Source organism: Haliotis asinina, chromosome 1, assembly GCF_037392515.1.
Source record: "Haliotis asinina isolate JCU_RB_2024 chromosome 1, JCU_Hal_asi_v2, whole genome shotgun sequence".
Lineage (NCBI taxonomy): Eukaryota > Metazoa > Mollusca > Gastropoda > Lepetellida > Haliotidae > Haliotis > Haliotis asinina.
Window position 1 is genome coordinate 27548619 of NC_090280.1, and position 241799 is coordinate 27790417.

The 241799-nt window shown below is 40.8% G+C and overlaps 5 protein-coding genes across 15 annotated transcripts; 3 read left to right on the forward strand and 2 right to left on the reverse strand.

Annotated features, from left to right (window-relative positions):
- Positions 1-23650: 23650 nt before the first annotated feature.
- On the forward strand, positions 23651-54110 carry LOC137289724 (monocarboxylate transporter 5-like). Of its 2 annotated transcripts, none has more exons than XM_067820870.1 (7): positions 23651-23824; positions 43975-44283; positions 44617-44760; positions 45721-46791; positions 47514-47783; positions 48385-48510; positions 48763-54110. In XM_067820870.1, the coding sequence occupies exons 2-7, from the start codon at positions 44010-44012 to the stop codon at positions 48954-48956; spliced, it is 2079 nt and encodes a 692-aa protein (XP_067676971.1). In that variant the 5' UTR covers positions 23651-23824; positions 43975-44009; the 3' UTR covers positions 48957-54110. The 2 variants fall into 2 exon arrangements, with proteins under 2 accessions (XP_067676971.1, XP_067676973.1); XM_067820872.1 differs by lacking the exon at positions 23651-23824 and adding an exon at positions 32208-32319.
- An 8534-nt stretch (positions 54111-62644) lies between these two features.
- LOC137289750 (unhealthy ribosome biogenesis protein 2 homolog) lies at positions 62645-97601 on the forward strand. Its single transcript, XM_067820873.1, has 30 exons — positions 62645-62680; positions 64071-64221; positions 64783-64903; positions 65459-65596; positions 66003-66137; positions 66940-67082; positions 70658-70781; positions 71095-71183; positions 72334-72573; positions 73011-73119; positions 73613-73773; positions 75121-75233; positions 76097-76260; positions 77493-77723; positions 78400-78552; positions 78979-79130; positions 80584-80715; positions 81122-81223; positions 82201-82306; positions 83465-83680; positions 84284-84382; positions 84879-84998; positions 85380-85727; positions 86118-86546; positions 87706-87828; positions 88485-88601; positions 92847-93033; positions 94214-94313; positions 95423-95534; positions 96893-97601. The coding sequence occupies exons 1-30, from the start codon at positions 62665-62667 to the stop codon at positions 97046-97048; spliced, it is 4587 nt and encodes a 1528-aa protein (XP_067676974.1). The 5' UTR covers positions 62645-62664; the 3' UTR covers positions 97049-97601.
- Positions 97602-99208: 1607 nt separating this feature from the next.
- Positions 99209-119877, reverse strand: LOC137278052 (probable alpha-ketoglutarate-dependent hypophosphite dioxygenase). Of its 4 annotated transcripts, none has more exons than XM_067810121.1 (12): positions 119799-119877; positions 116419-116457; positions 113921-114036; positions 107794-107931; positions 107125-107274; positions 106746-106852; positions 104832-104883; positions 102583-102650; positions 101838-101904; positions 101017-101129; positions 100520-100619; positions 99209-99598 (listed from the first exon to the last, which is right to left on the reverse strand). In XM_067810121.1, exons 2-12 carry the CDS (start codon positions 116435-116437, stop codon positions 99539-99541), a joined length of 990 nt encoding a protein of 329 aa, XP_067666222.1. In that variant the 5' UTR covers positions 116438-116457; positions 119799-119877; the 3' UTR covers positions 99209-99538. The 4 variants fall into 4 exon arrangements, with proteins under 4 accessions (XP_067666222.1, XP_067666230.1, XP_067666240.1 ...); XM_067810129.1 differs by having other exon boundaries at positions 119794-119877; XM_067810139.1 differs by lacking the exons at positions 116419-116457; positions 119799-119877 and adding an exon at positions 115359-115461.
- A 167-nt stretch (positions 119878-120044) lies between these two features.
- LOC137289766 (vang-like protein 2) lies at positions 120045-163455 on the forward strand. Of its 5 annotated transcripts, XR_010957195.1 has the most exons (5): positions 120052-120327; positions 134697-134748; positions 154246-155499; positions 158600-159626; positions 159670-163455. XR_010957195.1 is itself a non-coding variant. In XM_067820874.1 (4 exons), the coding sequence occupies exons 3-4, from the start codon at positions 154284-154286 to the stop codon at positions 159025-159027; spliced, it is 1644 nt and encodes a 547-aa protein (XP_067676975.1). In that variant the 5' UTR covers positions 120045-120327; positions 134697-134748; positions 154246-154283; the 3' UTR covers positions 159028-163455. The 5 variants fall into 5 exon arrangements, 4 of the variants coding, with proteins under 4 accessions (XP_067676975.1, XP_067676976.1, XP_067676978.1 ...); XM_067820874.1 differs by having other exon boundaries at positions 120045-120327; positions 158600-163455; XM_067820875.1 differs by lacking the exons at positions 120052-120327; positions 134697-134748 and adding an exon at positions 146242-146376 and having other exon boundaries at positions 158600-163455.
- Positions 163456-165469: 2014 nt separating this feature from the next.
- On the reverse strand, positions 165470-238602 carry LOC137289817 (dixin-like). 3 transcript variants are annotated; one of them, XM_067820878.1, is made up of 19 exons: positions 236377-236682; positions 207140-207269; positions 198206-198331; positions 197600-197739; positions 192970-193064; positions 191598-191639; positions 185929-186152; positions 185159-185298; positions 184196-184276; positions 183016-183120; positions 181921-182025; positions 181487-181540; positions 181194-181340; positions 178349-178453; positions 175857-176036; positions 174650-174728; positions 173722-173830; positions 173184-173292; positions 165470-172541 (listed from the first exon to the last, which is right to left on the reverse strand). In XM_067820878.1, the coding sequence occupies exons 1-19, from the start codon at positions 236680-236682 to the stop codon at positions 172458-172460; spliced, it is 2361 nt and encodes a 786-aa protein (XP_067676979.1). In that variant the 3' UTR covers positions 165470-172457. The 3 variants fall into 3 exon arrangements, with proteins under 3 accessions (XP_067676979.1, XP_067676980.1, XP_067676981.1); XM_067820879.1 differs by lacking the exon at positions 191598-191639 and having other exon boundaries at positions 174635-174728; positions 236377-238602; XM_067820880.1 differs by lacking the exons at positions 178349-178453; positions 191598-191639 and having other exon boundaries at positions 174635-174728; positions 236377-238602.
- Between the last annotated feature and the right edge of the window lie 3197 nt (positions 238603-241799).

Sequence of the window (241799 nt, forward strand, 5' to 3'; positions counted from 1 at the left end):
GATGCGCTGCCTACTGACACCGGAAGTCAGTTACTAAACTACCGACGGTCACACTTGCGACTGCACCCCTCGGGGTCATTGGTATCAAATGAGGTTTCTGGAAGAACAAATGTCACATGAACACTTGCATCAAGGTAATGCTAAGGTGCATTATAAATACTTTTGTAATTATAACTCTTTAAGTCAATGCCGATATGTTGGTATATCAAAAGCACCATGGTCAGCTTATTTGCTACTGTTATGATTTATAATGAATTCATAAACAGTAACGTTACTATTTCAAGATAATAACATTACGTGTTATGAAACTACACATTCCAGTTAATATAAACAAGAAAACGGTACACTTACAGAATACCGGATATCTTGTGTCACGTCACCTTAACCGTAACGCAAACCCTAACTTAAACCTAAACCTAAACCTAAACCTAAACCTAAACCTAAACCTAACGTAAACTTGCTTCCTTTCAAAGATTGCAGAGGGGGTCCGGTACTCTGTAATCTTGCCCAAAAAAACATCATGATTCAACTCTGTAAGCACACAGACTGAAAGGTTTTATAAAGCATTGAATCTAACAAATATTAAGAATAGTTAAGTAAATGCATAAACAAGCACCTAGTGATGTTCAACCAAAAATATAATGTACTGTGAACCATTATCAGTTAAACAATAACGATTCAACAATCATGGGCACAGCCATCTTGGATTTTACCATACCTTGTGGCAGACCTTGTGGCAGGTGAGATAACTCAATCCAGATTATGTGTCAAACTCACTCATTCAGTTTTACGCCGCACACAGCAATGTTCCTGCTATATGGCGGCAGTCTTTAAATAATCGTGCCTGGACAACGTGAGCATCCATCTGTGCAATTGGGAACCGATGATATGTGTCAACCAAGTCAGCGAGTCTGACCAACCGATCCTGTTAGTCGCCTCTTACGACAAGCAAAGTCGCCTTTTGTGGCAAGAATGGGTTGCTGAAGGCCTATTCTATCCCAGTTACCGTGTATGTTCGTTTCTTAAATAATGCTACTGCTAAAAATGAAAGCGATTCAGTTACATAGCGCCAAGTATATCCATGTGACTAGTTGCTCACTGGACGCTCTAATCAGATTCTGATTAATGCCCTGGATAAGCCAAGCTGCGAAGGTTATAGTCACAACACTTTATGCAACCGGGTACCCATTTTCTGCTGGGTGAACAGGGACAATTTTGAACAAACTCACTTACTTTAGGTGAGACCACATGGATCACACGTGGTTCGTTGTGGAAAAGGACTAAAGCCCCAGAAACTCCCAGGAGTCAAAGCTGCCAAACAGGGTCACCCACCCAAGGACTGTCCGAGCTCGACAATGCTTAACTGCAACTGGTGTGTGACCTGAGCTCGACGCACAAAATCACTTACCGCCATAACGCAATGAAACACATCTAATACAACAGTATAACAGTTCCGATGAAAAAAACTGGCACAATGCGAAATATGGACTTGTCCACGTTTCTGCATTTGGCCAGGATACGTTAGCTTGGGCCACTTGCATAGGTAAATGCTCAAGCTTTTTATCACTGGATTGTCAGACTTAGAAACATGTGCCGACAACAACCCATTCAGCATTAATGGGCAACTGTTATCATGAAAATACTCAAAATATATGTCGATTCAATTCTAAACGGTGGAATTTGGGAATCATATCACTGCCCGTTTCCTTCTCAGATTGGCTGTTTTCACGTGTGTGTATTTCAACATATGTCATATTTGGGATTTCACTTTCTTAGTAAAGTACAAATTCTAGTACTTTTTTCGGTTGAGTCCCATCCGGGATTCGAACCCGCACCCTCAGAGTCAGGCACCTAATCGCCAGCACACAAAGTCAGCCGCCTAGCCCGCTCAGCCACCGCGACTTCCACAAAAATGAAAGTCGGACAACTGGTAGTCTAGACTGCGTACTTTGTGTACCCCTCTGATGAGTGTAAATTGGCACGGCTCCCACGGCCGAAAGCTATGATTACACGATGCCATTTAGAAAGTGGTCACATGCAACATATGTCATATTTGGGATTTCACTTTCTTAGTAAAGTACAAATTCTAGTACTTTTTTCGGTTGAGTCCCATCCGGGATTCGAACCCGCACCCTCAGAGTCAGGCACCTAATCGCCAGCACACAAAGTCAGCCGCCTAGCCCGCTCAGCCACCGCGACTTCCACAAAAATGAAAGTCGGACAACTGGTAGTCTAGACTGCGTACTTTGTGTACCCCTCTGATGAGTGTAAATTGGCACGGCTCCCACGGCCGAAAGCTATGATTACACGATGCCATTTAGAAAGTGGTCACATGCAACATATGTCATATTTGGGATTTCACTTTCTTAGTAAAGTACAAATTCTAGTACTTTTTTCGGTTGAGTCCCATCCGGGATTCGAACCCGCACCCTCAGAGTCAGGCACCTAATCGCCAGCACACAAAGTCAGCCGCCTAGCCCGCTCAGCCACCGCGACTTCCACAAAAATGAAAGTCGGACAACTGGTAGTCTAGACTGCGTACTTTGTGTACCCCTCTGATGAGTGTAAATTGGCACGGCTCCCACGGCCGAAAGCTATGATTACACGATGCCATTTAGAAAGTGGTCACATGCAACATATGTCATATTTGGGATTTCACTTTCTTAGTAAAGTACAAATTCTAGTACTTTTTTCGGTTGAGTCCCATCCGGGATTCGAACCCGCACCCTCAGAGTCAGGCACCTAATCGCCAGCACACAAAGTCAGCCGCCTAGCCCGCTCAGCCACCGCGACTTCCACAAAAATGAAAGTCGGACAACTGGTAGTCTAGACTGCGTACTTTGTGTACCCCTCTGATGAGTGTAAATTGGCACGGCTCCCACGGCCGAAAGCTATGATTACACGATGCCATTTAGAAAGTGGTCACATGCAACATATGTCATATTCGGGATTTCACTTTCTTAGTAAAGTACAAATTCTAGTACTTTTTTCGGTTGAGTCCCATCCGGGATTCGAACCCGCACCCTCAGAGTCAGGCACCTAATCGCCAGCACACAAAGTCAGCCGCCTAGCCCGCTCAGCCACCGCGACTTCCACAAAAATGAAAGTCGGACAACTGGTAGTCTAGACTGCGTACTTTGTGTACCCCTCTGATGAGTGTAAATTGGCACGGCTCCCACGGCCGAAAGCTATGATTACACGATGCCATTTAGAAAGTGGTCACATGCAACATATGTCATATTTGGGATTTCACTTTCTTAGTAAAAAGTACTAGAATTTGTACTTTACTAAGAAAGTGAAATCCCAAATATGACATATGTTGCATGTGACCACTTTCTAAATGGCATCGTGTAATCATAGCTTTCGGCCGTGGGAGCCGTGCCAATTTACACTCATCAGAGGGGTACACAAAGTACGCAGTCTAGACTACCAGTTGTCCGACTTTCATTTTTGTGGAAGTCGCGGTGGCTGAGCGGGCTAGGCGGCTGACTTTGTGTGCTGGCGATTAGGTGCCTGACTCTGAGGGTGCGGGTTCGAATCCCGGATGGGACTCAACCGAAAAAAGTACTAGAATTTGTACTTTACTAAGAAAGTGAAATCCCAAATATGACATATGTTGCATGTGACCACTTTCTAAATGGCATCGTGTAATCATAGCTTTCGGCCGTGGGAGCCGTGCCAATTTACACTCATCAGAGGGGTACACAAAGTACGCAGTCTAGACTACCAGTTGTCCGACTTTCATTTTTGTGGAAGTCGCGGTGGCTGAGCGGGCTAGGCGGCTGACTTTGTGTGCTGGCGATTAGGTGCCTGACTCTGAGGGTGCGGGTTCGAATCCCGGATGGGACTCAACCGAAAAAAGTACTAGAATTTGTACTTTACTAAGAAAGTGAAATCCCAAATATGACATATGTTGCATGTGACCACTTTCTAAATGGCATCGTGTAATCATAGCTTTCGGCCGTGGGAGCCGTGCCAATTTACACTCATCAGAGGGGTACACAAAGTACGCAGTCTAGACTACCAGTTGTCCGACTTTCATTTTTGTGGAAGTCGCGGTGGCTGAGCGGGCTAGGCGGCTGACTTTGTGTGCTGGCGATTAGGTGCCTGACTCTGAGGGTGCGGGTTCGAATCCCGGATGGGACTCAACCGAAAAAAGTACTAGAATTTGTACTTTACTAAGAAAGTGAAATCCCAAATATGACATATGTTGCATGTGACCACTTTCTAAATGGCATCGTGTAATCATAGCTTTCGGCCGTGGGAGCCGTGCCAATTTACACTCATCAGAGGGGTACACAAAGTACGCAGTCTAGACTACCAGTTGTCCGACTTTCATTTTTGTGGAAGTCGCGGTGGCTGAGCGGGCTAGGCGGCTGACTTTGTGTGCTGGCGATTAGGTGCCTGACTCTGAGGGTGCGGGTTCGAATCCCGGATGGGACTCAACCGAAAAAAGTACTAGAATTTGTACTTTACTAAGAAAGTGAAATCCCAAATATGACATATGTTGCATGTGACCACTTTCTAAATGGCATCGTGTAATCATGTGTGTATTTCGCCTTCGATTCTTAGAGTAAGTGAGAGAACAAGTCATGATTTTACGTCGCTTTTTGCAATATTGAAGCAATGTCACCATGGGGGACACCAGAAATGGACTTTACACAGTGTACTCATGTGGGGAATCGAACCCGAGTCTTCGGCTTAATGGGCGGACGTTTGAACCCTTAGGTTACCCTACTGCCCCTTTTTCGGATGTGTTGCAAACAGTTCATTCGGTGATGTAAGCCGATGTAACAGACCCAGTATAGTGACCTCTACGTCAATGGTGCCATGAATGATCCCGATAGCGTTGAGATACTTCAACTTCGTTTAATACATCATATCACCTTCGACTTTATCTACCTGCGGACCACGTTTTCTCACAGGTGTTGTCTCATGATATCTATACGTGTAACAGCAAAATGATACCCACACCTCATAGTAATTGACAGTGATTGACAGGTGGAGGTTAGTGGGTCAAGGCAATCATGTCATAGCTACTCATATGACAGGTGCTCCTGTCCCGCGTTTAGGTGAGACAGTGGCTGGGTTTAGTTTTACGCCGCTTTTAGCATTATTCCAGCAATATCTTGGCTTAGGACACCCGAAATGGACTTCGCACATTGTATGATAAATAAGGGAAATCGAACAGGAGTGCTCAGCATGACGAGCGAACGCTTAAAACTCATAGCTACCCCCACCGCCCCCGTACTTAGGAGACTTAAACTAAGAATATAAGAAAAGTCCGGAAGTGAAAGTATATGGTTCGGGGGCTTGGAAAAGGTTGCGTATGAAGATACATAACTTAGTAATTCCTACAGGATGAGTGAGTGAGTGAGTGAGTTAATATTTAACGTCACATCGGCAATATTTCAGCCATATCGTGACGACCTACAGGATGAATAAATAGATGTTTTACTATATTATATCAAATAAAGTATTTATCTCATGAATGATTTCACAAGACTACTCCACCGCCCCTCTCCAGTCTATAGACAACGCACATTTAAGAAAATATGAACCAAGTGATGATAACCTTGTATTAGCTATAAGTGAGTGAGTGAATATGATTGTATTAATACATTGAATTATGTAAGAGCCTCATCTCTCGTCATACTTGTCGAGGTTTTACGGTAGAAAGAGGGAGAAAGCTTTCAGGCTGCTGTCTGGTGCACAAAACGATACTTGGTTAGTGAGTGGTCTTGCACCACAAGAGGATAAATGCATGGATGAATTGGTCGGAGAGAAAGTGAACCATTTAAACAGTATTCAGCACTGAGATTCACACGCTGCAGCCATTGTTCATCCATACCCACGTGCTGGTTTAGGTAAGGGCTGACTTTATTGTATTTACACAATCCCAGGAGACTGAAAGAAAAAATTTTGTTTCCTAAAACAGTTAGAAGGTAGGAGATTAGGGGCGACTGGAGGGCGTAGTGGGTGGTGGATGGGCTAGTTAAAGGAAACATCTTAATTAAAGTTCATACTTTTTGTGAATTTTTCTGGTGCAGATATTTAGGGTTTCTGGTTCAGAAAACAAACCCTATTTATGTTTTTTCAAGCTTGCAGTATAAAACATGTTTTACACAAAAGAGTCCTGACTGGTAAATTTAGTGGGTGAGTGAGTTTAGTTTTACGCCGCTTTTACCAGTTTTCCAGCATTATCACGTCAAGGGACGCCAGAAATGGTTTCCACACACTGAACTGAATCGAACCTGTGTCTTCGGTGTGATGAGCGAACTCTTTCACCACATGGCCCCCCCACCGTTTGTTCGGTATAAATAAACCACAAGTATTCGGGTATAGATGTTTTCGAGTGATCAGGACGCCTACCTGCCAAGTGACACGACGTTCGCCTACATATGCCATATATGGATCATGTACTACATACGCTACGGGCTTATCTTGCAACACAGCCTGGCCTTAACCCATCATGTCGTGTATCCGAGCAGATGTCGTAATGGATCTAATCCTGGTACACAATAACGGGTTGGCATAGTCATATCAGCAGTAGCCGTCTTTTGGAATGTGTAATATTCCTAGACCCAGTTGGGCGGAGGGGTAGCCAAGTGGTTAAAGTGTTCGCTTGTCACGCCCAAGACCCTGGTTCGATTCCCCACATGGGTACAGAGTAGGAAGCGGAAAGTAAGTTAGCGGAATGAAAACTGCTTTGAAGAGGGGCGATGGCTCTCGACAGCAGACTTGTTGAGTAACAAGTGTTCGCTGAGAGATCGGTCGACTGCTTGAATATGCCCGTTTAATTTATTGATCATATGCGTAATAGACTGATAGACTGACAATTAGCAGGATTGAACATGTGATTTAATGGACTGACGGATATGAAGATCAGTACCATTTCGTGCATCATTCTCGTATGGTAACAGCTGTACAAATTCATGGCGTAAACATGTTCCTCTAATGCCGAAGAACATGGCCCGAGTGTACTACTACTGTGAGTTACATTAGGGTAGCTAGGCAAAGCAGGTGACAAGACTAAATGGCAATAGATTGTGAAAACATAAAACTTTAATTTTTCACAACAACTGTTACGATTTCAGATCTACACATACCTTTGAAAAAAATACCCCTGGAAATGTACATGAATTCTTCAGTGCCCTTCATAGGTATTACCTCAAGTTACGTCACGGAGTCGAGCCACTCTGACTGGTTGAAATGACGTTGTTGGAGAGATTTGTTAACTGTTATCAAAAAAGTAGATAGATAGGTAGGTAGGTAGGTAGGTAGGTAGGTAGACTTACAGACAGATGGAGCTAACTATAGTATGGAACCCTACCAGGATTTGAAGAATACCTAATGCCGCTAAAGCTGCATTTTCCAGTACAAACCTCTTTGCCGCAATAGTCACAATGAGTAAGGGAATCATTGCAGCTTGTTTCTGTGTTTGTTCTTAAATATGGCTTTACCACGCTGTCAGCGTTTTTTGCACATATAACACAGAATGTGTAGAAAATGATGGCAGTTGTAAACTGCGCAGATATTTGAGTCATTTCACAAACTGGTTGAAACATCTGTCCACATTTGACACATCGACTAAAAATATTCAGAAGACTGAATGGGCTTTTTTCCAAAAGATAGGAACAGTCCACATATGTTTTGATATAATTACAAAATTTGTTCTATATGTTATGAATCCTAACTTTATCACGGGGTGGAACCCGCTTGGTCATGAAAAAAATCAACACATTTTTCAGTCCCTGCATAACATTTTAAGAGTTTTTTTTATCAAATTGCTGGAGTAAAAACTTCAGTCTTGCACTTTTACTGCTATTCACACGACTTGCCCTACTTCAGGAGAGAGAGTATGCATGCAGGTTGCATGCATACACATGACACGTGCGACTCCAGAATAAACCTGCTGAGGCAGCAAATCTGTCTATCGATCAGTTGACTTGCGCGTGCGTGTATTATGTGCACGTTTACCGTTCACCGTGACTACACCAACCATTAAGCTCTATCAGGGCAAATATGACTCATGCTCATGCCCTGATCGAGAATTCTGTAATGGAAAGCAGCTGAAATTGTCAATATGCTACGACCACAGTCGATATTCCTAAGACTTGATCAATGCCGAAGCAGGGGCTTGTCTGTCCAAGAACAGTGATGAGGGGGGTATAAAAGATCAAGGAATGTATTTACATTGAAATGCCATGGATAAATATAACTGAGATAATCCTGGCTGGTACTTGAACGATCTATGATCATGAAAATCTATTACAGCGTGCAGCGGTCCTCCGCATGTGCAACAGGCTCAAGAAAGGGTGGAGCGATTGAAAGTCGTGAATGTTATTACTCTGTAGTGTATTTGGAATTTTAAGCGTTTGACCAGCATAGTAAAACTATACAGCCAGGTACAGGGGAACAGTCATGTTACATTGGGAAGGTGGTAATCTGTCTCACAGCTCTTAAACCCAAGTAGTACGGGGTATAAATATTGTGTATGACATGATATAGGACGTATATTCCTCTAGTATTACATAGGGAATGTGGGGCGTATATTCCTCTAGTATTACATAGGGAATGTGGGGCGTATATTCCTCTAGTATTACATAGGGAATGTGGGGCGTATATTCCTCTAGTATTACATAGGGAATGTGGGGCGTATATTCCTCTAGTATTACATAGGGAATGTGGGGCGTATATTCCTCTAGTATTACATAGGGAATGTGGGGCGTATATTCCTCTAGTATTACATAGGGAATGTGGGGCGTATATTCCTCTAGTATTACATAGGGAATGTGGGGCGTATATTCCTCTAGTATTACATAGGGAATGTGGGGCGTATATTCCTCTAGTATTACATAGGGAATGTGGGGCGTATATTCCTCTAGTATTACATAGGGAATGTGGGGCGTATATTCCTCTAGTATTACATAGGGAATGTGGGGCGTATATTCTTCGAGTATTGCCCAGGCGTGTGGGGCGTATACATGTATCCCTCAAGTATTGGACAGGGATGTGGAGGCTTATGATCCTGCTGCATTACAGAGGGGTAGCAGGGCGTATGTCCCTTCTTTATTACCTACAAAGGCGAACATATCGGGATTCATATTGTTCATACGATGTCCTAGGGCAAAATATCACTTTGTCATGGTAGAACAATGCGATGACGTCACGCCCATGTTTGAAAGTAGACCCCGGCACAAAATATTAGTCACGCCAAAGACCCGGGTTCGATTCCCCACATGGGTACAATGTTTCTGGTGTCTCCCGCCATGATATTGCTGGAATGGTGCTAAAAGCGACGTAAAACTGAACTCACTCACTTTCAAGGGTCTGAATATATCAGATACATGATACATGAGAAGTAATTTTGGTGATACAATTACATGTGTGTATGTATATATATACAAAATGTTAGGATAACAGATGAGAGACGAGACCAACCTCATTCTGTAATTCATTCTCTCTTCATCCCTCGTCAGACTTTCATTTATACATATTAAGGGAAAATTACTTCTAGTGTATCACTTGCTTGACAACGACATTAATTAGGATCTTAATATGTATGTCGAAATGTCACATTTACAGAATAAAGAAGTTGTGTGTCCATTAAACTAGTAATCATTCTTAATAATACTAAAGGACATCAAATTACTTGAGATATGACCTTGCACTTAAGGTGGACAACGGAGCAACTCTATCAAGGGAGTGAACTCGTGATGACCGATCGTGGTTCAGTAGGACACGTGTTCGTTGATGTCCTCAGCATCACGTAGCACTGAGTCCTGTCAGCAACAGATAGTGAGAGGTCTTTATCTCATAGTTATCTCACCTCAGAAACCGCAGACTGTGGTAGTGTCTGGAAGCCAGGTGCCGACAGCGCTGATAAGATATGACACGCTCTCAAGTACCGCAGGGAACATGTGGTTAACAAACCACAAGATTACGTTCGGGTTCGAATTTTAGGTTGAATCATCCCTCATGCTCTCTTTGTCATACCCCTAAGTGTTTGACGTCCAGTACATCTTGTCACACATGCACGCGGGTTAGAACTGATCTTCAGTTGCCTGTGCTTGTCGTAAAGGGCGACTAACAGGATTGGGAGGTCAGTCTCATTGCTCGACTCATATCGTCATGTGACAGAATTTCATGGTCAAGACTCGATTGTTTACAGACCGCCTCTATATGGTTGAATACTGCTGCGTGCGGCGTAAAAGTAAATACATTCACTTACCCATGCTGCCTTCGAGGAAGGTTAGAGATCTGTGGACGAAATATTTTCTGGGCAACAACATTAGCATCGATCTACGCAATTGGATTATGATGACATGTGTCAGCCAAATCAGCCAGCCTGACCACCCGATCCCCTTAGTCGCCTCTTACGACAAGCATGGGTTGCTGAAGATCAGTTCTAACCCGGATCTTCACAGATATCTACAGAAGGGTTGCAACAATCCTGAGAACGCGAGGAACGAATGTCGCGCCCCGAATCACGAGAAATGAGAAAACTACAATTAAGACATGTGGGAAATCAAACCCCGCTCTTCGGCGACAGGAACGAACACTTTAACCACTGGGCTACCCCACCGCCCTGATGAGAAACATGGCGACCTTGAACTTTCATGCCAGATAATACGATGAGATGGACAGCTCAGAGTTCCCATCTGTAGTGACAATGTACGTTATAATCCGCTTGTCTCGACTGGTTCTCATGACTTTTAAATGCGAATAAAGACAATAAAATGACATTCACTGGAGGTAAACGCCTGTGGAGCTGTGTTCCATTGTGGTAAATAGAGTATTTATGACATTACTAGTATTTGTTTCGGCTAATGAACTCCTGTCTTTTCACTGGCGAGATAGGGAAAGCGTAAAAATATGTTTTATTGCAATGTTCAGTAGTACAGACGTCGAAGTTTAGTTTCATCTGAAACATTCAAATAGCGTGTTTTATCTGCCCGGCCACTCGAGTCACTGAGCGATAATGGCCAAGGGACGTAACCCAGTATATCCCAACTGTCAGCTGTTCTGAGCCCACACAAATCTACCAGATAAGAAACAGCATTAATGTTTTATGATAACACATATACCCTGCATATATAACAGCATTGTCTCCTATAACGCATATACAAGCTGTAACAAGCGCGACACAGTGCATATATACTGGGCGATATTCGTCGACAGTGGAGGATTTCCCCCACGGTTTCTGTTGGACTGCTAACATCAGCTGATCTAACCGCAGCTAAAAATAGATGCCCTAGATTGTGTTACTGTATGTCGACTGAGAGTCTCCCAGTGGTCAGTTGAGTCGTGACACACACGAATATCTCAATTTCTGCTATTTGTGCCATGGGTATATTAAAAAGACGCATTTGTCCTTGTGGTTGGACCAATCACGACCCGATATCGAAGGGTCATGTTAGTCAGATTGCATGGAATAAACAAGCCAAGGTCACGGCTCCCGGGAACATGTATAAAGTACCATCACGGCTCGGACGGGAATAACATGAATACCTCGCTAAATAAAGATATGCAAATGACCCGTGTCACAGTTTGAGGAAAAAAGCCTCTGTGATCCCTCACATTATTTTCATTGGATGTCCTGGTATATTTGGTTGTTAATTTATGCCGCTCGCTGCTATGTTCCACGTGACTGGCAGCTGTCTATGTATAATCGGGTTTGGACCAGCTAATCAAGTGACCAACAACATGAACATCGGTCTACCCAGTGAGGTTAGTTTTACGCCGCAATCAGAAATATACCAGCTACGAAGCGGCCGTCTGTAAATAATCGAGTCCGGGTCAGACAATCCAGTGATCAACAGCATAAGAATCAATCTTCGAACATTGCTATACTATGACGTGACAACCAAGTCAGCGAGATTGACCATCCCATCTTGTTAGTTTCCTCTTACGAATATGGGTTGCTGAAGATATTTCTAAACCCGATGTTCACGAGTCGGATGTCCTGGAAGTCCTGAAAGTGTTAACGTTCGTGTCGAGTGGTTACATGTCTAGAGACACTAATTTAATCAGTTTGAATTTTTCATATGAGAATCTTGATCCGAGGCACTGTTTAATTTATTTCTAGATATGTGAAACTAATAATGGATTTGTCAACAATAAGAATATTTAATGAGAATGTTTATAACGCGCCTTTTCCAGGTTAGATATCATGCTCAAGTCACACTGCCTGATCATTATTACCAAACCAAACACGATAACCCACCCAACGACTCTCTGCGTCCAACGGTTCTCAACTTCAGCAGATTTCGACGTGAGTCTAGGGAAACGTTCACTGTGTTTCACACCCAGGTGTGATGTTTAAATGTGTCACTTAAAGACAGTGGACACAAATTATGATTGATATATTCAGACCCTTGAAAGAGAGTTCAGTTTTACGTCGCTTTTACCACCATTCCAGCAAGATCATGGCTGGGGACACCAGAAACATTGTACCCATGTGGGGATCGAACCCGGGTCTTTGGCGTGACGAGCGAACGCTCAAGCCACTAGGCTACCACTAGGCAATGATTAGTAGTAACAGGTCTTAATAAAAGGGTGCTTCATTATTAGTATTTCATATGAGATGTAACGCCCGTCCCCAAACCTCCAACGCTGTCATCATCATCATCACATTATCAGCACTAACATCATCCAATCTTCTATATCATCATCGTCGTCGCCGTCGTCGTCACCACCACTACACCATCATCTTCATCATCATCGTCGTCGTCACCACCACCACACCATCATCTTCATCATCATCGTCGTCGTCACCACCACCACCACACCATCATCTTCATCATCATCGTCGTCGTCACCACCACCACCATTATCTTCATCATCGTCGTCGTCGTCACCACCACCACCACCATCATCTTCATCATCATCGTCGTCGTCACCACCACCACCATTATCTTCATCATCATCGTCGTCACCACCACCACACCATCATCTTCATCATCATCGTCGTCGTCACCACCACCACCACCACCACCATTATCTTCATCATCGTCGTCGTCACCACCACCACCACCATCATCATCTTCATCATCATCGTCGTCGTCACCACCACCACCACCACCACCACCATTATCTTCATCATCGTCGTCGTCACCACCACCACACCATCATCTTCATCATCATCGTCGTCGTCACCACCACCACCATCATCATCATCTTCATCATCATCGTCGTCGTCACCACCACCATCATCATCTTCATCATCGTCGTCGTCGTCACCACCACCACCATCATCTTCATCATCATCGTCGTCGTCACCACCACCACCACCATCATCATCTTCATCATCATCGTCGTCGTCACCACCACCACCATCATCATCTTCATCATCATCGTCGTCGTCACCACCACCACCACCATCATCATCTTCATCATCGTCGTCGTCGTCACCACCACCACCACATCATCATCTTCATCATCATCGTCGTCGTCACCACCACCACCACCATCATCATCTTCATCATCGTCATTGCAAATTGTCATATAATTTCAGTAGGAAATTTCATTTTATACACAAGGAGTATCGCTACAACTTTGTAATAGGCTTAGGCTACATTTCAGGATTTGTGAGCAGTACATGCGTGCATATATAGTCATGTTTCTCATATTATCAGTCTAACACCATCATAGCGAGGGAAGTTATTCAACCATCAATTTAACTTAGTAACTGGATAAAACTGAGACTAAAACATTTCGCAGAATAAACTGAAATAGATGTTTAACTCAAGAAATTTGCGTTTGGTAGACAGGTTACATAAACTGTTTTCGTTTGTTGATTTTAGAAATGCAGTTGATTTAGAAATTCGGATGTTTCAAATTGTCGAACTCACTTTGAAATGTGAGTCAAAGTTTCTTTCGAGAAATCGAAGCCAGGACTTCCTTTAACAAAGCGCTAAGGTGATCGTAAGTCACTAAGGTAGCTTAGTTCAATGTTAAGGTTAAGCTTGGCAAAGGTTGCTTCGTGAAAGGAGCTTGAAAGGACTTCTTGCCGGTCAAGGAGTTGCTCCCGATTTCGGCCGTGAGTATGGAGCAAAAGGGCTTAGTTGGGGAGGCTTGCTTTGTACGTTATAGAGCTGGAAGAACAGTTTATATTCGCTTAATGACGACGGGTTACAAATCAATGGTGTTGCGATACTTTTCTCCATGTATGTATAATGTGCATATGACTGTCCTGGGGTGCATTCTAATGTTATCTTAGCTGTAGGTGGGAAGTTTCTGGAGTCGACGATCCGTATCTAGCTTCGTGATATCAGGTGATTCGTGATAAAAGGTACTTCGAAATAGGGGCGAAGGGATAACCAAGTGGTCGTCTGACCGAAGGCCGAGGTTCGATTCCCCACATGGGTACAATGTGTGAAGCCCATTTGTGGTGTGTCCCGACGTGATATTGCTGGAATATTGCTAAAAGCGGCGTAAAACCCATCTCACTCACTATTTCGAAATAACACGTGCTGGTGAAGCAGTTGAGTGGTATGTTTCCTAGTGGTACGATGTTGTGTATTTTAGTGGTATGCAATAGTGTGTACAGTTTTGCGTAGTGGTACGCACTTGTGTGTTTCCTGGCCTACGTGGTATGCGAGAGTGTCTTTTCATTTTCAGTGGTATGCAGTAATGTGCTTTCTCTCCTATTGGTATGCAATTTTACAATTGTGTGTTTTCACTTTTAGTGGTAAGCAGTAGTGTATTTTCTGACCTCATCGAATGCAATAGTGTATTTTCATTTTTAACGGGGTGTAGTATTGTGTTTTCAGGTCAAGTGATATGCAATAGTGCGTTTCATTTTTAATGGTATACGGCAGTGTGTTTTCTCTCCTAGTGGTATGCAGTTTTTAGAGGTATGCTGTATTGTGTTTTCTGGTAATGATATGGAAAAGTTCAGGTTCATGTCTCGTGATAAAGTCCACTATTTGTCTAGTGGTATGCAGGAGTGTTTTTTCCCTTGTCTAGTCTTATGCAGTAGTATGTTTTGTACTCCGTGGTGTGTGGTCCGAGACTTGATGGTACGGACTACTGTCTTTTGTTCCACTGCTGTCTGTAGTTGTGTGTTTCGTTGCTTGGTGTTATACACTAGTGGTTTTGTACTTGATGCTGACTTCCGGGTCGAGTGACAGCGCTACAGAAAGGCGTAGATCAGACTGAAATACCCTCGATAGAAGCCTATAAGTTATGGTACCATACTGCCGATATTCCATAACCACTACGGGCAAGGGCTGCCTCAGATATTTAGCCAGTTTAATATATTTAACAAAACAAAACTACATCCCCTTGCTGTGACTCTCTCCGTGTATGCCACCACTGCTGGTATGGAAGCATGAGTGAGTGAGTGTGTTTAGTTTCATGCCGCTTTTCAGCAATTTCCCAGCAATATCATGGGAGGGAACAAGAAATGGCCTTCACACGATTTGCCCATGTGGGGGATCCAACCCGGGTCCTCGGCGTGACGAGTGAACCCTTTACCCACTAAGCTACCCCAGTGCCCCGTAAAAACAGGGACGTATCACATAGACATATCAATTAAAATGCATGAAAAATGTTTTATAACTTGGAGGGTGTGTGTGCAAAATACCTTGCAATCGAAATATCACTCAAGCAATACCACCTTCTACCACCACACACGCACGCATGCACGCACGGTCTCCATGGATACTCTAAAGCAGAATGCACGACCTCTATGGCAGACGGCAGATGTGGATGCTGCAACCAAATAATTGCCATGCTGTACAAATTCCAGGAAAATTAATTCCTACGCCAAACATACGTTTTTGACCTCATTGACGCTATTTACCCGAGATTTTCATCATTTTTGTCACAATGTTGATTTTATAGTTGACCGAGTTATCGGCCTTGGCTTTCTGCCCCAAACTGCACGCATATCACCTGCACCTGCGCAGCTACACGCCAAGAGCCTGTATCATGTGTTTTACAAATGGGGGTGTCACTGCTGTCAACCAATCAGATTCAGTGTACCAGCCCACGCCCCTTTTATTCCCTCAACGACCTTGACTTATTTTTCACCATATGACAACACCATCAGTGAATTTGCCCGCTGCATGCAGACTATATACTCTTTGTTATACAATGTCACGCCATCAAGTGAATTATTCAACAAGCTCATGCATTGTTCGATTTGATAAACAGGCTTCTTTTGAATTTCGGCTGGCGCAGAGAGTTAACTGACGGAAGGAAGGAAGGAGGGAAGGAAATACGTCACGATTCGATCAAAGCGTTTTAAAGAGGGGGAAATCCGGTTTCAGTATGCTCAACGAAATAGATCCTTTTGAATCTTTATGTGGCAACTCACGAACAAGCGGCTCCTAACCTTGACACCTGTTTGCATATATGCATAAGCACAAGTTCACTGATATCAATCTCGCGCAGAATAATTCTAATATTCATCAAGGTGTCAGTTTACGTACATATGTAGTAACGTGTAGTATCTTCCTAATAGTGGCTTCCTAAATTTGTCGGTCAGTTAAATCATCTGACGGCGTTTACATCTTTGGTCAACTCGTCGTTAGACGCACGTGGAAATGCTATGGCCGCAATACTTGGGGAAGGTTATTAGACGTCGTGTCGTGCACGACGTCGTCCACAGATTGTCAGTCCTTTATAATTCCTCTATGAGGGAGCGTAATATGATATCTTGATCTGTGACTGACTTCATCAAAGTGTGTGAGTTTAGTTTTACGCCTCTTTTAGCAATATTCATTCACTATCACGGCGGTGAAGACGAGAAATGGGCTTCACGTATTTTCTTCCATGTGGGAATCGAACCCGGGTCTTTGGCGTGACGAGCAAACTCTGGGGCTACCCACTGCCCAAATGTCTCTGTGATTGTGGTTTTACGGAGACGCAAGCAATATTCCAGCAATATCACGGCGAGTGACAACAGATCAACAGATCAACCAAGTCAGCGAGCCTCGGGTCTTTAGTGTGACGAGCGAACGCTTTAATCCCACAGAAATATTTCTTTGTCTAGACATCGGGGGAGGTTTTCTTTCCGGAAGAGCACATTAAAACCTTTGAAGGGATTAATTACCTATCAGTGTAGACTGTCTTGTTTTTGTTTTTGTTGTTTTTGAAAGCTTGTAACCTAAATTCTTTGTTTTTCCACACTTATCAGAATTAACTGCCACTGATTGTCACCGAACGTTGTAATTCAATCGACCCGAGATGATACGGGGTAGAATTGATTTTCAGCAGCCCATGCTTGTGAGAAGAGACGACCAACAGGACGACCAACAAGCTCTCTGACACCCATTTGCGTAGGTCGCTGCTTATGCCGTTGAACACTGGATTGTCTGGTCCAGTTTAAGTAAACCTAGTCTCAGTGTATTTCGTTACACTTCACCACTGAGTCTAACAAAACCTAGTAGAAGGTCACATCAGGTAACCTTTGAGCAACCAATGACCGTCCAATCAAACGCGAGACGGTTAAGTAGATTTAACCAACCAGACAACGGCTACTATTTAGGGATCGGAGGGACTTTCAAAATATTCAGGTCACTGACACAGATCTCTCCACAAACAAAAATCCGCATATAACACATTTATTTCACCTGCAGTATATACGCTTTGGGGTTTCTGTTGACATGGTCACCATTAGCTAATACTTCCGCATGATAACACCCTTGAATATTGCCCAAAACACCATTTTCGGCGACTGTTTACTCACCGTTGTCATGGTTGTACGTACGCCGTGTGGATCACCCGGAAGCGAGCGTACGCTAAATAGCATTCGGAATCGTTCGTGTACGAACATTTTCGAGATAAAAGATTCAAAGGGTATGTGCGAATGTGCACTTTCGCGATTTGGTAAGCTGTGTTCTGATTGGTCAATCTCAAATGTTACCTGACGCGAGCTCCCATAAGGTTTTGCTAGACTCAGTAGTGGAGTGTAACGAAAAGTACTGAAGATAAGTTTACTTAGACTGTGTCTGTCGACTATTTACAGACCGCAGTCATATAGGTGGAATATTGTTAAAAGTACACACACTCACTCTGTTGATTCATCAGCACATGCCGTGTTACAGTGACCAAACATACGGGCAAGAGGACAACATTCTACGTGCTGTGTGGGCGGGAAAATTTTGCATTTTCACTGCCTTTTAGCACAATACAGTATAGATGTTCTTCACACATGACGCTGACGTCATATCGATAACGGGTGCTTTGAAAAACTATTTTGCAAGTGGTGGCCACTGATTCGTCTGACAACGTGTTACTAGCTCTTAGCCCTACTTTACGTAATTCTTGACGCTACCAAAGGTATCATCTGGGAGATGGGAAAAGACAGATGACATCTCAAAGTAGTCATCATTGGAGAAAAAATTCATCGGTTTGTCATATCGAACCTCTTCTCTTACATACTCCAACGTGAGCGGACATGTGTTCGGAAATTATATTTACCAGAGAGAAGTTGACCTGCATCATAAATTGTAGGTTTGTAAACAGAGAAACGAAGTGCTTCTTTAATATTGGCTATGATATTTTCTGCTTTTAAATGCTAGCGAACTGAAAAATATTTTTCTTTAACGTTTCTTAAACGTTTTTGGACCATGGACCGAGAGCGGTAATAAATGACTTGATCTCGTCACTGTGTGGATGGAATAATGCCAATGTGACGTAAAGCCCGACTCAACTCAACTCAACTCAACTCAACTCAACTCTTACATACGACTTTTGCGTAAGCAAGTCGCGCCGCCATTTCAGAAGCGTGGGTTATTGTAGATCCTTGCTGAGCATGTAGTTGGCTTACTCTGAAGTAATTCGTCTAAGGCACTCCCAACGCTATAACGTCATTACCTTTGTAGATATGATGCCATAGTGCAAAGAATGACGTCACTGACCAGGTGTTCAGGACGCCCTGTCTCAAAAGTAAAATTCGTGACACTACGCCGTCATTGGTGATGTAGCTGTGACGTCATATTGCTAACATAAGTAACTTTTCAATGATATGACGTTACAGTACATTTAACTATGGGAACACGCGTACAATCGTAGCGTCAGACGTGAACACACATTTAGCTATCACTGCCTTGCAGGCTGTCAGCAGATGAAAATAGTTTCCCGTGTTCCAGAATAGATGATGTCCCGAAAACATGGCATTTCACGTGAAGTGTCACGTGCCCTCCAGGAATAAGGCCAAAGTTTATAACCAACAAGACCCAATGTAAAATGCAAGTCGTTGGGATTCAGGCACTGCTTATATTTGATGACGTTGACGGGACCACGCTGCAGGTGTATGTCGCAATAATGGGGAGACAACTGCAACTTATTTTTAACAAGTGAGCTACGTTATGCTGACAACTTGCCCGACATTTTAGCATGGAGTCGTCGCTACTCCTGGTGAAGAAATAGGTCGCTCATTGTGCAGTTGTTCGGTTTCCATTCCAGCAACACATTGTACATTGGTCGTAAAGTTGTTGCCACTAGAAATAACTACTGATGGTTTTCCAATTACATAAGAACTATTTGGGCCAATGGTTGAACCTCTACTGTGTTGTTAGTGTTTGTTTGTGTCTCGTGCAGAGCCCAGAGCATATGTCTGATAAAAACGGTCACCACAGTTTTATCCATCACGAATGCAGAAGTTCATATCTTTCAGAGTTAAGTCCAGAAAATTATGGGTTTTTGATATGGAGTTGTTTCTGTTTAACCGTTTGCTTTGTAACTGAGGTCATGCACTCTTGTTTGTTCTGACGGTGGGGTAGCTCAGTGGTTAAAGCGTTTGCTCGTGACACCGAAGACCGGATTTGATCCCGCACAAGGCTAAACTGGGTGTCTCGTGAACCCCTGCCGTGATAATATGTGGCCTTAGAAATAAACTGAAGGGCGTCATAACCACTTATGTAGAAATACGCTGATTTTGACGTCACATTGAAGGGGGTGGCTTCGAAAACAGTCATGGCAATGGAAAAATACGTGGTTCGTCATTCGGTATTCATAACCCATCAACGTTAGTTTTTTTTTTATTTAATCATGTTCCGATACCGTGCTTGTACGAAATAACCCGTGCAGATCCGGGTTAGAATTGATCTCCAGTAACACATGTTTGTCGTAAGATGTGACTGACGGGATCGGGTGGTCAGACCTGCTGACCTGGATGGCACGTATCATCGTATATAGTACGATCCTCATGATGTTGATCACTAGATTATCTAGTCCAGACTCGATTATTTACAGACCAACGATATACAGCTGGAATATTGCTGGTATAGCGTATAACTAAACTCACTCACTCTTTCCACGGAGCATACAGACTTGTCCTAACCCCGACTGTATTCTATTTCTATCGGTACCATGGAAACACTGGCTTTAATTCTAAGAATTAACCAAGTTATGACTGTACAAGCTGTACTGAATGCTAAGCCCAGGCATACATAGTAATTGCACATTTTAAAGAGACATGTCAAGTTGAGCGCATTGGAAGGATACCAGTCTGTTATTTATATGTTGTGAATAATTATCATTAAAACTACAATTATTGCCTTAGAAACATGTGCAACATGTCATCAAGCGAGAGAAAGGTGGCTTGTGTTTCTAGTCCTGAAACTACGTGTATGCCCGTCGTTTGTTGACTGAAGCTGCTCATGGAATATTCAAAACTGAACTGCCCTTTCTAAAGAAAGTTCCCACTTAAAAATTCATTTGACCATTCGTGACAAACGAATGGAAGCACTCCCTGTCAGAAACCAGTCGTTGAAAAACAGTATGTAATGCTAAAGACAAACTCTTGCTTGCAATCGCTCTGAAAGTTCAAAGTTCGACCAGTTTCGTGGGTAGGCTTGTGGTTAAAGCGTTAGCAAGACACGACAAAGGGCCAGGTTCGATTCTCCATCATTTCTGGCGTCTCCCGTCACGGTATCGCTGGAATATCGCTAGTATCCCTGTAAAACCTCTCTCACATATTCTCTAATGCCAGCGACATTAGGGCGGTGGGGAAGCCCAGTGGTTAAAATGTTTGCTCGTCACTCCGAACACCGGGTTCGATTCCCAACAAGGGCACAATGTGTGAAGCCCATTGTTAGTGTTGCCCACGGGTGGCATATTGCTAAAAGCGGCGTAAAAACATACACACTCACTCGACAGTATCACAGACGAAACCGACAAGATCACTACACCGGCACCTACCCAAAATACTTGTTTCGTATGAGTTTGATTTTATGCCTGCACATCGTCGAAATCAGATCGTATTAGTAACGGCCTAACGGACTCTGCGGAATTAACGCCATTCAATAGAAGAAGAGAAACGTCAAAGCAGACCTAGAGAACAGGCGGGACGGACAGGTCTTTGACGCAATGTTATACGTGTTTCGTACCTCCGGGTCATGGACATTTGATTCCTCATACATAATACAGCTTAATCAGTAAACGTGTTTGATGGAATTAATCTATATCTCGTCTTTAAATAACCTGGGGACCCCATTGAAGAATAGCGCTTATAGAACTCGCCGTAAGCGTGTGTCAAACGCGATTGGGTGGACTGGTTTTATCAATATGCTAGGTCGTGTTAGTTAGTTTGTTTGTTTGTTTGTCTGATACTGCACCCAGCCTTATTCTATCCACATGACGTCGGTCTGAAAGTAATGTGATGTAATGCATACATATCGCCCAAACTGGATGCTGCGATACATGTCAACTCAATGCCTTCAGTCGGGTATTCCTATAATCATGGAATGGTGAAGACACATTCTTGTCCGGATCTTCACGGGCTGCTTCACAAAGCATTCGTAACGTTACGAGCTGTTGTAGCTATACAATATACAATATGCAATATACAATATGCAATATTTTGCGAACGTCGTAGCGCCATGAAGGCTTTGTCGATCGGGATCTTGAAGGTCAATTCTGACCCGAACCTTCTTTTTGGTATTTCGTCTGCTTTGTACGCACGCACATACGCACCGATACTATACCAGTTCAATCAGACGCGCTTGGAATGTGTGCATCGTTAAATGGTTACACCGCATTACTTTGCGTCGACGTCAAGCTGTATATGTTCGCCTAGCTGTGTCTTGAAATAACTATTGAATTGCTGTCAATCGGCTGACAACAGCCCTGTGTGACGCAGCTGATATATTACTTACTGCAGGCATGTGTGATACAGCTGAAATGTTGATGACCACAGGCCTGCATGATACAGCTGGTATATTGCTAACTACATGGCAGTCTCATACAGCTGGAACATTGCTGGTTACAGGGTTGTGTCATACAGCTGGAACATTGCTGGTTACAGGACTGTCTGATACAGCTAAAACATTGCTGGTTACAGGACTGTCTGATACAGCTGAAACATTGCTGATTACAGGACTGTCTGATACAGCTGAAACATTGCTGGTTGCAGGACTGTGTGATCAGCTGAAATATATAGATGATACTATATGAGTGCTCATGTCACACTGTTTACAACAAAAGTGTCTAAATGTTGTTATTTCCCGAGCGAAGGATATACCGAAATTTAGGCACGAGTGTCGTAAACAGTATGATATGGTCACGAATATAATGTTCTGTTTATTACAAAAGTCGTCACATTGAGAAAGCAAACCAAAATCTACTTCCAAACATCGGCTAGCTACAGGCCGTCGTCAGCAGAAAAGTGACGTCATAGCATTGTTCATGACGTCAAGTCACATGACAAACTGACATTTTGCGATAAGGCATCGTATGAAAATATTAATCCCGACATTTTCGTCCTCGTGGGTAATAACATTGATTACTGACTACAGACCTGTGTGATACGGCTGAAATATTACTGACTACAGTCCTGTGTGATACAACCGAAATATTACAGACTACAGGCCTGTGTGATACAGCTGATAAATACTTCTGGCTACAGGCATGTTTTCAGAAACTTAAACTCCATTTAAGTCGGAGGTTAGACCCAGTATTCGAGGGAAATTTAGACGTGCATTACAAGGTGTTTTCACACGACAGAAGGGACTGTATCTAAGGAAGAGACACACATATATATCACGTTAACCACTATCAAAAGCATCGTGTATATTTTACATAAGCGTGTACATTTTTTCTAGAGCTAAGTGTGTACTGTGACAATATAACCACGGAACTGTAACGTCGGTTTTGGGCCTGGCCTGACTTTCACGTTCTGTTGTTTGACAGGTGCTCAGGCGGGTGCGCTACCGACAAGCACCTGTTCCTTGTCACGGGTCAGATTGCCCTGATAGCTGCGCTATCAAAGTGAACACGGACATTACAAGTAAATGGCGTTTGAGGTTCATCTATAAAGGTCAAAGTGTAATATGTGCTAAAAATCATCTCTTAGATTCCCCTCTACCCCGCTCAGCTGATTTTCCTGATCAATTGAGCAGCAAGCAGCAATTTGAAATCCTCGAGCTGGGCGTCGGTTCGTGCACACCATGCTGCACAGGCTCGTGCTCCACGCGCTGACGGACGATCCCGGTAACAAACAAATGCAACACGTTCTCTCCGACAAATACATGCAAACCGAAGACTGAAACTGATCACTAAACGGTCATAACATGTCATATTGTCCTGAAACCCAACAGCGAATGCATGCTGCACCCCGACTGCAATTGGACCATTGTGCATTACATTAGTGACGTCACATATTCCGACCAATCAAAACCGCAGATTCTTGCTCACTCCCCTTCCCAGCATATAGGTCGCCGACGATCAGCTGTTCTCGCTCGAGACGACGAAGTACGAGCAAGGGTGTTCGGAATTTATCAAGACAGCGTTTGGATAATAACTTTTGTACCATTTTATACCGGAATTAGGGGAAACACCCCTTTTCCATCCCACATGCGGCGATAAGGTAGGTTGGCTGGTGTTGTTTCCCTCAAATATACGGTTCTATGTAGCCCACTTTCTTTGTGTTTCCAACCGGCAGAGCTGCCCTGTTCAGCTGTTACGTACTGATTAAACTACGATCAGTCACTGCGATATTATGTCATTTCCTAGTGTGTTTATGATCATGTTTGCCATTTTCACGCATGTCATAATCGTACGACTCCTGTATTTCTTTGTATCTAGGTTTTAACCTTGATATGTAGGCCTCGGACAAAGAGAAACAATGACGACGTTACCCAGAATTCCATTTGGTTAATAATTCATGAGCTTCACATACTTCCATAGTGTATACACAGGGAACGCACAATTATAATATTGTACTCAATCCAGTGAAAAATATAATATACATTCAAGCCAATAATTTGAACAAATATCTATTAAAAACGTTCAATAATTGGGGGAAAATATTGTTACCCAATTTGAAAAATTCTACATTTTCCAAATTGGGCAGAATATGTTTTTTTCCCAGCGAAACCAGCATCAGCTGCGAGATATTTTTTTCCAGGAGTTTGTGAAGATGATCTCAGCGGCTATATTTAGATCAATTGGTTCAGCGCGGACGACGTCAGCTGCGCTCTCGCTATTCACACATCAGCATGTCGGGATTTCTTAAAGAAGACCATTTTTTAATGCTTAGTTTGCTCCAAAAGGAAGACTATTTTTTCTTAAAATTCCTACACACTTTACAAAAGTAACAAATGTGCTTTCGTGTGATGCTCATTATTGTCGCGTTTGCATATGTTGATGAAATTGACATTATTCAAGTTAACATTATTCAAGTTAACATATTTCCCTTAACCTCACTGTAATGACTTTACATCATTGTAAAACTACTTTACGTTTTAGATTCACTGAAAGAAGGGCGTTATTTTCCGTTCCTATATGTAAAAATAGTTTTAGAAATATTAGTTTAGACATGGTCATGTGACGTCAGAGCTCGAGACAGGCATACGTGCTTTCCATCATGAGAAGATAAAGACAGGACATAGTGAATATTGTCAAACATCGAAATGGATTGACAGACAAATTTATTTTTCATTTGTTTTTACGAAAATCATTAGTTTAAAGAAACCCTTCGTCAGTTTAAAGAAAATCTTCATCATTTGAAAGAAAGTCCAAAGAATTCAGTAATATTTAATTTAATCAACAGATATGCTTCACAGTATACAGTGTAATTTACTGATTGAAATATTGAACTTAATATTATTTTCCAAATTATATTATATCATAATATTCCATTTAAAACCAGTTTTCATTGCTTTGGATTATGTTATATTTAATGGTAGTCGCCGAACACGGCTACAAGGAAAACGATCAATTGGAGCGGTGCGACTGAAAACCGTCGCTGGAGTGCCTCCCGATAATTGGTTTGTTTGTTTGATGGTTCGCGTTTAGGTGTCTTTGTTTTTCAGGTTTTTTGTATCCACGAAGGGAGCATTGTATCTAAGTTGAAACTCATAACACAAGGGGTCATTAACGAATTGATATTGGCTGTATTCACACCACGGTCAAAGTTCACAGAGAGAATAAGACAGTCGTGACGTCACGATGAAGGTGTAACCAGTTTGAATATCCAGGTGCAACTGAGACTGGTATACAAGTTGGGCTTGCATCCGAGTGCAACATCTTATTTATCCTGTTATTGTAAAACTGTACTGGTTTTGTGCAAAACACGACCTAGAAGAAATCGGAATATCGTCAGCCAAAGGAAAGTGAAAGATGTCTTTGAGATTTTTTGAAATACACTCTTGTTAAAATACGAAATAACTAACATCCGGGTATATCGAAGTGGAAGATGTTTTTGAGTTGTGTTAAAATACAAACCTGAAAAAATACGAACTAACAATACTTCCGACATATCGACCATGAAATTACTTGATTTCTGACACGAACAACGGATGCACAGTTCAACTCAGTTCAGAACAGAGCAAGTAAATGCACTAGCGAGCGCCATCATCAAAGTTAGCTCCATCAACGACAAACTGGCCGTAGGGAAGTGGTCCGCACATGGGCTTCACAAGGGGATTTCGCTAACTCATCATTTCTTGGCAGTGGCCTGTTTGTTCAGAAATAGGGTGACTCCATTGGGGAGGAAGCGGGGCAGGGAGCTCGGGAGATTGTTTGGCCATCAGATTATATATAACTAACTGGTCACTCGTAGGAGAGTTACAGCTTACACAATTGGAAACATCACTGATGAGTCAGCGAGATGGCTAATTTCTCGCAATCTCATCATATTTACCTGTTCTCAGGTGTAAATAAGTCCGACAGGGGCGGTGGGGTGGCTTTGTCGTCCCAGGGTTCGATTCCCCACATTGAGGCCCATTTGCGAAAGCCAAACAGTTGTAAACGAGCGTCGTTTTGAGTGAAATCAGAACTCCCCATGTTCTTTTGTCTTGTTCGTGTTGTTTTGTGTTTTTGGTTTTCTTTGCGAACGAGTGCCCTTTTAGTCACTCAGGGATCTGCGGATTGTTGTCCGAATGCATTGGTTGTCCGATTCTGATCGTTTGGACTGTGAAGATCGGTAATATCAGCATACTGAGCGAGTGTGACTTTATGCCGCTTTGAGCAGCAGTTAAGAAATGTTTATGGTTGCACAAACCTCTGTTTCAATATCTTTATGGTTGTCTCTGGATGTGCTAAAATTCTGTTTCAGTGTATTGTTTCACAATAAATGTCTATCAAGATCTCAAACTGCGTGATCCTGTGTATCAGCATGTGCATCAGTATGACTGATTGATTGATCCCGCGCATCAAGCTTTTTAGCAATGTTTCTTATTGCGTAATCCTGCCTATCAATGTGTCTATCAATATCTCTTATTGCGCAATCCTGCCAATCAATATGTCTATCAGTGTTTTGATTGCGTAATCCCACGCATGAACGTGTTTATCAATATCGCTGATTGCGTAATCCTGCGTATCAATATGTCTATCAATATCTGTGATTATGTAACCCTGCGTATCAACATGTTCATCAATAACTCTGATCACCTAATCATGCGTACCAACATGTTTATCATTATCTCTGACTGTGTAATCAATCCTGCGTATCAACATGTTGATAAATATTTCGGGGTCGTTCTTTTCCGGAAAATGTTACCTTTGACTTTCGGTATGCTCTAACATCGTCAAGAAAATGTGACTAGTGATTTTCGTCAGTACTCTCTGCCTTTGTGACGATTAAGTCACTGCGGATTTTCTTCACTACTCCGTCATTGTCAGGCAAATGTTTCCACTGACTTACGACGTTGTTCAGCAGTCAGTTCCATTGAAGTCGTGGTGTTATAATTCCATATCGTTTTGCGCAACATTTATTATTTTTCTGAATGCGACATGTTCCTTAAATCGACAGGACGTGTTTTCACACTCAAAATATTTTCAGTTGTAGGCGATAAAACTTGTCGTTATTTGGTATCGCTTCAATGCGGTTAACGTACGTAGGATGTTAAATATAATCTCGCGTCTTCCTCTCTCACGTGCTTACTGAAAGTACATATTTAGCGAAGACTTTTAGAGATAGAGAAAAAAACAGTATTGAGAGCTCCTGGTGAGGCTTCATTGAGAAGACGCTGCAAGGAGCTGATCGCGCACCTGCTCCACCGCCGAAGAGGTGATGTTCTCACGCTCTTAATTATCCCCAGGAACTCGCAGGGTGCGTGTTCGGGGAGGTTTGGAGTTTTCTGAGGAGAAATGGGAGGGGTTTGTTAGAATCAGCTGATGTTGCAGACTTGCCATTACGTGTTGGCGAAGATTCGAAATCCATGACGTGAGGGGTATGTATTGCCAGAATCAACTTTGAAACTTCTCGTTTTTTCTTTTCCCCGCCAGAGAGAAAGCCATTCCAAGACTGGCGTGTTATAGATGATAGCCTGTTCAAACTGTTCATGTCAGGTAAATTCCTTGCTAGGAACATAAACTGCATCACACATCAGACAGCCATCAAGTGGATCAGTGATCGCAGCTGTACAGGATCGTCTCAAGGCAGTAGGGTAGGCAAGTGGTTAAAGCGTTCGCTCGTTGTGCCGAAGACCAAGGTTCGTTTCTCCACTTGGATCTAACATGTGAAGCGCATTTCTGGTGATTCCGGCCGTGATATAGTTGGAATATTGCAAAAAGCGGCGTAAAACTAAATTCAATCACTCTTCACTGAATAATGTTACTTGTGCGTTGTAGAATATTTCAGCACGGTGAGGCTCAGTAAAGACATGAGTGTATTACATGTCGTGTCTGTACGTAATTGCTGCCCAGTATAGTAGGATATCTCGTGACCAGGAAGTGCTTATAAAAGCAATGTGTTCAGTCCGAGAAGATATGGCATATTGATGATGCCAATGAGAGGGTAACGTGCCACTAACAAGCAGGAAGCGTGGGCTTGTTTGATGTCAGCGTCGCCGAACTAAGATACTGTCATCTGTATCATTATATTGTAAAAATTATCGGATTGGGCGATGGTGACAACATTAGAACAATTTAGAGATAATGTAATATTTGGTTGTTTAACGCCACAAAACAGTATTCCAGCTACAGGGTGTCCGTAAATGATCGAGTCTGAACCAGACAATGCATTGATCAACAGCATGAGCATCGATTTGAGCAACTGAGAACCGATGACACGTCAACTGAGTCACGGAGTCGGACAATTTGATCCCGTATGTGGCCTCATACGACAAGCATGGGTTACTGAAGATCAGTTGTAAGCCAGAGATAATGGTGTGGTTTTCAACAATGGACCATGCACATCTCTCCCGTGACATTAAATGGCAAGACGTCAGGCTCTCATATCGTAAGTATCCCATCATTAGGTTGGCTAGTGACATGATTAAGTTACAGGGCCCTGTTTCACAAAACTCTCGTAAGCCTAAGATGTCGTAACTTTTCTCGTAGCTCTCGTTCCTGGCATACTGTAACATAGGAGGTGCAAATGCTACGAGAAAAGTTACGAGATCTTAGGCTTACGAGAGTTTTGTGAAACGGGGCCCTGGACTGTAGGTTACCACCGGTATTACGCAATACGCTTTTCGAACGATTCGTAAGTGAGTATTTTTCTGAGAAACGATATGAAGGGTAAGATATAAAAACAGTTTTTTTAGACTAACGCTAGCTTTGTCGCAGAATATATATATTGAACTTACTTGAACTGAAAAGGACCTTGGTGAGATGAGGAAATCGTAGGGCTTCCACATTGCATGGAGGACTGGGCAGTAGGGAAAATAGTGTGGTTCAGGACTGTGGGAATGACTATTGACCTCCCAATATATCGCATTACCCAGTTATCGCATATTCTCGACACGTTCGTAGCCCTACGAAGTTCTAAAGCCCATTCTTAACACTTTGGTTACAATCAGAGTTAAGAATTCTTATTTCGTGAAAAAGGGCCCAACATCGCAGTATATTCAGTACAGTTTATTTAACAGTGCACAGTCCTATAACGAGCACAAGAAGTTATCGTTAGTGGCGTTCTTCATATGGCGTAACGTGAGGCGATCATTACCACCAGTTCTTATGACCAGCGCAGATACTGATTCTCAATAAATAGATCATATTCCACTTGACCCACACTATGATGACGGGAGACTGTCTGTGGCAAGAGATAACTGAACTCAGTTACATCGCTCAGTTCGAGTTTCTGTTATATTACGAGTGAGTTTTTTTACGCAATATCTAATGAAGTATTCCAGCTAAAATCAAGTTTGAATCCCTAACACGCATTTCCGAGACGCCTAAGGGACGTAAGTCTTCACAACAAATGCAAGTGAAACGTAAGGATGATCAGTCCAGGTACATAACATGTGAGAGATTAGGTTCATAACATAGGACCAGTGGATCTTGGAGGCAAAGGGGGACAACTCTGATCCACAGCTAATCTCACGATCTTCGTTTATTCGTTATTTTCTTTATTAAAGTAAAACCCTTTAACTAGTTCCAGAAAACTAAAGTACATGCTAATTGCTTTAGTGTGGTAAACGCGGTGTGGTCATACTTATAGTATATAGTTCAGAAACCAGCGTTAATTGGCCTCTCTTCACTTTGTGACCCGTACATTATACAAATTATAGGACACGTGACGTAGTTGCTTATCATTGGTTGATAATGTTGAATCAGAACGTGCATAATTATCGGAATCACGTGCCATATATGTTTAGAGCTTCTTGTTGTGTGTCAATTGCGTTATCATTAACTTAATAATAATCCATCATTTGTTGCCAGTATTTGCATATGAGGGAGGATTGTAACACGCGTGCGCAGAAGGCTGTCTAGACACGACATGGGTCAATGAAACCCTGATCTCTGGACGTTTTGTACATTAGGTTATCTTGCCACGTGACTAGCCATTGTCTCAAGAGTGAATATGGTTTATTGCATTTATCAATACCCAAGATATATCAAGGATGGGGAACACCACAATTGTTTCCGCTGTGGGAAACCGAACCCGGGTGATCGGTTTGACGATCGGATGATTTAGCCACAAAGCTACCCCATTATCCTCTAGTGAAGTCGAGCGGGTGGGTAGACGCGTGATTAAAGCGTTCGCTCGTTACACCAAAGGCCCGGGTTGGATCCCCACATGGGTTTAATGTGTGAAGCCCATTTCTGTTGGTCTCCGGCGTGATGTTGCTTGAATACTGCTGAAAGCAGCGTAAAACCCATTCGCCCTGATGACGTCAGTCACAGATACAGTCATAATACACGCTTTGATAATTCAGAGTTTCCAGTTTAAGTATGTTCTTTCAAGGGTAATAAAACTTTTATTATGATTCCATAATCGCCCAAAAGGCGATTATCATAAATGATTATCATTACATACTTCAACAATAACTTCACAGTCTGCTTGTTCAATTATTAGCGCATAAGTTAAAAGTCGGAGTCATCGTTCAGCGCGATTATCAGCCAATGGAGGAACCGTTGTCTGTTTGAGGGCGTGGCCCATTGTTTTGTTTATGGAAATGTACGCTCGTAACCGATGGTTCGATTAGCCAATAGCCGCAGAATCAATTGCAATTTTATAAAATTTCTATTGAAAAGTGTCCCCTTCACAAAACGTTTCTCTGAGAGTACATGGTATTTCATCAGAGACATATTCGTATACACGGGTGGTAATTTCAGTTTCACAAATACAGCAGTCCCCATCTTGAGTATATAAGGGAGAATGTTCACTGTCTAACTTTTAAATACACTGTAGGGTACGCCATTTCTATACTGACATACAACCAGGATTGCAAGTATCTTGTATTTTACCGTTTGTCGATACGTCAACGTCCATGGCAACATACGCTATCATTTTAGAGACAGTGTTGATGGGTTTGTGTTTAAGTTTCTCTTGTCAGCCAATGACATCTCCTTATCCTGCTAGTCTCGATGACATTTTCGACTTATACTGGTTCTGTATCTGGATCCGCAGACTACAAGCCTGTTAGTACGCAACGATTACGCTACATTATTCTCATTCTGACCACTTACATAGAACGTGCGTTGCACGTGACCTGTGCGATCTGATTATTGTGTGCCGCCAGATGGCGGCTGACCTTTACTTCCTGTTGGCATGTCGTTTTGTTCGTTCAGCTATAATGGTGCATGGAAATGCAAGACTTCAGGTGCGTTCATGCCGTGTTTACCGAAACAGTTTTCAATAATATTGCTCTATTTAGACAAAAAAGATTTGTTTAAAAATGATTTCACGTTAACAACATTACAATGTAAAACCACATCTTTTTTCAGACTAGAATTCGGGGCTGAGATATGTTGGCATGCATTAAAGTCAGTTTGGTGTAATGCCAATACAGACATTACCGCGATGTCATCTAACACTCAAGTCTCATGTAATACGTGTAAGTATACCTCCACCCCCTTTAAAAATTAGACTGAATTTGAGAAATAGAATGACGCATCCATCAACACAAACACACGTGCATGTCGTGTCTGCACGCGCACCTTACCCGCAATAAAATAACTGTTGTAAGACGAATCGTAGTTATTCGTCCACAATCCTTTGAAAAGTTTCAGTTTCAACGCGTCGAACCCTTAACGTATCCAGCCACCACGACGGATGCTGACGCTAATGCATGTAGATATCAGAATACCACTTTCCTGGGTTATTTCCAATGCGTCTCTCACCCTTCCCTCGTTAAACCACGACTCACAGTATACATAACCTTCACGTTATCTTTTGCGTCCAAGCGGTGTTACATGTGGTATTACGTGTTATGACAACCCAGAGCCTTTATGACTGAAAATTGCAGGTCTTTGGAAATTCGAGATTTTAAGTGACTCTATACCGGAGAGCGTCTGTAAGTAGGTCAGGTCAGCATATGCATGGCCGAGCACAGGGTCAAGGCTGATGTGTTTATGCCATCTCTATTCTTCATACACTCGACTGGAATGTAACGCGGTTCGCGAACGCTGTCGCCGTTAGGAGTACTGTGGAGCATTACATCGTTATCACCGGATATATTGGTCGCCATGGTAAGAAACGTTAATATGTACATCATTCGTTTGAAATTGTCATAGAATCTTTTCTTACAAAATCTCAAAACTGAGAACGGCGTCATATTGATTTCTTAGTAAATCAATGTGGTCAAATAGCCTGCGGTTTCAAAATGTTTCCTGAAGTGAAAAGAAACCCGTATGGACTGCTGATGAATCTATTCTTTGTAGTGGCGTCTTGTCTAAAATCCAAGGAGTCAACGCATACACTTCTTATGGTCTGTAAAGGCGCCGTTTGATAGGGCGACAGGCGGTATCTATCAATTGCAATAGTTTACAATATCGGGAAATCTCATGTCAGTGACCCGTAGTAAAATTGTTGTTGTAAACCCCTTTCATTAGTTTTATACACTACCATGATGTCGTATTTCCGTCGCTTTTCATTGCCAATGATATTCTTTGAATTACAACCTTAACATTTGGTAGACCCCTCGATCACATCTGGAAATGCTATTTTCGTCGCATTGATTGGGCAAGTTCGAAGTCTCGGTACCTAAAATAGACCCATGGATGTCGTCACATTCTTGGCATCGATCACGAGGGTGGGTTTTCCCTTGATTCCCCGGAAAAGGGACCAGGTGTCCTTTATACCTTGTTTCAGTATCGGGATGGTGAGTCAGAACATTGCCATGTGTGTGCCTTGCAGTTTTTAAAATCCAGACGGGCCTAACTATGTACATCTAGATCTAACCCACTGTGTCCATATTTTCTGATTGAAACAGTCGCAAGGAAAAATGTATTTCTGTATCGCATTGTCGTGAGGGAAGTATCACCACTTTTTCACCTGTAGCCATACCCAATGAGGGCGGAATATATTTATTTTATTGCAACATGTAGAATTCAGTACCAAGTCAAATATTTTCGTCTTTTTCACGACAAATTAAAGCGTGTTGGTAAGGACGCTTCTGCTTGTAAGAGTTGTCAAGACTGAATAAAATCAGTAAAAAATGAAACCACCTATGATGTGAAAAACAAATGACTATGTAGTCTACAAACCAGATTGTGCCATGGATGACAAGGATGTGGTGTATGTGGTCAATTGCTGATTAGCATGTTCTATATATGGATACGCCGAACTTGAGTAGGTGCTATATGCGATAACTGCCAGCGGCCCCATGGCCTGACAGCAGCAGCAGCAGCCACTTAAACATGGACTTCGCTCGGTTTATTGTAGTTATTGCGCAGTAGGGCTATAACTCTGTCATTTGAACCTATTGCACGTGTCATGATATCTCAGTATATCATATACATTTAATTAAACTACGAAATAGTATGATTGATGGATAACAGACACTATCATAATACCTGGTTACTTTGTGTTCCGGAAAATTTGATTCTTTGATTGTAAGTGTTAATATTAAACGGGTATATGGTTGCGGGTATAATTGTAGTAGAATCCTTCCACAGACTGTTCTGTTAATTGTGAAAAGGAGTGTTGTATTAATGGCTGGTAACACGTACCGTACAGTGCGTGCTGTGTGTCATGTCAGCCCCCATCTGTCAAGAGGGCACGTATAAACAGTACAGTTGCCATTTTGTTAGAAATTCTCCCCAGGACGTGAAATTAATTAAATTTGGTATTGGCATTAAAATTTTAAGTCATTTTCAAAGGAAATGTGATATTTAAATAAGTTCCGTCCATATTAACTTTAGGGGTGTGATTATTGAGAAATATATGCTGAGATGGTCCCCTGCCTGACTCTCCCACGTTCTCATTGTGGAAGCATGTTGACATGAGAACTGCGAACATCTGGGGCGTGTGTCAGACCGATCGCATGATGTAATGTTACACGTGGGAATGTGGTGAAACGTCGGTATGATTCACACATACACGCGCGTACAGCCTGTATCGCTCATGCTCAATAGAACCTCTGATCAAAGTAGTGAGTGACTTACTTTGTTTTTACGCCGCTTTTAGCAATATTTCAGCAATATCTCGGCGGCGAACACCAGAAGTGGGCTTCTCACATTGTACCCATATGGGGAATCGAACCCGGTTTCATACCATTGCCGGACGGTGGGGTGACTAAGTGGTTAAAGCGTTCGCTCGTCACGCCGGGGGCCTGGGTTCGATTCCTCACATGAGTATAATGTGTGAAACCCATTTCTGGTGTCTCCACGCTTTGGTGTTGCTGAAAAGTTCCTAAACCGGCGTAGAACATAACTCATTCCCACTGGCATGTGACGTCACAGGGCCATATTGACCCCAATATCACAAAGCACGTTTGTGAGTCAACCCAAGTGAATACGTGACTCAATATATTTTGGATGCGATATTTGGATGTGAAAAAAAATCGATGAAATATGGCGGTATTGATTTGTATTCATAGGGGCATTGTATGCAACGTACTTGCCATGTGTTGCACTCGTTATGTTTCTGTCAACAATCTGGGAAAGCGTGAATAATGGTCTGACACAGAAACGATCAGGTGTCACTGTTTCTGTAGCCTCGAATCAAACTTGCGATGCGTAGCCCCTAACCCAGGTTTATTCTGTTTTGCAAACAGGGCTGTGATTGACCTTCGCTAAATCAACATGTGAATGGTGTGAATACAGATACGGGACATATCTATCGTCTGATATTCACTTTCCCATCAGTTCTACTTTTCATTCTCATACATGACTGGTATGCACCAAGGCCCAGATCAAGCATGTTTAAAATTAGTTTCTTCACAGGTTTAAAATTGTTTCGCTGGAAACGACTCTTACAACAGGACACATGTTGTAATGAATACATTGGTCAATTATTATTAAGGGAAAAACATAGATAAATACGATGGGTCTCTAAATAATGTCTGTGTGATGATTTGTTTGATAAGACAGCTTTGCCGTCTTCCTGTCGTACGAGAATCGTGTTTTCTTCAATTTGTTTCCTCCGCCGCCATGAGAAGCCATGTTGTTTCTTGTCAGTCTGTAAATCATTGAACCTCTGTGTCCGTTGACACTTCCCAAAGACTGAAGAACCGACATTTATTTGTCAATGGGAAAGAACTATTGTCTTACAAAGAATCCTGTCCTCTTTTAGGAGATGAGCATGTTTATTGTTATACACCATTGGTGAGATTTATAGGAAGCCAGGGCTTGACAGAAGCTGCAATATTCCATATGGCACCTTGCAGTTAGAATAGGCCAAGAGGTCTCAGTGACTGTTGCACCAATGGTTTTCAGTCCAGCGAGTCATATTATGTATTACCGAGGTGGAGGGTGATTGTTAAATTTGGTTGTTCGTGGCGTCATAGTTATGTATGTGACGTCATGTGCTTGTCAGAAACAATACCTTTTTACAGCGAGTTGAGGTTAGAATCACTGCGAAAGAATGATAGATTTGATGCCTTCGTATGTCTCCCTGAAGTGAGAGGGCATGTTTTTATGTCACGGCGGGGGACACCAGAAATGGGTTTCACACGTTGTACTGACGTTATCTTTTCCCATCTACGTAATTGGGATAAGATTATCATTTTTTCAGACCCGTGAAGGTCCCGGGGTAGAATAGGCCTTCAGCAACCCATGCTTGCCATAAAAGTGAGTGAGTGAGTTTAGTTTTACGCCGCACTCAGCAATATTACAGCTATATGGCGGCGGTCTGTAAATAATCGAGTCTGGACCAGACAATCCAGTGATCAACAACATGAGCATCGATCTGCGCAATTGGGAACCGATGACACGCGTCAACCAAGTCAGCGAACCTGACCACCCGATCCCGTTAGTCGCCTCTTACGACAAGCTGAGTCGCCTTTTATGGCAAGCATGGGTTGCTGAAGGCCTATTCTACCCCGGGACCTTCACGGGTCCTTGCCATAAAAGGCGACTCAGCTTGTCGTAAGAGGCGACTAACGGGATCGGGTGGTCAGACTAGCTGACTTGGTTGACACATGTCATCGGTTCCCCATTGCGCAGATCGATGCTCATGTTGTTGATCACTGGATTGTCTGGTCCAGACTCGATTATTTACAGACCGTCGCCATATAGCTGGAATATTGCTAAGTGCGACGTAAAACTAAACTCACTCACTCATCATTTTTTCAGCCAAGTCATCGAGCTTGACTTTACGATAGTCTCTTACGCCACGCATGTGTTTCTGAAGACCAGTTTAAACTCTTAATTTCGAGAGTCAGCTCGCAACATCAGTCACCGGGTTGTCTGATCTGGAATAGATTATTTACAGGCCGTTAACTGGAACATTGTTATAATAAGCCATACAGTTCAAGCACCTTTGTCCAAATACGGTCTCAAGTCATTGCCTCCACCTGACCTTCACCGCGTAATTACACGTTAACATGTTGTTGTTAGTCGTGGAATAACACCATGTATTCCACACTTGGTAGTTGTGTTGGTCGTCATGAACCCTGTCGGGGACCTAGGCAGCTAATGCCTCTAGAATCCTCGGGATGGATTGATTCTCGGATGTGGGATAAAACACTTGGAATTATTTCCGTCGAGCAAAGTCAAGGTAATTTACCGATATCCAGCCACCGGGTATCAAAGTTAAATGTCGATGGTACTTCTGCTTTCCTTATATGGACATATCGAATGAGCCACGCAGAAAGGAGTTTCTGTTGCATAAGTGAGTGAGTATTTTGACTCCGTTCTAAGTTATAGTCCAACTGTATCAAGGTGGCGAAGGGCAGCAGTGGGCTTCACTCTTGGTCAGTGAATAGAACCACTTCATTCTGGATATCACCATTACTCGAGAACCTTGTCAGACACCATGGATCTTTAATCAATCAGTGATTTGTCAGAAAGCTTCTGCTGTCCTGTGTTTATATGTCTATGACCAGTCGGAACACAGGCGTGAACCTCTGACCAGTCATGCTTATGTGGTGTACGCTGGAGGCGCAGAAAGTCGCCTTGGTTGAATGACCACCTGAATTTGCTGTTTGTGCATACTGCGGTATTGTAAACTAGGGGTGAAGAGCCGCGTGTGGGGGAATTTCCCCTCGGCTGTATTCGGTGGAATATAGGTAATGTCAGAGTGTATGTTGATCTGTCTGTCAGAACTGCATCACCATGATTTTGGAGTTTGTCAGAAAGAGCTGTCGAATTATGTTCGGCGCTGCAGTCACCAGCTTGTAAGTACCCAGTGCAAAGACCCACTAAAACTCTGTGATGACGCATGGGATGTACTTCAGGGCCCCCGCAACACTAGTCTGAAACTAGTCTGAAACATTGCCAGTAGACCGTATTTACTTACACATAAGCCACATAGACACTGGAACAACAAAAGCAAGGTATCGGGCCATGCTGCTGTATATTTGAGCCCAGATCGAGGATTACCTTCCCTATGATGTACGGTACTGTGAAACATCTCGACTCCTGTTTATTCTACCTACCTTGATTCAAGACATTGTCTGCAAATGATTAATCCACCTGATTTCGTGTGTGCTCAGAAGCGATGGGTGACCACCTGGTAATCGAGGGGAGGGTGGGTACATAATTAATTGTGATACAGTGATCTATTCCCGGTGATGCTGCGACAGACGCACCGTGGGCGTCATCACGTACTACAGACAGCCGACAGACACCTTGAAGCATGTATATAGTACCATCCTGTACGTTCATATTGGTTCTAAATCATCAGAAAACCCCTGCACAGCCCCCGCCTTCACCACACGCACTTGTTGTGAGGCGCGGTGGGGTGGCCTTTTGGTAAAAGTGTTCGCTTCTAGCACCAAAGACCTGGGCTCGATTCCCCACATGGGTACATTGTTTAAAGCTATTTCCAGGGCCCTCCGTGCCAAAATGCGGATAACACCGTACTCACTCTCTCACCCACATGTGTTGTGTCCCCACTACTGGACCTTGAAGCAGATAATACACCATATACTGTCTTATTCGCGGCAGGTGACAATTTTCGCCAATCTTGTCTCTCTAACACCCAGACTTAAACGTAGAATTACGGCTGTCATGGTGCTAAGATCACTTGGTGGAAAGACACCAAGCTTTGTAAACTGCTCAAGTAAACCGCATATATACTACTTGGCAGTATGTTCAACGAAATGGTTTTGCACTAGGCAGGTCCTGAATGATTGTCCCTGTCGCAATCGCGAGGCCTATTGAAATATCCATACTTGATTAACTGCACTGAAAACCCTATTGAAATACTTTTCCTGTTTTCTTTCAAAAGCCCCACATGGTAATGCGTTTTCTGTGTGACTTGACCTCCTTCTTATGGCTTGACATTGACAAGGGACAAATAGGTCGACTGGTCGAGGTAGGATGTGTGTGAGGATTCTGGGCGACATTAGGCCTTAGAAAGCCCTTGACTATTGGAGAACGAATGCAGAGTTGCGCCTCTTCGTTAAGCAAGGATTCGCAGGATCGTTTTGGATGTCAGTTTTTACCTTCATTACGATCCTTTGTGTCGGCGACATGTCCGTCGCTCCAAACAGCAAACGTCTGAACTCGTGTTGACTTGAAACTTTCCTCCAATATCAACGTCTCGCTCTGTAGTATAACGAGTGCATTCATAGGGGCGATAACCCTGTTGACAATACCAGATGTTTCATACTGCCCTTTTTCGAATTTAACGTTCGTGTAAGGCGCTTTCTACAAGGTAGATCTAATGTCTACTTCAGGGCGAAATTCATTGATGACCTTCGTGGTGATGGAAACCTGAGTGGGACACTAAGACAGATTCGGAAATCAGTGAGTGAGTTTATTTTGAAACGGCATGTTGGAAAATCCTATGACCAGCTATCTGTCGGTGGCCTGTAAATATTCGAGTCATGAACATAGATGTATGTAACTGGGATACGATGACATGTGTCAACCAAGTCAGCGAGCATGACTACCCGGTCCCGTTGGTCGCCTCTTATGACAGGCATTGGCATGATTGTGTGGGCACCAAGATAAATTCTGATCGAAGACGCTCCTGGACTCCTGTCAACTGCACTCAGCAATGTAACTGTTTATGGTCGATCTGGTCTAGAACCGATCGGCTGGAAGCAGATGTTGCGGATTGACCTCCGGTGGGGTCACAGCTGGGCAATACAATCCACACACTTGTGTCAATGTCAACTTTAATCCCTATTGAAGCAGTGGGTATTCCGAGTTGGATAGACAAACAATGTGTGAATGGTTCCAACTATGGATTTATTGTATATACTATTTGTTATAGAACTCACGTTGAATGACATTAGGGAGATGGACAATGATTCGGTGTACTGTGACCCAACTAGCAACCGTATGTTCCTTACTCATCTCAAGGAATCTTACTACATACATGGGTATGTTTTCATTATTATAGACCAGAACGGAAGGAATTCACGGTTTCCGAGTATGACATAACAGATACATTGTTGCTAAAATATGGCGCAGATGTGGTCACGTCACATCTACGCTCTTTTTCGCTTCCGGTAATATTCACCTAACAACATTACACAGTGCGATCAAACATCTATCGTTCCTTTTCCATTCATATCTTTAGACAAGACAAGATATGTTGCTCGGTCATCTCGCATCAGCGGGGCGGGGCGGGGCGTACACGACATTGTCTGTCGGTCTGTCTGTGTCTGAAGATGTGACAAGTATTTCCACACCGTTGCTCGACTGTCAAGGAGAGAGCACCCCGACTCATCTTCAAGCACAGAGGAAACCATTCAATGCCTTTAGGTACTTCGGGGGACTGGCGGAATGTTCCGGTTTCAGATCTTCGAAATAGTCCTCCGTCCTCCGTCCAGAGTGAGTCAGCTGTTTGAGTATAACCTGCTTCACCTTATATATTCGTTCACTGCAATGCCTGTGAAATACTAGTACTCTTGACACCTCGTCCGGCCTTCAGACCCAAGAGAATAAGTTTAAAAAACAAAAAAGAGTCTAAGCTGCCTTGGCTTCAGGAATTGAGAGTGAGTGAGTTTGGTTTAAACCGCTGTTAGCAATATTCCATCAATATCACGACAGGGGACACCAGAAATGAACTTCACACTTTACGCCAATGTGGCAAATTGAACCCGGACCATCGGCGTGACTACCACTAGACTACCCCACCAAAGAGTCTTGTGGACTCATTTGCTTCATATCTAATTTTATAGATTTATGTGTTAAATATGTCAGATATCTCTGGGTGTGAATATTAATGTTGTTCACACCCTACCACTCACCCACTCACTCAACCGTCATTTTCTATTAACACGTGATGAGCGTCTGCAGGCACGTTGACGGCTACGTGCAGGTGTGACATCATCGGACGGTATATATAACTGCAGTTACTATCTCGTATCCATCACGATTATCTATCACCCCTCTGCGTACCCACACTGACGACCTTCAGCCTCTGGGATATATACCCCATTATCCCTATCTCTTCTGCCTCCCTGACCCAGTGCTGTCACCATATACCCCTTCTCCAGTACTGTGGTGTCACATATTTCCAGAACAAAAGGGATATATATCGTATATCTCCTCCTAACGGAAATAAATACAGTGTCAAGGACGCTGTCGTGAGCGGGTGCTGTAAAGACGTATAATATAGGTCTTGTGACATGGCCCTGAGCCTAGATTTTCGAAGCTCTCATAGCGCCAACACAGTCGTAAGTGACATACATTGACATTAACTTACGATGATCTTAGCGCTAAGAGAGCTTCGAAAATCTAGGACCTAGTCGGGCCACCCGGTCACCACCTGTTCTCGAATGTGATAGAAGAATTGAACAATAATTTACTTAAGCAGGTGCGGTTCGTGTGTGTTGTTGGAGCTGGAGTTTAAGCCGCTTTTAGAGAGTATTGTTTTATGCCGTTTTTAAATATTATCACGACGGTTACATTGAAATTGACGTTCACACATTGTACTCGAAACTTGCAAAGTTAACATGATACTTTCTACCAAAATATTAACACATTGCCCCAACAGACCAACGTGATTGTCCCCTTATCTTGACTTGCCTCATTAAAGGGCAAGAATTACTATCCACCCATGGGCTTAGCATTCGGTACAGCCTTGGAACAAGCTATCGTTATGGTATAAACAACATCGTGTCGCAACCCATCTCGCTATAACGCGAGTAAACGCATGACGCCCGAAAAACAGTAATCCGACGATTGAACTGTTATCCTTGTTCAAAGCATATTGTGTTAGTAAATGTGACTGTCCAAACGTTGTACACAGGTTTATTGTCATGTATATTTTGTCGTATGTAATTTATGGGACGTCAGGATATTCTGATGACACATTCCCCTGACATCGCCAGTGTCGTTGATGTCATGCGACATATGCCATACACCGCCGACTTTGTCCAAGACAACAATACGCCCGTTCAGTGTGAAGCGACACGAGCAAAGGTCGAGATATTTATAAGTGGTTCACAATGTGTACTACACATACATTCAGTGACGGAAAGGGGGCGGTGACACAACGTCACCGCAGTAGAGGATCGTGGAGGCGATCTGTCCGTCCTAGAACTATCTAAGGCATTGGTTATTTCACATGGCCGTGAAACTGACAGTCGGAGTTCTTAACATAACAACCGATCTGCTCATAGGGAGTGAGTATAGTTTTACGCCGCCTATAACACTATTCAAGCAATATCAGCGGAGAGGATACAGAAGTGGACTTCATACATTGCAGGTATGTGGGAAATCGAACTGGTATCAGGCGTGACGAGGGAACACGCTACCTACTACACTACTATCTCCTTAAAACCTTAACCTAATCATCGAGCCTGATCTTTCAATCGATTCATTCGTCTTGTACAGGTTGCTGTGGATCTTAATTCTTACCCGTAATACTGACTGGTGAAATATCTGGGGGGCGAGGCAGGTTTGTTTTACGCCGTTGTTAGCAGTGTTCCGGCAGTATCACAGCAGGGACATCAAATATGCGGATTGAAACCTGGATGTTCGGTGTAACGAGCGAACACTTTAACCACAAGGCTACCTCACCAACTCCATGTGGGGAAGATGTTTCCTTAGCGCGCGAGTGTCGCCTCGGATCATTTTGTTGGAACCTATTGTACAATAACCGCAGCAGCTATCGGGGATCGTGTCACCAGACATCTAATCGTCACCTTCTGAGTTCAGAAACATGATTAATGAATAAATATGGATGCGAAGATGTATAAGTGTACCACTACGCTAGACTGCCAGATACAGTTGACGGGACTGTCAGGAGAATTGATACGCCACCGCGTGGGGGCAGTAGTCATGGCGACAAGCTGATCGGTTGATGCTTCGATGTGGAAAGGTTCATACGAGATAGATACTGATATGAGGTCCTGGCGACATACCTGACACCTGACCGAGGCACATGTTTGCGGTTGTTGGATGAGATAACAAGTTGTCGTCTGCTCGCATGTGTACTAGGAGCATCGAAATGCAGACGTGACGCTCGTAGACGCTGTTCAATACTGTAGATATGGTATGTGGATCCTGTTCATTCAAAGACTTGTTGATTGATCAGTTTGTCATGGTTAGAAGTTGAGTTCCAGAGTTTGGTTGTTTGGTGGAGACATTTGAGGGAGAACGCAATTATACCGTCCAAGTTTGCAGAAGCCTGCACGACATATTGAAGTACCTCAAGTATTTGAAAGTAATTACTGTTCACTCAGTCAAGTGTTTAGTCTTTGCTGCGCGAAGTTTAAACACCAAGGACAGGCGGGTTTACAGAACCCTGTGCTTGTCCAGGGAGCTTCAACGCGAATTTGACGTTCAGTTGACCATCGATCGTGCGTTATGTAGGGTATTGTTCCAAGTACCAGTCACCAGTCTTGCCTGGTCTTGACTCGAGTATTTTCAGAACACACACGTGCGAAGTGGCAAACTGACGGAAAACGTGGAAACAAAACGGAAAACAAAAGCAACGACTACTCGAATTCCTAGAGTCTGTATATCATGTCAAATCCGACTGATGAAAAGGTAGCTAATCCAGATGACATACATCATTGTGGCAATTCAGCTGTCGCATGTAGATCTTTATAGAGGAACAACCTCTGAAGTAGATAATGATTGATCTAGGGAGAACTGTTTGCTGACCTCCACGTACTTCCACCAGCTGACGGGGCGTGTCAACAGCCTGACCATTCCATGTTCCGCGGACACAGGGAGTGTACACAAGTGCATCATGCTCTCTGTGACATTAGATGATGGCAGATGGCTCGCCTATCGATGCAGCTAATGAGGGGCTTGATAGTGAGAACTATTCCAAATCCTAACCTTGTGAAAAGTTGAAAATTGAAATTCCTAATAGATCAAATTAATTTAATTATTTATTGTTTTCACTACTGCTGCTGCTCCTCCTCCTACTACTACTACTACTACTACTACTACTATCAGCAGGAGCTGCAGCAGCATCAGTGTTATCTTTTCCAATTTGTGTGATGAGACATATGTCTTTAAGCTATCTCGTTGTAGCTTGTCTCTTGGAGATGGGGTAGGGCAGTGATGAGAGTCAGCGAATTATGATATGTTCTGGTGTTCCCCACTGTGATATTGCTGTAACAATGCATTAAGTTGTGTAAAACGTCACTCTCTGACTCACTGTTCAACAGGACACTAAGCAATATTACAGGTGCAGGTCTGAACCGGACAATCCAGTAATGTTGTTGAGGGCCAATATTTTTGCCATGATTCCCTTAGGTAAATCTAAACTGAATGAAGACCTATAATTGGCAATGAATTATGAATGCTTTGTTTCTTTTGCAGGGTGTACCATGATCTAAACAGTGGCACTTGTGATAATGACACGAGCAATTGACTCCAATGATGACTGCTGTTGTAAGGACAAGTGTGAGGAGGAGGAGGACGTTCCCGCGCCCTCTCGAGGCAATGGCCCTCCCGATGGAGGCTGGGGATGGATGGTTGTCCTTGCCTCTCTGCTGTGCAACATCATCGTTGACGGCATCTGCTTCACCATCGCCACCTTTGAACAGCAGTTGATGAGTCAGTTTGACTGCAACCATGCACAGGCAGCTCTCATCCCCTCCTTGTTGGCAGGGTGCTACCTCACTGTGGGTGAGTAGGAATCCCTTTGCACAAGCGGTCACAATTCTTGTCATGATCTATGCAATACTTGATACACGTGTTCAGGTCCAGTCATGTGGAAATGTTAGAAATATATCAGAGGAGGTTCTGTAGGAATGTATGGTCAAGGATGCATGTTCATAGTGGCTGTTTCATAGGCGAATCCCCTCCTTTGTCCTGAAGGTTTATGAAACGACTGTTGAAACTCTCGCGAAAATGAAGTGTGCACCCCGCCCCCTCAGAGAATCATAGCAACTGTAAGTTCAAAGTTAAAGAGTAGAGTATTATCCTCCACATATTATGAACCCATTTCAATCCACACAGGTCCACTGGTTAGTGCCCTGGCCTCAAAATATGGTTGTCGGAAGGTGACCATCCTCGGCAGCCTCATCGCAACGTCAGCCTTCCTGCTCAGCACCCAAGCCAGCAGTATTCAGATGATGGTCGTAACACTCGGAATCATGGGAGGTAGGTTGGTTGTCTGGGTAGGTTCCAAATGGAGGATTCAGAATATTTTAAGATGTCTCCACCATGGTATTTCCCTTTCAGAACATATTGAATGAAATCAATAATTTGAAGCAGAGCTCGACAGTTTGCATTGCATGTCTTTGTTTGAAATAACACATGAAGAATTTTCTTATTAATATATGTTTGATTTGCAAATTTTGCTCAGTCTCGTCTTTGATGGAAGATAAAGTTTTGTGGTTTCTAATCAGCTCCATCAGAGGCTATTCAAGATGACGGGGAATTTTATCATGTGATGGATAGCATTATCAATATGATGCATCAGTGCAATATATTTGCAATATATTATCAAGTTGGAACAACTTGCAGTAAAATGTTTCTATCGGGCCAAAGTCTATGCTTAAAAAACATTTCATTCAGTTCCCCAAAACTTTAGATCATGTTTCCATTTGTGTTTATGTAAACCAACATGAAATTAACAGGACACTTCCTTCATGTCAGTGTATGACTTCCTAAGCTAAATAAATAAATCTATGTGTGTTTCATTTCAATTTTTTAAGATTGAAAGTTTCAATATTGTCTTTGTCTGTTTCCACATTTGTTAATATCATATACGTGTATTACAAGCAAGATGTCTTAATACACAAAATCACTTCTAACATATGACATCTGTGTCATACACGCAGAGAATAATATACCATTTTAAAAAAGTAGCAGATATTGAATTTAAAAGATTGATAAAATACAAATGATGAAGCCCAGGAGGAAACAAATAATGAGGAGAAATTAGGGGAAAATGTGACAATTTATTCCATTCCTTTGGAAATGTTTCATCTCTATACTTTTTCTCATATGTATTGACATTGGCTAGTGGTATACCGACAAAATCTAACATCCCCTACGTTTTAATGGTATTTATGTATATATTCACTTACAACCCATAAATCACTGTTTGTGTTGCAGGTATTGGGTTTGGCATGATTTACCTCCCAGCTATTGTGACCGTTGGCTTCTGGTTTGAGAAGAAGCGTGCATTTGCAACAGGTATAGCAGTGTGTGGATCTGGCGTTGGAACGTCCATCTTTGCACCGTTTGTCAACTACCTTGTTGAAGAGTATCGTTGGCAGGGTGGACTCACCATCCTGGCAGGAGTTATCTTAAACTGTGTCGTGTGTGGGGCACTATTCAGACCTCTCGACAAAACTCCTCAGAGAATTCCCCGCAGGATGGTTGAGATTCAGCGAGGATCGATCATGAAAGCCCTGATTGAGGAAAAGAAGCGACAGAGAACAATCTCCAATGGATCTTTGGATAACTGTATTATTACTAAAGACAACCGCCTCATCAAGATCGACCCCTCGTTCTTCGAGGCAAAGCGGAACAACTCGTTTATTGCTAGGTTTAAGGAGTCACTAGGTTTCAGCACGAAGAGTTTGGACAAGAGTAAGCAGAGCCTGGTTATTCCCAGTATTAAGATTGACCACCATGTGTCTAATGGCAACTGTGCTGGCTCCCAGCCTCTCAGCCCCATCTACAGACCCAGTGCCAAACACACGTCTCAGTCTTCCCTGTCCACAAGCAGCGACAGCGGCTGTAACATGACCCCGGAGTTCATCCTCACTGCCAAGAGCTGTGACATCATCCCAGGGGCAGTGCGGTCTTCACAAGACTTGGAATTAAATTCATGCACGCAGAGCATGAAATCTGTGAACTGTCCTGCGATGGGAGCAAGTGTGATAAGTATCCAGGTCGTCCCGACCCCACCAACCACACGGTCACGTCATCGAGCGTATAGGTCCTCCTCGTCACGCTCCATTGCATATGCGAGTTCAGGGAACATGCACCCTTCGAGTATTGTGTCGGGGAGCGTCATGAGCATACCCCAGTATAGTGTGCAGACTATCGATCAGTACGAGGAGAAGCAGTCCACCTTGAAGAAAATCTTCTATCTTCTCAAGGAGATGTTTGATTTCCATTTGCTGAAGAGTCCAATGTTTGCACTCCTAGTGTTTGCCAGTATTCTCAGCATGTTGGGTAAGTACTCGTTTTATCTCCTACTGTATATTCCGTCATGTTGTACCTCCTCTGTGGTGTAGTAGTTATAGTGTCAGCCTGGAGAGCAGAAGGTCACAGGTTCAATCCCTGGACGAGTCAGACCAAAATACCGAAAGATTCATCATACCAAAATATGGTACTTGTTGGTCCCTGCTTGGAGCTTGGCATTAATGGGTACAACAAGGACTGGTTGTCTTGGAGTCAGTATGTGTCTGAGCAGGGTATTCATGCTTAAATGTGGCATGTTTCTCAGTGAGCTAGCACTGTAAAACTAGCTATAGTCTGGGTTAGAACAAACTGTCACACATACCATTGCACGTCATCATGTGAGCAAAATTTACCCCCATTTCACCTCCCGATTCATGTTATTTCTCAGATGACTGGGAGGTGGGTTCAGGGTTGGCAATCCAGAGGTGGGTGCAGGGTTGCACACCCCCTCTTTTGTCCTGAGAGTTTGTTATATGACCTATGAAAATGAAGTTTGCCATCAAAGTAAATAATGCCCATCATGTGGTGTTCACATAGAGTATGTATTCACATAGAGTATGTATTCACATAGAGTATGTATTCACATAGAGTATGTATTCACATAGAGTATGTATTCACATAGAGTATGTATTCACATAGAGTATGTCCCTGTGAAGTGGAGTTCAGTGCTATATAAATAGCCAAGTATTATTATAAGTTTCTTTCTTTTCCAGCTTTCTTTATCCCGTTCTTCTTCCTGAAAGACAAGGCAGCGATGGAGTCAATCAGTAAGGCAGAGGGTGCGCTGATCTTGACAGTCATTGGCATCACCAACACCCTCGGACGCATCATCAGCGGTTGGGTCGCCGACCGGCCATGGGCAGATCCTCTCCATCTTAACAACATGGCACTTATCATCGCAGGGATCGCAACACTGATGGTACCGATGTGTCACTCGTATGTCTCACTGGCTATCTATGGCACCACCTTTGGGTTGTGTGTTGGTAAGTTCACATAGGAAGGTTTTAGTTTAGTTTGCAATTGTGTTTAGGATCTGTTGATAATTAATGGCTTGGGGGTGAAGATGATTTTAGGGTTTTTTTAGAGGGATGTCACTCATTTTGTACTCATGTACTTAGGAAGTCGGCAATTTTGTACAAACGTAAGCTTCAGAGATAAGGGGAGAGGGGAGTCATTAATTTTGTACATGATATGCAAGGTGGGTAGGGGGTAGGTAATTCTCATTGTACAGGCGTCTGCATTAAAATCACCATTACATAGAGGGGCCAAAATATGGAAAACACTGGTCCAAACTTTCACTTCGTAATATCTGTTTGATGGAAATGATGACAAAGGCATGTAACAAAACTTACAAAATCTGAGTTCCTGTTGTCAGTTGTTACAACCATAAAATTTCGCGACCTTCTGATCAAGTTTGGACACTAGTGACCAATGGTCAGCAGGCTGATAAAGCCATGTTGTCATCTGAGGGGATGATTCCATGCCATGCTTTACCCTGAGAAAACTGTCAATTTGTCAGTTTTGTTTGTGGTATTTTGCAGTTTTCCTTCACAGATTCTTACATTGCCAAATGTTTCTCCACAGCGGTCTTTGTTTCTCTGAGGTCCATCCTCCTCGTGGACCTCCTGGGCCTTGACCAGCTGTCCAAGTCGTTTGGGATCCTCATGCTGTTTCAAGGTGTGGCCTCCATGGCTGGCCCCCCTCTCGCAGGTGAGTCAAGAACGAACAATGATGTCTTCAATTTTTCTTTGTTGATTAATTCTGCAGTCAAGAAAAATATTTGGTCCCATTATTAAATCAGGGTATTGATTTCATCATGTTTTTGTTTGCATGATGAAGTTGGCAAAAGAAGGACACGTGTGTAAAAACCTCTCTCGCTATGTTTCAGTCATGTAATACACAGTGATCTGACCTCCCTGTGACCATGACATTTGACAATAACTGTGACCTTCTTCTCTGCAGGTACTCTGCTGGATTCGACGAAGAGCGTGAATGTCTGTTTCTATTTGGCTGGCTCACTTCTTGCTCTCTCTGGCTTTCTTGGAATCCCACTACGCCGCCTTAAAAATTGGGAGCTGAACAAACAGCCTGCTCGGTTGCCTGAGGAGATGCCAATCACCGAAACACTACGTTTGGAAGTGGAGAGTACAATATGAATGTTATGCTCAAACAATACTTCAAGGAAGCTTGTTTTGCATGTGTGTGAGTTTCCCGTAATGCTCTGGAAAAGTTTCCCATGGTGCATTGCGAAAATACTTGTGCTTGATGAAAGGAAATGCTTGCCCATAAGTCGGAGACTGAATCGAAGATGGGGATTATTTCGTTTTATCAAGTTCTGGTTGAGTAGTCATGTGCAGGGAGGATGGCCATATTGTTTTTGGAACCAAGTCGGTCTTGGAGAACCTATTTGGTAAGGACCACTTGTACTAGTCTGGGACCTTCTGTGTTCTGCTGTAGGTGTATTATTGCTCCGACTCAAGGAATTGTGGTAGCAGAATGTGTTTCTGTGAGGTAGAGCCGGCTTCCACAATTGTTTTTCAAGACCCTCACCAGGGATTTTCATTTTTCTTATGAGACTTGTTTTCTGGAAAATATTATACAAATATTACTCTGTATATAGTCAAGCTACATGAATACGTTCACATGATCAGAAGTCATGAAGACATTTGATATCACGTGACCTCATATTGATCATATGACCTTTTGAGCCTCAATTTGACATTCTGAGCCTCAGTTTCATGCGTGGTGGACAGAATACCCACATGTGGTCAGTTTTAATATAGGCCAGTTGGGAGTAGACACAAACTTGGACAAGACTGTGGCCATGTTGGATTTAAGCCATTTTGGATAAACAATATGTGGAGATGTTTTTGTGATACATAGTTGAATATTCTCACAAAATCTGGATGCCTATTTATGAAATCTGCTTGATTTTGAAATTGATCAACTATTCATGAACTGTTGTCCTATATATTGTGACACGTCAAGGTAGTGTGGTGTGAGACTTAACCATCAGCAGTTCCTCTGAGAATAAACCATGTGGTGATGGTTTGTAGTAGTGCCAGAGGATGTGATTGGTCACATTTGCTGCCTGTTTTGCAAGAGACACTCTGATTGGCCTGAATACACTATGGATCTCAAGAGAACTACTACTTACTCAGGAGTATGCTGTATATTTACCAGGGGCGTATTTAAAAAGAGGGAACTTCTACTCATTTGTCCATGTATCTCAGGATGAAACATGGCCAGTTTTTAAATAATCATTGTATCACCAGCATTTGATACTAAATTAAAATTTAGTTTTTGAAAATGTGAGAATTTATTCTTGTGGTGATGTGATGTTTTAAAGTCTTGTGAGCATGTCTCAACCACCACTTGCCTTGAGGGAAGTAGTGTTGTAAACAGTGATGTTGGTTCTAAACAGTGGATCCCTCTTTTTACATATTCCCTGGTTTTGTTTTTTTTTTTTTGTATGTGAGAGAGCGCAACTTGATGGGCGTAATGCTGGGAATCTCAATCTGTAGGAAATATGTTTTTCTGTCTTCTCAGTGAGGCTTGCAGTGGGGATATCATGAACCAGAAGGAGAATGTTTTTGAAAAGGATTTTTTCTGAACTTAAATATTTCATGTAAGGCAAATATTTATTTTAACTTACATAAGCATTAACTATGACATAGACAACTATTTCATAAGAATATTTTCAAGTTGAAACCCCTCAATTCTGGCCCTCACTGATCAACAAGAAAAGGCTACACTATGGATATTGAGTATTTCAGTTGTCCTGGAAACTTCATGAAGAAGTTTGAGATTTCACAGATTTGATCAGTTTTATGCAAATATTGCAAATGAAACATTTCATGTGAAATTTTTGGTTTCAAACACACTTTAGTCTTGTTTAGTCAATGGCTTGTACTGACCAACAGAATGGTCTGTTAGTCAGTCATCTTGTTACCAGATACTTCACATGTGCTTAGCATGTATTTTGTGAAAATGTTTCAAACATTTCTGAAGATATTGGCAGGAAATACATTTCACGAATAAATCAACATTTGACATTTTACCCATCGTTTCAGAAGATTTTTTTCTCGAGGTACCTAGCAATTAAATGTAATATGATTTCTGCATCAAGTGCCTGAGATAATGCCAAACAAAGAGTTTGGACTCGTTATGACCCTCAAACTGATGTGGTATCTTTTGACGTGCCTGACACTGCCAAATATCTTCAAAATGTTACCATTTTGCACCATCTCTTCTGCTCTGCTCTGCTCTGCTGTTTTGTGCTGGTAGATATGATTTAAGTGCTATTTGTGATAATTCAATTGGGGGCTGTGTCAAAAGCATTTTTTTCCAGTTTTGACACAGATCCTTCAAGTCTTGTGCTATTTCAGTGTATTAGTATTCTTTTAAGATATATGTATCTAAAACACTGTCAGCTTGGGATGAGACAGTAGCCAGAATGACTTTATCTGCTATTTATTAGTGCTTCAATGATAACTTAATTTTTTGTTACATATTGAAATGATTGTTTTTATTTTATGAAAAGTAAATAGTCAGAATGTGTAAGTATTTATCTGAAAGGTATAAAGCCAGGCTTTCCAATGACAATAAAAAAGGTTTTGAACTTTTTATGAACTGTGAAAGTGAAATGACAGTGTATCTCTTTGTTAACCACCAATATTGTTGAGCTGAAGCAGATCCAGAAGATTGACATTGAGGTCAAGAAACATACTGGCATACCAACCAGACCACTAATTCCCATAAATAAGGAATATGATTATCTGTAATTATTACTTTCCATATGGAAGAGTTAAAAAACATTGGTATAAATTGAATTTTACACTCAGAAATACATTTGTCGTCATCCTAAGATGACGATGTCAGACAAACTGACTAAAGCAAAATTGTTCATGTCACTGTCCAAGTATTTGAACCCATCTGTAGAATATGAATTTTGTTGTTTCATCTGTGGAATGTCTCACCTGCTGAAGCAAACAGATAACAGAAAGGTATTAATACTGGTGCCATATATGTCCTGGTTGTTGTGTTTGATTATCAATGAGCTGTTTGTTAATAGTGACTCAGAAATGGCAAGAATTTTACCTCATACTACTTCCAAATCGGAACATCAGTTATCTCCCTTAGTTGCAACAGCAGTTACCCCCCTTAGTTGGTCTGTGTTTGTTGTTGACAATGTTCATGTTCTTCTCATTATGCTGTAGATAATAAGATACCTTGATGATATGATGTGGCATATTTTGATTGTTTGATGATCATCATGACATGTAAATTTGTGTTCTTCCTTATTTGGACACAAGACACAACAGAAGGGAATGGTCTGCTCACACACTCTTGGTATGGACAGGTCAATGGTCTTTCAAGGTTATTACCTGCCACTGGAATTTGTTTGTTAATGAAAACTTTTGTCCTTAAAAATAATGTCATCTGAAATGTCAGAGATTAATCTAATCAATTCAATTTGACAATGAGTGAAAGACAGTTCTGAGATTCTTTTCATATTTCCCAATATTGAGTTGTATTTTACACAGGTGTTGAGGCCTGAAATAGTGGACAAATATTAGCAGCAAATCAAGAAAAACCTTTAGTTTATAAATAATCCCAAATGTTTGAAACAAGTTGTCACTCCAAGATAACAAGGACCTTTCTGGATTCTTTGTAGGTGCATTCTTATTGTTGTTCACACTTTTTACACAGAAAAAATCACAAAAATATTGATTATTATATGTAGTATCTTTTGCAAACCGCAGGACGGTGAAGTGGTAGTCAGTCATATTTAATGATGTTGAGAGTACGTTTTTTCTGATATTGTTTTCCTAACTACTAATTGGCAATATTTCAAGTGGTAAGAGTCCTCTGTGCAATTGGATGAGGTGTTTTAGTATCGTCAAGGTTATGACTTCATGATGTAATCCATACATCACAGGAAGAGTGGAAGTATATGTAAGCCTTACTAATGGAGGAACTTATACACATTCAGATTTCATTTATATATATGTGATTGGCATTGCTTCTGTTGAATCCAATTTTGATATGGAAATAGTTAAACGGAAAACATCCGAAGCTCCATGAAGCGATGAGTTTGCAAACACTACAGAAGTGAGATGAAGAATCCTGTTTAATTAAAAAACCATGCAAGGTGGTGATGACACTGACGAAACAAAAGCTATTTGTACCATAAAGTAGTATATCGTGATATATAGACTGTATTTTTTTTCAAATGTTTGTGCCCAGTACAAAGGAGACATGTACGCCCAGCAGGGGCTGGCCTGTTTGAATCTGCTTCCGTTACACTGCATTATGTCTTGGCTAGGGTATGTGTGTATTCTGACTGCATACATCAACCAGTGGTAGATGATATTTTCAGATGTTTAATATCTGCTGTTAGTGTTCCCATTGACTTGAAACTGGGATCGACCTGGGGCCAGTTTTAAGAGTCTTTTAAGGGCCTTTCAAGTTGACTGTTATTACACATTTGTCTTGGTTAAATTTGTTTTAGTATATTTTTAAATCAAGGGCTGAAGTGTTTTGACTACACAGATACTGTTAGTAGGAAATAGATTCATCCAGATTTGACATAGCGAAAATGAAGATATTTAGGATTTCAAAAGGGTTGTGCAAACTAAGATACAAGTTACGAGTCTTATATTGTGAAGTAGGCAGGCCCAGGTTCTTTGGAGTGTGAGTCTTCCTTTAAGGCTTCACAACACACCAGGGTGTGTTATATGAAGATTAGGTCGTGATTATTGGGAGGAAGATGTCCCGATATAGGTCTAGAGACAGTATCGTAAACTCGTTATTAGGCAAGCCATGACTACGTTAGAGACTGGGGGACTACTTTAGCTGTTTTTACAAGAGTAGGGCTGCTGTGAGTGTCAAAGAGTGTGGATAACTGAAGTTACAGCAGGCAAAGCCTAAAGAGATAGGAGGCCTACTTGGTGTTTGTGCAGTAAGTGCACAGGTAAACTGTGATTGAGGAAGAGTATGGATAACTGAGGTGATGAGGGAGAGTCTATGTGTACAGAGGGGACATATGTGAGTGATTAGTTCAAGTCAATGGAATACTACCAGCCTGAATCTGTCTGTACAGATGTCATGTGGTTATAACGCATTGTTATAACATATGGTTATAACTCTTGATGATATCCTGTGGAAGCCTTGGACTCCATATGTTCAACAGTCCGGGGCGATTCTGCTAGCTTAGATGATCTTCCCCTTCACAATGAAGGTCAAGGTAGGTGTGTACAGAGACTGGTACAATGTTGTTGAATAAAATTCATATTGTTTTTTTAACATTCCTGTGTTGTGTTGTAATTCTGGTGGACAGTTGTCCAAACATTGGGTTGTGGTCTGGAAATCACAGGTTCGAATCCTAATATGGCTACAAGGTCTGAATTTTATGTATGATGTGATATTTCTAGAGTGTGGGTAGAAGCACGTTTTCACAGAATTCACCCGCTCTCATCCCATGGAATGTGTCAAGGGGTAAAATCTTGGGTAAAGTCAACTAGTTAAAACAGGGATTTTGTTTGGAAAAAGCCTGTGTTCATCCAAAAGTGTGTTGGTATATTGAACAATGAAATTGTAATGTGACGGTCAATTATAGTGAGACAAATCATATCAGCACGACCGGACCAGACAGTCCGAAAACAGTATCAATATAACCGATCAGCCAGACAGATCATGTCAACACAACTAAATCAGATCAGTGAGACAAACCATATCGACACAATTAGAAAAGACCGTCAAGTGAGATCATGGAAAATATGAATCTGTGATTACACACTTGTGATATCATCAAAATAAACAGATCGATTTCTATGCTGGTAAATACCAAAATCACAATGCCTTCACAGATTCGAAGATCAAGTTGACTACCTTGAACAGTGCTTTGATTTCTACGACTCATACTAAATATTTACACTGTGCAAGCGTGCGCGCTGGCGCGCGCTCGTATGTTGGAGAGAGTGGGGGAGAGGCGGTGTTATTATAGTCCAAGAAACACAATTGAAGCCAAGACCAATTACCCCCTGTTTGGTTGAAGATCACGTGACTCGGTTCTAGCGACCTCGGTAGTTGTAGGTGAATAGTGAAATTGTATGATTTTACACCACTTTAATGAATAGTCCAGTGATATCACCGCGCTTCACACGTTGCGCCCATGTGGGGAAACGAACCCAGGTCTAGCGAACGCTTTAACCACTGGGCTACCCCAACGCCCTTAAGCGGCTTCAGGTAAGGTACATTTTGCATCCCCCTAAGGGATAACCTTACTTCACATATTCAGAGGCTGTTGTAAGAGACGAGTAACGGGGGTCAGGTTCGCTGACGTGTTTGACACAATCATGGCACCGTATTCCTGTTACGTAGAGCGATGCTCATGCAATCAATGGATTGTCTGCGCCAGACTCGAGTATTTACAGACCGCCTTACAGATGAAATATTTTGCTGAGTTCGGCATTAAACAACAAAGCAGCCAACCATCCAATCACATTTTCAGGTACAAATACGACAGATCGTACTTGTACCTGGCTATGTGATTGGATAATGGGCAATTTTGAGATCACAGTGGTTATGTATGCTTCGTTTTGGAACATGACAGAAGTCCTGAAATATCATGGCACAGGGCACCAGAAATGGGCTTCACACATTGTACCCACGTGGGGAATCGAACTCGGACCTCGGCGTGACGAAAGAGACCGCTTTAACCACTAGGCTACACCAACGCCCAACGCTCTGGTATTTACGTCGGTTCATAAGTCATAAACCAGATTTCTTGTCTCTCGGTACATACATGTATAGTATAACCACATTTTCTCAGTAAAGTACAGATTCGAGTATTTTTCGAATCTCATCTGGGATTCGAAGCCACGCACTCAGAGTCAGGCACATAATCGCCAACACACAGTGTCAGCCGCCTATCCCACTCAGCCACCGCGACTGATGGGGAAGTACAACCATTATTGTATTGACTGGTCACTGATTATAGATTATAGATTATAGTGAGGGTTATAACCTACGTTAAACCAGTAAAGTAATTTTAGGGAAATAGGTAAAGTTACGTCCATGCATTGCTTTTGGGAGTGTTTTATTAGCATAACGTATTAACCGACCTAGGGCAATTATTTCTTTTTCAAACAATAAAACTGTACTTGATTACATAATGCCATCTGAAAGTGCAATCCCAAATATGACACATGTTGCGTTTGACCACTTTCTAAATGGCGTTGTGTAATCATAGCTTTCGGCCATGGGAGGCGTACCAATTTACGCTTATCAGAGGGGTACACTAATTACTCAGTCTCAGACTATCAGTTCTCCGACCATCAGTTCTCCGACCATCAGTTCTCCGACTTCCATTGCTGTGGAAGTGGCTGAGTGGGCTAGGCGGCTGACTTTGTATTCTGGCGATTAGGTGCCTAACTCTGAGGGTGTGGGTTCGAATCCTGGAGGGGGCTGAACCAAAAATATTCCAGAATTTGTCCTTTACTAATGAATTTTAATGCCAAATGTGACATATGTTATAAAATTGTAATTATTTTGCTAATCTCCATCATGCCCAGGCGGTTTAAGCCGTCTATTCACCCTCACTGCAGTAGTTGTTCAAATACCTCCAAAACTCTGGCAGCCATAAATACACTAGATCAGTCCAGTAGAATCAATTAGACACATGTAATTAGTGTCAATTGTTCGTTTGTGTCTAAGTTATGGCTGTCCAAGTTTTGATAGACAACCTTTAAATAACGTGAGCACTGGTACCGCCTCGTAAAGGTGCTGAACCTACACCTATCACGGTATTTACATGGCAATCGCTACTGTTTTGACAGTCAGTGATTAGACACTGCGGTGTTAGAGTACACGACATCACCTACAACATCGTATGACCAACATCTGTCGCGAACCACATCACGATCGTGTACCACATTTCTATACATTTAATGTCTTTGTCATGGACATATAGTATTTACGCAATCACACGTTGAGAGGACTTCTTACACGGGAGCTATGAAAGAGTAACCTTGAGAATTCATACACAATAGCGTGCACAGCTTTAGACATTTAATGAAGCTCAAATATACCGAAACTACCTGCACAAGCACTTTGTTGCCTATTTTTCAATGCTTCAAAATTTTATATCTGCTATAATTTTAGACAATATTGGCCAAGTGACAAAGGCTCAACTCATCGCGCATTGTTACCCTTGTTTCCTGTTTAACGCTGCACGATTCCTGTTTCATGGGGGGCGGTAGGGTAGCCTAGGTTTTGAAGCGTTCGCTGGTCAAGCCGAAGACTCGAGTTCGATTCCGGTCACTTCTGATTTATGATGACCTTTCGTGCACATTAGATTCTGAATCAGACAATCCAGTGAGTAATTTTGTAAGACAGAGGTCAAATACGATAAAACAAAAACGCGAAACAAGTCACTGAGTATGAAGCGTGCGATGGCCACGAGGAAACATCGCTTAGGGTAGCCTAGTGATTAAAGCGTTCGCTCATCACGATGAAGACCCGTGTTCGATTACCCACATTTATGCAATGTGTGACGCCCATTTCTTGTGTTCTCTGTCATGATGGTAACATGATCACTTATTCGGAAATGTCGCGTTTTCTCAAGCAAGGAAAACTGTTGATATCCACGTAAATTCTCGCCTTTATCGGAGTCGCCTTCATTTAGACTTAGCGCCTCTATAATCTTTATTTGTTCGCGGGTTTTTTCGCCTCTGCAATGATCAGCTCCTGCATCTGGACCAGACAAGTGACTGACATCATGAGCAAGCATCAGTGCCGTCGTTGGGACGCATTGAACTTGACACCTAGATCGATGCACTTGCGATTTATAGAAAGTATATTTTTTGTTGTGGTTTTTCAATCATTATCGACCTCCTTTTCGGTTTGGTCGGCATTAGCATGATTAGCCCCCTAGACATGATTAGTGATTAGTATTTTACCCCGCTGTCATCATCATCCCTTGTCTTCCTCAACATCACCATACCAAGTCTTGACAATAAAGGTCATTATCATAACTACATATAGGTATTCCACCGGGTTAGAATATATCTTACGGAGTCCATGCTTGTAAAAGGCGACTAACGGGATCAGGTAGTCAGGTTCGCTGACTTGTTTGACACATGTCATCGTATCCCAGTGGCCTAGATCGATGCTCACTATTATTTACATTTGACAGGATTATTTACAGACCACCACCATAAATCTGGAATATTGCTGAGTGCGTCGTAAAACTAAACTCACTCACTCACTCACCAGTTATTCCATAGCACGTGACGTTTCATAACAAAGCCCGCATGTGACTTCAATAAATCCTGCATATCACAGGGCCCGAGATGTTACCCTTAGGCCCGAAATGTGCATAATATTAACTTGATTTTCACCAGCGTGGGTTATATCCAGCGTATCACCAGCTGTACTGACCACATGACGAACTTGTGCCTTGGACAACGATCAAGTGTGTTTGTACAGTACATGATCTTATCATGACCAGCTGATTGAATATCGATCAGGTCAGACCTACATACGGCGACCCGTGGTGGCGTTAACCCTTTCTCTTCTTGGAACTTTGACCGAAGTACAGAACACAGCCTGTAGCGGCATCATGTAGGCGTGTATGTAGTGAGTGAGTTTAGTTTCCCGCCGCACTCAGCATTAATATTCCAGCAATACGGCGGCAGTCAGTAAATATTTGAACCTGGACTAGACAGCTGTACGAGCATCGGTCTACGCTACTGGAATACGATGACATGTGTCAAACAAGCCAGCAAGCCTTACCACCCGATCCCATTAGTACTCTTTTACGACAAGCATGGCTTGCTGAAGATCACATGTACCCTGGATCTTCGTGGTTTAGGTGTGTATGTAATAAACAAACTAGCTGCGACATATGGGAGTCTTCTTACCAAACATGCACCGACATATGGGAGTCTGCTTACAAAACATGCAGCGACATATGGGAGTCTTCTTACCAAACATGCACCGGCATATGGGAGTCTGCTTACAAAACATGCAGCGACATATGGGAGTCTCTTACCAAACATGCAATGACATATGGGAGTCGTCTTACCAAACATGCAGCGACATATGGGAGTCTGCTTACAAAACATGCAGGGTCATGTCAGAGTCTTCTTACCAAACATGCAGTGACACATGGGAGTCTTCTTACCAAACATGCAGCGACATATGGGAGTCTTCTTACAAAACATGCAGCGACATATGGGAGTCTTCTTGCCAAACATGCAGCGTCATATGGGAGCCTTCTTCTCAAACATGCAGGATTACATGAGGGATCTAAGATGGGTGTTGGGCATCTCAGAACCTAGTTAGAAAGATGGTATTGTACAAACAGAACAGTTTGTATATATAGTGGACTCCCTCCAAGAGCGATTTCGCTCAGGATTGGTGAAAAATGTCGCTCGTCACCCCGGAGACCGGGTTCAATTACCCATATGGAACAATATCTTCAGCCCATCTCTGATGTCCTCCCGTTGTGATATTGCTGGCATATTGCTAAAAGCGGCGTAAGACCACACCTACTCACTCCAAGCATTGCCTGCTGAGGACAAATTCTAAACCGAATCTTGAAGGGTGTAGAGCTTTGGGTGAGTCATCATGAAGTACAATACAACGACAACACAAACGTACACTGATGTGTGCCGTGCATAAAACAAGTTTTACTGGGATATGTTAATGTCTGACATTTCAGAATACCATCTTAACAACACAAGTTTTATATAATCACGTATGAAAGCACCTGACCCCGCTAACACACTGCACGCACAAGGCCGAAGAACCTAGCTCAGTCACGTGACGTTCAGAGCAACTGAAAGATGACACTGTGCGAATTTCAGAGTTATTTTAATGTTGTTATGCGTGCAAGGTCAAGGTCAAGAACACTTATATCACTCCCTGCATATTACGTGACTTAAGTTGCGTAACAAGTAAATGAGGACAAGTTCCCATTTGCAAAATCGATGTTTCCATCTATGAATGTGAGCACTAGTGCACATTGCAGAACACAAGTGAGTGAGTGAGTGAGTGAGTGAGTGAGTGAGTGAGACCAACAGTGGTGTTCGTCGTGCTGGGCTAATCTGGCATAAGAACCCATGACCTAAGTCCAGAACGTCCACGGGACGCAGCGAATCCTGACGTCTTTGTCGACTTGTGCTACCAGAAGTCGATGTACGGTGCTGTTGGACTTACTTGTGCATACATTTACTTTGTCTTACGTCAGAGATCATACAACAAAGCACATAATCTCTGCTTACAGTAATTTTACAGAACCCGTGAAGCGCAGGTAAAGAATTGGCCTCCAGCAACCCATAATTGTTGTAAAAGACGACTTTCGGGATCGGGTGGTAGGCTCGCTGACTTGGTTGACACTTGTCATCGTATCCCAACTGTTGTGATCACCGGGTTGTCCGGTCCAGTCTCGATTTTTTACAGACCGTTGCCACATAGCTGGAATATTGCAAACAAACAGAAAGTAACAAACAACTAAACAAGCCAGGGCGGCTTCCCGAGAAATACCTGATTCTGCCTTTACATGGGAAATGAGTCTGGTGTGTTTGTGTACACACAGTATTATGTTGGATCAGCCCTTCATCATAATCTCCTTAACAGCAGCTTATGTTAGATAAAACATCCTTCGGTGACTTTAGATACTATTAACAATGGTTTGCAGAACAGCTGGTACACGGCCTTGACACTCGGTTAACGAGCCCTTGAGAGTATTCTAATAAGATTGTTTTGAGGAAAATCTTGTTTTCATTCTAAGAACACTGTATATAAAACCGTAAAGGGATAGTGGGCTGAATGGAAAACGGGCGAACGCTAAGGAAAGGCTGGAGTCTGGCTGTCTTTGTGGAACAAAAACTGCTGACAAAAACGCAAAGCACTTTCATAACATTTATACGTTACTGTGCAATTATTACAACGAGTTACGGAAACAGTTACACGTGCATTACCTGCATGAACTAATCCAGTAAACCTGCAATATCAACACCACATAGGGATAACCACATAGCGGTAGCCACATAGGGGTAGCCTGGTGGTTAGAACGTTCAGTCGTCACGCCGAAGACCCGGATTCGACTCCCCACATGGCAACGTGTGAAATCCATTTTGGACTATTGCTAAAGGTGCCATAAAACAATACTCACTCATTCAATACCACAATGTCATTCCACGAGATTTAAGGGATTTGGGAACAACACGCAATGATTGTATCGTTCCAAAAATTAAACGGCTTTAGAAACGCATAGCATGCCCAGGCTAACACCTGCACAACGTCGGGGAATGTCTCAAGTACAAGTGGCAGGACATTTCCACTTCCAGCAGAACACCATTTCTGCACTAGTGAGACGCTACCAGAACACAAATGAGGTCATCGATCAGCCACGTTCTGGACGTCCACATGTAACAACGCTAAGAAAGGACAGATTGATACGGGTGACCCACCTTCGCCACGGGTTTCAGACTGCAGTGATGACTGCCCGAACCATCGCAGGACTTCGGTGTATCAACCCCAACACAGTTCGACAACGTTTACGTCATCATAGGATCAGACCACGACGTCCCGTCATACGACCTATCCTGACACAACGACATCGACATGCTCGCCGAATGTGGTGCCGAGAGCATGTCCGCAGAACCTTGTTTTGGTGGAGAAATATTTTACAGATGCGTCCAGGTGTCCCATAGTGATGGACATCAACGTGGAGTGGGAGAAGTACGTTATGCACATGCCGTTGTCTTGGGCGGGTAGTGGTTCCGTGATGATTTGGGATGGAATAACAGCACGCCAAAGAACTCCTTTGGTGATTGTTCAGGGCAACTTAACTGGTGTGGGCTACTGGGATCAAATTATTCGACCTGTGGCAATTCTTTTTCTACAATGTCATGGCCCTGGCTTTACATTCCAACAGGACAATGCCCGCCCTCGTACGGCAAGGGATGCTATGGATTTCTTGCAACACCACAACGTTGACTTACTGCCTTGGCCTGCAAATTCACCGGATCTCTTCCCGACGTTTACGCCGTTTTCCTCATCCGCCAGATAAAGTTCTTGACCCTGCAACAGACCTTGAGAGAATCTGGCGTGACATCCCACAAGCCTTCCTTGCACGTTTTATAGGCTCTATGCGTCGTCGATACATTAAAGTCCTCAATGCAGATGGTGGACATACCCGTTATTGAGCTTTTGACATAGTCGTTTGACCCCTGCCCCTCCTGACGTCATTATGATTGACTTTTCAGTTGAAATTTTCCCGACTTGTTATTGTCTCATGATCCCTCCATTAAGGCTTATAAAAATTATGTGCCTTTGACATTGTTGTCGTAATTATCAACTGGGATAATATTTTGACAATGCACAGTTTCTTAATGTGCCTAGTTTCCTTATTTTCACTATGCATTATTTGTTTTGCTTCTTTCTGATTGGCTGGTTCCTTCCACTCTTGCATTGTGTGCTACACATGACGTCATTTGAATGCACTGTCTGAAATAATAAAACGGTGTCATCCATTATTCATGACGTCACAAACGTTTACATGAACGTCATTCCAAAAATGTATTACAAACTTTGTAACCCTACTATATCACTACTGTACTGTTGAGTCTGCTGAGATGAAAAAGCCACAGATATTCAGGGGTTGTAGAATACCTCGAGAAATACGGTCAACTTCAAACAGTCACTCTTTTGTATCAGACATTTCAAATGTCAAACACCAGAGTACCCTACAGGACATGACAGCATTGGCAACATCCATGACGCGTTTTGAGAAAAGTGGGGAGTTCACTGATTCAGGGGAGGTAATTCTTATTGCCCACATCCTCCAATATGGCGTCCTACACAGGTACTCGGTTCGGACTGAACGTTGATATAAATGCAGGCACACGGTTTCAGTATATTGATTACACACTCTGTTCATATTTTTGCAACTTTCGCGCTTGTCCACAGGGAAGGTTTGACAGGAGTTATTTCACTGAAGCGGCAGAAAAACAGGACATAAGAGAACGACCACACAAAAGCCGAGGCCCACGTGGTCTTGGCACACTGCATGATAATTTTAAAGAAGAGTCTTGTTTGAACTAGCTGATTATACGTACATGCCGTGTATTTCTAGATGATGACATGATGATGTCAAATTTATGTTGATAAAATTGTTAAAATGTTGTGTACGTAATATGTTACACGGCGGAATTGAGTATGGTATTTTGACTATTTTTTATCACAAGGTGAACATGCAGAAGCAGCCTGGTAAGAGTTCTGTCCGTACCCCCCACCCCCCATCAAACACCAAAATTACGAAGTGACATGAATACCTCACTCGACATATACATTCAGTAAACTAGAACAGATATAAGAACAAGCAACAAACTTATTTCAGCGTTTGGAATATTACTCGGGGGGGCATATTTATGCCGAAGGGGTCGTTGTCGGCAGAGGTACTACAGAAATGTACCCCAGCTACAACGCATTTTCTTTGGCTTGGGTACATTTGTGTTGTACCTGTGCTGACAACGACCCCTTCAGCCATGTTTACTGTGTGAAAAGAGATGGGTGCCGCAGAACTCTTTCCTCGGCCTTACTCACTGTGGGTGTTGTGAGAGGGCCAGCTTCAAAGTGCCTCTCAAATAAGTTGGCATATGAGAATTGTGAATGACTGTTTGCTGTAAAATTCTTGAGAGCATACCAGTGTTCAAAATTAAGCATATAAGACAACTTGTGAAATATTAGTGGTATCCAAATTCATACAATAAAGGATCAAAATGAAATGACTTCCTTTGATTTGTCACTGCATGTGCTGATGCATTGGATGAATCATGCTGTGGATATTCAGAGTATGGCTCCCAAGTAACTTACGTTTGTTAAGAGCTAGGCATACTGGCATCTGTCCATTTGGTAAGCTGTCAACACTGGCGTAAAATGTCAGTCACATTTGTGGCTTTTTTATGTTTATTATCAGCTCTCCAATCTAGCATGTTGTCTGAAATGGATTTCTTCTGTCCCGATGAGTGCTGGTTTAGACAGCTTCCACTATAAATGGATCTGTTGATAAGAACATGTGACTTAATCAGTTGAACTTGAAGAGCTGCTTATTGATATATATCTCAGAGATCAAGATTGAGATCAATAATCATCAGCTATCTATGGTTATTGATAATCATCGGTGAAAAAGGCCAGAAATGTCTGAAAGATACCATTTCACATCACTAAGGCAGGAAACAAAATGTGATTTTCAGGTTTGTTCAACAAGATCAAAGACAAGACCTGCAGACTTCAGGACCGACTGAAACTGGTTCACTTTGCCTGGTGTTCCAACCTAGTCTACATCCCCAACAAGCATTCTGTCCTCATCGACGTGGTAGCAGGGCTCATCGTCAACAGGAAGAAGTAAGATGCATGTCAGTCATTTCTGAAGATATACTGATAGTATCAAGCTACATGTATATTAAGAAGCATGAATGGCCTTCTAAAGATCCATCCACCATGGCTGGAATATTGCTGAGTGCAGCTTAAAACTAAACTCCCTGTCTCTAAGGATCCGGATTGGATTTGCCGTTCAGCAACCCTTTCCTTGTCTCTAGAGGTGATTGACAGGAACCAGTGGTCAGATTCTCTGACTTGGCTGACAAAGTTCCTTGTGTGCCTAATGTGCTCCTATTGTTGATCACTGAACTGTCTGGTCCAGACTTGATTATTTACAGGCTGCTGCCATATAGCTGGAATATTGCTGAGTGTGGCATTAAAAAACACACCAAACAAACAAAACATATTATCTCAATGCATATGTTGAATATTCATTAATTCTGTAGGATGGTGGCAAGTGGGTGAAGTAAGAAAAGGATCATCAATGTGACATTTAACTGAGATGACATCACGAAGCTATGTGTTGATGTAATTCCATAAATTAACTGAAGTTGACAAGTTTTCACACTGTATTTTCTGCTCCAGGTACCAGATCACAGATGATGATGTTGCATGTGTGTGGCAGTGCCTGTTCAACATCCTGCAGAGCCGTGGGTGTTCAGAGGAAGGGGGACACAACATCCTGGTTAAACCATCGCTAGGGCAGGTGAGAATCCCCCATGATGATTCTGCCTGGGAATTGTTTTGGCATCAGCCAAGGTTTATCTCGAAAAACCTTAGCAATGGTCTCCTCCTGGATGAAAGCAGTGATTATAAGGGCACTGTCTTTGGTAACCACTATCTCAGAGACATTGGTACTGAGGATGTTTCCAGTTTGGTTCCTTAGTCGTGGTGCAGCAGTTGACAGTTCCAGCTAGGAGATAATTACTCACCCATAATCATGCAGACTCTTAGACATCAGGCTCCTGTTCCATAACCACAGACAGAAAGTCCATGTTCCCCTGTTTTGCAAGGTAAAACACCACATGAGTGGTAATCACACAGACTCTGAGTTGATCAGGTCCTGCTACCATAATTCCCTCAGGATCAGTGCCCTCAGCCAGAAGGTGAAAGCTGCTCTGGAGATCTCAGGAGATGCAGCAGGTGACAATAGTGTATTATGTACTCAGGATGAGTATAAAATAACAATTGTATCATAAAAATTACATTCTTGTATTACCTTTCCTTTGTTCTGAATCAGTTTGAACCTCCCTCCATCCAGGTGATTGTAGATGCCCTCCAACGTTGTGTGCTGCATCATGGTGACAGGCAGCTGATGAGAAATGTTGTGGGGAGCTGTCACGTCATCATCACCTCCAAGCACCTGTCACACATCCTCACAGCCAAGTATGACACCCTGGTAGGTAAAGGGTACCTCATTTTCTCTGAAAGTGACACACCAGATATAACTCAAATGCTGTTCAAAGTGTTGTCTTATTAACTCTGGGGTAACCACTACTTATTAACCCTGGAGTTAATAAGTGTCCAGACTGGAACAAGGTGCTACCCATGATGATCTGTGTTAAAATTTCATCTCCAACAGCCAAAGCTTTTTGTAAGATGAGACAAGGATAATCAGGTGATCCGCTTCTCGCTTACTTGGTTCACACATCACATCATATGTCAGTTATAAATAATCCTGGTGTTAATCACTGGATTGTCTGGTTGAGATTCAATTATTTACGGACTGCCATCATGTTGCTGGAATATTGTTTGCAGCATTAAACAGCAAACCATTGTGTGCAATAAGTCCATTTGTTGTCCAGGCCAGCCTCTTGTGCAGTGTGAGCCAACTATGTGTAATGGAGGATTATGATGACATCACCACACTGTATTCCATCCTGGAGCATGTCATACGAGCATATACCACAGCCCAGACCGCTCACCACAATCACAGACAGGTGAGTCTACACCCTGTATTGCATCCTGGCACATGTCATACCACAGCCCAGACTGCTCACCACAATCACAGACAAGTGAGTCTGCACCCTGTATTACATCCTGGTGCATGTCATACAAGCGTATACCACAGCCCAGACTGCTCACCACAATCACAGACAAGTGAGTCTACACCCTGTATTACGTCCTGGTGCATGTCATACAAGCGTATACCACAGCCCAGACTGCTCACCACAATCACAGACAAGTGAGTCTGCACCCTGTATTACATCCTGGTGCATGTCATACAAGCGTATACCACAGCCCAGACTGCTCACCACAAACATCCATCAACACAACCAGAAACAGGTCCTTGAAGAAAAAGTATTACTAAAGATAGCCTCATTTACCATGTACCTTGAGTCTGGCTGGAGACCCCAAAGCATGTCAGTCGGCATACTAATTGTGTATCATGGTCAGGAGGTCAGGATTCATGTGTATTGTTTGTTTGGCTCAAACGCTGACTGATGAATTGCAGTATAACTTGAAAACGTGTAAGCATAAAATGGTCAATGAAACACTGATCATAATCAAGACATAATCAACATTCCATTGAGCATTTTATGTTTATTTGTTTTTGAGTTAGATAGCAATTCATTGGTCTGATTTTGAGTCCAACGGACTGTACATTCAGAGCTCTGACTCTAGTCTATGCTTTACTCAGTCACAGTGTTTTGTTTTAAACAAGAAATTTGCCATCTGCATTTACTTGGTTTAGGTATTCACTGTGTTAAATCAAGGCAATCTCCCATTCTATCGTTGTAGGTACTGCAGACTACAATTGACAAATTGTTGGTTCCTGTGATGCTGTTTTGCTATCAAGAAACAAGTTGCCTTGGTGATGACAACTCCACCAAATCCCTACAAGAAGACTTATACCTGTGTCTATTTGCAGCTCTCTTCAACAGGTATTGTCTGCATGGTCAATGTTACCAGTAACACTATCTCTGAATCCTCGATAATCTCCAGGGTATACGTTTTGATAACTCTCCACTATACCCTGGATGCATCTACAGCTTGGCTTTATGATTTTATTATCTCCCTTGGCCAGGTTTTTATCCAATCAGGTGGATACGCTTGGAAGTTGAGGGTACCAATCATAATTCACTCTCACTTTTTGAATTATTTAACCAATTAAACTTTGCAACACAGTTGATGCAGATGTACCTGAAACAGGTTGATTGGATTCTTGCATATAAATTTTGAAACTTTCAGACCTGTTAGTTTGTCTGCTTGATTTGCCCCCAAAATCTGAGTCACAGTGAGAACAAACCTACGCGGCTGTGACCACTTTCTTTGATGACACTGGCAGTTATAACAGTGGCTTAGCTGATTGGCTACTGTGTGAATGTGGATCCAGCCAAGGGAGGTAATAAAATTATAGATACATCCAAGGTATAGTGGAGAGTTATCGGAATGTATTCCATGGAGATAAATGATGATGCTAGCTCTGTAGCTGCAGATAGTCTCACTGAAACTAAGGTTGGATACAAGTGCAAAATATCCTCCCTGCTTGACAATGTCAGTGCTTGAATGCTAGTCAACTAATATCTTTTGAATAGGACTGTGATGATACAAGATTTATCATGCTATTGACATCTGAATACAATGTGTATCATGCCAAAGAGTTGTGGATACAATGTGTACAAAGCTAGATATGTCCAGATGCAATGTGCATCATGCCTGAGAGGTAAGAATACAACATGTAGAACACTAATGAGGGACGGATAAGACAGATTTTCTTTATCCTGATTTGTGCTTATTATGCTTTTCTCCTCCTCCTTTGCGATGATAGTGGAACACTTGAAATCCCTTGAAGTTCCCTCCTAATTGAAGCACTCACCCACCGTAAGCCTCCTTTTCCTGCCAATATGGTCACACATCCAACCTTACCTCACTCCCTCGTTCATCGCTTGACAGGGACGGTGGGAGGCACTTTGGGTCATATTACAGCGATAAGTTTTAGCTTATGTTTCAGTCCTGTAAACTAAATTGTGTCGTATTCGGATTTTGGATTGTAATTATTATCATCATGATGTAAAATTATTGTCATTTTGACATATAAATTTTCCTGTTTTTTTTTTTTTAACATGTTTCCTTCAACTTAGGCTTGGTCTTAGTTGATCAAATCGTGCTCCCTGTGTAAGGTAGGGCTGTCAGCAGTTGATCCTTCATGCCAGCCTATTTGTCCTTTCACTGTTCGCCGTGAACTTTGTAAGAATTTGTCTGGTTTAGAATTTGCATTATATTTATGTACTTTTCAAAGGTGTTTTAAGGACAAACAATGTAGACTCTGTCAAGTCATGTCTAATAAATCGGTTGATTCTGCATCTAGTAACCGTATGTTGATCACAGAAGACATTCCTGATTTTAGTGATCAGCCAGACATATCCCAGGTCATGGTTGAGAGTGCCAGAATCAGGATCATCTCAACAAAAGACAGTGAAGTTATGTCTTCGACTACTAGGTCAGCGCTGAAACTACACCCTACATCTTCTACGTCGTCCTTCAGCAATGAAATTGTCCCCGACGAATGTCACATCTACAACAAACATCCACCAGTACTTCCTGAGGTACAGATAATCAGCACTCCTGATCAACATTCAGCATCCGCTAGACCTTCAACTACGTCAACAACAGCACTGCAGACATCAGAGAGTCTACTTTCTATGCAGCCATTTACATCATCTACACTTAGCACCTCAGATGCTTCTGCTGCTGCATACACTGCAGTCACTGGACACCGGCCTCTTCATGCATCGCAGTCAATGGACACCGGCCTCTTCATGCACCACAGTCACTGGACACCGGCCTCTTCATGCACCGCAGTCACTGGACACCGGCCTCTTCATGCATCGCAGTCACTGGACACCGGCCTCTTCATGTACTGCAGTCACTGGACACCGGCCTCTTCATGCACCGCAGTCACTGGACACCGGCCTCTTCATGCACCGCAGTCACTGGACACCGGCCTCTTCATGTACTGCAGTCACTGGACACCGGCCTCTTCATGCATCGCAGTCACTGGACACCGGCCTTTTCATGCACAGCAGTCACTGGACACCGGCCTCTTCATGCATCGCAGTCACTGGACACCGGCCTCTTCATGTACTGCAGTCACTGGACACCGGCCTCTTCATGCACCACAGTCACTGGACACCGGCCTCTTCATGCACCGCCGTCACTGGACACCGGCCTCTTCATGCACCGTCGTCACTGAACACCGGCCTCTTCATGCACCGCCGTCACTGGACACCGGCCTCTTCATGCACAGCAGTCACTGGACACCGGCCTCTTCATGCACCAAAGTCACTGGACACCGGCCTCTTCATGCACCAAAGTCACTGGACACCAGCCCCTTTATGCAACAGTTCACCACCCATATCATAAAGCTGATGGATCACTGTTCAGAAGAGGAATGGAGACGCCAGTCACCAGCTACAACTACAGTCACCCTAGATGACCGTTCATCAGCTGCATTAGGTCCGTCAGATGAAGAGGAGGCATCGCATGCATCAAATCATCACCGTCGGCTGTACCATTGCATTGCAATATGGATGAACCTCCTTCCATTGACTCCTCGAATGCTCGCACTAGCGGGTTTAGAGAGGCTGCCGAGGACTGAGTGTATTGTACATCTCAGTGGTGTGGAATTACTATGTCCGACTCGTCCGACTCGGGAAAAAATTGACACTGACAAGTCAGTTTTTACAAGTTAGTCGTCCGCGGACAAGTAAATACCGAATCTCATTCATTCGTTCCATTAAAATACAGTGTGCCAAAAATTAATGTCCTAGATCAAATTCATTCATCAGTCCCCTCCCGCACTCGTTCTGACGGTCACGAATATTAGTGTTGTAATAAATTGTGAATGTCAACTCTTCTCTGGTTGGCTGGATTTCATAACTTCCTGGGAATTCCTTGGTAGAGAACCAGTCAAATCAATTGTTACTATAAGGCACAGTCGCGTTGACAAAATCGTGGAAGTGATCCCTCGGCTATTTCTGAGAATTCGATACGATGCAGCATTACGATTGGCTGAAAGTTATATCCCTGATTAATATTCATGAGCTCATTCGCGAACATTTGTCAAACTTCCGCTGTCAGGGAAGCGAATGTTGTATGAAAAATGGACAAGTTTGTAATACGATCAACACCTGGTCACAGAGAACAAACCCTGAGTCGATCAAGTGAGGAAGCTGGCTCTAGTAAAAGAAAATCTAAATCTAAATGATCTTCTTCAGTTAGAAGAGAACTTCAAGGGATTTCAAGTGTTCCACTGTCTTTGCATAGAGTGAGGAGGTAAGCATAATAGGCAGGCGTCAGGATAAGTATGAGAGATCAATTTTATTCAGAAAATTACATTTATCTGTTATCAAGAATTGGCTACATGTACAAAAAAATACCTGTGCGTATGCAAGACTTGTACAGTAGGACTTACAATATTATGAGTACAGGTGTCTGTTGTCAATATTACTTTCAGCTCTCACAGAGAAATGTACCGCAGATATCTCAATGCTGGCAAGGGAGGCGATAAAACTGGTAGTGAAGGTTGCAGACCACTAGAAAATCTGTTTGGCACATTGAGAAACCTGTTGAATGGCAAGGTAATGTTTTTGTTTCACCTGCTGTGAATAATACTCCAGCATGACAGACCATCATAATCATACATAATACCAATCCCAATTTATCATGTATTAGTGTTTTAATTTCTGCTAAAGTGTGTCTATGAAATATATTAAAATGTTGCTGCCCTTCATGTACGATGTTTTGATCATATTATGTCTTTCAGGTTAATTTAACCTATTCTGTGGCATGCAAGATACCTGAAAAATTACAAAACTGCTTTTGCTTTTAACCTTCAGCCAGCATATTTTTTGTAGAATACAAAACAGAACTTACATTTGAAGATCATTTCAGACTGGAGACAAGCTGGTGAAGGTGTCCTGTGACTGGACAGCGGTGGTGTTCAGCTTCCTGCCGAGGTTCCTGGGAGCCTTCCTTAATGTGTGAGTAGTCCGGTACTTGGCAGAAAGGGGTCAGTCATGTCCCTGCACAGGGTGGAGGGAGGGAATCAGTCAGGTCCCTGAACCTTTGGTAACTTCAGGTTGTCTTACCCTGATAATGATGGACACTTATTCAAGTGATTTGACAGAGGGGGGTCATGTCCCACGTCCTAGGGGAAATTGGATCACTCAGGTCTCTAGACCCATGGGAAGGGGGAATCAGTCAGGTCTCTAGACCCGGGGAAGGGAGATCAGTCTGGTCTGGACCCAGTTGAAGGGGAGTTCAGTCTGGTCTGGACCCAGGGGAAGGCAGGGATCATTCAGGTCTCTGGACCCAGAGGAAGGGAGATCAGTCTGGTCTCTGACTTAAAGCTGACTAGCCCACGTGATGATAGACTGTTTCTCCTGACTCACACATGGAGCAGAGACTAACTGATCTAATCTGATGGGACACATGTGAAGGTCTGTGTTAGAGGTAGTTTTCAGGAACTCGTGCTTGTCGTAGAACCGACTGAGGAGATTGGGTTTTCAGGTTCGCTGACTTGATTAGTGCATAAGGTATTCATCATATCTTAAATGGTATCAGATATCATGTCCCCAGCAAGCAGTATTGGTCAGTGACAGGGTGACAGTGGATCTTGGTGACTTGCTTGTGTCATCATACCACTGCTGCTCTAAGAATTGTCCAAACGGGATTATTTAGAAACCTTTTGAGTTTAACATTCTTGCTCTTGCATGACCCAGTCTATAAACCGGTGTCCTCATGCAGCTGTTTCTCACTCAGTCTTTATTTCAATACTGACAGACCTTAGACCTCTTTCTCACTGAAGTAGTAAATCCAGCAACTTGTTGAAAGAGTAAGTTTCAATGTTTCTTTTGATTTTATACCTGACCCCAAATTTCCAAAATGTTGAGTCAAATTGTCTTGAATGTAGTTATTAATAGAAGTGATTCTTCATAGTTGCGAAAAGCATTTGAGCAATTGTATGAGTCAGAATAAATATATAAATGTTATTTTTTTCCCAAAATACTATTCTTTTTCCCAAAGGTTATGGTGATTCTTAGTGTGACAACCCTACAATAGTTTGATCAAAATGAAATTCAGCAACTCAAAACCTGAACCTATAGTGATGTAGTTGTCGTTATCTTCCAGCCATGACAAGACCCTGTGTCAGAAGATGCTGCAGCATCTCTGCAATCTTATTGGTTTAGATGGAGATGGTGCTGCCCCCTCTAGGACGCTGGAGACACTGCAGGTGATGAGGACTGTCTCTGCCATGTTGAAGCAAGTGAAGGATGCTGATGTCTACAACGTTGCCAAGGACAACGAGACAGGGGGAAGTCAGCTGAAGTTCTACAGGAAGCTGGCCGAGATCCTCCTTGCCATTCCAGTGTAAGTGGGGACAGTTCACACTACCCGGGATGGTGGTGTAGTGGAGGGGTCTTCTCATCTGGCTGAAGATCAGGGTTCAATTCATAGCTGTGTAATGAATGTGCAGTGAAAGTCTGGTTTGAGAATGTCTTCAGCAACTCATTCGATTCGTAAAAGGCAACACATCATTCGTTTCCCAGTTGCGTATATTAAGGCTCATTCTGTTGATCACTGGATTGTCTGTTCCAGATTAGCTTGTTTACATAGTGCTGCCATATAGCTGTAATATTGCTGAATTCAGTGTAAATCAACAATTGGTGACTCAGGTTGGAAAAGCTGATCTAAATGAGCATCTGGTATCCTAATTCCTCATGCCTTTTATAACTTCCCAGTGTTGTATTGAGCTTAAACACTTTTGGTAATCTCTGCGTTCATTAATGTGACAATATGCCTTCTAGGGAGGATGCCTGGTATGAGACGGCCTTGACCTTGCTGCAGATGAATCATGGGATACTTGAGCCAAAGATGTCTCATCTGCTCACACATGGTTGGCTGACAGTTACACAGGTAGGTGACCAGCATGTGGGGGAGGCGATGGGGGTGGAGGGAGACTCTTAAAGCTGGCTATCCCACATGATGATAGAGACTTACTCCTGACTCACACATGGAGCAGAGACTAACTGATCTAATCTGATGGGACACAGTGGATGATGGAATATTTGAAACATGACAAATTGGTAGACACCATGTCACCATGTGAAAGTGAATTAGTCTTCAGCAATCCATGCTTGTCATTAAACTGACTGCCACCCTTCAGCAATTCATGCTTGTCTTTAAACTGAGCGTCACCCTTCAGCAATCCATGCTTGTCATTAAACTGAGTGCCACCCTTCAGCAATCCATGCTTGTCACAAAACTGAGTGTCACCCTTCAGCAATCCATGCTTGTCATAAAACTGAGTGTCACTCTTCAGCAATCCATGCTTGTCATAAAACAAGTAAGAGTATGGGACCTGCTGGTCAAATGTGAAGCTTGAATCTTTGTTTATCCTCCTTGACAGACGTCTAGCAGCTCCCAGTTGGGCAACTTCCTGTCTGAGCTGTTCAGCACCTACTTCAAACTGAGGCAGATGCCCAAGCTTGTCACATACATAACATCTGCCATATTTGACAGCAGCCACAAGCTCAGCAGCCTCCCCTGTCCAAGAGTCTTCATAGATAGGCAAGTATGGCATTGTACAGCAGAAAATGGGTACCCGGTGGGATATGTCATATAACTGTTAACCTAACTTCCAGCGCCCCCAGGCACCTGTGGTTATCAGGGGTTACAATGTGTTAACGCCTTGAGTACGAGTGTGGACATTATAAATAAGTAGAGTCATTGTTAAGTATGACATAGCCGCAGTATATAGCTTTAAGAAGCTCTGCAACATTTCCGTTATACCTCAATGAAGTCAGTAGAGTCATTGTTAAGTATGACATAGCTGCAGGATATAGCTTTAAGAAGCTCTGCAACACTTCCGTTATACCTCAGTGAGGTCAGAATCAATTTTTAGGCAATATTATTCCTCAGCTCAGTTTTACAAAGTAATCTAAGATTTTTGTTCAAAGTATTGGAATATTAACGTAAATGTCAGATTGATAAAATACAGTCTTTAAATTGAAACTGCTACTCATCGCTCATTCCTGAAAGGTAATGAAGCAAGTAGAGAATAGGATTGACAATACAAATGTAATTTAATGCTGGAACATTGCCTATAGCAGCACAAGGAGACTCTCTTATGTCCTGCATGTTAACAAACACTTGTAGAGCTGTGCTTCCGAGTGTCAGTCTGCGACACTGTTTCAAAAATGTTCAAAACATGCCCAGAATATGCAATTATATGATTTAGCCCCTGAAAATCAACTAGTTTCCTTTCACAACCTCAATTCTGAAATAATCAGGTGTGATCTTCCCAGGTGATGATAGACATTTCTCCTGACTGACACATGGAGCAGAGACTAACTGATCTAATCTGATGGGATTTCTACCTGAAGAAACTTTCTGTTTATAGACATCATATATAGACAGGACAAACGAAGGCCACCACTGAAAAACAAGTGCAGTGATTTCAAATCTAATGCTTCAACACTCCTCAAAATCATAGTCAGTTGTGCTAACAATAATGTAAAGCACAGCTCCAAACCTTCAAATACTTCATGATTTTATTGGCGTATTAGTGCCTTTTTAAGGTAATGTGAGAGTTAGTACAAACAGAAATGTGGCAAGTTGCATTTATGCTGCTGAACAGGGGGTTGTAATTGTAAAGCAGTGCTAAGTATTGACTGTTTCTGGATAAAACCCACTGTAGAGATCATTTTAGTGAAGAACTTGAGGTTCTTAAAATTAGGTTGTTTTTAAGAAACATTTCAGAATTGTTTTTTATTCAACAGCAGGTGTCCCAAAGTAATTACACAACTAGCCAAACTGGTTTCTTATTGGACCAGATTGCATAAGAGATTCATAGTCTTTGTACATGTGATAATGCCCGTAATACCATGTGTAATAACACTACAGTGTGTGTTGAAGGTTCCAGGACCTGGTTCAGGGGCTGCCACAGACCACAGTGGTTGCCATCTGGGGGAAGCTGGTCGAGGAAATGAAGACCCGATACATCGAACCCCTCGTGGATAAGTCAGAAGGTGAAGTTGGCTTGATACGATACTCTTAATGAAATGCTGGAATCATTGTCATTGATGCTAACTGTGCTGTCATAAATACCTGGATTCATTTGCTTGTTTAGAGGGTGATGGCATCGTGTGTACGTCTGTTGTTGACAACTTCGCTCAGTAATTTTGTCAGTGTGGAATGAACAGATGTATTCATATTTTAAAACTCATTTTTGATCAGTGTAAAAATCTTTTCAATCTCTCCCAAAATGCACATCAAAGAAAAGAGTTAGTAATCAATGATAACCTTCAATGGGTCTTCACAAAGCCCAAAACTACCTGTCTCCCAGGTGATGTGAACTCAGTTTCCTGACTCACCAGTGGAGGATCTGATCTAATGAGGCTGATGGGGACAGGGACATGCATGGCAGAGTTGGTGCTGACTGTATTGACCACTAATGGCAAACAAGGATAAGTTGAGCACAGACCTTACAATTGACCCGTATTAGCATGTTTGAGTGCCGCTCACTGGGACTTGCCGTTGTGAGCAAAGCGGCCTCATGTTGTCTGGGACCATATGAGAATATTAGGAGCAAGGCGTGTGCAGCAACATGTAGAGTCAATTTCATCGTCATGCACTGCACGTGCAGTAGCCTACATCTGGACCTTTCACAAACCAAATGGGTTTGCTCATTACTGTGCACTGCCAACTTCTCATATTTTCTGCACCAGACCAACTTATTTTTGTTTGCCAGTAGTTTGTCTGGTGCTGGTTGAATGTCAAGACATCCTTGTTGTATACTAAATTCTGTTCATTAAAGTATTTTGTTATTTGCTAGAGAAATATTGTCTGTCTCTTGAAATGGTTTGTGTAAATGGTGTGTTGTTCAAATCAGATGTGGGATTGCCCAGCAAGTTGCGGTGTGTGGCAACAGTACTCCGGCTGTACCTTGGAGGTGTCAAGATGGCTGACTACACCATCACTGAGGTGACTGCCCGTACAGCCCACCAACTGATGTCCCAGACAGAGAGTGAAATCCTCCAGCCTCTCTATGACCTGGTCAGTGTACAAGTATGCCTCTCACTAGTCAGTTAGGCTGTAATGATGCATCGAATCGTCAATTGATTGCAATTGTTGGGTGTCCGATAGTATTTAATCGATGGTAGAAACAAAAAATTGTTGAGGCATAGATAGTATGTGTGACTATGGGATCGTATAGGAATTGACCTGTGTTGATAAGTGCACGGCACAAAATACAAGAAATATCAGATTTTTTCACTTTTATTTAGAGTTATCTGTCGCTGTTACCTTCAGACATTCATGGTGGCAAACAATGCATGCAACCAAGAGTTTGAAATTGTGAATAACAAGAAGTTTAACTTCAAACTGTTTATATGATCTGGGTTTCAAGTTTCTTGGGAGTTACTAAAAGAGACTAAATCTACTGGAACTATTTGGGAAATGACTTGAAATGAGGCCATTCAAAGGAATTGCAATAGTTGGTTGCAATAAACCATTGCTATTGCAATGGTTGATTCCCCGGCAATAGTCACCCATACTATCAGTGTCCTTGTTATGAAGAGCAACTGAACTGATGGGCTGATCAAATTCACTGTCTCATTTGAATTCATATAGTGACACCTATTTTGTATGTATCTATGCTCATGATGTTGGTCACTGGATTGTCTGGGATCATTTCCAGAAATTCATTTGAGTGAAATCCTCAGCCTCTATATAACTTGGTCAGTCAACAGTTATGCCTCGCCGCTTGTGGAACTCTAGAGAACATCTGATAGAATACTTGTCCATAAGAATCTGTATGCTTGTCTTGAAGGGTGACATTTATGGAGAAATCACTTGCGGACTTAGCTGATTTTGTATCATTGTAGGCTGATCGTTTAGCCTTGTGGTTAAAGCGTTCACCTTCTGGTGTCCCCTGCAGGGATTTTGCTGGAATTGGTTCAAGCCCATAAAACCATACTAACCCCGCTGCATGTATCAGTACTCATGATGTCAGACATTGGATTGTCTGGTCCGGACATGATTATTTTCAGAAATGCATTTGCGTAAAAACTGCTGGGCATTTAGTCAAGGCCCAGTGTTGGAGGAAATGGGATATGTAGGAGAAATGCTTCTTCATGAACCTAACTGAAGAAAGCCACCGTGCCCCATTGTTTGTTGACATCATTGTGTACCAGTTTTATTCCTATTTAAAAAATGATCTTGTTTTTTGGAGAAAAAAATCTTTGAAAATACCACATCTCACTTATTGCCATGTTTTCCTATTTCAGGGAGAACAGCTCTTAGATTCAGCTCTCTTCTTGAGTTACACATGGGGGGAGCTGAAGCTGTTGCTAGCTTTGTATGACAAGAAATACAGAGCTAGCCTCACACTCAGAACAGACGCAGTTTCCCATCAGCATGACTTTGAACTGGTTCATCCCTACTTTGCTGCAGAGAGGTGGCAGAAGATACATAAGAAAGTGAAGAAGTCACAGAATAAAGGCCTGCAGTACTTGCTGGTAAGTTGTTTCATGTACATTAATTCTATCACACAGACCGTCATTTGTTTCAAGGCAAATTGCAGACAGTGTCATCACTCGTACACTGTTACATCAATTTGATTAATGACATTTTGGACACAGGTTGCCCATCTGTCTAAAGATGGTTTGGTGTGCCGAGTTGTCTGAAAGAAAGTAATAATTGCCGAGTTGTCTGAAAGAAAGTAATAATAATGGATTTGAATCTTGACTCCCAGGTTTGTCATCACCAAATTGGTTTCACAAAAGTGAGCATCTTAGATGGTCTGAACCAGTGATATGACTGTCTGTTGAAGGTGGCTTTAAACCCAACTCTCTCCGTTTCACTCACTCGCTGACCCTTCCTCTCACTCTGTCACTCACTTTCCCCTCACTCACTGACCCCCTCACTCACCCATCCATCCACGCAGGGTGTATGTCTGCCTCCCAGATGATGTGCTATACCTGATCATGACATCACCATGGATATTTTGATCTAATGAGTCTGATGGTTGGCAATCATAGCCTAAGCAAGCTGTGGACTTACCTTGAATAAAGTGTGTTTGTGAGAAAACATACTTGCAGCAGTCCACATGGTAGTGAAAACTCTCTAACATCAGTTACTTGTGATGCAGGTGAAACGCTGAATACTTTCTCACATTCAAATGTTTTTTTCTAGGACTTGCTGAACATCCAGAAGCTGAAGGCTCTCCTGCTGTTTTCTCCAGAACAAAACAAGACAGACGAAAATGTACAGATGGCCATCAACAGGATCATCAACCTTCCAGCAGATGTCACTGATTATCATCGAAGTGCATCGTGGGACGGGCAGGTGGGTACATATTTGGTTGAGTCGTGAAGAATAAATGGTGGACTGATGATCCCGTGTGATGTTCATTTCCTTCATGACTTCACACATGGATGTCTTATCTAATATGTCTGATGGGTTTATCATCTGCAATGTTGGTTCTGTGTCTGCTATGTTGGTCGGTCAGTCAGTCTAAACTAAGCTCAGTATTATTTGTGATACTGCTAAACAGAATCTAACAAACTCTAGTAGAAAGTCACGTCAACTTTATAACAATGATACATCCATCTATGTTAAAACATACATAGTGTTACTGTCGGCATCACTGAAGCAAAGGATATATTTCTATAGCAATATTTATTAGCAAAGGTGTATCACATTGAGCACAATTATGAAATATGTGTTCACAGACATGAAATATCAGTAATAATGGGATTTTTATTTTCTCAGCCATGTAGTATAAACGGAGACAACTGTGTGGTGTCCAACTGGCAGATGCTGGTGTCCAACCTTCCAGTGTTCGCCACGGGCCTGTCAACTCAACATTGTGAGAAGATAGCCCAGTTTATAGTGGCCACAGCTGGAGACCCAAACAAGACAAGGTAATCAGTTCATACTTAAGAGTTATGTCCCTTTTGTTTTGAAGTAGTACTTTTCTGTTTAGAATTGTCCAATGTGTGGAGATATTTTTGGAAAAGTACTTTAGGGTTAAAAAGCTGTAAAATGAGAGATTGAAAAATGAATGGAAAATGTGGCATACACAATCTATTTACTTATATTTCTTGCCAATGAGCTTACTGTTCTTGCTGGTGAGAGTAATGTCCCTTGCTGGCTGGATTAGTGTCCTTTCCAATGAGAGTAGTGTCCCTCGCTGGCTGGGTTAGTATCCCTTGCCAATGAGAGTAGTGTCCCTTTGCGAGCTGGGTTAGTATCCCTTGCCAATGAGAGTAGTGTCCCTTGCTGGCTGGGTTAGTATCCCTTGCCAATGAGAGTAGTGTCCCTTGCTGGCTGGGGTAGTGTCTGTTGCTGGCTGGGTTAGTGTCCCTTGCCAGTGAGAGTAGTGTCCCTTGCTGGCTGGGGAAGTGTGCCTTGCCACCGAGAGTAGTGTCCCTTGCTGGCTGGGGTAGTGTCTGTTGCCAGTGAGAGTAGTGTTCCTTTCTGAAAGGGGAAGCATCCCTTGTCAGTGAGAGTAGTATCCCTTGCTGGCTGGGTTAGTATCCCTTGCCAATGAGAGTAGTGTCCCTTGCTGGCTGGGTTAGTATCCCTTGCTGGCTGGGGTAGTGTCCCTTGCTGGCTGGGTTAGTGTCCCTTGCTGGCTGGGGTAGTGTGCCTTGCCACAGAGAGTAGTGTCCCTTGCTGGCTGGGGTAGTGTCTGTTGCCAGTGAGATAGTGTTCCTTTCTGAAAGGGGAAGCATCCCTTGTCAGTGAGAGTAGTATCCCTTGCTGGCTGGGTTAGTATCCCTTGCCAATGAGAGTAGTGTCCCTTGCTGGCTGGGGTAGTGTCCGTTGCTGGCTGGGTTAGTGTCCCTTGCCAGTGAGAGTAGTGTCCCTTGCTGGCTGGGGTATTGTGCCTTGCCACCGAGAGTAGTGTCCCTTGCTGGCTGGGTTAGTATCCCTTGCCAATGAGAGTAGTGTCCCTTGCTGGCTGGGTTAGTATCCCTTGCCAATGAGAGTAGTGTCCCTTTGCTGGCTGGGTTAGTATCCCTTGCCAATGAGAGTAGTGTCCCTTTGCGAGCTGGGTTAGTATCCCTTGCCAATGAGAGTAGTGTCCCTTGCTGGCTGGGTTAGTATCCCTTGCCAATGAGAGTAGTGTCCCTTTGCTGGCCGGGGTATTGTCCCATGATGATGAGAGTAGTCACCTTTGCTGGCTGTAGTTAAGTATGAATGTTTTTTATTGATGACCCAGTAGATTCTGTAAATGGCAGGGCATTTTGCATAGGTCAGCTTATGGACCATACATCCTGAATGGCTGACCTGCTTGCAAGGCCTGCTTGTTTGTGTTCATCTACATTTCAAACCACTGTAATTAATCACTAATTGATGTTTCTGTTTCAGCTGCCTAAATTTAACTTCTCTTACCAATAGTCTTCTTGTGGCCCCAGTTACCATGGAAACAAGGAACTTGCAATCTTGTATCATAGCAGCATTATGGCCACAACTTACACCAAGTCCAGGCCCTGGGAAGAGGTATGTAAACAAGCAGTCCTTCGTAGAGTCAGGTGGATTGTAGCATGTCACGGTGTGTCACCTTCATATATAATGGAACTTTCAGTTATCAGTTACATTGGTAGCTGACAGTTTACCAATGTAATCTAACACCTTACTGCACTCTTTCGTCAAACACCTTACCGACCACTTCAGTCAACCACTTCTGTTGAACACCTTACTTAAGTCAAACACTTTTATGAACCTCTTCAGTTAAACCAACCTCTTTAGTCGAACACTTCACTAGTTTAGTGGATCACCTTACCCACCTCTTCAGGAAAATACTTTGCCACTTTTGTCAAACACATAACTCTAATCGTTCACTGGCATGACAAGTTTATGCAGTTTATAATTTGAATATGTGATGCACTCAGATTTTGTGTTCCAGTCCAAAGAAGAAGAGAAAATTGTCCCCTGGAGTAACCATGGTGATAGAGGGCCTCTCAGAGCTTGCTACCATGAATCTTGACAGACCCGAGAAAGTTGACACGTACGTTTTGTTCTGACTCATCAATCTCCCTCATGATGTTAGACACTGTCTCTTGACTCGCACATTGAGCACAAAGTAACTGATCTAATCTGATGGAACATAAACTGTTTCTTTTGTCTGTTTGATGCCAATGTTTTTTACCACAGTGGATTACTGTCCCCCGCCACAATGCGGAATCGGAGACTATGTATTCAGCAGCATCTATGTGTACGTACATCCCGGTCCTTGTTCTCGTGACATCTCATGAACTCTTGTACCCAATGTCTTCAAATTTTGTGACAGCCTAAATTAGGGGACTAGCAGACACCAATCAGTTTGGGTGACTTTGGTCTTATCTTTAAGGTCACCACATCATTTTGACCACTTTTCAAACTTATGTAAATGTGATATCTCATTAAACTTTGCACCCAATGTCTTCAGTATTTTGACAGACACCAGTCATTTCAGGTATCTTGTATGTGACCCAAAAATAAAATAATAGTAAAAGCCGTAAAATCAGTCGGCGTGTTGAATATTTTGCTTAACTCGAAGTACCTGTTGGTCCCAGCCACTTTTTCTATCATCATAGACATATCAGTCTCGAATGCATTGATTAGTCAAATTTATTATAAGCTTTTTGACTGATCGGGATTGACGTGTATGTTATAAATATTTTGGTCTTCTTTAATGGCAGGTGACATAGCCTTATTAAAGGCAAACACTTGCTCTCCAGCGGAATCCAGAGCCAGAAAAGGTCCCTTGTAACTCACACAAGAGTTGACTCAGGCTCAGTGACGTCATAAATTACCCACATGGGTTAAAAGTCTGAAGCCCATTTTGGGTTTGGGTTCAAACATTTCACACTGAGCGCCCAGGTTTGATTCCCCACATAGGTGAAGACTATTTCTGGAGTCCTTCGCTTGATATTGATTTGATATTGCTGACATATTGCTAAATCAGCATAAAACCGTACTCACTCGCTCGCTTTATTTGTTCAGTGAATTCCTAGGTGAGTTAAAAGGAGTTGCCGCCCTTGTTACAAAGACCTTGTCCACCACGGAGGAGCCTCTTGATCTCCAACCTGGACAGCTACAGCTCCTGAAGGTGAGAAAAACCATGTTGATTTTCCCATACATCCATAATGTTGATCATGTTTTAAATTTGAATACACAATGCCATTTTGTAAGTGGTTATATATAACACGTTATAACATGACTTTCAGATTCTAGTACTTTTGCTGGGTTGAGCCCCTACTCTCTGAATCAGGTGCCTATTTTGCAGCACACGTCAGCTGTCTAACCCACTCAGCCACAGTGGATCCGCGAAAACTGAAGTTGGACAACATGTAGTCTAGATCATGAACTTTGTGTACCCCTCTGACAAGTACAAATTGGCCTGGCTCCCATGGCAGAAAGCTATGTATACTCAGTGCCATTTGGAAAATGCTCAGATGTTGGGATTACATGCTTGGGACTCAACCCAACAAAAGTTCTAGAATCTGTACTTTACTGAAAAAGTGTAATCCCAAATTTATGTGAAATGTTGTAACAAACAATGTCCCACATGATGATAGACACTTCTCCTGACTCACACATGGAGCAGAGACTAACTGATCTAATCTGATGGGAGATTAAATACATGTTAACATGACTCAGTTTGTCAAAAGGCATGTGTGCTGATTCCAGTTAGAATACGGGTGGTGAGGTAACCTAGTGGGTAAAGCATTCGATCTTCCCGCCAAAGACGGGGGCATCCTTTCACAATGCACTAAGGTAAGTTATTAACTTAACCTTAGTGCAATGTTAAAGAATGGCAGTTACGGTTAGCCTTAGTTAAGGTTGCTTCATGAAAGGAGTCCCTGGGATTTATTCCTCATATAGGTACAATGTGTAAAGTCCATTTGAGAGCCCCCACCATGATATTGCTTAAACACTCGCTGACACAGTCACTGCAGTCATGGATGTCCGTGACCTCCTTTCACAAAGCACTGAGGTGATCGTAAGTCATTAAGTTAACCTTAGCACAGTGTTAAAGAATGGGAGTCAAGGTTAACCTTACTAAGGTTGCTTTGTGAAAGTCCCAGTCTACCATTGTCTAAAGTGATCTTAGCCCGAAGGAGACTGTAACTCACATACCTTAACATGGCCTTTGATAGGCAGTCTTAGCGCTAAGGTTGTTTTGCACAAGTGCACCCTGAACATCAGTGGAGTGCACTTCACCTAGTCCTCACAGTGGCAGTGTATCACTGGAGTTTGGTTTCAGCTCCTGGAGAAGCTGCCTCTTGAGTTCCTGTCTCCGTCAGAGAGAGTCCGCTGTTTCTGTGGTTTGACGCTGCTTGCATCCTGCACTGCAGACAACTCTACCATCATCCCCCTGCTCACCACCCTCCTTGATGGAGTTGGTCCCATGGCAGTGTTCCAGATAGTCAGTGCCGATGTCTTCCTGACATGGCTCACTACTCTATGTTGTGACACCCAAGTGAGTCAGCCTTTTTATCTGTGCGCCCGAGAGATTTTGATGGAATCCTGTGTTTAACATAGCATAGACAGTTCTCTGTGTTTCAAATGGGTTCTTTTGGATTGTGAGGTGCATACATCAACCTGTCAGTGTGTAAACTTGGGACATGTTCACTGTGTCATTGAGTAGTTGTTCCAGGGGTTCGATCTGGCTTGAAAAACCTGTAAATTTGAACATCTTACCCTTGTGAGGCCTTAAGTAAATTTGTTTTGCCTTGGAAAGTCCATAATTACAAGGGATTTGCTTTAAAAAGGTATTATTATTAGCTGTACTTGTCAAATTATGATTTTACAAGAAACTTGTACATGACAAAAATACAGTGAAATGATAGTGAATGTTAATTAATCTCCATCACAAAGCGAAACTTTCCAACTGAAGTGATATAGCTCAGGTTATTACCCTTTTATGGTCAATGCCACGTTTGACCATGTGTATTTAATGACTTCTGTGTTATATGTGTTTCTATAGTTCCTAACAATTGTTGATAAGCCCCTAGAAAGACCTTAGTTCTATCTTTCATTTGTTGTCCATGGTGGGATATTTCTACTTGGTTATTGTTTTCAGTCCACAGATTCTCCAGTACAGATGTTGGTTGACAAGACTTGTCAGGTGATAGTCAGGGATTTCCTTGTTATCACCAAGATGGAGTCGTACATGACAAAGGTGAGGGATGGCCCAGGTAATGGGCAGAGTAGATGGTTCTCCTCCTTGTACTGGGATGCATCTTTTACACACCTCCCTAGGTTATTCTTTAAGATAACTCTCTCTTAATCTGCTACATAATACCTGCGAAGATGCGGGTTAGAATCTTCACCAGCCCACCTGGTTGACATGTCATCAGTTCCCAGTTATGCTGATTGATGCTCATGGTGTTGATCATTGGATTGTCTGGTCCAGACTAGATTATCTACAGACTGCCATCTTATAGCTGGAACATTGCTGAGTGTGGCATAAAACTAAACTCAGTCACTCACTTAGCAGCCCATGCTTGTTGACACATGTCATCGTATCCATGTACATGGATTGATGCTTATGCTGCTTCATCACTGGATTGTCTGATCCAGACTTGATCCTTTGCCAACCGCTGTCATATGGTTACAGAGAGAAAGAAAAATGGTACATCAATCCCCATGTTAATCTGGAAGTGTTTCTGTGACAGCTGTGTGCTGACCTGGAGCTATGCTGTGCCCACCTCCAACACAAGAAGATCCAGAAGGCCTCTGACCTCGAGAAGGCCAAGTTTACGTTTGCCTCAGCATTCCTCAAACATGTCACTATGGTAAGTAGTCACAACATCTTACGTCTGATACCACATCTTCTTTAATGTCGTTGGTTGAAAAACTATATAAAATGTTATTCGAAACGTGGAAATTTCAATGCTATTCGCTGCATATTGACTCGTATGTATTGTTGTGTCGTTTTGAGTTGGTGGTTATTTGTAGTGGTGCTGAAGGGTACATTAGGGTTGAGGCTGAAAATATTTGGATGTAATTCCTTAGAATGGCCCTTAAAGTATTTGGTGCAAGAGCATGAGAATATCTCAGGATGAGGTGGTTTTGGATTGGGGATAGATTTGTAGTTTAGTCTCTTTCACAGAATACCACAGACTGGCCTTAATGATTCTGCCTGTTCTAACAACATTTGTCTCTCTGGTCTTCAGCAATTACAGAAGCAAGCCCTGCCATCAGCAATTCGGGACTGCTACAGAGGAATCTTCGTAAAATTGTCTTCTGCCATCAACACCATTATCAGCACCCTCAGGGCAGTGCCAAGCAAGAAGACAGTTGTCTCCCCTTCCTCCTATTTGATCAGCTGCTTCAGATTTGTTGTCAACCAATCATGTGTAGACTTTGGAAAGGAAATGAAAAGGAAAGAGAAAGAAGCAGTTTCTATGGAGATTGATGAAGATGCAAAGCCAGATGTTGAAACAGGGAGTCTGGATGACAATCTCACTCAAAACATTGAGTTCGTCATAGAAAGATTGACAGAAGACATTGGGCAAGAGAATGTAAGTTGTCAGCTTGAGTATATTACATCTTAGGTGAATACAGAGGCGGTGGAGTAGCCGGGTTCAATTCCCAAAGTGGGTACAATGTGTTAAGCTCATTCTTAGTGTCCCCTAATGTGATATTGCTGGAATATTGTGGTTGATCAGCTGGTTGGGTGCAGGAAAAAGATTTGAGTACCATATATCTGTTTATAATTGTAAACCAATTGTGAGTGCTTTCCGCAAACTGATTGGTCAAATACCCTTGTCGAATTGTGTTCATCAAAATGATGGCATAATGACGCTGACACTGATGGTTTTAAACTAAATTTGTCTTTGTTGAATTCCAGTGAATCCCGGAAATTGAACAAACCTAACTGTTTATCTGTTAACTGTTTATTTATGTTTCAGGGATGTGACATTTCTTTGCTTGAGTTCATCCAGACAGCATGCAACCATCACAAATTCCTCAAGTCAGTTTTGACGTCTGTTATTGTTCATAAACTGTATGAAGTGCTTATGTCTGCTGTCACCAGGTCACATGACCAACATAAACTGATGATGTCGTCACTACATGTGAAAAGTGTCACAGACAAACCAGGGCCTGGTGACAATGACCAGAGAGCTGACTTACTGTATAAAAGTGTTAGGGATCTTCTTGATGGGCATGTACCAAAACAGAACACGTCATCACATCACAGTCCTGTACTGGAACAGCCAGATGGCTCTGGTCAGCTACACAGTTTAATGTCAGCACTCCAAGATACTCTGGCTGCTGTTATTACTTCCTGTGACCTTGACCTCTTCAAGACCATTTTGGCCAACCTTGTGGACACAACAGTAAGTGGAATAATGTCCGATGTTTTGCAAGAGTTTTGGCACCCTATGGGAATTCAGAGAAAAAAATACTTAAGCTGCTTATAACAGATGAGGTTGCTACAGTGTTTATACACTTGTTGGGTGGTGGAAATATTCACTTTTCATGCTTAAGACCCAGGTTCAATACCCATATGAATACAGTGTGTGAGGCCCCATTCTGGTATCCCTCGCTGTGATAATTTGTGGAGTATTGCTGAAAGTGATGTAAAACTAAACTCACCACTGACCACTCTCCACATGATGATAGACACTTTCTCCTGACTCACACATGGAGCGGAGACTAACTGATCTAATCTGATAGGAGGGAAGATATGTTTCTATAATAACTTAGCTTGTGAGACGGCACAAAGCACCCATGAAGATTCCAGGTCCATGCTTATAGTAAAAATGATGATCTGGAATGTTGCTGAAAGTGGCATAAAACAACTCACTCTCTCTCTCTCTCTCACTCACTCACACTCTCACTCACTCACTCACTCACTCACTCTAGCAGATGAAGAAATGGTTTAAGCTTCAAGTCTTGATCATCTTGAATCAATATCCAACGCTGGATTCAGATGCAGTTATTTACTGGCAGGAATATTTCAGAGTACCAGATAGAAATTATTCCATTAATAATGATGTGAATGTCGGTTTGCAGATCAGGACTAATCTGTGTGAGTGTTTAACTTGAAGTAACTATGCTTTTAAGCAGGAAAACGTCAGCTGATTGAAACTGTGTCTGTAAGCGTCATTTACAGAATAAAACACAAACACAAACATGGCTTTTCGTGTCTGTTGGCAGTTGAGTCACAATGGATCTGGACAAATTACATGAAAAAAGCTCAAACATGGTCAGCTTGATGAGAGTTTTTAACTTTATTGTCTTTAGGTACAAATGAGAAACTACTAATTTGTTATGTAATATATAAATGCACTTATTCTATGAAAAACTATGGATATATGCTCTTTGTTGAGAGATGAAATATACTTCAAGTGATAGAATTTAAGAATGACAATGTATGCTGACCATTGGCAAGGTTCGTTGAACACTATTTATTTCTAATAAAGTATATTTGCCGTCCTAACACAGGCAAACATTATTCGTTTTGCTGAGATGTAGTTAATACAATTATTTCAGTGTCCAGCCCTGTTGTGGACACAGAAAGACAAAATGCTGGCAGCCATGACAGTTTGGGAGAAGCTTCTTGCAGGGGTCTTAACTGAAGAGCAGAGTGTGGAGGTTACAGTGGCTGCTCAACATGTGAGACTTTCTTTGATACAAACACATAGATTAGTGGTGGTCCCAATTAACTGAAATACTTAAAAATTGATTGCAGTGACCAAATGACCAAGCAGTTGATCACATTTTCTCATAATCGAACACAAACAATTTTTGCAACCACTGTTTTTGGTGTCTGAAACACTTGAAGGGCCAGAAAAGTTGTTTAAGTCTTAGAAAACACACTTCACTTATTGAAAAGTCATGACTGAATATTTCTTGAAGACTTCAGGAAGTTTACATTCTTGATATATTAGTCATCACTTTAAAGTAGGAAGTTGCATCATTTTACATTGGATATAACATTAGCAAAGACAAAAAAAGGCAAACAAAAACCAAAACAGTGGAAACAGAGAACCACTTTATACCTATCTGCAATATCAACCTGAATAGGAAAATCTGAAACTAATACCAACAAGTTCTTTTTGATGATTTCTCATTGGTAATGAACCAATGGTCTTTTGTGAGATTTCAACCAATTCCCAACATTCGACCAACCCCTCAACTACTTACAGGATTTGACTACTCAGGGGATATACACATATCTCTGTAGTTCATTAAAATTGTTTATTCGACCTTGAAAAGCCCATAAAAAGGCCTTTCATGGCTGATAGTCTGCATGAGTGTTCATGTTGTAGATATTGATGAACTACCAGAGCTGCCTGGAACAGCTCCACTGTCTGCCTGCCGATGATGCCATTCACCAGGCTCTGCCGATACTCCGCTCACAGACAGCCATGTTGAACTATGGATATGTGAGTACACAGAAACCCTGCTAATCCGGGCATCCTCACTCTGAATGGAAGTGCCCAGTGTAACAAGTTCCTGGATAGATAAATAATGATGCTTTGTAATGTTTAAGATAAATGTACACATCATTTGAAGTTTAACAATGTTGGCGACAGAGAGTTCTTGGATTACGTAAACGTGTATGGCAGCTTGACCCCTGCGAGTTGTAGGACTTCTGTTCTACCCCACAATGAATGACATTGATCAGAGCAGGGAGCCTATATACAGGGGGACAAGAAACTCCTCGAAAAGCCGCTGAATGTATGTCTCGGGTCGTTATGTAACCAGTGTAGCCAATATGGTGGCATCGTAGTGAGCACGGTTTATTTTCAACAGCTGATTCAGGTTGCTGATTGTTGTAACAACTGAAATCCTACATGTAGAAGATAAGTTAACTATTTTGTCACTTCAGTTTAAGTCAAATAATTGGTATTAGTGTCCGTATTAGGACAGTAGATTTGTAGTAAAGTTTCAAGTCTGTATGTTATAGCTCACTGGCTTCTATTCTCGATTCATCGCGAAGATAGACTAAATTGTGCCGATTAAAACTTCTGTCACACATTCGTTTAATTTTTAGAAGGGAAACATACCTTTAGTTGAAAGGTATTTGCAAGTTATAGTGACAGTTTTATGAAGCAAACAAAAAATTGTTAGGGTGTAATTGAGGTGTGTGAAAAATATGATAAATCGCCGATCTGATCTGATTCGCCATTGATGCTTGTGATGCTTGAGGGTTTTAGTTCCATAACTGTTTTCTTTCTTGTTGATCTTATTATTTGACAAAACTGGAAAGGTGTTTTAGAATGCTTTGTGACAGTTATACACTTTATTTTTGAGGGCAGTGTGACAGTGACAGTTAACATTTTGTTAATGTCCATTCCATTCACCGCATGCAATAAGATATCTGGATTAAATATTAATGTAAACAAAATGTCTCAGAGTAGATTTTTTAAAAGGACAGCTGATGTTAGCACATGTTGTCGCAATACTTTTGCATTCTTTAACATGATTTGGGAGGGAAAGCCGCGGTGTATCATTCATTCTTTCATTCATTCACATAAGTACTTCTTTCTTTATTCTTTTTCTTTATTTCTTTCATTTATTCACATAATTCTTGGTCTTAATTTCTTACTATAATTCATTCATTCATTCATTCTAAAATTCCGACTGATACAATAAACTGGCTGAAGTTCTGTTAAACACAACTGAAGTTGCGCTGGGAACGAGCTAAGTCACCGTGTGCTTTGGAGCATGACGAGGCACACGTTAATAATTAGTACAAATGATAAAGAAAGCAAGTGAGTGACCTATCCCTGTTGTAGAGTATCCCTGATCAGAGTTATAATGTTAGTTTTTTTGTCATACACTTTGTTATTTTGAGATACATTCAGAATATGTCAGTGCACTGACTTTGTGAAGAAACTTTCTTAAGACTATGAGGCTACCTACAGGATCAGGTGCTCAGACTCACTCTTTTGTTTCAAATTGAGGGTTGTTTTATCAAATATTGGTGATTGTATTTAGTGAGTGAGTAAGTTAAGTTTTACGCTGCACTCAGCAATCATCCAACAACATGGCGTCTGGACCAGACAATCCAGTAATCAACAGCATGAGCATCAATCTGCGCAATTGGGAACCGATGACATGTGTCAACCAAGTCAGCGAGCCTGACCACCTGATCCCGTTAGTTTCCACTTACGACAAGCATAGTCATCTTTCATTGCCAGCATGGGTTGCTGAAGACCTATTCTACGCTGGACCTTCATGAGTCAATTGTATTTAGTAGTGGGTTATGTCTTAATACACAGTTGTGTTGATGAAAATATCTGTACCCTGACTGTCTCCCAGGTGATGTGAGCTTACTTACCTGACTCCACAATGGAGGATCTGATCTAATGAGGCTGATGGGAGATTGCTATAGAACTTCTAAACGTATTTAAGCCATCGTTTTAGACCCCAGATATTGATTAACACAAACTGATAATGTCATGAAACCCTTGAACAAAAAAAGTTGGTTTGGTGTGAAGGCATCAGAGCTTTCAGTGACTTATGTCAAATGTCAAAATATTAATTATTCTCCCCAACCCCACAAGTTGGATGACAAGTGACTTAAAAACAGTAGGTGCAGCTATATATACTCAGAGGAAAATTAATGGCTAACTTTGCCGAGAGTGAGTGACTTTGCAATTTCTAGCAATATCAAGGCATGAGCATGTTTAGAATTAATTTTAGAGTGCTTTTCCTTATTTTCAGTGGCAAGTATCATTAAATTCTAGCAAGTATATTCACACCTTCAGTAAATGAGTAACGGAAGATATTCCATTCGATTGAAAAGGAGAATTTTCCATCATAGAGAACCTACCTGTCTCCCAGGTGATGTGAACTTATTTACCTGACTCCACAATGGAGGATCTGATCTAATGAGGCTGATGGGCGACATGGACAAGAAACTCTGGACATATTTATAGCTTTTGTATTGTACACTAGATGACCCTTGAAGATCCAGTTTAGAATTGATCTTCATTAACCCAAGCTTGTCATAAGAGGTATGCTCCTGTTGTTGATCACTGGACTGTCTGGTCCAGACTCAACTGTTTACTGACCGCCACCATATAGGTGGAATATTGCTGAGTGAGGTAAAACAAAACTCAGTCACTTATGCACCAGATTTAGACTTATAATGTTATTAAGAGTTTGAACAAATATATATTGCCTATGTTAAAAGACACCAGTAACTGATTTCTAAAAACAAACTTAAATCTGAGTTTTACTTAAGTTCAAGTTTTTGCTCAAATTTGAGAAAACACAGGAACATGCATTTTCCAGAATGGATGGAAATTGGTATCAAACTCAAACTTAGTAGACAATCTGAGTTTTGTGGACAGATTTCTTTAGTGGTTTGAATGTTTTTATATTTCAAAACTACAGTTGAGTAAAAAAAATTCAGCTGTTGTGAAACTCAGTTTGAGATTTGAGTAAAAACTTAAGTTTGTTTCAAGAAATCGGGGCCAGATCTTAAAGTGATGCATGCAAGCAAATAACAAGATATGAATTATAACACCCACAGGAAGTGTAATTCCAACAGGGATCAGCTACATGTATATCCCGAGGAAAATTAATGACTTATATTGTTGGTTTTAAAGGGGATTCATATATTTGGTATATATTTTACTTGCTTCTCCAAATTTCAGTTGCAAGTTTGAATAAAATTCTGATTGGTATATGCAAAAAAAATTTCCTTCCAAGAGAACAAACTTGTCTCCCAGATGATGTGACGTTATTCCCCTGACTCAGCAGTGGAGGATCTGATCTAATGAGGCTGATGGGAGACTGAATACTCGTGTTTCGTTTGTTATTTCATTATTTTTTTTTTTTTGAAAAATGAATTTCTGTCTTTACCTAAAGTTTACTGATGTGAAACTGGCCCTAACACAATAATGGAAGTCATACGGGTCTCTGCAAGTATGTTGAATATGTTGTTAGGTGTTTCTGTGCGGTGGTGGAATGGCCTGGTGGTTAAAGTGTTCACTCATCACACCAGATATCCGAGTTCAATTCCCCTCAAGGTTACAATGTGTGAAGCCCATTTCTGGTGTCCCCTGCTTTGATATATTTGAAATATTGCTAAAACTAGCGTAAAAGCAAACCCACCCACTCACTCACTCAATCACTCGCACATACAGCTGTGATATTTTTATCTCTAGCAACTCATGTTGTGGATACTAAAATGGACCCAATCCATCCATCCGTACATCTGTGCACATTAGTCTTTTCAGGTGCACAATTTTAAAACCGTTAAATGTTTCTTCACCAAACTTGGCACATAGATAGATTTCGTGATGTACTGGTGCCTTTATGGAATTCTGAATAAATAGACCCAAACTTGTGGCGTAAAACTAAACTCACTCACTCACTCATTCTGAATAAATATTTTGTTTAAGTGTTAACAAGATTATCTTTGAAGTTTAGAGTTGTGCACCTTTCTGGGCAGAATTTGGAAACCTTTCAGTACTCTCCTTCTTCTTTGCTATATAATTGCCAAAACTTTTGACATAAATCATAGCTAGTAAACTCCTTCATGAAGAGTATTTTGCCATTGAGGAGGATACTGATTACTCTGTCTTCTTGTTTTTGTTCTTGTTCATTTTGGTTTCTTCACTCACTCCTTATGTTTATTTAACTGTGATTGGTTTATGTTTCTTTACCAACAGACATTGATACCTCGACAGACCTCCGTTCTCTGCCTTCATGGTTGTCAAGTCGTACCACTAGAGGGCAGCACCTACAGCTCCTTTATCCCAGCATGCACTGCTGTACAGGAAGTGTTAAGTGCTCTCATAATACACCACCCTAATGCTGTCCTGTCTGTCATTCCCAGCTACGTTGCCAACATCAGACATATCCTTCGCAACATTGTTCACTTTACTTTACCTGGTAGCAGTGAAGTTCTTGTAACATGATACACTTCCCAGTAAACCATCACTCAGATGTCAGCTCACAAAGTCAGAGGTGTCAGAATGGGTTAAATCACAATCCTAGACTCAAAGCAAAAAATGTACTTGAATCTGTACGTAACAAAACATATGTGTCGTTGTGGTGGTGGTTTAAACATTTGCTTGTCACACTGAAGACTGATGTTTCACTCCCTCACTTAATCTAAATGTCATTTTGTATCCATAGTCAAGACTGAAAAGGTAGCTTTTTAGGTCCTGTAACCTGTGTATTTTACCCTCTGAAGACATCGATTTGGGATGGCTGTTGGTGAGTAATAAATCATCTCAATGGACCAATCAATGAACATGGTTGTCAACTCCCAGGTGATTAAGACTTCATCCGGATGTCCATGACGGCACTGATCTAATGAGTCTGATGGGAGACTGCATGAATGTGAACTGTCAAATAAATGCTGCAAATTGATAAAAAGCAACAAACTGGTTTAAGTTTTATGACTGTCTCATGAATGATATGCAGTGTAAGAATGCTTATCTATCATGATCATATTTGTCTTTTATTTATCAATGTTTACATCTGTGTCCCTTGAATGATCTGATGAACCAGGTTCTATTCCCAGCATGGGTGCAATGTGTGAAGCGCATTTCTGGCGTCCCCCTACTGTGATACTACTGGAATATGGCTAACCATACTCACATATCCATTCACTTGAATGATCTGCAATATGACATCCTGTTTATCTGTTAAGACACAATGAAAGTGATGTCTTTTATCAAAGCATGCCTGAACTGATCTTACTTTATCAAGACATGGCTGATATGTTCTTCTATTTATGTCTTTCATCAACTTATCTTTTTCATGTGTGTCTGTCTGCCTACCTATGTTTTCATGTGTCTGTATCACTCTGATTTGTATATGTGTCTCTCTCTGCCTGTTTGTGTTCTTTGTGGTTCATGTTGATCACTGGATTGTCAGATCCAGACTCGATTATATGCAAACAGCCAGTATGTAACTGGAAAATTTCTGAATGTGGCGTAACACAGAACTCAGTCATCCACTCACTTTGTGGTTCATATTAGTATTCAGCAGTTTGGATAAGTATCAAGTATTACCTTAACCAGTCCACATCTCCTGGTGTCTGTCATCCAACATGGCTGCCAGGACAAGCTGGCTTCAGATCCACAGTACGTGGACGGCATGGTCCACTGTGCTAACCAACTTACCAGGTAAAGTGTTTGTGTTAGTCTTATAGGTGTGTCATGATGTCAGGGTTATACTGTAACTATGTATTATCCAACAATGTTCTAAGTATAGGAGAAAACACGCCTCCAAGGTTTTGGTAGACACTGTAACCCCGATGGTTTTACATACATGCTGTCAATGATGGGTAATTACAATGCAGATGATCATTTAATGAAGCTAACGATAACTGAAGTGCACGTAAAATCAATTTAATGGAAGTAACTATAAGTAGATAATTTAACCCCTCCACCTTCATCAGCCCGGTGGCCATGCGGTAGAGCATCTACCTATGGAGGAGAAAATTGTGGTTCCAATCCCCCTTTGGAAAATCTTTCTGTCATGAGTTTAATCTTGAAAAATCTCAATTTTTCAATTGATTTCAAACACTATCAAGAATAAGGACTATGATATGTGGATATACAACTTCTTTAATTCAGTGAGTGCAACGTTTTGACATAGATACTAATGTCGCTGTCAAGCAAATGGTACAGGGTAATAAATTTGGAACTCACTGAATTAAAGAAGTTGTATATCCATAAATCATAGTCCTTATTCTTCATCTACTCAACTTCTAGAATGCATACCAAAGAACTTATGTATCATTTGAATGTTGAGGTTCATATGAAGTTAGGAAGAGTAAACCCTGGGAAGCGGTCTTTCTAACAAAAAGTAAAACCTGTCCCTCCAAAACAAAAGCCTCAAATGCGGTTTTTATGGGAAAACAAGAGATGGCCGAATATATAGTGAGAAGCACACTTAAGGTTTATATGTAATGTCTATTTATACAACTGGGTAGTGATAACTAAATAGGTTAGTGATATTAACTGTAATTATGCAACAATCCAGTAAGTGATATCTAATTGTATAACAAGATAGTATGTGATAACTGTAATTATACAACATTGTAGTGATAACTAGTTGTACAATAGTGTAGTAAGTAATAACTGTAATTATACATTGTATGATAACTAATGATACAACAGTGTAGTAACTAATTGTACAACTGTGTAGTAATTACACACCAGTATTGTAAGTGATAACTACTTATACAACAGTTAAGTGTTTTTGCAGTAACTGTACAGCCATGTTGCAGACTAGTAAGCCTGCTGCAGCCAGTCAAGGTGGAGTTCAGCAAGGTGGTCGTGTACCTGCTTGCAGACTATGCGTGTGAGGTTCAGAATGTCACTCTGCTCCCAGCTGTCAAAGTGAGTCTCATCAGGACTGATATCTGTAGATAGGTGCAGTAGGTGTTGCCTTTTGAGCTGGACTCATGTTACACATTGGGGATGCTGCTGTTAGTGAGCAGTTGGAGCTTCTGTCCTGGCATTTGAGGAATGTTGTTTTGAATTGCAGTCTCATATAAAGATGGTAACAGATGGGCCTTGTTGTTTCTTTGCCTTGTACTTGTGTTCAAGGATCATACAAGCAGTGGTCAGCTGACTGTGTCCATGTTGATAATACCAGCATATTACCTCATCGGGATGAGATATGAAATATGGTTGCTTCATCAGCAACAGCAGCAGCAGCAATGTGAACCCCATTCACATCACCAGGGTTTTACACATCCTGCATGCACAGATGTACCGAATGGGTGCAGAGGAAATGCAATATTGCTTCAAAACTAAACAAAGTTGTGGTGTGATGTGTAATATATTGAGAGAAAGATATAAGTTATCACTGAAAGTTTCAGAATCTAATTATGGCAAACTAGCACAACAGATTTTATTCATTGTTTTTGGTTTAAGTATGGAATGTCAGTATCGAGTATGTCCCCTATGAGCTCTCGCATCGGTCTGACAAAGTCTGGGCATACCTCCAATCAGTGTCCTCATTAAATTTCAAACAGTTGATGCAATCATTGATTTTTTCCATCAGTACACAATATGATAGACATTTCTTGCATAAAACTGTGGTAAATTTGTCATAGTATGACCAGAGTGTGTGACAATGTCTCAACTGTCAGAACAGATTACCATGCTCACAAGAGGTGACAGACAGGTGGTCAGACGTGCTGACTTAGCTGATGTGTGTCATTATCTTCCAATTGCCCAGATCAGTACTCATGTGTCTGGTCTGGTCCAGACTCAATCATTTAGAGACCGCTGTCATATAGCCTTACAGTTCCTGACTGTCGCATTTGAGAGCAAACAAAACCTTACAACAGATCAACAATAGTTACAGGAAAGAACCTAAAGAAAAGAATGCTATGGATATCAGCTTTTTGAGGTCCTTTTCAGTGTATATTCTTACCCATTCACGGGGTGGTGGGATAGGACAGTGATTAAAGCGTTCACTCTTCACGCTGAAGACTGTTGTTCGATTCCCCTCATGGGCACAATATATGAAGTCCATTCCTGGTGTCCTCTGCTGTCTTATTGCTGGAATAATGCTAAAAGCAGCACCAATTACTCATCATGTTATCAAAAAATCTAGAAAACAGACAGGCCATGTACAGGAAATAACCTGGAGGTGATTACCTGCTTCAAAGTAGTATATGTGTTGACGTAAGGTGTGTATTTGGGCCAGTTACAGTTGTTTAATTGTGGACAATTTCTGGTTCCAGAAAGCTCTGCTGCCTGGTATCTACATCTTGCTGGATATAGCCGACCGCTTCCAAATTGCACAGCTGCTGGCTGTCCTGCCACATGGGACGAAGGAAGTGTTTAAGTTAATGTACACTGAATACACCAAGTACCACAAGTACGCAGGGAGAGTGTAGTGCCCTGCCCCATGGGATGAAGGAAGTGTTTAAGTTAATGTACACTGAATACACCAAGTACCACAAGTACACAGGGAGAGTATAGTGCCCTGCCCCATGGGACGAAGGAAGTGTTTAAGTTAATGTACACTGAATACACCAAGTACCACAAGTACACAGGGGAGTGTAGTGCCCTGCCCCATGGGACAAAGAGTGTATTAAAGCTTATGAACACCAGATACTGTAAGTTCAAGGTAACGGTATGAACATTGACTTGTGGACCTGAGTTCAGAGTTCTGAGGTCATAGAGATCCTGTGACAAAATATGTTGCCTGAAAATGTGATGCTGTGGTTCAATATATATACTTGACTGACAGTTCTAGACAGCACAGTGATCTTCAATGTCCAATAGCTTGCTAAGTGCAGACTGTGTACTCTCTTCCAGTATGATCAAGATTGGTCACATCCATCAGCTGGGATCTAATCTACACTTTATGACGTTTGTTTGTGCAGTGTTTATGTACTTGTTGATATACCAGTATTTCTTTTGACATAAAATGTTGAAGATTCTTAATAGTGTCCTTGTTTTTGTCTTCAGTGATTCACGAATAACACCAAAGGGCATTAAGATTTTCACAAACCTCTTGCTTAGATGACCTCAAGTCAGCTTGAAATACATGGATCAGTCACTGGCTAGCAGCTAGTCAGTTGCTAGTTAGAAACTGGTCTGTTGCTGTTTCGCAGTGTTTCTGTCATCCTGTATTTACCACACTTTCACCATTACAAAGTTAGCATCCAGTCATTTCAAAGAATGTTGTGTCTGGCAAATTTTAAAATCAATTTTCTAATTTCCTCTATCAAAACCCCTGGCTAAAAATAGCAGCATCAACACAATACCCTCTACATGTCTGATTGGTTGTTTGGGTGTATGGCCTCAAGCACAATGAAAAGCATGATCACTTGACTGGTTAAATTTATGTGGCGTTTGAAATGCTAGCTGGTCACAATGTCCAGCTGTGGAAAGATTGTAGATTGTGTAGATTGTCTTCAGTCTATGAAATGAATCAAGTTGTCTGACTGGGCGGTTGGGTTGATTGCCTGTCATTGCACTGAAACAGTTTGGTTTGTTCATTTTCTCAGTCACTGGATTGCCTGGTCCAGGCATAGTATATGCAGACCACAGTCATATAGAAAGAATATTGCACTGTTTAACAGTATAGGGAGTTTAGTTTTACACCGCACTCAACAATATTCCAGCTATATGGTGCCAGTCTGTAAATAATCAAATGTAGACCAGACAATCCATGGATCAACAGCATGAGCATCTAACTCTGCAACTGGGATATAAGGACATGTGTCAATGACCTCGATCAACCAATCCCATTAATCACCTCTAACGACAAGCATGGGTTACTGAAGATCAGTTCTAACCTGGATCATGACTGATTTTAACAAAACATAATAAAAAGCAGCTTGAATACACCTGTCATAAAACATGGCCATGGCCATGTCTCTTAGTTATGCATGGATCTACTACTCCACCCTGAAAGTGGTGAAACTGAAGTACCCTTCCAAGTGACATTAAACTTACTCCCTGCTTTCACATTAAACGGTAATCATTAATCAGACTTTATCATTACTCCAGTCTCTCCTCCTAGGTAAACAGCCCGATTCGGGATAACCAGTCTGTATTCCCATGGTAAATGGAGACGTAGAGAAAGATATGACATCTGCCTTGTACACAGAGGGTTTGAATTTCACTCTTTGTACTATCAACTTGTTTCTCTAACCTGATAAGGGACCACTTGCACAAAGTGATCTTCACACTACAATCATAACTCCAAGAGCCTACCATTGATTTAGACAGTCTTAGTGCTAAGATCGCTTTGTGTAGATGAGTCCTCATCATTAAGGATGTCTTCATATAGTGGTTGGGAAGATGGGATAGCAGACTTGGTGAAGCATTTGCTTGAGATTCCGAAGACCAGGTTTGATTCCCCATATGGATTCAATATGTGAAGCCCAGTACTAGTGTCCCCTGCTGTGATATTGCTAGAATAGTGCTCAAGGCAACGTACAACCATTTTCAGTAACTCATACAGTAATTATGTTACTGTCTTGGCATAGCACAACTTCACTGGATTTCTGTATGGTGTGCATGTCAAACATGAAAAAGTACTCTTGCTGGATAGATTCAACATTTTTATTCCTTTCAAATCACAGTCTTAGACAGCGGCAATCAGTTTATTTACCCTGCAATAAACTTGTTAAACAAAAACTTAACATGCAATTACCTCTTGCATACAGTCAATGGTTTCATATCATCCAAAAGATATTTAAAAAACAATATAGTAACATAACAAAACTGTCTGCAACATTTTCACTATTCTTTTATTTCAAAAAGCAGTGATTGACTTGACATGTCTAGAAGCATTATTCAGTATGCCTGCTTCCGGTTATGTAGGTGATGACAACCCTGTCTGTGTCAAAGGGGTGTGAAGAGCAGAGGTATTAGGCAGCCCAGGCTGGGTCATAGACAATGGGGAAGAACTGACCCTCCATCTTGTTACCCTGACAACAAAAAAGACCAGATTCAGCATTCTTTAACACTGCACTAAGGTTACATAATTAAAGACATACTGAGTTGCCATAGCTACCATAGTGAGTGCTGTGTAAAATTTACAAAGGAGAATTACTCATTTAAATCACATTTGTCAGGAATAAACCATTAGAGAAAACAAACTTAGATTAGAAGTCAATGTAAAAATGGTCTTGATAAGAATTACTTAGCAGTAATCTAATTAACGGGGGAAGAGGTTTGTAGGGCAGGGTAGGGCACTTATGAGAAATCGTAAACCCAAAAGTCACTGACTATCAATTCTTATCATATATATTAATTTGAAAATAAATACAGGTTTATCTTAAAGTGGTACTTTAAGTAAATATAAAAGGTCTAGTGATTTATATTTCTGGGTGTATATGAAGAGTATTACTATTTATCTCCCACAACACTTGTTGCTGGGGGTATTAAAATGCACTCCATCCATCTGTCCATCCATCCGTGCACGTCTTTTCCGGGGCAGAACTTCAAATCTGTTCACTACATGACAAATAGATAGACATGGCAGTGTACTGGTGCCTTTTGGTAGTTTTGGATTTCTGAATAAAATATTTTTTGTGTTTCCATGGCAACAAGTTCATCTGTGACTGAATTTGGTAGGTTTGCTCTTTAAAACTGTTCACTTTTTCTAAACCAAACTTGACACATAGATAGATCTGGTTTTGTACTGGTGCCTATTGGTAGGTTTGGAAATCTGAATGAAATATTTTCAATACTCTTCTTCCACTTTGCCAAAACATTTGACATCATCATAACTAGTAGACACGTTCATGAAGAATATTTTGCCCCTGCAGGGGATATTTGTCTTCTTGTTCCACTTGTCATGCTTTGCTGCAACTATAGTTGTGCAATACATTCACAAGTCTTACTACCTTCGGAATAGAAATGCCTTTGAGCAACTCTTCATCAGAGTCTGATTTGACTCCATCAGCAAAGTAATTAAGTACAGCAGCTCGGCGGGGAACATCGGATCTGGAGTAGAGGAGAAAATGGATCAGTTTAGGTGAATGTTCAACTGTACACGCAATATGGGTCAAGACTAGATGCTGTTGTATAATGTTCAGGGCAAAAGTGTGCTTTATTACACAATACATGGTGGTAGAGCGAACTGTATTTCTATATCAGTGAAGTAATATTCCAGAAATATCACAGTTGGGAAATAACACACGGGCTTCACACATTGTACCTGTGTGGGGAATCAAACCCAGGCCTTCATCACCATGAGCAAATGCTTTAACCACTAAGCTACCCAACAGCCCAATTTTCTTTTGATGATGACACAGTAGGAGTCGTATGTCATGATGTGAGTATTTCACTAGTCATGTGTGATACAAGTATAGTTGTCCCCTGGAAGCTGATGTCTACTCACCTGTTGCCATAGGAACCATGGACTGCAAGAGCATGATGGAAACTGGCATGACCCTTCTTCAGGTTGCCTGTGATTGGCTTAAAGGCAGCTTTCTCTTCATCATTCAGTATTGTCTGAAACAAGAACATCATGACTGTGGGTGTGGATGAAAGTGGGATAAACTTCAGACTGCCATCACCTGCTTGTGTCATGACCAGACAAACCCATGACTGCCATACAGTAACCATCTGGCCCCCATTTTGAACTATTAAACTCCTGAGAGTTTCTAGGACTTCAGTCCTGTCATACAACAAAGCATGTGACACGCCTCACCTTAGACAAGGTTTGTCTCGTTCACCTGGCAGTAAATGGGTATCCAGTAGTATAAGTTACGACTGTTAACTCTCTAGTGCCTCACAGCAGCTAGGGTTATCCAGGGTAATACTGTGTTAGCGCTATGAGCATGCACAATTGCATGGAAACAGGTGCTTTCTAGACAGCCATTGTCATTACTTCAATGATGATGCGAGACATATCTTGATCATGAACCTGTATTTGGGAAAGGGAGTGGGTGGGGTTGGGGGGTGTTAATCCATGAAATATTACACCTGAAGCTAAGTTTGACAGATATATTGAAGAAACAGGTACTACTTAGACATTATTTACTTAATTCATAAACAACCAACCTAATGTGGTCATCTTTATGTAGTGAATCTGGTCAGAAACTATTTCATTGTATTCATGTGGGGAATAAAACCCGGGTGTGACAGGCAAACACTTTAACCATTCTGCTACCACACTGTCTCCATTTCACACTATCTATGTCATTAATGCTAACACACCTGGATGGACTCCATGTCAGCAAAGTTGAAGTCCGTCACAGGGAGAGGGTTGCCATTTCTGTTCCATCTGAAACAGACCAGCTGTACTAAAATACACACAGTGACACATTTCATATCACAAGTTATCTCAATGTAACTGTTTGAAAGAAAAGTTCTTGTCACATCCATGTCATTGCTTAATTTACTTTGAGTATTCTGCAGCTGTAGGACACTATTACAACTCAAGGTACAGTGTAGAGTTTTACTTTCATGTGTTGTAAATATTAAAAACTGTAACCTGATGATGTGAAAAGGACAGACCACAGATCAAATGAACTCAATTTAAAATGGCCGGAATGGAGGTTATATGTTTTGAAAACCATTAGGACTTTGTAGCAACATCTGCTCAGGCCACAAAGGAAGAAAGCGAGACATCTTCATGGAGGTCATATTGGGAAAAGATGTTACCAGACACACGATCATATCTATACATTGTTTCCAGTTCCGACTTTGTTCATAAGAGCAATGTGCAATATGAACACACAATGAAATTTAGAAAATGATCACATGCAACATGTTACGTTTTGGATTACACTCTTAGTATTCTAGTGGGTTGGTTAGGTTCCCTTCTGGGATTCAAAACCACTCTCACAGTCAGGAACCTAATCACCAGCACACAATGTCAGCCATCAAACCCACTCAGGTTCCAGTGGTCAATATGTAATGCAGGATAAGTGGGAGAAACTGATTATGATAAGAATATTACTTGTGTGAACCAGTGATGTACTTGAGAGCACCGTTCTGTTCAAACTGCTCATCCAGCGCTATGTGCACCTGAAACAGGTAGAATACTGCAGGGTAAGTCCAGCTTAAGTCATATTCATTCATAGATATCTTATTGCCTAACGATTAAAATATGCAATATTTCAACGTTTGTATAAATATTGTTATAAAATTAATATTAGTAAGAGCCATCAGAAGATGACAAGTCCCCAAGTCCTACTTGATAGTTTTTTAGACACAGTCTGAATTGTTTCCATGGAAATTATGAAAAATATACAGTCAGGCCGCGTTAGTCCGGACCCCGACAATCCGATTCCCGCGATATCCGAACGATAGCTAACTGTAACCAATCTTTTTTACTATGTAAACTCATTACCTGTTGATTCAGTAATCCGGTGCTTCACTCTCCGTATCCGAACGTTAATCAGCGGTAACAGATTAGCTAATTACACATAGTTTTGCTTCATTAATCCGGCGGTACATCAAAAAGGTTGGGATAATCCCTTCACACCATGAGCCCCATTCAGTGGTAATTGTTAAGTGACACTTGCGAGTTGAAGATGTCGTTAGTTTGTGATTTTGATCAATTAGTAGGTCTCACTTTTGGTTAGTTGGAGTAATACCTGTCATGCTTACTTCCTGTATAAAACACTGATCGTGTCAAAATGAGATCACCTGACGCTTGTCAGTCATAATGGAAAAGTCCCGCCCCTAGGCGTAAAAGATGTGAAATTACTGCCGCACAAAGAAAAAAAGAGAAAACCCTAAAGCCAACTTTGATCTTATGTGTAAACATTTTGGTCAAGAATTCGGACAGTCTATCGGCAAGAGCACAATTTCAGACATCGGATATGTTTTGTGATTGGTATGATTGTTTGACAGACAGATGCAATCACCTGGCTGACACGTGATCTCACTTCGTAACAATGCTGCTAGTCACAAGTTCGTTTCAGTAGTCCGTACGTTTCACTATCCGAACGTTTTTGATGAAAAACGGACGTGTTCGGATTAACGCGGCCTGACTGTATATGTCAAAATATCTGCAGATAGCAAAAGGAACATCTTCAAGATCTGTCCTTGACAAATGCTAAGTCTTGTAGAAAGACATTGAATGGTTTTCAAATTGTGCTCTGGAAACAAAATCCACCCTCAGAGTCAGGCACCTATCGCCAGCACACAAAGTCAGCCGCCTTGCTCCCTCATCCACCTCGACTTCCACAAAAATGAAAGTCGGACAGCTGGTAGTCTTTGTGTGAGACTTTGTGTGCTGGTGATTAGGTGCCTAACTCTGAGGGTGTGGGTTCAAATCCCGGATGGGACTCAACCAAAAAAGTGCTAGAATTTGTACTTTACTAAGAAAGTGAAATCCCAAATATGACGTAAGTTGCATTTGACCACTTTCTAAATAGTATCGTGTAATCATAGCTTTCGACCGTGGGAGCTGTGCCAATTTACACCTATCAGAGAGGTACACAAAGTACGCAGTCTAGACTACCAGCTGTCCGACTTTCATTTTTGTGGAAGTCTCAGTGGCTGAGTGTGATAGGTGGCTGATTTTGTGTGCTGGCAATTAGGTGCCTGACTCTGAGGCTGCGGGTTCAAATCCCGGATGGAACTCAACCAAAAAGTACTGGAATTTGTACTTTACTAAGAAAGTGAAATCCCAAATATGACATATGTTGCATGTAAATATTTAGATGACAATGTGCTTTATTTAACATCTTCAGGGGGTTTATTTCATAAATTGTTTTAAAAAAATATTTGCAGGATCTTGGGGAATTAACCCTGCCCAGATTTTCCTGACTCTTTGTGACAATGTTCTTTGCCATGATGTTGTGGTTCTAATTATAGACAAGAAATAACATGAGGTTGTCTACAAAAAGAAGTTCAAGAATTATATATAATTCAATCAGTATTTTGTCATGGCAATCAGTTTGCATTAACTTCAGTAAACAGAATCATGCCTGGTATGAAACAAAGTAGATCGCAGGATGGTTGCTGCAAATTTTGGACAAAATATATTCATTACGTAATCTGTGTGATCATTGGTCAAAATCGTAGCGTAAGCAGTTTACTGCTCAATTCATTGGTCGATAATAGCACAGTATTGACAATGATTACACAATGAAATTTCTGTCTTGCAAGTATTAGTGGCCATATTGTCCATACAAGCAAGGGAGTTAAGCAGGTCATTGCAAGCAATAGGGGTAGCTGAGAGGAAGTGCCGCCTACCGTTAAATGCATCATGGGTTTTGTGCGTGTCCAGTATGAATAGTCCTGGTGCCTGTAACACAGCAGTTAGCTCCCTTTGAAGATAGCATGAACATACATATGTAAAAAATATAATACACTGAAATGTCAAAAAACCTTGTCACTCCCTTTTTGAAACTGGTAATCAGTTTAATTCAAACATGTATATAACATAATAATTGTCAGGAAGACTTAAAAATTGACATGTTTGATCACCAATACTTATAGATGACAACTGACTAGAATGACTACAGGTGGTGTGACTGTGTGATCCAAAAGTCAATAGTGTGTATGGCCTCTTTGAGCATTGACAACAGAGTTATATTGTTTGTACAAGGAGTGGATGAGACGGTTGATGAAGGCAATAAGAACTTGACTCAGTAATACACCTGAAAGAGTTGACAGCTGCAGTTGTCGTCCTTGGTCGTACATCATTGAGACTCCTCTGAATCTCGTCCCACAAGTGTTCTATCGGGTGTAAGTCTGGACTGAGGGCCGGCCATTGAAGAGTTTGTATGCCATGTTGACAGAAAGTCTCTAGTTGCTATGGCAGTATGGGCACACGCATTGTCCTGCTGGAAGACATGGTTTCCATGACGACCCAAATGTGCCATGACAAAGGGTCTCAGCCCTTGATCAAATTGTAACAATTTGCCTCTACCAGGACCAATATGGACTGAGAGCCATAGCACCCCACCACATCATTATGCTCGGACCTCCCCATGAGTCGCTTACCAGGACACAAACATCTAAAAAACACTTTTCGTGTCGTCGCCACTCTCACACTGAGACTGCCATCATCAAGACGCAATAACGACTTTCGTCGGAGGAGACTACAGATCACCATTCCTGGTGATGCCAATTCCGATGATGTAGGGCTCACTGGAGATGCGCATGATGATCGGACCCCAGTAAGGCCTTCAACATCTGATGTTTTTCTGCCTCAAACGCCTCCGCACCGTGTCAGCCCTGATTGGACTCTGGTGATTGCCTGTGGTTCTCCGTGCAGTTTCCATAGCCCTAGCAAAACGATTTGCAGGTGATGACGGACAATCTCCCGATTTTGCCTTAACGTTGTCACAAGCGGTCCTTTTCTGCAAGGACAGTCTGCTGTGCTTAAAATGGCTTGGACTTGTTCGAACATGAAAAGAAAATTGATTTGCAACATGTCTTGCAGTCTGGCCAGAATTCAGTCTTCCTAAAGCTTTGTTCCTCTCTTCCCTTGATAGTCATGGCATATCGCTACTGTCGAACAGTGAATGATTCGATGCATGTTCGGTGGATCTGTTTATAGGGATGACATCTCGGGATGCACATGCATTTGCTTTCGCATGAACCTTGTCCCATCATTACTTTAGTTACTACGTTTTAATGACATGTTTTATGTATCAAATACTGAATCTGAAACCAAATGTACTTGAACACTGGCTACGAACTAGGTCCAGCTAACATCAAAATGAAAGAATAATAAGATTGGTACACTGTTTCAATGATGGGGCCAGGAAGTGATGCACGTTGATGCCAACCAAGAACCATAATCCTGGGAATTGAAATGATCATCGTCAGATCCTGGCAATACCATGGTACACAGCTCTGCATGGCAAGTTGCACAGCAGACATAACAAGGCCATCTGAGGAGAAAACAGTGATTGCCAGATGCTTATAACTTAATTATCATTCAGGTGAATAATTCTATTTATTTTATATTTTTCTCTGTAACTAGCAGTGGGACAGGACAGTGGTAAAAGTGCCTGTTTTTCCCAATGAAATCCCAGATCTGATCCCCCAGTGGGTGTAAAACTATACACACTCATTCAATCCATCATGTGATCCTTTTTCACGTTAAAAGTGTTTATGTTCTTCTTTCTGAATTCAAGATGGCAGAATTCCACTCACCAGGCGACAACTCCACCATGATGTGGGGGTTTAGCAAACAACTGATCGTGCCAGAATCGGACTGGAACTTCTTTCCCCGATGGGTCGAGCAACTGAGATGCAGGTACCTGTCCGCAGCAAGGATGAAACAGTCAGGCAGATTTATCAACATTCGAGATGATTTCACACCAACACAAAGTTTTGTATACACTTCTATATGGAAGATTAAGTCCAAATCAGGGAGGATGGCCATGTCCTGGAACAGCCAGTTATACTGTCAAACTTACAATATGGGGAGGAAGACCATATCATGGAAAAGCTCTGTTATTATGTCATACTTAAACCGCTGAAGGGTCAAGGGCCAGATCATGGAACAGCTGTGCTATAATAGCATACTTACAACCACTGAGGGGAGGAAGACCAGATCATGGAACAGCTGCGTCATCCGCCAGTGTCCAAGACAGTGCATGAGTACCCGTGTAGGGTCTCCAGTTTGGTTGCTATGGTATTCATACAACAAGTCCATCCCAGGGTGTTTCTCATCCTTATTCTGGTGAACATAAAACAGAGGCTATCACAGACATGAAAAGAAATGTGCCACAACAGCTCACAGCTTGAGGTGGTGTAATTATAAATTTAAATAATATGGTCAAGTTTGCAGATGTCACGGATGTTGTTCGGGAGACTGATTCACAATATAGGTCCTGTTTTGGAAAAAATATCTGCCCAATATTTCTCTTTCCCTTGTGGTCTTTCTTTTTGTAATTACTAAAATCTTGCACTCTGCTGGAGAATCCATAATAGGTCTCTTATGTACAGACCTGCTCTCAGCTTGAGGTGCTGTCAATAGTTTGGCTGATGGGGTTGTCGTTGGCACAAGTACAACAGATATGTACCCTATATACAGAAACATACCCTAAACGAGTGACAAGTCCACATTCTACAATCCCAAACCAAAACTGTATGTAGTTGTTCCCGTTCAACTGATTGTAAGTGGTGTTGTGCATGTACAACAATTCAGATCAAGACAACAGTTTAATGTAGAAGTCGGTGGTTGTGCTCTGCTCACAATGAAGTACTTGTAGTCATCCAGTATTCTGTCGCACTGTTCTGGTGAGAGAATCGGCACATTCAGAAGATAGCCATCTCTGTTGAACTGGGCAATTTGGTCGTCTGTCAAACGGAACTTGGACCAATCAGACTTGTTCTGCAACGAGGAAACATATTCACCACACTTTAATGCGAATTTACTTGATTGATAAAGCTGTCAGCAGTTACACCAACACATCTTATGCATTGTCGTGAAAAAGTTGAACACCTATGGTGAGTGAGTGAGTGAGTATGGTTTTACAACATGTATAGGATTATTTCAGCAATATCATTGGCAAAGACCACCAGAATTATTAAAATCTAAATATTTTAGATATTTAAATACATACCTTACCATAGGTCTTATGCATATTACCTCAAGCTTCGCTAGTAGAGATCAGACAGATGTTGATTTGCCATTCCCTGAATGGCTACCTCATTTATCTACGGATGTAGTCACAGAAATGACATGATCTCCCTACTCGTGTGAACGCGAGCCATCCAAAATTCACTTTTACTGGCAGCAGGAAAAAAGGTCCAAAGAGTCCAAAGTGGGGAGGAGCATTCAGCGTTGGGAGGGAGTCACCACCCTATGGTAAGGTAAGTATTTAAGTATTTAGATTTTTATAAATTTTTAACTTACCTTACCATAGGTCTTATGCATATGGCTTCGACAGAGAGGACGGTGGTGTGGACTGAGGAGGACCTTCAACTCTTCAGCAGACAAAGCACATGCACAGGAGACCCGGGAGACCAAAGGCAAACGTCACAGTGCAAACCTGGAAACAAGACAAAGGATAACCCAAGGGAACTCCAAAGAGAAACCGATGCACCCAGAGGGTGAGGTTAATCTTAAGACCAATGGTAAGAACAACATAATTACCTAATGGGCACAAGGCCGGGTGAGTTGCTGTGCAACCACCAACGGGCCAAAAGACTGAAGCCCCTCCATGTCCTCAACCGCCAAGTCCCTCAGGTAGTGTGAGGCAAAAACGGTGGTCGACTTCCAAAAACAACCCTCCATAATCTGTGGCACCGTACAGTTCCAGTGGAGGGCCATAGTGGACGCCAGAGCTCTAATTTCATGGGGGTTGTTCGCCGACAGATGGGGAAGTTTCTTGGCATCATACGTCGCAAGGATAGTCGAACGAAGCCACAAGGCAATTGTGTTTCTGTTTACTTCCCCCTTGCAAGATGAAGAAAAGGGGATAAATAGCCTTTTCCAGGAACGTCTCTTCAAGGCAGACCTCTGGATATAACATCTAAGAGCCCTGACTGGACACAGGAACTCCTCCTCAGTATCATGTCGTCCCAGGATAGTCGATAAAGGCGGGATGGAAAACCGTCTGTCCGGTTGACCGGGAAGCTGATTCTTGGCAATGAAGTCCCACAGTAATCCTAAGTAGACTCGCTTGTTCAAAGCGCATTTGTGTGACATCGGGGAACCACAGTCTGGTTGGCCACCAAGGCACGACCAAAAGCAGTCTCAGGTTCTGTGTCTGCTTGATCTTGCCGATCACTTCCGGGAGAAGAACAGGTGGTGGAAAAGCGTACGCGTCTAGACCTTCCCACAACAGGGATAGTGCGTCGACTGCCCAAGCCTGCGGATCCGGTACGGGAGACACGTAAGATGGCAACTGGTGGTTGCAGCTGGTGGTGAAGAGGTCTACCAGGGGTCTCCCGTGGAGAAGGCAAATCTGACGAAACACGTCTGGATGAAGCATCCATTCCGTCTGAGAAGGTCTGCCTGGACGCAACAACGCGTCTGCCAGTATATTCTTGCAGTCGGGTATGTGCCGTACCGCGACTGTGATCCCGTTGCTGTCTAGAAGGTCTGCTAACAAGAACATCTGGTCTAGGAGTTGCTTGGACCTGGTCGTGCCCTGGTTCCGGATAACCCAAACGACTGTGGAATTGTCCGACACCACCGGAAGCTTGGTATTGGACTGGATCGGTAGCCAGTGGCGTACTGCTAGAATAACAGCTTGCATCTCCAAGTTGTTGATGTGCCATAACTTTTCGGAGTCGGACCTCAGCCCTGAGGTCGTCCGGACGACCAGGTGGGCGCCCCACCCTAGCAGGGACGCGTCTACGAACAACTCGTGGTCGTGACTGAAGTCTTTCAAACAGATGCCGGCACAGACATTTGATTCTACCATCCACCTCCGAAGATACTGATGTAGATGTGGAGGTAGAAGGAACTGTGTTCATCTGGACGAGTGGTAACAGAAACCTCTGTAACGGCCGCAGCATAAGGCGCCCCCTGAGAGTAATATCTTGCGCCCACGTCAAAAGACCCAACAGAGACTGCCACTCTCTGAGGGTCATGGGTTGAGAGAGACCTCGATCTGCAAACACCAGTATCTTCCGACACCGATCTGGAGGGACCCTGACAAGATTGTCCTTCGTTAGAAGCAATCCCCCGATGAAGGTCAGCTCTTGCATTGGTTCCAGATGTGACTTGTCGGTGTTGACAATCCAACCCAGTTGATGTAACAGGTGGGTGGAGAAATCCAACTGTTTGCGTAGCAGTTGAGGACTGCAGTGGTTGAGAAGACAGTTGTCTATGAATGGATCGAAATCCACTCCCCTGAGATGTAGAGACCTGGTAACCGGCAGCGTGATCCGTGTGAAAAGCCACGGGGCCGTAGAAATTCCAAAAGGAAGCACCCTCCACTGGTAATGCATTCATTTGAAGATGAACCTCAGATACTTCCTGTGATGTGGATATATGGGAACATGCAGGTACGCATCCTGTAAATCAAGACTGGCTATGCAAGCCCCGGGTGACAATTTGGCTCGAATCTGCTCTAGTGACGTCATCCGGAAATGTGGAGGGTCAGCCAGATACTGTCTGTTGAAGGCTGCCATATTGTGAATCATGCGCATCTTGTCGGAATCTTTCTTTGGCACCAGGAAAATGGGTGAGTAGAACCCCGGGGAGCAGTGGGGTTCCAGCACTGTCTCTATGGCTCTCTTGGACAATAGGATGTCGATATTGGACGCAAGGAGAGCTAATTGGTGTTGAGGATATATCCGCGACTGGGGAGTAGATGTCAGCAGTAGAGTCTCGACCAATGGCAGCTTGCAGCCGGACTTCAAGATCTTGCTTACAAACGGGTCCTCTAGGAATGACCAGTTGGGCCAGAAGATCCCTAGTCTCCCACCTACTGGAGTCAGATGGATAGGTACGACTGGGGGTGGGACATCCAAGGCTTCAGTGACCAGAGTAGGGGCGCTTGCCTCTGCCTCGCCCTTGTGTTGAAGGGGTGTCCTGGCTGCGCTCCTGGGGCTTCCGCTCCCCCTCCCAAAGGAGGAACGGATGGATTCCCTTCTAGCAATATAGCACTTCTTCCCACTTCCTCTGGCTCTGCCAGATGTAGTCATGGCCAAAGCTGCACGTAAATGGCCAAGAAGGTCATGAAGAACCCTGCCTTGCCACTGGAAAATCGTCGTCAGGTGGTCCACCCTGGAGGTGTTGTCCTCTGATAAATCTACTGCAGCCGCTGAGGTAGTCGAGGCTAACGCAGAAATAGGTTTGAGCATGCGTTTGAGTTCTGTGTCAATGGCTGCCAACTTAGAGTCCTGCACTTTATAGGCTGAGAGTGTAGAACCTGACAGGCACTTGAGAGAGTCGTCCTGAGCAGCACCATTATCCGTGAAGTCTAGGCTGTGGATCTTATATTCCAACTTCCTTGACTTGGACGCCTTGATCGTAGGATTCAGTGAAAGCTTGGCAAAATCCTCGTCCAGGAGAGACACTGCATCCGCCACCATAGGATGAGGTGGAATGAGTAGTTCAGGAGACAAATGGATGGACGACGAGTTATTGGAGTCCACTGACGGAGAAGGACAGCCTATCAGCGATCCATTCAAACACTGCCAATAGTGGTAGATAGGTGCCATCATCATCGCCTACACCTGTCTCTTCGTCATAATCAGGGCAGAAGTGTTGCTCCTCCAAATCCTCCCAGAAGACCGAAGTCGATTCCCGCTGCTGGGTGGAAGAAGTAGATGGAGTCCGAATAGAAGAATCTTTCAGAGAAACTCGAGGGGCCTCCGGTGAACATGAAAGCCGGGTTCTGGAAGAGCGCCGAGGAGATCTAGATTGCGATCGGAAACGCCGCCTACTCCTGTTGGAACGAGAATTCTCCACGGAGCGTCTAGGAGAGCGTGAGCATGAGCGCGAGCGCGAGCGCCGGCTACAGTGTAGGGAACGGGAACGCCGACCTCTCAGAGATCTGGACCGTGATCTGCGTCCTGAACGCTCCACTTTCAAGCGCCGAGCGCGCTCCTCGTCCAGCTGTCGTTGTAACACCTCCTCCCTGGACAGTGTGTGCGAGATCCTGGGGATCCGATAAGGCGTTGGCGAAGGCACAGGAGCCGGCGTCTGAACAAGTGCTGGTGTAGGTATAGGCGCTGGTACTGGAACCAGTGAGGGTGTCCCCATCAAAGCTAGCGTGGACGCTGACGTGGGCATCAGCGCTGGCACAGGCATAGGCGTTGAAGTTGGAGCAAGTTCAGGCATCAAGGTTGGTGCTGACATCGGCAAAGGCGCTGGCGCTGCAGATGTGGTAGGCGCTGGAGAGACCGTAAATGTCTCTGAACTTCTGGGTGAGCCAAGGCGTCCGGACGGGATAAGTCGACGAAGGCGTCCGAGCGAGGAGGATCTGGAGATGAGCGAACAGGCATCACTGACGAGCGTTCCAAACCTGGCGTCGGCATTGGCGCTGTAAAGGTAGGTAGCTCCGGGTCGTCCAGTAAGGAACCTAAGGATGAAGCTGGGGAAGACATTCTCCTCTTTCGCTGAGTAAACCTTTTCCTACGAACCGATAAAAAGGTCTTGTAATCCGCCACTGAAAGACTTGCACAATGCTGACAGCGACTGTCCGGACACCAGGGGTGGGGATCCTTAGCTGACTTCTGCCCCTTGCAGATAGTACAAAACTGCCGAGTCATACACAGTTAACTGCAACAGATAAACATAAACCGAAGTGGGAAACAAAAAATCAACACTAGAGGGGAGAACGGAAAAACACCCCTACACAAAAAATGCAGCAAGAGCGCACCCCCAAAAAGAAGTGGGTATGCCTGTAAGCTCGTGACAGCGACGGTCAGCAACCAACATGGCTACCTGCGAAATATGCAACGTGGAACAAAAAAACACATGAAAAGAAGACAAAACAAGGAGAAATTACCATACGAAATGGCAGAACAGATGGAGGAAGCATCCCCAACGGAATAAAAACCTCCAAGCCCGCCATGACACCTTCATAAACGACGCAGGAAAACCCACACCAAAGTGAGAAAAAAACATTTACAACACGAGGTAAGTGAAGTTAAATCCAATTTAACTAACCACACACCTAGGGAAACAACACACACTTACCTGTTAAGAGACAACTTTATTCAACACAGATAGGAAAACTCCGAGCGAAACAAACACGTCTGAACAGACGAACGCTAGAAGTAAAAGTGAATTTTGGATGGCTCGTGTTCGCGCGAGTAGGGAAATCACGTCACTTCCATGACATCCGTAGATACACAAGGTAGCCATTCAGGGAATGGCAAATCAACGTCTGTCTGATCTCTACTAGTGAAGCTTGAGGTAATATGCATAAGACCTATGGTAAGGTAAGTTAAAAATTTAGGTTTCACACATTGTACCCATGTGGGGAATCAAACCCAGATCTTTGGTATGACAAGTGAACACTTTAACCACAAGGCTACCCCACCACTCTTGCACATCCATAAATGGATGCCCAAACATGGGGTAAAGGCTATCCTATTAACTGCTAACAGTAAAAATGAAAGTAACACCAGTGGGTAAACAAAAAAATTCACTACATTTGAAAGTGTTTGAGAATACCTGTTGGTTAGTTTTTAAACAATGTAATATTTTGTTTGCTGTTTAATGCAGCCTTCAGCAATATTCCAGCCATATAGCAACAGTCCTGTGATGAACATCATCAGCATCAGTCTACGAGATTGGAATACGGTGATGTGTGAGAATATTTGTCTTCACTGAAAAGTGAAAGGATGGACAAATGGATAGGTGGAAAGACATACGAAAGGAAGAACCCAGAAAGATGTGCACAGATACATACAGTGACCGGAGAAAACAGGTCACCGACTGCCTCATGCACAGTGCTGTAGTCTGGCACGCCAGGGTGGATCTCCTTGGGTATGGCAGGCATTGTTCTCCAATGTCTCGACACTTTAGCTGAAAAACAGACCATTTACTGTTGAACTTTTTCTGTATTGCTGTTGCTGCTAAAACAAAGTGACACAACACCCACTTTTTATCATGTCTGTGTGAGAGAAAGAGAGAGAGATAGAGTATTTCAGATACATGACAAGATTACTACAGTGAGCATGAATTTGAAGTCACTTTGCCAGTATTCTACCTGTATCGTATCTATGATCAATTCATAAATCATTAATAAGAGCAAGAGGGAGAGTTTAATTTTACACGTCTTTTAGCAATATTCCAGCAATGTCACTGTTTTGGACACCAGAAATGGGCTTCACACATTGTTTCAATGTGGGGAATCGAACCTGTGTCTTCAGCATGATAAGTGAATGCATTAACCGCAAGTCTACCCCACTGCCCATATTGTCAAGTTTAAAACCCCCTGACCTTCTTCATATGATTACAGTTATTCAGTCATACAGAAAAATCACATGTGCTTTATTTTCTAAAATATAATTTCTACTTAATTTACAGGAATCAATTCTTTTTTAAAAAACAAAACAAAAAAACAAATGCAAACATGCATAGAGCACAGAATATCAGTACTTCAAAAACATCATGCTAAATAACTCTTCCTATACAACCCCTATTATTTGTAATACATAGCACCTATTCTTTTAAAGGCAATTAATTAAAATAAATTGAGTGTGAGTAAAAATAGTTCTCATGTTAACCAAACTGAGCTTAAAAATACTAATTAAATAATCAAAACTACCAAATTTCAGAACAAAATCTTTCTGCTGAAACGACATGTCAGAAGTCCTTATCCCAAGGTTTCTCTGCTTCACTAAGATAAAACAAGACTTACCGTGTAGGCGGTTACTCTAACAATGATAATATACAACAGGTTGTCGGACAGACCATGCAAGGGTTACATGATAGATAACTAACCCTGGTAAAATAGGTGGTTTATCTCTGTGGCAGGTCAAGTATGCCACGAAAAAAACTGGATAAAACAGGGGGATACAAAGATGAGCTAAGTCTCTGAATATATACAACTTTGATTGAAACAAATAATTAATTACTTTTAAATGGAAAAGGAGATCCATTGAGGTGAGACGTGCAGAACCTGAGGCAATCTTAGTTGAATTATATTTGGCTTTAGTACTGCAGTTAGAGCTGTGTGGAAGGGAAATACACCATGCACTTCACTACAACACCAAACAATGCACTCTACCACAGCACCACTTCTACAATATAGAGGAACAAATATAAATATATATATGTTTATTCCCCAACCCTTGTGCTGGTGAACAATGAAATAACTGGTAAGCATGGAGATGTCTACATACCTGATGATGTGATGCATACTCAGAGGTTGATAAGACATTACTGACAACACACATAGTGGTCTAGTATTACATATTTATAGGTCAGGACAGTCAGTGTCAAATTACAACTTCCTTCAAAGCCTTGACCTTCATAGTCAACCAATCAGCTGCCAGAACAATCCAAGGGAAATGAGTATGTTAACTCAGGCAAGAACTTGGGCGTGTGAGGCACAAAACTGGGGCTGCTTCTAAATCATGTATTCCTGTTTCTGAACAACACCATGACACATCCTTTGTCATATTTGGGATTACACTTTCTCAACATTTTTGTAAGGTTGAGTAACAACAGTCAGAGTCAGATACCAAGTCCTCAGAGATCTGTGATCTAACCCACTCAGCCTCCGCATCTTCCACTATGTAAAACAATGACAATATTTGTTCATGATGACACCTTACTTCATTATGAAGAATGAGTATGGTTAATATTAAATAAAATGGACAAAATTTCAAAACAACATTGTTCCTGCAGAGAAATATTGCTACAAAAGTACAAAAGATTTTTACTAGACTGAGTTGTAGCAGTGAGTGGGTGAGTTTAATTTTATGCCACACTCAGCAACATTCCAGCTATATGATGGCAGTCTGAAAACAATAGAGTCTTAACCTGACAATCCAGGGATCAACAGCATGAGCATCAATCTACACAACTGGGATATAATCAACCAAGTTAATGTTAACCAAGTTAGCTAGTCTGACCACCAGATTGTTTTTCGCCTCTGGGTTACTGAAGATCAGTTCTAACCCTGATCATCACAGTTTGCTTTGTGTCCTACATCACACTGACAATGTCAAGATGACCTCATAATGACCCTGACTTGATACAGCTATATCAATGAGATGATTGCATTGAGAATACAATACAGATTACTGTCTTATTTTATACACTGTGGTCTGTACTACATCACAAATAGGTTCTCCCACTCGCTGTTAAGGTCATTCAATATCAGAGAAGTCACATGAGGCTCGCAGATAAAATACTTAGTCTATAAAGAGCATTTGACAAATAGGCTGTACTACTTACGACCAAGGCCGCTCTTCATCAGATAAGTCACGCATGGCTCTAAGTTAACAAAAAAAATTATATTTATTATAAAAAGTAACATCAAAATCTGACAAAGACTATAAAAAACGCTATTGCTCCAAAGGTTTGCATATCCACAAAACATCTGACACATTTTTAGCCATAAATATGTTGTCACTATTGTTGATGGTTGTACAATAGTTCTACATACATTCTGCTGTCTGAGTATGATAGTGTGTACTTTGTAAGCCAGGCAAGAGTGTTTGAATGAGTTTAGTTTAGCAATATTCCAGCAATATCATGGTGTGGAACACCAGAAATGAGCTTCACACATTACATCCATGTTGGATATAGACCCGAGGTCTTCAGCATGGCAAGCAAACGATTTAAGTGCCAGGCTATATCATTCTTCAGGATATTCAGATTTTTGGCCCGTCAGAATTCAGGTCTCTAAGTCAGAAATAAAATGAAAGAAAAGCAAAACAAAAACAGAGTCAGTTTCTGTTACACTGTTTTGGTTGGGTGCATTTTTCGAATACGTGCGAAATAGGTAGAGGTCAAAATAGCAGGGTTTAAAGTTGTTCAAAGTATTGAGTGCAGATAAGTTGGGTTCATAATCAGGTAACTCCATGAGACTTTAAAAGGTATTTTGCATGTCGTCAAACGTGACCAGAGCTGTTTCATACTGTCAGTCTCCAGTGATTGAGTGAGTTTAGTTTTGTGCCACATTCACCAATATTCCAGCTGTATCCATGGCAGCGACCTGCAAATAATGGAGTCTGGACCACAAAATCCAGTGACCAATAGCATGAGCCTCATTCTATGGAAATGGGACATGAGTCAACAAAGTCGCCTCTTCTGACAACCATGGGATACTGAAGACCATGGGTTTCCAACGATGACTCCAGTTAGTCATAATCCTGTAATTTTACACGACTGGCTTCATTTGCAAGGACCTAATTTAATTTACATCTCCTGCAATTTATACTTAAATGGCTTCTGCTCTATTTTTTTAATCTACACCAAAATGTCATTGTAAATATAGAGGCATCCTCGATATCTCCAGGGTATACGTTCCGAACAGTCTCCACTATACCCTGGATGCATCTACGGCTCAGCCCGAAAAATGTATTACCTCCCTTGGCTGGTTTTTTATCCAATCAGGTGTCTACGCTGGGAAGTTGAGCGAACCAATCACAACTCACTTTCGCTTTTTAAATTCTCTAACCGATTAAACTTGGCAAACAAACATGCAGAGGTTATCTGAAAGAGGTAGATGGATTTCTTGCTTATGTTTTTAAAAATGTTTACGACCTATAAATTGTCTGTATGATTTCCCCAAACCTTCGCAGTTGTAACTGCTACCTTTGTTGACACTGGCAAGCTCGGTTATAACGGCAGCCTTGCTGATTGGCTACTGTGAGAATGCGGAACCAGCAAAGGGAGGTAATAAAATTATGGGGCCGACCCGTAGATGCGTCCAGGGTATAGTGGAGACTTTTCGGAATGCATACCCTGGAGATATCGAGGATGATATAGAGGTTGTACATTCATATATATTATCTTTACAATTTTCATTTTATAAGTGACAACCTATGCCTTTTTCGCCAAAATCTTTGTTAGTTTAATGTGGCAATCTGCACTTTTCTTGCTATACAACAACAGTCTGTAAATAATCGATCATGGACCTGACAATTCAATGATGGACATTATGAGCACCCATCTACGGGATAAATGGGATATAATGACATGTCAGTTGGGATGTCATGATATATATATCAATATGTATCACCATATCCATGTCACAGTATCATAATACATATTTTTGCGCATTATCGTGTAAATTTAGATACATTTTGAACATTCATATTTCACATCTTATAATTGTCCATGAAAATTTCAACATTTTTTATTTAAAAGTTCTAATTTCCCATCATTGTGCAAGAAAAATAATTGATTATAACTCTCATAACCTTAAAAAATCATAATATTATCCCACAGTTGTACACACATTTTCAGCAAAACCATGTCTCCACCACCAGCATTCCGTGGAATGCTGATCAGGGGACCTAACTCTGGATGGACTAGATATGGTCATACACCCCTATATTATTCTTTGTACATGCATACACAATAGCAGATTCTTTGTTTATTTATTGAATTACAAATAATTGTATTCTGAATACAAACACATTGTATTTTGATCTTCATGATAATGCAATATGTAATTATTTGTGTCTTGCTCAACAAAATACAATGTGGCTTAAATTTCAGATCTTTTTTTTGTCAAGTTGTAATAATATTGATTACAACCAGTAGTACATGATGAAAATTTATGGACGTCAGCTTGAGAGTTTACATCTTGACGTGTGCTCTGAAATGTCATGTCCCTCATAACATAGAGGTTTACATCCATCATTTTCCTCCTTTAAGTCTGTCAATGCCATTCCATACAACCATCAGTACATCCTTACATTTCCCTACAATTATTTCATAGAACCAGAAAAACAAATATTTTCAAAAACTTGATTACCTCCATGCCCCCCTTTAAAATCACCATCACCTAGTCTGGTCATCAGTTATTTATGGTCTGCATTCTTTAAAGGGATTTAGCTGTTCAAAATTACAAGTAAATGAGTGAGTGAGTTTAATTTTACGACGCACTCAGCAATATTCCAGCTATATGGTGGTGGTCTGTAAATAATTGAGTCTGGACCAGACAATCCAGTGGTCAACAACATGAGAATCGATCTGTGCAATTGGGAACAGATGACATGTGTCAACCAAGTCCGCGAGTCTGACCACCCAATCCCATTAGTTGCCTTTTATGGCAAGCATGGGTTGCTGAAGGCCTATTCTACCCCAGGACCTTCACGGGTCTACATGTAAATGAATACTATTACTTATATTAAAAAATTATTCATGGCAAAAAAAGTGTCAGTGGACGTTTTGCATGTATAAAAACTTTGGTCAACATTGTTTCGCTGTCATAACATCCAAACTTAATAATATGCACTTTCATACATTTCTTTTTCAAAGATACATAAAAGTTAATGTACATTGGTAGACATCTATACAATTTTTCATCCAAACATATCATATCCAACACTGTTTTAACTATGAATACACTAGCTGAATCTTAACTTGGTTTAATATACATGAAGGTAACTTCAAGATAAAACTAGTGCTCTCAAAGGTCTTATTCTTAACCCCTTTTTATCATTGTTTATCAGCCCTGTCGAGAAACAAGGCCAATACATGTCATATTCTATCCGAATCAGTCATAATTCAGAGTATGTCCTGAAAACTGCACTAAATAGGATTGCTTGTGGTGATATTATATGGAAATGTAATATATAATGTCAGGACGTGCACCCTACAGCAACACAGAGCAATTCTGCTCCCTAGCTCTTATCAGTTCCCGCCAAGGTCACTCATGGGGCGATGGTGTAGTCATGTGACGTGATCATGTGACTGAACTGTTCGTGTTTCTATCTAATGTAAGAAAACAGCTTATTATTCTGAACAAGACCAACATTCATTATCATTTCGAATACTTCCAGTCCCGCTTTTGAAAAAATGTAAATGTAACAATTCAACTTGTATTAATGGTCGCAGTAACTTCCGGTGGCTATTCTCTTGTCCTCCCTCTGTATAAGTCTGCACGGACTAAAAGGACCTCTTACTGTGTATTTTTTCTTGAAATACTTATACTTTTACAGAATCATTTTCCATCTTTCATTCATCAACGTAACTGGAATATAATCCGCGTAAAGATATCGTACGCAAGGGTGAAACGTCACAATAAATAAATCAGCACAGGTTCTCCGAAGGCGGGAAACGGAATGGCCATATTTGAAAACATGGAGGCACTTTGTGTTGTTGGGTGAGGAATATGTTGAGGATATTGTAAGTATTTGACCCACTTTTGCCCCTAAACTTGAAAATATGTTTTCTTGCAGTTTATTTATATGTTTTGAAAATCATGCCTTGTAATGATTGAAGGGGGTGCTATGTGATTCCTGCATTATTTCCATGCATGTCCAACAAGGGGAGGGAGAATGTTTGTTTAATGGGGGAGCCGCAGGTAAGGGGATTTGAGCTACCTTGATTCACACGACTTCCATTCATTCTCGGCAAGCAAATTCAGTCCTCTTAATCCCAAATCAGTCTTTTGCGTAGTTCAACGCTCCAACGTCGTATCGTTGTTTATTTGAATTGTTAAAAAGCAATTACTCTGAGAAATTAGTGAGTGTTTCGCTTTTCCGCTCAAACGTCATGTGCACGGCGCATCCCCATGGTAGGATCTGTGAGGGATCTTGTACTTCACGTCCCCAAAGTTTTATTTCCCTTCGCAACAGATTAATTCCATCACAAACATAACGTTAGCAATGGCCTTTGCATTTTTAGTTTTATTTTTTCTCCTACAAATGATTTATACTATTGTGATGTTCAGCGTTTAGGAATGCCGAGTACAGTTGTAGTCAGCTAGGAGATATAACGCAAAGCTGGTAAACCATAAGGCACGTCTACTTTTGCAGTTTAAAGCACATTGTGTGTTTTGACATGAGAACATAAAACACACGTTTTTTATTTATATTTCAAATATATATGGGTCATATGTTATGTTTATTTTCAGCAGCTAACATTAGCAGATCCAGAGAATGGGTCTCCCCCCCCCCTCCCTCCCCCCGTTTAGTGCAAATGACAACTTTTACAAATTCTGGCTTATTTCTTCCTAAATTTCAGTGTTAAAATTCAAGCGTTGGTTGTTTCATGTGAGCTCTAATCAGATATGTTTTGCACTGCCTTGTAGGACATCAGACATCCTCTGTAATCTTTGGTGAGTTACATGAGATAATTCTGAATTTACATTCATTTGAAGTGGTTAATTGTTATGTCATTCAAATCACCTCTGGCAATTACATTTCAAACTGTTGCAATGTCGGTTAGCAAAGCTGACACCTGTCAGCTGATGCACTCAGTATGCAAGTTATAAACAAACAGTAAATGACCATCACATGCATATCCGTGTTTTGGTCAATAAATGATAAATGTATGTTGTAATTATTTTTCTGCATGTTTGATATATGACCTGTGTGTTTCTTTGGCTGTGCAGCCAGACATTGTTTACTTTGTGTGAAGGATCTTATATCCAATGTTTACACTTTACAGTGTGTGATATATTGCTGAGATAATTTTCCTTTGCTGGTTTTTCCTTCTGTAAACATTATATTTATAAAGTATTGTCATAAATAACAGTTTTAGATGCGTTATTGTGTGACATGCAGAATTTCTCTCTCTGTGATTAGGCAGTCACGCATATGAGTACCTCCTTCACAGGTAGTCACCTGTACACATAATGGGAGACAGTCTCGCATACACGCTATGTCCTCTACTGGTAAACTGAAGTACACAGTTTGAAATGGGAAAGGAGCTGTGTGATAGCCAAGTGGTTAAAGGTCCACTTGTCACACCCAAGCCTCAGGTTTGATTTCATGCATGGCTTGAAGCTTATTTCTGGTGTTCCCGCAGTGATATTGCTGAAAGCGGCATAAAACCATATTGAACATCTTAAAGATAATTCAGCTGGCTTACATCTAATAAGCACTGAACCTGTAAAGCAATTGCTCAATCTGTGTTCCACAATCTCTGATATTGAGTAATGTTTGTATGAAAGCTGTGATTTGGCTATTTTAATGTTCAGAGACTCACACTGGATGGCTAATGACCAGTAAGATGGGCCTGATACTATATGTGTTTACTATATATGTGATATATGATATATATATGTGATACTATATGTGTCGTAGTTTTGCCCATAAAGATGAACCCTTGTTTGTTGTATCATATGTATGAAAAGTTAGAAGAATGACAATAAAACGTGAATATGTTTATTGTTCAACGATACTCACATGTTTTGAATATGACTCCATAACTTCTTTAACTTCCGTCACTATCATGATGCTTCATGTATCTGCCAGATTCAATGCTTCAAATGTACAGATTGTATAACAATCTGATGCAAACCATCCAGACATGTATTTATTACCAAATCCTGCACTAAGTATAAGGCTTATAAACCTTTAATTGAAATACCTCCTGTGATACTGTGCTAAAAAAACACCAGTTGCATTAAGTACAAAAGAAATGTTTTTGTCACACTCACGTCATTGTCTAAATGGTAAATAAACACCTTGATATGTGTATGGGAGATTGTCCAGAGCCCCAAAATTTATCCCTTTCTCAGATTGTCTTTTATGCTTGTAATATTCTAAGTACAAGCAGTTAATCTGTTGGCAGTACTATATGTATGAAGGACTTCTCTGTCATTCAGGGTAACTATTTTGAACCCTCATGGAAGTGCATGTAATTCCTGATGTTACACACCTATGTAACTTTGTAAGGTAAACATTTCTATCATATTCATAGCATCTTTGTTAACACCTGTCATCCATTGTTTAGGCTGTTCATTTCTTCACTGTTTGTGGAATGGTTCACCAAACCTGACAGGTGCAGTAAACTGCAGTTAGGGTATTGTACATGGGTTGATGCCCTCAATGTTTGTTCATGTTCCCTGAGCCAGAAACATCAAGTTCTATTCAGCACAGTTTAGAAATCTTGGACTTGTGTGAATTGTGATGATCGTTATTTGTATTTTCAAAATTAAAATTATCTGAAGTGAATGAATTCATGATTTTCTGTATGCTTTTTCCTAAAATGACATCCCAAAGTTTCGCTGTCTATTCTGTTCATAAATGTACAAGATATACTGTAATGTTAATGATCTTTTTTGAACAGTCACCTAGACATTCCCCACCATGTATATATAAGGAGATAGTTTTCGGTACAAAGGCGGTAACTGGTTAGTGTGAGATTGAGACATTGTCTGTTCACTTTGGTTATGACTGCTAAGTATAAGTTGAATTATAGGTCAGATTTTGAAGTAATTAAATGAAATCTGTCAAGCTTGTCAAACCTGAGTCCAGCTAAGAGTATTTGAAATGGTATCAGGGGTTCAAATATTTTTAAAAACCACTTGCCACAGGGCAAATGACTGTAAGAAAGTAACTTGTCCTGATAATTTTTCACTTGTTTTGATTTCTATGTCATAACCATGATGTTTTTGAAAGAATAGATCAACATGGTATTTGTCAATGGTTACTTGACTAAGTGATAAATAGCAAAGAAGGATGACTCAACTTTATTATGTTTGTGAAATTTAATGGCTACATTTTGAGCAGACATGAAATGAAGTCCAAGTTATTTTCCATGGGGTTTGATGACAGGTCAACATTTGAACTGTGATCAAGTAATTATATTCTGTACGTAATGTTTATTTATGTATAATTCCTTAGGAGAAATGGATGCAATCAAAATACAATCACTTGACTGTTCTAATCAATTGAGTGTGAAGGGCAGAGTAGATTTCCATGTCATTTCCTGGCTTGATAACACAGTAGATCTGATAGAGTTGTGTCACAAACGGTAAATTACTTCTAGCTGTATAGACCCCTGCCATGATTTCACAGCTCCCCTGTGGCAGGTGCCTTTAGGACAATATGTAATGGAGGTTTGTCACCAACTCTCCAGCCTCTGATTGAACCTGGTCGTTCTGCTTGAATTCACACTTGCTTGTTATTGAAATAAAACAATTGTTAGCTAGCCTTTTTCTGTCATGAGATCAGGCTTTGAAATGAAAGGTGTGAAAAACAATGCTAGTGTGTGAAAGATGTGTTTAGTGACAGTAGAATGAATGTGATTGTTTTAATTGGACCTGCTGGCTGGCTTGTGGTGGGGATTAGGAAGGATTTGTGTTTAATGTGACTTTGTGGGGATTAGCAAGAGAGGATTTGTCCAGGATGCAGCTCATGTTATTGTTTGACGTGTTTTGGTGTTAGTTTGCTTTTAGACATTGTCGCGTAAGACTCGAGGTAGGTCATGAAAAAAATTATCCACATTTTTTCTGGACATTCATTCACGTGTCATCTCCTAGTTTACGATGGATGAGGTAGGGCAGAAAAAACAGGTGCTTGCTGTATGTCATGTTTTTAAATTTCTTTATTCATTCAGCTTTAGACAATGTGTATTGTGGCGTATCGTTTGCTGTTTAGTTGATTAAAGGTGTGGATGATAATACTTTGAATCTAACCAATTTATGTACCAAATTTGATTCTTTTGAAGGAATCAGGAAAATTTCAGTAAACTGACTTATCCCGATCACTGAAGATTTTCTGTGGAAATGACAGTAGACACATTACATTTCTGTGATGTAATATGTTTTTGGGTTTTTTTGAAAATAATGATTATTGGTTAAACTTCAAGATGTCAACACATTTACTTAAAGTCAGTCTGCTATTATTCTGACTAAGGATTGAGCATTCATGTTTCAAAGAACGTCATCCATTCTCATGCAAAAAAAAAATATAGAGATAAATTCGTAAATATACTAATTTCCAAAATGTTTTATATACCTGTTTGCCTCTGTTTCGGGAACAGCTATGCAAATAATGCAACAGTTTTTTAAACTTTAACCTGAATTCATCTCTTGTACTTTGTGATATCTTAAAACATTTGTCAGTGTTGTCATTTCGTGGATTTAGCAGGGAAAGGTTGTTTTGTCATAGAGTGTGTGTTTAAAGTTGTTACAGAGCATTAGGAGCCTGTCTGTCTGTATCCCATCCCTGACAGAATGAATTATGTCATCTTGAATGTTGGTGTCTGCCTGCAGAGAGCCTGTCTGAGAAGTGTTGTAACAGATTAGCCATCTATTTGCAGCCTGTCCCACTCAGGTGTCTGGTTAATGTAATATCTTTACAAGAATGTATCTGGTATTAAAATACTTACCTGAGTGTCCGATGTTAGCTCACTGTGTCAGGCTCAAGGGATGACCTACATACGGTATATTGACATGGAGGTACTATCTGGTTATTCAATAACTGATCTGTCAGGTCCATGTTATGTCATGGCATGTGTGAAAGTTCAGCCTTGTCATGGGGCAGTGTGGTAGCCTAGTAGTTAAAGCATTCACCTGTCATTCTGATGATCTGAATTCAATTCCCTGCAAGTGCAAAATGTGAAGCCCATTTTTGGTGGCCTTGTTGTGGTATTGCTGGCACATTGCTAAATGCCGAAGAAGAAACTCACTCAATCACTCACTCACTTCTTGTGTTGGGGTATTTGTATGTAATGTCTGGCATGAGCTATAAAACACTTGATAAATTTACTTTTTAATATTTGCTGCTATGTTTTGTTTATGTAACTCTGGTAACTAGGTAAATTTACTTTTATAAGTGTAGATAGTTTCTTGGTTTGCAAAAAGTAAAGTTTCTTTCTTGATCTTAACAATTGAAATTATCATGACAGTAATCTTAGGTCTCTTGTAAAATGTAAGAATTCTGTTTCAGTGTTTGTCAACCTCTTGAGATCTGAAGACAATTATTCTATAATCTTTCATTTGGCCATTTGCGCATGTTCAACGTAATCTATGTCAAATATAATCTCTTTTTTTCTTCTATGATATAATCTTAATGCGTAACATGAAAAAAACACATTTTAGAAAAAAACTCTTCAGGATGATAGCCAAACTGAAAAAGTCATGCATGTCCCTTGTAATTTGCTGAAATGTTTTCATGGAGCTCTGCATCAAGGCATGTAGACAGTGTAAAGAGTCTATTGACTGGGGCATGTACATGGTTGAAGGACTTCTGTAAATGTTCACCTCGACCGAGGGCTTACTGGAAGCTTTGTTCACGTCATGTTCCTAAGATTAGGCCTCATTTCCTAAGTACATGGGCAGCTTGAACGGACTTGATTCTGTAATAACCGTACTACACATGTTCGTGCTGTGTTTATCAAATCAATACCAATATGTACAGATGCCACATTCCTACAGCTGATGTTCTTTAGTAGTCGCGAGCATGATACTTACAGGGTTTATTGATGGTCATTAATATAATTGAATGGACAGGGAAAATTTGCAAATCGATTCAAAAGTGTTTTTACATGATCATTTGGTATTTGTGATGCAGTATGAAATTAGATACAGTCCGTCTGCAGTATGTTACCAGGGCTTTTGGTAATTTTCTGAGTCATCGAGTATTTATACACATGATAACATTTTTGTAATTTTCTTGGTGAGTTCAGAATATTTCACCCCCTCAGTTTGAGTCTGTTGTTTTTTTATAATCCTTAAATAAATGAATCGCTTAAAATATTCTTGTGAAGTCACTGAAGTAGACTGGTATTGGAATGGCAAATAACAGAGATGCCAACCTCTATGAATTTTAACTTCTAACTACAGCAATACGATTCCACTAGAAATCCTACGAAATTTGAATAAAATGCATTAAAATTCGGATCTATAGACAAAAACACACGAACCTTTCATTCATCATACTTAATGACGTATTTGAACTGGAATTATTGCAAGTAACAAATGCAATTTGCCACATTTAGTTCCGGTGGAAATAATTTAACCGTGTGACCACAGTATCATCAATATTTTTTTTCAGAATCCATCATGATTTTGTTTATTTAATTAACTACTTATCTTAGGGTCAAACTCCTAATTTTGAACTTTTAAACTACTATTTGCAACTCTCTGAAATAGTGATCTGGTTAAAAAAAATATGTGTGTGCAAACTGAAACAGCTCCTTCAATGTTCTTACACACTAATTTGTAGTGTTATACAAAGAGTTGACATTTCCAGGCATATCTGTAAGAAACTCAAACCAGTAAAGTAATGGGAATTTATTCTGGACGGTTTAGTCAGATCTGTAGGCAATCTGGACTTTGTTTTCTGAAGCTGTCTTAGCAATAAGAGAGCCTAGAAAATCTAGGCTCTGGAGTTCTGTTTGCTTGAACATAGACTGATCTCCATGCCTACATGACATCAACATTTTGAATTGGTTTCTATGCTCTCTGTTTATTAGACTGCCGCCATGTGCCTGGAATATTGCTGAGCTGAGTGCGGTGTAAAACTAAACTTCACTCACTCACTCACTCACTCACTACCTCGCTCACTCACTCCTAACAAAGTCCATATGGCTGTCCTCTCATTAGCGTATATGAAGCCTTGACATTAGTCATAGCAATAACATGGAAATGATTAATTCCTGTTTGGGAATTTCACTGACATTTACACAGACTCGGGACCTGACAGTCAGACACACAACCGGTTTAGATGCATCCATGCATGATGTTCCATTACCTAAATATCCAAACGCCATTGTGTTATGAACAGAAGGATTTGTTCAGGATTCAAATCTTAACTGCCCTTGACAGGCAATTGAGTAAAAAAATGTGATCCTATTCAAAATTAGAATTCTCATTCTGAAGTTCAAGGCTATTTTAACATAGTATCATGAACTTCCATTCAATGCAATAAAATATTTCTAAGCATAAAGCGCTCTTTCTCTTTGACTGTCTTTTTATCAGTGAAATATAAAATACCTCTACAAAGCCCATGAAACTAATTTATGGGTTATTGCGTGTTCAAGGGAATTAATAATACCAATTTTGGCATATTTATAGACTTTGTGCAGACTTTGGCCAAGATAAATCTCTGTGTGATGTCAGTTTGCCAGAGAATGTTATATTGTCTTAGCAACATGATGTCGTTCATTTTGTAAAGTATGCATATTCTTGGTGACCAAGATAAAATCACCAGGTGACAAATTGACAATGATTTTTCACCCAACAAATTTGCCTCACAGTGGCCATGTTCAGTGGGTTTCATAATTTAGGAATAAATGAGAATTATTTTGTTGGAGTTTATGTTAATTTTCTTTGCTTGAAAATTCCACAGCCATTTATCATGTTAATGGCTTTCAAGAGACGTTTAGAGCAAATCATTAATTGTGTGAACCAAATGACCCCCTTTTAATCTGAGGAAATAGTTTGTGAACCTGCCATTGAAACTAATGTTGTACTCTGTACTGGTGAGGGTATTGATGCACGCTGTGGGATAATGGCGCTGTGATTGTATCTGTTTAGCATGTTTAATGTTGACTGGTCTACAGTGCCAGTGAAAATGCTTTATATTGATTGTGCAAGATTTCTCGATAATGAATGTATGTCATGGTTGTGGGTTTGCACGCATGATTTGCTTTGGTAGGTTAGGGTGTCTTAGAAGAATTGTCTGGTAGCATTTTCATTCTCAACTCCCTAGGGAGACTGAAGATTAACACTGACATTTCAGTCTCATCCTGTTGAACCTGTGAAGATCTGGGTTAGAATGTATCTTCAGTAATCCATGCTTGTCGTCCCACATGGGTACAATGTGTGAGGCCCATTTTCCGGTGTCCCCCGCCATGATATTACTGGAATATTGCTAAAAGCATCTTAAAACCAAACTCACTCGCTCATGCTTGTCGTAAGAGTTGACTTACGGGATCAGGTGGTCAGGCTGACTGACTTCTTTGACACGTCTTCGGTTGCAAGTTGCATAGATCAATGCTCATGCTGTTGATCACTGGATTGTTGATTATTTACCGACCACTGCTATATCTGAAATGTTGCTGATGGTGGCATAAAACTAAACTCACCTATCCTGTCCGGTACAAGGTGACAGGGTTTCCAAGTGTGTGAAATATTATCGCGCCAAAGACTCTGTTTCGATTCCTAAAATAGGTACAAGCACATTTCTGGTGTTCTCTGCTGTGATAGGTGCTTAAGGTGGCTTAAATCTAAACTAAACTCACTCAACTCACCGTTGAATTAAAACATGGAAACACCACTTGAAATATGAACTCTGACAGACAAAATCCTCAAAAAAGTTAGTCTTATACAGCTCCATTGCCTTATGGCATTCAAAACGGGTACTGAACTGTTCCCCTGTGTCCAAACACCATTACTTCACTGTTTCAGTTTTCAGTTTTCTCTAGGGCACAGGTGATGTTCCCCTATGTGGCCAACAGGTTTACAGGGAAAAAAGTTTGTTTTTTTAAAAAATGAGCCTTTTCACTTTTGTTTACTCAGTTGCCTCACCTTTGATTAGAAAATTATGCATTACTGCTGTCTGCCCGAAGACTTAATTCTGTCTGTGAGCATATTGAACATCCTGTGCAGATTTTGTTTTAATTTCCTTTTCATTTTGAGGTTGTTTATTTGTTAAGAATTTTCACATCCAAAATGTATTGAATTTCACACCCCATGACTTAATTATCTACAAGTCCATGAAACATGTCCTTTAATATGAGGAATACTCATTTAAATAGTCAGCTGCCTTGCCGGTGTTGAAGTTTGTAAGAAACTCTGAACTGTTATAGACAAAACCACAGGTATAGTAGTCCTGTCGTAAAGCAAGAATATTGCTAAGTGCAGACAAAACTACAAATAGCAGTTAGCTTCAAGTTGTAATAGCTAAAATATTGTGCCTATAAAGTTCTTGACAAGTAGCTCTCAGCATGGAGATATTGACCATAAACGTCAGTGTTTGATGTACATATAATATATGGTAACATGTGCATGGTAAAATATATAATCTACTAGTCCTGCCATCCTCTTCCCACAGAGGTTATTTGTCATATCTTTCTACAAACCACAGTTCTATTACGTTTCTTTCTTAGTGAAAGTGTTCAGGATTCCTGATTGGTTGCAGTCAGATTTAGTTGTGCGACATTGCCTCAAAAGTAATCATTCAGAGTGCCTCGGTCATGTCTGTTCACTCTCACTTACCCAAAAAGGCCTTCTTAAAACAACATTGCGCTATGGCAATGTGAGAGATGCAGCCAGGTAATTGGCATTAGCCACTGAAGCGTGAGCCTTTGTTTGAGGGCTATAGTCTGTATCTACAAAGCGACATGATTTAAGATGTAAGCAAGTATGTGTGTGTTTGTTTGCAATATTAAAATTTGGTTAAGCATATATTGTTGATCGACAAATGCTCAGAAAGCTTATAATATGCCTTTCCAGACAAAATAGCATTTATACGACTTACATTTCATAACATGAATACAGAAGTACATGATATCATAAATTGCATTAAACATACAATATACATGAATATAAACATCTTTACAGCAAAAGTACTTTAAGTTCTGCAAAGAGCCAGACGAAAACTTCGAACTGATTAAATCTTCTTGAAGTTGGTAATAAAGTTATGTACTGACTTGATAATATCATGATTTATAGATCTGGGTAATTCAAGGTTACCATACAAAGCATCACAACATGGTTGGGACATATAAAAAAAGTAATGAACAGTGACCTCGGAGGCAGCACTCCAAGTACATGATGGGCTATGTTACTCTATAGGCGTCAGTATCAATAACAAATCAATGTATCTCACCTTGATGAAAATGTCACTAATGTCACCAGTTGAACATTCCCTCAAATCCTCAAAAAATATTCAAATAATACCATATCACTGTTATTTCTGTATGCTATGAGAAAACTAGAACATCATCACATGTGCGATACGCTCACGTTTCGTCATGACAGAACTCATCAGGTGATGGGGGATGAATGGCCTCTCCATCACATTTGTTTACAGTGGACAAGCTAGCCATTAATTGTCTTATGTGTCACATCAACATAATACCCCGGTGGTGGGAGGATATTTTTGACCTCACATTTGCTTGACAAGTTGGAACTAAGTTGATGTAACTCATGTTCTGAATGGATAGAAAGAAGGTAAATTATTTGTGTTGTGATTTTTGCCACAAGGGGATTTTACGAGAATCGGGAAATATGGCCATATTATAACAGATGTTCACAGGATTATATGACCAGTAACCTAACCTAAATGTCCAAATACATTTGTTAAAATGCAAATCAAGTAATAATTACTTATGACTGAGTTTGCTAATAGTTATGGTATTGTTATTGCTATTATTTGCAACGCATTTGACACTGTAGGCTGGAAAACTAGACAAGATGTCATAAGTCCCAGACAGTAGTCGCGTCAAATATAATTTTGGGAACCTAACATAGATATGATTCTTTTATGAAATCTCACACTTTTCTGTCTGGAAACACTTAACACAGGATTAGAATCATAAACTATTTTTTCACAATGTTATTCTTCAGCAACGGGTCCACATCAGGGGCTTCGTCAAGCACATTAATGTTGTTTCGAGGAAATAATTAAACAAATCAGATGAACTGAAGATTAAAATGAACAACAGTGCTAGTTGAAGTTGTTGAACGAATATTATAACTCAATATTTCTATCTTTATTGTGCAATCATGCAGTGTTATTCAAGTGACATCTTTTCTTTCTTCGCTTTGAACTTTACGCTCGGACATGATGTTTATTGCTAAAATATATACGTAAAACTTTCTTGTCACAGGTCAGCCTAGCACCATACATCCGCTAAGTTCCATAATATGCGTTTAGGTGGCGATGTTTTTGAGAAACACTTACTGAATAGGATGATTTTACCCCAGACTTTCAGCAGGGTTTTGAAGAGGACAGTATCCATTGCTGTTATCTGATTGGCTGACCTAGATCATGTGTCTGATTTTGACTAATCATGATCCTTCTAGCAGACTAATGCAAAAAAAAAAAAAAAAAGCGTCATTAGAAACCAAATCTTATCCAACAAAATCACTTCCTACAACTGTGAAAATACTCATGGCAAGTGTACAGTGATATTGTTGATGCAACATGTCATATTTGGGATTTCACTTTCTCAGTAAAGTACAAATTCTAGTACTTTTTTGATTGAATCCCACCCAGGATTCGAACCTGCACCCTCAGAGTCAGGCACCTAATCGCCAGCACACAAAGTCAGCTGCCTAGCTCACTCAGCCACCGCGACTGCGTACTTTGTGTACCCCTCTGATAAGTGTGATGTTCAGAGCTTACAAACGATACTCTCCATCAAACGAATCGCCTCACATTATTCATACGTAGCTCTGAAAATGGAGTTATTTCACGCTGTTGTATCATGTTTCCAAACGAAATGCCACTGATAATGATAAATAGACGACCATACATATTATTTGATATCATTTAAGAAAATATTTTACTTGATAAGCGTAGGCTTCATCTATGACCTCAGTTTCTGGGTGTCATTGTAGTGAGTGCCTCTGGTTGACTGGTGTTGAAAGAGTTTGTTTTAACAAATAATGTGATGATCATGATATGCAGTACAATAATAGTATTAATGATATTATTCAAGTGTCTGGGGCCCCCATTTTCATGTCCAGGACCCGTGAAAATTATATTAAAGCAAGAATTCAAGGGACCCTCAAGTACAGGACTCAAAGTAAATCTGTTTTTATATATCTTTTTGGCCTTTGAACATGTTAAAACGGAGAATGTGTTAATATATATCGCATGTTTAAGAAATGCCATCCGTTTTTGCTGTAGTAGACAGGAATATGAAATGTGACATCAACTGTCAGTGTATTTATGAGCGTATGTCCCGGGAAATGGGCATGTTTGACAGTAGACATGGTAAGATAGGTGGCATATTCCCAGACTGCTCAGTAAGTGTATTCGATGAATCCCTGTCTCCTTATGCACAATGTAGGATGGTTTAGTCAGGTCGCTATGTTTTGTTGTCATAATAGTAGTTGGGTGGAAGTAGGGGAAAAAGATCTGAAGGGGTTTTGCAGACAAGCAGTCAGACCATTACAGTCTGAATATTAATGCATGCCCTTTCCATTTTGTGCCCTGCATATACTCACGAGAGATGTGGGGTGGTTGGGTATGCTAGGCTTTTGCTTTGGCCTTTCACTCCGAAGACCCGGGTGGGTTCGAAGCCCCACATTGGTACAGTGTGTGAAACCCATTTCTTGTGTCGCTCGTCATTATCACTGGAATAGCCAAAAGTGTAAAACCACTCTCTCTATCTCTCTCTCTCTCTCTCTCTCTGTCACTATGTTTGTAATCAGAAGTAACTTAGGGTTCTTGGGTTTTCTGAGTTCCTTTGTTTTTTCTATAGAAGATGTCCTCATTCAATGAGATTGTCTAGATTAGAAAGTATAGTGTGTTTGCTAATGGTATTGATACCTGCTCAGGAGTTAATGACGTGTGTAGTGGAGACTCCTTGACCTAATGAATATTCATGACCTGTGAAAGGCTTAGCCCTTCGCAGCGCTAAGATGATCGTAACTCCTATACTTTAACATAGACCTGCGCCTGTTTTAGCGCTACATTTTCTTCGAGGAACATGGCCCAGGTCTCATAATATTGAGCCTATAGTGTGGAGGTTTTATGCCGCTTTTTGCCATATTTTAGCACATTGGTTTTACTCATTGTATCCATGTTTGTAAATCGAACCCAGAGTGTTTGACGGGATGAGCAAACACTTTAACCACTAGGCTATACCACTACCATGCAGAGCTAAGGTACCCAGACTGACAGCATTTCAGAAATGGTGGTCAGTGCTAGCACCAGCAGCTATGTGTGTAATGTAAGTTATACTTAGAGTAAATTTACCAGTATATCCTGATAGTTCACATCTGGGAAGTACAAAAAGAGTTAAAAAGACAGATGTATCAGTAAAAATCAAGTCAAAGAACATGTGACAGGCAGATGAGGGCTAGAAATCAATTGTATTTGTACTAGTCTTTAGAAATATATTGCTGCTGTGTTGCTGAAAAGTAGTTGTGAAGGAAATATTATTATTCCCTGCCACGTGTTTAGCACTCAATGTAGTATTTGACTCCACACTTTTGTAAGAAAGGGAATAAGTAAAGAATGGTGGCCTACTTTCTTTTCATATTTAGTATCTAGGTAGGTCAGTAGGTTCATCACAATATGAAAAAGGTGCTGGTCAGGTTTGGAGACCTTGACCTTCATTTCAAGGTCACAAGGGGACTTAAACGTTTTACCCTTGTTAGTGAGATACCTCAAGAACCAGTTGCTGGATTTTTTTTCACATTTGACATCAAACTTTATCTCGGGATGACATAGGACCCAGTCGAATTTGGTGACCTTCACATAATTTTCAAGGTGACTGTTGACACTTTGAAGGTTACAGCATGAAGTATAATTTGATAATGTGCAGTGGGGGATTATGTAACCTTAGCAACAAAGTTTGTTTGTCCTTCCTCTTGTTATTGTATTGTTATTGTTTATGAGGTCATCTGGGGTAGCATGGTGATTAATGTGTTCACTCATCATGCTGAAGACTAAAGTCACTCGCTCCAATTTATGACAAGATTTAGACAATGTTGGATCATGTTATTTCATGGTCACTGCATCTGTGCTTGTTCTCAACTGCCTTAGAAGAATACAACCCAACTATTAGTGGACTTGCATGTGTGTTTTGAAAGCTGACTTGTGAGGTTATGGATCATTATTTTTTTTTGTTTTCAGATACAAGCAATGACAGAATTCCAGGTGGTTAAAGTATAATCCTGTCAGTTTGGTGAGTTGATTCCTTCATTTTGCTTAGCAAACACATTCCGTGTACAATGTTGCTCTAATATTATGCTGAAGACCAACTGGACATTGAGGTGGAATTAGTACCCAGTAGCTATAACTGTAGCCATAACAGGGTAGACAGATGGTTAAGGCGTTCACTTGTCTCACCAGACACCTGGGTTTGATTCTCCACATAGGTACCAAGTATGAAGCCCATTCCAGATGTCTTGTGCAGTGATATTGAAGGTCTAGTCAGTTTTCTCCCTTTTAGTGAAGCATGGTTACATGTTCACTGTGTTTCCTTTACCACTACTGATGCTAAAGGCAACAACACATTTTGTTGGTCAAAGATACACAACTGTAAAACCTCCAATTTATTTTGGAAATGATTACAAATTTTATTCTAGGAGGGGAAAATGCACTGCATGGTTTCAATACAGACCCTGGATTTTTAGTCATTTACTTAAAATGGGCTTATATGAGTCACACATTTTATCAGCTCCTAAATATCACAAATGGCTCCTGAAATTGTTGCGCTCCTATCACAATTCGCTAAGAAGCTGGGGTAATGCAGCGTTATGGGGCTTCATCTGACAGGGAATTCCTTGCTAACTTATTGCCAGCCTTTAAGTAATAGGAAAGTTCCACTTGCACTGCCATATCTGCCACAGGGGATTCGTACTCTTGACAAGGGCAGGTTGGTCTCCCTGGAAAACTCTTGTATTCACAAGCCATGGAAGAGTGCCTATAGTCATATGAGAACATTGGTTATAATTTTCAGTAGTGTTAATATTTTGGGGGGATATATAAAGCAAATCTGGATTAATAATGCTTTGAAAATTATTAGTCAAGGCAATTCAAAGAACAAAGAATGGGGCCCAGACACCCAGTTGTCCGACTTCCATTTTTTGTTGAAGACATGGTGGCTTAGTGGGTTAGATGACTGACTTTGTGTGCTGGCAGTGAAGTGACCGAATCTGGGAGAATGGGTTCAAATACCAGATATGACTCAACCCAACAAAAGTACTAGATTCTGTACTTCATTGAGTAAGTGTAATCCATGTATGATGTGTTTCATTTAAGGCATTCTTAACCAGTAAAAAAATGTTGAACTTTCTAGTGATATTTTGTGTAACTACAAAGGTTCACTCACCAGACCCATCTGGTGCACCCACTAACTTTTCTGCTATTATTTCTTCTTCCTAAATGAATCTTATAATTGGAAAACAATTTGTCAGACGTTCCTGCTTTATATAATTTATTGGGATTAATTCAGTGGCTTAAAGCTGAAATATCCAATTGTCAGTCAGCTGATTAGAGCAGAACTGGACCCCTGCTGGGAGCGAGGGTTACAATAGGTCCGTAGCAGAGTATGCTAGCTGAACGAGGTGACTTAATGGATTGGGATGTCATGCTTCATGATCTGGATGATTGGCACCATGATTGTGTGGATCATTGGTCAAAATATTGATCACTATATTCAATGGTCATATTGATCATGTAATTCATTGGTCATATTGATCACATGATTCAATGGTTAACTTATAGTAACAATAACTGGATTCAATGATCGTGTTGATTTTTTTATCTATAGTTAAAACGGGGTAGTGTAGTGGTTAAGGTGTCCGCTCGTCACACAGACGACTTGTTTTGATTCCCTACATAGGTACCATGTTTGAAGCCCATTCTTGGTGTCCTTGTGATTTGGGTGGAGTATTCCTAAAAGCAGTGTACAGCTCGATAACATGATTCAATGGTTGAAATATTGATGCCCTGATTCCATTGTTATAATACTGATTACTCAATGCAGTGGGTATAATTTCAACTGGATTCACCAGTCATTCATCTATGACTGAGTTGTTTGTTGTCTGATTGAGTCTAATTATTGGCAGCCATCATAAAACTTAAATATTTATAAATGCATCTTTTATTAGGATTATAGTTTTCAGTTTGTACCAAGACATTTCTTGAAAGAGAACAACACTTTCACTCTTTTAGTTAATGTATATTTCTTAAAGATCATTTAGTAGTTGACACTGAATAGTGTATATTGGGTTAAGAACATATAAACCAGTACTGTAATCTGTTTAACCGTTCTTAGAAGTGTGCTGTGGATGTAACGAATCACATTAGTGAGTACATGGAACATACACTAAGACAAGTGTTGCACGAGGTGTGATGCAGGTACTACTATGGCATTATCTAGACTTGGTCCATACAGAATGGTTGATGCTTCACACATGGAGTCTGTTTTCACATTCTACTCCCAACATCACTCCTACCCCATAATCTGATTATCCTGTCAAGTAATTTATAAGGTGTGACAAAATGGGACCACCTTTTGTCTATTCTTGTTCCTGGTGTGAACACAATTCTCAGTACCACCAGAGGGGGCGTACTACAATCTGTGTTTTTGTTATCAGCAACTTAGCTTTGTCAAGAATGAAAATTGTATTCTTGCCTTGTGCTCTTAGTGTAATAGTGAAAAAAGCAATATTCCTTACATGAATAATATATAACCATGGATACTAGGGTGTGAAGTTCAATATTCTGCCAATATTATTATTGATATTATTAATATTCTTACTTCCTGTAACACAATCACATTTTTATCACGTGTTATTTAGAACACTTTAGATAACTGCCTGCCAGTGCCAGTCGTTATTTTGTAATAAAAAATTCTCAGAACCACACAAAGTATAATCTCATTATTTTTATACCTCACAAATTTGAGTTTATCATTAATTTTGTTCTAAATTACTGTTGACACGACCCCTGGTAGTGAAAGGTGCCTCCTTGACCATAGTGTTGTGTGGCTACTCAAGTCATTATGCTGACAGCTGATTGGCTGATCAATGTTGCAGGCAGCCATCTTGACAGAGGGGCACTTTGTGCAGGGTTAGTCAGACTTAGAATATCCCACGGGGAATTCAATTCCAAATTGTATCCTCAGCAAGACACCATTCTCAAGAGCTGTCAAACAAACCTAAAACTGTAGAGGTAATTATGTTTGTTGTGACAGTACCAAGTGACCTTTTCTGCAGTACCCATTTACCCAGAGTACAAAGTTTCCCTGAAGGTTTTTGAAACCACCTTTTGCATTCCTGAATCAATTCGACAAATAAAATGTTTTGTGGGTGATCACTGAAAATGCCCATGCACTAAAAAGAACTTTCAATAAAAAGCAGCCGAGAGACTTTCTTCGTTTTCAGACACCCTTGTAATCAAGACTTGAGTTTCAGGGTTTGTATAGCAAGGTATTTCCAATACAGATATGACCAAAGACTTTCATGGTTTCTGTCTGTCTATCTGTCTGTCTGTTTGATCCAAAATCCAGCTGGACTCGATGGCTAGGTTTTCATCTAGACAACTGGAGTTCATTTCCCAGTTTGCTCGGAGTATGTTTACACATTTCCCAGCGCCATATGATCATGCTGGTGAGTTTACAAAAGTGCCAGTCGTCAGAAACATTCATCACATGAGGCTCTCCTCCCTCCGACAAACCCTGATATAACTGGAAGCATTAGACCAGTCTCTCAATCCTTGACTTGACATTTGCTACATTCTTGATATCTGTTGAAAAAATTAAAGAGGATACTAGTAAAAACAAAAATGCGACTCCTGAATTTTAGATTCTCAGGCTTCAGTGTTTGAAGCCCATTTTTTGTTTTTTCTGACTGATACTGCTCACTCACTCACTCTTGATTCTCTCAGTCGATTTTCTGGCACAAGAGAGGGTACAGGTAACTGGAAAGTAGATTCGTAATGTTCAGCTGTTCATTTCATAATAGGTAATGAAGACGAATAGAATTTCAGTTTTCTTGAAATTTAGCAGGAGGATCAATTTCAGGAACACAGATGTAAATATCAGCAACCCAGCACACTTAAGCTGTATTGCTGCTAATAAAAGAACAAGGTTGAAATGTTTGCAGATTCCCATTGTTGGATAAAGTGGATGCAGGAATAAAGATTTTTTATATTACCGTATATATTGTCTGTTACTACACTGAAAGTAGACAGTATTGTAAGACATTGAAATCTGTAGAAAAAAATGGTAAGTTTCTGCTTCCATGGAAATATTGCCAAAATAAATGGACAGAGTAAGGCACTACATACAAAATGGTTCATGTATGCTGCTGTGGTGGTATGCTGGGCCAGCGATGTTGGAGTGTGTGGCCATGACAAGTTTGATGAAGATGACTCATCGCACATCACTGCTCGATCAAACCAGATCAGCTTGCTTCCCAAAGTCTTCATTCTTCATTTATGTGCAGGAGAAAGTTCACCCGCGTTCTAGATTGACTGAAGGGATACTTTTTTAAAATGAATTTATTTTCTACTTTTGTTTTGGCAAGTTAAGAAAATGCTGATTCAGCATCAATTTTCATAGAAATTGTGTTTGGATCTCGTCAAGGGGATGTTTTCAACTTCTTTACAGCATTAGCTCTCATGGATGAATATTCAGTGGCTTCTACACAAGCCTCACATAAAGAATATCACTGTCGAAGTGAATAAAATAGATTTCATTGTCTTAAGTCTTGCTTTTGGGTGAATGAGTGGGTATGATTTGACACAATAGTTCGGCTGTATCGGTGGAAGGGAAGGGTGGGGGACACCAGAAATAGGCTTCACACATTGAACCCATTTTAGGAATCAAATGAACAGTGTGATGAGCAAAGCTTTAACAACTAGGCTACCCCACTGGCTGTGGTCTTTTGAATATTGTAGTGTTGAGATCAGTATATACAAATCTCTTTCCTTAGATGGTGGTTTTAACAGAGATGCGAACCCATACAATTTGATTGTATTTGTTTTTTTAAAAAAAGCACAAAATGCACAACTGCAGTGATGGTCAAAACATACAAATTTTTAAAAAATATACTTCCAATTGAATTATCAAATAGCACACGTACCATGCACAATAATTTCAACCACATTTTATTCAGGATGAACCTATATGTGGATATTTACTACTGATTTCATAAGTTCTTACATTATCCATTCATTTTTATTAAATATTAGTGTTATTTGGAAAAGTTGATAATTTTAGCACAAAAATACTAATTTTTGCATCAACGATACCACTTGTGCTAAATTAGGGTTGATATATTGGTTATAAGCATCAACAGTCATAAAACTTGACTCATTTGGTAATTGTATATGTTCACAAAAAGCACAGCAGTGTCAAAAGAGGCTCAAATGCCTCTATTGAAAGATTCAGGAATACAATCAGCCACCGTAATAAATAAGAAATTGTCAGCATCAAATGAACAGACATTGATTCTTTTCCATGTGACACAGCAGTGGATAAAAATATATCAGGGTCACCAGAGATACATGTTGCTTTGAAGTGACCAGATTTTGAACCAGTTTGAAAGACAAGATTTGTATGACTAAAACGACTTTGAACCTTGTGATCGTCCAGATGAAATTTCAATTGCTTTGTTGACCCCATCTTGGCAAGGTGGGTCCCGCGGGAGGACAGACTCTTTGCCAGCTTGGATGCAGGTGTAGATGGGGTCGACAGGGCGGCTAGTCGACCACAAATTCAAATGCAAACGTTTCCTAATCCCTTGCTACCTGTGCCTTGTGTGCACAACTGTCTGTGAACAAGGTGAAGGTCGACTGAATACAAAGGTTTTCAATCTCCTAGCTTATGTGTGTCTAAAATACATGGGGGATTTAAGCTGTCATAGGTCTGTTAGTTAGGTGATGTATAGGATGCCAAGGTTAGTGGTAGTAGAGGAGGATAGTAATTTCATTCATCAGATGTACCTTGTCTATAGAGGTACGAGCATAAGTAACATGCAATATTTAATCAGGTATTGATTTATGATCAATTGTTTGAAAAATAACAGTGGCTGTTGTGATATTTTTGTTGTCAAGTCGTTGGTTAGGGGAGCGTGTTGCGTGATAGATTTTGGTGTCAGAGGGCCCTGTCTATTGTCTCAACACATCTATGCATTGAGGTAGTGGCTCAGGTAATAGAGAGGACCTGTTGGACTTGGACCTGCTAGCATATTTCCTCAGTCATATCAGAGGTTTGGGGCAGTGAATATGTTGTAATTCCGCCATCCCTGTTTATTTATTCCACTTCACTTAATACTGAGGTGTTTTCTCCAGCAAGCTAATAGTGAATAAGGTTTATGCATTACTGTTGTATAGTGAGTTAATATTAGAGGGTGATTATTGATGTTCAAACTATTGCAGTTTTCTCAGCTTTGAGGGACGGTTGGGTAGCCCAATTGTTAAAGCATTCGCCCATCACACAGAAGACACGGGTTCGATTCCCCAAATGGGTACAGTGTGTGAAGTCCATTTCTGGTGTCCACTGCCGTGATCTTGCTGGAACATTGCTACAAGTGGTGTGAAACCATATTCATTCACTAAACAATAGATCCAGAATAATTCTTGCCACCATGTTTTCTGTGTTGGATGGTGGGTAAGGCATTCTCTTTTCACTCAAGGAAACGGATTTGCTTCCCCACTAATTGTGACAGTGCATGTCTTTGCCTTAACTGGTAGTAATACTGTTGAACAGTCCTCAGCTCAAATATTCTCTAGTTAAGTGTGGGCTAGGCCTGAGCAATCGATCCATCTGAAATCAAGTCTTGTGAAGTGCTGTGCTCTGCGAACACGACTTTCGCTTCATTTCGTGATTACCTTCAGTCTAGAATCAAATTGATTCATTTAATGGAGACAGAAAAAAACCCCACATTGAATGAAAATTTAATTTTCACTGGAGACAGCAACCAAGGAAACGCAGGATAATCACTGGCACCAAGTTACTCCTAGCTGACAATGATCCACTACTGTATCATTGTGTGTCATTGTATGGACCTACCTGACAGCATACAGAACTCAGTCCAATAGTTTCTTGCTACACTGTCTGTCAAAGGGTGTGTTCGCCAAAAGGATGATAGATTAGTCTTAAAACTGTTCTGTCAGCTTCTCACAGACCAAGAAGCTCAAAGAAATTGCACCAAATCAAACGCTGTTTAGGAAATTAGTGTTTTTAATGAAATCTCTTGTGATCATCTTATTCTCAGGATGTGGTTGGGATGTAATTTACTGGGATTTCTTTCTTCAAGTCTGAGACTAGAACTTGAATGATGCATGCTGGGATAAAGTGGTAAAAAGCCAAAATTCTTGTTGCATGTTTATAGTATATTTAGCCCCTGCAGATAGCGTCTGTGTTTGATTGACGATATCATGTGTACATGTAGATAAAAGTGATTTACTGCCATGGTTACAAATTGAAAATATTTTTCAGCTGACAATTTCATTTGACTAGTATCAGAAAGGTTGCCATGGTTACTTGCATTTTACAACTGAGAGAATATAGCAGTCTGTCCTTTCAGCACTTCTGCAGGAATACATTTATTGGGTGATCAGAAATCAAATCCAGATTTTCAGCTGAAAGATGGGCGATTTAAAACTATTACTCTAACCCATGTTAAAAAAATATATAAAAAAAGGATCCCGGTGACTTTTTTGGTGGGGTGGGGTGGGGAGGAGTGTATGATTCTAAGATTCAGTATATATTTTTTCTACAAGAGAAAATGCAAGTTTGACACTCAAAATGTGCATGAATTTTTCACACATGTAAGTTTTGATTTTCTATGGTAGGAAATGGGTAAATTGACACAGACTATTAAGTGCATTTTCCCTTCATCCACATACCCCCTCCCCATTCCAATACCACACCACACACCCACAACCTCACACACCCACAACCTCACACACCCTGCTTACAACCAACCAGCATTGTTTGGGTAGTATCTGTCGTGCTGGTCAACTAATACAACATAGAACTAGAGCCATAGAAACATTAATTTCAATCCAGGCTGACAAGCGGAAACATCCAAATTGTTTTGTAATAGTCATGCCATTAATATACCCATGTAATTAGACCTGGGAACAGATTATACAAGTTTGTTGCTGGCCACTGTTCGGGATGTTCATCCAGTGTTAAAATGCAGTGGTAGCTTAGTGGGTAGTGTCAAGGGTTTTATTCTTCGATCAAGATGAAACGTTAAGGTTCCGTTGCTGGTATTGGCCATGGCACAGATATCAGGTTTTACATGTTCAGAGTGAGCACATCCCAGTTTGTTGTTTATATGTTAGTCTTGTACTGGTTTCTTGAGAATTTGGAGTGGGGTGGTTAAAGCATTCGCTCATCATGCCGAAGACGCGGGTTCGATTCCCTACATAGGTACAATGTTATGGTTTCCCCCACCATGATATTGCTGGAATATTGCTTGAAGCAGAGTAAGACTCACTCACTCTTTTGAAATGTACAGAAATAATCTACCCCACAACATCCAGAATGGAAGTGTGGAGGAGACAAAGCTCCACCGTTCATGTGTTGCTGGAGTATGAGCGATGTAAAATCATATTCACTCACTCACTCCAGGTGAGAAATTCAGAGGAAATCTAGACTTGACTAATTTGGAGCTTTAGCATTGCAGGGAAAGCTAGGCAGTAGGGAAAATAATGTGGTTCATTGACTGTAGGACACACTAGTTGTCTTTTAGAGTGTGAAACTTAAGCTCTTAGGGTTAACAGTTTAATGCAAAGTCTCGGAAAATACAAAATTTTTAGGAACTAAGAACTCCATGTGTTTTAATTTGAATGGTTTGCAAAAAGAGTCGATCAGTTTATCATCGAATTGACTTGACACCAGTCCGAAGTACCGTCACATCTGGCAACAGTTAGCTCGGAGTACTGTATTTGCTAATGTACGTCTGCCGCCAGGGTAGCATCTCTGTCTAATAAGTCTAATAAGACATTTTATGATCAAAATATTAAGTGCAAAATTTAAAAAGTCTCAGTTAAATGACTGCTTTTTAAAAAAAATTGAGTTATTCTTGATTCCGTGCTCAGATGCCTTACAGAGTGATTTTTCTTGCAAATGATGTCTTTAATGACACTGGAATGAAATGGACAAAGATGCTCCTGACAAGTGATGAGACTTCCCCAAGACATTGAGTCATCACCACACCTTTGAAGTGTGCAAGATCTCTAATTAGCCTGTCAATCCCGCCATGTGATAGAACAGATCTTTGTTGCTCAATAACTGACCGTGAGCCTTGCAAAGACGCCATGACTGCCCCTCCATAAACAGCAATGTCTGCTTCTGGGACAAGAGCAGGTCTGTATGTGCGCTGGGCCTGTGACTAGGGGATCTGCCAGGCTAATTACCCTGTTTGATCCCCAGCGTCTATAGAGACAGGCGATGAAGGCATGCAGAGGTCAGCACCATTGTGCTTAGCAGTGAATGGATATAGTCCAGAATTTCATAAATGACCTGTGTTTGAATTTTTGTCCAACAGGGCTGATTTTTTCTAGAGGGCAGTTGTAATTTTTTGCCCTGAAACAGTAATGAGGTAATCTTGATGAGAATTTTTTAAAATCATTCTCATGCATGTTTTCTTCCCAAGTCCCTCTCTCCAACAAATATTTTTCTTCTATCTTGATTCTTTTGTGTGAAGTCTTTTCATCCTTCTACATCAACTTGAAACTGCCCTAGGGGATGAAATATTCAGCAGATCTCCAGCGGTCTTCTATTTTTGTAGTTCTTCATCTGCACAAGATTTATTCAGTTGAATTTTGCCAAATTTCAGTGTATTGAAGCATTATAAGGATAAAGGAATTTTTGCTGTATTTTGTAACAAAATTTTGCAATAGTGTAACATGTAAACTATGTATCTTAAATAGGTAACTCAAATTTAGCATAGTCATGAATAAAGGCTTGAACTAAATCGGGTATGTTGTACCATCGAATGCATTGTATATCCCAAATGTCAGATTTATGGTTTAATGATTGCTAGCCGAGTGGTTAAGGTGTTTGCTCATCACGCCAAAGACAGGGCTTCAATTTCCCACATGGGGGTACAATGTGTGAAGCACATTTCTGGTGCTAGAATGTTGCTACAAGTGGTGTAAAACTAAACTGAAGTCACTATGTGAAGATGTATGTGAGTATAAATCCCAATTGTGGGATACAGATGAGCAGCCCTCTATGGGGCATTGCATCAGATACAGTCTACCCCTGTAATGCTGTACTTACCACAACAGCCTTGTCAGATGTGGAAACATTCCTGCGGTGTATTCAGTGTGTGATGTCCTGTGTTCCGCCTGGGTGTGCTGCAGTTGCCGTCTCCTCTGCAGCTTCCTGTCACAGGACGCTACCCAACATACAAATAATAGCTAGACTGCCTTCTTCCAGTGAGTCAATACTTCAAACAGAGATGTTGGTTTTCTTGCATGATCCCGTGTAAAGAAGATAAAGTACAATCATTAATCTCTCTCTCCCCAACCTCCCACTACCCATCTTACCTCGGTCATGGGAATTCCAGACCAGGATGTTGAGCTTCATGAAAACTTGACCACGGCCTGTTACCTCAGAACAGACCCAGAACCTCAGGACAGACCTAGTACCCACAGAACAGACCCACCACCCAGGGCCTCAGAACAGACCATACACTCAGAGCAGGCCCATAAATTCAGAACAGACCCATACACTCAGAACCGGCCCAATACCCACTCATAACAAATAACGATTTCCACTATCCTGTCATAGGAGGTTTCATATGAAATGTTCACAAATTGAAGGGAAAAATAATTCAAATATGATAAAACCTATATCTGCATTTGAGAAAGCTGATCAAACCTGCCAAAAATACCTTGAATATTTATTAATTCCTGTCACTTGATAAACTTTTGAAAATTCATGACAACTGTCAAAATTATGTTTCAAATTTCGTTCCAGAAAACAGGTTTAATTATTTGACTGTTATATTCTTACAGAACACAGGTATATATTCACATAATTCATTTATTTACCTGTTTCATTTTCTTAGGAAACACTTACTTACCTGTTTCATTTTCATGGAAACACTTATTTGTCTAATTCATTTTTTTGGTACACAATTGTTTATGTGGTTGCCTGTTTCATCTTTATACGAAACACAGGTATATATTTGTTTTAATTTCCTCCTTTATCCTCAAGGAAAATGCAGGTATCTATTTTATTTATTACCAAGTGTTATCTTCATGAGTAAAAATATATATATTTTTTATTTGTCTGTTTTATCTTTGCCAAAAAACACGAATCTGTTTACTTTATTTGCCATGTGAGAGGCAGTCCTTTGAGCCTGTTTTCCACTGTCACCATCCAGTGGGTTTAGAAATCCTGCAGTGTACCTCTTGACATGAACCTGTATGAAGAAGACAAATAAAATCCAAGAGTCTCATTGCGACAGCCCCCTCCCTCTACCCCCTCCCCTTTACCCCCTTCCCTTTTACCCCCTCACTGACTGCTGTAGTGTGCAGTGACCATGCAATGCTCTGCCTATAATTATGAGGTCCACAGCACAAACACAGCAGCCTGTGTACCCTCGCTTTGCAGACACCCCATTCTCAATACAACAGGCTTGTTTAGTTAGCCACAAGTCAAGAGGATTTGCAAAGGATTGTGGGTACAGCAGACATTATGCTAAAAAACATGGCTGCCACTAGGTAGCAAGGGCAGGTGGGAACTATGGCCGTTGACAAGATTGGATTAGGTCTGTGACTTCTAATGGAAAAAAGAGTTGGGAAATGGTGTGTCGAGCAGAGATGGGAGAAGGTAGGTCGGGGATTGAGGCAGAGAGACATGTATTGCTGGTCTAGTTATCGGCTGTCTTGTTTTGTCTTGATCACATTTCTTTGTACACATGTAAACATGGAGGTAGTGCAGTGTAGGTGATCAGCGTGAAGTGATCCCTGGTGAACGTTGAACGGGGCCGGTTGGGATTTCGCTTGATGAATTTAGGGCTTGTTTGTGGAAGGGATCAAGTTGTTGCTACAGAATGAGTCATTGTGTATTATGCAGGGCTCGATAGGTATGATACATTCTTATGATAATTACCTACGATTGTGTTGGTGCATGTGTCATTGTGCCGCTAAATCAACACATTGTGTCACTGCATCAACACTTGATTCATGAAGACTCATGTTTCTCATACAGACATCCAAATATTGACTGGTGATAATTAAATGAACAGGAACACTTGAGTATGTGTAGGTGAGTCACAAAACAATAAATGGTGATTTAATGTAATGGAATTTATGTGAAGATCAGGGTTGAAAATTTGCCGATATCTAATTTCCACATTGGTTATCAGTTAGTCATCCTATTCTTGATCAAGACAAAAAAAATACAAGTAATTTGTATGTCGTAATCGCCAATAAATTTTAATCAGTATTTTATTATTTAAGGAAAAAGATCAGTTTTATAATTCTGTCAGATAAAAAGACATCAATATTTGCCTTGAGGAAATGTGCAGGCTTAATCGATTATTCTATTTACTATTTTTTAAATTGCAAAAATATTAATTCTCTCAGATCACAGCAGGAAAACAATTATTGATATTTGTATTGTGTTGCTTGTACCTGTGAATAATCACCCCTGCCTTTGTTGTTCCCTAAAGTTAGAGACCATAGTGCCAACTTTGTAGTTTTGATTGTCATTAGATGTCATTGCATTGTATGAGGTTGGGATGTATAAACCAGCGGTTTTCTAACCTGGAATGGATTGCGTATAGATCATTGTGCTAGACCTAAAATATTGCTGACTCGCGTAGACAGCAAACATTGTTTCTTTGACCAGTGTTTTGGTGAGGTTCTGTTGAAAATTATACTGATTTGCAGTCAGAAAATCAAATAAACACTTAAAATGTGCACATGCTAGTCTTATCTGTTGTTTATATAAGACACTGTGTGGTTTATTAGTTTCTTGCCATTACACAGATATGATTCTGGTATCTCTTTGCTGAATGCTTGTGTTTTTGTGTTTGTTTGAGGAGATAAGGTTTGTGGGGGATACAGACAGCACCCTGATGTACATGTGCCTGTTGTAGCTATCTGTAAGTAGGCCAGTAGTGATTGGTTGATTCATTCATACTGTGTGCCCCTTTATATCCTGCTGATATGGGCTGTATACGGCAGATAGGCACAGCTCTTAGCACACAGAGGCTGGTTGTAGATAATTCAGTCCTCCACAGTGTGTATCACTGTAGCCCCAGGCTTCGTTTTGTATTGCTGCAGGAGTTGATGGGGTACTAGTATATAGCCATATTGCCTGGAATGCCATCATATAAGTACAATATGCTGTAAACAAGATGTTTTATTGGAGGCCTTGGGGAATGTTTCACCCACTTTCTGATTTGTTAGGCATGTTAGGTTGTTGCTGTTTATTGTCGGAAGCTCGTTTTTATGGTAGTTTTAGAGATGGGTTAATTGATATCATCAGGCTGCGATATATTGACCTGCACCTACAGAAAAAAGAATATAAACAGATATTATCAACCACAAGACCTTTGGGCACAGTGGAATACAGTTTTTCAAATGATATGAGCATATCTAATTGAAACATACCCCTCTTGTCTGATATTTCTCCTTTTTTTTTATTTCTGTTCAAAATTCCAATTGCAGTATTAATCTCTCTGTGACAGACAACTCTATTGTCAGTTGTACAGTGGTCTTGGTTCCTTCCAGGTACATATCCTTGTGGTTAAAGTGTTCCTTCATCATTCCAAAGGAACAGGTTCAATTCCCACATGGGCACAGGATGTGAGGCCCATTTGTGGTGTTCCCTGCCTGACAAAAACAAAATGTGGCATGAAATCTCACTCAATCACTCTCGTGATATTCAGATTATCCATCAAATGATAATCAGTGCCTCTGGTAAGGCTACATCTACTGTAAAATGATAAGTATAGTCTTTAAGGAATAAAGACTAAGTTGTCAACTTTATTACTTAATTATTTCTATTGATATATCTCACCATGATGGAGCCTGGTTTTGTCTGGTGGAACTATCCTTTCATGTCAGGGTTTGCTTGTCACACCAAAGACCTGTGTTCGATTACCCACGTAGGTACATCGTGTGAAGCCCATTTCTGGTGTTCCCCTCTGTGGTATAGTGGGAATGTCACTAAAAGTGGCATAAAACTAATCTCACTCACACTCACTTTCCATGTCAACATGCACCTAGTACAAGTTAAATCAATTTCCTTAAAATGAGTCCTGTATGCCCCTGGAACATGTTTACAATCCCTATAATGTGTCGGTAACTTCCATTAGAGAGTGTTACTGTTAGGATCATGTCGGAGCGCTGGCACCTTACACAGAAACACGTTTCTAATATAGTTAGAGAATGCACTAACGCACACAAACCATCAGCATGTAAAACAATCACTTCAGATGATGGGTTATTACCAACACGCTTCTCGGGACAAACACTGCCTAGCAGTCTGGCCCAGGGAAACCACAACGTCCCTCAGGACCATACTGGGCGGCCATTTTTGATTCACTTCCATCATGCAGCGGAGGATGATGGATGTAGATTTGATCGCTCAGCAGTTTGAGGAGCTGAAAGGAAATCATGAATTATTGACCAGAAGCTGAGAATGTGTGTGGTATTGTGTCGGAGGGAAATTAATACCATGTAAAGTGACAGTCATGGGAATATTTGTGTCCAATGTTGTAATATTTCACTGAACGTTTATAAAGTCATATATTGTGCATTGATATAGACCAAATCCTGTTTTCCTTCATTTGTTTGACCTCAATGACAGTCATAGAATATAAATTTAGTCTGATTCTCTGTGTTTGGAGTGAAAACCTGAAGTAAATAGTCTATCTCCAGCTAACATCTACTTCTAAACCACCAACCCTTGAACAAAGGTTGGCATGGAAACAAGAACATTGATACAGAACAGATGATCCAGTGTGCACTTCTCATATCTATTGCCTGGGTGTTGTATGCAAGCATGCTGTTATACATGCCATGTTTATCTGCTTGTAACACTGTTAGCTGATTACCTTCTTACACAGTCCATGTTTATATGCTTGTGACATTGTTACACAGTACATGTTTATGTGCTTGTGACAGTGTTACACAGTCCATGTTTATGTGCTTGTGACAGTGTTACACAGTCCATGTTTATATGCTTGCGACAGTGTTACACAGTCCATGTTTATATGCTTGTGACAGTGTTATACAGACTTCATGCCAGATTGTGTGTAGCAACACAGTTTGGATATGTGATACTTTGTTTGATCTGATATAACTTCTGGGAGAGTGACAGACAGGGAATAATGGACATATCTTGACAGAATTTAATACAGTTATGTTTTATGGTTGAACTCGTCTGAATAGTTGTCCGTCATCAAAGTTTGAGATAAAAATCGTGTGTGATCTCCATAGAATCATGTTACAATGAGTTGACTGGGACTGTTGCCCAGAAAGCGGAAACACTTTGTCTGCTTGAGTGAACATGGCTTCCTCTGATATCAGAGTCATACTCTGAGATGTATAATTAGGGGTGGAATGTGACATCTAGCCATCAATATTGTACTTAATGGTAGATAGCCATTGTGTAGGGAATATGCACTCATATCACCTGATAGTTTATGACAACATGGTCCCATCTCACATTGGATTTGACTGGAATGAGGTTGTGGAACATTGTGAATGTCTGTCCAGTCTTGTTGGATCAATAGCATATGGTATGTAGACTCAAGTTTTGGTGATATGGAGGTTTGTGATTCGTTTATTTATCATATAAACATGTCTATACTGTTTCATAAGATGGCACACTTTCCTCACAATTTTGCATCTTGGACGAATCCATTGGCATTTTTTCTTTGTTGATTATTTATTTTCAAATATTCACATGTATATTTTTTTTTGTTAAAAAGTAATATTGACTTCAGCACTGGGCTACTTGCTATGAAGGTATAAGCCTATCTCTTCAACACAATATTATTTTGGTAACGTATACACAATGTAACCTCACGTTATTACTACATTTCACCTTCTCTAGTGTTTTGTTAGGATTGTAGCAAAACAAGCTGTATTTGTTTGCATACGTTAAAATATAATGCAGTGTTTTCCTATGTCTTCCTGTATTTGTCTCATGGCTAGGTAACTAACATGATGAGATAAACTGGGAGTTTGGTCTGTAACTACTGTCTTGATATCCAGGGATGTGAAGGTTGCTGGTTCAATACCAGACTGTGAAACCTCAAAACTTAAAATGATGGAAAAAAAATGGTATTAAATGGTGACTGGTGTTGGCGCGTTATCCAGGTTAATTTATGGAATGGTGTCACTGGCTCTGAACCGCTATAGCAGGCCATTTCGTCCTCAGTCTAAACTGATAATCTATCCTGAACCAAAGTTTCCATGGGGACAGTTTGGTTTGTTACAGTAGCTTACACCAGCATTTTATGTTGTAAGCATAACATTCAACCCTGTTCCATCTCGCATTAGGATAGATGGACCCGTGAAGGTCCCAGGGTAGAATAGGCCTTTCAGCAACCCATACTTGCCATAAAAGATGACTATGCTTGTTGTGAGAGTCGACTATGCTTGTCGTAAGAGGCAACTAATGGGATCGGGTTCACTGAGTTGGTTGACAGATGTCATCAGTTCCCAATTGCGCAGATCGATGCTCATGTTGTTGATCACTGGATTGTCTGGTCCAACTCGGTTATTTACAGACCGCCACCATGTAGCTGGAATATTGCTGAGTATGGTGTAAAACTAAACTCGCTCACTCACTCTAGGCTAGATGTCTTTGGAAGTGCTATGACATGGCATCATCAACCGTGGTGACATAAAAAAACATTCACTCACAGTGCCTACAGAGAAATATATTTCACTTTCAGGACATGTGCCCTATTAGGTCTATCATTGTTGCCTTTGCTTCAGTCAAGTGTTATGTATAGGCAACATTACCATATAACCTTGTACAGGAAACGCAGCTGTCAGTGAAGGTAGATAGTCCTCCAACAAAGGTAAATGTACTGCTACCTGTGTAATTGGTACTCTCTTGTGACAGGAGACCACTTTTTCATTGTCACATGATAGACAGGTTAGAATATCACATGTCATAATCAGGCTAGGACTGGAACTGACAAACTTTGGGCTGCCCATGTAGGTGACAACAAACAGTTGATTCTTATAGACTGGCTGACTTTAAATAGTCTCTCCTGAAAAAGATTGTCAATGTTTGCAGACACTTAAGGGAGAAAATGTCAGACAGGTTTCGTGACATTGAGAGACAGGACGTGTGGAGTTGTATTCTGGGTTGACAGACTACATTGGTAGCCATATAACTTTTACATTCACTTGTAGAATATAAACATACCCTTGATTCTCAGGCTCATGAAACTCTCTGTGAAGAAATTTGTAAAGCATCTGAAGGGCAGTTTGGATTAAATCTCAAATGTTTGAGTTAATGTCACATTGAGAAGACTGTCACCGATGGTCTGTACATACATGGAACTTTTTAGAATATTCAGGAAGTAAGGAATTTTCATGTTCTGTGGCCAGAAAAATTGATAAGTATCAATTATTCCTGAAAGAGATTAATTTACTTTTAATACTGCCAGTTTTACTGTCATTTGATACGGGTTTTCCTCTGAATATCTTCATCCTGATCAGGTGTTAATACCCAGAAGATTGTTAGGACAACTAATAGTGAGTGAATGTCCAAGATTATGGAACCTTGAATGACCTCACTGTACCCTCTGTAACTGTAAATGTAAGGGAACTTTGTCTGGTATCATCCTTTTGTTAATGGCCATAGGTCGGCAGTCAACAGCAAAAGCTTTTAATTTTGAAAGAGTTCCTACCACATGAAATGATTAAAGAAAATCCTCAATTTCTCACAGTAAACATGGAGTTGAAATGACCCAGGACCAAAAATAAACTTAATAGAATGCAACTGAGTTTAAAGTGATAGTTCCTGTGTTCTCTCAGAAGTATTAACAACCCATCACCTGGGTCGTGGGTCTGCCGCTATGGAAAGTCAATCACACAGGAGCCCATTACAGTATGCTTATATATTTAGCACAGAACTGATTATACTAAAGAGGTTCTGAGACAGTTAATGCTTTATTAGCCATACATCAGTTTCTGAGTAACAAAATGGCGGACAGCAGCTTGTGAAGTCGTTGTTTATAAACAGCACTTCTAGCTAGGGTTCAAGTCTTTCACATTACCTATCTATTTCTTCTATTCAACCACCATCTGCTTCATGGTGGGGCTCAAATTAAATGTTTTTGCCTGGGAGGCAAGATGGCAGCCTTAGATAGGGAGGATCATGACTGTACTTCCTTCGAAGAAATTGCATTATGGGAAGGCACTTTGTGGAGTGTCAGATGGTAGATCTAATTAGCAGAGCTGGATGTGAGAGATGATTCCCAAGCGACAGATAGTGTTCTGTACATAAATACAGAAGTTGAAGATTGACTCTGAAGGTTCTTATGAGGTGTTATGGGCTAGGGGTCAATAGTGCTTGTACATTTTAGGAGTAGTAGTTAAATGGTCATTGTGTTTTCAAAACAAATATGGAATAGTTACAGAAAATTGTTCTGTTAGATGAGTCTTTTTGTTTGATATTGCTGGAGATAATGTCTCTTCGGAAGGTCTGGATCAGAAATTTTTAGCAAGTAATGTTTTCAGCAACAAATGACCATTAGGCATTGAGTCATCAGGCTTGCTGATTAAATTGACACCTCTTGTACCAAAATTGCATAATCTGATGCTAATTCTGTTGGGCACTGGATTATCAAGTCCTGATTATTTACAGAGAGAGCATATTACTCAGATCAGTGGTAAGAGTAAAGCAAACAAACCTAGAGATTTGGACTCTAGAACAGAAGGCTTTGTGGAAACATTGTTCACTGAACAGTTCCACTGAGGTCCAGGTTCCGTGGCTAATATGTTATAATTTCCCTTTTGGTATAGCTGGAACGTTGCTAATAGTGATGTAAAATTCTACTCACTTATCAAACAGATTTTACATGAAACGACAACATGGCAGGACCTCCATGTGAAATCCATATACCATGTAATGGTTAATCCCTATTACTTTTTGCCCTCCCAGCCAGGAGAGTTAATGAAGGGAAACAACTCTGACATCTGTCATTAGTGGTTGGCTTGTAAAGCCATTAAGTTGGAGAGATTCAGATGTTTTCATGCTTGCTTAATGGCAGCTTGTGAATGGGGAATGTATTTTTAGCTGTGTAACCACAGTATACCAGAGAGTTAATATGGTCGCACCCAGGTGCTTTGTTGGGTACTGTTGGCAAATTGGATCACTTGTAATAGTCCGTTTTCACATTGGTTGTTCTCCAAAAATGAGGTGTCTGAACCCATGAAATTAGGTAATATGTTTCAGCGTTGACATGAATGCAGTATAGAAAGTCTGAATAGTATTGATATTCGGTTTCCAAGAAACATTTGATAAAAGTTTGTTTTGGACTTTCTTAATCGACAATGGGAGCTTAGAGTGTACATACATTCTGTTTGTAAAAATTGATTACATATACGTGGTACATATTCAAGGATGTATTCAGTTGTTTATTACATTTAGTCATATTCATGATATCTGAAGACTTGCACATTCTTATGAATGCTAATTTTCTGAATTTATTTTCAGTCACCCTATTAGCAGTTGTCACGTAAGCGGTATCTAAGATGGACGGAGCAGAGTCAGTACGTTCCGGTCGTAGTGACCGATCCGAACGGTCCCACCGTAGCCATGGCAGCCACCATCACCGTCACCGCCAACAGAGTGGGCGACCATCCAGTCACAGAGGTCGGAGCCGTGACCGAGGTGACCGTGACGACCGCTCAGTCACCATCAAGACTCCAGGTCACATGTCTGATGACTGTCACGAGGAGGAACGTATAGAAGTCCAAGTGATCCCTCAGGATGACAACTGGGGAGATAACACCACCGCCATTACTGGCAACACCAGCGAGACTGGCTTTTCGATGGAGGACATGCATAAGTTCTCAAAAGAATTTGAGGACAATGTTGGGTTTGACTGTACACGATACGTTGGGTCTGCTTTAGCAGCCGTGCTCAGTGTATTTGGATTCTTTTCGCCTATTGCGATGGTGGTCCTACCCAAACTGGGTATTGTGGACTGGAATGTACGAACAGATGGCACTCTCGTAACATCATTGGGGGACGACATGACTTGTAAGCCAGAATGTGAAGGTCTTCTCATCAGTTTTGCTTTTAAACTCATCATACTTTGTGTAGGAACATTTGCTCTGTTTTTCCGTCAACCTAAAGCCACGATGCCGAGAGTTTTTATTTTCCGAGCAGTTGTGCTTTTCCTTGTGTTTGTGTTGACATTTGCATTCTGGTTGTTCTATGGCGTTCGGATATTCAAGGAACGAGAGCAGAAGTATCACTCTATAGTTCAGTTCTCAGTGTCGCTAGTCGACGGACTTCTTTTCATTCACTATCTCGCCATCATCTTGTTGGAAGTAAGACAGATTCAACCTCAGTATGTCATAAACGTGACACGGTCGCCAGATGGGGAGAGTCACTCATATACGATGGGTGTGCTCAGCATCCAGAGAGCAGCTGTATGGGTGTTGGAGCAGTATTTGAAGGACTTCCAGTCTTACAACCCATACTTAGAAAACGCCACCCGTCGTCCCGCCAAACTTACAGGGTTCAAAGTGTATGATGTAGATGGAGGGGCAAATCAGTCGAATCAGCAGGGCCGATCACGCGCTGTGTTTGCGGCTGCAGCCAGGCGAAGGGATGCTAGTCATAATGATCGGTTCTATGAGGAACAGGAGTATGAGAGGAGGGTGCGGAAACGTCGAGCCAGACTGCTGGTCGCTGCAGAGGAAGCATTCACACACATCAAGAGGATGCAAGATGAGCAGGGTAGGTGGAAACACAAACTTGAGTAAAATGTAAAAGATAATTCTTTATCATTAATTTCAAGACGCTTGTTTTAAGATTGTGTTAGTAATGACTCTTTGCTATGGTGTTTAGACACGATCTGTGGTGGGTTGGGATCTGTGAAGGTCCAGAGTAGAATAGGCCTTCAGCAACCCATGCTTGCCATTAAAGGTGACTATTCTTGTTGTAAGAGGCTACTAGCGCTGAGTTGACAGGTCATCAGTCTCCAATTGCGCAGATGGATGCTCACGCTGTTGATCACTGGATTGTGTGGTCCAGACTTGATTATTTACAGATCACTGCCATATAGCTGTAATATTGCAGAGTGGAGCGTAAAACTCAACTCACTCATTCGCTATTGTGAGTTTGAAATTAGCCTGACATGCAGGCCTAGATTTCCGAAGTTGTTTGAGCGCTAAGATAGTGGTAAGTGCCATATTTTGACAATAACTTAGGACTACAACTTAAGCTCTATGAGAGCTTTGATAATGTAGACCCTGATGTCTGTGTCCGTGATAAAAGGTCAGTAATCTTGAATGTGACCTTACCCTTATCACAGTGAGGACGTGCATGTCAAAAAGTAGAGTGCAGTTATCTTGAATGTGTCTTTGACCGTATCACTGCTCAGTTTTCATGCACCACAAAAAATGTTTCTGTGATATTTATATTTTGGATTAAACTTTCTCAGTAATGTATAGTTCTTCGTAATTTTGTTCGGTTAAAAAAGATCTGACATTCAAACCCACATCGAATTGCTTCCACACAAAGTCAGCCATCTAACCCACTCAAAAACGGAAGTCTGACAGCTGATTTTATCTTACCTTGTACATACATGTTTTCTGACTGGCTAAGTTTCTATTATTATTTCTATTATTTTCAATGTACCCCACTTACAAGCAAGGTACAATTTAATGTACCCCTCAGTTAATGGCAACTAATTCTGGTGCTTATTGTTTTCCTCCTCACTCATCAATATTCCCTCTATTCTGAACAGCAAAAGAAATGCCACTCTGGCTTTTTGTCAAGTTTTTAACATGAATGCTTACTTTTTTTCTTTTGCTGTTAAGTATATATGGCAGTAGTTAAGTGTTACACTGAATGAGAAAGCTAATCATTGGTACTTTTAAAAAGATGTTGTGCATTCATATGGAGGGGAAGGTAACATTTAATAACGAAGTTAAAGACCTCTCATATCAGTATTGATATTTAATGTTTGTGCCAGGTGTTCCTGTATATCTGGAAACTGTTGTAGGAAGTGATCTTAGTGCTAAGGTGATCGTAACTCACATACCCCAGCACAAACTTCTGACAGCGTAGCACCCTATGGCACCCTGATCTTTTGTTTGTTTGAAGCCCATTTCTGGTGTCCCCTGCCGTGATGTTGCTGGAATATTGCCAAGAGCTGAAACCATACACACTCACTCATTAATCTTCTAAAACAATTTGAAAATATTTTAAATATAAAAATACCTCAGTATTTCCTTCTAATACTGATGTGTCTATTAGCCTAGGTGTTAGGATATAGCGAACAGTCTTTTGATCAGTGATTAAAAGCAGTTTAAGACAAAACTAACTCACTCACTTTTGTTATGAAAAGAATATTTGAACTGTCTTGTGTCGTGAAGAACATGTTCAGTGGGACATGAATCAAGCCATTGTAGGTCACACTGTCACAAACCTGTCAGTCATATAGGAATGTGTCTCTGTGATTGACATGTGTCAGAAATGAGGAAATAACCAATGATATGAGTTCAAAAACAGATAATAGTTTTGATGGGCCGGGATGGGAAGATCTTCCGTTATTGTCAGTTGCAGTGTATTAATGGACATGGCAAGACCGGTTTTAAAAAAAACATTCCTTAGAGTCCATTTGGTTGTGTGATTTTGATGGATGGTTCTATCAGCTTAAAGGTTCAGTGTAGCACTTAGCAGCTAGTGAGGGCCTTACAAACTTAGTGCTCTGTAGAGTAGGATTAACTGTGAGATAATCTAATCTGTCAGTGAAATGCTCCCATAGCTCAGTGATAAACAGTTATCTCCCTTTGAAATGTGGTGCAGGAATATTTCTGTAAATAATTCTGAAGATTTTTTTGCAAGTAATCTTGTATAAATTGTCTTGATGCACATGCTTTTTCAACAGAAGTTTGCTATTTTTCTGCTGCCAAATTTCAGACCCATGCCCAAAATTTCACCATCTGACATCATTTCCATAGACTTACATATTATTTCAGTGTGGCAAAAATATTATATGAAGTGAGTCAAGGATGGATCTTTGGCAAATTTGACAGGCAAATTTGAAATCATCTCAGCTCTGCACACACAATTTCAGTTCATTCTGTGACTACTGTTTAACTAATGACATGACATGTAGTAACTTGCACATGGTTCCGTAATGCACAATGCCATTGGCCGCCACGTTAAAGGGGTTCACAGCACTGTATATATGTTGATTATATTGTTGCCATACAATTAATAGCCCACAGAAAATTAAACAGAAATGTGATTGTAGGTAAGATAATTCCTCACAAAAGTGCAAAATTTGACTTTTTATGTTACGCAAATTATTTATGTTGCACTAAATTAACATGTACGTCGTTGGTACTGACGTCAAGTGACAAATACTTTCGGATCAGGATCGCTGACTTGGACACATGTCATCACATACCACATCCCAGCTACACAGGTAGATGCTCATGCTGTTAATCAGTGGATTGTCTGATTTACTTGATTGCATACAGTCTGCTGCCATATAGTTGGAATATTGCCGAGTGCAACATAAAGCAAAACTCACTCGTTAACTCCACTTGAATTGAACTACCATTGCTTTATCGCCACCAGGGGTCAGTGGGGTACCCTAGTAGTTTCAACATTGGCTGGTGACACATAAGATCCTGATTTAATTCCCCACATTGGTACAGCTGGTGTCAGCTGCCATGATATTGCTGTAATATTGTTAAAATCAATGTAAAACTAACCTCACTGACCGTATCATCACAGGACCACCAGCCCCCAAACTATCACACTTATGAGTTTACACAAGCTTACTCTCTCTTAAATTCATGTTGTTGTTGTTGTCCCACAGGTCCCGCCATCCCGATGGACCCACAAGAAGCCGCCCAGGCCGTCTTCCCCTCTATGGCACGAGCCTTGCAGAAGTTCTTGCGCGTCACCCGTCAACAGCCGCGCTACACTATGGAGTCTGTGCTCAACCATCTTGCCACATGCATCGCTCACGACATGAGTCCCCGCTCCTTCATCGAGAGGTATCTCACACAGGGGGTTGTCATCATGAATGAAAAATCATACAAAGCCACTGAACGTTGGGTGCTAGTGTGTGATCAACTGGTCACAAGGGAAGTGGAGCATGGGTCGTTGTTTCAGTTGCGGAGTGGGGACGTGTCGTTGTTGTGTTCGGTCCGTAAGATCCCACATTTCAGCCTCACAGAAGAGGTCATCGACCCCAAAAACAACAAATTTGTGCTGCGGTTAAACTCTGAAACATCTGTATAGTGAAGTGTTGTGATCTCTCATTGGCTGGCAGCATTGTCATGTGACCTTGCATTATGTTATGTGACTGATCATTGGTTGTGTGGTTGTCATGTGGCCATTGTGGATTGACCAAAGGCGTTTATGTCGATATATGAACAAAGTCACAGCATGATTGGTCAAACTTCAGGTGATCTCAGTACATGGATCACGTGACCAAGACACTCAAGTCATGTGACACCGTGACCAGGACATTGTCAGGTGACCATTGTGCACCTTGTCATTGCGAATGGAAGTGGTATGACACTTAAATATGACAAAATAAATATGAGCTTGATGTTTTGCTGGACAGATTGTGATTGTCTCCCTTGAGCAGATCCAACTTGTGGTTTTGTCAAGTTCACCAACTCATTGTCCATGAACTGTTGAGGGTGTTGAGCCTGTGTGTGAAAGGCCGAAAAACAATTTCTGTGTTTCCTGCTCCTGCTGATCAATATAGCTGTTCTTTTAACTGCAACCATTTTGTAAACTTTTTAAAGATCTAGTAATTGTTTCTTCATAGGAATTTAGAATCTTGTATTCTTATAGATGGACAACTTCATTGTTGCAGTAGATGTTCCATTGTAGATGCTAACACCATTATCACTTGCTTGACAATGGTGTTAGCATATGTTGCATCAATTACGATAGAGAAGTTCATCTAGTTATTGAACTAATGCACAGTATACTTGGTCATAAATTAAGGACAGGGAGCTGGTTTTTAAAGCAATAGTTAAACTGTAGAAAACATGGAAAGGTTTTGAGATCAGGACTGAAGATTACTGCCATTGGGATTGTGGAAACACAAATGTTGTTTGCATCTTGTATTTTTGGCCAGAGTATGAGTGTTGCCCAGATTGTGATTGTTGTGGCATGTACTGCTGTAGGATCTGTCTGTACAGGGTGACGCTGCAGATATTCACCAGTATTTCGTACATGGATATTTTCATACTTTCGGTGAATTCTCTCGTATAAGTTCATGTATTTCTCTCATTTCAGGTGAATTATTTGGTAGGAGAAATATGTCGATGTTTGAATGTATGTTGGTTTTTCTGTAATGAAACTCGTGGAGATTGTGTCATACTGCTTTGGCAAGTATGTGATACGGTCATTTCACATGGCATTGTCTCAGAGTATACAACCCATTGTGTTGGTGTTGCTTCCTTTTGATCCTACACAGGTTTTTTCTCCACAGATACTTGTTGACAAATCTCACTATCAACAATGTTCAAACTTGAAATCTCATTCTAAATTGAAATGTTTTCCATTATATTAAGAGAATCTGAAATCTCATGGATGCACACTGAAAAATAAACACCTATATCTAAATATCCATTAGTCTATGAATTCTGACACAAACCATTTCGTTTTAATGGTTGTTTGAGTTGAATAAAATCTAAAAATAAAAATGTTAGTGCTTGTGCATAAAGTATACATAATTTCACATTTTGGCAAGTTATATTTTTGAAGGATAGATAATTCTCAGTTCTGTACTTCTAAGACTAGTGTTTCCAAGTTGCGTTGGGCCAGTTACGTCATGTACAAATGTCGTGCGTTTGTCTAAAGTGATAGTGAGTAGCACCAGATGTGCCATATACTCCTGTTGTCATGGAGACATTCAAATACTTTTTAAAAAACCAAGTAAATGTCAATGTTATGAACAGATATCCAGTTTTTGCAAAGCTTGAATTAACACACTTTCTTCATGCGTAATTTTGTCCACGACATTGTAAATGAATTAAAAGTGATATCAACATAGATTCCTAAAGCACCCATTTCATTGATACTTTGACTCAATCAGTTTTAGTTGTGATGTCCGATGGCTTGTATGGATGCAATTGGTGAAGTTCTAATTCGGTCAAACCTGAAAAGTATGCACCTTTCACTCAGTCAGTCAACAGTAGAGACAGAGTTATCACCCTTTGATTACATCGCCACATTTTTTCGATGGCTCATATGGATGCAATTTGTGAAGTCGAATTTCTGTTGCAGCTATGCTACACAGTATCTACCTTCTACTCATAGTCCATCTTAGAGACAGAGTTATCTCCCTTTGATAACATTGTCACATTTTGCCTTGACTTATCTCAGGATAAATCTTTGTGTACAGCCAACGTTGTCAGCCATCTTTCATGGACCAATTTTTAAACTTTAACCAAAGAATCAGGAAGGTTGAATGAATGTTGCACTAATTCATTTTTAGAAATCATTTTCTTAGTTTCATTTCAATCATGTGACAATAGTGGTTAATTGTCTTCATAAAAAAAAAACCAAAATAATTCTGTCAGTGTTTTGTGGAGGTGCGTAAGTCTTATCAGGCTTAAATCAAATTTGTGGGTGACAACTTGCCATGGTTACTTCCATGCATTATTAGTATTGTTGCCAGTAAGATTGAATTATGTGTGATTCCCTCAAGCAAGGTGTCAATGTCCCATCATGGTTTTGTAAGAAATTACATGTTAAACTGGCTTGTCATGTTGTTTCCATACAACTTTCTCCAGGTACTGAATAAATTATCAAATGGTAATGCTTATGCTTCAAAATGTTTTATTTTAGCAGCAGATGTTCTTAAAACCTAAACAATATTATATATTTGAAACTATGTTAATTTACATAATAAATAGTGAACTTGTCATTTTCCATTAAAAAAAATCAAAATTTTTATTTCTTCTGATGTATTTTTTCCAGTGTATTGAGAGGATTATTTAGTTTTTGTACAGCAATCAAATAATTGGACCACCTGTGAATGATTGTATTGGCTGATTGTCTCTGTCTTCATGTGTAAATGTTCAACCAATCAGAGCTCAACAGGGATGTTTCAACCAATCAGAAATCGACAGTGTAAACATTTGAAATAGTGCTGTTTCGTTTACATCGTTTTGTAATGATTGGAACATGAATGGTACAGCTTCTGATTGGCTGAGTTTGTAAATGCCATGAATAGGCAAACATGCTGTTGTACAGTGTAGTAGCAAGACTGTTTATATTCTAATTAGAGTAGTTGTTCTGATAGTAGTGCCATGTTCAACCAGTTAGTCTCTGGCTCCAGTTACTAGGAAAATGGTTGGGTTACAGTAATTTCAAGAATGTTCATATGTTCAGTTGTATGCAGAGAGGTTATGAAAGACCTTTTTTTTATTTCTTTAACTGATCCACAAGGAAAATTAAAGAGGGCAGAAATCATGACTGCTCAGTTGACTGGCTTTTTTTTTTTTTTTTTAAAATTCCCTGAAGTTTGAAATCTGTAATGAAATTTCTCTCATCTGTGAAAAGAGTTGCTGCTTCAATGACAATGCTTTCTTCAGCATGATATTGCTGGAATATTGCCAAAAGTGGCATAAAACTAAACTCAGTCACAAGTTTACACAAATGTATACTGATTCCAATGCCACGTCAAAAATGTTGCCATATTTCCTGTCAGTTCACCGTAAGTTTGCGAACCTCTGGGGCTGAATGTGACCAGAGCCAGACACTAATAATGTTGAATACAGTGTCAGAAGCTTCGTCATATCAACTTTATTTATGATATTTTGTACATTTTTTCAACTTTTTTCTACACTGATAATTTATTTTGCCTTTACAGCTTCAACAGGACTGCTGTTCTGAAAGTTGAGTGTCTGTGAATAAGCCCATCTGCTTACAGAATAATTTGCCATGCAGAAAAGGTTGGAATACAAAGGGAAATAGGAAAATGAAAGATCTGTGTCGAAAACTTTTGACTGATGTAAAGGTAGTCTAGACCTGGAAATTTGTTATTTTCACATTTTGGGATGAACTTGTTAACATTTATTGGGAGAATCTCTGTTTACAAGATGTAACTTATTTAACTGTTTTTGAGACACACTGTTTGGCTGAGTTATTTCTCCTTACGTTCAGCTGTTATAAGACACCCCCTGGTGGAGCTTACTCTGGTGCATCAGTATGCAAAGTCTCATATGGAGACATTCAACATGACACATTGGAAACGGGGGGAATTCTGAAGTTTGGATTTGCCTGGGGTAAAATAGTAAAATCTAGTAAGTGTTTGATTTCAACTTGTGAGATGTTCAGTCCCCACCTCCCATTCCTGTCATTACTGTTTACCATGGGTCCTGTCCCTCTACCAGGTGCTGATCCTGGCAGTTTGTAAAGGGGCTCCAGCAGGTGCTTGTCCTGGCAGTTTGTCAGGAGCTCTAGCAAGTGCTTGTCCTGGCAGTTTGTCAGGGGCTCCAGCAGGTGCTTGTCCTGGCAGTTTGTCAGGGGCTCCAGCAGGTGCTTGTCCTGGCAGCAGGTGCTTGTCGGGTGTGATGCCCCTCCTCACCAGTATTTTGTATTGCCCATTGCCTTCATTTGTACAAGCTTCATCCTCAGTTCATCTTTTATAGTCAAAGTTTTGTAAATAAGTTTATGGCCAATAAATACTTCGCAAAGTTACATTTCTGTCATCCCTTCTTTCAATTTATTATGAATGTTTTGAATGAATTTGTATCCCAGCTGTGTCAGGGTAGTGTAAGAAATGGTGGAGAAAAGTAACCATCTGAATCTGCATATTGTTACATGTACAGGATATGCCAAGATGAGTTAGTTGACATCTGCAGCCCTCAAAATGTTACATCAGGCTTTTCTCATAAGCATTGCACAGCTTTCCTGCCATGGCCATCTGTTTATCTTGACAGATTGACAGGTCCAGCGGTCCAGCTGCAGTGTTAGCTCCTATGGTTGACATTTGAAACAATTTTCCCCATGGCTGGTTTCAAACATCTAGTGTCTTCCATGCTGCTTGACATGAACCACAAAAACTGTGGTCACAACTGAGTTCTCATAACACCCTTCTTTCTGTTATATTGCTGGAATATGCTGAATCTGCATATTGTGACATGTACAGGTTATGCCAAGATGTGTTACTTGACACCTGCAGTCCTCGAAAAGTTACATCAGTCTTTTCTGAACAGCATTGCACAGCTCTTCTGCCATGGCCATCTGTTTCCCTTGACATTAACAACAAAAACGGTTGTGACAACTGAGTTCTCATAACACCCTTCTCTCTGTTATATTGCTGGAATATGGCTAAACACTGCATACCTGTAAAGATTCCAGGTAGAACTGGTCTTCAGTAACCCATGCTTGTCATAAAAGGTGACAAACATGATCAGGTGGTCAGGCTTGCTAAACCCGGTTGACACACGTCCTATACCAGCTGCAGATGTTTATCACTGATCTGGCCCAGACTGATTATATACAGACTGCTGCCAGATACACATGACAACTCACTCATTTCCTCTCCTTTCCAGTCCTCTCTGTCACTAGATCTATTTTGTCAATACACTTTTGACAATCCATTATGTTATGTTATTATAAAATGGTGTGTGCAATGTGAGAGTGAGTTAGATCTTATGCAGAGAAATGGGGTTCTCACCTTGTATCCTTGTTGGGAGTCAAACCCAGGTCGTTGTCATGACATGGTAACGCTTTGAACACAAGGCTACCCTTCTGCCTTCATTTTAATGTGAAGCACAGTCAGGGGATATAGTCTACGCCTCGTCTGTTTGTCCGTCCATCCGTTATCATTTTGGTTCCGGAGCATAACTCAGAAACCATTCAATATTTTTAGACAAAACTTGATAGATATAATAATCTCAACCTATAGTTGTGCCTTTTGCTATTTACAGAGTTTGGGCATTTATATATTTTTAGTTTTTCCATGCAACATTTTTATTTTAGTCTAATGGTGGGGTGGGCTTTCGTTTCCAGAGCAGAACTCAAAAAACATTCTGTATTTTTCTGCAGAACTTGTTAGATATGTGTGGCAGACCTCAAAGTGGTGCCTTTTGCTATGTACAGGTTTTTGTGATGTATTATTTTCTCGGTTTCCATGGAAACATTTTTGACTTTGTCTCAAAAGTGAGAGGTGTATTTCGTTTCCGGAGCAGAACTGAAAAACGTCTTAATATCTGTCATTAAAACTTTGTACATATGTGTGGCAGATTCCAAAGTGGTGCCATTGGTATTTAGAGGTTTTTGTGATCTATCATTTTCTTGGTTTCCATGAACACATTTCAAACTTCGTTTCCGGACCACAACTCCAAAACCATTTCATATCTTTCAAAAGATCTTGGCAGATACATGAGACGAATCTTGAAATGTTGACTTTTTCTAATTACAGATATATGGCATTTATATTTTTCATGAATTCTGTGGAAACAATTCAGACTTTGTCAAAAAACACAGTACGTAACTGTCAGATGATTTGACTTTTCAAACCTGTAGGGGCCGGGGGATACGTCATCTTCTGATGACTCTTGTTTCTATTAGTAAGTGCCTGCCATAATCTTGTACATGACTTCATGAATTCAACCCAACCAGCGCAGAAACAAGTAAACACATGTCTGATAAGACTTGCCAATCCACATCCAGCACCCCAACAGCAACATAAACCAAACACATGCCATACTTTGCAATTTGTATTTATTTTGACATTTTGCCACGGCCGACTGAAGCGGCAGAGAATCACATAATGCTTCATGCGTAGTGAAGACTGTAGACACACAGACATGGGATATATGGACATAAATATGCAGTTTGTACACGAGCGAACGGCTAATTGTGTATACATCGCATACTCAGACATAAACTATGGTGGGCACATAGGCAGTGACTGCAACACGTGGTGGGCTGATCTCGGCAGTGACCGCTAGCATTAACATATGAGCATAACAAAAACAAAATCTTTAAGTGAACCAATCTTTATGAAAATTGGAAATGATATGATAAAAATGACATAAAAATTGAAATGTAATTTTATATTAAATTGATTGTCAAAAACATAAAATGTTCAAGTCGCCTTGCATTAAGGGAACAATATTCTCTTAAAAAACCTTAATTTTGCATCAAATAAACAAACTCAGAGAAACACATATTAATCTATAAGCCAAATAAAATCAGGTTCTTACGTTTTCCTTCCAGTAAACAAAAGGAAACAAATTGCACCTAGTCTCTTTTGAGTTAACACTTGGAACACTACTAGCAGCACTGCGCAGGATGAACATAATTCTGTATATGCTCACAAAATAAAAAAAGGCTTTAGTCCCTTTATCATCATGTTATGATTTACTTACAACATCAGCCATTATTTCCCATCTAACCAACTTTTTCCCCCACAATAAGCCTTCATTCTTTACATAAGCTATTATTCTCCACCTCGCCAACATATTCCAACCGTAAACCTTGTATTCTCTACCTACGCTTCATATTCCCCACTATTCTCCAAGCTGGCTCAACCTCATTGTCCCTCTATAAACCCATAGTCCCCATCATAAGCCTTGATTCTCTATCTTAAGCTGGTTGTTCCCCTCTTTTAACCCTTGATATTCTTCAACAAATCTTCATCTCGACGTATGATCAGCCTCTCCCTCTTCACTGCAATGTGCCATCCTTTTCACATTAAGCCATTCTTATGAAGGGAATCTCCAAATTTCAAGAGATTCACAGAAAGTTGCAAAGTTCACCTTGACTAGATATATCTGTTTGAAATGACACTTTCTTCCAGTTTCTACTAAAACATTATCAGAATTCTCATCTGAGAAAGAAATCTACAAATAAATTATGAAATCTATAAAACTACCAAAAAAGTAAAAGATAAAAATCTACTCATCCGCATACAAACATTTGGACTATGAATGGTAACAATAGCAATGAACAAAATCCTAGTGACTAAGATGAACAACAAAATATGCTGAGTTTGCAACTTGGTGTAAATTAAAATGAAGCATGAGAGAAATGATACATAAGGCCGATACTGATCAGCTCGGGACGGAGACACAATAAACACTGGTCATACCTATGACCTCTTAATGTGACAAAACAGTCATGTACATAATAAGACTCAACAACATAATGGTAAGATAACAAAATCTTCACGGCGGAATGTCTGATGCGAAACGCTTTTTCAAATCACTGCCTCTGTGACTGTAACAATAATGGACAACTGCAGAACAATTTGGAGGATTCGACTAGACCAATTTAGAAATTTCAGCTGACAGCAAACTTCTGAAATTATATACGTATCATGTCTTATAGTGCAGTAAGCTTCCAATGTGCTATTGTCAATCTCTGTTAACAAAATAAGGAGTAAGATTTGACAAGTCAGCAGAGATACCCGTGTAAGAAGTACCCTCATGGAATGGTGAAACAGTACTCACAAGGAACCAGTGCAATACAGTAAGTCATACATTCATTAAAAACATCTGGCTCATTTACATGTAGAACAAGAAGACAAGATATTCCGTAACTCTGAATTATTATGTTGTTAGGAAATAGCTGGCTCATTTCAGATATATATATATATATACCATGAAGATTGTAAAAAGCGTTATAACACACTACACTGCAGGATCGAGATCAGACATACTAATATCATCTTTCAGGGGAAGTGGCGGAAATAGTAAGACCCTGAAGGATGTCCAAGCAATGCAGTACCAATCCATCCTCACTTACTTACATGTGCAGCTTCCTGTGCTTATAGCAAGGCTACCTTGCCAGAACGAAAATGTGGTGACTGTCATACTCCAGTGATGCTGTTCTCAAATAGCTGTCACTGTCTTTTCACTACGAAAGTTGCATCTTCATTTCTCAATCACCACAGGTATATCTATTTTAGCCAATAGCCTTGCTGAGACCTCTATAGTGTCATAAATGTAAAATGATAACATTTATTATCCCCCTACCTGAATTTTTACAATGAAGGTCTGATCTTGTTTCCTTAATACTAGAAGAAAAGGCAGCATAACACAAAATTTCATTTCTTTTTCAATACATGTAATTTAGAACTTGCCTCAGAGAGATAATTATCTCTGAAGAAGGCATAGTTCTGAGTATGAACCAAGTGTATGGCTTGGAGAACAAGATCATCTCTCCAGACTCATTGCTCAATGACCAGAGTATTAAATTTATATAGTTTTGCATTAACACACAAATACATTTTCACAGGAAAATGCAGATTTTGCTGTTGTTATTTTGAAGATTTTGATATTCTGTTGGTTACCGGTTACTCCTAAAAACACTCAAACCTACATGATCAGAATTCCAGATAGCTCACTTTGTTGATCTAATAGACTAATGTCGCACTAGCGATGCACTTGTGAAGCTTTTAGTGCTGGAAGCATGGTAGTAGGATGATGACATCGACTGGGTGGATACATTCTGCAGAAGTCAGGCGACAAAACTGGCAAAACATTGACATCAACATCTCTGCAGATGAAAGACAAGGAACACCGCATTTCAAAAACAAAGTACAAATGTCAAGTGAAAAAGCTACTAGATGCTGTAATACATTGTTACATTCACTGAGCATAGATTCAAAATTGCCAGTAGCCCAAGGGAGGTAACTCCTTACAGACAAACTATCAACATCCTAATACTGATATTTACCACAGCGACAACATTTAGTGGAACTTAACCCTTTCAAGAACAGAAGTGTGTGTGTTGTAATCACTGCACACACACCAATGCAGTGAAGGGCTAACAGTTTGTCATGAACTATGAAGGCACAAACACATGGTATATTAGTGTCCGATACTGATACACTGAGAAAATTAATATCGTTTCTTGTAAAATACGTGTGAATCATGACCTTAGCTCCATTCAACAAATCAATCACAGGGAAAAATTGGACACAGCATAAAGATAAGATGATTGGAATTCCCTTGTGAGGATTACTTTGTTGTGAATGTTGAACAAACATTGACACAAGAACTTAGAGTGTTAAACTGACTGTACACATACAATTTCACAGTCATTGATATCTTTGCGAAACAGGTACTTTGCGATAACTGTGATTGATATAAGAAATTGACCATTACAGTGTCAATGAACGGTTAACAGATGCACAAAACTACCAGTTGCACAATGTTCAGAACTGCAGGGTGGACAGTTTCACATTGTTAACTGCCTTGTCATTTGCACATTGTTAACAACTGATTCATATTGTTAACAATGACAATGGTGACAGTTGTACATTGTTAACAACTGCAGTGTAACAGATGCACACTGTATTGACATTTGCACAGTATTAATAACAGCAGTGAGGGCAGTTGATCATTGTTAACAACTGCAGCATTGACAGTTGCACAGTGTTAACTGCAGTGCCAACTGATGATGTGTTGATGGTTGCACATTGTTAACAATTGCAGTGCTAACAGATATAGTGTTAACAGTTTCACCATGTCAACTTGTCAGCACATGAGTTGTTGAGTACTTGTTTCATATCATACAGGAATACATATGTAGAATTACAGAAGCAGAATAAATGAACTGTCAATATAGTTCCCATAGAAACATGGAATGAGAATGGTCACTAGGGTTATCTCCTTTCTCATATATTTGAATTCAAATGGATCGTAGTCTCCAGAATTATGTTATAGAAAACTGACAAATGTACAAAATAGAACGATTACAAGGGTAATCTCCTGTCTAACATTTTCAATTCTTATGAGCCATATCTTTCATACGTCAAGGAGTAAATCGACTAAAATACAAAAGAAAATGGTTCACCCTTCTCATATGTATGAATGCATATGAACAGAATCCTCCATATTCATTGGCGAAAACTGATGAAATTACAAATTGAAATAAGATGGTTAACTTGACAAAAGTCAGTTTCATTTTAAGATGGTTTCAAAATATCAGTTAACATCTCTGATTATTGCACACGTAGTGTTGAGTTTTGAAACTCTGAAACAATACAAACAGCCTGAGTCCCATTCTGCAAAGTGGTTGAAAGGTTACTGTAATTACCATACTTGGACTTACAATAGTCATATAACTCTGCGGAACAGGACATTAGGCTTGGACTCGAGGGAACACCAACATCACCCTCAATTGCTCAAATGTTGCAATGCAATGGTTTATTCTTAACACACTCTGAAGATGTGAGTTAGTGAGTATGCTTTTTCAGCAATGTTCTAGCAATATCTAGTGCTTTAACCACTAAACTACACCACTGCCCCATTGAAGGGACTGAAATACAAAGCTGGAAACAGTGATGTACTTGTCCTCATGTAGATAGATGTGGCATCCACGCTGCAATGATTTTACTTATATTTTGCAAACATGACAACTAGTAATGCCTGACAACTACTGAAATGATGTTAAGTTTTTAACACAACCTTCATGTAAGGCAAAATGTTGTGAAAGGCTAGAACAATTTCATATCTTATTTCACAAACACACTTTGCAAATGAAAGTAAAATTTTAACAAATTTACAAACAGAAATCAACAGCTTCCTTTTCACTTTCTTAAAATTTGAGTAAAATTAGGTCTGTGCAGCAAGAAACTCAACTGATCTAGCCTCAATGTCTTACATAAAACACCTGCACAGTGTGATGACAGATTAGTACATGTTTTTATGTAACGTGGATGGTTAGACTACAGGAACAAGAACACTGTGGTGTTTGAGCACTTTCACTAGGTCCACCAGGTGCCCCTTTGTTTCCAAGACAAGCGATGGCTGCTTACAGGGTACAGGCTAAACCAGTACAGATGGGGTGATGGTGACGACACAAACATTCTCAAACAATGGATATTTGGCAACTGAGGCAGTAGGAGGGTTGATGTCAGACAATCACGACATAGTCTGGCCAAAGGGGAGACGATGGATGATCTGAGGATTGTCCACAGTGAAACAATATCACAAAAATTCTGAAAATCTTGAATAGTATTACTGGTAACACTGGTTCAGAAAATCAATACTTGTCTCAGATTTCTTGGGAAATGGGTTTACTCAATTAGTAAATGTCCCTAGTGATACTTTCCGCATCATCACATCTATGTGCTAACACCTTTCAGCAACACAGGAAGGTATGGCATAACACCTATAATGTAACTTGTACCTGTTATGAGATATCTGAATAAAGTATTGCCATGTAACTGGTGTGACACATGGCCTTCAGAACAGTTTCCTTGTGTTCATAATTTGAATTTCATGACACTTGACTAGACGCAATGTTTGACCTTGAGTCTATCATGACACCTGGCTAGACACAATACTTGACCTCCAATCTTTCACGATCCTTGGCTAGACATAATGAATGACCTCTAGCCTTTCATGACACCTGGCTAGACACAATGCATGACCTCTAGCATTTCATGACACTTAGCTAGACAATGCTTGACCTCTAGTCTTCCAATGACACCTTGGCTAGATACGATGTTTGACACACTGTGTCACACTTTGCCTTTTATGACACCTGCAATAAGCTGAGTATCTCCATCTACAGGTCATATCTACCCAGTGGCCTATAAAGCCTCTCTTTAACACACACAAATTTCTGAATCAGTGTTGCCAACAGATTCCTCACATAAGTAGAAAACTCAGTAAGTTGTCAACCATCAAACATTTGAAAAATGCAAAAAAGCATTTCAGAAACCACTCTATTATGTTTTCCACACAGCCTATTGCAATGATTAAAATAATTGTCATATCACTACCATTAACAAAAACCTCCCTGTAGCGGCCAACCTTGATAATATACAGAAGAATACAGAGCAATGTTGAAGCACCTTCCTATCAATACAATAACAAAAGCCTGCTTGTTTAGCAGAAATCAGCGTCAGCTCATCTTGTAAGCTGACACCTTATCCTACGACTAACCCTGGCTGGAAACCTTTGTTAAATGTTGCACATAGCCCTACAGAATAAGGCGGGCCCTACTTCAGCTGACTCTATCATTAAGCAAGAAATATCATCTGGAGAAATGTAACCCACATGAACAGCAGCAATCAGAAATAACTGCACAACTGGTTTTGGTATCGGAGTCTGATCAGGGACAATACATGGTCTCTGCTTTGGTTACAGTCGTGTTCGATTTGAGGAACATATGAGTTGGAATGCTGTGTGTTGTAGTCCTGCAGTATCCAGTCTTTCCAGAATGTGTCACAGGAATGTTGGGCAGTTTTTGTGTGAGGAAGTGGTTGTTGATATGAATCTTAACAACGTCTAACTGGAATATTCTCTACATGTCAGTATCTTTTCATTTGGATAAATATTTCTGCCATATTACTCTGTATGAAAAACAATCACATTCTACCATAGTAGGAGTTCTCTCCCTTGTAAGTAAGTCTGATAAAACATCCTCCCTCGTCCTTCAATAAAATCCACCAAATATCCAGACTTCAGCATCTGTTTACGCATACTATAATCTCAACAACATATGAGACAGTCTTCCAGTATCACGTCTGTGTTAAGTTGAAGGGTTTCCTAGTCCATTCCTTAAATAAGTCTTACGGAAAATCCAACCAAATTGGAAAATACTATACTCTTGACAACTCATCTCCTGAGGTGGCACAGCACATAGCACTACTTGTCAGAGTTACTTCCTGCAATCAGTCTCCAGCAACTTCCGATATGAAACAAACATTATTGTCTTGATAACGGAGTACTTCAGCAGGCCGTACTCTGTTCCTCTTCAATCCATGCCACAATCTTTCCCTCCCAGCCTGGGATAATAGTATCATCATTGGAGATCTGAAATATACACAGAAACCTATCACTGATGCATGCATTTGTTTGTTGATTAATACCACATGCAATATTCAATATGCATGGCAGATCAACACAGCGATCAACATCACAAGTGAGTGAACGAGTTAAGTTTTACACCGCTTTTAGCAATATTCCAGCAATATCAAGGCAGGGGGACACCAGAAAATGGCTTCACACATTGTACCCATGTAGGGAATTGAACCCGGGTCTTTGGCGTAATGAGCAAACACTTTAACCACTAGGCTACCTCAACATCATGAGCATCTACAAGGCAATTCAGTGCACATCATGAGCATCGACCAGATAATCCAGTGATCAACATCATGTGCACTGACCAGATAAATCAGTGATCAACTCCATTCGCACTGATCTTCAATAATAAGAATAAGATAACATGTTAACCACATCAGCGAGGCTGACCATCCAATCCCATAAGTCGCCGTTACAAAGGGTTTGGGTTGCCAAAGGCCACTTCCAACCTGCATCTTCAGTGGTTCGATGCATCTTAGAATCAAAGGCTAAGTATCAAATTAACAAAGGAATGTGATCACATATCAAATCCAATGAACATTTGGTGTAGTGCTGTTTCCGACTTTCATACTATGAGCAATAAACATGGGTTACCTCTTCTTTGACAGTGCCATATTCTGGATCCAGTGCCTTGAAGTGGTACCGGAACTGGTTTGGCTTCTCAAATAGCTCCTTGAAGTCCTTCAGAGTTATCTCCCCTAGTCTGAAAGTTGCATTTGAATATGAACCGAAGACATAACACAAAGCTCTTGTGTTTCATGAGATTCTCTTGTGCCTTTACTTAATAAAATACTGAGAGCATAAAATCAAACATCATTGTGAATGTCATTAGCTGAGTGTGAACGAAATGCAACCAAACACGAATGTGAATCATCTGAATACATTTGATCATAATCATCATCATCATCATCACCACCACCACCACCTATTTAATAATATGTAAGCCTTCAGCCAATTACATGTTGCATCATGGCCACAACAACCTGATCTCAAATTAATTTGTTTTATAAGAAATAATATATCCTATTCTTGATAAATTCGACAGTGTATTTCACTGTGCAATAATGGTCTTTTTCCTGGTTGTTCCAATACTACTACCAACAGATTACAGTTCTACAATGACCACACCCACCTCTTGTATATGGTGCACATGAAGGGCGTGACCATCTTGTCCGTGAAGTACAGCACTTTAGTACACACTTGGCCCGTAGGTAGACCATCCAGCTGGTTCACCGTGAAACCTGCAACAAATACATACAACTCAACACAAGTTAAGGATCCCCCTGGTTCTCTCATACTAGTATCTGGCATGACAGACTCGCCATGTTCAGTGCTTTTCTGAATGAAACCAAGCTTAAAAGTGACCGAGACTACACACAACCATTTTAGATACAAGCGGAATGGTTCCAGGTTACTGAGGTTTTTTGTTGTTTACAGCTCCACTCAGCAATGTTCCAGCTATATGGCAACGGCACCTGGTATACTTGATATACTCAAGTGTGAAAATGACATGTCAATATTCTCTGCATTTTTTTCCTCATGGCCAAACTAATAATCTTTTGAAAAAATCCTTAAAAAAATGCATTGTCAAGCAGGACAACAGTACAAGAGCCTGTACTGGAAGACCGCACACACAAAACAAAGGAAATTGTAATCAATAAGTCTGTCAATATTGTCACCCAGTGATTGATATTATGAAGAACAAAACCAAGATGTTGGGTACGATAAAGCAGCTCTGTTTAAGTACCAATTCAATAAGCTGTCTCAGAGGACACGTCCAGGTTGTTGGGGAATCATACGAACATGTGTGAGTAAGTGAATGAATATGGTTTTACGCTAATTTAGTAATATTCCAGCCAAATCACAGCTGCAGCACCAGAAATTGGCTTCACACATTGTTCCCATGTGACAATCAAACTTGGGTCTTCGGTGTGATGAGTGAACGTTTTAACCACTAGGCTGCACACACATCCCCCTAATTCAAATAAGTATCCATATGGCTAATACCATGCGGTAAGAGGACTGAGAAGGGACCAATACTCCACCTGAGGACTTGTTACCTGTAGCGGAACTGTTGGAGGATCTCCTCACATCACTGGCCTTGTCGTAGTTCATTCTCTTTGGTGAAGATTCCACTGACTGAAACACAAAACACTTAAAACTGAACCTCTGGACCGTCTGGACACGATGGGGGGAGAGGGAGGCAGTTAAGAGAGGTTGTTAAAGACATGAGTAGGGATGAGCAGGGTCACTTGGATGCAGTGTGGAATGTGGCAGAGATTCGCTCACACTGATGCCAGGCCACATGGTTTGGTTAGGTGGGGTCTGGAGGGGTTAGGAGCAGTTGTGAGGGGTTTAACTGGAGTTGATTAGACAGAGTTGAGTGTTGAGAATGGCAAGTTTCAGAGATTCACTCTCACTGATGCTGGGCCACAAGGTGAGTGTAGGTGGGGTAAGGAGAGGTTGTGAGGGCTTCTGTAGGGATGAGTTAGAGTCAGTGGGATGGTAAGTGATACAGAAATTGGAGTGTAGTAGAGTGGACAGACGTTCACTTTCAGTGATGCTGGGCCACAAGGTGAGTGTAGGTGGGGTTAGGAGGGCTTAGGAGAGGTTGTGAGGGCTTCTGTAGGGATCAGTTAAGGTCAGTGGGATCGTAAGTGATACAGAAATTGAGTGTAGTAGAGTGGACAGACATTCACTCTCACTGATGATGGGCATCATGGCGAGTGTAGGTGGAGTAAGGAGGGGTTAGGAGAGGTTGTGAGGGCTTCTGTAGGGATGGGTAAGGGTCAGTGGGATGGCAAGTGATACATAAATTGGAGTGTGGTAGAGTGGACAGAGATTCATTCTAACAGATGCTGGGCCACAAAGGTGATTGGATGTGGGGGAAAAAGGAGGTTGTGAGGGGTAGAGTGGGGTCAGTGGGACAGAGCAGAATGTGGAAAGTGGAGCATGGTGAAGTGGTCTATTTCCACCCACACTCAAACACACACTGGGACAGATGATAGGGGTGGGATGGCAAGGGGTGGCATAGAGTTGAATGAGGAGCATGGTAGAGTGAATTGTTTTCAAGATAGCCTACAAAGAGATTGGGCCACATGGTGAGGGTAGGATGGGCTGGAGTGACATGATTTGTAGCCTGGCTGAATTTGGTTGTTCTAGGGAGGAGTTGGGTTTTTAACAACCTGTTGCAGACACTGGATGGGAGTGAAAATGGGTAGATTGTAGGGGACATTGTTTTGTGTCAACATCACCCAGCACACTCACATTGACACTGGACCTGTTGACAGGTGTGGCACAGTTGCTGAAGGAGTATAGGTGTTCTAGGAGTGAGGCGATGCTGTGCTCTAGATTGTCTACTGACTTGTACTGGGGGTCTGTGGGCTGATACTGAAGTCTCAGATTCTGCAGTGACTCACGCACAGTCTGGAGCTCATCTGGGCCACTCTGCAAGGAGAACATACCCTTATGTTTGTGATTAGAAACTACATTCTGTACCAATCTTTCCTCAAGAGATGTTATATTGAATACTGACCTTGTTAATACCAACTACTGTAACATGTGTTATCCTGTAGTTTCAAAACAACACTACACCTAGGCCAACACCTCACTAACATGCAACAACTGCAGTGCTAGTCAATTAGTACTTGTTATTATGCTTCACCATGGAGATGAGAGGAAACTATCAGGGATCAAGCGGTCACGCTTGCTGACCTGGGGACCAGTCATTATTTATGGCTAGGGTTCAAGATGATGATTTTTGAGAGGGGTGGATGTGCGTCACCTATCCTGTTTGGAGGGAGGTGCAGGTTCATCAATTTTGTACACATGTATTAGGGGACTGGGGTCACTGACTGATCATGACATGCAGGGGGTCTCATAATCTGTACATAAGTCAGCTCCCTAGCCATAAATTATGAACGGCGCCTTGGTTGGCACATGTCATTGTACTCTAATTGCGTAGACATGCTGTTGATCACTGGATTGTCTGGTCCAGACATGATAATTTACAAATCACTGCCACATAGCTGGAATATTGTTGAGTGCAGCATTAAACAACAAACCAACGTTATTACACTTGGTTTTGTCAAGTATAATCCAGTATTAAGTCTGGATTGTGTATAAAAGTGAGTCTATATTGTTTAATGCTGAGTGTGTTTAGTTTCATACCGACTTCACCCATATTTCAGCAATATCATGGTGGAGGACGCCAAAAATGGCCTTCACACATCATACCCATGTGGGGACTCAAACCTGGGTGTACAAGTGACAAGTGAACACCTTAACCATTTGGCAACCCATAACGCACCTTTTAAGCTGAATCAGATTATAGTTTCGATACAACATAACAAAGATCCAAAGATATATCAGGTTTTAAATTTTTAACATGACCTAAAGCTCAAGGACTCACAGCTTCTTGATGTCCATCTGAACCATGTCATAATACAGAATTAGAATTAGGGACACCAGAAATGGGCTTCACAAACAGATCAATGTGGAGAATCAAACAAGGGTCACTGGCATAACGAGCAAACGCCTCAACCACTAGACTACCATCGTCTCAGGATACATCACCTACTACAGTGTTAGTACTACTGACTTGCATGCAAGTTTTATCCTAACACATCTCAACACTTAAAAAGATCATTTGTAACAGGTACTACAGTTAAACAGCAAACTGTGTCAAAAGCTTTACCCTCACTTATATAAACACTCAAATAATATAACCTCTGTATAATATGGACTTAGAGCAATATCTGACCAAAACCATTTGAGGAAAAATGACATAAACTGTTCATGACCATCACTGAAACCTTGACCTTATACATGTCACGTTTTCCAATCTGGTTACACACTAAAAAATTGTATCAATGTTCATTAACCAACATTAAGTGAACTTGAAACAAACTTTCTTCCAACAAAATTACACTCACGTATGGCACAACTGGCCGTTTCACATAACAAGCATCCAGCACCTATTGTTTCAAGAACATGATGCTCTAGCAGTGATTCTGACAAACTCTTAACTCATTTTCCACTAACGTAACTTAATTAGCTGCTATTTTTGAAATCTACACAGATCTTTTTGAGCAAATTCCAGAAGGCAATTCGTGAAAAAAAAAGAAAAAAAAAAGCATTGTTGTGAGAAATTTGTGCATGTAGAAAATACTTTTCAGAAGGTCATGAAAGATATGAATGGCTGCATAGTATGTGGGTTATCTGCCCTAATTAACGCCCAAAACTCTGACATTCTAAAAGGAATGAACAACAGTCCCACCATTCTCAGAATGTGAAGGCAATGATGGGTATATATTCCCCTCAAGAACTGAAACACAGTTTCTCCACCATAACAAAGCTGTGCTGGTCTTATAGACTAAATCCATACAATTCCTGAGCAACATGAACGCCCCACCAGAGGGGAATGTGATAGGAAGTACAGATATAGAAAACAAAAAGGGTCAGGACTATTGCTTGTGCTCAAAAAGATGTATAGCACCATATTTCCTATTAGTGACAAAGTAGAGGATAGGATGTGATAAAAAATAATATCAGATAAAAAAAACCACATTCAACACACAAACACATGAATAATATCCAAACGAACGAAAACTTCCCTACTATGAGTCCAGATCCCATGAAATAGTGACAATGCTTAAGTTTCAGGGAGATAGAGCAAGAACTAATCTGCAGAATGTTTACAGTTTAGAAAACAGGTGTTAACGGTTAGTGACATCTAGGATATAGCTAGTTACTCTTACACTTCGAGAGGTGGGACTTCCGTTTTCTGGGTGTGGATGGAATATTTTACCCTCTAACTTGGCCATTCTCTTATCTTGAGTGGCAACTCGCGCAGACAGTGTGGCCTGACAAGACACAAGAATGAAAAGGTTACATTAAGCCTTTCCCTTGCTGAACTTCTAGCTTCAGTTTCAAGAACAGGCTATATCCTGAGCACCCCTTTATATTCTCTTCCAAAGAAATGGTAAAACACATACAAATTCACTTTATCATGATTAACAGGTTTCTGCTTCTGTTCTGTTTTATCATCATTCTTATAATGACAAAATTATATATAACTTTTCACTGACAAAAACATCCATCAAAAGATTTTCTTTCTTCATCCCATGGATGACACTTAACATTTTCTGTCATTGAAATAATAAATCTATGAAAGAAAATAATCTATAAAAGAATTGAAAATGTTATAAATCTAAAGCTACTTCATCATGCCCGTTTATCGAACACTACATTGGAAATGTCTTGTAAAAAAAATACCAAACTGAAAAAAACTTGCGGTAGAAAGTAAGGCACCTGAGCCAGTAACAACAAAACAGTGCTGGGGTATAGTGGTCTAACAGTGCACTCTTCATTATAGTCATAGACAATGTCGTCATCATTATACACCTGGATGAGGCTGAAGGCAGGTAAAACTTCTCTAGAAGTTCAGCAAAGATGGATACAAGGTGACATATTTAGGACATGTTCAACTGAGTCTACTGAACATGTCGTCATTAACTTCCACACAGTGCTTTCAGTATTATCCTCTTGTGATAATGAAGAGCTCTTTTCACTGAATGTAGTTATGTCTAGTCATGACGTCTAACAGTGGCACCCCAGCTAGAACAGTTCCAGTATACTGAAATCTAGGGACCCCCTATAGAATATATTCCACACTCACCTTAACCTCAAGTCTCAATAGAATATGAATTTTGGTCAACACTTCCAATTCAGTTTTCATTTCATCCTTGTTTTCAATTTAACCTCAAATAAGAGCTGACAACATGTTTGGACAAGGAGCTCCATCAAGGAATAAATATGGTCTGAAAATAACCTATGACTCAAGTGATCTTTGTCATGTCACAGTGACAAAGTTTTACGCCACTTTTAGCAACATACCATCAATATCACAGCAGGGGGACACCAGAATTGGGCTTCACACACTCTACCCAAGTGAGAATTCAAACACTGGCCTTTGGCAAGATGAACAAATGCCTTAACCACTAGGCTACCCAACTGTCCACGCTCACATAACCTGAGTCCAGCACTTCATTGTTTCAAGAACATGATACAGTATGTCACTGTTTTGAGAATGTTTATTATGTTTAATCAAAAGCTAAGTACAAACATAGTCCTAGCCAAAGCTCATTACTACAAGAGGACAACTGACACCATTGGAAATTAATGAATATATCACCTTTGAAAATGATAATACACACAATAAACAGTAACAGAATACGAAGCTATCTCCCCTCATAGCCTTACAGTTTTCTTTGAAGGTAAACTTAACAGATATACATGGGGCAGAAATAGCACTTAGCTAATACAAAGTAGGTCCATATATCCCCAATAAATATTAATTTATCCCAAAACAATACCCAACAATAAATATCTGAAACAATAAGACATGCAACCTTGAGCTTATCAAATAAAAGCAGAGAGACACATAATCAGCATGCATGAACCTTTGTTCTGTCTCCCCAACCACCCTCAGCTTGTTGTCCAGTATCTACAACACCCTGTCTCCCTAACAATCTTCAGCTTGTCCAGTATCTACAACACCCTGTCTCCCCAACCACCTTCAGCTTGTTGTCCAGTATCTACAACACCCTGCCTCCCCAACCACCTTCAGCTTGTTGTCCAGTATCTACAACACCCTGCCTCCCCAACCACCTTCAGCTTGTTGTCCAGTATCTATAACACCCTGTTTCCTCAGCCACCTTCAGCTTGTTGTCCAGTATCTACAACAGCTTTTCTCCCCAACCACCTTCAGCTTGTTGTCCAGTATCTACAATGTCCTGTCTCCCCAACCACCTTCAGCTTGTTGTCCAGTATCTACAATGTCCTGTCTCCCCAACCACCCTCAGCTTGTTGTCCAGTATCTACAACACCCTGTCTCCCCAACCACCTTCAGCTTGTTGTCCAGTATCTACAATGTTCTGTCTCCCCAACCACCTTCAGCTTGTTGTCCAGTATCTACAACACCCTGTCTCCCCAACCACCTTCAGCTTGTTGTCCAGTATCTACAATGTTCTGTCTCCCCAACAAACTTCAACTTGTTGTCCAGTATCTACAACACCCTGTCTCCCCAACCACCTTCAGCTTGTTGTCCAGTATCTACTACATCCTGTCTCCCCAACCACCTTCAGCTTGTTGTCCAGTATCTACAACACCCTGTCTCCCCAACAAGCTTCAGCTTGTTGTCCAGTATCTACAACACCCTGTCTCCCCAACAAGCTTCAGCCTGTTGTCCAGTATCTACAATGTCCTGTCTCCTCAACTACCTTCAGCTTGTTGTCCAGTATCTACAATGTTCTGTCTCCCCAACCACCTTCAGCTTGTTGTCCAGTATCTACAACACCCTGTCTCCCCAACAAGCTTCAGCTTGTTGTCCAGTATCTACAACACCCTGTCTCCCCAACAAGCTTCAGCTTGTTGTCCAGTATCTACAATGTCCTGTCTCCTCAACTACCTTCCGCTTGTTGTCCAGTATCTACAACACCCTGTCTCCCCAATCACCTTCAGCTTGTTGTGTTGTATCTACAACACATTGTCTCCTCAACTACCTTCAGCTTGTTGTCCTGTATCTACAACACCCTGTCTTACCCCTGTTTCCCCGACCACCTTCAGCTTGTTGTGCAGGTCCAGAATCTGAGACTTGAGACTGCGAGTGGTGGACTCTTTCTCCTGAATCTGGAGCAGCAAGTCATGCTGGAGAGTGTCGATCTTGTTGTCACGCTTCTGAATGTCTTTCTGCAAGCACCACAGAAAGCCACTGGTATTGGTACACAGCAACACAGGAAAGCAATAAACCAGGTTTGGTCTACAAATCAATGACAGAGGACAAAAGTATGAGTGAGTGGGTGGATATGACATGTACCTCCCTGCTATCTACCTACCTTGATATCTGAGATCAGTTTATCCCGCTCCTGCAACTGCTTCAGCAAGCTGGCCTGTAACACACAATGTAACCTGCTCAGTCTCCAGTCCTGGGTGAACATTGCTAAATACCAAGCTCAAAACTTTTTTCATGATGTACATGCTGGTACCAAACCTTGAAACAAAACCAGCTCAACGTCCATTTGTTTCAGGACAAGTCTCATCAAAATATATTGCATGTACTACAGATAATTTCATATTGTCCAGAAGATCGGTAAATACTCCACGAGGCAGTACACTGGATTCTTCCACCAGTGAACCGAGCCCTCAGATTACTAAAAGGGTCAACTATCATGTGACAAGTGACATCAGGCGTAACAGTATGACTTGATGTCCGTATAGGTTGGCAACCAGCCAATCAAGTAGCTGGATTCTTCCACCAGTACCAACTAACCTTCTCAGCCTCCATGTTCTGCTTCTGGAAGTCCTTCTGCAAAAGTTCTGACTTGAGTGCAGACAGAGAGATGTTCTGTTCACAGAGCCGATGTTGGAGGCCGGACTGAAATGCAAATAATTGCACTTTACCTTGGTGCTATTTGTTAATGTCTTGTGGACTTTCAACATGCGAGAGCTTTAAGTTCACTGCTATTTCTACTCAAGTTTTTGCATAAACCTAAAAGTCACAAACAATATATACATGTATTTCCTGGTAGCTCACACCCTGAAAAGTTAGCGAATGCATGTTATAATTCAAACCAGCATCTTGACAACCCTATAGAGCATTTAGCTGACTTGATAATGATTCTAGCATGTACATTTCATCTATTGCAATATAGAAGTTGTCTATATATATTTATATAAAACTGTCATCTTCTAAATGCCACTGAAAGAAGTCATTTGGCAGTCTACTGACTTCAACAAAACCTAGCAGGAGGTCGCGTCATATAACCTTTGAGACTGACCACTAAGAACACAGCTTACCAAATCGCGAAAGTGAACATTCGCACATACCTTTTGAACTTTAACCTCGGAAAGGTTTGTACCCAAATGATTCCAAATGCTATTTTCCATGCGATCGCACATGGAGCACGCTACAATACTGTCAACAGTGAGTGCACAGTCGCTGAAAATACTGTTTTTGTCAATATTCATGGATGTCAGCTTGCGGAAATATTAGCCAATGTCATTAGAAAGCCCTAAGCATATATACTGCAGGTCAAATAGACGTGTTTTATGCAGATTTAAATCTATTGAGGGATCAGTGTCTGTGACCCGTGATTTTTTTAAGTCTCGCCAACCCCTAGGCAGTAGACGTCTGATTGTTTACATCCATTCGTCCTTGTTGCATTTGATTGGACAGCCATAGACCTGATGCGACCTCCTCCTAGGTTTTGTTAGAGTCATTAGTGCAGTGTAAGGAAAAGTACTGAGACTAACTTTACTTAGACTAGTCATTTGGAAATTTCACTTTAGTACCATATTTAAATTTCAAAATATCGAGTTTAAATGCTAATGGCCCTCACTTGGGACCATATGTCACATGACCTACCCGTGTCCCCTGGAGCTGCATACACTCATTCTTTGACTTGGAGAGCTCCGACCTCAGGTCCTCGCACAGCTCACTCTGCTGCAGCAGCCGACTCCGTAACACAGCCTACAACATAACTCCATCATGTCATCCTTTGTGTGAAAGTCAGTGGGTCATTGTCTTAACTCAGATGTTATGATGTGATTGATATGATTGACTGATCGATGTGTTTGCAGGAAGTCAGTGGGTCCTCGTCTTAACTCAGATGTTATGATGTGATTGATATGATTGACTGATCGATGTGTTTGCAGGAAGTCAGTGGGTCCTCGTCTTAACTCAGATGTTATGATGTGATTGATATGATTGACTGATCAATGTGTTTGCACGAAGTCAGTGGGTCCTCGTCTTAACTCAGATGTTATGATGTGATTGATATGATTGACTGATCGATGTGTTTGCAGGAAGTCAGTGGGTCCTCGTCTTAACTCAGATGTCATCATGTGATTGATATGATTGACTGATCGATGTGTTTGCACGAAGTCAGTGGGTCCTCGTCTTAACTCAGATGTCATCATGTGATTGACATGATTGACTGATCGATGTGTTTGCAGGAAGTCAGTGGGTCCTCGTCTTAACTCAGATGTCATCATGTGATTGATATGATTGACTGATCGATGTGTTTGCAGGAAGTCAGTGGGTCCTCGTCTTAACTCAGATGTTATGATGTGACTGATATGATTGACTGATCGATGTGTTTGCAGGAAGTCAGTGGGTCCTCGTCTTAACTCAGATGTTATGATGTGACTGATATGATTGACTGATCGATGTGTTTGCAGGAAGTCAGTGGGTCCTCGTCTTAACTCAGATGTCATCATGTGATTGATATGATTGACTGATCGATGTGTCTGCAGGAAGTCAGTGGGTTTTTTGATTTTTGCAATGCCATGTGATGCAATGTAATACGATTGGTTGGTGGGTGGGTATGTGGGTTTGTTCATTTGGTGGGTGGGTGGATGGATGTTTCAGGTCACTTTTAGCAATATCCCAGCAACATCATATCAGAGACACCATAATTGGGCTTCACACATTGTACCAATGGGTGGAATTGAACCTGGGTCTTCGCAATCACATGTGAACAGTTTAACGACTTGGCTATGCCAGCATTTCTGCAAAAAAGACACAGTCAAAATTTGATACGTACTATTTTTTCTTGTGGTGTGGAGCCTTCAAATGTGTCCTCCTGTTTTTCATTTTCACACTCTGGAGCCTTGCCACTCAGGAGCTGACGGCACAAGATCATATGTCAAACACAAGGAACAAACCATACTTTTAGTACATGAACTTTTGTTTACAATCTGCAATATTCCAGCACTAAGAAACCGGTCTATACACTGTCATGTCAGGACCAGACAATCCAGTGATTGACATCTATGTAGTGACACAGCGTTCACACATAGTGTAAGACCCTCGGACAAATCTAGCAGATTTGCTGATGGTCAAATGGAAGTCTACAACCTGCTGGCCCCAATTTCACAATGACTTTGACTGAAGTTGTTATATGTGACATGTCACACTTGTTTGCTGTTTATAGATCATATGTTTATTAATGATTTCAATGCAAATTATAAGAAATGTTAAATCTGAAATGCTCAGTGAATTTTCAGAGGGTCAGACAGACATCTGAAACTTACAAGAACCAACACCCTGTTACTTTTAAACAAGATCCGTGAACACAAGATCCGCATAGTTCAACCAAGTGAGCAAGTACAGCCAACCAGATCACACAATCCGGTAACTGACATCTATGCAGTGACATGGTTCCACCAAGTCAGCAAGTCCTGTCAGCCAGACAATCCAATGATTCAGATTTATGCAGTAACACAGTTCAACCAAGTCAGCGAGTCAAGACAAACAGATCAGACAATTCTGTGATTGACCTGAGATTAATCTAGTGACAGTTTAACCAAGTCAATAAGTCTAGGGACCAACAAATACCCTATTTTAATATCTTTTGGTATGATGCAGCCAAGGGTTGAGCCCGCAACCTTTCACTCTCCATGTGGACTCTCTAACCACTTCTTGTCTTCAACAAGGAAACTCGTGAACTTTTCCCCTGATTATCTGCATGGTAACTACACATTGCGACTATGACAGTGTCTCTCACCAGATCCTGTAGTTTGGACAGCTCCTGCCTGGTTTCCTTCATGGCCGTAGCCAGTTCTGAGTACTCATTCAGCAGTTCCTCATATTGCGTTTTGTCAATCATTGTCATCGTGTCCTCAAACTCAGCACCACTGTCTTTTGCTGTCAAGATGAAATTGAATCATGTCATTATGAACACATCTCACAATAATTCATTATGAAACATCACAAAAAGAACATATTATGATGAAAACACCCACAAAGATGTAACATGTCAATGAAAACACCCCAAAGCAAAATAATGGAAAGATGTGATACAATGTTATGGTTATGAAAACAAGAGTCAACTGGAGATAGCATAGCATAACCTAGTTCGGCGTTATTCAAAAATATATAAAAAAAAATCTGACATCTTCAGTGAAGAAAAAGCCTAACGCTGTTCAGTGTTAATCCACATATCGTATCATTTTAAAAACTTCATACTAGACTGATATATGGAGAAAGTTTTGACAGAAATGTTTGACAGTTTTGAAATTCTGCTCCATCATCATCATCATCATCATCATCATCATCATCATCATCATCATCATCGTGATGTCCATAATCATCATCATCACAATCAGCATCACAACTGCAATCAGCATTGCCATCATCAACATCATGACCACAATCATCATTGTCATCATCATCATCATCATCATCATCATCATCATCATCATCATCATCATCAAGCCTACATCACCGTAATACTGAAATTATGACAGATGAGTCAACAGTTACAGGTTCTCCTACCTGTGACATAGTCAGTGGACTTGCTACGAGATATGAGGCTATCCCGTGATGATGCCTTCAGCTTGTCGAGGTTGGCGCTGGAGCGAGGACTGCCATAGATGCTGGTGGTTGGGCTGCTACTGCTGCCCTCCACGTCACGTCGCGAGTGGCGAGCCCGACTCCGACTCGTTGGGCGGTAACATTCATCTGACTCACTGAACTGGTCGGAACTACTCTCCTGATACCTGGAGTATGGAGACGCATGCTCAATATACTCAAAGAACAAATAACAGAATAGCAATGCGGCAGACTTCAGGTTGATATTTCTTATAAACATACAAAGTGTTATAGCATGTGTTTGATTTCTGCTCAATGGATAACATATATATAGATACTTGAAATACTGAAAGACAAAAAGAAAGGGAACATACAGAACATAGAGGACTGTTTCATGTAGCATTGAGATACTTGATACAAAGAAACACACAGACAAAGTAGGAAATTTTAGTATCTTGTGTATACTTATTTCAGCCAACCAATCACCTCAAAGATACTTTTAGACCTGTTCATCTGCAAGATACTCAAGCATCAAACATACTATTCTCTTCATGCATGTTACCTCTTTTTCTCCATCGGCATACAATAGCAATGCTTTCATAACCTACAAGAGCTTTAAACGTAAACTGTAATAAGCTGCCATGACAGAGGGTTTTACCATAAAGCTAAATAAATGTAAAATCATTGTGAAGCCATGCTGGGATATGCTACAGATGCAGATGCTGTACTGTATAAAGGTTTCTAACAAGCATTAGCAACTTCCAGTGCAGGGAATAACAGCACACTGATCATTCTATTTCAGGGGCTTGAAGACTGAACAAATTCTAAATTGATAAAGACTATATGCCTCAAAAGGATACACACAAGTTGTCACTATGACGTGATACAGTATGAGCCAATTCTACAATAATACAGTGAATGAGTGAGTAAGGTTTAAGGCTACTTTCCTCAATATTCCAGCAATATCACAATCTATCTATCTATCTATCTATCTATCTATCTATCTATCTATCTATCTATTTATTTATTTATTTATTTATTTATTTATTTATACTGACTGACTGACTGACTGAGTATATTGTCGATTCAGATATACAGACATTTGGGTTGTCAGTTTGAGAAATAATATTGGTAATATAAAATATGATTTTTGACTTCATTACAATAAAACAGCAGCTAAATCCTACCTCAGGAAAATGGAATCTGCCATACACATGATGATGTTATATCTCTAGCAGTTGACACAGGTGCTCACAAGGTGGAAGACAACAAAGATATGGCGTAGTATCATATACCATGCATGGTGAACAACTCCTGAACAACAGTATCCAATTTCACTAAGTACATGTACTAACACCAACATTGTAACTTCTCAAATTTGGAATTCTATTTTAATCAAGAATTATCGACACTGATGTATTAATTAGGTATAACTTTACAGGTTATTATTCAGAGGTCACGGTGATCATCCCAATTACACATTCAATAACAATATTGTGTTTCTGTGAGTCCTACTGACCCTTGCCTGGAATACTGAATTTGTAAACATTTGAAATTAAACAAATATTTTTAAAACTGTTTTCTTGATCACTACATCCACAGGAGTCAACCATAAATATCATGTTGGTTGTAGATCAGGTGACCTGTGACCTGTGAAGATCTGGGTTATTGGACTTTGATCTTGTACTTTCATTCCAAACTTAAAATAGAATGTTTGGCTACAAACTGGAACACATTCATTCAGTTTGTAATGCTGTAACTTTTTGGTTAAAATACAACACTTAATTAGTTCATTCTAACAACAACACAAAGCAAATTTTGAAACAGCATGTAGTCTTATCAAATGAAAGTCGACATCAAACGCAGCAAAATTGGATTATTTCTGCAACAGATCCCAAAACTGTTATGACTATTGACTTAAACAACTGGAAGGACAAAAACATTTAGACGTAAACCACAATGCCTCAAAACTCATTTGTACATAGACATGACGAATAATACAAAAGGAGGTTCTGTTGTAATGTAGACTCACATCAAAATATACATTAAAACTGAATTAGATAACAGATGAAAAAATCCAATTAAGAAAATGAACAGACCAGACAATAGTCACGTATCTGAAAGGTAATCGCAAATGTCTACGAATGATTGGAAGTAACAACAAACTATACGTTTCACATGGATCGTGTGTGGACAGGTTCATGTCGTGTCCTGACAGACTGTTCCCCAACATCATGAACAACGACCAACATCACCTTTCCTTACATCCTGCTTGGACACCTCAGGGTTGTGTGATCCGCTGAACAAACAGCTAACATTTTGTCAGACTGGCGTGAATCTTTGGGTTAAACACATCTCCACATTCATATGCACACTGAGTTCTCTGTGTGACCAGACCTGGATTGTGTTCCTCATGGCAATCTCTGTCATACCCCGCTGTGTTACACCCATACTCAGACATATGTTCACACCTATGCTTGGTTTGCAGAACACAGGGAGAGAACACTGAACCACTTGCATTTTAGATACACATTAGCAACAGCAAGTGAAGTGTACCCCACTTTTAGCAATATTTCAGCAATATCACGATAGGGCACACCAGGACTGGGCTTCACACATTGTGCACCTGTGGGGAACAAACCCCTGCCTTTGGCATGACCTAAGTTAGTCTGACCACAAGGCTACCCCACCTACCCTCACAAGAGAGAGGAATGGTTTGTTAGTTGTTTTGCAATGCACCCAACAACATTCCAGCAAAATGGTGGTGGTAAATAATTCAGTCTAGACCAGACAATCCAGTGATCAACAGAATAGCACTGATCTATGCATGATACAATGACATGTGTCAACCAAGTCATCAAGTCTGATGCCCAATCCCATAAGCTGTCTCTTACAACAAGCATGGGTTCCTGAAGACCAATTCTAACCTGGGTAACAAGAGAAATGGGCTCCTCACACTGTATCCATTATGGCTCATTAAGGAAATCAAACACAAGTTTTTCGGAATGATGAGTTGACACTTTAACCACTGGGCTATCCCACTTGCCCTAAGGTTGTTTGAAGGTATGATGAAATGGAATCAACCACTTAACTGAACCACTCCCTCCTCCGATTTGCGCAGAAGCCTTAGAGGGTCCTATGGGGCCTCATTCAGTGCTACCAAGGACTGTAGATACTTCACACAACCACACATTCCAACAGTATCCTTCAGGTTATAAGTATTCTTGCAAGAGATTCTGAGTCTATCCTCAACCAATAAATGGGGAACATATGGAAATATAAATTATTTGGTTTTTTTTCACTATCACAGTAAGTTTTATGGAAGTTTAAAACTTAGATAATTTGAAACTATTTAAAATTTAAAACTGGCTTAAAATTTATGTAATTTAACTTTTTAAAACATCTAAATGATGAAAGATCAAGCCGACCTGGGTTTATGTTTTTTAATCAGTTTGCAAACATTTAAAAAAAATTCTTATAAACAAACTTGATTAATGAAAATTGAAAGTTGAAATAAAATATCACAATACATAATCATTAAACTAAACACAAGTGTGCAAAAAAAAGTTTTGCAATGGACAAGACTAACAACTTGTCTCTGAAATGAACATGTTTTACAGAAAAAAAAGTTAATAGTAAAAAAAATATAATGAAAAGGCTAAGACTTTCTTCATTTCTAGACTGGCTACATTTACTTGACTTGAGAAGGTTTTCTTGGATAGAGGGTCTGTATGACAGACCAGTAATGGGCAATCTGCTTCAATTGTCTTCCTTGTTCTAACCAATGGTGAGGTAACCTGGCCTGTCTGGCCTGGGAACGGAGCGCACTGTGCACCCTGTCATGTCTACATGTTACAACAGAGTTTTAATGAATGTGCAAGAAGGAAATGTTTTAGCTTGTACTAAGCTGTCACAACACACACTGAGCAGGCAACAAGGAGGAAAGCTGCAAGGTGGACTGTCACTTGTATCATTTTAGAAGGTGCCATGATCTCTTAGAACAAAAAAGACTGCCAGTTGCCTAGTATCTATTCTATAAGACCTGTGGTCAGTATGTAGCAATGGATCTCACTCGCCAAACCAACATCAGCAGTCATACTTTATTTTAAGTACAGGAGATGAGATCATCCTAGCACTAAAAGTATTTGTCAAACCTTATACACAGGCCAATGAGTGCGTGAGTTTAGTTTTATGATGCTTTTAACAATTTTCCTGTAATATCTCAGTGAGTGATACCAGAAATGGGCTTCACACATTGTACTCATGTGGAGGATACAATTGCGGCCTTCAGAGTGACAAATGAACGCTTTAACCACTAGGCCACCCCACCAACCCAAGGTCAATGAGTGAATGAATGGTGAATGAGTGAGTAGGGTTTAATAGTGTGATAAATCTGTTATATCTCACATGACAAATTAGGAAGTACAGCACATAGCAACAGAAGAATTAAATATTTTGGACTGCGATTGGTCTTTCAAAGACACTGAATCAATGAATGATATGAAGAGAAAAAGTTGAATAATGAAGTAGAGACGGTAGTAAGATGGATACAGACAATAGTACTGACAGACAAAAGATAGATACAGTGATGGTCTGTTGTATATTTTAGACCACATAATCAACACACATTAACAAACTCTCTGGTCCCCATCAGCACACCTTGATAATTCAAGGAAAAACAATCAGTGAGGTCATGACATGATATATACTGGACAATAACAGTTCAGGATATATGTAAACTTTGAAATTATGAATAATGATCTATGTATTTTGTGACACACTGATCAAAAAACAAACCTAAAATACCAATACCCCTAAGTTATTTCATCTAGTATACATATATATTCCCATTATATAGTTCTGATACGATTTGTATCAAATACTTTTTGTTCACAAGTTCCTGTGAATCATAGCTAAACTTTATAGGCACTGAATTCCACAACTTTCAATGACTTTGAAATTTAAACAACATACGTGAACATGTGGTAATCGTATGTTAAATTTTGGCACCAAAAGTTCAATTCAAATTATACCATATTTCTTCAACGTCCTTACTATTCTTATATATTATCCAGATTCTTTCTTTATCTCATGTACTTCATGACTTCATGAAACACAAATTATCCAAAACTTTATTAAAGATGTTGATTTCACACATACTATCTAATGAGAAATTAGAAGTTTCAGAAACTGAATAAGGATCCTTGTAACACAAGAAACAAATCACAAAAATAAACTTTGCCTTGATCAGGTTTAACAAAATGTTTGTGCTCAAAACATGTTTTGTGCAAATTTGTCTCCAAATATTGACAGACATTGTTTACAGATTTCCAGGATCAAAACAACATTCTCGAATTTCCAAAAAGTGTTCACCAAAAATCAAAAGGAAACAAAAGGTCTTGAAAATGCTTGAAATCATAGTATTCTAGAGACCAAGTCCAACGAAGCTTGTACCATATTTCCCTAGGTTTGCTGATGGGGAATACCAAGCACCCATACCTACCACAGGGTTATATTTAGTAACAAGGGAATCCCCAAACCAAAACCGCTGCCAGTAATCAAGGCTTATTTCAATGGTGAGAAAAGCAGATAACTAGAAAAGCAATTTTGATAAGTGGGTCACCGTGACCTACATTTTGCTTGTAATTTCTGAGTACTCTGGACTTAGGCGTTTCCTAAAAAAAAAAGAAACATGAAAAAAATGACAATGTCTGGAAAAGAAATGTTTGACGTGTTAGTAAGAGATGAAATGAATGAGATGAAGAATGAGCTATTATCAGAGGCATGTGTTAGTGTTGGGACTGTTGAGGGAACTGCTGAGTCAGCAATACTGGCTGAAATCTGCTACAATGTGGCAACTGGGAAACCTTCACCAAGGACAAAACTCTTATGTGCAAGTACATGCTTTAGCTGCTGAATACCCAATCCCATGATATACTGATTTAAGTCTATGACAAAACTGATTCACAACATTTCAAGTTTTTATCAGAATTAAAACCATAAGCATAGTATGCTTGAGACGCAGATCGCAAATGGAACAGTTTTGTTAATAACAGCATCTAAAGTAAACTTTCCATATTGACTTGAACCCATTAATGTTATTAACCATTAATTCATACATATTTTTTCAAAGCCTTCTTTTTCCCAAAGGATTTTTATGACACTTCGAGTTACCTCCCTTCCCAATATCCATAATATGTATTTTCTAAACATCAGTCTCATTCCTGTGACCTTTTAAAGCCAACTGACTTATTTCCCTCCTTTTGTACAAGTGAACTTCAAGGAAGTCTCATGACCACCTGGTGTCATTCTGCATGCAGCATATATACATTCAGATCAAGGTAACATGCAGTCATGCATAGGTTATAAATATACAACATTCCCCATATCAACACATTGGAAAGAGCAATAACTCTCATAATGGACTCGGGTTGCAAATCAAAGTGACACACTGTAGCAGAGGAGGAGAAACAAAGTCCCATCGACTAACACTCCACAATGCACATTGAGTATAGGCACTACACTCCAGGATATATTTAAATTAACACAACAGCATATCTTACCATCTTCTGATCGAAATGACAAAAGATGTAACATTCCATATAACTGCAGCTCGGATATACATTTACAGCAAGCATGGTTAATAAGGTACTTCATATACAATAATTGTCTCAACTTGAGTCATGATGAAAGATTATATTATGAAACTGGCTGCGATATTTAGCATACATAAAAACACAAGCCAGCAAAGTTGATTATTTTTTAGCATAGTAAATGAAATATCTTCTCTAGTGAATAGGGATTTTGTGCGGCCTTTAATGTTTTTTCAGCAACATAACAGCTTCCTACACTGTAGTTCTGTGGAGAGTAAAACTCTGATCATCAGTGCAACAAACCAACACACTTACCACTGGCCTACCCATCATATTAAACATAATCCAGTCAAATGAGTCTGGCATCAGATTTCTATACATGTTTAAACACATGATTCAAAAGATTACTTACCGTCGCTCATTGAAGGCTGCGTCCCTACTGCGGCGGTAACGGTGTCCAGCACGTGCAGCATGGCGACGTGCATCTGCTAACGCTGCTGATGCACCCTACAACATGAACACCAAGATCAGACAATTGTACATACTCACATGCTTTCAGGATAGTCAACATATCCAATATTTCTTAATAACAGACAGGTACACCTTACCAAAAATAATTCTATTCCTAAGCATTTGAGGTAACTTCAAACTATTGTTCATATGCTGTCCCAGTGAGTCATGTCATGTTATCTCACTGCAGTGATAAATTTCAAAGTTTCACTTCTTCTGGGCAGTATCCACTGAAGTAGGGCATATCTGACGCATCCATTCAGTCAGTCTTTCGTTCGGTCGGTCAGTTCTGTTTGTTTGTTTGTTTTTTGCTTAATAGATTTCCAAGGGTATTTTACCATCCATCGTGACCACGGCTGTTTCACATCCACAGAAAAACAATCAAGCGAGTGAGTGAAAGAGTGAGTGAGTGCGAGTGAGTGAATGTGAGAGAGTGAGTTTAGTTTTTCCTGTAAATAACTGAGGTGAGACCAGACAATCCAGTGATCAACATCATGTGCTTCGATCTGTGCAATTAGGATACAAGTGTCAATACGTCATCACGGATGACCACCCGTTCCAGTCAGTCACTTCTCACGACAAGCATGGGTTACTGACGATCAGTTCTAACCCAGATTTTCACAGGTCTGTTAAGACATGCTGAAACTGTTTCACATGTTGGTTATGCTCTGTACTTGTACACTGGGTGGTAAAATTCTTTATGTATATTTTTATGCACGCATCTAAAAATTATTGGGCTATGGTGTTTGAGTTTGCATATTTTATGCAAATATGGAGGTCATTCAGCATTCCTGACCATGTTCCATATTAAGCTACTAAGTCTGAGTGAGTATAATTTTATGCCGCTTTTAGCAACATTCCAGCACTATGACACTAGGACACAACAAATGGGCTTCACACATTTTACCCTTGTGGGGAACTCAGGTCGTTGGTACGAAGACTGAATGCTTTAACTCCTGTGCTATCCTACTAGGCCCCTGTGCTATGAGGGGAAGGTGGATACGAATTCACTCTTCTAGGAGGGTCAAATACCAAAAATAGATACAGTGCAATAAATATATTTGAGAAACACTTGTCTTGTTTGTCACACGGCCACCACAGAAACTCACAAGATCGATACATTCCCATATCAGAAGGGAGACAACTCGGGTCCAAGATCACAAGCATCAAATAACATATCTATTTCACAAGAGGAAGCAAACAATTTAAGTCAACCCTTTAAATGTGAGAAACATCAACACAAATCTTGACCATTAAATCTGTCGTCTGTGTGGTCATGGCATCTGTTGATGTTTGTTGATCACACACAATTACTGCCAACTACTGATTTGATCACACTGGGAGTATGTTTGCCAACTTCTGCAGTTCACCCAAGACTCTTCTCAACAGAAGACAAGACGATTGACACAGGCCCTATGACAGCTGCATCTCGTGCCAAGTGAGCAGTAAATGAGCGAGCACTTTCCAAATATACTCAACATTTCCAGACAGGAAAGGAATATAAATGTGTTAAACCATATTTCACAGAATATATATTCAATACATAAGGCAACTCCACCAAAGAAAATACTCTTACAATGTAATATCAACACACCTGGGCCCCATTTCTCAAAGCGTTTGTAGCAGTAAAAAAGTCTTACATCTGTGATAATGTATGGGAGTTACGATCCTCTTAGCGCTATGATGGCTTCGTGGAATGGGACCCTGGTTCCTAGGAGTCAGCAGGTGTAAGCACCATGCCACCAAAAGGTGTGAAAAACTGACTATTCACATATGTATCCCACAGACATCAATATCTATACCACTGCTATGATTGTTGTCATGCAAAACATTGTTTGAAAATGAGCCTATAACTGAACAAAAACATGCATTAAAAACTCCATCAAAAACCAACACCCTTACCATATTAGAAAATATTACCATCTTAATCATAGCCTGAGAGAAAGTATTTTCCACAGCATCGTGACCAACATACCAACAACCCAGTGTTCAACCAGTCTATACGTCTATTATACCCCATACAATAAACAGTCAATACAGTCATAGCACAATGGTAAATAATGTGTTATAGCTGTACTGACTATAACAAGTGTCACTGCATTTAAATATGTCAGCTAAACGTGACCATGTTCATAGTGATCTCAAGCAATATGCAGAATTTTATATTGAGCTGCAGGTGCAACCTGTTTTTGACTGGTGCAACATGGTTATTACCTAAAGTTGCACCAGTTGGCAGTAGTTAGTTAAGGGTTTCATATTAAGCCCTGCTATGCTTTAAGCTTCTCCTTCCCTAATGGTTCAATTATTGGTGAAATACATTTAGTTTGAAGTTTATGAAAAGTATTGGAACTTTGGGGAACTTTAACTGACTTTGTAATACACTTAGGTCCAACTATTAGCCTCTGACTCTAAGCAAGTCTAGAATGATATATATGATGATCACGAATTCGGCAAATTTTGGGTTTAAACCAATTACCAGTAGATCCTGTCTCTGTTAAGGAAAATAACCCTGCAAAAGAAACTTGAAACAAAACACATTTCCATCAATGTGCATGATGACTGTATTACGGTAGTATTTACACCCTGAGTTAGTGAGTGAGTATGGTTTTACGCTGCTTTTACCATTATTCCAGGAACATCATTGTTGGAGACACCAGAAATGGGTTTCACACATAGTACCAATTTGGGGGATGTAACCTATGTCTTTGTTGTGATGAGTGAACATAATAACCACTAGACTACCCCATTTACAACTTCAGCATCATGCATCAAATATGACACACATGGTACAACTCACACAATCAATATCCTGGCATATGGTCCCCATCAAGTAGAAACGCCATTTCACTCACGATACATAGTCAGTGAAGCATAGTTGTTACAACACTGCACACAACATTACGAAGAATACAAACAGCATGTATCAGAAGAGATGAGCAAACATTTCATTTCAGTCTCCATCCTGCCATTTCAATGTAACCAAATTAAAAAGCCATTGTTATTCTGGTTATAGCTGTACTGGCTTTGATGTGCTGAGAATAAATACAGCATTATTTGAATAATAGCGCTAACACATAATTTCAGTTGCTATCTCGTTGCTTCAATGGTGCTACATGAAACAGCCATTGTTAGCTTGACAATAGTCATATTGGTTTTGATACCATCCCTCAATTGAATTCCGATTTGTGTTATATGGAGGTCTTGTCAACCTCACAAGACAGGTGTTCAGCACGATGCTTTAATGAATTTGACAGACGATCAATAGAAGTAATGGAGAACACCAGTGAAAAAAAAGATTACTCTTGTCACCAAATGTATCTATAAAAACTGAACTACAATGGGGCTTGATTTCTCAACTTCAGGTATAAAAGTGAATTAACCCTTTTACCTTCAAAAGGCAGAAAAGAACCAATCATGGCACCTATATATTCCAAGACATTTTTTAAATTTCATATACCCTAAAAGAAGTTAGTTTGGTGACTGTCTCAAGGAAGCAATGGCTTTTAGGATAATATCACATTTCAGGTCTTCACAGGTGTGGACAAATGCAACTTAACAGGTGGAAAAGAGATAATAACTCCATACCAGTTTAGCAGGAAAGAATACGAATTATCAGTTATGGTTCAGTGCATTCATCTCTCCATGTATTGTATCAGTAGAACTGCCGGAAGTGTTTCAGCCTGGGTGTCCAGCTGTCTGGTCTTGTCCCTATGCATGCACTACAGTTTCTATACAGACATTTGCTGTAATGAACTCAGTGTTAACTGAATATGTCATGGAATTGTTGTGGCTGTAATCCTGACAATGTTTGATCTGCAGTGGGTGGGTGAGTGAGTGAGTGCTGTCAACCCTGAAAGTTCCAATGTGTAAGAGGCTGAGTTGTTGCCACAATTCACTAAAAAAACAGTTTTCACGTTATTTAAAGATGATTTTAAGTCATTCGGTGCTTGTTTAAACCTGTGTTGAAAGACATAATGATTGAGTGTGTTCAGGTAAAATGTGTGAGAGTTGACATGTATGGTAAGTGAGTTAGTGAGTCAGTGAGTCAGTTTTACAAGGATGTCCAAGTCACACACTGTACACTGACTCAAGTCAGCAAGTCTTTGTCGTATCCCCTAAATACCTAGCACAAGCCAAGGTAACAACAAGTGTGGAGGAAGTCATATGGAGGATAATGTTGCAATGAAAGGGGCAATTAGTTCAGTTCTTGACACTCTAATTGGTGTCTTGTAGTCTTGTATCAAATTCACTTTCCACAGAAATAGAACTCATCTGCTTGACAAATACAGGTTAGATTGATATTTCAACCAACTAATCAGAGCATCCCTTAAGAGATTGTAAAAATGAAATTCCAGACGTCTTTTCTAATCATGCAGTATCTACTTGGCTGACAAATCAAGTGTTGTATACGCAGCGTAAAAGTGCTAGGATTGCAAATAGGAGTACCAGGACTGCATATAGGACCAAAGGACCTTGTCAATACAATTAATTAGTTTTCTATGCTGGTAAGAAGATAACACTGTTGGGCTTACCTGTGCAATCCCAGCCAGGTTTCCCTTGCTAGGTGAACGATAGTGCTGGTAAGCAGAGTGTTTGACACTGTTGGGCTTATAATGAGCTGCCAGCGCCAGGATGAGACGCATGATAGCCTTCAAGTTGCCGTCCACAATATCTGAAATACAGACACACATTGCAGCAAATCACTTGTATAATCATACATGGCTTCACTTAATTCATATCCCAACACATGATCAAAATTGATTTGGGCTTCAAAAGTAGCCAATGCCAACAGCAACACCGCTCTCCTACTTGGGTGCCTGGCAACAGTAACCACTTTCCTACTTGGGTGCCAGGCAACAGTAACAACTGTCCTACATGGGTGCCTGGTAACATTAACCACTTTCCTAGCTGGGTGCCAGGCAACAGTAACCACTGTCCTACTTGGGTGCCAGGCAACAGCCATCCTTCTCCTACTTGGGTGCCGGGCAACAGTAACCAGTCTCCATATTTGGTGCCAGGCAACAGTAGCCAGTCCTCTTTAGGTAGTTGGGCTAACTAACCCCTACTGTAATTGGTTACCTGGCCACCCATAACCCGGTATCCCTTATTAGCCCATCTGATGACAGTAGCACACATACCTGCTGCGTTAGTGTGATGCATCCTTATTCGGCTTTTACACATGAACTGTAGCACCTTCTCCACATTCTCCTTCATCTCCCCATACCCAGAGGGATCGGGGTGTGTCCCAGACAACTTCTCTCCACCTGAAACACAACCACATTCATGAAACTAAACTGTCACCTTCCTACTTAGCACAACTCCTGGAACACTATGACAGATAATATGCCAAAAATAACTGTGCAAATGACTTGTCTCACAAAAGCTACATACCTTGACTCAATAATCACCAAGGGAACTAATACAAACCTTCTTTAATGAGGGTAGAAAAAATGAAGAACAGAAATCACCAACCTCTATAAATTCTATGCAATAACTGAGTAACAGTCTCGATTATCTGTCTTGGGACTAACATCAAAGTTGGGATGTACAATATGGTGTAGTTAGTTTTCCCCAGGTTTAGTGAAGGCCATTGTGAACTTTCAGCCTAGTGCTGAATGAACATCCTGTCTTAACTTAACTTAACTGTCTGACTTAACTCTATACAGACACAAGAATGTAGATGAATGGGTGAGGTGGTGGGTGGTGAAGGCAAGAGGTGGTGTAGTGATAAAAGATGTGTGTGGATGACAAGTGTGATGTGTGATGACAAAGTGTGTGAGGGATGACAAGAGGTTGGGGGATCATAATATGTGAGATGACATGGGAATGGGTGATAAGCTATGAGGTATGTGTGTGATAACAATATATGGGTGATGACAAGGTGTGGGGGTGATGACAAGGGGGTGGGTGATGACAAGAGTTTCAGGGATGATAAGGTGTGGAGTGATATCATGGGGTTGGGTGATGATAATGTATTAAGTGTGTGTGTGTGATGACAAGGGGGTGGGTGAGGACAAGGTGTGGGTCATGATAAGGTATACAGTAATATTCGTTTATAATGAACTCAAAGGGACTGTTGTTTTCAGTTCGTTGTAAGCGAATTTCGTTCTAAGCGATTCGAGAATGTTCGTGAATATTCGGAAATTACCAAGAATCGTCACCACGTCACTGGTTTCAGACAAGATCATGTTCACACAGAAAATAAAATAAGACAAAACCAACGAACATATAATTGTCATGGATCATTCATCTGTTTTCAATCGTTACTTTTAAGTGATGCAATGATCCCCCTTGATCCATCGGTTGAATTCTTGATGTCGTATTTGCTGGTAAATAGGCCACTGTCACATTCTTTAAATTAGGAACACGTGGGTGGGCGGGACAGTTAATCAACAGTAAAACTTTTCGATTATGATTCTAATGTGACATGACACGCGAGTGGATTCGGATCAGCTGTTCCTTGTAAACACGTCAATCAACACGTGAAATAGCACAGAGGGACCTGTCAATTTGTTTGTTGTAACAGATAATTCGTACTATCAGTGTTCGGTGTATACGGTAGTTAATTCATAACAATATATAGGAAAACAGTCGGGACTTCTGCATTTGTTTGTTGTAACTGGCAATTCGTTGTAAGAGTGCACGTTATAAGTGAACTTTACTGCATTAAGGTGTGTGTTTGATGACATGGTGTTGGAGTGATAACAAGGGGGTGAGGTGATGATGAGAGATTGGGGAATGATAAGGTGTGGGTAATGGGGTAATGATAAGGTATGATAAGGTGTGTGTGTGTGATGACAAGGAGTGTTTGATGACAAGGGGGTGGGTAATGACAAGGTCACAAGGAGAGTGTTTGATGACAAGGGGGTGGGTGATGACAAGAGTTTGGGGGTGATGACCTGATGTGTGAGCAAAGACATGGGGGTTAACAAGGGACAGAAGTGATCTAAGTGGCAGTGTTGGTAACACAGAAGAGGCATAAAAGAACCCTTTTTACTAGTGCCCCTTGAGGCAGAAAATATTATTTCACCTACATTTATATTCATCTTGTGCCAAAGAACAATTTCAGATGTAATACATATATTTCAGCCCTAATGTATGATATGAAATGTGGGTAATGATCTCTTTATCATGTATTATCATTCAAAATAACGGAAGTACAGACATGTTTATAATCACCAAACACACATTAGAAACTAGGTAGGAATGTGAACCATTGTGAAATGCCCAATTTAGATTATAGGGCAAAATTATGTGCATAGGCATTCCCATATAAGGAAACCAGAAAGTAACCATTCAGGGAACGTTATGCAATAGCTGTGAAACACCACCAGTGTAAGGGGCCAACTAAAAAGTACTTCCTGCTGTCATCTAATTTACATATGTATTTCATCCTCATTCTAGAGGATTTCTCTTTTATGATGAAGGAACCAAATAACACTGGCACTTGGCAACCAACACAAAACACTTTTTTATCAATTTTATTTAACTTCTTTGAGTGGCATATTTAGAAGTTGGTGAATTAGATAAGGACAAACTTACAAACAACGATACAGCTTAACAAAAATATGAGAAACGTTAACGAAACGTTGCTTCACCTGAATAAAGATGTAGCTCATCCATAAAGTTTGTCTTTATCTCATTTCTATTTATTTACTATTGTGCTATAAACCTGGAAACAAAGGAATAACTGATATTAAAACCAAAAAATACTCATACAAGTGTCTATCTATACAATCATTCAATGATCCAACATCGCCAAACCCGTAGAAATCCCTATTATTTCATGGGAGTGGCTTGTGCTATTAATGTCTGCTTGCCCATGAAATATTAAAATTCCAATTACACACAAACAACACCAAAGTATGTGAATGCATAACACTACAAAATAGTTTATTTATATTGAAGCGTGGTGATTTGGGTTTATTTATTAGCATGGGTGATTAGCATAGAGAATTCATGATGTCAGGTGTGATTTGGATCTGTTAATTAGTGGAAGGTAGGATTTAGTTAGTGATATATGGTGTGATTGAGGTATGTTAATAGCGAATCGGGTATGATTAGAATATGTTAATTACTGCTAAGTTGCCCAATGTTCGGTAGATTCACCATATCCATAGGATTATGACTGCACCATTATCTTTTCAAGTGAGTGTATCTGACACTGACATTGTCATTGCTGTCTGCCGTAGAGGTAGGTTTCAAGGTTAAAAGTATCAAACAGTCACACACTTTTATAAAATCTTTAATGAAACTGTGAGTGAGTGAGCATGGCGTTGGATGATGACCATGAGCCGAAAGAATCAAACCCACGTAAAACAAATCTAGGTTTCATGAACTACCAGTAAATTCTGAAATACAAACCAATAACCACAAATAGACCCTGACAAAAAACTAAGGGACACAACTCTAGAATCACCAGCAACTCCTAACCACACAGGGCTACTCCTAGGTGAGTAACAGGAGTCATCAGAAGATGACAAATACCCTAGCCCCTATATGAAAGAATCCTTTTGAAATAAAGTCAGACAGACACAGACGAGGTGTCGACTATATATCCCCAATTACATGCCCAGGGCATAAAAGTGTTACACTGCCCATAGCAACATTTCAAACCTTCTACAGCAGCTGGAAGAAAGCATGGGAACACACAATTGTATCAATAATCAAATCCATATCTTCGGCACAAAAAGCACAGTTTGAAATTAAAGGCCATAATTCTTTGACAAACCCCGTCTACATATAAAAGTTGAAGTGTTTGGGAGATTTAACATCCAAACATCAAAGCAGCATACCCTAGAGTGAGCAAATGTGTTTAGTTTTAGGTAACTTTCAGCAATATTCTAGCTTTATCATGTCTGTGGACACCAGAAATGGGCCTCACACACAGTACTATACCCTAGTATAGCCATGACCCCCTGTAACTTTCAGCAAAATTTGTTCTGAAAGTTTTTCAAAGGCATTTGGAAATCATACACATAAAAGGTTAAAGTTCATGGCTGTCAACTTGTTTAATATGACAGACATTATCATATAAGACAATGACACTGATACATTTTCACCTTTTAATTATACATAAATACCCTATCACCTCTTGATGTAACAAAGTAAATGTGAACAATGTTGGTTGGTTGGTTGGTTGATTGGTTGGTTGGTTAACGCTGCAATATTCCAGCTATACAACCACGGTCTGTACATAGTCAAGTCTTACCAAAGTCCCTGGTAGCCATTAGACTGCTCTACTATTGACAACAGCCACTGAAAGATCCCTGCCTATCCGAAAGATGACCACTGCCTGTCTCACACAATGGCAGACAGTGTGGGACCAGCACAACATGCCTACTGCACAGAGATCCTTTGAGTCATAAACATTCCGGTATAGGAACTCTCCAAGGAGGAGGAAGGAAAGTGATTAACATCACTGTCTGGTCCCAAGGGCTGATGACTGACTGCACACTGTCAGCACTGGCCACTAAACTACAGTCTCTGAATATATATAATTTTGACAGTACCAAATAAACCCATTAAAATTGAAAAGGAACCCCGACTGAAACAGACTGGATGACAGCCTGAAACAATCAGCAGTGAAATAAACCTGGCCACTAGGCAACAGTATGCGTAAGACACATTCAGCAAAGAGGAAAAGGGACTCTTAAACAGGATAGTTATGTACTGGTGTTCTCATCACAACTGTTTTGCCTCTAGACATACTTCAGTAACCAAGAAGTGTTGCCACGCACATTCTTTTCCTTTGTAGGAAGCCATGGCTATATGTCACTGATGATATCACTGCTGTGTCAGCCATACAGATGAGGGGTTGTATTCGATGGTAAACAACTGATACTTATAGAATAAAAACTTGCATAAACTCTTAATTGAACAGATCTGATGAATGAGTGAGTGCAAGAAGAGCAAACACTCTAACCACTAGGCTACACTACTGCCCATGTGCTGATGAAAAAGTGAGGTCTCTTACATTAAAATTTACTCCCAGATATAAAGTTATTACATTCATAAACAAACAGGTTTGACAGAAAGTCAAATTTGCCTACAATGTTCTGCAGATTGACCATATCACTAGAATTATGATTGCATCTAATCAACTTTTCGAGTGATGAGTGAGCATGGTGTTAGAGTGCTGTTAAAGATCACATACACTATGGGGGTGTACAAATACGTAAATCATTTATTGACATGATTATAAATGAAAATCTGTCACTAACACTATTTGTTTTGACATTCAGTTAAGTTAAATCAACCTTTTTGACAACAGTGAACAACTCTCTCCCACGAACAAAATTTCAACCAATCAGAGCGGTGTACCCACTTGACAAAATGTAATGCATACCTATGTGGATGTACGTAATATTCATGTACATTTCTGGGGGCAGATTATGTTGTTAATAGGTTTGTCTAAACCTGCAATCATGACAATTGTTTTGAAAATTGAGAGCTTTATGTTTTCACAATCTACTGCCATTTGCTAATGCTGTTTAGGATTGTTTCATCAGCCGACACCAGGGATCATTTTACAGCAACCCAACAATTCAACATGTCTCTTGCGAATCAGCATGCTTGTTACTCATTTTACATAAAACAAACTGAAAATCCTTCCTCACATAAAGTTACTGCAGTTTACTGCAGAGCTCTGGTGACAGAGTTACGTAACGTGTCTGTGGTTTAACTGGCAGGCGAGAGAGAAGCCGACTTTTTGGAAACTTTTAAACACTTGGTAATAATTAACCACATGTTTTTTAAGCATGAAATTGGTGTTCCACTTAAGACTAACCACAAGTCTTTCATATGCCTACCTTACCAGTCCTGCAGTATGGCTGTGGAAAGTGGCATAATGTATTCATGCATTTGGTTTAGCTGATACAAACAAGACTTCTACTTTAAACTTGTCAATGGTATTTTGCATATCCTCAATTCAACTGCTGCAAAGGTCATGCATGAACACACACACACACACACAAACTATGAGATGAAATATCAACTTAAAAATCAACATATTCAGAGAAGCAATAAAAGTCACATGAGTTTTAGAATATAGTTTGGATATCATCATGATAAGTAAATAGCAGGTTCAATGTGCCATTGTTTCTGTACTGAACAAAGTAAGCTAGGGATATTGGTATCTCTATGATTCATATTTCATCAGTGTGTCAATGAACATAAAGATCATTATTCATCATTTCAAAATTGACATATATCCCTAACTAGTTTGTTCCATATATAAAGAAACTTTGAAGTGAAACAAGTTTTTGAGAGTTACTTCCCTTCATTCAGACTTGCCAAGAACTGAATACTGTCTGCATCAAGTAAATCCAGAAATGCCTTCTAATTCAAACCTAATATTCTGGTCAGGTTTGGGACTTTTTCAAATGTCAAAAACAGAAACTGATGGTTGACGCTAAACAGTAGAATATACACAGTGTCACCATTCTCCCCTAAAATATCATATCTTAAATTAATAAACAAATGACTCAGTGTTGAGTCATCTCCAAAAGGAAGATACAAAAGTATGAAACATGGTTTATCAGAGTATAAAATCACATTGTATGTGTACCAGCATATGTACCATAGCTGAAGCCTTACTGTGTCATCAAATCCCTCAAAAACAGGGTCCAGTTGTATTAAACAACCTTAGCACTAAGTTTACTTAAGTCTGTGTTGAGGTATGGGAGTCGTTGCAAGTGACCTTAAGAAAGTAACTTGTCCTGACTAATTTCCCACTTGACTTCATTTTTATGACATAATCATGATGAAATTATGAAAGGATAAATCAACATGGTATTTACTGTTAATGTCTACTGAACTATATATCAAACAGTGATAACTAGCAAAGAAAGATAACCCTACTATAACTATCTGACAAAGGAAGAGACTATTACAAGATTCAGTCAAAAAAACACTCTGGTCGATACAAGTGTTTGACAAGAAAACAACAAGTCCAATTGTCAAGATTGAAACTAAACCACTTCCCTTGCCAACAATATCTCCATCGATTTGGTTTAACTGACTCACCAAAATGTACACTTTGCAACGAAGAGGACGAATCAGTAGAACACATCTTACTGAGGTGTTCAGCTCTAAAAACTGAACGAACTTTTGCATCTTCTGATACTCTCCAAGACATCTTTGACAATAACAACAACCAGTGGAAAGCAGTTGACAACATCTAAGGGAAGAGAGACGAATGGATACGTGCAAGGGTCAGGGTCACCAGATGCACAGACCTACACCAGTAACCAGTAAGATAACCCTACTTTACTATCATTCTATAATTTAATAGCTACATTTGGAGCAGATAGGAAATGAAATCCAAGTTTATTTGCAGTTTGAAACCATAAGTGGAAAAGATCTAGTACCCCATGGACAAGTAAAATACCATTATTTGACTGTCCGAGATGAAACCTGACTTGCCACAGGCATCGGGCAATGGCATTGTTTAACCCCTGACCCTGGCCCACATAAATTACAGAGAAGACAAAATCACAAGAACAACCTCCTACATCACCTTCTCATAACAGAAAACACATATCTGAGTCCTAATACTCTTGCTTGCTTGTTATTTAACAACCCACTCTGCAGAATACCAGCTAAATGGCAGAGGTCTATATAAAATAGAGTCCGAACCAGACAATCCAACAATGAGAGGTAGGAAGACCATTGCCAGTACTCAGTGATATGATTGTCATCTGGTGATAACTGCCATACATTTATAAAAAGGAGTCAGACCAGTACATAATGGCATGTCTGTTGGAATGTTACAAATGGAATTTAGCAACATTACAACAGATTGCAGTCAACAAATAACTGAGCTAGGACCCCACAAACCTGTGACTGATATCAAAAGCAATGATCCATCTAAACTGTCCATTTGGGTTCAAAAGAAAATGATGAATGATAACACAAAACAGGTATAAGCTATAACTATGACGTGCACAACACACACGAGACACATGGTCCAACTGTACCCAACAGGATCTGAAATCTGACATTTTACAATGAATCATAGAAAAGGTTCTTTAAGAAACTATCAAGCTACATTGTTCTATTTTCATGTGTCACACTGAGGGGTGACAAACCTGACTAGTAGTTGACTGTGTTGAGTTGCACTACAAGTGCACATCGGCGCTGTTCCACCAGCTGTTTGTCACCCCTCGATGTGAGGAATGAAAATAGAACAATGTTACATGATAGTTTCTTCAGAACTATTACCATTATCTATGAAAAACATGAGATTTCAGATCATGCTAGGTACAGAGGTTTCAGGACCATGTGTTTTGTGCCCTTATCCCTATTTTGGGTTGCAAGAAAAACTATCTGATTGACTCAGTAGCCCCCATATGGACCCATGAAGCATACCAAGGACGTCAGACTGCATAAAGGGGGTGTGGTCAAAACAAACTCTCATTGGTCAAAGCTTGCTATTGTCCACCATTTGTGTCCAGATCATTTAGTTGAGGGTCAAAATCGTCTTTCATCGACTTGTAGAAATAACAAGTAAAGAACTGGTAGGTGTCATGAGCGGTGATTAATAGGCCAATCACCCATGATTATGTTTAGATGAAGTTTTAATTGATTGTACGCGATGGTAGCGTAGCGATCGGCAAAGCAGGCGGGTGGGGTACATCGAAGTGTCCGGCCTTGTCTAGATATATTGTACTGTGAAGCGTTTCAAGGCCGGAGTCATCTCAAAATTTTCATATGTTAAAAAATATCTTTAATCCTTGCAATGACACGAGTGCCTGTGCCTTGAAGATACAGGTTAGAATTGGTCTTCAGCAACGCATGCTTGTCAAAGAGGTGACTAACAGGATTGAGTGGTCAGGCTCATTGACTTGGTCGACACGTCATAATATCACAATTGCACAGATCCATGCTCATTATGTTGATCAATGGATTACAGACCGTCGCCATATAGCTGGAATATTGCTGAGTGCAGTGTTACACAACAAACAAACAAACAAGTTGCGCCATAGAGCTGGCACCAGTTGCAGGGGCATCCATATTCTTCCTTGAAATGCCCAGTGGTTGAATTATTAACACTCTAGATAGATACTCACCAACAATGTCGATCAAGTGGAGCAGCGCCACCCCATCTCGCATGTCCACACGCAGATCCTCCACCAAGCGGATCCCCTGTCGCTTCTTCAGTTGGGAGTTCACCCAGGCAACGTAGGCATTTAGCTGGGCCTGAAACAACCCACAAAACACCATGTACATACTTTATCAAATTCTAGTTAGTCAAAGGCAGTCAGCCTTCTTGTATCTCATACAAGGATCAAACATATCAAGGTGAGTTAGAATGGGAAAGGATTCATTGTTCATGAAATTACTACAGTAAAACAAAGTAGGACAGGTTTGAGTGAGTGAGTGTAGTTTTACGCCGCACTCAGCAATAGTGTAGCTACATGGCAGCGGTCTGTAAATAATCAAGTCTGGACCAGAGAATCCAGTGATCAACAGCATGAGCATCATTTTCCATGATGGGGAACAGAACCTGTGTCAACCAAGTCAGGGATACTGATCACCCAATCCCATTAGTTGCCTCTTACAACAAGCAGTTGCTGAACCCCGGACCTTCACGGGTCAGAACAGGTTTGATTCAAACAAAGAATAATAACTAGGGAAACCAGAAACCCAAACAAGGGAAATAACTCTGCATGGATAACAGCACAGTCCATATTATTTTTCCATTTTACTAAGTCCTAATTGCAAAATCCCTAAATGAAGCATGATGAAATTTCCCCCACTTCAATCGTAACCTTGTACTACTGAAATGGAGTGCTTTCCCCTTATCAAATTTATACATACTCAGAAAAGAAGCATTAGTCCATTGACTGTTAGGGTATCCACAAACCAAAATTCATAATCTGAGAACATAAGGATTTGAACCAGCAATTACAGGATTCTTAGCACTCAACACTGCATTGGGAATTGCTTCAAGTAACTAAACTAGGGTCCCTAAGTGTAGACCTATATCTAGTCCCTAAAATAAACATATTTTACAGACAAAAAGCTTTCATTGAAAATAACCATAAAATGCAATGAAAAGGAGCCCACAGATTGGAAAACCAGACTTATTTTCATGACTTGCATGGGCTTTCTTTGAACGAAGATCAGACATATCTGGTAAGGAATAACACTTCAAGAAAACAGATACTGTTTTGACAGTCATGATTCCAACCCTTTTGCATTTTGTCATCAATTAATTTCATGTTTATCAGTATCACTTTGTTTTCAAATTTTCCATAATATTTAACAAAATCATTTGTTATTTGTAGGAAGATTCAAAACATGTAATTTCAGTTTAAGGAAGCATTTCCTCAAAATGCATTCATACATCAAAACATAATTAAACATGCTTGAAATCCTAAACCCTGACACACAGGTGGAATAACACCATGAATATTTCAAGCAAATATCAAGAATACAATTTGCAAAATGGTTTTATAATTCCATGACAAGATAATCAGTTTCTTTCATTTCATCAAAAAATGTGGCAAGCAAAACAGAACAGACAAAACCAAAGAAAACAAAGCATAAAAAACCAAAGTGAAGCAAATCAATAAGCAGATGTCTTACTTTGATATGAGTAATATGAATATTCCTCTTAACAAAAGCAACAATATCAATAGTATATTTGCTAGACAACATTCTGACAACAGGTTTACTTGAATACTGATGAGTTTCGTACAACATGATTAAAGTCACATACATGAAAAGTGGCAGAACTTTGGACATCTTAGTTGTACAACTGAATACTAGGCTACGGCATACTGAAAATTTGGATAACTAAATATACCCCAGCTATTGCACTTACACAAAATGGGAGGCTCTATGAAACACACGATCAAGGCAAGCTATATTTTCCTGATACTGAGCAGTGCAACGTTCTGATTGGTCAAACATCCCCTCTATGTTCAAGCATGAATCTCTATTTTGAAAACACAACTTTTGCATGGTGACACTTTTATGAACTTAAAATACTATCATATATTATTATTATATGAAATAATGTTTTTGATGATTATATAGTGATGATAGGAACAGCCTCAGACCTCAAAGTTTACATTACTGTTCTGATGTCAAACACCATTATACAAATTAAGGAGGGTCCAATGTACATTTAAAATTCTAAAAAAGAAATATAAGAATTTCTTAAAAATGAAAATTGGCGATTTGACAGAAGATGTATGGATTTTTTAACATAAGTAGCTCCCTGGACTATGAAGAACAGCCAATCATTAATAAATTTATTAGTCAAACTTATTCAATTACAAGAATTGATTTTAATCATTTATCAGCTACTTTTGCCATAGTTGCCAAATATAAAATCAAATGGCATTGGTTATGAATTATGTCATCACTTTGAGGACTGAGTATCACACAAAGAGGATTGCTGTATAAGTGCTGTACCTGCCACGCCCCCCAGGTGGCGCTGTCGTCACTGTCATTACTTTTGACAGGACTCGTGAATCCAGACGACATGTTTTCCAACAGTTCTTGATACTCTTCCAAGATAACCAAATCGCTATTTCTTTTGGATGACATGCAAATGATTCGTGACTGCACCAACTTCTACCTAAAGTTTGCACTATCTCAGGGCTGGTATCGAACCTGGTTCAACTAGCATCAGAATGTTTTCATTTCTTGATGTCAAGGAAACTCCACATCTGCTACAATTTCTTGAACAAATTTGATTAATTATATTGACTGAAATTTCTTGACAAAAGTCCTCTATGACTTTTGGTTCAGCGTTCACTTCAGCTGTTATGACAAGGGTTGCTCAATACTAACAACAGTCCAAATGAATATTCATCCCTGGTTTCAGCGCACACAATCACAGGTGTGCCTATAGAGAATATTCTAGTTGCGTCATAAATAGAATCCCTAGTGATCAATATTACACAATGGAATACTGCTAAATTGGTATGTGGACAGAATACCTGACAGATACAGAATGCTAAATAACCTGACTAGAAAAGGAATAATCAGAGATAAAATAAAATAGGCCAATAAAACTTAATAATATTTGTGTAAAAGTAAAATATCACAAAGAAATCACAGGGAAATTGTTCCATGTAAGAACAGTATAAATAGTGATTAGTACAAAGCCATAAATTATTCTGTTAAATTTTCAATGAAAACATAATAAATTAACAAGGATAAGTCAATATGTACATGAGTCCATTAACTGCATGAGCATATTTCATAACTATTCTACAAATACTGCGTAAAATAATGAAACAAGCCTCCTTTCTAATTTTGCATGATTATGGTTGAGTCATTTTGAATAAATTAAGGATAATGTGACGTTTTCCAGGAGGTTCAATAATCAGTCAGATGTCTTTCACCGGAAATGATCTTCAAAGATTTGGGTGCCAAACATTATGAGCCCGTCACGTATGGTTACAAATAGTCATATGATAAATAACAGATGGTACGCCAAATGAATATTCTTCTTGACTATCTGGACAAGATGACCTGGGAACGTTCGTTCGACTGCCGACTCCGCGAGTTGACTATTACACCCTATCCAACAACATCGATCTAGACAAGGCGAGAAACATCTACCATTAGCAAAATCCTTCCTTGAAATCACAATGGACCAGTTATCAAATCCCTGGCGATGCTACCAGTCCGTCTGTCATATTAGCTGTCGAGCAGACGAAAACCGACATTTTTGACATAGTGTCTGGTTAAGAAAACACGAAAACGTTACACATCCGAACATGGGGCCAGTAATATTCGCCATTAGTAGTCACACATCCTCCATTAGGTCAATGCAACTATGACCGAGAAACGTTTGTTGCGAGATATGTCCCAGTGGCCACCTGTTAGGACATGAATATCTTTAGACGAAGCCTCACAAAATCGGCTGCCATGATGTAAATAAATTATCCAACATGGCGAAGGAAATAATTTGCGAACGAGATCTTGTTAAGTGTCAAGTGTAGGGGAACACATTTCAGCGTCAGTCACTCTTCAAAACCACAATAAGGAGCACTGAAGCGCGAAGAATAAATTATTAATTCCAAAATTAGTAAAAACCACCTGCCGTTCTGTCAAGGTTTCTCGGGTCAGGGTTTTCACTTCCGGGTTAAATACATGTAAACATTGTCACGTGGTTCCTGACACGTTGAATGAGCGATATCGCGCACAAAGCCACGAAGTAGAGAAGGCGCTTGTTGACCTTTGGGATTAACGCATTGTGTTAATGGATTAGTAGAGATCCCCTGGTGAAGTGCCCTAGATGGCAATTTATGGGTGGACAAGCTTTGTTTGAAAGATGACTCAAGTCAATAAAACCTACCGTTATTCTCGCCACAATAAGTTTACTGCCATTTCATATTCGTCATTTCATTTTCGTCATAAACACAATTTCCTTTGAAGCAAGAATTGTATTTTCATTCATTTAATTTTATTTATTTTATTTATTTCATTTTCGGAAGTGGGGGGGATGTTGGGGAGGGATGCTGGTTGGGGAGGGTCTTAGTGGTAGAGAGATACTTGTTGGCCTTCAGTAAATTAATTATCTGTATTTTTTCTGTAATGTTTCCCTTGTTCCTTTTTAACATTCAGGAATCATGCATGAACCATCGCACTACAATAACTTAGTTTAACTTCCTGGCATTTGAGCGTTTTGCTCACTGGAATGTCAACCCCAGTCTTTCACAAATACAAACGTTTCTCTGCCACCTAGGGTTCGCTAATTGATTCTGTAGAAACAATGTGGGACAGCTCTAGGTGTACTGTGTAGTCTATTTTGTTATTATTGGTTTGAAATGTCCCTGCAGATTTCATTCAGGGCCTGTAGATGTAAAGGTCTGCAGGCTGCTGCAGGCCCTGGTGATCAGCTTGCAAATTAAAGTATTGCAAACACTGATTGAGTGAGATAGACAAACATATATTTTTCAAATGAGTGAGTGAGTTTAGTTTTACGCCGCACTCAGCAATATTACAGCCATATGGCGGCGGTCTGTAAATAATCGAGTCTGGACCAGACAATCCAGTGACCAACAACATGAGCATCGATCTGCGCAATTGGGAACCGATGACATGTGTCAACCAAGTCAGCGAGCCTGACCACCCGATCCCGTTAGTCGCCTCTTACGACAAGCTGAGTCGCCTTTTATGGCAAGCATGGGTTGCTGAAGGCCTATTCTACCCCGGGACCTTCACGGGTCTTTTTCAAATGAGAAAGATGCACTGTCATACATAATTGTACAGAGAACGATGAGCAAAATCAGCTCAAATGATTTTTCACTGAGAATAGAGAATATTTCCATGCAACTGTCAAAGTTAATCGGAGAAAATCTTACTTACAGTCTACTTTAAGAATGGGGTCGCGAAAAAATACTTTACATAAGGACCCTTTTATTTGTCGACCACAAGTGTATTTTACTAGACTCGGGCAGGACCCCCAACCTCCACCCACAACACAGGGTTCATGTTCTTATCGCCTTAATTGATTTGGGTGATGCGGACAGGCCAACCCGCCCATTTCGTGCTTCAACACAGCTCGTCAGAGGAGGAGAAAGAAGATGACCCAAGGGAGATAACAAACAGCCTCAGGAGGAGTTTTAATGACCCCGTGTGGAGTAAACCAGAGCATGCGCACCTGCTGTTACCAGGGTCAGAGGTCAAACATCTAACATTGCTGAAGGGCTCTTGGCTAAAATAAATTAACTACTGAAATTGATCGTTGACCCGATTTAGATATCAAATTTGAGCACTGATCCGATCTAAGTCTACACTTAAGAACTCACTCGATTAATATCTAGGAGAGCACTCACCCGATAAACACATCAGGACTTTGACTAGTACATTTGATCGTTGGTCCGATGTATATCTATTAATGCCGTTGCCTTATAAATAGGAATGTTGTATCAGAAGGCTATGTTCGATTTTGGAGATAGGATAAGACTGTATTTGTCAGAATCTTGATGCCGAGCCTTGAAACTATAAACAGTCAAGAGTTCTGTGACTCGAAAACGGAGAAGCTAGATTTGCATCGTGCCACATACAGTATACTTTGCACGGATTACACGAGGATCACAATATAAAAAAAAATCTAGATCACGTGCTGCACACGGGTACCGCATTTATTGCAGTGTAACTGATCCGTGATGAAAACGAAAATAATTTTAGAGTTCATGTAAAAAATATATAAGTTACATATGTGGAGAGGGCGAGGCTGAGGATTGGGGTCATCCAAACGTTACAGTCCTGAAACTAGTCCCCGAACCGAATTATTTCCCCTACAAAGTAGCTCGGCCTGCAATGATAAAGCCCGAAATGAATGAAGTCTATATTTTCCGCATTCAGGACCCATGTCACGGATGCTCTTTTTCAATTTAAATTACATTGTTTGTTACTGTCAAAACTTATACACTTTCAGAGACTAAGCGTTAATATATGCTAAAGCCAATCACAATGACCCAACCCCATCCCGGCCCATAACTTTAGAATTTGAATCATTTGATACTGAAATAGATTCTCCAACAGGCGTTTGTTTAAACGAATTTAGAATGCAGGTTGCAATAAGATACACATTTGAATGTAGTCTCGTCCATTGTTGTCACGGATGGATCGACAGTGACGTATTTGTTGACCTTCATCTCCATGAACGGATACGTCGGACAGTTGTCAACAAGAAAGTATTTTGTGAGACAACATTCTCTGGTTATTCAGGATCTAACTAATAATTTCAATTAGAATTGCAGTATCTTTTGCAGCTGTTTCCAGTGTCAACTAGGGCATGTCAATCCAAACCAAAGTTTCATTAAAACTTTCAAAACAAACTATGAGAAAAATAAATACGACATACAATTTTGAGACGACCCCTCGTTAATCATTAACTGCAATCGACTTCTCGCAGTCAAAGGTATCAACCTGTGTTTACAGGAGTCAACAACCGCCCTAGGGGTTAACCCATCAACGCCGAGCACTAATGTGCTACAAATACCCCGTGACGTAACAACATGTGTTGGCCTTTGTTATGGCAAAAGAATGTCACGTGATAATCTGTCACACGTGTTATGTCATGGCGGGAAAATGTGACAGAATCTATAGACATCCAGCAATCATCGCGTACCTACTTCGCTTTGATGTTCCGCTCACACAATGTGACGTAACGAGAAGCTGTTCTAAAAACGTGCCTCACACACCCAGAAACACTTGAAAATGGAATTTCATCACACTGATTCGTTAACAGAGTTGTCACTTGATGGCACTGACTTCAATAAAGAGTGGCACATATGTTCATCTTTGGCAGACAGACATACTCGTCTTGAGGGCGACACTTGAACTATATGATATTTTTGGCATGGTTTAGACTATTTAAGCCTGTACACAACATTCTTTGCTACCGAGTTGGTGGCTATATTTGAGATCTCGACACGTTACGCTGTCACTGTTAGTCAGAACTGTGGGATTCCATGTTAGTCCCAAAACCAATGCTGGTTGGAATAGTTAGTTGGTGTGTTGTTTAACAACGCAGTCACCCATATTCCAGCTATATGCCGGCGGTGTGTAAATAATCGAGCCTGGACCAGACACAGTGATCAACAGCATGAGCATCGATCTACGCAATTGTGATACAACATGGTCCCTTTATGGCTGAATAAGGAAGATGCGACTTTTAATTTTATTTCGTTCACGACACACAGATTGCCGTTTTTAGCAATATTCCAAAAACATCACGGCGGGGGACGCCAGGCTTCACACACTGTACGCATGTGGAATCGAACCTGGGTTATCATTGTGACCAGCGAAGCCTTTAACCATTAGGCTTCCGACCATACAGTTACGCCCGGGTGGTTTGGATCGGCTTATGGGTTGTAATTAAAGTCTGGGTTGTAGCTAACAGTAGCAATAATCACTTGATTGTCTGAAAGAGTCGATTATATATTTACAGACCAGCTGGAACATTTGCTGACTACGGCGTTAAACAACATAAAATACCACTATTGTACAGCGTTTCTCGCAGAGTACCATTTTTTACAGTTGGGCTGGGCTGATAGAGTGTAAGCTGGTTCTGGTATTATCCACTGTTATTTTGCTGGCCCTAGGATGCAGTGCTTGGCAAATTGCGGCGTAAATTCAAGGGCATATGATATGAGAGAGAGAGAGAGAGAGAGAGAGAGGAGAGAGAGAGAGAGAGAGAGAGAGAGAGAGAGAGAGAGAGAGAGAGAGAGAGAGAGAGAGAGAGAGAGAGAGAGAGAGAGAGAGAGAGAGAGAGAGAGAGAGAGAGAGAGAGAGAGAGAGAGAGAGAGAGAGAGAGAGAGAGAGAGAGAGAGAGAGAGTCGCACCTGTCAGTGAGAGACGCGATAAGTACACCTGCATGCAACAGGCTGAATGGGTATCATTACACACCTTTGAAAGATTGCCGACAAATGTCACTTCCCACTATATTCATTTCAGTTGTGGGTTTAAATTATGGACAATTGAGTTTGCTGTTTTGCTAAAAATAAAATCTCTGTTTGTTTGTTAAAAATAAAAAATATAACCGCGTGTTTGGTATCTGTTACATTGGCTGTTGACGACTACTGGGAAAATACATATTTGCCATCCACTCTTCAATATGATTTTAAATCCATTCTTGATAATTCAAACAGAGCTGTATATGCGAATTCTTATGATGACTCCAAGGACCGCCTTAACTAACGGCTAGTCTCAGAATATATGTATAGTTTATTGGTTATATATATGATTGCAACCCATAAACTCATTTACACTGAAAAGGAGTCCCAGGGTGACCAGTGATTCAGAATCTAGACTTACTTCAGGGCTTTAACACTGCAGGAAGGGTCAGGCTGTGAGGATAATGATGTGGTTCAGGCACTGTAGTGTAGGCCATGGGACGGCTTCAGGCACTGTAGTGTAGGCCATGGGACGGCTTCAGGCACTGTAGTGTAGGCCATGGGACGGCTTCAGGCACTACTTAGACATCATGGATATTCAAATTCCTCTCCTGTTGGTTTCTAACACTGGTACCAGTTGTTTATTTCTCTCAAAATTATACATGTTCTCAGACGGAGTGGTAGTCTACTCTACAATTGTACACGTGCTAAGGGGATTGAGTCCCAGATTTTGAAACTGGTTTACGATAGTTGCACCCTACGGTCGTTTTGTGAAACTGGACACTGCAATCTAGACGAGTCTTTGACTAATGTGTCCCCTAACCCAACGTGCTGTCATTCCCCGTGCAACCCTCCCCTCCACCCAACTATCCCACACATTGCATGTCTGACAGTGCCCGTCTTATTTCCCCTACCAAGGAGATACGGTTGGGTTGTCAAGACGACTGATAGTATTGTTTTCTCGGGATTGAGTTTCCCCAACCCGTGCAATTATACCGCGTTTCCAGGTGAAAAGTTTGGAAATTAGTTTCCCAGCTCGACTTGATGACATCCGTCAAATACCTTAAATCCGTTGCTATGGATACGTACAAACGGAATTTCTCTCTATGGCGTTGTATTGTTTAGAGGTTGCGTGTCAAGGCGTACCGAGATCTATTAATTGTCATCAGTATGGGTACGTCAGCAGGCTAAGAATGGTAATTGCAGAAAGACGTTGTAGCGTGACTGCGCTCCGTCTACACGTCTTCAAGGTGTGTTGATACATATTTGTGGTGAAAGAGTCAGACTGGGCCCCTGTCTTATCTGCTAGGTATATGTAAATGTGCAAAGTTGTTGTGTGTATGCACAACGGAACCAGTTCTCAGAACTATGGAATGACACAACAATGGACATGCCCAGAAGTTTCTGACTCCCGCTTTGTTTTGTTTTTATCTTTAGCATACAGAAAATTATTACCCTGTCCTATTACTCGCCACAATAGTGAATGATTCTTATCAAATTCTAGTCAAATTTCATAATACCCCAGGCTGTAAATAATCGAATGTGGACCAGGCAGTGTAGGTATCAAGATCACGAGCACCAATCTACCCAACTGGGATACTATGATATGTGTGAACCAAGTCAGCGAGCCTGTCCACCCGATCCCGTTTGTCGTCACCTACTAGAGACATGTGCTGCTGAAGACAAATCAAAACAACAATCCAAACCAATGAGGGTAGTAAACCCACTAGACACAGAACCAGAAACTAAGATTGTTCACTGACCAAGGTTTGTAATGGGAACGAGACCCAAACCCAGAGCCAAACCATTCAACCATCGGACAAAACGAAATTCATATGCAACTTTGGAAGAAATCAAATCTAACCCGACTTCGTGACACTTCCTAATTTGAGTTTATCTTGATTTAAAATCAGTCTGAATTTCTGTGTCGGTGAAAATGAGCCGCAAATGGGGTATGCATGCGTAGTTGTAGGCAATTATACCCTACATGGATTTCAATGACACTACAGCAACGTATGTGTGGACGTTTGACGGAAACCACCAGCCCCATTCAAGACTAAATTCCTCGATGTGTGAGTTCAGCTGGGCTTTACGTCTCATAGGCATTATTTCAGCCATATAGAGGCGAGATCAAATTCAAATCTGCATTAAAAAAAACAGGAAAAAACTGCGACAGCGATCATGTTCATATTTCATATCTTGGATTTTGCAAATAGATATAAAAGTAAAATTTGTTTGATTTATGACTCCTTCCCCTACTCCTAAACAATCAAACTGCACACAACCCCATCGTCGCTGTCATGACTAGCGCTTAGACTATGAATATATACAGAGACAGAGAGACCAGAGCCCTAGAGAGACCAGAGATTCAGAGAGGAAATCCATACTTGCTTCATTTAGGGTTTAGGCATTGCATAGAGGGTAAGGCAGTAGAGAAAATAACGTGTTTCAGGGACTGTGACGCAAAATATTACCTAGCAAAGCCGCGTCTTCTCGTCCTTTCTACCATCACATATACGAAGGCAATAAACGGGGGTTCTCGAGTCGAATACCAAAGGCTCTAACTGAGGCAATATCGCTTTTCCCGCCATAACGGACAGTCATTGTTGACAGGGGGGTCGGGGAGACAGGTGGGATGACTACACGCGGTGGTACCTATATAATCTTGGGCCAATACACTTTAGTTCTATACACTCCAGGTCGTTCCTTGATAGAGCTTACGTTTTAATACCACAAAGCAATTACTGTGTACTCACGCATGGCCACTTAACAGCTGAAACGGAAACACCTGTTATATCTATTCCAGCAGAGAGGATCCTTTATTCAGTGGCCTGGCACCTGGTATATTTTAAATGAAATCAAATCCAACCATATGTCTATCAAGACTTGAATATAAACTTAGCGGTTGACAAGTGGGATTGAGTCAGACATGACATGCATGACGCATTTGTGAGTGAGTGTGGTTTTATGCCACTTTCAACGATATTACAGCAATATCATTATATCAGTACCCCACCACCGCCCTATCACACATTTGTATTTATACTCAGGTATGAAACGAAACAATTGCGAACGCACTGATCAACGATCCACATATGAATCAGATGTAGAACGCATGTCGTATGTACCTAGTAGTGAGCCAGTATAGTGAGCAATATTCCAGCAATATTCCAGCAATATTCCAGCAATATTATGTCGGTGAACACTGGAAATGGGTTTCACACACATAGTATCGGGGTGGGCAATCGAACCCAGCTCTTCGGTGTGACGAGCGTTATTCTAACGCCACGCACTTGGATCATGGATCAAATAAAACGATAAAACAAAATGATAAATGTTCCACATGCAAATTAGATATATGACGCATATCGCACATCCGTTTGTGCTCTGAGTGATCAACAGGCCGAGAAACGATCCACACATGAACAAGACATATACTACCCATCAAAAGTTTAGACTCACTGACGTTATGGTAGAGACATACTACAGTCAACTGTCCTACACTAGATTTTGCAAAATATTCCACACTGGTAAAAGGTACTCTATGGCATGAACTGACGTATTGTAAAATCAATTCGTAACGTTGAAAAGTTTAAAGTTTTGTGTTCGATGAATGATGAAACTCAGTGAAAATTGGTGAATTCTTAACAAAACTTTAAACCAAAATCGCAGCTGTTCACATGAACGATATTTGATTATGCTTTTAGCAATCTGATGCATGATCCTCGGGCAATTCATCTGCATAAGGTTTGCATTTGGTTCGCTGAAGTTAGTGGAGAAGTCAGTCTTCCATGTAACCATATATATGTGCATAACATATGCACAGCGAGTGTTTTAAGTGAGTCAACGTTTTATTGGTAGCACAGAAGGCATCTTGCACGTCAGGTTCTAGTCGGGGTACGGGTCAAACGTGATCGGGGTACGTTGCTACACAATCCGCCAGTCCAAACAATACACACACATGGTGTGTTGGGTATGCATCTTGCTTTTGGATCCCCTGAAAGGGACAAGCGAATGAAGTACATGCATTCAGAACAAGGGTCTTGTGTCACTCAACGAGACGCCCGACGTGTTCCGATTGCAATCTCCGTGTCTTTTCACGTCCGTGAAATCGAGCATCACGCTAAAGTCACGTTACAACACGACGTATATCAAGTGACTTTTCACCACTGCAGTACTCAGCGTCTGTACACATGCACGCATTGTTATTGCATGGCGTGGGAAAGTGCTAAATTTCATCCGAATCCAACCACTTCACCCATTTCTTATCAAAACATGCTTAATGCTCATCCGCCGCCCAGGGATAGTCATACATCAAGTCCGTGGCATACCACACGCTGGTCGACTCTCGTCGCCGTATCTGGTGTTACATGTGTTAAAGACATCAACAACCGGTCGCTCTCAGGTGACACACAGGAAATCGACAGTGAGATGTAAAGTGTATATCACAGGCATGTTTGTACCGCGCACTGTATCATGTACCACTATCTAAATCCCTACACTGTGGCATCCAGCAAAGATGTGTCCTGTACCCCAGCTGTGTCAGCAAGGCAAACTGTGTCAAGAACCCCGACTGTGCCATCTAATTAAAATGTGTCATGTACTCCGACTGTGTCATATAGTCAAACTGTGTCATGCACCCTGACTGTGCCATCAAACAAAACTGTGATGCCCCAACTTGGTCATCTAGCCAAACTGTGTCATGTACCCGACTGTGTCATCAAACCAAACTGCCATACCCCGTGTCATATAGTCAAACTGTGTCGTATGGCCAAACTGTGTCATGTATACTGACTGTGTCATCAAACCAAACCGCCATACCCCGTGTCATATAGCCAAATTGAGTCATCTAGCTAAACTGTGCCATGTACCCCGACTGAGTCATCTAGCCAAACTGTGTCATTTACTCCTACTGTGTTATCAAACCAAACTGTGTCATGTATCCCGACTGTGTCATTTTGTCAGAATGTGTCATGTACCCCGACTGTGCCATTTAGCCAGAATGTGTCGTGTACCTGACTGTGTCATCTAGCCAAGATGTGTCATGTATCCTGATTGTGTCATCTGGCCCGGCAACTAAAAAGCGTCATAGGAAAATATTAGCCAAGATTAGGAACGTCCAACACGTGCCTTTCAGAGGTGCACTCGATTATCCATCCTATTTGCTACGTTCGGCTGAGTAATCGAACTATGAATACAGAGATTTGTCAGAAAGAAGCACATGGGCAAAAAAATAAAACAAAATAAAAAAAATGAAAATAAAATAAAACACTTACTTCGGTCAAAAGAATATCACCACGGTCACCATATTTACAGCCGCACCACATATACATTACTTGTCTTTCAATGAGAACACATTGGTGATACAGCCCATATAGCTATTTACAATACCACTGTACAACAGGTAATGTCACTGATGTGCTGTAGTCGACATATGTTGTCCAAAATAGCCCAGCGTTGATGAGGCCGAAACACTCAGATCGTTTATCTTTTGATGAGTCCGCTTGAATGAGAGAAAAAATGCTATGTCATATTTGCCAAAAAGGTCCTGCCAAAAGTCCTTACATGACTGAGATTCCTCTTTTAGTACGACATCTTTACTGAAAGAGCGATCACCTTGATGGTGAGAGGCTATCTCTGCATCAGTGTTATCACATCTCACTAGGACGGTATCACCCTGTATCACCGCCTGGCTGGGGAGAGAGGTGAGCACTTAGTGTTACCTCCCCTTATCGCACGTGTAATCTGCGCTGACCTCTTCGTGTCAACGAATAAAGGCGGTATAAATCTGTCGTTGACGTTGGATGGAAATATGGGCGATGAAAGTCAGTGTTTATTACTTCCTTCCTTCATTTGTTCTGTTTCGACCATTAGTGTGCACACTGTCTCTGGTTGAGTGAGTGAGCGAGTGAGCGAATGAGTGGTATTGACGCTATATATATATATATATATATATATATATATATATATATATATATATATATATATATGTATATATATATATATATATGAAGGAGTGTCGCCTTGATACTGAATTGACGTTTATCGGTGAAACCATTGGCAATGGTGCTGATAAACATGGGAACATCTCAGGGAAACTCTGGCATTCGAACCACAACCAGTAATTCTACACTTTATATTGGAACACCCTACACCGCTTGACCATCCCTAAAGGTTGACCAGAGATTCAGCCCATCTAAACTCTACCAAATTTCATTTAGCCTTAGTCTGTCACAGAGGTTACTTGTAGGAAGATGTGACAAGTAACCACTGTGGGAAGAGAATGCAGTCTGTGGGTTTCATTATTCGTTAACGTCCTCATTGCTGTATTTTATTGTAATTATTTGAGATCTTTTGACCAACGTGTGCCACGTGTAAAGCCCATTTCTGGTATCGTAACAGTGCGGGAATATTGGTTAAAGTGGCGTAAAACTAAACACACTCGCTCCCTCTAGGGTATAATGCCTTGATGTTTGGATGTTAAGTACCAATATGTTGTGAGATTTGTAACCACCATTTTCATCACTGTAGATTACATAAAGCATAACTGTAGTATTTCTAGTGACATTTCTGGCATCATCCCCTAAATGGCTTTTCACACATATGGCATCTTACCCTCGATGACGTTTCACACATGACATCTTACCCTAAATGATGTTTCATACACATCTTACCCTCGATGACGGTTCACACATGACATCTTACCCTAAATGACGTTTCATACACATCTTACCCTAGATGACGTTTCACACATGACATCTTACCCTAAATAAATTTTCACACACATCTTACCCTAGATGACGTTTCCCACTCATGGCATCTTACCCTCGATGACGTTTCACACGAGACATCTTACCCTAAATGACATTTCACACACATCTTGCCATTGATGACGTTTCACACACCTGGCATCTTACTCTAGATGACGTTTCACACGTTATCAGACTCAACATGATGTTTCACATACGACATCAGTCTAAAGATGACGTTCCACACATGACATCAGTCTCCAGATGACGTTGCACACATTTGACATACCCCTCTCAGTATGACGTTTTACACATATGGCATCAGTCTCAAGATGTCTCTACATTTGTACATATCTCGCAGTCCACATTATTTTCCCACCTTCCCGCAATGTTGAAACCCTAAATGAAGTAAGTCTAGATTTTCTCCGGTTCAAGAGTCTCCCAACTCACTATGGGTCCTTTTTCAAGTTAAACGAGTTTATTTGCTACTATCAAAATTATATATATATCTATTCAGGGATTAAGCGTTAGTCTAAAGACATCGATCTTACCCTAAGAGTCACAAAGCAACTGAAGCCTCACAACTTGTAGTTAACATCACGGTCTTTGTGTACCCTCTAACACTTCTAAAATGACACAGCTCTCCCGGTTGAAAGCTATGAATACACAGTGTTCGGTGTATGTTATATGTACAGTTTGGATCTGAACAGCATCACTATAAGGATAGGGAGAACGTATCATTTTCCGGTGACTCCATCTGTCAGACGGCCGACCCTGACGTTTGACAACGTGGTGAAAGAATTGTAGTGCTATGTGTCCGCGGAAGACGTCCGTCACTCAACGCTTCCAGGAACGTTGTTGTCTCGTCATGACACGTGACGAGCCATTGATAGCAGGCCATTGAAACGTCGCTGTGATGTCCCAATACATCACGTCGCGGAGACAACTGACGCCGTGTTGATGTATTCACCGTACCACGACCTGGACACGACCAGATCTTTAAAAAATCTTTAAAAAAAAGTCATCTTATTCAGGATGACAAAAATATATGTTAATTGGTGTATTCATTGCAAAGTTGGCTTATGTCTGTATATTGTACTGTCCATGTACTGTTCACTTTGGATATACCGTCAACATTTGTCTGCACATGTGGTGATGGTATATGCAGGTTTAACTGCATGAATATGTGAAACTGATTCAAACTGAGTAATTGAGTACAGCTTTACGTAACTTTTAGTACTATTCCCGCAGTATCACGGCGGGGGACACTACAAAAAATGGGCTTCCAACTAGGGAATCGAACCCATGTCTTCGGAGTGCGGAGTACACGCGTTGACCACCAGGCTACCTATCACCGTCATTCAAGACTTGCCAGATCTTTTTGTTCTTGACAGATATTTATTTTATTCTGAGAGACAGGCTAGGCATGATGCGACGCTTTCTTACAAAGAGACAAACAGATTGTTAAAGTGGTCGCTTTACGGGTATGGTGCGATAGGGTGGCCTTGCGGGTTAAGCGTTCCTGGTCACGACAAAGGCCCGAGTTTGGTCCCCACATGCGTATGAAGACGATTTCTTGTGTCACCGCTAGAAAACACTCGTGATAATTCTAAACAAGGGGTAAAACTAAACTCATTCGCCCACAGAGGATGTTTATAGCGAATTCTCTTTTTTTCGGATGCTACGGATACCGTCAAACTGTTCAATCCTTTTCGGGTCTGTCAAAAACTGGGACGGCAAAACAAAAACAAATATACCCAGTACAGCCCCTGCAAGTCTAGAATGTGTGGCAAGTCTAGATCTCCACAATTTCTGGAAGTGAGGAAAGGTTCTGGGCGCCTCTTTAGGCATTTGTTTTGGATATAGTTTAGGAACCGGTTTTTTTTTACAAAAGTTAATTCAACGGGATGTCAGTCTGCGTCACTTATTTATGTTAGAATTTCCACCAGCTACGGCCTATAAGTGTCTCCAAACTAACAAGGTTTTTCTGTCTTAATCACCTCGGACACTTACCCCAACCAAACACCGAATTGCAAAGTCAAAGTAGACGAGGATGTGACATTAACAAAAAGGTTATATAAAATACATTAAAGAAATTAATGGATAAACATAAAAGTCGACAAAATGTTTAGGATTTTTAAAAAAATCTTACAAACAGTATTTTCTTTTTCTGAAATACTCATTTAAAGCTGTATTCCAATTTTGACAAGTACTAATTTACATTTTAATAAATGTCAACATCTGGTAAATACCTTAAACAATCTTGTTGCCATTGAGTAGTGGAACATATGTGCCCCATTCACCATACACGACACGCCTGGGGTGTAAGTACACACAAAGCATACAGCTAAGGGAAATGATAATATACCGTACCCTGGTCATGTGTCTTGAACAGGAGGCGATAATTATCCTTAATAAGGGCTGTCCAGACTGGTTGTTTCTGTCACGGAGAATCCAGCGGAAGAATTGCTTTTTTATAGACAGAGCCAAGTTTAGGTGTCGAGCGTTTTGGCGGCAGAGGTGATCGTATTAATGGCCGTTTGGACATTAACGGTTGTCCATGATGGATGCGCGTAGCAACTTCAATCGAGGAGTAGGTGTAAATATAGGAGGGTGCGTGTTACGCGTCCACTAGTTGTCTCTTCATATTGCACTGGCCTTGGGGTGTGCATGATGAAGACTGATGTATACCACATATATCACTTGGCCATTGAAACAAACATCACACAAATATGACATTAAACCATGTCTTCCAGGTAAATATAATGTCTGGAGCATACATTAGGTAGTACTGACATCCAAACTAATATATCTATCACTATTTGTTGCTGTTTATATTTGTTTTGGTTTGTTGTTTTTTTGGTTTTCTTTTTTTGGTTTTGTTTCGTTTTGTTTTTGGGGGGTGAGGGGTGGGGTGAGGGTTGTTTTATATATTTGGGGTGAAACACATGATCAGGTTTTCACACTCTGCATTGATAAATCATGACACACTGTTTTCATTAACGTCCAACCTGTCGTCACCCTGAAAACAAAGAAATATTTAAATCTAACATCTCAAATAATCACTATGTCAGTCACTAGATTGTCTGGTGTACTCTCGTTTGTGTACAGATCGCCGTCATGTATCAGTAAAATGGAGTGTGGCTTTAAACAGCAAACAAATAAAAACTAACACGCTCTTTTTCATTCTCTTTTTGAAAACGACAACGGCAAATAACCCATTTCCCCACCCAGTGGGTTTAACATATTACGACTTCTCCAAGAATATGGGCTTCATTATTAGTCCACTGAATCGTAATTCCTCACAGCTCCGATAATCCTATGCTAGATGTGTATCCGCCCTGACATAGCATTCCGCTTAACTATCGCGTTTCATTAACACTCCACAAAATGATAAGGCAAAATAAAAAGAAAATACCTTCAAACAATTTGGGACGCCCCCTACAGCGCCAGGTGCGTTGTTTAGACCTTCCGGCCTGTCCGCGCCGACCATATAGGAAACCATTTGTAGCCTTTGTGTCGGGGTCGTTCTCATCGTGACAATCACCGACGGCAAATTTGCCGGTAATAACAGGTTTTCTCAAATTTTACATAAAATAATGAGAGGAAAAATGACCGCAACTCAAAAGACTTTGTTTATTTTGAGCGTCTACAACGACCGGCTACCCAACTTCAAAAGCTAACGATCGGCAAGCCATCGTTAACTCGAAATAAAGGTAAAATTGAAATGTGGTCAGTGATTATCGCGATAGCCGGACCTATTTTAAGACTTGACCAAAACAGGTCAGCCTAATCGCCATACTGGTAAAGTTCCAAATAATTAAGCCATTAAAATCAGGAGCTATAAATTCCATGTGACATGTGAATATCCCGGGTTTAACTTAATGATTGACATTTAAGGAGTAAAGAACGTGTATCATATTTGTGGGATGAATGTTTATAGAATGTATACAGGAAAGTGGTATTTTGACTTGAAAACATCAATATCAATTACGGTAATGGTTATTTTTGACATTAAGCTGATAAGAGAAACAATGAACACAATGGCAATAACTAAGTTACTTCCCTTACACTGGGGATTGTATACTGATCCGTACTGATCCGGAAACAACAGTACGTCAAGTGAGTGAGTGAATACGGCTTTACTATATGATTTTTACCATTTAGTAGTATTCTAGGAATAGCACGGTGCCAGAATTGATTTCATTTGGAGAATCGAATCAGGGGGCTCCAGGGTGTCGAGTGAACGATTTAATCACGAGGCTACCGGGTACCCAACCGCCGCGCCTACGTTAATGGCACAATTACAGCCAACATAAATTGGGATTACATGCTGCTATTAGAGAATGAGTACGTGAGTTTTTCAGGTATACGCCGCTTTTAACAATATTCCAACACTATCACGGCAGGGCGACACTAGAAATGGGCTTCACACACTGTGCCCATGTGGGGAATCGAAACTGGGTCTCCGGCGTGACCAGTGAACGCTTTAACCAATAGTTTGGCTACCCTACCGCTCGGCGATATAGAAGAGCAACTGTCCCTTCTTGGTTACTTCTAGGAATCGGTGCTCTCACTATCGATCACTGTTTGGCTGGGCTGTTTGGCTATTTCGCACACCGACCTAACATAAACAGTTCGACAGTCTCGGAAAAATGTCGGAGGATGTTGCTATTGTCAGTGACTGCAACTGGACGATGTCAACGCTAATCTCTAAATGAAATAATCTTGTACCGTCAATATTCTCGACGACAGAGAATCATTTTCCTGAATGTATTCCCAGCTGACGCGCCATCGATTAAAGAGTTAGCTTCAATACAATGTGAGTATCGGTTAATTATTGGCACAAGGATAAATATATCATTAATGACATGGCCAAGGCGATCGACCTGCCACACATTTGCCTTTCTCTGTGGCCGTATTTGTTGGCAGCAACTTCCGGGGTCATTCGGAACAGTCGATGATGGCGTGCAAGATCTCGGGACTCAAAATCACTAGAATCACTATTATGTATACGCGTCCTTGGAGCTCGTTGAGTGACAGTAATTCACATCCAACTGAAAGAACCAACATTCATGCGCGATTACTGAAAACTGGAGATTCTTCCTGGCAGCACTGCAATGCAATGTAGCGAACATCGCCATTGAAGAGGTTCTTGTTTGTTTTTGTTTTTTTATTTTTTTGTTGCTGTTGTTAAACACTGCGCTCGACAATATTCCAGCTATGTGACAGTGGTCTGTAAATAATCGTCTCTGGATCAAACAATCCAGTGATCAAAAACATGAACATCAATCCAGGAGATTGGGATATGATGACGTGTCAACAAAGCCAGCGAGTCTGACCACCCAATCCCGTTAGTCGCCTTTTTCGACATGCATGGGTTGTTAAAGAACAATTCTTGCCCGGATCTCCACGGTAGAGACACGGTTAGGACGCTGCAGTCAATTTTCGTTAACCTGAAACGCCTACGGTTTTCAAAATACATATATACTTCATGCGCCGTTAAATACCCAACCCGATTTCCTTGTTTCACCTCGGGGACTCATGAAGAGAATACAGGCCCCCTAGTCTCTGCACACAGTCCTATTGGGTCTAACATCTAGTGAGTGAGTGATATATATTGTTATCGTTCCTGTAGTAACCTAGACTTGGGACATATTCTAAACGTACATGGGCTGTTACAGGTGTATTTAATTCAGGGTGCGTCACAGAGTATGCTTTTGGTTACAATATAAATAGTTCAATATTTTTTTCAAATATGTCTGTACACGTCTTATGTAGAAATGTATCCGTTAACCCAACATCAGCTTATTGTCCCGACTAAATATAACTATCAATATTTAACCAGGTATATATACTTATTACTTACATAGCAATGTCGGCATTCAGCCGGGTGATAAATTGCATCACATTCCGTCTATGCTTGGAACCAATGTAAAGAGGTCAAGCATTAGGAATCTACTTCAATAGGTCCGATAATACCAGGTTTATCTCCCCTAATCTTATGGTACATTCAACTTGAATTTGTCACGGAGCTAAAATAAATTTTCAAAATACTAATACTCGTTAAAGCTAAGGGAGATAAACGTTGTTGGATACAAGCGTCAAATTCATCCTGAACGCAGTGCTCCCCCTTCCATGATACCTAAAGGCATAAACTGACAGGTGGGTGATAACGTGCATATTTTGTGTTAGTCATTGTGGAAGAATTTAGTCTTCGGTTGTCGGATTTCCGAAGGTGTTTGACAACAGTTGACAATGAACCGGTTAATGGTATTAGTACATATCTTTAACATTTCTCAAGTGTACTGACACATCTACAGTGAAAATATTTACTCCAAAGTGTGCGGTTTAAGCTCTCCGTGCTGTTGGCATTCTGTGAGGACGCTAGTCCCAGCAACGTGGTGGATTATATCACCATTGCGTGTTTGTGTCCACGTCGTGATGTTTGACGGAGTAGGGGTCCGTTTAAGTTAAGTGTTCGTTAGTTGCGCATAAGAGGCGCGTTTGATTCCCGAAATGAGTGAGTAGGATTTTATGCCGCACCCCCTAATGAATAAATGTATTAGTATGACAGGACCCGTGAAGATCCGGGTTAGAATTGGTCTTCGGCTACACATGCTTGTCATAAGAGGCGACTAACGATGGTCAGGCTCGCAAACATTTTCAGGTGAATATTATGTTTTACAGATTAAGTTGAAAATGCAGAAGACAGGGTTTGGGTGATCATGGCAGTCAGTCTCGTAAGGCTCACCATCAGCTCAGGGCCCTTGCCCCTATACACGTAACCCATGTAGAACATGGGACTTCTCCCAGGCCTAATCGAACACACCGAGAACTTTCTGGAGATTATGAAGTCTCCCCAACACTGCAGCCACCTGCATTACCCAGATTGTCAGAAGGGCTGTGCTTCCGGTGGAGAACCCAGCCACTCTCTTCAACTGCATCAAGAGATCAGGAGGTACCCGACCAAGGCCACTGAGAACAATGGGGAGTCTAACGACAGTGTACTTGGAATGCACGGGAGACATTTCAGTTATTATTATACTTATTACTTTTAAAAGCATTTACTCAACACAAAAACGTAAACACAATCAACTCATTTAGCACATTTCATCAGTTATTTTTCAGCATCTACCAGACTACAATGCACAGAAACACGTTGCCATACCTTCTAACTTGAAATAAAAATACGCTGTATAATGGCGTTATACTTTATGTGTTAAGTGTGTGACCTGGGTATAGATTTCAGGCGTCCAGACAAGCCCTGACTGAGTGTACGTAAACATAACACTTGATAACTCCATTGCATCACCGTGGTATAATCAGGTAAGTATATACAATAGCACTCGGTGGCACAAGGGCGTATTTCAATGCGCAGAGATTATCACGGCCGATTTCACTACGGCAGTATCTGAATGTACATACAGTAAAACAATAAGCCCCCGTGTCTGAAGTAACGGAGGTGGTCAATTAAATCCGAATGTCGTCGAAGCCATAGCAGTGATTGCCCACCGAGGTGCTAAATACCGCCTGAAGTCGTCAATATCTGTGTGCGTGCAAGAGGTCAAGTATCACGTGACCTTGGACACTGGCCATCATTGTCTGGCCATCACTTCTTTCCCCAGTGTCAATATTCCCACCAATAAAGCTGGAATCACCATCACGGTAGGGATGTACTAGTTAATATTAAGTTGATCAAAGGGACAGATAACTTTATCGTGTTTGAGGATCGGGGTACCCTGTGTGCTTTAAAGTGGGGATATTGCACTTCTCACATGGGGGTATGCCACACAATCTGTTTAACAGTCTACCTATATCAGCAGGGCGGCGGGTTTGATCGGGGACGACCAACTTAAGGAATTGTGAATTGTGAAAAGTGATCTCCCACTACATTGAAAATATGAATGATATCCAAACGCAATGTGAAAATAGTTAAGCAATATTTCACAGCAGTGAAAATAAAACAGTTTAGTATTTCACATCAGTAAAGAGAACGGTGATATCCAACTGCACTGGAGAGAAAAGTGAAGTGATATCCCACTGCGTTGAAAATATTAATGATATACTACTGCAGTGTGAAAAAATAAATGACATACCACTGCAGTGAAAATATAAATGATATACCGCTGCAGTGAAGATACAAGTGATATTGACATCAGTAAAGAGAAAAGTGGCATCCCACTGCAGCGAAAATAAAAGTGATATCCCACCGCAGTGAAGGGAAATAGTGATATCCCACCGCAGTGAAGGGAAATAGTGATATCCAATTTCAGTGAAGAGTATAGTGATATCCCACAACAGTAAACAGAAGTTCCACTACACAGAATATGTACACGATATTCCACTGCCAAACCTTATTTCACCAGTATCAAACACTCAAGACGTCTTCGGTGAACCTTTCATCGACTGTTTGGATATGAAGATTATATGTGTCACTCGATACAGGATTATCACAATAAAAACACATCACACGCCTGTCACATATAGATCTAATCAAACAGTTCAATAGCATTTAGAGTTATTTCCAGACCGGTGTCGGTGAACGTACTATACGACTTACACCTTGACACTGCGCTATACATACAAGTAGTTCAACACCCGTAGACCGCTGAGTGCTATACACCTGTCTATCTCACAGTCCCTGAACCGTATTACTTTCACTACTAGTTAGTCCTACCTGTCAAGCTTCAGCCATAAATGAAGCAAGTCTATTCTATCTCTATTTATATTAGAAATGTAGCGGTCCCATCTGCCACCTGAACTTCGTTTTCAGTCCGTTTGAAGAGCACAGCGCCAAGAACAGCCGGCCAATCAGATTACTCCTTTGAGCGAGAGGAATTTTGTGCTAGGTTCAGCGAAAGGAACAGTGGAGAATGTGATGCGTGTTGTGTGTAGCTGTATGTGTATTCATGTATGAATTATACTTATTATAGATATACAGTGTATGTGTTATGGATTTTTCACTGTCCCATAGTTCAACGTAGGCAATACTGTGGGTGAGTTATCTGTCTAGATTGTATGTATGTTGGTATAACTGCTTGCACTTTAATAAATAATTGTCTCTTTCCCTGACGCATTCTCTTCCCACAGAGGTTACTTGTCATATCTTCCTACGAACCTCTGTTCTAATACGGCCATATTTCGCAGTTTTTCATAAACCCCCTAGCGGCAAAAAATGGCAGAAGATTTATTTCCCCTTTTCTGTCCAATCAGAACACGTGTTACATCGGCTTAGATTCAACTTGACAAATGCAAGCAATGTGGAGAAACAAATATGACATGACTGAGTTCTGTCTAGAAGAAACATTTGAGTATCGCGCTCGGGAAGAGGTTCTAGTTTTCACGATGCATCCGGAAATTACCGAGATCTTGCGAACGATCACTTTTGAAACAAGGTCGCTGATTGCACTACTAAATCTGATTGCCTCCAATCACGAGTCTTGAATACTCGCACCACGAAAGGGTCGTATTAGAACTGAGGTTACGTAGGAAGATGTGACAAGTAACCACTGTGGGAAGAGAATTTCTCTCACGTGACTGTTGGGACAAAAGGGATATATTACCCTCGATAATTGTGTATGTCATGTGATATCTGAGAGAAAAGCTGATATCTTGTGAACCTCACATGTCACGTGATCATATATATATATATATATATATATATATATATATATATATATATATATATAACAGTAAAAGGTGTATTTGGCTGCTGTTGGGATCAGTGCTGACGGTCTTGAATAAAAAGAGATCATGAGATCAAATGATAATGAGGATTCTATGCGCTTGAACCATCCGTGACATTTAACTGGCGATCATTTGGTGGTCGACAGCTCGAACTGTGTTCTCGACAGGCTAATGACAGATTATATCCCGTCATGATGGATTATCTGAAGGGGCAGATTATATCTTCCACCGACAACAAAGAGGCCGCCACATTTAGAGACTATTCAGTCACGCTAGCTTCTGTAAACAAAGTCGTAATATTGATCAGAACCAAAGCCCTGAAACTACGCCTTCCTCTGACGTCACATACATTATGACGTCACTCCATAGAACGAAGTGACATAACATCCACTGCTCAAATGACAATAAAATGACGTAGGTTACACATGATATCCGTTCTAGCTTGACATTAGGTACTGAACATACCTATGCATAGACTGATCCAGAACAGGGGGTGGGGTGGGGTGGGGTGGGGTGGGGTGGGGTGGCAGTGCCATGCATTCGTGCACTATTTAGGTGAAATATTACACACATTTCCAACCAAAATTATCGATCGAATGGTACACAGACATAAATGACAAGTAGCTGTCGTATGTTACAACACCGCACACTGCATATCTTTTAGTCATGTTTGGTGTCCGCCGCTGCGATATTGCTGGAAAGTGTTACAGGTGGCGTAAAACTAAACTCATTCGTTCACTTAATTTCTCCGTCTACAGAAAATCTGTGGAGCGCCGTGAAATGTGAATACACTGTCTGCTACTGTGAACAAAGACTTTATGAAAACATTCTTTTGTCAACTCAAAATAATGCTAAAATTTAAATGGAAAACGATCTGAATGGAACCACAGCATCAGGGTAGAATATCTACTTATCAGATTAAAGTGGCTGTAAGAAATAGCAAAGAATCAATACCACACACAATAGACGCCCACGAAACATTATTCCCAAGTGGATTAAACAAAAAGAATGGGTCCGGTGGACGGAATCAAAGAGAGGTAACAGACAAACCACCACAGTAGGCGTATTCAATGATTCTAATTAAGGAAGGCCAATGCCAGGAGAACACAGACAGGAGTCTTAATCATGGCTAAATCAAGGTCAGGTAACGCTGTATAACAATGCGTAACTTATTAACTCACGTGAGGCGCCGGATCAAACACGCGTGACACAAACAATGCACAGGTGAAACTCCTTTGATGTCATGCAAACACCACCAAAGTTTGGTTAAGGGAGAGGGAATGTGGGCGGCCTCTGTAACGCTAACGTCGGCAGGTAAAACACACCTCAGTGTGGGGCAGTTATTGTTGGTTGAGGAAAAACGTGAAAAACACATTTTTAACCAGTTCAAATTTGCAATGGATTTTTTAAAAATTCAAAATAATCAAATAATAATTTCAAAAGTTCATTGTTGCCGCACTCGGCGATATTCCAGTCATGTGGGCTGATCAGGCTCACTCACTTGGCTGACATACAGTCGTATGCTCATGACGATGATCAGTGGATTGTTTGGTCCACACTCGATTATTTACAGACCGCCGCCATACAGCTGGAATATTGTCTGTGCGGCGTAAAACTAAACTCTCACACCAGCTACGTAGCAACGGTCTGTAAAACATGTCGGTACAAATCTAGTGATTGACGTCATGAGTACTGATTCACGCAGTTGAGATACGATGACAAATGGAATCTGACCACTCGATCCAATAAGTGGGAGGTGGGATCGAGTCCAACACGGAATCCCCGAGGGTGACAGAATACATTTAACCAGAAAGGTCAGCGCACTGAGGCGAGACTTCACGTTGGTCTTAATGTCTCACGAGACTTCACGACATCACAACGACAAGCCCTTTACTGTTTCTGTCCTTCTTTGTACCATTTCCCCAAAGGTGATATTCATTTATACCAGAGGCCCATGTGCCACCAGTGTAGACGCCCTGGTCATGTACAGTGTGAGTGGGTACCGTTTTACACCGCTTTTAGCAATATTCCAGAAATAGGACATCAAGAAAGGGCTTCACACGTTGTACCATGTAGAGAATCGAACCCGACTCTCCGGCGTGAAGAGTGAACGTTTAAACCACTAGGCTACCCCACCACCACCCTGTCACTGGCATAACAATCTTCGACCATACGTCGAATTCAAACAAAGGACATCTTACTCCACACTTTGTCTTTAACAGATAACATTTTTACCCCGACGTCTGACCTCCTTCTACAGGATAGTGACAAACAGCTGATGGAATTCCGAATTTGACGTAACTCCTTGACCTTCACCTTTCCACACTATCGTTTTACTCAGACAGTGCCTCGCTAGGGCGTACATGATTGTTGCTGTAAGGCTGGACAAGGCCTCAGTACTAAATATGACGCTTTGCAACCAATCGGGCTTAAACGGGAAATGGCTTGCTTCAAGTCCATCGCATCGAAGGCGTAGAGTGAGTGAGTGACATTTTACGTCGCATACACTCTCTGCTGTATAAAGACAGGATACCTATATGTTCCATATCACAAACTGCCCCCAGGCGGAAACTCTGTATCTTGTTATTCACATGATGCGGATGTTTTAACAAAAGCTGACAGACTTTTGTTGTGGTTTATTCGTTATACTTGTTATCATTTTGCCCTAATCTGCCTTTTAATATTTTACAGAGAAGGAAACGTCTTTCATATTCATGAACTATTAGCAGTTTTATACATTAACGACATTTGTTTGTGCTTGTAAGTTTTAAGATTTTTAAAGGACTATTGTATCTCGTAACTTATATTGAGTGGTTCTGAACTTATACTTTTGTTCTTTGTTTATATGTTAATAATATGTTATACAGATGTGAGACGTAAATAAACAATTGTCTGTCCTCGTAAGATCAAACCCGGTCCCAAGCGTGACGACCGGACGCTGTGACCGCTGCGCCACCCGGGGAACATGTCACGGTATTCACATCAACACAAACGAAGACGACAGGCATGCAGCCAACAGCCAGTGTCAGCCGGTCCAGGCGTCGCTGCACGTCTGTCTCATGACATCCCCTCCACATGATGAGTTAATGGGCTGGGACAAGAACTGAACTACCCACATAGAAGTAACCCCTGCGTCAGACACATCCCACCCACACCAACTCCACACACACAGAACCAGTTCCTGGCGTCATTAGGGCTTAAAACGTCCAACAGTCCTTACTTTCTTCTAAAATCTATACGACTCATTTTTTATCATCACATTTGAAGGAGAAGCCAGCTGATCAATGACAATTAGAACTTATAATCGTCTCTTAATAAACAGGGTGTCCTTTCAAAAAGCACTAAGGTAATCGAAAGTCACTAATGTAACCTTAGTGTGGTAAAAAGGTGAGTTCAGGTTAACCTTAGTAAAGATTGCTTCGTGAAGGGAGCCCCATCAATAGCAACGTCGAAAATCTTTTCCGTCTCGTTTTCTGTATCAGGAAATTTCTGGTCCTGGGCCTAGATTTTCGAAGCTCTCTTCGCGCTAAGACAGCCGTAAGTACCATACATTAACATTAACATATATTAGCACTATCGATAGAGCTTCGAAAATCTAGGCCTTGCTCCTGAAGTTCTATACGTCCAAAAGTCTGTCCCGGAGTCGCATGCATTATTTTCCCTACAACCTATCCCTTCCTACTAAAGCTCTAAATGAAGCAAGTCTAGATTTCCACGTGTTCAGAATCTCCCCTCTCACTTCGCCTCCTTTCAATACAAATCATATTTTTCAGAGGGTATCATTCGGACTATTATTTATACCTTGGATGCTTTTGCAAACCATATGTAAGCATGCGTGTACAAGAGCGTACTTGAGACCGCGTATTTCTGCATATCACACAGAAATTATTGGCACCCTCGAAGGCAGTATCATTCCCTTGCTGTAAGATCATTTTCAGGGAAACGAAGTCCTCCCAAATGTGAGTGAAGTAGGCTTTCATCGTCATTTCAGAAATATCACGTCGGAGTACACTAGAAATCCACACATTGTACCCATGTGGGGAATAGAACCCTGTCATCGGAGTCACTATCCAATGCGCCAACCACTCGGCTACATCTAACTCCGCCCCAAATGCCCAGTAATGTGAATAACTATACGTATGACAGCAAGTACGTATGCCCGTGTGTACGTACGAATGACTAACTGTAGACGTACTTATGCATGTGACCGCCGTCATATAGGTGGAATATTGTGGAGTGCAGCATAAAACTAAACTCACTCCTGTGCGTGTCTGAATGCATGCACTCACTCCTGTGCGTGTCTGAATGCATGCACTCACTCCTGTGCGTGTCTGAATGCATGCACTCACTCCTGTGCGTGTCTGAATGCATGTATACTTGCATGTGCGTGTGTGAGAGTACTCTATATGGCGAGGTTTCCGCACCAAACATAAACCGTCCCGATTAACGAGTATGGCACACCTGTATTAAGATTTATTAATAAAATCCACTCACCTGCTTTATGTGTGACTCCTTTCCTGTCCATGCTACCGCCCCATCCCCATCCCGTGAAGTGTCTGAATCAGACAGAAGCGAGGCCGGGGTCGGGGTTCGACTCCGGAGGTAGTGGTTCACAACGGTTGCAGTATCCACGTTCTGGGGCCTGACAAACGACAGATCAACGTCGACCATCACCCGTGGAGACAGACGGGGGTCTGAGGGAACGGGCGTGGTGATGGGGGTCGGAGTGTTTCTCCCCAGTCTTAGGAATTTCTCCGTGTGGGGTACAATAAGTGGCGATTTCCTTTGCCCTGATATCATCCTGGCAGATAACGGCTTTTCACACGGCTGAGGTTTTCACAGAACCCGCCTTGTCGAATAGAACATCAGCACCTTTGTGTCGTTCTGCGATATCATGATTTTGTATGAGGTATAATATCCTGTTCAAACACTTTAGTGAAGTGATATCGGACCCTGGTATCTCTTACAACAGAGTCATCGTCGCAATTCCAAGAGACTGGATAATCACCCTTTCATTTTTCTGTCGGTTCAGTGAAATCTATTCACAAGTAAATATCAAATAAGTACCACTGAATGATTTCCCGTCACACACACATTCATCCAAAGCAGTCGTGATTAAGGTCACATGTAATAATTACATAGCGACATATTTGGCCAAACTGCTCAAGCGGAACCTATAAACTGATCAGGACAGATTCCTACTTTCAGTCCCGAGGTGTTCTCTCTTCTTGGGACTGCCTTGTGGTCACAGAAGTTCAATAATAAAACGGCACAGAAAAAACGCACCTTGTGAAGAATTCTCCTGTGGAATGTGTGTTATCTTCCAGAGTCAACTTTACCTGGCGTTTGGGCAGCTGTGGTTCGTCCGGCCCTGACTCAGCATACGCGAATCTCATACATACATGCTGTGTGTTTGTAGATAATACTTTCCTTGTAGAAACTGAAATGCTGAACTTTAAATTCAGGATTCATTAAAAACTGCCATATTTATCTCAGGGACAAAACGAATAGTTTTACTTATCTGCACATGCTGTGTTCAATATTTTGAATATATGAACACCAGCATTTGTATGAATGTTGCTAATGAGCTTACAGAAGCGGGCGCCTGTTTCATGACAGCATATGTAGTCAATTTCACATCAATCATAAGGCGACAGATTTCACGAGGGCCGCCGCTTCACGCCGATAGTCACCAGGTTCAACTTAACTGGGTTTCACCTGAACCCACGAACACTGGGGTAACGGTCAGGGATCCCCACACAGGTAAACACAGGTATAATCCAATTAGGAAACACACTCTCCCTGTAAACGCCACTTTCAACCGTCCTGACATTCCACGGTGAAAGTAACCTGATGCTCCTCTGGGTCTTTTCCAAGCTTCAATGTTCCACAATCAAACAATGTCAGCGCAACAACTTGATCAATTTCTCTTCAGGTACATTGTGAGCGAAGGCCATAATCTATTTCGAAATGTCAAAATTTAACGATTTCATGTCTAATATTTAATATCCGTGAGTTGATATTATGTTATCTCTCGGTCGCTTCACTGAGAGATATTTATGGACGCATACACAATGCTGCCTTGCTTTTGCAAAGTCTATGTATCTCTTGTATGCGTCGTTTAAGACTACATGCATTAACACACCTGTCATTGTGGCGAATCTCATTCGTATACAGTGACTACTGACTATGGTCTCACTTCACATTAGGCTAAGTACGTTTTCCGCTTGAAAGGAAGCAGTGTTTACACCCTGTCAAGGCACTTCGTGGGAATTCTGCTCATCCAACGCCAATAAAACGCTTGGGGTATTTCTCAAGTACCCTGTGTACAAAGTGCTTTAGTCCTCTTGTGTTCTGCCATACAGGGGTCGTTTGCTTCCGGGGTTAAAAACCACACAGAAGTAAACCTGCGTTTCCAGTTGTTAGAACATCATATTGCGAATGGTGGCAATATCTAAAAAACATTTTATAATCCCGTGAAAATAAACAAGAAAAGTCCAAGATCTGTTAAAAGAAAGTTGCCATGTTCATTTTTTTCTTCGATACATACCGTACTTTGACGCACAGCCATGAGGTAATATCATGAAACTCCTTTAGGAAGGACGGTCCAAAGTTTACATATTCATTCTGTTAAATGCCAAATCTTCGTCACTGCATACGGAGTCATTCTCTTCCCTTCTTTCAACCTGTGATCACAACACCCGATTGTCGCTAGCGCACTCTCGTCTCGCCTGCGTGACCGCGGTGTTGTCAACTGTTGATCCACCACGCGAGTCCGCTCCCACGACTGAGTCCGAGGTTTCTCGCAGTTGTTTGTACTCCACTTCCGACCTATCGATTTCCTTAGGCTCCGACCACTGTGAGCTGGTCACTTCTCGGCCTGGACAACTGATTACTGCTCGTCCAGATGGCCATCGCTGGACCGCACGTGTTTGTTTACAATACGCTGGTTCATGGGCCGGGCCATCAATAGTAATATTTCCTGGTGTGGGATTTTCGTGTCAGTCATAAAGCGGACGATAGAGTTTCAAACACGGCGGTTAATTGTTTTTAAATTGTGTTCGCTGTTTTCTCTGAGGAGCATCCAATGTGAAATTAGATATATAAGTGTGATCAACCGTCTACAGATATGTTCCGTACAGGGTGGGATGTAAACACAATTACCACGTGGTGTGGCGAACCTCTGAGAAAACAAGAATAAAGCAACGCTGATCTCTTCCGGGAAAACGTCCAACGTTCACATGAAAACATGTGCTATTAATTCAAAACATAACAACGGGCAGGTCGTTAATCTGTTTGCCTACAGCAAGTGTGTCTACAAGGTACACAAGGTCTGTTAGAAAGCAAATTTGAATACGATGTCAACAAGAGAAAAAGTGAGTGGCCGCACGCTCGTCACACACAGGCATGAGAAGAGTATCAATATATCTGTCAAATGACAGCTTTCTTATGGAAGACCAAAACCGAAAAACACATGGTTTTATTCTAAAGAAAGAATAATTACTGTGACAAAAGACTGTATGTAAAGTGATATTATACAGAGGAACACAGCCCCTACTGTCACTAAAAAGGGGAAGGTCTTCAGAGTGTAAATATAAACAATGGGCTGGCCTAAGGAATGGCGGTTTTCAAAGGAATAAATCCGATACGCGTTTAAAACAAAATCATAAGAAAAGCTTGAGCGCAATAACAACTTCATTTCGCCACTAAAACCAATTTAGAACTCTGCGAGTGGGCGTTTAAGCTATAAAATAACGGAAAAGACGACAAGAGCACAGAGGTCATCGTATTTGGCGGGTAAATACTGCCTTCTGATTGGTCGATTTCTCGGCCCCAATCGAGTCTTATGAATGAAGCGACGGACTCAGATTAATATAACTTTATGATCAACCAATAAATTTAAGTACAAACACATTTTCTTGAAACCCGAATTACAAATAGCTATGCAGATCGCTTCTAAAGAAGTGTTACAACAGAAATACAACGTTTTATCCTCAAAAAGCGACTTCGCTACTAGCGCACTGCGCCATATTGGTAATCTGCATACGCTACTATTTTCCTACGAACTAACTACATTTCTTTTACAGACTTCAGGTGGATTTTGTACACGGAACGTTGCGTGGAAATTTGCAGACAAATGTCGTCGCTAGTCTTTTAATCATTGCAACATGTAAAATTATTTTGTGAGATATCCTATCCGTTAGACCTTTCGTCCAGTTGAAACATTTTTTAAGTGGAATATGACTAGAAGTGCGAAGAAATGGACACAAGCACTGTGGGGAACTTGCGTTGGCGATATAAGATCTCATCATATAACCTCACGTAAAATTCTCATAGTCATAACAACAACTCGGGTGCTTTATGAATTGTCCAGACATAACATATGTAATTTATAAGACCTGAGTATTTATGTGTGAGAGAGTCACCCATCAAGGCATCTCGAATGTCGTATAGACATATAGTTGTCCGGGAAACCTTTCGCAGTTACAATCTCGCAAAACATAGATACCAACCCAAATTCAAGAACGCTTTCATTTTGTGAAGTTTTGTTTTTCACTACATTTGTAATGATTTATATACATTATTTCTGCAAAATTATTTCTTTAAAATATTACAGTTTCTAATACTGACACCATCGTTTTCCGCGTTCGTATAAATGCTGGGAATTACGTAAACCTCAGCATGTCGTTATAGTGTGGGTTCACCCCTCAGAATTACAACAATGCTACATCCTTTGGTAGTGAGTTAATGCAGATCTAATGTGATCACTGGTCAACACTGAACCATAACCACGACAAAGGTAACAAATAGCACATGCCTCCCACATATGTACAAATGAGTAGTGAGTGAGAATTGTTTTACGCCATAATATTCCAGCAAGTAAAGCAAAAATATATTTCAACGATACTGACTGTTGGTGGCACCTTGGTGGACCGGGCTGCGCAGCACACTCAACTCAGGGTCATTAATACCACTTGCAGGGTTTGTTCCTACACACACACACACACACACGCACGCGCGCGCGCAGAGGGAGAGAGAGAGAGTCAGGGAGGATGACACCGGAAATGGGCTTCACACATAGTACACATGTGGGAATCGAACCTTTGATTTCGGCTTGATACGCGAACGCTAACCCTATATCATAGGCGGATACAGTTTCTATTTGAGAAAGGTAGGGGGTGCACACTTTTGTGAAAGGGGAGTGCACAATACATTTTACGAGTGGTCATTTAAAAACCATTCAGGAAAGGAGGGAGTAATACACCCCTCCACACACTCCACCACAACCCCTTTCGATCCTACTATGTCTAGGTTACCTAAATATGTAGCCACGGACACACTAATCCGAGGCCGACATCTTTTAAGATGAGATTAATAACAGAACAACGAGGATCCATTGAAACTAGGGCAAATACGTGATAACACTTGCCACGTTTAACCCGTCTCTTTGTGTTTGTGACGAGGTACCCCATGGCTACAATGTGTCGTGCAAACGTTGGGGTATACACCTGGAATATTGTTAAAAGCGGCGTAAAATAATACTTACTCACTCTTTGAGAAATCTTGCGCTCCAGAAATGGTTTGTCTCAATGACGACTTTGGAAAGGATTCGGCTGGTTCCATGGATGCGCTGTCATCACCACGCACATACCAAGGTCGTGGGTCAAATATTGGTTTGTAGGTCCACATTAGAATTTGACAAGATAATACAATATTGGAATAAAGAATGTACACAGTCGTGCTTGATGGAAGTAAAACTGAACCAAACAACAACCGGTCATTCGAAGGTGATATATTCAATGCGGGTATCTGGTTTCAGTGAGGGTTTCAGCCTAGGGACGTTTTTGATAACTTTTCTAATATTTTAGTCAAATGAAGTTTTTAGTGTTTACTTTATATTGCCCACTATTTATTAG

Bases quoted from the DNA above. Each gene is read 5' to 3' on its own strand.
- LOC137289817 (XM_067820878.1), bottom strand. From the start codon at position 236,682: ATGATATCAGGGCAAAGGAAATCGCCACTTATTGTACCCCACACGGAG. The intron at 197,740-198,205 runs GTATGTGTGCTA...TCTGTATTTCAG, and splicing joins GCATCACACTAACGCAGCAG to ATATTGTGGACGGCAACTTG. The intron at 186,153-191,597 runs GTAGGTCACGGT...TCCATACTCCAG, and splicing joins TCAGAAATTACAAGCAAAAT to GTATCAGGAGAGTAGTTCCG.
- LOC137289766 (XM_067820874.1), top strand. From the start codon at position 154,284: ATGGACGGAGCAGAGTCAGTACGTTCCGGTCGTAGTGACCGATCCGAA. The intron at 155,500-158,599 runs GTAGGTGGAAAC...GTTGTCCCACAG, and splicing joins GAGGATGCAAGATGAGCAGG to GTCCCGCCATCCCGATGGAC.
- LOC137289750 (XM_067820873.1), top strand. The intron at 71,184-72,333 runs GTGAGTAGTCCG...GTTATCTTCCAG, and splicing joins CTGGGAGCCTTCCTTAATGT to CCATGACAAGACCCTGTGTC. The intron at 86,547-87,705 runs GTAAGTGGAATA...CAATTATTTCAG, and splicing joins CCAACCTTGTGGACACAACA to TGTCCAGCCCTGTTGTGGAC.
- LOC137278052 (XM_067810121.1), bottom strand. The intron at 107,932-113,920 runs GTATGTATCTGT...TCCTCGTTGCAG, and splicing joins ACCTGTTTTCTCCGGTCACT to AACAAGTCTGATTGGTCCAA. The intron at 102,651-104,831 runs GTAGGCGGCACT...TACCTGTTTCAG, and splicing joins AACCCATGATGCATTTAACG to GTGCACATAGCGCTGGATGA.
- LOC137289724 (XM_067820870.1), top strand. From the start codon at position 44,010: ATGACACGAGCAATTGACTCCAATGATGACTGCTGTTGTAAGGACAAG. The intron at 44,761-45,720 runs GTAGGTTGGTTG...TTTGTGTTGCAG, and splicing joins AACACTCGGAATCATGGGAG to GTATTGGGTTTGGCATGATT. The intron at 46,792-47,513 runs GTAAGTACTCGT...TTTCTTTTCCAG, and splicing joins CAGTATTCTCAGCATGTTGG to CTTTCTTTATCCCGTTCTTC.